Genomic DNA, 245,511 nt, shown 5'->3' on the forward strand with positions numbered 1-245,511 from the left:
ATAGTATACTTCACATGCATAGATTATGAGTGTACTCAAGTGTTATTTTCGAGTATATTAAACATGTACTTAGTATACTAATGATATACCATTAGTGCTAAGAAGTACTAAAATACATATATGTCTTTAGTAGCACTAATGGTATATCATTAGTATACTAAGTAAATGTTTAATATATTTGAAAATAACACACTAGAGTACATTAAAACTATATGCATGTGAAGTATACTAGATGTACTTCAATAAAATACACTTCAACACTACACAGAAAGTATAGATTTTTCATAATTCATTTCGAGTAAACAAAAAATAATAAAAACATACTTGAAGTACAAAAAAGATTATTTTTAACATGCACATCATTGCAAGAAAAATGTGCAGAAATACATTTAATTGCAACTTCAAGATACACAGTTAAGTGTTGGTAAATCTAAACAACAATTTCAAACAGTCTCTCTTCATTGCAACATTTTTATGTAACAGTAAGTAATACTCTTTAAGAGTAGTATTACTCTTCAAGAGCTTTTTAACACAAAATGCTAACATTTTAAAATTGAAATGGAAAAGTAAGGATCATTTTTTTCAATTATTAAAGTTATTATTGAACAGCATTGTTGTATTTTGCTGGTATAATACGTTATTTTAAAAGGTTTAAGAGAAAAGATCAGCCAAAGACAATGTATTTTTATTGTACATGCTTTTAAACTAATCTACTAAGTGGTGTATTTCATCTAAGTAAACTGAAGTACTACTGAGGGAATAATATATTTGTAATTAGTAATATATTATTGGCTTACTTAATTTTAACACACAGTCATAATATGCTTGAAATCTACTTTCTGGGTATGTGGGTATCCATTTTACAAATCCATCACAAGTATACAGCCACCAGCTGATTACAACTTGAGTGTGCTCTAAAAACCTCTCAGAGAAACGTGCCAAATGTTGGGAGAGCGGGCCCCATGTACAGAGGTTGTAGTCCTCAGGGTGGACCGGGTTTGAATCTGACCTGTGGCGGATTCCATCATGCCATTCCCCAATCTCTCTGTCCCCGATTTAAGTGTATTTCTAAATCTTGCTTCAAGCATAATTAGCTCAATAAAATCCCAGTTACTCATCAATTTTGTTATACAGTTAGCACTGCCAGGACACCTTCCCTCACACACCTGACAATACAAATATCACTACATCAAAACCAATCAAGTCTGACTTGTGATGTTTCTTAGTAAAATCAGGAGTTAGTGTCAGTACTTTGTCTTAAATATTGCAGGACTTCTGGGAAATGCAGGAATTCAGAGATCTATTTAGGAAAGTGTGCCCAGTTCAAGTGAGCCAATAATCATTAGGAAATGACTGAGACTTACAGTGAATGATCAGTGCCACCTGTGATCACAGTTTACTGTGTAAGAAGATACAAGGGCAGCCTTGTGCTTTAACCTCAGCTTCCTTTGTAACAGTATAGCATTTCTGTTTAACTTTATAATCAGGCCTTTATTAATGTAATGCTTTTCTTCCGCCTAATAATGAAACAACACAAATAAAATAAATTGTGATCAATGGAGGCGAGCAGAGACAGATGAGGAGTCTGTCACACTGGGGATGATACCAATTTATCTCTTTAATGCATCTCCATGGGGTTCTCTCACTAAAGGATACAGATTACTGAAGCCCTTGTCTCAGAGGGAAATGCGTGAGAAGAATCCATATAACATACAGAGATGGAGAGCCCTTCTTTCATCTAGTATCAGTCATGCTTCTTCACTCTCAACAGCTAGTGTAAAGAAAGGCAAACGTGTGTACATTTACTCAGAGGAACGAGGACAACTGATCGCATTTAAAATGGCAGCTATTGAACTCAACTTCTTTTCTTTCTCTTGTTTTCTAGTTTGATTTTGTGTTATTGATCTTTCAAATCATTCACATCGCATGCTTTTCTCACATTGTCTAGAACCTGCTGTTGGGTTATTTTTTGTTGTTGTAGTTTTTTTTAAGGTGGTTAATGTTCTTCTGCATTTGGGTTCTTTTGTTTTGTCCTTTTTAGGCTTTTGCTGTGTGGTAAAGCACATTTAAAAACAGTATCTTGAAGGTGCATTATTTATTTGTTATTGGTGGCAACATATTTTGCAACCATAATAAAATATTTAAAAAAATTAAAAAACAATGTTTTCCAATTCACATATTTAATAATAATAATAATAAATTTTATTTCACAGCGCCTTTCCAAGCGCTCAAGGACGCTTTAAATTGGATTAAAAACACAATACAAATAAATACAAATATTTCACATATTCCTTTAAATGTGTCCATGCTGCGTTCTTTTTGAAAAAAACTGGGGCATAGTGGTAATGTATGGGTTGTTTTATGCCTGTGGAAGCTTGTTGAGGGACAGAAATGTGGAAAATTCTGAGCAACACAATCAGCAGCTCTGGGTTTTCCTAGAATAGATGAGCCATAAACAACCAAAGCCATAAACAACTGAAGCTTTGCGCTTGGCCGAGAGACGGATATCTAACATGTGCTGGTGAATGAAGACAAGGCAAGGCACACCCCTGCAGTAAATAAGGAATTCCCCGCCGCTCTGCTCACAAACCAGAAGGCAAAAAGTCGACCAGGTCACTGTGTTGCATCAGTAACTAATAAAAGGAAGAGCTGAGAAATGTTTGAGGTCAGGCAGTAAAAAAACAGTCTTTTTCTGCTCCAGGCATGAAGGACAACACTATTAGCTGTAATGTGTGGGTTTTTGTGTCATCATCATAAAATTCTCTGTTTGATATCAGCGTGTCGTGCAGGATCCTTCATGTGCAGCAACTTGGAACAAATATCCAAAAGTACACGTTTTCTGACTGAAATGTTCTCATCTAATTTCAATCACGCTGAAAAACAAAACGCAAACAAAAACAGAAGGAAAACAATATCTTTTCCCTCATATGGATCTCTACATTTCTGAGGGCAATGGCATTTCAGGAGGCCCAAGGTCAAATCTAGACTGGGTCATAAATTGTTTTGTTTGATGGTCTACATTTTCCTCAATAGCAGGGGGAAGGCCAAGCCCATAAAAACGTAAAAGACGAGCCGGCTGACTGAGGGCTCGGCTTCCAGCATTGTTGTCCCGGGGACAGCGAGATGCTCCCAGTAGAGGTTTCATGGTGAATAAAGACTGTTATGGCCCACCATTGGCATGCACAGAGGGCTCATAGAGATCATTACTGCCACGGCTCAGTCAGGAGAAAGTCACAATGGCAAACTCAAAGCTGAAACCATTTCATTGTCAGCAGCAGAAAGGGGCTGGTCACCAACAGACGGATGTGTTTCTCTTTGCAGGAGGATTCAGTGGAGGTATTTCGGGACAAATAAACAGCAATATCACAGATTCCTGAATCAGGTTTTTCTGGGGCTAAAATTGACTTTGAGTTTTGTATTTTTTGGTCTATATTCACATATATATATATTCTTCTTTCATTGGTTGCATTAACAGTTTCCAAGTTCTTTGGTAACATCAATTCAAGTCCATGCCTTTCATAAGTGCTTTATAATAAAACTATTAAGTGAAGCATGGGGCCAAAGTGAGCGGTAATACACTACATTGAATGAATGGTTTGGTCAAATGTGTATGAATCTGCAGCTGAATAAAAAGTTGAGATTAAATCCAGTATTTACTCCTGTTTGAGGGACGTGTGATAAAAACATCAGTTTGTTTGTTGGACTGACTGACCTTTAACCTCTTTTAAAGATGAAAATCTTTGCAGCAATACTTTAGCTTAGAGCAGAGTGCACTGTTTGTTTCTGTCTTTGAATGAGATGTGCAGGCAATAAATAGTTGATTTATTGGGGACTATTTTCAGCTGCGGATTCATGTGATGCTTTTGTGACGAAATACAGCAGAAGTATAGTTTATGTAGTTTTTAATATAAAAAGAACTCTCTGGCTCAAGTTTAATCTTATGAAGGAACATGTCTTTAAGTGCATCATGTGGCTCTTTGATATGATTCTATTATTAAAACACAATTCTTTTGCTCTCAGTTTTTATATATTATAGCCTACTATGTTGGCTAACATCTTTGATGGACTAAAACTATCCAACAGCAACTTCTCACCTGTGTTAAAACTACTTTAAACACAACCTTCAGTTCTCGAGCATTACCAACATCAAATGATCTGACTTACTGACCTGCTGTCAAACAGAAACTGGTCATTAAATCAGTGTTTATCTGTTAAAACAAATGTTTACCGTAATTCTAAGCTAACCAGAACTCAACATTTGGCAGAAAGTAACATTAGCCTAGCTTGATTTTCCCTAGCGCATATTTGCCTGAACTCAAACTTTTCTCCACCCTTCATGGTACACAAGATTTAACTATTTAATTTATTAATCCATTAGCTCAGCTTGAAATTTTGTGTGCATTACACAGAGGATTTTCCATGCTGAAATGATTGTAAGTGAGTATTAAGATTTGTTCTATAGAAGCTGATAAAGAACAGCCAGACTTAAAAACAAAGAAAAAATGCCCCAAAAACCCAAATGAAAGAACCGAAACAATAAGGTTCCTCTCAGGTCTAAATCATTCATGACTACAGTAATATCCAAGTAACCTTTTAGCTCACCCAACACCGAGCAGGGCTCACTAAATCACTGTGGTCTGCAGTTTTCACTGTTTGCTAATAGCACTTGCTGAGTAGATATTAACACATGAAGCGCGGCTGTATTTGTTGTAGGGAAAGGGGGGATTTGGGAATCCCTGGACGGGACCTCCATGTAGGCTTACTCTGGACAGGCTACACCACACTCCTCCAGACACCCTCCCTCCTCCTTCTTCATCACTCAGCTACATCTGCTCCTCATTAACACCATTATAATGAGCTGCTGCACCTGAGGTAAATAAAACTGTGCTCCCTTGCCCTCACATCAACAGATCCAACACTGGAACTCTGTGCGAGAAGAGCCTGCATTCGCTCTGTCCCCCTCCCCAACTTGACCCGCCTGTTTTTTTGTTTCTGAGAGGACATTAAATGTGGTCAGTGGAGGAGCTACTGGCTACACATAAAACCCCCACAGGTTCTCCATTCAGAGCCATGGCCACAAAGCGGATAATGAGTTCCATAAAGCTGTCAGGAGGGAAGAATGAATGTGCATCGGATACACCGACCGTAACTCAGACGTGGCTCTAAGTAGCTGGAAGAATGATAAGAAATGGTTTTTCTCTGGCATTGATCAGAAGCTGCAGAAATATTAAAGTGTTAAAACCCTGGAAAGAGGCAGCAGTAAGTCCCCACCTTTGCCTCTGGTGGTCTCTTCTGGGGTTGAGTCTTGCTCCGATTAATTTTAAGAAGTAAAGAACTTCAGCTTAAGCAGGTTCATTATTATTAGCATTGGGTTTTTTGTTTTTTTTTGCTTTTACGTTACAAAAGATACATTTTGCATCCCATTTTGGGGGAAAGACTCATTGTCATTATTTGCATCTTCCGTTTCTGATGAATAATTTCATCTACTCTGAACACTGGTAAAACATGCTCTCTCTGAACAATTCAACTGCCCAAGCTCACTTTATAGCCCAGCCATTAGTCCTCATATTCTCTTATATGCATAGAGACTTAGATAAATGGTATTTAGAATCATGCACTATTTTATTATTCTAACATTACCATAAATATGACATCCAAATAAACCTATTTCCCCAAATCTGATTTGGTTGGACGGGAAAGCAGTGGGCAACTTTGAATGCTGCTGTTTTTGACAAATGAACATGACATGCAGGGGGAAAATAATTTGACAGGTGACAAATGTTGAGCGGTGATACAATCTGAAAAGCAAGCCACCTGAAATATGACTCACTCTATTAAAATCATTCACAGAGGATATTGAATAGTTTTTTAAAGACTTCAAATATCTGATACAATTTACTTTAATTTCATTTCACGTTTTCTGTGATGACGATTCCATTCAAGACAGAATGAGCTTGTGCTTATTGCAGCTGTGCTTAAATATTAGCTTGGGTCTTATGTGTTTGTTGGTGGCCACAACATCAACAACATCAAACTCTTTCTGCGATCACATGGAATTAATACAGAAAAACATCATCATCGCTAGATAGTGTTGGGAAATTATCAGTACAATGAGATTTACTGCCACTCTTGGCCGTACAAATTCAAAACATTGGTAGGTCATGAGCTTTGTATTACTTTACATTCCGGTAACTAAAACAGAATCAACCCAATTAGTTTGCACACGCTAATGTAGACATACAATACAATAAAGTTAGATAAATGAGGTTGTGTGGTTCAATCCTAAATAATGTTTTTGTTTCAGTACTCTAATGAACAGAGCATGTTTGCCCTGTCAGGCTGGGATTTTCCTGCAGCTGCTGTTTTTCCAGCAGCAGAGGAATCCGACTTGACAAGGAGAAACTATAGATATACAAATCTGCAGGGAAAAGGTAAGATTTGCAGCTGAAACACCTCAACAAATCAATGCACTGACGGTGTGGAAAAAAAGAGCAACATTGTTCTTGAGTTGCACTGAAGCTAGATCGTTTCCTTTCATCTAGGGTTGTTTTAGACATGTCTTTAAAAAGTCTTTGCTCCTTATTGGAAAAATGTAAGGTTTATTTTGAAATACCACTGCTCCATCCAAGAGAAAAAAAATAAAACAGCCACATAAGATTGAAAATGAGAGTTAAAGTTAAAGTTTTGTGATTTTCACTCTTAGCCTGCTCTATTGTGATGGATTTTATCATTCAGTGTCGATTGTGTTCAGTGTTCAGTGTGGTTTGTTTTGTATTGTTCAGGATTTATGATTGCACATTAGTTCAACAAACTTGGATTTCAGACTTTTGAATCCAACAAAAACACACAGTCAGGCACGGTTAAGGGCAGATGTTTTCCATTTCTCCATGTAGAAGCTTCTGCAATATTTCTTTCTAACACTACTGTTAGTACGAATTTTCATGAATTCATTCATCTTGGTAACTACTAATTAAATCTGTCTCCCACCTTAGAGCATCTCTCCCTTTGGGCTGTGTAGCTGTAACCATATCTGTGTCAGACATGTCATAGTAGCAGGGTTATATTTGGATAGAAGCCATGTCTGACATTTACAAGTCAAGGATATGTCATCTTTGTAGCCTTATAGAGATGTACTCAAGAGCAAAGGATTTTGTAAGCTGTACCTTCCATAAGAATATATACGTTTGTTGACGTAAAAAACTTTCATCATTGGACTTATACAGTAGAACCAACCCCCGAATAACAGCTACTTAAACTAGAAACAGACTGATAGAAAGTAAATACAGAGGACAGATGATGTTTATTCCAACCTTAGCTAGCTTGCTTGGGAAAAGCTACATTTCATGCAATCAGGAAGAGCTTCACAAAACACAAGCAAGGGCTGTAACAACTTGACATACTGTTCAGGTCTGCAGTGCTTTCAGCTGATTTGTTTTTCAAACGTGCGCACCAAGTGTGAAAGTAACAAGAAAAGCAAAAGAGAGAAATCTACCCATCCAGTGACAAGACATCACGTAGGACAGAGAGATGTTTTCATCGTTCAACAATATAAACTTCCCTCTATCTACATGCTCTTTTAGGGATGTGTTTAACCATATACCTCAGCATCACACTGATTCTGATTTCTCATCTTCAAGTTCAGAAAACTTCTTAACCTCCAAAGATACACAAATCCCTTGGTATTCCTTCCCACTTGTTTTTCTTGTCCCTGTCCTACATGATAGTGTTCATACAATATGCATCAAACATGAGGTGTCCATAGGATCAACCTCTCCGAACAAAAGAGCGGCATCAAAACGAGGTATTTTAAATTGCGGAACATGAAGTGGACCTGGATATGACCTCGGCTCTGTGTGCAACAATCCTGATGTCAACACGATCTCCTTTGTTTTTGTGTGAGTTTGGGTTATTCATTCTGCGATGTTTTCTTCTATAGTTTGGTTCTTGATTATTCTCCATAAAAATAACTGTACTTCAGGATAAGCTTTCTCTGGGTCTAGAGTCTGTTGGATATCGTTTTATTATTCCAGTGAGCATTAAACTTTCTTTAGGGACAGAGCTTGAAACAGTTCTGCATGCTAGAATAAAGACATTCTTTAATTTGTTAATCGTTATTCATGTGTTTTTATTCACCCAAGCAGCAATAAAACATTTTTTTTTTGCGAGCAAAAGGCACAAAACATGTTTGATTTGTTGCTCTGAGTTTTTTCCTTCTTCTAATGTGGGTAAAAATAAGTAAACTCAGACAAACTTTTTGATTGGTTACACATGTTCACTGCCTAATTATCTTTTATGCATTGGCTTCTTTTCCCTTTTTTCCCCCCTTTTTGTTTTTCCAGAAGCCAGTGATTTACAGTTCATGAATATATGCAACAAAGGAAAGCAGCCAGTTCTGGAGGCCATAACTCATAGGCCAAAAGTCGGCCTTATTTACATTGTATACAATACAAACCAGAGTCCTCATTTAGTTTTAAGCCTGGTGTGTAAATCTTTATGGGTATATATGAGGCTGATAATAGTGCACAAGTTTACTGTGTAGTGCCCACAAAGAACCTCTACTGTATATATTATGCTTCCACATCTACAGTATTTGTGATTTCAAGATCACCTCAGTTCTGAGTTCTTTTGGTTTAAGTATCACTCTTAAGAATCTCAATGGTGGTGGTGGGAGACAAGTGGATGATGGCAAAGATAAAGGCAGCAAGCCTATAGCCAGAGACACCGGTCACTGAGAGCAACAGAAAAGTTTTATTAGCCACAGCTTCAAACTTGTATGAAAGGCATCTACTTTATATTTTGCATTAGAGATGTTACAGATCTCATCAAATATTGGTATAGGGTCAAATATTGAAGTCATTTACGGATTGTTTATGGGACTTATGGCAATGAGCTACGCCACATTTGGGCACTCTAAACAAGCTCAGCTTGCTCAGTTTTGCTTTGAAGACATTCAGACTGAACTGTGAGAATGTTTTCTTCAGCTTTGTGTAGCCTTACAAATGAACCCAACAACAACAACAACAACAACAACAACAACAACAACAACAACGATTGGGTTAAAAATGATCCAAAAACAGTATTGGCATCTAAAAAAATATAAAAAATATATAATGCACTTGCAAACATTAAAAATGTTGATACCGTGCAATAATGTCAGTATCTTCAATACTATAATAATCTGTTGTTTTATTCTAAATTGGAAACAACTGGAATCAGGTTATTTTTCTTTAACTGTTGGATTCTCTGTGCAGAGTGTGCATAGTGTGCTTCTTTCTGTATCTTTTTAGCCAATTTCCCCATTGTGGGATCAATATAGGGTTATCTTATCTTATCAACATGACTCCCCGAAGTACAGGAAAGTATAAACTGATGCATGCAGTTGAATCACTTTAGTTTTTATCAATGTTGTCTTTCAGTGTATTTGGCAACACAGACAGCACAGTGTGGGTGTAGCAGTAAAGACATTTTTCAGAGGTTAATGGATAAGCTTAAGGTCTCTCTCATCCAAATGTGGTTTTTATGGGAGACTTTGGCCGGGATCTTTCTTTTTCATTAGTCTGCATCTTTATCATTTACACATTGATGGGAACTAAAGGTTTTGGGGTTAGAGACGCATTCTCTAAATGGTGTTTTACTCATTCAGCCACAGGGCAAAGCTAATAGCATCTGCTGATCCTTACTTCTCTCAATGTCTTCAAAAGAGAACGACAGATGCCAAAATATTTCAGAAATTCTTTGCACAAATATTGCCAGAAGTAATGCATTAAATATTTTATATTCAAAATATTTGATGGCTACCCATAAACTTCATAACTACGTTTGTGGATCTATAAAAGTATCTTTGAGTTTGTCTGCATTTTCATCTCCAATGAATTCTCGGTTTCCACAGGCTGTGAGAGAGGAGCGTGGCTGTATTACGTGTTTTATATTGATTGGGCGGGCTTATTTAATTCAATTGCTGCATATCCTTACTTGGAGGGGCAGAGAAAATCGTTTGAGAATCAATGTGCGGAAGCGAGAAAGACAAAAATAATTGACTGTTTTCAAACTCCTGCAGGCAGTGGAATAACTAACCAAAACAGCTCGCAGGGATGTCTGAAATTGGTTTTGCAAATCCTTCACACACAGATCCAAACAGAGAAAAATGGTAATGTAGAAATCCATTTCAAACTCTACAGCGCACATGAAGTTTATTTTCACTTATGTTATGTTTTGACACTTATTCTCTGGTATGTTAATGGTCAGACTAGAGACTGGGTGTGTGTGTGTGTGTGTGTGTGTGTGCGTGCGTGTGTGCGAACCAGATGCGGTGAGGTGGAGCTCTCCCCCATGGAGCTGCCTCCCTGGGTGCCTGCAGGTCCACTTCCAATCTATTTGCTGTAATTGCCGTCAGAGTGTACACCTTGGAGTCCTCTAATTCCCTCTTTTATTTCAGCCACCATGAGGGAGACCATCTGTCCTCCTGCCTGCACTTCCCCCACCCCTTTGGCGTCAGGTCTCTCCCAGTCTGCATGAAACACACACACACAAAGACACAAACACAGAGACACCAGCGCTTTGATACATCACACCTTTGTCCAGACAGCGTCACGTGTCTGCAGATCAGGACAAGTGTGTGTTTTCATGAGGTGCTGCTGAGGACGACCACAGCGCCATCAAACGTGTCTTGGATAATGAGCGTAAAGTGACACAGTTTCCCCATCTGCTGACACTTTTTATTCGTCCACCTCTATAAGATCTAAGAAACATCGCCCATATAAACACACACACCTTCATAGTATCTAGACTTAAACTGGCCTTTTTTCCCTTTAGGACTCAGGTCTTATTGCTACCCTCTACAATTTCCCAAGCCGTGCCCCCCCCCCCCCCCCCCCCCCCCCCCCCTTGGGAGAATAGACTCAAGCTGTTGTCTGCAGTTACCACAGCCCGGTGTTTTCTCCTGAGGTGGTCACATTTGGTTTCAGAGACTACAGCTTTGCTCCACACTGCTGGTGACATGCAGGGCTTGACCTCAGTGCTCTGGCGTGACAGGTGTTATGCAGGTGCACACCTTTCCCTCAGCTTTACGTCTGGATTTCATCCAAAGGGCATCTCGACTTCGCTGTGAGATTCACGTTTCCTGAAAAACAAGGAAATCCCAGCATAAGTTTGCATTATGTTGATCAACAGTCACTGAAAAAACTGAACTACAAATACTCTCTGCTCAAACGAACACAAAACAATCACTCTACAAATAGATGCAAGCAGCAGGAAGACAAAACAGAATAATACGGGACATTTTCTATATATCTATCTGGCTGCGTTTGTGCTCTCTCACTGCATCTTTGTTTGTGCTTTTCTACGCTGCAGCCACGGCGTCTGGGGCGCATCTGATTTAAATACCATCCCATCTCATTAACATGCACAGATAGAGCTGCGAGGGCCAATTACATTCATCTTGTCATGTGGCCTGGCTTCCAAGTCATTAATATTTTATGGCAACACGCTCCCCTAGCCGCAGCAGCAACACACCAGTGCTTTTACATTATTCCAGCGCTCAGGACACAAGATCAGAAACATCCCCCTGAACACACACTCTTCTTCTAGGTCATGACAATATAAGCATGAAAAATGAGTGGAGGGAAGAAACTGATGGTAATCCACAGAAAGATATGGCTCTTTTTGAGAACGAACTAACCAAAGCCAGAGTTACATGTTGCTTTGTTTGGTATCGTTTCTGTAACAGTAAGATTTAAAGCATGTCAGGCAGATGTCATTTTTTGTGAAGACTTTTCTGACAGATCATTGAATTCTTAGAGAAACAAGGTGCTCTGTTAACTGTTTGAGGCTCTGTTATCTGAGATTTGATGCCATTTTTTTTTTTTTTTAAAAAGGCATCAGAGGGACTTTTTAGAGACCTAAGCCTTCATCCTCACCCACACTTGACGAAGTTCTGTTATGGAAGAAGGAAATACATTTCTGGTGACTCACTTTCATCTCAGAGGAAAGGTTCAGCCTGATGTTTTCTTTTTCACTCTCTTCTGAAAAGAATTGCGAAATGATTCATCCATCCAAAACAAGTCTAGAAACAAAGCCTCCTTCAGGGACTCTATGATCATGGAAACGTGTCTTCATTTCCAAGACAAGCACAATCTAATCTACTAGAGAAACTTCAGCTTCTGATTAGATATTTGGATGAAGTTATTCAGTTGTTCTTATCATAACAGTAACTTCCCGTTTCCACTTGGGTTATATTTAATTTGGATATATTGTTGAAATCTATGGACACAGAACCCAAACTACTCAACACTGTCATCAGTTCCAAACTCTTTGAATCCTCATCAAAGGTTCCCCAAAAGTCAAAAACATGATGTTTTATGACTTGATAAAGACTGAACTGCACTTCACTTTTTAGAACTATTTGCTACTAAAACCAGAACTAAATTTGAAAAGTGAATTTGTTAGGAAACTATTTTTTAAGACAAATGTGTTTTGTATGAAGTCTCATTTGGAAATAAAATGGAGAGAATATGAAGTGTCTCTGATAACAGTATGAGTCGCCTCCTCGATCTTTTCTGTGATTTATTAAGTTGTTTATGTATGAATGACGGGCAGACTGATGTTAAAACGTGGTTGTGAGTTTTCTCTTCGCTGGATTGGCACTGGGATCTTGTTTTTCCTGATTTTGGTTCAAATTAAACAGACTAGGTTGCAAAAGAAAGTCAGAGATGCAAAAAACACAAGAAACAGAGCTACACACGCTTAAAAACTAAGTTCTCTTTCTCCCTCTTTTGACACATCCATAAAATCTCCTTTATAGTCACTGCAGCGTTTCAGTTACATGCTTGATGAATTGAACTAAATCCAAATACAATAATCCAACTAAAAAAAATATCATTGCTGAAGCTCCTGTAATCCCTGTAATGACTTCTCTAATGAAAGTAAGCAGTCTTCAGAACGCTGGCTGCAGCTCGCCATCCTCTCCTGTACAGAGCGAGGATGGCCCCGAGGAGACAGGCTCAACACATTTCTGACGGGTAACAGCAGCCTACACGACTCGCCTCCCGGCTCTGTGGCGATACGCAACAAGATTGATGTGTGTTCCTGACAAATAGCCCGGACGGCCATTTATATGGGGAGATGCTGCCTGGCAATGTGAGGGGAAGAGTCACTTAGTAGAACAATTTCCTCACACAGCACGTTCCCTTTGATTTCTGTTGCCATAGCAGAAAGTGTATTCAGAGAAAATGCCTTTGCTTTAAAATTAATACTTTTTTGGTACTTTATTATGTTAACCATCAAGTTGCAAAAGCATTCATGTTTTAATTAAAATACATTTTAACACATGATGGAACTAATTGCTATTTCAATCTTTAAACCAAAGGGTTTTTTTGTAATCCCTCTTGTCCTCTACATGAGGCTGTTAGATCTATTTACTGTATCTTCTGTGTAATCATGATAATATAGAATATTGATGTTCAGGACATTACAGACATGTTGGCTTCAATTACATTGTGGGGGCAACAAAAGAATGAATGGAGATCATCTGTAATCATTTATTAATATTTGGGCAAAATGCTACAAATGTTTTCACCCCCAGGTGAGCAATGCAGTAAATATGTCACTTTTCTAAGATCTTTTGCAGGCTCTTAACTATCTCAGGGATTAATACGTTTCTATGAGCAAAATAAACTAGTGCCTTATAGTGTACCCATTATCAAGTAGCTAAAGGATTATTAAAAGATTTTCCTTAACAAAAGAAACATCCTATATGAATCCTCTTTAGATCCTTGTTGAAGCAGAAGACTCACTTTGAATTATTTTCACAAAAAGAGCACACTGTTTTCTCTCCACTGACTTCATTCCTCAAACTGCAGCCAGGTACAAAATAAAAGAAACGTTATAAAGAGTAATAACACCAAAATCTTCTGAACATTACTCATGTCTCTTATCTGTTGTGTGGTAGCAGGGAGTTCCTCATTTCTCATTTTCTCAAACAGTGGGACTAAGCTAAAGCGCGAGGTGTGAACTGCTCCATGTTTTGCATATCAACCATCTTCCTACTGACAAATGTTAGCTTTAATAAAACCACAGAGGAACAACGGAACAGAGAGGAAAGCCCACAACGACGCGGGACTGAAGCTGAGACAATTTAGCAGGAAATGAAAAAGTTGAATTGTCTGCAGGAAATATCAAAATCATCATAATCATTTGTCAAATTGTGACATGTATCTTCCCTACAACTCAGATATCTGCTGCAATGAAGACTCATCGTTTCAGGGCTTTAGATTATTTTCTGTCTGTGTCTCCTTAAAGACTTACTTCTGTTTATTGAGGTCCTTGTGCCTTCTACTGCACTGATTACAGTCCAACCAAATCAGATACATAGCAACTAACTTTGTCTTACTATTAATACCTTCTTTTATCATTGCATTGAATAAAATATCCAACTTTGCCATCCATAAAGGGAAGCAGAAACAGTCTGGTCATGGAGTGCATGAAGTAGTGTTTTCCTTTGGTCGGAAAAGGTCAACATTCTTTTAGGATTTAATCAGGAACTGTACACAGCATTAGCAAAAATAAGCATTAAGTTACATACGGCAACGTATGTACTCAGTAACCCATCTGTAATGTAAACCTCTTGGATATTCGAATCATGTACCCTACCATACTCAAAGGTAGTAAAATAATATACTTTATGTGCATTTGGACACTTTGGTGTTTTTTAAATGTGTCCACTCTGTGTCAGGTTGTGATACATCTGTCCCGACCAGATTTCACAGCCCTGTTCTGCTCATCCTCTTTGTTCAATGATGACAGTAAGAGTTGAAAATGCACCTATCCCTTATTGTTGTGAACATTAAGAATTAGATTGTCACGTCAGTAGATTAAATATGAAGCTTTTAGTAGCTGCTAGCTTAGCACAGTAACTCCTAAAACAGGTCTTTTTATGGCATTGTTTTGCTTTTTTCTGAAAAACGTGAAAGGTTGGTTACCAGTAAGATTTGAGGCTGCTGTTTTGAGAAGAAGTTTTTCAGTATAACGCGAGCTGTTTCCCAATTTTTCAAGTCTTTATGCTAAGCTAAGCTAAGCTAATAATAACTTTATTTATTTAAGATAATACTAAGATTTGCCCACTGTAAGTTTTCATTTCTCATAGATGTAACAAGGATGGTCTCTTCAAGAAAGCACATATTCTCCAAAAAAACAAAGCAATACAAGCCTTCCCTTTTTCTGGCTAAAGAAAAACTTCCATTTGTAGGATCATGAAAAAAAAAAAAAAACCTAAGTTTAGTTTCACTTCTCCAGCAAAACAAGTTCATTGTTAGGTTTGGAAACAATGCTCATAAGAGTAGTATAGTGGTAAAACAGAAGAGAACGTTCACATACGACCTGCTGTCTGAATGGTCCTCAGCTCGACTGTATGGAAAAGCAGGCTACTTTTCATCTCTGCACAACAGGTCCTTTCTTTTTAACTGTTGTCATAGAATGATGTGCTGAGAGTCTTTGATTGAGCCATCTGTGTTCTTGCTGCAGCAACACACCTTCAGTGCAAACATCAGAAAGGGAACAGACACTTTTCTATAAATAAAACCAACATAGAGCATGGTTGTCACAGAAACAGACTTATATCAATATTTTAGAGGCACATTTAAGAAAATGATGTTATAAAGCAAAGGTGAGCTCTTGTAAATATGATTTTATAAAGGATGTATCTTTCAGCTAAATTGTACTTTTAGCAGGGGAAGCGCAGACGGTAAACAGAATATTATATTACATATGGAGAAGATGGTGCTATAAGATGTTATTTCACACAAAAATAATCATATCAGAGCGGATGCAAAGTGGGTGTAATTAGATTTCTGTATTAATTATAACCTGATATCATCAACCTTAGCACCCCCCTCCAGAGCACAGAGAGCTGTGAGACCACCCCATGATGAGAAAGAAAATACAATTCCCAACTACTCCCTCCTGCTGTTGTCCCTCTCCCGCTGAGTGGAGGAGACGGCCTATTAGAGGTCGATGTGCCAGGACAGGCTGTCTGCTCTTTAAAACGTCCTCTCTCAAAAACATTGAAACAAGGAGATCTTTTTTTGCATCTTATGCTGCAACCAGGGCTAGATTTTGGATGTTCTTGTTTTTAACAGGGAAACATTCAGCATATTGATATGGTGGCTATTTGAGGACAAACACAAGGTGGAATTCTTTCATGCTAATATATAATGTTACATTGTCCGAGAGTGTAGGTCATACACACATTCAGGGTATCTAAATACTTTATTAATCCCCAAGGAGAACATTAATTTTTTAAACTGCTAATACTGAGCATGCTACACACACTCATGCACAAACGAAGGAGCCTATGGAGATGCATTAATGGAGAGATGTCATGTCACAGTGAGGGGGCTGCACAACAACGCAGAGGGCCCCGAGCAGTTGGTGGTGTAGTCCCTTGCTCAAGAGCACCTTGGCCGTGCTTTGGAAGTTAACTGGCAGCTCTCCAGCAACCAGTCCCAATTTCCATGCTTACCAAGATAATCATTACACTGCTTCCTGTAAAACAGTAGTAGTAGTAAAGAAGAGAGGAAGCAATATTTTAACATAAAGCAACTTATTTTATTAGCTTTGATTTGACATCAGCTAATACCAATCCAACCCCCTTCTAGCAAATAAAATATTTGCTAGAAAGTGTGCCTTAGTTCCTATCTAACATTGCTAGGAGATATATTTCTAGCTGACTTAACATTAGCTTGGAACTTATCTTGCTGCTTTCAACACCAACAAGCGGTTATAAGGATTAAGTCACCTCTTAGCTTAGCCTAGCACACTGAATAAATTGCAAAATGCTAATGTTCGATGTGGTCTGACTGTAATTAGTAAATTATGAAACATGTTTTTACCTGACCTGAAGTTCCTTTAACTTCCACTGCCGATTGCCTTCTCAATTGCTGAATCATGGAGAAACTGACGTGATTATGGTTTATCAAACAGCTCAACTGTGTTTTCATACTTCTAACAAGCAGTATGGCACTCTTCCAGTATATTAGCTACCTAGCCTGAGCATAACATGCAATGAAAGTGGTTGCCCCCTGAATGGTCAACAGAAGAGAGGAGAAGATGTGTATTCATAATGACACATGTTAACACAGAGAACAGGTCTGTTTTAGATTCACTTTCATCATCTACTGAACAGCCAAATATAAATTCCCTTAACAACACAGACTTGCTGGCTATTTTAGTTTCAGCATCAGATTCTCCACTCTCCTGTGGCTAGTTATATTGTTTTCTCTAAACTTGTGTAAAATATTGTGAACGGGATGCATTGTTCCAACTCACTCTCCAATATGTCTGGCTCCAAAAAGACAATTGTTTTGGCTTGCTTTTAATTGCTCCATCTGTACTGCCTCCCATCGGGACATTGCTGCCTCAGATACTTTCCCACATACAGGCGGATAAGTTTCACACAGATCCAGAGCAGAACTGCAAACTGCAGCAGTGCACTTCATTAAAGCAAAGATTACACTTCAGAGGAGCCCTGCGCTTCAGCTGGCACATGCGGCTTGTGTAATCAGACGTCCCGAGCAGATGAAGCATGGTGTGGTACGCTGGAGCCGACTGCTACATTTACTTAAAGGACGTTCCCATCAGCGCTGTGTCATCTGGAATCTGTTCCTTGATACCTTTGCTCCATTCCAAACCAATTAGCACTTGATGGTCTGCATGAGGGTGGTTTCCACTTCAGTGAGAGTTCATCTAAATAGCCAATACATTTCCAGCCAGCCCATCTTTGAGTTAAAGTTGAAACTCAGTAAAACGCCAACACAAGCAGCCACATGTGAGAATAAATATGTTGTATTATGAGTTGCTGATTGTGTAATCTTCATAAATTAATCATTAACCAACGACAATTGACCATTTTGATGCCTATTTACATTTATACTTCTTTCTTTGTCATATCTAAGATACTGTAGTATCAATACATTGGACAAATTTTGTACAACAAACATTAGATACATATTAACACCAATCGATTGTGTTTCAAATAAATGGTAATCAAGCTCACATCAGGTTGTGATAATTACAGAGGGACATATTATTCTAAAAAGTTCTATGGCTAACAATCTCAAATGGTAACAGACTACTTCAATAGTCATAGTCATTGAATTACAAAGATTGATTCACAATTGTGTACATTGAGAAAACCTTAACTGAGTGTCTCCATGTCTTCTTTTAATACACTTAAACCCCTCTGTAATTCATTGAAGAGATGGCAGACAAATCCTCTGTCTTTGATTTTTCTAAATCTAAAGGTAACACAACACTTCAGAAGTCAGCCAGAAGCTTGATCCAAAGGCAACTAGATGTGGTTAAAGTTACCAGTCGCCTTTGGATCGAGCGTCAAATGTACCTTGACCTGGATGAACCTATATCGACATCTTCGGAAGTCGGCGTCAATCAAGTCTGGTGGATATCTTCAAAGGAGACAGCCTGTCCAGTACTGGAATCCTCTTTTAAGAAGTGTTTACTTTAAGACTAGCAGTATCATTTGTACCTTTAACAATAAGCAGTTACTACTTTCACTTTTTTTTCTCTTCTGTTACAAGTTTGCCTTCATCTAGTTTGCAGTTGTTTTACAAGTGTCATCAACTGTACTCAGGGATGCTTTTCTTTTTCTTGTTTTCATTTGGCCTTACTATTTATTTACCACACTAACAGAGAGAAACCAATCTTTCTCACACAAAGAATTGAGAAACATAGTTTAGCACAGAGCAAATAAAGCTGCATTTTTGCATCCCTTACCTCAAAAGGAAACCACAAAAAGGATTTCTAAATGACCCATCAAAAAAGAAATGATTATAACAGACAAAACTAGTTTCAGTTTTCATATCTTTTTAAATTTCATTTTTCGATGAGAGAACAAAAAAATGTGAACAGGAAACACAGAACACATTTACCTAACACAGAGAATCAGTATCTCCGTACATGTAGCCTTTTCAAGACTTCATCTTATAAGCGAAGGGAAGCAGCGTGACCGTACACCCAGCAGCAACAATGAATTAACTGTTTCCTTATCTGGTTTTCTTCAGAGGTGTCTAACTTTCACATCTCTAGCGGTGCATGAACACTAATTTGATACAGATATCAAAGGCTGCTGTAGAAATGACATTATTATCACCCGATTTTGACAAGATGAATGTATTATTAGTGGCAATTAATTTGTCTCTGTGTTTGTGCAGAGAGATGGATGACACTTTGATTATCATGGTGAAAAGCAATAAATTGAGCCCAACAATAAAGTCATCCCAGTTATCTTACCAATATAGACAATGTCTATAGCTCTGCGATTTAAATTATTGAAAAGAAGATGATTGGAGGATAAATGGAAGTTAAAAACATATGACGCAGATGTTTTTTTTTAATCAATATGAGTCAACTTTGTTTTTGAAACATACATTATACCACAAAGAAAAAGTGGTTAAGCTGCAATGAGGCCTTCAGCAGGGGTCAAAGACGGAAAAAAAACAAAAAAAACATTTCCATCTTGCATTCTGATTGGCTGCAGACTTACACACCCATTTGTTCTTTCAAGGGGGGGGAGCTATTTCCTCCAGGCCTTTCCCATGTAAGTACAGCACGTCTCCCATGACTTTATTTACAGTCAAAAACTCTTAAGCATGTGCATTAGCGCCGGAGATTTATCACTCAAGCCTGTTTCATTTGAGAGGCGCTGTAACTCTTCCTCTGTGCGCTCTGTAATAAGAGTGCAGAAAAATGTACTCTTGTGTAGCAGTGAGAGGAGTTTGTATGAAATCTGCACTAATCTGGGTCTGCTGATGTCTGATGTGGCAGCTGAGTGTAGAGTGATGGCGTCAGTAATTGGGAAAATAGGTCACCTGGGATATGAGGTGTTTGCAGGTGGAGTTAATGGAGGGGCTGCTTATGCTGAGGACTAATATGAATCACTGATAATGTTGGCTAAATACAGGCGGCCATGCTGTCACTTCAGTTCAAAGTGCTTGGACTGATGGGTTTACACGACTGACAGATTGAGGTCATGCCTTTAAACCAATACTCTTTATATCCTAATGGACATTTACTTCACATCTAAATCTCATGGAGGAAATGAGATGAATCCACTTACCTGCTCGCTTGTAAAAAACAATATTTAGGGGGAGAGCCGAAGCCCTGTGTGCATGTTGTGGTTAATTATTATTTCCACAGGAAATCCCTGCATCCAGCTGCGACACTCACCTTAAACACACAGACACAGAAACACACACACACACACACACACACACACACGATATTGAATGCAGCTGCATCTCCCAGAGGGGAAAGGGTAATTTGTCCAGCTCAAAAATAAGGGTCTCTCCATTTCTCTCAGCAGGATGATGAAAAACATGAAACCGTGCTGCTAATGAAAAGAACACTCAGGATGTGTATTATTATTCCATCAGTCTCACCTAGTGAGCCCTGGCCCGGCTCCACGCCAGAGGAAAGGGCCTCGGCTTTTCCATCCTTCTCCTTTCACAGCGATCTGGTGGTGCAGGCTGCCACTCGCAGATTTCCTCTTCATTCATTCCACAGGAATTTGGCTGCCATTTCCTGCGTGGAGGAGAAGGTTTGACTAACTTCGTGCAGGGCCAAGCTGGTATTTATCTAACCACACACTGGGCTTGATTCATGTGAAACAAGCACGCCCTGTAAACAGTCTCATTACTGAACTCCAACACTTCATTACTCAACGGGCCGAGTCACTGGCTTGAGAGGGAGCCTGAAATGGTGTAAAGCGCGGTTTGTACACATTTGTTTCGATACTTCGGTGAGGGGACTGATGGATTTATCTCAGACGGAACACGATCTTAACATTCGAGAGATGTGGTTAACTCTGGCTCAGAATGAGAGAATAAAGTTAAAAGGGGCCACTGCATGACTCAGCCCCCACGCTGACAACAGGATTTCACTGCACAGCTCTTCGCTCTTATTACTTGCTAGCATCATCGGTGGAAAAGACGGACTGAGGTGTGAGGATTTAGTCCTCAGAAAAGGATCCAGGATGTCTAACAAGAACTGAAACCCTTCCACCAGCACATTATACCCTTAAAACAAATCCACCCCTGCAGCAATGCTAACCTTGTGTGCTCATTTGCCTTCAGCTGGCGACGTCAACATGACAGTTTGCAATACAACAAATCAATGTAACGCAATCTAATACCTAATTTAATTTCATCGTGAGGAAAACAGACATATTCATTGCCTCCTAACCGCATTACGTTTATCACAGTGGGAATCACAAATTATTTCCTAATGTCCTCTGTCATTTAATCTCTTGCATTTGCACAACAGGAATCAAGCAGAGAATCATTGCCCCTCTAAATCTATTTGTCGCACCTTTCAAATTCACAGCTCTCCTCACTGTGGGTCACCTGTAATTTGTAATGTTAAATAAAGGGCAATTCATTTCCTGCAGGGCTGAGCACTAACCCAGACTAATACTGCATCAGGCACACATTCAAATTCATTACAGTCAAGGTGCCGGGGCTGTTTGCTTATACCCATATTCATGCTGCCGTGAATATTTCGAAGAAGGTAAGACAGTCAACACAAGCGTCCCAGCAAAAGTCTTTTTACGAGGGTACAAGGCACAGCCAATAAAAGAAAAGAAGACAGAGTGTGATAAAAATCACTGTCAACAGTCTGGCTTTGGTGACATTATTTACAACTGATTGTTTTTTTATGACCGCAATATTTGTTTCTCCGTACTTCATACACCTGCTCAACGTTAGTCAGAAGCGTAACCTTTATAATGAGCTGCTATAAATACTGTAATAGAGATACGGGCTGGACTGAAAACGCAAATAGACAAGATTAATGTCATCTGAAAAAGTTTCGTCATTGTTTTTTCTTTTTCATGCACGAATGGCTCCAATGGGTCGTAGCTTATTAGCGTTCAGAATTACAGCACTTTTTCCATGTTGGAAAATGTTTAAGTAGAAAGGCACGAGTTCTACGTTAGGCATCATTTTAAGATACTTGTACTTTACTTAAAGCTGCAGTACAGAGTTTTTGCTTGTGAAGAAACCTGACGAGTGTCTTGAAGCAAACTACATTCCTCACAGGCACTTTATAGTCATACATAGCACTTTTACTGTATCTTTTTTTTTTGACTGCAGTACTTAGCAGAAACAAAAACAGAAAATGTACATATATATAAAAAAGCCATTATATTAAGGCTAATATTGACATATATATCTTTAGATTCAAATGCATTTCAGCGCTGAAATTCCTTCAAAAAAATTCAGCTAAACTGTTGACTGTGTCTGTAAAATACAGAGAGTCGTGCTTCGTACACGTAGTCCAGTACAGAAGCACTACACCAAATCAACATCTCGTAGCAATGAGTGTCCAGTAGGATCCAGCCATACACTCCTGTTGCCGTCTGCCTGTATTCACCTGAGCTAAACAAATGGTTGTGTCAAGCTATCTCTGTTCATATACCCCTCCAGCCCAGAAAGCTCAATTTTTCAGCTGCAAGCGGCTGGCTGACTACTGAGGAGGGAGGTACGTGACCCTGATGACTTCAGTGGCACCGCAACCAAGTGTGAGACAAAATGTGATTTTGATCAAAACATAAACATGTTTCCCAGGAGCTCTCTCATCTGATGAAGGAGGAAAAAATGTAGTTGTACGAAAATATCTTCGATTTTTAGACTCAATAAATATCCTCAGATTTCAGCTGTTTGTTTTTGTTTTAATCAAACCCACGGGAAAAAACACTGGACTAAAATTAAAACGTTAATATTTGCTTTTCTCACTGAGGAAAAACGGGAACAGTTTTTTTTTTAAAGCATCCTTAAGTGCTCCTGATTTGAAACTTCTCAAACTCAGAGAGACATCGACCCTCCACTTCAGCGGGAGCGTAGGTTGTAGTTTGTAAATGCTTGAGGCCGTGCGGCAACATTCACCCGCGCCAAGTCAAACTACACTGTTGCCTGTGTTAATGTAGCATAGAAATGATTATGACAGGCTTCATCAGTCCTTCTGATCTCACAGAAAGGCTGCATTTAGAGCACAGGGCACAGTGGTTTAAAAAAAAAAAAAAAAAAAAAGTGTTCCCGTGCCTGCGGTTTTCTATTTACAGCTGACGTTTTTTCTGCCAACTATTTAAAGTTCAGGTTAAGCCAAGATGAGACAGACAAGCAGAGGTATTGAGGAGAAAGAAGCATGGTTAACAGATGAACTGAACATGTGTGTTTGTGGGAAGAACAGGAGTAACTCTTGCTTGTAATATTGATTTGTTAAAGAATGGATGGACCATGGATGCAGAATTGCTAAAAAAAAAACAACAAAAAAAACTTCCCATATGAGGTAAGATACATCATTTTTTATTGTATCTTTCTATATCACTAAAATAGGTCTGACTTATAATGTTAATACAATCTTCAAATAGTATTAGAATAGAGACACAGGATGTAGATGCAGATGTAGACATTTTATTTTATTGCATATGCTGCTGGAACCTAAATTGCCTTGAGGGAGTCATCCCAAAAGGATCAATAAAGTTCAGTCTAAGTCTAAATCTAGTGTCTCAGTGACCACACTCCCTCCTGCAGTGTTGTCAGCTGCCCAGCCAGCAGGGGGAGCAGTTTTCTCCAGGACCTCAGCTTCATTGTCATGTCCAGCCTCCTGTCTGGGCCCTCCCTCCCTCCTTCCCTCCTTCCCTCCCTGCTGCTCAGCTCCTCTGACAGCCTTAAATCACAGAAATAGACTGAGAGGAAGAGAGAAGCATCTGCATTCCAGAGGAGTTGTACACTCATCTTGAACCTTTCAAGGCGCGCATGAGAACGGGGAAATCATTTCATAGAGAACTAAAGGGGGAAGTTTTTTTTAGAAGTCTAATGGACACTGTTTTTTAAAAGTAGCTTGTGATTTTGTAAAAGAAACCTGCACATACATACGATTTCATTCATTCCATAAAAAAAGTCCATAAAAAAAGTTTAAATAAAAATACATGGGAAGATTATTTAATATATTCTGTGTGAATTAAACTTGTTATGTTACTTGTTAAAAATTGCTGCTGCACCAGGTCAAGACTTCAAATAAGGCAGCTCATTCTGGCCACAAGGTGGTGCTATAAGAGGAGATTTGGATGTGTTAAGCTCATGCTGAAAGGCTGGAATTGTATTTATGTATTTATGGTGCTCTTTTTACAGTAATGGCTGCCACATGTGACCTGATATGTGTCTGATTGGACCCATATGATGCTAAAACACTTCAACTTTATAAGCAGGTTTTTTATTCGCTTTCCGAGTACAACATTCCTTCCTGCCGTCGAGCGTCTTCACGTTAAGAACAAAGGTAGACGAGCAGCTTGGGACTCAGGATCCATGTTTGTCTGTTGAACAACAACAACATTTACTGCCTCTGAAAGCACAGGATACCCAGAGCGGAGGGAGAAAACACAGAAACGGGGCTAGGGTGGTGGTGGGTGAACAATGCAAGAGGGCGGCTGCCAGGTTTTATGGTCTGGGATCCTGCTACCAACCCCCACCAGCAACACCACCAGGTCCCTCTTCCTTCCTGTGATGTACTGTAGTTTACACTTGAGCCACCAGCGCTTTCTGAAAGCTGCAAGGTGGAACAATGAAACAATGAGAGGTGTACTGTAGGGAGAGGGGACAGAGCCGGGGTAACACTTGACGTGGTCTATAACACCTTCTCTATAGTCTTTAGAATAAGTCTCTCACCTTTAATATGAATTCAAACCTCCCTCTGCAAAGTATTCATGACATATCTTTTCATTTTTTAGATTATAATAATTAATTTGGATTTTCAAATTTGTTTCAAACCTATCCATGTATATTAGTGGATGATAGAGTCTTAAAAGTGACATTTGAAGGAAATAATTTTTTTTATTTTTTTTTAAAGAGGTTTACTATTTTTCCGAGGGGAAGATAATGACATCAGTTTAAGAACTAGAAAAGGCTTCAAATGTGCATCAATAAATCAAGCTCTTCATTAGTGGAAAATAAAATCAAGTCAGAAATTGATGTATCACCAAAAAGCCATATTTAAAAAAAAAAAAAACCCTTAAACAAATGTGATATATTTGCTATGACAAATTATGCTGGGATTTGTAGTTTTTAATTTTTTTTCAACCTGTAACAAATGCTTGAAAACACTGAGAAGGTGTAATTAATTTCATCTTTTGTTCGAAACTGTTTCAAAACATTTTTTTCCACAGAATATTTGGAACCCGAATATTTCAAGTGAAATGTGGTTTTGAATCCATTTCACACAAAAACTACCCGAAACAACATACGAGTAATTGTGCCAAATTTGCCCCTGCAGGCTATCAGTGACATCAGCTCATTTTGTCATTAAAGATAAAATCAAGGCTGACCATGGCTTTATACTCACCCTACGATGTAACACACACACACACACACACACCTACACACACAGAAGAACATGTTTGTGACAGTGCTCTAACAGCTGGACCCGTGGTCATCCATCAGCATTGGGTTTGATATTAGGGCCGGCTCCCCAGTGGGTCATTGACACAGATGACAAACCTGTCTGAGGGAGTTATAGAGCTGCCAATCTCTCCAATACGTACCTCTTACTCAACTGACAATCGCCCAATCACAGGCCAGGGGCTAAATTGAACAACCCACTTCCACTAAATTCCATGTAACGACCCGGCTTACTTCATTTTTTTTTCTAATATAAAGCTATATTTCAAGAAAAGGCACTGGCACCCAAAATCCTGTTCAAATAAGCTCAAACACGACACAAAACCAGGCACATTAACACTCCGTGTCGCTAGCAATAATAGTTGTGCTCTCCCCACAACAGCAGACAATACACAGCCACAGTCATTTACAACTCCAACTATATGACTGCAATAAAAAGCAACGGCAAATGAGCCAGTCTGGGAGCCCCAAGCCAGATGTGGAGTGAGTGGTGTGCGTAATAAGGCTTAATGAAGGGTTGGAGTTACCAAAGTGTCCAGAGAATGAGAGGGAATAAACACAACATAAACAAGTCCTAAAAATGTTACTCGCCAATCTGAAACATGTTTCATGCAACAGTTTCACACTGGATACGAGAGATTTCTCAACACGAAGTCTCGGATCAGCGAATATCTTTAGTGCATGTTGTGTAGAGTCATTTTGCCTCGTCTCTGTGCAGGTTTTTTTTTTTTTCACACAGGAGGACCACCGTGTTTTCAAGGTGACATTATCAACAATGAAAGGAGCTTTCCTGCACAGGGAGCCTCTCTGGTTTACAACTTCCTTCTTGTGGCGACAATCCCGCCAAAATATGTGTCAGGTTGTTGAACAAGAGTGATGATGTCCTGTGCAAGTGGAAAAGCTGCACTCCTGAGACTTCTTTTTTTATAACATCGAGATGAAACCAAAAGCATGTATAGAGACGTTTCTTTCAGCGCCTAAAACCGCCGTGCGTATCGTAGTTTCACCTCACAAAGCTATAGCTGTAGAGAACAAGCTCTCCCCGGCTCTCAAAGGACGCTGGACGTTTTCGTGCAACCTCTCCCGAGCCAGAGGGGAGGTCAGAGCCTCCTTCACACCGAGATAACATTTCCTTATCAGCTCCCTGTTGAAATGAAGTGTTTGATGTTTGTGTGCTGCAGAAAAGGTGGTGGCAGTAAATCAAGAGTGCAGTGAAAGTTGCAGTAACTTATTCTTTATTAACCTCTCGTTTCGGACGCACTGATGATGGTGCTCTGACAACAGGAAGCTGCACACAGGCCGGAGCGTCAGATTCATGTGAGGATGTAATATTTCTGGGCATCTTCAAAGAGCAAACGGAGAGAGGAAACAGCTGCATTGACTGTACAGCCAAAAAAAAAAAAAAAAAAAAAATCTGACTTCAGCCATGCCTTCCACTCATATTTTCATGCAGCGCTGTGCAGGCTGAGCGCTCGCAACTTAGAAAACAAAAGGATAGCATGTGTTCCTGAGTGCTCATAATGAGACAAGACAAATTAAGGAAAGGTTAAGAGACACTGCTTGAGGAGCAGAGGTCCACTCACTTAACATGATGCATCATTAAATTGTTTTCATATTGGGTGAGATTTGTTTCGTGTGACGGGAGAAGGGCTTACTGTATCAGCAAGTTAGGATTGGGCTCTGTGTGTAGGTGTTAGCGGTGCGTCGAGGCATTTTTTCTCACCGAAAAGCGTTCGTGGTTGTTGACTGCAGACTTGTGAAGTTGCTTTGAGGTTATTGCGCTTCCAAAAAAAATGGCATCAGAGACACGCTGTGGTTCTTCAGAGGCCTGTTATAAGGTCACGTTCATTCGCTTTAATCTGTCCATCTTTGAAATCCTCAATCACTCCCGTCACGTTCTAATAAACTAATTTGTTTTTTTAAGCTGCTCTCTTGAGGGAAGACAAGGATAGCATTTGTTTTGCCAAGATGAGTCACGTTTTAAAAAAAAAGGTTTTTTTATGCCTCAAATTAGAGGGCAGCAGATGGAGTCAGAAAAATGGGGGGGGGGGGCATGGGAAAGAGCTACAGATCAGGTTTGACAACCTGTTTAAAGACAACAGCATCCGTACATGGGGGCACATGCCCACATGCACTAACTACTAGACTCCCGGCAGCCTGACTCAGATTTTTAAAAGCAATGATAGAGTTCTATACTAATAAAAAAAAACACAGCAACAATAACCCGCTGCTTCATACAATGTGCCGCATCAACAACATCATACTGCTTGTTCATATTCTCCAGACACATTAATGCTTTATAAGAACCTGTAAAGGAGCAATTTAACTAGCCTCTCTGCTTTTATTAACATAGAATATAACCGGTGACATTGATTTGGGCAGCCATAAAAGCCTTTAAAAATCACTTCTTGGAGAATATGTTCAATGTGTTGTTTAGGCTTTCTTTAATGAGAGGTCTGTTGAAATGCATTTAAGGGTTCATGTTTTCTTACCTTCGTAATAAAGCATACATGAGTGGAGGTTTTAAAAATAGTGATGTTGAAACTGAATGTTGCTAACACTGGTCCAATTTTGATAGTTTGGTATCATGTCTACTACATTTCATGTTGTCATTTATTGTAAACATGAATTAGCTAAAAAGCACATTTTTAGTCACAATTAAAACACAATTTCACACAATGGTGATACACTACTTAACAATATAGACACATAGGACAAATACAAATTTACACAGTGATTTATCACACAAGCAACAAGTGAATTTAAACAAGTATTAGTAGCAACCCAGTAAACTACTTAATTTGTCTTCACTCAAAGACACTGAGGATCAGTAGCTTACTTTAGGTTTTATTACCGTGTCATTACAGAACACAGCACGCTGACCTGCTGCTGCTGTCTCACTGATCAAATACAAACGTGTCTGATCAGGCGGCTGGGTGTGAGGTGACCAATGCTGTGCCTGAGAGACAAACCAGAGCAGAGAGTCAGGCCTGTCCAGTTGGCCAGGTCAGGACATCAGGGTGAGACACGCAGCAAATGGCACACTGTCAGTCTCATGTTACCACTGGGAGATTTGGGGGGGGCGTTCCTGCAACCCACCAATTTCTGTGGGGCTCAGAAAAACACAAACACACAAAGGAGCAGCATACAGGAAGCACCCCACCGCTGCGCCGTAGCAGTGTTTAAATCGTTTCAAAATGAATAAAATGTCTTTCTCACCCTTTCCATCTCAACCACACACGCACGCACGCACGCGCCGCAAAAACACATACACAACAAAGTCGGGGTGGTTTGAGTTTGGTTTTGTGGATGTCAGACACACTGGAGTCATGTCTCCTCTGAAGTAACTTGTTCACTTACACGTGTGTACTTAAGCATATAACAAATAATAAAACGGATAAATCAAACAGTTGTACAGCCGGCTTCTGAGCGCTGCCTCTCTCCCCAACATAAACCACAGCGTGTCACTTCTGCGTAGGTCAGAGCTGAAAGGCCCGCCAGGGTTTTTAGTAGCCTTGTAAATATTAAAGTCTGCTTGTAAAGTTTCATAAAGTGCTGAAATCTCTAACAGCTAATTTCTTTCACCGTCAGTCTGCAAGACATTACAAAGCTGCTGATGTGAAATCCTGCGCAGACTGACAAGTCATCTTATTACATGTTCAAAGCGTTTAACTGTAAGGGCTGTGGTTGGTGCTCTGGCTGCCTGGTGGTGGTGTTTGTAGAGGAGGAGGTGGGTGTGTGTGTGTGTGTGGGGGGGGGGGGATCACGCCTGTGTGGACTCTGTCGCTGAGTGTTACCACTAGAGGGCAAAGCAGCTCCAAAAATCTCAAAACAGACAGGCTCTGTTGTTTGTGACTTCTGAGCTATTGCAGAGGGGGGAAAAAAAGACTGTTTGGAAGATCATTCATAAACAAGGGTGTAAATTACTGATTGCGACATGTAATATGTGAAATAAATCATTAATATAATTCATGTCTGATGTAGGAACAAGCAGATGTATTGCTCATGAAGACATTTCCATCAAACTAGCTGTAAGGGTTTTATTCTGCTGACAATCAACAATCTTTGTTTCCTTAAAGCTTCAAATCACAACAAATGTTATAGCATGTTACTCTACGTGCAGAGCAGATCTAAAAAGTCCACTTTGGATTTTTTTTTTTACAGATACCCAATATAGGTCCACCAGTGAGCAAGCTCTTAGCAAAAGTAGGAATGAAAAAACTTTTTTGTGTTAGAAACCTGGATCAGAACCAGGCTTAAGAGTTAACCAGTTAAAGACACCCGGCTCTTACACTGGACAGCACACCTTCCTGCTTCTTTTCAGTCCTTTCTTTTTTAGGGTGCCATTAGCAATTATTCTTCCTGGGTTAAAACACATACAGTGATACAAACTGCCAGAAAACTACGTCAAAAAGAGCAGCTGTGATTGAATTGAAACACACTTTAGACAGGAGAGAAAGAAAATTGCCCATTTAACAAACATTATGCAAAAAAAACAACAAAAAAACACATTATCACAGATCTTCAAAAATCATGTCAAATTTTTTTATTTCTATATACTTTCATCTTTGTCAAAGTGATATGACCGCTTTATATGAATAAAACCAGGAGAGTGCATAAAGAAAAAAAAAAGAATGGTGTATATTCTTTATAGTTGCAGGAGATCCTGAGCTGTATCATTAAGGGTTTCCTGTCATGGAGGGACGTGGCATGGCTGTAGTTTTGAGCAGGATCCACTGCTCTGCAGCTGCTCCTTTTGCCGTGCTCTGCTCCAGAGGAGAGAGCCCCCCTGCTCTGCTCCTGCCCCTGTGAGTCTGGTCCTCAGGCCCCACAGCCACCTGGGCCACAGGGAGAAGGAATGCGCTGACTTAATGATGTACCGTAAATCAGTCGAGCCACACAGAGATCCCGGCACTGCCATTGGACGGCACTGAGCTGCTGAAAAAAAGCCCAGCCCACTGTGAACCTGAGCCCCCGTACAAAAAGCATGTGGAAACCCAGTATGTGGATCCACTTACAATTAGTTTGCATGGGAACATGTTCTGCACAGCTACGCTCGCCGTTGTCCCACATCTCCAGTCACCTTTGCAGAGGTCGAGGAGGTCGAGGAGGTCTCAGCGAGGCAGGATAGAGAGCAGGAGGGTTGAAACAGAGTGCAAGGAGGACCGTACCCCCTAAAGGCTGATGGGAAACTAAGTCGGGGGGCACTGAGGGGCTGAGCGCCGAGGCAGACTGCCATAAGTGATTGCAGCTGCTGCAGAGGCCTTGAAGTTGGCTACAATAACATCCAGCCAAGACAGGCAGATGACAAGGTGTGAGGGAGGGTGTTTGTTTAAATCCTGCTGTAGGTGCCAACGCAAAAGAGAGACGCTGTGGGTGTTTACAACGACCAAGGTACATCTTAGAGCTAGTTTCATTGAGATTAAATGTGAATCAATAATCCAGGGATCATTTTTGCGTTCTTATCGAGGGGCTTTTTCCAAATCTGGAGCTTTTACTTTTATTCTGGAGGACTTTTGCTGCAATGACAGAAACATTATGGTGCAGCTGAATACACAGCGATGAATGGTATTTAATTTAAGATGTTGCACATGCAACAAATGTGCAACATTGCATGTAATATTTTCTATTGATTTGTAGTTGTCTCAATCTGTGGATTGGACAGTGGATGAAAACTCACGAGGAGTTGTTTCAACTCCTGCACAAACCTCCACTTCCCTACAGAGCATTTGTACATAGTTGTAAAATTCGCTCTGATATATTTTGTTGTTTGTTTTTTTTAAATCCGGTTTAGGAGTGCTGCTGTTTTTTGATGGTTATTTTTAAAATGTTACTCTTTTTGTATTGCTATGATTCCGAGCTTTTTCCTTCCCTCTTCTCGCTTATCCTCGATCAAGTTCAACTGAAAGGAGGAGCTCAAGAGCGCCTGCAGCAAAAGTTGGTGTTGAAAGCTGCTTTCATTTTTCTCCCCAGGACTAACTCCTCCATGCAGTGTGGGACAGGACTAATGACAGTCATGTTAATGATGTTGACACTCCCACTAGTGCCAGCCAGCGTACAGTAATGAGGGGAAGTAAATAGCAGGTAGCTGACAACGCGGCTGCTTCCGCTGCCACACAACAACTAATGATCCCTTTCACACCGCTTGAGCATACTTTGTAAAGATGACAGCACGCAGTTTAGGAGGGTAAATCCTGCCTTTCTTCACACCTTCACTCCACCTGTCAGAGGGGAACACCTCTGTTAAAACATGATACACCGTCCGTACACATCCACAGGCTCAAACAGTGGGAACAAGTGATCTAAAAAAATAAATAAATAAATAAATAAAAAATCTGATCTGCAGCCATGTGGAGGCCTAATCTTTTATTGGGGATTAGCTCTGCTTATCCTGTAAAGCCTGGCCTGTAAACACTGCAGGGTTTCAGATTGTATTACAGCTGTATCAACCCCAGTAAAAAGAACCTCTATGATCACAGAAACTGTAAACTGAGCGATCAGGAGGGGATATGCATGAAATTTGGTGGTCCAAAATTTGAAAACAGCTGACATTTTTTAAGCATACTATGTGGTGCATGGAACATCTGCATCTGGGTTTTTCACATTTAAGATATCAGTTTGCTTAAAGAAGAGGTAATATGACGCAGTGGGGAAAAAAAATACAGGAATTTCTTTTTAAAAAGGATTGCTGTAAGTCTTTGGTTTACCGTCTGTGCTGCTCTTATATATGTGAGGCCATGTGCCTGTGTGACCCTGCTCTGAACTCCAAAGTGAAAAATTCATTCACCTCAGGAGCGTCTGTACACCATGTGAAGATTGATGCATGTGGCAGAACACATGAGTAATGATGTCAACAGTCATCTATGCAGCGGCGGCCATTATTATCATCTCTAGCATGAAACGACACGCTGCCTAATCTGATCTCAAAACAACCTATCACGGCGAAACCTGGAGCACGCGCAGAATTATTCACATATTGAAATGATTCGGAGGGGTGAGATCTTCAGTATTAATGACTCCTCCAAACGAAAATGATCTCCATGTTACAGCAGCGTATATCATGTATAGAGGACATGGTGGATGTTTTGCCTAGCAGCATGTGATCTCTCATGTGATGAGCACGAACCCAAGTTGCTTGTGGCCACGCCTGAAGACACAGAGAGGAGGGAAATGCATATCTGTCCCAGCAGCTAAGGTCCTGAAAGATACACTGTGGAAAAAAAAAATGTGTTCAATATGTTAATTATTCTAGATTTAATTCATTTATTCCATCTCATAGAAACTTTTTTATCTATGCTTTTAATGTGTCATTCCATTATTTGTGTCAATAAAAAAACTGTGCCGGTTCAAACCGTGTCAGATGTCGTTCCTGCGTCGTGAACAGCTTCTGTGTTTTTGGTTTCTGTGTTTGTGTCCGACTGAGACAGACACTAACTGAGTGGGGTTGGGCTGGTTTCCATCAACACAGTGTCTGTGGAGGCACAAGGACTCCCTGACCCTCCTGTGAACCTTTAGGGGGGTTGGAGAGGCCAAAGCAGGGGCCAAAGGTCGGCATTCATGCGCATCACAAACAAGGCACCGCTTTGCCCACAGCGCAGCACAGAGAGAGGACAGTCAGCACAAGCTGCTCATATGAGCGACACTCCCATCAAGCAAAGAACTCTCATGATACATGTTGTTTATGATAACTCGCTTTTTAAGAAACTACGACTGCATGTGGAGCATGTTTAAACTTTAACTTCCTAAAAAGGCAGCAATATAAAAACAACTTCTGAATTAAAAAAAAGGACAGCACACAATGCATAGGCCATTGGAAGACGATCATTTTAAATGTTGTGATTAACAATAAAGTGAATGAACAGTAAACAGCTCGAGTAAGGGATGTAACTGCGTTTGTAACCAGAAATACAACATACAAAAGGAACATTAAAAAACAACACGTCTAATTTATGTCTTTTACATGTTTAGTTTTTTTTTCAGATTGTTGTTTTACTTACTGTAATAGTATCCTTTGAAATAGTATAGATTATAATTACACATTGATTAATGTTGGATGAAATGCAGCAGATGTGTATAATGTTATATGTTATAATGTGTGTAATGAGAACATGTTTACAAAAAGATAGTAGTTCATAGTTCTTTAATAGTTCTCTCTTACATTAGTTTTGTATATTATATGATGTGTGAACAAATGTGACTCCATACCTTACTCTTCAAACAACCACAAACTACACATCGTGCACTATAGAGGTTCTATTTCTTTCACATTTTTGTAGCATATCTTGCCCCCCCCCTGTACAAAGAATTATCACAGCATCACTAAATCACTGCGTGGCCATGTAAATGTTAAAGAGTGATCCAAACATAGCATGTGCTGGTGGGTGGTAAATTGTAATGTCAGCACAGAGCTTTGCTGAGGAAGGAGTGCAGAAATGTCCAGTTTGCCCTTGTGGTAACATGCGCACCTGCTCTGCAGTTCAGGGATCTGAAGCTTCTAACTAATCCGAAGAAGAACATCAGGCTCGACGCCATGTTTGCCGCCATGCTGAGGTGGGGGGAGGAGAGGGGGGGGGGGGGGCTGACAGTGAGGAGACAGAAGGACGCCAAAGGGATGTGTCTGCTGCGAAATGATGGGAGTGACTAGCTCAGCTTTGCCGGGCCCAGTCATATGTCCCCCCCCCCCCCCCCTCCTCATGTCCCCCCCCCCCCCCCCCCCAGGGGTCTGAGAAATGCTGAGCAGCAGGAAACCAGCACACCAGAACAGACCGGCCCAGCGGTGCACCCACTCCACAGCAACACCACAACAAATCCCACCATCACCCATGCACTTTACAAACATCTGCAACAACAAGCACAGAGGAAAACTTCCTGGCTGGTTGCTGCAGCAGATTAAATAACACAATTCATATTGTTTGCCTGTGAATTAAATCAAATGTGTTCCCAGCAAATAAAATGAAACCCACTCAGAAGAACTGTGAGGATTTTTTTCCCACCATATTTAGCCTTTACAAAACATCTTTTCCATAAGGGCTATTAAAAGCAGCTCTGGCTTGTATTACTCCCTGAACCCACTAGGGGGTTAAGCTCCCTGCACTACATATCTGCTGATGTATGCAGCAGGTCTAACTGCAACTAACCCCGATCCCCAAGACCAGACCTCCCTGTGCTCTGTTATCCAGCGGTCTAAATGAACCAGTCCACCTCCGCTAGATTATCATGATGTAAGAGTGTCCTAATTGGATTCTCCGCAGAGTAAGGACTTGTTATTGTAATACGTTATCTGTTCTCTAGATTTTCTCCCGCAGCAGCATCTGGGAGATGTTGTCATTCCAATGATAAACACCATTTTCACTTGAGCCTTTATTACTAGGCACCGTGTGCGAGAAATGGAGATAAATGAGCGCGAATCCCCGAGCTCTGATATGCTACCATAAGCTCTCACCTCCTGTATACTCCGACACTCAAGCCAGCCAGCGGCCGCGCCTCCACATGGGAGGTGCTTCGGTCTAACAAATGACCAGCAGGATTACACACTTTGAGCAGGACGGCGACTGTTTTGTGAGGAAACGCTCTTAAAGAGAAATGCATTTTCTGTTTGACTGTTTGGCCTCCCTAATCCTTATCTAAACTGTGGAGAGATTAAAACTGCCCTTGCACATTTGCAGCACAGTTCTTCACTGTACTTTAGAATATGATTGAGTTTGGCTCCATGACATGTAAATGAAAGAGGATATTCATCTTGAAGTTTAGTGTGATGAACTGATGCACTCCCAGCTTTTCATGAGCTGCATTTTACGACTGGACATTGATGCAGTGCTGTAGATATGAGGAAACATAAAGGCGCACTGTGTGACCTTCGGTGTGAGTGATTGTATTTGAATAAGTCTCACATCTGTTTTTTTCCTAGGCTTGCATTGTTGTCCTGGTTTGACTCCTGACCCAGTGCCCTCCTGACTCAAACTTCTCATGCAGACGTTTGACCGCAACACGCTGTCGGAAAACACCTCCCCGCATGCAAAATGACGACGAAAAATAATCTTTTCACATCGCGAGTCATATCGGAATCTCATAAGAGCAGCAATTTTTTTGGCCCACCTTAACCTAGTGGTGAACTCTATAGTTAATACGCAGCAGTTATTATTTTACCATCAATCAACGGCGAGGCAGGCAGGCTGCTCTCTCACCTCACAGCGCTGCCTTGCAATCTAATTGTGCCCGAGCTTCATCAGTTTCCAGAACAATCAATTCCTTCTCTAGCTTGATGCAGGCTACCGCTACACAGCTTTTTAATGTGAGCTCCATCGTCCAGGCCTTCTTAACCAGAGGAGCCAGGAGGCAGCTTTGTCAGCCTGACGGGGCCCTGGCTGCAAACCTGTGTTCAATCATGCTTTTTTTTTTTTTGGTGCTATCTCCTCTGACAGGTCGAGTCTCCTCGTGTAGCTTTTAAAAAAAAAATAAAAAATCAAGATGCGGCATGAATGTGATGAGACCCCTTGAGGAAGTGGCTGAACTTTTGAACCAGGCGTGTGTGCAGGGACATTCAGGGGCAACGTAGACAATATTAAGTGGCCTCCTGCCTCGGAGCTGTCACTAATGGGGTAAACATTGACATACGAGCGCAGTCTCAAGCAACCATTCATCTGAGCAACTTCACTAACCTTGAAGAGCGAGCAACATCCTCCTGTCTGTGACAATCCAAAACAAATAGATGATTTTCATAAACACATTTTCAAGAGGAATTTCGCTTGACTAAGATGCATGGACTCTGAAAGCACAAACTGTGTCGCTTACCAAGCAGCACTGTACCTGTTATGAGTCTATTATGATATTGCTTTTACTACAGTACAACAAGTACACACCTGTCTAATAAGAAACTCATTTGTATTTCAATAAAAAAAAAACCCACCCCTCCTGTTTCTTTTATGGATGTGCTTGTCAAAGCAGAGGTTTGTATTCATTTATTTAGCTAATTCATGCAAGAACCTCACTATAATGACACGAGATGTAATGAAGTAACCCTGTGATGTGCATCAGAACCCTAAAAATGTCGCCTTTGGGTTTTGGGACTCACAGAGTGTGGTAAACTTATTTGTTATACGTGTGTCGTTGCCACAGATGAAGACATATGGCTCTTTTAAAGCTGCTAACAATACCAATCAATAATCATGAATGTCTCAGGATTGCCATATTTCATAAATCAACTCCATTGTTCCGGGATGACAGTGATCATTCTCTGCAGAGTCGCTGTGGGAACGCATGCAAAAAAAAAAAAAAAAAAAAATCCTCATCTCAATCACATTCACAGGAAACGGAGTCCTGTCTTCATCTTACAGTCCTGTGTTAGTGGATGGACGATTTTAGACCTTAACATGAGAATCAAAACAATCCCTCACTGCACTGTAGAGGCACATGCTGAGACGAGGACACGTTTCAGATTTACATGCTTGTTACAAACATTTCCAGTTCATCTATTCAGTCTCGTTCCGTTAACCCTAACACCTACCCAACAATCCATACGTTGTTTTTGTTTAATTCAGGCTGCTTAGAGCGACTTGTCTGCATGTCGAGCAGTGACTATTTAACAGTAGATTTATGTGTAAGAGCACAGCGGGATAACCTGCTTGGCAAACTGCGCTGGTCCTCGGCCAAAGCTATCTGTAACATGCACTTTGTATTAGAGCAGCAGGTTGAGAGGGGGGAAACAAGCCAGGAATGGTGTCACAATGCATGTTTTTTTGTACAAATTGAAGGAAATGCTCACATGGACCCAAACCGACCCCAGCACTGCTGCATGAACGTTGGCGTTTCCTCTGAAATACAGCGGGCGATGACGGACGCACGCAAAATGAATAGGCCTGTCTCTAACTCGCAACACCTCGCAGACACATTCATACGCCGACAACAACAGAGACTCTTCCTCGTGCCGTAACACACAAAGCACAATTGAGAGTGATGTGTGCTGCAGTCGGGGAGAGGTTGAAGTACGTGGGAAAAAGCACAGGCACGTAGCTGCCGAGAGGCATGCGGCAGGAGAACTATCAGTCACAGGACTTGTTGCAGGGCCGTGACAGAGCAGCTAAAAATGACAATCTCATAGCAGGGATGACATTTTGTTTAAAAACGTGATGACAGAATGATCCCATGTCTCTGTAACTGTAGCTGCCGCCGGCCCAGCAGTCAGCCATTATTCTCTACTTAGCCACTGTCTGTCTTGGTGGTCACTGTGAGTGCTACTTGTAATGGGCTATGATGAGCTTGTATGACTTATGATAGGATCTCCAATGTCAGCCCATGTCATGCAAATATTTACTTCAAGCAGGAGCACTTGACTGTGCATGCACATGCTCTGATAGATGTGAATTCCCTGGTGGCGCTGCAATGATCGAACGTTTCTAAAAGGCAGCAGCCCCACTTCCTTTTTCTCCTCTCCCGGAGTCTGCGTGGCCATCAGCGCGGTGCCCGGGCACTGCCCCTGTCTTCCTCTGAGAGATCCTGTGATTGAGAGCGCCGAACATGGTGTTTACTTTGGCCGCACCTCAGAGAGAGAGAGACGCAAACGGAGGGAGGGAGAGAGAGATAAAAAAGAGGGAGGAAGAGAGGAGCAGACAATCTCAACATCTCATTGCTCAACTATATATCTGTCCTCTCCGTGGTAATTTATGCCCACATGAGCCACATCAGAAACAGGAGGCAAGAGGCCAAAAACACTCTATGATATATATGATATACTAGGCATCAAACCCAGTCGTTTTTGAAGGACTTAAGGAGTCTGTTTTATTTATTCAGCAGCATTTAACTGGAGTAATTTGAAGTGTGAAGCTTGATAAATACAAGTTGTGTCTCCTCCACAGTGAGGGAGCGGTCTAAGAGCTGAACTCTCTCTTTCATCCTCTTGCATTGCCTGTGGCTTTCTCAAGCGTCAACATTCTTCCACTTATCTTTATAGCCATTAGCGCTGTCAGCCTCCCCAGCGTCTCTGCTCAAGCTCACTTGACCAAATTCCACAAATATCTGTTGACAAGTGGGATGTCTTAAAACTTGCGCCGCAAAAAAAAAGACAGAAAAAAAAAGACAAAAAAAAACAAAAATAAGAAAAAAAACCCAAATTGAGTCGTTTGTGTTTCTTGAGTAGAAAACAATGACGAACACGATGTAGAGCTGGAAGCACAGCAGCCTTTTTTTCGCCTATCGTGCCTTTTTAGTTTGTCATTTTTCTAATATTGTATTTCTTGACATCGGTCTAGATAAAAAAGCTTAAATGAAAGATATCAGATACCTGACTCCTGTTGTGTGATAGTGTTTTCACTCCGATTATTTTATTCACTAAAATGGGATGTCAGAATCAGGAATACTTTCTTAATCCCAGGGTTACACTAATAAAGTATTTCTGATTCTGACATCCCATTTTCATAGATAATGATGTGCATTGTGTTTCCTATTTATAGGTACACCGAGCCAACACCAATGCTGTATGATACAACAACCCTACTGTCAATGAAGATGTGATTGTCAGTGTTACAGATACAACTCTATGATTATTACTAGGCCTGTGTTACTCCTCAACTATACTTCAATAATATTAATGGAGGAGAAAGGACTCTTATCTGCCTTTATTGATATGAATCAGATCGTTGTGAACATAAGATTAGAAACAACTCTCGGCACACAGCAATCTATTTTAGCAGCATTAGAAACTCCATTATCCTGAAGTATGACAATGTTGAATGAACAAATATAGTAGCTCAAGTAAAAATCAAACAAACACTATGACCATTTTTAAATGTCAGATTTATTCAGGTGTTTTCTTTTAGTACCTATGGATCCAACTGAACGTCTGTCCCTTGATGTAGTGTTTCATATCAGAGAGAGGGACGGGACTGCAAGGACCCCTCAAGGCTACACAGTGTAAACCGCACAGCTCTGAAACATCATAAACATGCTGACGTGGCCATAGTTGCTTTAAACAGAATAATGACAATCAGGATGTTACCATTGATAAATAAGACCAGTCCTTTCTTAATTAAAACCCATTTTAGAGAGTCGTTTCCAGCCCTCACTGAGTTATGAGCACTGAAGTACCAGTAGAGGTCTATAGAGGGAGTCTGGCATCACCTCTCTATGTCAGAAGGACACACACACACACACGCACAGAGAGCGGACCACACAATGATGGAACGTGAAATCCTGTCATCAACTTGTAATTACAGACTGTAACAGGCCAAATCCAACCTTTAAAGTTTAGAAATGAAAGAGGGGAAAGAGTGTCTTTTGGTTTCTGCTGCTGTGACATCTCTCATGCCTCCCCAGTGTTCACTAAATTCACTTCTAAGTGCCTCACAGCCTTTACATTTCACACGATGTTGTGTGAAGCTTTACAAGCCATTTAAGTCCAATTAAAACAAGGAGAGCGACTTGTCTTCAAAATCACCCTCTTAACCCGGCTGCCTTCAGGTTTTACTGATAGTCTAATCCCTGAGTGTAATAGAACGTGGGACAGAGAGCACGAGGATTTGGCTAATCCCCTATTAAGGACCTTCGTAATCCTCTTGAAATCCTTTGTATACACGCCAGGTTAAATACTGTAGCAACAGCAAAGGTCAAGAGGATTAACCTCAGGGAAAGTGATATGATGGCGCTTTCACAAAGAAATAGTAGTGCTGGTTCAGATGCTGAACTGCCTCAAATGGAAAAAAAAAAAAAAAGCTATAGATTTCATCACAATTATGGTTTTTTAGTGATTTCATTTATAACCACTGCATACTAAATACAAGATTGATCAATTAACGTATGTTAACTGCAGTTACAATGATGCTAATCCTAATTAGTTAGCTTCTTTATTAAAATGGAAAGAATAAAATATGAAAGCAGTGCTAACAGGGACGCAGCTCATTTAGAAAAAAAATAAACAAATAAAAAATGCACAACTACATTTTAATGTCTTGTTTTTGTTCAACAGCGTGCTTTTTCTCCCATAATCTGCTACCAGTGAGTCATCATTTTATTATAACTATTATTATTTTTTAATGCCAGTACATCACTCCCTGCGCGATGCTAAAAGTCTCGGTGAATTCCTCTGTGGACGGGAAGCGTATATGCTCCATATGCTCTCCGGCTACTGATGTCAGGGCAGAGTGATTAGGTGGAAGTGGAGTTTATGTAAGCAACGTTGAGCGCAAATCGGCCCCAGATCTCCCCGCAAGATGCTCGGGCTCACTGAGCGAGAGCTTGCAGCGCTTCACACGGAGCATTGAGAGATGTGTTATTAAGTAGACAGCCATAAAAAGCGTGTCTGGACCCATGTGGTCGACTACAAGTAATAGGGAACAGTCAAATATATATTCAAGTTTTCAATGAAAGCCTGTTGAAAGTGTAATGATGTTAAAGCGCTGTCAGGGGAGTCTCGGCCTGATGTTTTATTGGCTGTTTATTTTATTGGAGGACTAGCCATGAATCTAGGTAGCATTCAGTGATATTGCCACATTGTGGTTGAGCCCCTCAGTCTGCTTGAGAGATTTTATAGCCCAAACATTTGTTTCTCTGTTCTCCCAGCAACAAGCACCGTGTCTTTCCCAGTGCAATGGCGAAAACAGCAAACAGATGTGTGTTCAGTGCCGAGTGTGTTGCTTGAACTGTCTTTGTTACGGTGTCGCGTCAAAAGTAAAACGCAGAATCTTACGCAGTGAGAAAATACATAGACTTTCTACTTTTGCTGAATGTGTTGCAAAGCTGTTTATGAAGAAGAAATTAATGGAATAGAAATGTGCAGGACAGACAGAGTAAACACTCACTCTGGTGCACTGAGTGTAATTAATTCCACTGGAATAGCTGTGCTGAAGCCACAGCCGACATGAATTTTTTGCTCGTGTGGAAAGCTGTGAGATTGTTTACTCGTGTTTTAAAACCGCGGGCATAAAACAATCATTTCGACCACAATGCTCGAATCTATAAACATGGATGGGATGTTGGGCCATTTCTGCTTCATTTTCCCAGCTCACTAACTGTTGGCTACACTGCAACGTGTGGTAACCACGCCAGTAATATTTGGAGTCTACGGGAGTAAATCTATTACAATAAGCATTTGTATAATACAGTAGCGTTGCCAAATGAGGAACATGTAATGATGCAATCTAGGCGGGACAGAGTGAACACTGAGAGTAAATATGTTAGGATTTATACATGGCTGCACATCTGATGAGAGGACCAAAAGTCTCATAGATGACCCAGATTGCACAGGCCGGTCACTCACTACTAAATGTCTCAGTGATGTCACAGGAAGTGCTGTAAATGATGTAAGCCTCCTGTGAGTTTCTTTGGCAAAGCACACACAATCAGCGCAATAAATACTTACTAGCAGTGGCTTCAAACTGACAGGAGGGTGACTGATGTGGTTGCAAAGAGAGTGGGCTGAATGGATGGCACGGATCAGCCCCGATGAGGCGGGGAGACACGGCTCTCGCTGCATTTGGCCCCGGCTGATCTCCAATTAAACCGGGCGCTGACATCACACGGCGGTGCAGGCCATGTGAGCCAACCTTCTGGATCAGCAGCCAAGACGTTTCACAGCACAGCGTCTCCGCTTCCACTGCAAGTCCGAGAAGAGATAAAAGCTCACGCAAGGCACCACAGGAGACATTTTTTGCACCTTAATTTGTCTTCATATTCAGAAAGAGCCATAAAAGGGCAGAGGAGGCTAATCCCACGAGTGCTCGTCTGATGTTGGATGCATGATCTAGTTTCGTTGGCGGCCGGCAGTTGGGGGGGGGGGGGAGGAAGAGAGAAACCTTTTTGAAGGCTTCCTTCGCTATCACATTTCTACCCTCAAAATTCGGAGTAAATATATCTATGACTATTATCTGTCTCCATTGTAGGGTCCGCTGCCCTGCTTGTGGCCTGACCAGGCGCTGAACTCTCGCATTCCTAAAAAACACGGTCATCCAGCCTCTGTAATTTGTCATGTTAGAAGTTGACAGTAAAAGGTCATCCACTCCCATCGCTAGAGGCAAGAAAAAGCACCAGGATGAAAGTGCACACGTTCAGACTGCTACTATTGCTGGGCTCTCCCTATTTGTATAAGACGGGGAAGAGACACACACACACACACACACACACAGCTTTATCTAATCTAGACCACCTATCTGTCTTATATTTCCCACACTATCTGAAAGCAGAAGCAAAAAGGGGGCGGGTCAAAACTCCAGCGCCTAATATCCCCCCCATGACATACCTTGAACTGTCCACACGTGTTTGTGAAGCATTCTCGTTCACGGCAGCACAGTCTCTCAAAATTAAAAAAAATATTTATCTCTTCTTTCAATTTACTATTCCAAATGTACGCCTTAATAATGAAGATGATAAATGTGACTTTTTCTGAGACATGGAATCAAGGTAGTTTGACTTAGAGCAGAGACAACTTCTGACCCCTGATCATTTTCATGCTCACTGTAGATGTCATCAGTGATGTTAACGTAAAGCCCACCAGCTGTATATTTCATGTTTCAGTCTAGTTGTACAGTATGCTCAGTTTCGGAGGTCGACAAGCTATCCATTAAAAATCGGGCCACCTCTGACTCCACTCCGAAGCGAGGCCAGGTCTGCCAACAGCTCATCCATCATGCACAATATCAATTGATTTCCAAACACAAACAGAACATCTTTTGATAAAAAAAGGGGGCAGCTGGATCAGAGGGGGCACGGTGGAGGAAATGCACTCGAAGGCATCATGGCTGAATAGTCCAGTTCCTATCTGCTGCCCTCTCTCTCCCCAAGACTGGCATGATTCGCTCGCTTCCTGCAATTATTCTACTTCCGAAGCACAACACGGCTCGAGCCTGTAGCGCCATGACTCCAGCAGTTCACCTATAGCTCAGCCTGGATCACTATTAACCCATTAGCTTCTCTATGCAAAAAACAACAAACACTAATAATAGCATGAAGGTTAACGGCATATTTGGTGAACACACATGTAGTAGGACATTATACACGCATGAGACCGCGTCTGTGCTACTTTCAGCTCTCAGGAGCTTTGCCTGAGCATTCTGAAAAGATGAAAGTCCTCACATCAAAAGCCATTATTTCATTAAGACAATCGTTTAGAGCAACAGGTTCTTGGACAGATATTTACCGTAAATTCCGGACTATAAGCCGCTACTTTTTTCTCACACTTCGAGCACTGCGGCTTCTACTCCGGTGCGGCTAATGCATGGATTTTTTATGGGGGACAATGAGCTTCTGCCGCAAAAACATTTGACTTCGTCACGTCGGATCTTAATATCAGTCATTTTGCGCTTCATGCACGCACCCTCATGATGGAAAACACACGGAGAAATACATATGATGCAGCTTTCAAGTTAAAGGCGATCGACCTGGCTGTCAAAGAAGCTAACAGAGCTGCTGCACGTTAAGATGACACTGACAGCGACAACAGAGACTGAGGAAGTGAGTAATGAAGTCATTCTGAGGCAGTGAATGGATGGACTTTTTCTTGTGAAATATATTACGGTCATCTTTTTCATCAGCCGTGTTACAGACACCGTCGGCTAGGCTTCGTATTGTAACGGTTCATGTTGTAAAGTCAGTAGTTGATAATGTGTTCATAATTCCGATTATGTGGAGAGTCAGTGAATGCACCAGCGAGAACGTGTTGAGTGGCTGTATGAGAGAACGCTGGGGGAGAGAGTTGGATTGTTACGGCAAGTTATGGTTTTGCTCTCTGCTGTAAACGGCGTGGTCACGGCCGACAGTGATCGGGTTATTAAAAGTTATTATTTGAACGCTCTCGTCGTCCTTTAACGTCCGTACGGACGCTACAGTATTTGCGGATGTTACCGGTAGCCTACGTCTGTGTAAATAGCTCTTGTTATAGCGTGGACACCTGCGGCTTATAATCAAGTGCGGCTTATATATGTACAAATACATTTATTTACTTATTTTTAGCCGGTGCGGCTTATATCCAGGTGCGCTCAATAGTCCGGAATTTACGGTATATCATGACTGAATTATAACTCAATTCAGCTTTATTGGTGTGAATTTCATAAGCACAGTGCTGCCTAAACATCGAGTGATAATCACATTTAAAGAGAAAAGAAATGAAAAACAGAGAATTAAAAAAAAAAAAAAAAAAAAAAAAAAAAAAGGAGCACCCCATCATTCTATGGCATCTACAGCGTCCATGTGAGTGCGGGTTTTTTTTTCTTTTTAAAGAATGTTTTGGAGCTAGGGATGCCCCGAAGCGAGAAAAAAAAAAAAAAAGCAAACACAATTTGCAATTGCACGAGATGTGATTGGGATTTCAGCTTAATAATAATTTCACTTTCGTGCTCGGCGTTTGTTTCATTCGGTGCTTTGGTCATTACTTGCACACTGCAGAGCAACACTGATCGCCCATAAGTTTCAATTATAAATAAGTGTGTTTGTTTTATGAATTATTCATCAATAATCCTCTTGAACACGATCTGGAGCAATACCGTTCAGCTACATTGAAGTATTATCAATTATCGTGTTTTAATTTTTACCCAAGCGGCTCCCCAATCTGCACTTACATTACCCTCCTCTGCTCCTCCATGCAGCATTAGAGAGGCGTCATTAGTGGAGACCAGTGGGAAGGCTGCCCACAGTGGAGGAAATGGAAGTCGTAAAGCAGCACTACTCATCGCACGGACATTACACACTGACCCTCCAAATCCCTCAGCCTCTCGATTGGCTGACAGCGTGCACCAGTGACACGGTAAACCACGAGCTCTTCAAACTCAATTTAGTGCGGCATTAATTATTCCTCTAAGTATTCTTTGCCACATTTAACGTTTGAATTCATAAACGTATAAGGTTAGGGCCTCAGCGTGTTGTGTTGCTCATACCAATGTGATGATACTATTCCCATTTGATGCTAGCGACCTAATTAAGACTAGCCAACTGTGTACTGCGAGACTCATATATCTTTGTTACACCCGACAAAAGCTCCCTTTGGTTTACAAGTGCAAGCTTTGAGAGTTTTTGATGACTGAAACTTCCACTACCTTTCATTTAAAATTCACTTCCTGTCTCAGTGTCCATCTATATCCCAACAAAGTGGACAAAAATGAATTTACCATGTTGCTAAATTGAATTTTCCTGCAGCACAGTCTCAGATCCCCTGAATGTTTGGTTGTATTGAATCTTCTTCACATCATGCAAACATTTTAATCCATTTACGGCACCAGAAGCTCGCTTAGTTTCAGAGTCGTTCTGCACTGCTGATGCCCTTCAGTTTTGTCATGTGAGGTGAGGTGAGGTGAGGGGGGGTTCACATTTTCTGCCCCAGGGCCCTTTTGTCCATTTGAACCCTCAGCCTTTGGTTCAGAGTTCAGAGGTGTAGACTGTGCTCCATCTCTGACACCCACAGCATGGCCCTGTAATGCTAATGAGCTGAGCACAGGTATTAGTTAACCATCTTCGATTATAACATCATAATTAGAATGGTAGACAGGATATAGGTTGATAATGAATCCTAAAATTAAGAGTAAAATTATAATAAGATTCAGAGCTCAGCATGTTCAGCATGCTAGACCCTGAGGGTATCTTCATCTATTAATCAGTAGAGGAACTCCTGTCTTTGAGTAGTCTGTTTTTTTATTTCAACTTAAAGGTTAGCCAGAGTTCCTTATGTTGAATGAATGTTCTGTCCTCCACAGAGTCAGAGTGGTCAAGCACTCGTCTTACTCACTGTGTTGCTTTTTATTTGTTGCTATTGCAGCTTAAAGGCAGGGTTGGTTATTTCCGTCAGATACATTTTTTTAAGATTACGTATGAAATTGTTTTAAAAGCAGGGTTGGTCATTTTCAAAAACTAGCATGATTTTGAAAGTAGCATCCTCTCCGTTCTCCGTATTTGCTCCTCACTTACACGCACTGGCACCATTGGTCCAGAAGTGGTTTAAGGCTTATGCTTTTAAGTGTGGGCTCATGCATGCACGGGTTAGAGAGGCTTGATTGGTTTATAAAATGTGGTCGAGTGCCGACATTGGTCGAATTTTTTCGTGTTTACAACTGCTACAGATGACATCTTTTTATCATTTCTTTTTCAGAGCACATGAGTTATTAATTTCTGTCAGGACCTAAAGACCATTTCAACCTAAATCTTAAAAAGTGGATCTGGAGGAAATTAGCTACCCTGCCTTTAAGGTCCTGACAGACATTAATAATGTATGTGCTCTGAAAAAGCAATGAAGAAATTCTGTCATCTGCAGCAGTTGCCTTTAAAAATGTCTGATGAACCAACCTCACCTCCCTGTGTCGCTGCTCGGTCTCTACCCCGTGCATGCGCGAGTCTCAAAGCATGAGCTGAGGTCCGTCACTGGCGCTTGTGCATGTAAGTGAGGGGCGTGGTTTGAGGGAGGGGGGGGGGAAGATAATTTCCTGCCTGATCTGTCTTTATCCTGCTGTTACGCCCCAAAACAATAAACAGTATCATTTAAAGATGTTGTACCTCATACCTCATGTCAACAAGACTTCAAATTGGATTTTTGCACATATGTTTGCAATCACTTTTTATGTTCTTGTTTTTGAATGATAGAATGTGTTTTTTTATTATGGATATGATGACAACCATGACGTTGAAGCCAGTATCACAGAATCTAAATAACCCCACTTTCGGTTGTTTCAGAGGGGCTGAATCCATCAAAGTCTAAAAGGTTTCAAAACCAGCAGGTCAAGGATGATGCCAACATCACACAACAACACAACAGGAATTAACTGGGTGTGAATATTTTCATTATTCCTCACAGCAACACTTTCTTTTTTCCTTTCACACATTTGTTTTGTGCTTTATAAATGAAAGTGGTGCACACAATTATCCCCACGTCGTAATGATAATCGTTCTCTATAAAAACAGACTTGAACACTTGTTTCAGTTTTGTTCGTTCAAGACTTACAAACACTTTGCGATGTGATAGGTCTGTCTTTATCTAAGGAAATAGTTTTCTGAACCAGTGTTCCACTCCTGACTGATTATTGGCCTTAATATAAAGACACATAATCAACAAAAGAGCAACAGCACATTTTGAATTTTTCCCCTTTCAGTAAGAGGGGGCGGCTAGAGATGAAAAGGGTACAAAAGACGTTGATGTTGTCGATTCCCTTTCTTTCCATATAGTCTGCTGGGATCTCGTCCTGCTATAATGGTGTAGGGCCTGTGACATTCACTGCTGATAGAGGACATTATTTCACAGGAGACCTCACAGAGCAACTAGACCAGGAAGAATGTGGCCAGATGGAACTGGGCTGAATTGTCAACATTTCCCTGTTGACTAGCCAGCTAAGCAAGTTCCACAATGCAGGCAGATTTTTGCATCCAGGAGGCAACAGAAACCACACACACACACACACCTTCCAAAAATGGAACTAAAAGCAAACTAAAGTGAGTGCACAGAGCTTCCAGAGTGCCTCGTCCAAGAGAGAGAGAGAGAGAGAGAGAGAAAGAGAGAGAGAGGACAAAGGTGAGGAGTGGCTGTAATAAAGTCGTATGCCCGCTGTTAAGAAATGAAATGTAAAGCCATCACCGCGATCCATCTTCATTAAACAATTTCCCCTCTCCCTTGCTTGCGAGGATATCAGTTTCAGGAGGTCAGGTGCTATTTCTCCTCCTCTTGGGTGTCGGCATGTGTTTAAATATACTGTAGAGTGCAGCAGCAGTGCAGTGCAGCGGAGCAGAGGAGGAATGGGAGGCCATTGGTCCCGTGCCGAATGGCTGCCATTCAAGGTTACTCTTGGAGGGTTTCCCATCACCCCCCTCTAAGTGATACATTGCAATCTGACAAATGCAAACTGTGATATTTAGGGAAGCACGGGGAGAATAACTACTGGTTTGTTGTTAATCTGGCCTCCTCACTGCCAAACTGGATTGTCAGGCAGGCAGCTTTACAAGCCTGATGTCCATTACACAGCCGGATCATAATCAGACTGCAGGCACTCTTCTCTTCTCTTTTTTTTTTTTGAGATATTACCCATGCAGAAATGTAATGTAAGCTAGTGCACCAATTATGTATTGGAACTGCAGAAAAAAAAAGAAGACGTGTGCAGATATTGGTATAAGATGATATACACCGTGCGATCTCCTGAAGAACCTCCATGAATGCATCCAGTTTTTTTTTGCACACAGAGGGCTCTGCTTTCAATTCAGGCAGTGAGGGTTGTTCAGTGTGAAAACTAGATTGATTAGGATCATCTAAGCACGGCATAAGGATAAAAGTAGTCTTTTAGGTAAACAAAGGTGCGTGTGCAAAGATCGGATGTTGTTTTGACAACATAATCACATGATTTATGCTCTTTTTACTAATCTAAGTCAGGGATGACATCTCTGTTGCTGTTTTTTTTTTTTTGCTGATTCACAGGAGAGAGAGAAAAAAAAAAAACACACCGGACAGATCAGATGAATTGCCTTTTTCGCGACGTCCTGTTTGTCTAACTAAGAACTCTGCGATCAATCTTTAGTCTTTCAGTTAAAGTTTATTTATGGTGGTTGGCTACATGATGTCTGAATTATAACTCAGCATTTTTTCGAATGGCTGATTGCGTCATCCCTGCTGAATATACCAAGAGCGATCCAACTGCCACAATACAACACAAGATCATACTTTCATGAATCGATGTAAATGTGCACACAGACATTCTGACAAAACTTAAATAAAAACGTGGCTGCAACAATCTAAACAGGTTTTCAGAAACGAAGACAAATTTTGAGCACTCATGAGAGACATTTTTCTTTATTTCTCCCCAAATGAACTGAGCTGTTCCCCGTGTATGATTGCACAGCATGCATCAATTACAGTGCTCACAGGAACTGCCATTGTCACCGAATTACCGCCTTTTGCTGCCGATCGGCTTCCTCTCCTTTAATGTGCCATTTAATGCAGTTTCTCCTCATCCAGTTCATAGATGGAGGTGACTGTGGGAATGGTGTGTGTGCGTGTGTGTGTGTGTTTTATGCAAATTTAGATACGACGTGATTAATTTATAATGGCTTTCAGTGCAATTGAAGGCAGCGGGAACTGATCAAGGGCAAGGACATTATGGAATGGTACAGGCTGCATAGGGGTGGCTCTGCTTGTTCTGCACTGTACCACAGCATGACAGTATCTCATTACATCGAGACAAAACACCTCCCCCATTGATAATGAGCACTTTTCATGAGGGGTGACCGTTTTTTTGGTCTCTTGTTGTATTTTCTCGCACTGAGCGTCGCATCATTCTTCATCTCGCTAAATCACGTATTGATCCCAGACTATTTCTCATATCCATGCACTGTAATGCGTTGTGTAGCGTGCATGAAATTCGCCCCGGCATCTGTGAAATCAAGCCACTCGGAGATTCTCTTGTTTACTACGATGACCTACAAATGCATCACCATTCACAATTTAATACGGTCGGGGGGGGGGGAAGCGAAATAAAACATACTCATGTTTTCAAGCTCTTCAGAAATAACCTTAACACTCTCAACACCCAGAAACAAACAGTAACTCTCTCACATACACACAGACAGCGACTGTAATGAAAATGTATAGCCTGGATATGAGACCCTTGCCTGGGGTGATAAGACTAGAAAACTTTTTTTAGGTTGTTGCTTTTTATAGTGAACAGCTTAACGCCCTGGAAAGATTCGGCAGAGTCAGTTGCGATAAGTCAAGGATTACAACGTGTTGACTATCTGCCAAAGCAGAGACTTGGTAGAAGCGGGCGACACTGTACATCCTATCTGATGATGAGGTTCCTCTCCGCTCCTACACGCATCCCCTCCCCCCTTTTTGCTTTGATTTGCAGCTTCACTGCTGAAAATGAAAAACAAAACTAAAGGGCTAGTCTGTAAAAAAAAAAAAATACTCCATCCCGGTCAATGAAACGGTTTGAGAGATTTCCAAACGGGCAAGATGCAAGAAACACAACAAACTGAACAGCCTGCTGAGAGTCAGACAGAGTGAAGCTCAGATAAACGTAAATGTGATATGATCCTGTTGTTTAAACTTGTTGCTGCCTGTGTTTTTCTACTCTCTGTTACTAACAAGCCTCTTCACTCGAAGCTCACCAATGCAATTGAGAATGACGCTATTAAGAGGAGGGAAACGATCATATCAGCGAGGTTTGAACCTCCGTTGTTAATTTTTTTTATGTCTTTTTTTGACAGCACAATAATTGATATCCATGTAATGATGTCTTTACACACTTGCTTAAAGTGACGTCAGTATATCAGAGTATATCAGGCAGGTGAGAGTGAGTAACCATGGTGACCGTCAATCCCGCCTCCTCTCTGAATAAAACCCTTCTTTCAGTAAAACTTATTTTGACACAGAATAATCATTTACCTGTCATGCGTTTGATTCTCTTCATTCAACAAGTTAGTTCAGTAATGTCATTTAAAGAAAACGACACGGCCTAAAAATGTTTTGGGGGAAGAACCCAACAATCATTGAAAGACCATTCTTACGATTAGTCTGAGAAGTTCTGTATTTAAACCCGTTTTATAACATCACTATTCAGGAGAAGAAGTCTCTATGTCAGAATCACAAGCTTACTTAAATAGCATTAAAAGCATGTTGGCTGTCTGCCCCTGCTGCTCCACATGAGTTCATGTGATGAAATATTTAGCAATGCTTCAACAATATTGAGATGATGACATTTAAGCAAGCGTTTCTTAAAGCCGTGACACCCCGGCTACTGATGAGAAAAATGAGACCCAGTCTTTCTCTTTTGCAGGCTTCAGTCAGCGTTACTGTTTGAATCACTGGACTGGTTCTGCGTTTATAGCAACAGGCGCACATTTGGATGATGAACAGGGCAGTCTAATTGATTCAAATGTCATTGTTATGGCGATTAACATTTTGTGAAAATGTGAATTTATGAAAAAAGAAAAAAAAATTAATGTAGTCAGGTAATGCAACTTTTGATGCAGCCACATGAAGCTAAAGCTAGCTATCAGCAGCTCTCAAATTAAATGTGTTTTCAGAGGGGACATGTTGCTAACACGTGGGTTCTATAAAACATGCATGTGTGTTAAAGCTAATATGCTGTCTTTATTTTTACATTTATTTGTCTTCATTACTGATATTCTTTATAGCATTTCATCTGTTTGTTGCCATATTGAACTGTGTTATCACGCATTGCATATTGTCCTCGTGTCTTGCAGGCCTAATGCAGAAGCACTTGCAGAGATCTGATCGGATCCATTCCTCCTCAGTGTTGGAGGAAAGGTGCATTGTATACTTTTTAGTGAGGAGAGCAGGAGCCCTGCACAGCCCGAGAGGTTAAGCACAGAGACACAAAGCAGCAGTGGCAGCGCTCATACCTTCAGGTGACAAAGTGCTGATGATTATAGCAAGGACAATGCCCTGCATGTGTCAAACAATTGGCAAATAATTTATGTCATCTTTTCCACTGTTATTTCCGTGGAGGGCACTAACTGTGTTGCCAATATCAAACCTCCTGCAGAGGAGGAGCAAAAAAAAAAAAGGGACGTGGTACAAAAGACGGATGGAGGGAGAGAGGAAGAGGGAGCAAGAGGACTGGGTTGGGGGAGGGGAATAAGTGCCAGGCTCAGCTTTTTTTTTTCCTTTTTTTTCCTGACTGAAGATGCACAGCCATCTGTGAGGAGACAAACACGCGTATGGCCATCATTTGTCCAACATCTTACGTGATGTGAAGGCTTTTCACTCGCCATGCCAACCTGTGTGGCAGATGATGTATGTGTTTCTTCAGTCCCGTGATTACTAGCATGGAGCTGCAGAGCAATGCTCTTCACCTCATCAGTTCCACAGGCTGCGCTCCAAGGTGGGTGAGGGATTCGCTGCAAGATGGCTTCTGACACACAGCACAACCAAGGCGTACCAGCATGAATATTATACAGTGCATTTCACCACAGCCACCCACTGTGAACAGATCAATCGAGGTGGATGAGGTGAATTAGAATTTTAATAGAGTGCCTAGGTGCAGTAATTAAAAAGAATGATTATATTTTCCCTAAATGTATGAAAAAGTGGATGATCTGCCTGGGGGGTAGTGGCTGCTCTGCTGTTAAATATTCTGCTATTAGTTCCTCTATGGAAACTTTTAACTATCACTGGAATTACAGCACATACAATAATGTATATCTGTATCATTTCTTCTTACTATGTTTTTTTTCCTTCTGAATGCTGGCTTATATTTCAATAATAAAAAAAAAAACTAAAAAAAACTGCATGTTTGTGAAGCATTAAAAAAGCAGTTGACCTGTATGTACATAACATTTTTGCCTTGTCCTCTAACAGCCATTAATCACTGCCAGCACTTAGGCGAGAATTATTAAGTTTCACTTAATTTGGAAAATTAAGCCCATTGCTCCTTTTGGTCCGTAATTATCTTTCAGGGCCGGTGGGTGATGCATCACAGGTTTCTATATAAGTAATACGGCCCAGCCCAAAAGATAAATACAAAGATGAGGAGGATGAGAATATAAAGTCGAGACAACAACACAGTGTCGGACAGGCTGAGAGACGAGCAGGTGATAATTGTTCTGGGAGGTGCGGGAGCGACGGGCTCTTAAGAGAGAAAGGTAACAAACCTGCAAAACAATAGAGATGAATCACAGAGGAGGATCTGCTGCTGCAGCCGACTGTTCCACCGAGGCCCCATTAGACTCGGCTCACAAGCTCCATGTTTCAGTTGCTGGCTTCTGATTATAGCTTTGAAAGTCAAGGCTTCAGCTGAAACAGAACTTTCAGAACACATCCTCTTTTGAAAGTTATTAAGATGTGCTCTGGTGATACTTTATCAGTGATAACCAAGAATGTACCAAAGAGAAGATTTGCTCTCCCAAAAGGACGTCTCATGGTACGCTAGAGACTGTAAAACAAAATGTCATTGAACAATTACAATAAACCTCATTTAAATATTGAGAATGTAAGTCTTGTGAAAATAATCATAGAAATAAGAACAAAGAATTATAGCCAAAAAGAGCCTGAAAAATACCATCACTATCAGGAACAATCTACTTGTATTACTGGTTTTATATTCTGCCTTAAAAGGAGGAAGAGAGCCTTCTGTTCCATGAAGCTCGAGCACCTCATGAACGTTTTCTTTCAGTCAGAAGGATGTTCTTCAGTAAATCAGGCGCTAATAGATAAATGTTAGGGCTGGGCGATTTAACCTCAAATCAATAATCATGATTAATTGAACATTTTACCTCCATTACCAATAATTAACGATTATTTCGTTCTTGCTGAACTTTTAAAGCTGGGATATTATTTTCTAATGAAAGAGTGCATATCTGATAAACTATGTTTGGGTTCGTGAATATTTCAAACAGAAATCAAAGCGTCGCTCGAAATAAAAACATTTTAGTCCTAAAGTAGAAATGAACTTCTCTAAAAAGAGTAGACAGTAAATAACTATCTCTTGCTAAATGTTTTTTCTGCAGTGTTTACATTTCACTTCTTTCGTCTGCGTCGTCTTCCCTAAAGACAAGACGTGTCCAAACGACGGACATTGCTTCAATGTTGCAGAGTGGAAGTGCCGTCATGTGACTGCCCTGAAAATAAATGAAATAACTGATACGGCCAAGACTAAATCAATTCATTGTTCTCAGTGTGGATTTTGATTCATTTCCCACAAAGTGTTTCTTTCGATTTACTCATTTGAATAATATGTTGTGCTCGTGAGGAGGGTATTGGCTGAAAACATATTTCAAGGTCTGACAAACAAGTGTCCTGCTAAGTTGACCAGCAGGACAGGAAGGATGTTATTGCTCTAGAGTTCACTATGAGTCCATACTCGGTGAGACTGGAGAGCTTAGTCTCAATTAGAGCAACCAAGAGCTGTCCATCAACAAAAGAATCTCCTTTGTTTCCTGGCTTCATCCAGAGAGGGAGCCATGTTTTTGTAGAGTGACCTGGGCAACTATGCTGTGTCAACTGGTGTCAGGCTACAAGTGCGATATAGCAGCCTGCCCCGCGGGGCTAAAACCCTGAACGAGGCCCCTTGTGTCCCAAACAACACACGCAAAGATAAGGTTCCAAGCCTGCCCCTTGACAAATATCCGAGGTTGAAAGAGCCACAAGAGGTGACACAGCCACGGTGACTAGACAGGAAACTGGTCAGACAACCTGTGTGTTGTATGTCAGCAGCTGCACTGGAGCGTGTGCATCAAAATGGATGCAAAAACAGACACTTTCCAACGACGACCCGTTCATACGCAGAAATTCCGAAAAAGATTTGTTCCTCGGCTTCTTCGGGGGCCAAAAAGTCGAGGTCCCCCGCATCTGATGGGACGCTGCCCGACACAGGGAGCTTTGTCTTCATCAAAGGAAAGGAAGTCGAACACTGTGCTGAGCACATGTTACGGACCAAGAAACATCTTTCATGTTTCGAGTAAAGAGGAAGAGAAACGTGAAAAAAAAAAAAAACCTCTAACCCTGACCTGACTTTACAAAGCATGGCGACATTTTTCCAAAGTTTGAACAATGTCCAACCTCCGTCACTTCTTTGACTTAAATGTGGGATTGGAAAGATTTTCAGGCGGGGGGGGTTTAATTAATTTCCCCTGAACAATGAAAGTTATTATTTCTTCTGTTGCCTTTGGATACAAACCAGGCCATCCAGTTCAGTGGTTCTCAGAATGGGACGCAAGAAAAACTCATTAGGTTTCTCCTCACCTCCCTCAGCCGTGGTAGAGCTACAGCAGGTTAAATGTCACTCAGAAATTAGCGTTCTCCTGGTAGAGCAGTGGACGCCACATCAGCTGCTACCATTTTTGTAACTACATTAAACAAACCCTCTGAAGGCCTCAATGATGCATGCAATCTTAATTTTTATTACAGCAATTTATTATACACTCCCCGAGCCTATGACAGCCCCAACTGTCATTAACAGATTAATTATAATTTCCCCCCACGCTCAGAGTTTAAGGGAAACGTGAACACATACAGCGGGCCTTACAAATAATGAGACTTGGGTGTCTGAGTTTCATCATGCTCGGGGCTTTACCCTTTATCCTCCTTGAAAGTGAAAATGAAAGAACTGATCCTCAAGTCCTGTCTGCGACCAGCGCTCAGAAGAAGTCTTGTATGTCTTTAAAGCAGCTGATGGATTTCAAAGAGGAGGCTCCGCTCACACTTCTTCATGTTCTTCATCTGCCAGGAAAATCTGACAGGGTAGAAAAAACAGAAAAGGGCTGCCCAACTCTGGTGTGCAACTCTGACAAAAAAAACAAAAAAAAACATGGCCGTGTCTTCAAGGAGAGTTTTCGTTTCCAGGTTGGGTTACAAGCAGAGCCGGCCTCGAATAAACGTCTTCAAAAAGTCTCTGCCTTTTCCAAGTTACTTTGTAAACCTTCAACGACGAGCTGTTAGCAATCAAGGCCACCTCATGGATACATTTTATACAGACATACATGTTGAACTGCTTGTAAGGCTTTTTTTTTTTTTTTGAGAGTGGGTAACTTTTTCCTAAATAGTAAAACATAGAGTCATAAATGAAAAGGGATTCTGCTCCATCATCACTTATTGGCCTCCATACATGTGTGGTAGTGACTGTTATAGCGTTTCAGGACAGTCTTTCAGGGAACTACATTTTAAGACATTCATTAAATTATATTTGGTTTATTTGATCATTTCAGCGATTAACTCCCCGACACTTTGTCTTTCGTTTGATAGTTTGACTCTGCTGCATTTGGTAACGTAGTCGTGGTCTTCGGTCTGGGATCTATAAAAGCTAGCAAATGCGTACATTTATTTACACTTCTCCACTTCCTGATCTGATAAAATGATCAAATCTGTGACTTAAATCTAGGATTGATTCAACAGACATAATGTTTTCTCAATGATATGTACTGTAACAGACGTGTATGTGACATAAAAACACAATTTGTTATTTTGGCGGTCATAGTAATATCGCAAAGGCGGATGGTTGTAACAATCGGGCGTTACCATGGCAGCTGCGGAGGCCAAAGCACACGGACAAGCAGGTTTGTAGCCCCGCTCGCCCCAAACGACTGAAAGAGCCAAAGAGATTAAGAGTTACATTCGTGTTTTCATGAAAAAATTAAAAAGGAATCTTTTTCAGTCAACTCGTAATTTTTCTTCAGTCTCATTTTGTGAAATGAATAAAAAGAGAATCGTATCGTGGGTTGAGTTAATCGTTACATCCCAGAACAAGATGACAACACTTTTTCAGTTGCGTTTCAAGAAGAAAAAAAAAACATTTCAAATTCCAAATCCTGTACCAGAAATGTCCCTGTTTGTGCCTTAAGTGGGCTCAATGACTTTGTCAACAGAATAGAAATGTTTTTTAAACCTATTCTACGTTGAAATATCACAGTAGCATTAAATATAGCAAAAGGTGAATCTATACAGCTTTTTCACTGACGGTCTAACCTCCTGCATATTAAGAGATATTGAGGTCAGGGTACGTTTAGCTAATTTGTGTTAAAGGCTGAGAAGCAAGAACATTAAAAGCTAGTTGGGTGGAAAGCTAATAGCCCAATATTAGAAAAAGCTGAGCATTAAACTCATCAGATCCCCCTCAATCATCTTTAATGACCCTCACCTGTAATTTGCACCTCATAAAAGTTCTCCCAGCTTTGAATTCATCATCTCAGGTTACATCAATGAATTTAAAAGCACTGAGTCAGAGAGAGTGAGCGTTGGTCTTTAACTAACATTCATAATTTGACATGTTCATTTTAAATCTTCAAACAGGTTTCCCCTTCAGACACAGAAAAACACTGATAAAAACTAGCTACAATATTAACACATCAACAGAAGCTCATGTTTTATGATGGTACAGGCTGCTATGTAAAAGGAGCTACTTGAGGCTGAGGGTCTTGCCCAAGGACATATCAGACATGTGGCTGGGATCAAACCACCAACTCAACCCACTGAGCCACAACCGCGCCATTTCAATTGCTGCCAACTGTAACAACAACATTTAAACAATGTCATATCAAACGTATCACCAAAGCATTCTTCATAGAGCACTACGGCAGTATTTCATGAAAACAAACGTAAGCTGTCTTATCTTGAGAGAAAAAAATTTTATCACTGAGCTAAAATTTCTACTCTATTATTATCCATGACTGACCTGAATGTTGGCTTCGAAGCAAGCTAAAACCTTCAGTGTTGAAAACTGCAGTTCCTTAAGTGTCCACTCGAGGCTGGCTCCAGGAGTCTGAACATCTCATGTATGTCAGTGACTAATGCACTGGCTTCACTATTATTTCGCAGCAGGCTCAAATAATAAAAGCCCAGAGAAACTGTGCGAGCATCACTACAGCGCAATCTTTCATTCATGAGCTGCAAGATGCAACCGGCATTTCATTAAAATTTGATTAGAACAAATGATCTGAAAGGGCACATCATGTCTGAGGTGGCCCTCCCACATCATCTGACGAGCAACCAGACACGACCAGCGCAGACAGAGGTGAGATAGTGAGAGCAGCAGGAAGCAGAACCACACATTTGTGGTGAGTTACATACGTACACCTCAACCTAAACACAACCGCAACAACAACGACGACAACAACAAGTGTGGTTGTAATAGTTTTGTCTGAGGCCACTTCCCCACTGGCAGGCGGTGTTAGGAATGAGTTAACAACTTGTCATCATTGAGACATCACAGTGCCACAGGACAAAGGCACCCTACAGGTCTCTTCTTAGTTTTAAGAAGATGCTGGAGCCACGACATTTGTTTTTTGTTAACTCGATGTGAATTATACTAAAGGAGCTTTACATCTATGCAGCAACAACATTGTCCCACAAATTGAACAAATGATGACAATCCTGTAACTGTGACAGGCTTATGATGTCATTATTCAGATTCATTATCTGTAGCCTATCAAAAGTTACGTTGGGATTATTGTCAACTTGTATCTCGGAGACGAGGAGCATTGTGAGGAATAATGTGTGATAATTATCATCTCTAGATTTTGGCTGGGGCTTTTTTGTTTTTTTTCTCTTTTTCACTCAGACTGCATGATGCATGACCTGCTATTTCGTACTGTGCAATAAGAAATCTGATGTCTGTTTATCCATTTAATTTTAGTAGGCTGCAAACTGTAAATGAGTCCTACCACACATATCCCACCTTCCGTTAACTAGGGTCACTTTTTTTTTTTTTTTTGACCCATTCTTGTTGTTGTTTTTTGTTTTTAGCTGTGTGCACTTTAAGGTGAATCTAGGTCATCACGTTGTACAATTTGTATAATGACAATAAAGGCATTCTAGTCTATTCTATGTGGCCGGTTCACAGCAGATGCTGGCAAAGAGCTTTACAACAAAATATTTGACCAGCACTATCTCAGACATTAGAGGGAAGTGATTTGAGTTGCTTATTTTGCTACTCCAGCACACACAGACAATATTTATCTCTGCATCTCTATTTCTGGCTTTGAAATGATTTGCTTACTGTGTCTGTCTGCCACTTGTTGGGAAGTGGGAATATACTGTTGAAAGAGATTTTCTGGAGAGAAAAAGCTACCTGCTGTCTCTGGCACAAATTACAGCCATGACAGCAAGAACAAGTCTTGGAGATATTGTTCTCTCATTTGTAACCCTTCAGGGATTTTTCATTTTGTGTAAAGAAACAGCAGCAGTTCATGCTGATGTTTTGTGTTTTTGGGACGCAGCTCAAACATTCATATTTCCTCCAGCTCCATCATCGGATGTATTCTTTGGCCCCCAAAAGCAACAGATTTCCAGTTTGATTTCCAGTGTTTAGGTTATTGACAGCAACATTGGAAGTGCAAACTAAGACTCAGCTATTCAGACGTTTGTATATTAAACAATACAGTATGCAGTAAACAGATGAAAACCAGGATGTTCTTCAGGAATGCAACGGATGACAAATTTCACAACTCAGATCGGATCACAGATTTGTGTCACTGATCGTCTTGTTTTTTAGATCAGCAAAAAAAAAAAAGAAACATGATATAACTTCTCTTCTGTTAACTGTGACTGTATCTGCAAACAGCAGAATGAATGGCAGTGCACCAACTATACACCACATGCTCATTTTTTTCGTCCCTTTTATACACAATGTTTCTATTCCAAATAACAATAAAACAAGTTATCAGATAAATCTCAACTCTCGTTTTATTTATGTCGCTTCTAAAACATCCAAATCCAAAAGTCTGTAATATATAAAGTTTAATTGTTTTAGTAACACTGTTTTGACTCCCAAAATAGTGACATCAACATCACAAACAAAACAGAAATCTCCACCGACTATATCCATAAGCACAGCGCTAAATGTGTAAAAACAACATCTCTGGACTGTCTTCATATTCATACAGCTGTTCCCCAAGGCCCCTACACTAAACACTGTTGTCTTTTCCTGCTCTACCTTGGGGAGCGATCATGAACCACAGACCAACAGAGATCTGCTGCTCCGCTAGCTCCCGTTAATAAAGAGCGCACTGATGGATGTAGCGCTTATATGCAACTTTTAGCAACTTTAACCCAAAATGAGTCAAATCTCTTTAAAAATCAACGCCATGCTCTACGGTGGTCTGCTTGAGTTCATCAAGAAGAGCGACAAACTTTTACTTATCACAAAGATATTCATTTTACATATGAATATTGCAGCTCAATTATAACACATTCAGTAAGTTGTTGGGTCTTGTATGCTAATAGCCTGTTTAGTGATTTCATGTCCAAGAAATCAGAAATACTTAGCGAGCGTCTTTGAGAGCAAAAAGCAGGCCAGATTCTGAATACATTGGGCGTGATAAATTCACGTTCAGTGACACAAAATATAATGTGGTGTTGTTCAGTGCACAGATTTACTCAGAAACCGCTCAGAATATGAGTGACATTATACTCGAAAATCACAGTCCTCTAAGCCCTTACTTAAGAAGTCCAATGTCAGCACTTCTCAAGAGGAAAATCCCGTCATTTATTATCCTGTCAGTCAGAGCTGACTGGAGAGCTGTCAGTCAGCATGAGCACATTCTTTTGCTACATGCCATTAAAATGACAAGCAGTCTCGTTTTCAAGAGCTACTGCACGCAGGTTGTCAGCAGCACGTTTTTCATTAACAGGGCTTTTGGACATAATCCAACCTTTGAGCATGCTGCTTCAGAATGAGAGGTCTGAGGATGTGAAACCAAGCGGTGTCAAAAGCAGTGGTTTTAGAGAAAATAAAACGGCATGCATGAATCGTGTAGAGAATATTATCGAAATCAATGCTAAATTCACAACTAAAATGGAACTACATTTAATTTAATTTTACTTTATTTCAATGCAAGAGACTTTTGAAATTCTGGGGCCTTTCATTTTGTTATTGTAAATCCTACCATACACAGCCTTCCAACACTGGGCTTAAAGTAAAATAATCATGAGCCAAGTGTTCATCAGATACATGCTCGCACAAGAATGCATTCATTTGAATACTTCCATAAACATCTGGACTTGAGATTTGCAATATTTCAGGTTGGGATCATTTCAATGACACACTCGCATTTGCCTGCAATGATGTTTTATCCAATATGGATCACACTGATGGAAGAAAGGAAGGATATTGACTTTGGTTCATATTATATGGAGTATCTCATTATGTGATATAAGGTACATTAGACTGGTATATGCAGGGGCCCCAAATGACTGTTTGCCAGGAGTCCCCACATGGCCCCACACACCAGTTCGCCACTGGTGAAGAGTTTAGTGAAAAGGGGATAAGAGGGACAAATGCACCCGGGGCCTTCCAAATCAATACAAAGTCAAAGCTACTGTCATCGACTAGAATTGTTTATCATTGAAGTAAACAAATTCATACACACACTTCATAACAACCACATTAAAAAAATAATAAAGTTACCACATTGGATTTACAAAATAGGTAATCTGTCAACAAAATCAACATAAGATATGTTAGTAGGCTAAAGAACACTTTGTGCTAAACCACATTCACACTGTGTGTACTCCAGCTAGCTCGCAGCTGGAACCAAACTTCGTCCAAAGCACACACACGCATAAACAGCTTACTTTTTACTAACAAAAAAAATTCTTACTGTGTTGACGCATTGCCTTCAATGGGTTGTTTTCTTTCGCCTGGTAATTCTCATCACGTTCAGCGACATTTGTGACAGCACATTATGAATGTCCTCCGTCGCTGCGTCAGCCATTAGCATCCACATTGCTGGTATTAGAGACCAGAAGTCCCGACAAACAACCTCCATTGTCTCTTATCATAACTAAAGTAACTGCTCCATACATGCTGATTAAATGTTTGTATACCAAATATTTTGTTTTTTACATTGTTTGCAGCTAATAGACTAGAAATAGTTGAAATAATGTGTATGTTGACAAACAAATCACTAACCAACTTTCAATGTTGGAAACGAAGAAATAACGTCATCATCTATCGCCTCACAGTGTCATTAGGCTACTTTTTTTTTTTTTTTTTTAAATCTTTGAAGATTCAACAACTACAGATGAGAAATCATGCTGCTTGATTTAAGCAATGCATCCAATTACCAAATTATACTTTAATATTATAGATTGTTGTTCAGAAGAATTTCTTCTAGAGAAATAGCACAGTTTCACATGAACAGGACTTCTCAGCTGGAGGAGATGATGGTTTTGTTATGTATGCAGTCATTAGAGGCACTGTGGAACAGAAGGAGATTGATGGACTTGTGCAGCCTTGTGCGGTCTGTGCAGCCTGGCCATATGCAGGCGAGCTCCTTACAGTGAGTTCCCCTGGGCTAGCTAGACTATTGGTCGAAGTTCAGATATAACTTCATTTTCTATGTGGATGAAATGCACCTTAAGGGCAGAGGCAGTGGGAGAGGAAGGGAAGGGCTTGGGTAGAAACTGTGTTTCCAGCACACACAGATGTACACAGAGTCAGAGGCTAGGGCATAAAAAGAAATCCATTGTGGTGGTGGAGCCTGACTGGTGACAGAAATTAAATTGTGTCCATGGACTTTTCATATAACAACCTAAGGTCTATATGTCAATAGTGCTAGAGTTTCACTACTGAGCAGGAAAATAAGTATTTTTGTATGAATTCCAAATGTAAGTATTTCAGTTTCCTTTATGTCACTTTCACATTTCTAAATCAATCCACATTTTTCGAAAAAACTTCTCCCAAAGACAATTAAAATAAAAGCTTTTATAGTAACACTGAGTATTTAAGAAAAATAACCAATGAGATGCAGCCTGTCACATCTGCACATTAACAGGCTGCAAGTACTATTACAAAGAGGCAACAAGATTTTATTTGCTTTTTAATATTAATAATGTACATTCAGTGACATATTTTGCAATTTAAGTACACACTTACACAAAGGGGTACAGAAAGCATCATTCCCTTTTTCAGAAGATAGCTGTATAATCTTATCCACATCACTGAAACCACTGTGCACTGTGTTTTTTATGCATCTTTACAGACTGTGTGGTAAAATCTTGATTCAACAAGACATGATTGTCACAAAACTCCCTGCTCACTCGTACTCTCTACTGAATAGAATCTTCAGAGACAGATACAGTGCTCAAAAGAATATCAGATTGACAGATTGATACATGAGCATGTCGGACGTGTTGATAGTAGCAATCTGTATGGAACACAGGCCAGAGCAGCAAAGAGAAATTACTTATTTTTTTGATGCATGGATCCCACTGTGGAGCCTAGTTCATGGAAAGTTCAGCTAGGCAGCCAGCTCTGTCATGGTCCTTTTTGAACGGATTCACTCTATGCTATCTCTCTGGCAGGCCGGGGTAATGGATGAGGTGCAAGGTTCCAACAAAAAGCACATCTGCATCCACACGATAAAGTGTTTCACAAAGGAGAGCCAGGTTTCTTTGAAAGGGAGACCCTCTTGGAGTCTCTCACACATGGTCCTCATAAACAGCTGAGTGGAAGACAAAACCAAAATGTTATTGAGACAGGCTTTGGAAAATATTAATGCAACTACATATTATATGACTAATGTTAACTGAGTATCACTTCAACTGAAAAAAAGTTATAAAACTTTATTGTATTGTAATGGGTTGTGGGTGATTTACTCAATCTGGTGCAATCCAATAACTATTTCAGTTTATTGTTCTGTTTAAGTTATGACAATTAAAGAGAGTAGCTTCAACCGTAAACATTGATTTTAACCTTTAGCTCAAATGAAAAGAAAATATGTTGATGTGTGGCTGAATGTTTTACTTGTTTGATTGATGTAAAATATAACTTTCCACTTACACTGTATCCTTCATGTAGATATATATTTTTTTCTCATTAATGTGTGCTAAAATTCTGTCAACCACTGGATTATGTTCACAGGCTACATTTTTCTGGGCAAATGAAGGGATAGGTCGAGCAGTGGAAGGTGTATTCTGAATCCCTTGAAATTATAACAACTGAACCTATAAAGGATTTCTTCTTCAATTAGACCCAATCTGTGTCTGAAATCATCTTCTTCGCCCTGCAATCCTTCACTTAGTTTGTATGATATTTGTCTAATGCTTATTATTGTAGCGTGAAGAACTAAACACTATATAGTGGACTCCCAAAATGCATCGTCAAAACTGATGCTCACTTAAATCATGCATTTTCACAACTCACCACACTACTCAAAATTAAAAAATAATTATACAGTATTTATAGAGAGAGATTATAGTGTGGTCAGTGGTATGAACTGGTGTTTCCTGTTTGACTTTGGTCCATTATTGAGCACATGTCATTGCTCAGGGTAGACAGTATTGTGTAATTGACTGGCTGGCCCTGAGGCAACTGGAGATGTTAGGCATCTCTGTGGTCACACCTCAATGCCTCACAGTTGGCAAGGCTGGGCTTGCAACAAATCTCACTCCACTGACAGTAACGCTCGTCTTTCTCTGCTTGCATCCTGTGGAACTGCAGCAACAAAAGAACCTGGAAGACATGAAGAGCATGATGAATATTACGCAGCATCAGGAAACCAGCTCTAATCTATTTGCAACTGTGGACCAACCAGCTCTGATCAGAGAACTGTGAGCACGTGGTGAAGGCGTTTATCCCGTCTGTAACCTCAGAAATGGCTGGGAAACCTCTGCTCCAGCAAATGGGAAGGTCTGGCTGGGAGAATGTATTGTCTGGGCACTCCAGAGAGAGAACAGATGGGGATGTGCTCCTGTTGTTGGGCCAACAGCACACTTGAACAGGCAGATTGCACATTTACATTCACGCCTCAGTACCAGAGACATTACAACCAGTGTTTTATATGCAGTAAAATATGTCTCTTCATCGAACATATAGTCTAGGTCAGTCACATCCAAGATATTTTAGTGCATTCATGTATGTTGCTTACAAAGGGAAACATAATGCATATGTGATTTAATTCTCAGACATGGGCTGCAAATTATAAAATGATGCAAAGACAAAATATAAAAACACCTAAAACAGAAAAAAGCAAGCATAAAAACAAGTTCAGCAGAAAGCCAACAGCAAAAACACTGCAAATGCAAATTGCATAAAAACACACAAACCAAGTAAACAAATGCAATAAAAATGCTGCATATTTAGTTATTGCTGTATATTCAGTAATTGCATTGTACGCGCTCTAGCCAGTAGAAACAGCTATGCAGGAGAGAGAAAGGGGGAGAGTAAGTCCAAAACCTTTCCGTTCCTCATTTTCCTTGATCTTGGTGAAGAATGTCACAGCATCAAGAAAAAGGTGTGAATAAAGAGAGCTGCAGCGATAAGGGAATTCAAGAGCACTTACAGTACACTAGGTACATGTTACAGATGTCACATGGCTCTGCTGTGTTTAATGTAAATGCATGTTTTGGGGGCTTTTTGTAACACGTCATTTGCAGCATGTTTTGTTTTGACCTTTTGTATGAATTTTTGTATTTGTCTTTTATCTAAGTTAAAGAGCCGATTTCTCTGGACTGAAATCTCGAGGGCCACTGTTGCAGGTTTGCCATTGTCAGCAGCTAAACCAATGCACAGGTGAATTGTATTCGGACAAATACAGGAAATACGATCACATCAATAATTATCTACGGCGAACACAAACTCGAAACTATCTTTACAAATAAACTCCAGCCAAGAGGCACAAAATACACAGGCACAAACAATTTCCCACTAAATGTATTCAGATTTGGCCTGGTGGTCAGAGTGCATCCCAAAATCCTCAGGTTTGATTTTATCCCATCTATCATTATTCTCTTTGGCAAACACAATGCCATCGGTTCCCAGAAGAATTATAGGGCAGCTCTGCAGAAGACAAACAATTTACTGGCACTTTGCCTCACTGAACAGCACTGTCAGCCTGCCAGGAGTCATCCATTTTAAACAATACGTGTTTTAGTCACCATGCTGCACATTTCTTGGAAACAATAACAGAATCCATAGAACCATTCAACTTAAGCCAACAGATTTAATAGAAGAAGCTTAAAGACTCTGGAAACGTGTGCCCTCATAGCAAAGATTACATTTTATTTTCAAAGGATTAAATGTAAAGAATATAGAACATAGAAATGAGTATGGATGTGCTGAAAGAAAAACCATCATTTTTCTCTCCTCTATTGTGTTTTGGTCTCGCTCAACTTCAGAGGGAGGGCAGATAAGATTCTTCTTGGCAGCCTTCTCTGCATTAAGTCCCTCTCCTAGCAGAGCGTAAATTAAGAGGGGAGCTAGTGCAGTGTGCCGGAGCAGGAATGTGGGCCTGAGGCAGAGGCGAGCGGAGCAGCGGGATGCTCCAGGGGAGCTAGAGGCGACATTATGCTGCAGCAGGGCCAGAAAGCTCAGCATCTGACAGCCCTGCGCCCTCAGCGGACACACCAGGACCACTGCCACTGTATTCTCAGGACATTTACATTATTCAAAGATAAATGCATTGTCAATTTTGTGTCTCCCTGCACTAGATATGTGTGCCGCTTCACTCCTCCCGCAGCCAAAGGTGGGCTCACCTCCGCCCGCTGCAAGACACACTACAAATGAAATCAAATGTCTTTCTCGATGGTGCAGAATTACTTAACCCTGCACGCTGCCACTGTGCTCCTGGATTTTAGATTGTAATTCAGGGGCCTGAATGGTAAGAGAACAATGGAGGCAGAAATGGGTCTATGGCTTTTGGTAGTTTTAGAATGTAGGATTCACAATGAGGTTCAGCACACATAGATCTTACACTTGCAATGACAATGTTTTGGGGATTAGCACAAAGAAAACCCCACTTGTATGGTATTCCCTTATAAAGGGAGCACCTGTCAAAGCCAGAATTCAGATTGTGAAAAGCGACATCATTTCAGTCGCAGATAAAATTCGAGACTTTCAAAGGTTTACAAAACAAGAAACAATTTTGAATTTGACTAAATAATTGAACACTCAATTCTGACCAAGATATACATCTATGACTTCGACCTTCTCTAAGCCCTATACTCAGATGTCTATTACTTGACTCTGACACTTCAAGGAGCTGAAAGGGTAAGAAAATATGGATAAACATTTGTAACATTTATTTCCAAACTGTGCATAAAGATCAAAATCCAAGTCAACACAATGAAAATTTAAAAATCTCATGTTTAGCACACAATCTTCAATGCACTCAATAGTATAGTTTAATACAATGAACGTTTGTATTGTACGAGGGACCTAAAAGATCTCAAGACAAAAACTAACCAATAAGGAAATCTTCCAACAGGTATATAAACTCTGTGACTGTTATATCTCATGCCTCTGTGTCACAAACCTTTGTTATTGTCTACAGTCTTTAAAACATGGGAACTGTAGTTTGTTTGAAATCTGTCCCACTCAAACTTTTGTGCTTTTGTTAATACTTGATGCAAGTCCAAATTTGGACTAATCATTTATAAATGAAATAGTCCCCCCCCCCCCCCCCCCCCAACAATGACGTTGTTTACTCCTGTTATAACAAGATTTGTTTTTTTTTAATAAAAAACAGTGACCTGCTGTCTTCTGGAATAGTATCCCCTTATAAAATGTAATGCATGTATTTGTCAGGGGTATTCAAAAGCAAGTAAAGATGTTTTTAGAAGGAACAAATGGTCTTGAAGCAGCTCTGAGAGATGGATTACAGTTCCTTTCATGAGATTTGGTATTTTCTATTGATTTTAATGCCATGAAAGCCAGGAATGTCTATATTTTAGATCAAATTTCCTTTCAGATCCTCTTAAAATATTGTCCACAGGAAACCACTCTGTAAATATCCTGTGTGTCAAACGATACAGAGCTAAGTTGTATCCATACGAGAGGTTAGACCTCCAAAGCTGCTGGATCCAAAGTTCACTCAGACCTCCTCTTTAAAGTAAAAGTTACTCAAGACAGGCTGTGGGACTTACGTTAAAACTTCCTTCCCTGCACTTTAATACAGAAACTTATGAATATATAGTTATTCATTCAACAATCCATCTCTCATATCTAAAAGTCACAGACTATTTTACTGGAATAATGTGTCTGGGATTACAAATGAAAACCACACAGGATCATTCTTTATCCAGCAGACAGATTAAATTCCAAACCCTGTTACTGTAATAGGCACACTTGTAGCTCGCCATGAATTAGAGCTCTAATTATATTAGGTACTATTTTAAACAAAATAACACATTTCTTATGATCCATAGGTGTAATTTATAGCAAAGCCAGGTTCATTTTCTTGGGCAATCAATTTGGTGGCGTAGCAGAAGACTAATATAATTATGTAAAGCGCTGAGAGCTGAGTATCGCAGTCAGCACAGAAGGCTTTTTTCCAAGATAAATGAAGATGCAATTTATTCACTCATAATTTCACACAGAAAACGCTGTGAAAGAAATCCATATGAGCATCAGTGAGAGGGAAGAGGCCCTAATACTTTTTGATACTGGACCATTGTAGTCAAGGCTTGGGTAATGTATGAGTGACTTCAGGTTTCCTCACATCACTAAGCTATCTCTCTGAGAAGAGGAGCGTTTTGGCCAAGCCCCCTAAATCATAGCCAGAGCAGGGAGTCATTTATTATAGTTACAATGATATCAATATCACTAACACATAAGAGCTGCCATAAATCCACGCACATCCGAGACTGTGACAACATGCATGTTCAATGAAGGGACGTTTTTTTTTTTTAACTATTGTTTGGTTGCATATTCTAAGTGTTGCAAGAATCAAACTCATTGGTTTTAATTTAAAGTTCAACATTTTAAGTCTGATTGGAACACTTACCCATTACTCTGCTCTGCAACAGCAAAGGACCACCAACACTGAAGTCAAACTGTTTAAATAAAAGCTGCAATGTTGGGATGTAAATGTCTGAGTAAATGTGTTGAAGACCAAGTTCTTGTTGCTCTGGGTTATATTGTCCTTCTTTGCTGTGCACATGGCCACAAAATAGCAACAACAATGTGTCTCGATTTAAGGTACACTGCCCTGGAAATCTGACATGTTGCACAACTCGTGAATCAATCCGCCAGAGGAAATAGTCCCAAACAAAGACCTAATACGATTCAATGAAAACCACAGTGCCAAGTTAAAAGGAATTAATTAGCCTTTCGTGAATAAACACATCTTTTCATTTGTCACTAAAGACTAATATAAGATAAGATAGGTGGACAGACAATTTGTTTTGAAATTTCATGAGGTTTGATAAGATAAATAAAATGTGCCCATCCTCTGATTTCAATACCACATACTCTCTTTCATATTTCAGTTACTTATTTTTCTTAAGTGAATTGTCTTTAATAAAATAATATTTTGAACCATCTTGAAAGGCTATACGACCCTGCATGTCAATTTCAGTGGGATGCAGAGGTCATTGGACATACATTCAATAAAAATTCATAAGGTTGTGGTTGACTTGTGTAGATTGTGCAACATCAGTCAGTTGTTCCTTAGTGCAAATAGCTTATACGCTGAAGTCTAATTTCAGGCTCCTTGCCTTAAAAGTTTATATGTTTGGACTCATGTATACTTTGATTGGTGTGTTTGCGTGGACAAACTTGCAATTTGGACTCCTCAATAATAAACCAGCAGAGGGACAACCCTATAGCATAGTGAGTGTTCAGATGGGATGTTAACCTGCAGAATGGGTTTAGTCTGTTTTCCTTCAGAGGAAAAGTGAAGAACAGGCTTTATGAGTTGGCAGGCATCTCACCCCCCAACCATAAATAGAGTCTGTCTCTCTGCTCTTTGTGATGAATCCTTGGTGACAACAGAGGCCAGTGAGCAGGGGGGCAGTGTGACAGTGGTGTTCTCCAACATTTACATACTCTGCCAGTGTTAGATGGTCAGGGTGTGTATACAGATCAGCTTTCCTCCGTTTTTTTATAGGCTTTGGTTGCAAAGAATTACTGAATATTAACACAAATAAGACAAAGGAAAAAAAATTCTAACATAAAATAATTTAAAAAATAGCCTGTAAAATAATATGTGCACTGTTGAAGTGTGGACTACTGTAGGGAAACATTGTACCTTCTTTATACAACAGTACGTTTGCTTCATTATTTTGTCGTTCAGATGAATGAGCATGAGATAAAAACACAACATAGAAAAGCAATTTAGTCAATTCTTTATATATTTCTAATGTAAATACATTTTGTTTTGTAAATATACACACATTTTAAACAACATGTAGCCCACATCACATGACTTAGTTTACGACACATATGAACCAAAACATTCAGTAATGTGAAGAAAACGTGTTCAAATACAATAAAACACACAAAAAGTCCATGTGACATGTAGGTCGACGTGAAAGAAAACCTTAAAACTAAACCTCAACTTAACTTTCTCTGGATTTGTCGACTTTTATTTCATTTTCAAAGTTTTTGAAACGTAATTTCATTGTAACTCATCTGAAACATACTCCTGATATCCTGAAATATAAAATAGGTTGACATTTGAGTCATACACCTTCTAGTAAAACTTTATCACATTAAAATCACAATTACGACGCAGAAAACAAATCCAGCAGTTTTCAGAAGTTCCCCTCGAAATCCAACACAACCTATGGTCCTTTTCATGAAAATAATCATCTGGGGAATGCCGTGATAAAATCAAAGTCCCTTTACAATCATCACCTCCTTTGCTGTTAATCTCGTCAAACCAGTTCAAACTATTAGTCTACGGGTCAATCCAGCAGAGCTCACTGATGAAAATCCTTTCCCCACTTCCGATTTTACTGTTTTGTTGTTAAATTCTGTTTTGATCCGATGATAATCCAGCAGAACTGTGTGCGATGCAGACAACGTTCAAATAGTCGAGACCTCTTTGATAAAATTCAGCCAGATGAAAGCAGGACACATTTTCCTGGAGGTCTTTATTTCTTCTGCTACGCTTCCCCATCTCCTGCTCCCTCTGGTCTCTCAAATCAGCGCGTGTGGCAAACATAAAAGCCCTTGTGGGATGGAGACGACGTATCATCGCGATATGTCAAGTGAGAGTCGACGTGCACATAAACTTTTTCCTCAGAGCTGATAATAGAGTCGTTTTGTGTTTGAGAAGAGGACCCCGTTAAAAATAATAATAATTCAAATTGACGACGCAACAGTGACTGCACCTCTCTCCCTGTGGTCGAACACAACTCTCCCCTCCCTGCTGTCCATCATCTTTGACAACAAAATACATTCCAAATCTACTCATTAAAATGTTAAATAAAAGTTCAACAAATAAAGTTGAATATTAAGTATTCCTGAGTATAGTCGAGCTCCATGTCCTCGTTAATAGTTCGCCTATATTAGGGCTACTTCCACACATGTAAATGTTAGCTTGCAGCAAAGGGGCGTGGTCTGCTTCCCTTTTATCCAATCACAGAGACAAAATGAGCTCCCAGCTTCAATGTCTGGTCCTACACAGAACCAGAGAGTTACTTACCCATTATCATTTACTCTTTAGAAATGCAGTCTAATCATATAAGATCTGAATCATCATTTTAAGCCTAGAAACTTTGATAGTGGAGAACTATCATTCTGGTGGACTGGGGAAAGATGCTACCTTAGTAAAAGCAACAAAACACTGTAAATGAACTTGTTTAAATACAGTCTACATTGAACAGTAGAGCTTTATTGCTGCAGAGCTCAGGGACTAAGCTTCTGTTAATCCTAATAGAGCGAAACTTCCTCTTTACACGCCAGATTGTTGTATCTGATGTCATGAGTCAGAACAAACCACGTCTAATAAAAGAGTTAGGGGTTTCATGAATAAATGTAAACTTTATTTAGTGATACAGTAAATTGGCATTTCCTAGTTTGATGCATCGGTCAAATTAGAGCAAATGTCTTTTCAGTTTTTGATTGGAAAATTAATGTCCCTAACCTTAAGTAATTATTGGCATATTAAATTACGTTTATTTCAAAACTTAAATTTGAATCTAGTCCATGTCAATTCCTTACAAATGTAGGATGAAACATTTTCTATACCATTACAATTTTGTAATACTTGTTTTTCAAAATGAACATCATATTCTTCATTGCATGTTTTGAGAATATTTGCCTTGTTGCAGGAAAAAAAACGTGTATTTTTTTGTTACTATTTAACAAAAACATTTCTGGGGGCTCATTTTGGTTCTTCACACAAGGACTTGTTCTGTGCACGAAGAAACGTGATGGAGATGAAAGAAAGAGCTGCACTCCGGGTTAAAATGGCCGCCATCAACACTGAACACCGAGGTGATTTGTTGCCTGTATTGTAGTGGTTCATATAACACCCAAAGCCATGAATGAAATCAACTCAAAAACTGTGGGAAGCAAAGTCTGCTGAGTAACTTTCAGTTTACGTGCTGAAACATTGTTGGGTTTTTAAATCTCTGATAACTTCTGTGTCAAGATTTTCATTTGATTTGATGCGCTCGTAAATCCTAAGATGAATCATCTTATAAAATGTGAACACAGTTTTTTTTTCTTTAGCTTCCCCCCACCATTAAAGATTGGTGCTGCTCGGTTTGAAATGTGTTACTTGGATTTGGAATGCAAATGCTTTGTTCATGAGGAGGAGGGATCAGCGAGGAGTCTGAAAGCGACGAGTTTTTGATTAATGAGCTTTGAAATGGCTCTCCAGGAGCAATAAAGGATGAACTGCGCTCTCTCTCTCTCTCTCTCTCTCTCTCTCTCTCTCTCTCTCACACACACACACACTCACATTTATATGCACATCCACCATTGCATCATTCCCAATGTCAAAGCATATTTTTCTTATTTTGCTTTTATTGTCACCAATCTGCTCTGCCTCCAACATCAGTAAATGAAAGGACATATTTTCCTTATTCTACTCTAATTTATGGGGACATATTTTAAAGTGTGTACTTATCAATTAGACAGCTTTGATTAGGCTTTAGTCTATAGGAAAATGCAGCTCATTCTCCTTCCCTTACAAACAGAGGGATAATCAAGTGACAGAGTGCAGAAAATAATAAGTGACATGTTGGTGGTGCAGTAAGCTCATAGACTCCCTCATATCCCAATAAAACATCAATAACCCGCAGAGCCTTTTATTCCGCAGAAATGCACTTTGCATTGGAAGCATAGAGCCGTCTGATGAGTTTCAGTATCCTGGTGTCTAATTATTGATCGCCTCTGTCTGTTTGGACTGTACAGTAGAGCTGTGGAGTCAATACGCGTCCTCATACTGTTTCTCTGAGAGCAGAGACTTAATGAGGAATTTTAAACAATTACAGAGGATGAACAGCGCTGCTTACAAAATCAACAAAATGCAGTAAAATATACAAGTTTGAGCACTTTATTTACAAAATGTTAAACACATTAAAATATAACATTTCAATATCATTAGGGGGTTTCATAAATTTATGGATATCCAACTGAATGGAATAATAATGAGAGACAAAGAAAAAAATAGCAATGACTACACGAAATGACATGCTGGTGTGTATAATATTTCATAATTCGATAGTCTACGTTTTGCTTAAGGTTTGACACAAGATAGACATGGACATGAAGTGATGTTTATACACTATCAAATGCCCCATTTATGCCAGATTTACAATTTAGAAATGCCTTTTTTTCGACCATACACAACGAGTCAAAGCATTTTCCAAAAACCCTGTTTAACCAACACTTCCAAGTGCACTGATGTGTCCAATCTTACTAAAACTCCACACTTAAAGTATAAATACTCGCATATAAACGATAAATAATGTGCAATACAAAAGTTATTAAATAATAAATAGGCTAATATGCTATAGGGAGAAAGATTATGCAAACATAATTCAAAATAAATAATGTCCGTGAGGAGACTGAAATCCTGACAAACAGACAGAACATTTCCCTAAAAGTCCTTTCTAAACATGAGCTTCTACTTTTGTGAACTACGACTTACTTTCAAGTAACGCCATGAAATATTCAATCAAAAACTGCGCATTGCACTTGAGAAAACAAAAAATTAACTGACAAACAGTCTGCGCGTCCCCAAATATTCAAGAGAAATTGACAAAGCTGTATTATTTAGAAAATAATTACACAATAGCATTAATAGTAATATCAATAATACTGGAATAATACACACAACTCTCTTGGAGTGTAGTTATTAGACTAGTGAGGTAATAAAAAGAGCGCAACATAATTTGGCACACGTACACACTCATTCACTCACGCGCGCGCACACACGCGCGCACACGCACACACACACGGACACACACACACACACACACACACACACACACAGGAATCACATATTACAAATGCGTGAGTTTAGGCGCTTCCTGAATCCTTCCCTGAGACGCTTGGTGAGAGGTGAGGTCTGTATATGTAGGATGGGGATCACAGGGTCCGTGGTGGTGGTTTCCCGGGATCTGAGCGGCACAGCTGTAGTCCACGCTCGTGGATGAGGGATGGGGAAGGTGGCCCAGGTTGAACATGGGGCCAGATGCTGGCATGGAATCAACAAAATTCCCCCCCACGTAAACGGGGCTACCTTGCAAGTTTGCGTTGGCAAAGCCGCCGTTGCTCTGCATTCCGTGGTGATCGTACTCGGAACCCGGGTACCTTTTCTGCTGCGGGATGCAGCCACCCAAGGGCGCCGTGTACGCAGCCAACCCGTACATGTTCTGCTGGGGTTTAGCGAAGGTCGGGGGGGAGGGTGCGTCATAGCTGAGGCTGTTTTGGAGCTGGCCAGAGTATCCAATGTGATTTGGGCCACTCAGCGGCGGGCTCCTATCCGGGGAGTGCCCCAGGGGAGAGTGTGCGAGCCCCTTAGATTTCTGATCCTTTTTGTATTTCATCCTCCGGTTTTGAAACCAGATCTTTATTTGGCGCTCGGTGAGGTTTAACAGATTGGCCATTTCCACTCTCCGAGGGCGACACAGGTAGCGATTAAAGTGAAACTCCTTCTCCAGCTCCACCAGTTGTGCGCTGGTGTACGCAGTTCTAACCCGTTTGGAGGCTGGTCCTGGTGAGCTCTTTTCATCACTCACTTCTCCACCTGTAAGGGGAAAACACCATCATTTGAGGCCCTTTTAGGAAACGTAAAGAACAGTGCACTCATATATGTAAGAACAAAAAGGCCCAGTCTACCCCCATAAACACTCCTACACACACTCACAGGGTTCTCCATCATGAGCTCTACCTGCAGCCGCACAGTTGTTGCCCTTCTGCTTCGCGTTTTGCCGGGTCTCCTTCATCCAGGGGAAGATCTGTTTGGTGAGAGCCGGTGTTGCAGAGCTGGACCCGCCGCTGGATGGAGATTTTTTCTTGTTGGATGCAGATCCGTTGGAACTGGGAGAGGATGCAGACAGTGGAGGTCCCTGCTGCTCCCCATTACTGTTAGCCTGGTTGCTACTGCTGCTTTGGCTGCCGCTCTGGCGCATGCAGTCTCCATTCAGGTCACTGTCTTTAAGGGTTGGGGGCCGGACAGCAGCGGTCTGAATGGGGCATACTGAGGTCTGGTAGTCAGTTTCGATGTTAGAGGTGCTGTACGACTGGTGAGCGGGGCCATAGTTGTAAGTGTCGGGTTTGGGGTAAGTGTAACCTCCAAAAAGTCCAGAGTTATCGTAATAGGTTGCTTTCTGCATTTTGGGAATTCAAAGCCAGTAAGCCGGAGCGACCGGTTCCAATTGCATTGATGGTGTTTGTTTACGTGATTGGTGTTTCCCAACGTTGCTCCAGGCTGTGACCTGCACACATAAATACGCTGCATCAGACTCAATGATGAGGACTATACACATTACACCTGAAACTCCCTCAATATTAAAGTAGCAAGTCTGATTGAGTTTAAATAAACCAAATCTCACTGCTTGGCCCAAGACTCATGCTGTTAAAGGCTACACAGCAGCCATTCAATTAGAGATCATCACAGTGACGCAAATTCAAGCTCCAGATTCTGGCTGTGTGACTCATTTCAAAACAGTTAAAGTTTAACTTTCGCTAAAAGGACCCTCTGGGAGGCTTTAGGAGTCCCTGAGAAATAAGCTGAATAAGCATTTAACACACTCACACACAACAAACACGCGCGCACACACACACACAAACACACACACACAATACCCTTTTCACTAATCACCAGGCCTGACAAAAGCCCATCATGCATTGTTCCCATATAACAGAAATATAGCCCACCAAGACTGAGTTTGGATCTCATGTTTACGCACACGTTAAACTAAAACTGATATCCTACAATGATTGTTATTATGTTCATATGACTGATCGGGGAGGAGATGAATGGGGAGAAGGAGAGAGAAGTGTGTGTGTGTGCCTGTGTTCGTGTGTGTGCGTGCGTGCGTGCGTGTGTGTGTGTGTGTGTGTGGGGGGGGGGGGGGGTCGTATTGGTCTTTGGGGTTGCAGTTTAAACATGATATATATTTTCTTTCTTTACTTGCCTTGTTTTTGTGCCTTAGGTCCTAAATTTACATTCAGCCCATGATTTTAAAGAAAACGTTTAGATGATGTTGTTGTATTTCCACATACATGGCTACATTTGTTTAAATTATCTAACGTTGAGACCCGCATCACCATTGCAAGCCAACAGAAATATCAAAGGGCCTGTACTGTATGTTGGTGGCTTGAGGAGGTGCAGTCCACGCCGTGCATAACAATTGCACCTGTCAGTGTGGACCGCGGGCAGAATTTATGACCGCAAATGTTATGGTTGTAAACGGCCTGAGAGAGGAATGAAAAGCAAAACACTCCTCGGGACTCGAGGCCCTCAGAAGTGTAAAACTAGGCGTAGGAGGAAGGCAAGGGAAAGAATTTCATACTCGGCGGCTTCTCCTATAAAGAGGCTAGGGTTATAAACGATGCCTCCATTCTGGAGTGCGAGGCTGCAGAGCTAACACCAAGAGAGGAGAGGATGTATTTCGCTGGTTTGAAAAAGGCAGTGAATATGTGTTCCACATTTTGGGACTTTTCAAAAATGTGAGATGAAATGTTGAAATTCTGTCTGATTTTATATTTTATAATTGACGTGTTTTTTTTTTACCAATAATATTTTATTGGAATTTTTAAAAAGATATTATTTTAAATTGTGTTCTCTTGGAGAAAAAAAATAGAAGTGCATTTTCATTTCACTATGGTCTGTTTGTGAAATGGTGGGGCTGCTTGCGTAACAATTCGAAATTTTTGGACTGACAAATAATTACAAAAACGGTCTGTGTTAAAGTAATCTGTCATGTTTGTTGTGATTTAAAACCCCTGTGAAACTCTGTAAGTGTTAATATGTAGCCTAAAAACAAATCACCATTGTTAGCTGTTGGCTGTGCCGTTCACTCTCCTCATTAAAGAAATGTTACTCACCCAAATCAGCATAAATCTCCTTTATATCCCTCACGCATTCATCACTGCTCCCACCTTGGCCTGCAAGAGAGATTTAAAGACAGTTTTTTCCACATTATTATTTTTCTTTTTAATAAAATCGACTCCACCCATAGTTTAATGAGAGAAATGCAAAAATTGAATAAGGCCTCATCTTCCATTTTGAGCCTGTTTTTGAAAGGTTGGATTCAGATTATACTAACATAATAAAAAATTAACTTATTGAAATATTATTCCAAATAGTCATGTGCAAAAAATAGCCTAAATCGTTCATTTTTAAACTATATTTAACAGAACTGTTTAATTTAGCTAAACTGGATGGGTTGTACCTGCAACGACCACACATGACACATTTTTTTTAAGTCTACTTCAGAGAGAAAAGTCCTACATGTGCACTTTTAAACAAAGAGCCGGTCCAAATATTTAGCAGTCATAAGCTTTTTTCGTGACCTTTGGGTCTCACCGCATTTGGTCAGAGTTTAATGAACAACGAGCAGTTTGACTTCAAGTGGACCCAAGTCTCAAATAAATACAAAGCAGCTTTTCAGAGCTGAGTGAACCAGAGGAGAAGATGCTCGAGCGACGGAGAAGAGAAAAATTAAATGTAAAATACCTTGACATAATCAAAGTGTTCTTTTTTCCCCCCACTTTTGCTGTGAAGCCAAACCTTCTTTTATTTGAGGATAAATTGTGATCGTGGAGATTCAAGATCCCTTCGTTGTGGAAAAAGTGTTCTAACTGGTCAATGTCTGCGCCTGCAGTTCCTTTGAGCACACTGGGTTACTAGTAGCAGACATGCTCCTCTTTTCACACAGCAGTGTTTTTCGCCTACGCGCTGTTACGGTAAGTTTGGTTCACACAATGGGTCGGACCCTAAGTCGAGTGTTATTATGTCGGATAGTAGTTTCTCATGCTAAACCCTCCAACTCTCCCTATATTGTTTCTTTAAAAGACTCGTGGCTTTTTAAATTACTAGAAAGTGTGTATATATCAAGAACATTGTTGCAGTGGACTAAAATATGATAATACTTAAAAAACATTTAATTATGTAGTAAAATGCTAGGTGAATATAGGAGCTGTTGATAAAATGGAAGGTCCCCATTTGAAGCAATAGGTTTTGTTATTTATCAGCCCTTTGTTGGTTTAGATGGATATTCTGAAAATACGCACAAACGACACCATCGTGGTTTAGAGCACATTAATAAATAAAAAAAACCCAATTCACTGTGAACAGTTATGAAACTTTCACAATAACATGAGCTAAATTGAGAATAATGCGTAAATAAACGGACTGAAATGATTCCAATACAAAACCAAAAATAATCAAAACATTTAAATATGTTCCAAATGCTATCCAAAAAACGCATCCAAATCGTAGGAAAATTGAAGTATTCGCATTAGTCCGTGTCCATAATCCACCCTGGTAATCCTTTAAAACATCAAATATGAATTCGTGTATAATAGAAAGTATCAGGTTAACAAAGCCATACAGCAGAAACCACATAAATCACGGCAAACGCCACTGTGACGATAAGACAACAAATTAATGTGATTTACGATCCAAGAGCGAAAAAGAAAAGTTCCTCTCTTACTTCTTCCTCCGATCAGCTTTCCATCCAAACGTGAAATCAGCTGAAAAGCGCAAGACGCAATGTGTCGATAATATTTGAACTTAAAAAAATATATATTATGAATGTGCTTTCGAAGAGGTAGCTGTGGACTCCATGTATCCGGAGGAGGGAGCGACATTAACAAGCATCGCCTCCATGAGCGGAATAAATCACAGATATTCCCTTGCATTATATTAACCCGTGGTTAAAGGTTGCTTTCTGCCATGCAGTTTCTTACCTGTGAATCAATTCATCATAAAGCAGTTTTCCCTCTCAGTCTCCTTCCTTTCCTCGCAGTCTCTAGAATAAATCCTTCACCCTTTGTCTGTACACAATGCTGTCCTAAAACTGATCTTGCTGTTTTTCAGACATTTCCATATACCAGTGGAGACAGTATTCCCGAAAGAATGGAAGGACTCGCATTCAGCTACCAATAAAAAGCGAACAAGGTATCCTTATTCCAGAAAAAAAAATCTCTGGCAATCAATCACCCATTGGAATATACAGGAACTCACAGCCCGGATAGGCCTGCATGGATTTGAAGCTGTAAGATTGGGAGATTTTTTTTTAGGTGTTTCGGAAGCTTTGTGATGACAAATAAAGGCGGCTGCTGTAAGATACAAGCATATTTGTTCACGTGATTGTTCTCTTCTTCAACCGAGCCTTACCTCACCAATCCATTCTGATAAAGGGTGGCGTTTATTTCCCCATCTGAGCTGTGTGAAAATGCTTCACTGCCCATTTCTTTTCATCACGAACATTTTCAACGAGCATGCATTTTAGTATTTAACACAAGCATTATTTTGATGGGGTTTTTTAAGTTAACTGAAGAAGCATTTTACACATTTTTCTCATTTCCATTTCTTTCTCAGAGAAGGCAGCATCTTTGGTGCATTGAGTCTGCATGTTTTATTTTGAAAAAATTCTGTCAATTTTGCGTTAAAATAGCTTTGAAATGTGTTGTATTTTTTTTATTTTATTTGCTCAAAAATGATGCTGTTCGCAACTTTAAAAAATAAATCATGCAGATTGGGCCCTTAACTCACCACGGTTGAAGATCTAATATTTCATGTAGATGTTCTATTTGATCGCCCAATAACTGCAAACGATGTGGGATCTGCATCCAACAAATGATTTATGAATTTAATGACATGTCTTTTTTTGCCTCCATCTGGGACTGGATTGTATTCAAATAAAGCACATTATCATCTTTTGTTTGTTGTGTCTGTCTTCACACACAAAGAGGGAAAGAGGCACGTCTTTTCCTGCATTGTTTCCAATATCAGGTCAGAAGAAAAGGAGGACAGATCGGTTTGCAAAAATAAAGATTTAAAAAGAAGCCAGAATGGACTGCAAGAGGAAGATTGGGAGCTACAGAGAGCGTCGGCTGGGGTATCTTTGCTGTGAGGAAGAAGCAGCAGAAGGAGAAGGGATGCAGAGCTGGTAGCGTCGCAGCATATGTTTAGAGGGTAATAAAAGTGAAAGATTTACAGTTTTCGGTCGGCCCCCCAACAGCCTCGCACCCTTTCAGGAATTACCGAGAATGATTTACAAGCAGGCAGGAGAGTCAGCCTGCCCAAACTTCCAGGACTTAGAAATAAGAATCAAGAAATCTCCAAACAACAATAAAAACATCAGAAATCGACTTCTCGAGTTAAAAGGAGAGATAAATAAGCTTTCATTCATGGTATTTAAAAAAAAAGAAAAAAAGATTGGAGTTAAATCAAGATCAAATCAAATCTACCAGTCAAAGGAGAACACAATTTGTTAGACTATTTTATGGTATTATTTTAGAAATAGCTAAGTTTCTTTTTTATAACAAATAAACTGAATTAAGAATTTGTGGGCCCGTTGAAGTGGCCACCCTGGTCTGCATGAGTCCAAAAGAACATTTATTCTAACTGAGCATCCATAAATCCATGTCACTGCCCTATATTTTTACCATTTATCCCATCAATCCATTCAACCATATTTGCGTAACCCAACAACCCCTCTAAAATCCACCTTTATGACATATATTAAAGAAAAAAGAAGACATGCATCCAGCGACTCACTGCAGCCTCAAGCGCACACATCAAAAACGAGCAATGTATCAAATATCACGACATTTGATATCGTCATTTAGCAGCTGAGGCAACATGAAAAATGCTGAAATATTTACCTACCCAAGCATCCATCGGTTCGGATGTGTCGCTTGTGCAGGGCTATACGCTCGCGCCGGGTATCGGATATTATTTTCTTGGGGGATCTCTTCAGTTTTCAAGTCTGATAGAGTCCTTGCGATTAATGACGACGCCGTGTTTCTAGGGGGACGTGCTGCATTAATTATTTAGACAATCACGTGGTCAGAGAATGGAGAGCGGAGTGGTATAGTCTCCGGATTAGATCTGTGAATGCAGACAGCGCACTTTAATATATCTTAGGGGGGTTGTCTGGCTCGGAGAAGCTTCTGCGAAAAACAGCTGGAAATCAAATATGGCCGGATGGAGAGCGACGATGGTGTATTCCTGCACTGGGTGCAGTGTCATTGAAAATGGCACTGCCTTTGGCTCCCATTTATTGCCGTTCAGACATGTAGGTCAGTGTGGCTGCACGCTGGATGCTGGAGGAGGCTGCTTTGACCTGAAAATGGCCAGGAAAACGGTTTTATGATACATTTCACTTCAAATCAAGTTGATTGCCAAGAATTACGACCACTTAGAAATTATATTATCAAAGGTGAATATGAGGTTATATTATGAATATTGGACAACTGATAACATATCAGGTATATTAGATAGATTAAGTGCCCAATTGTGCTAAAACACCCCCCCCCCCCCCATCTTTTCTTCAGCATCTTTGTGTACATCACTCATGGCAGGATGCTGGATTGGTAGCATCACTTTGTCTTAGCTTCTCTCTGAATCTATATCATAGGCTACACACACACACACACACACACACACACCACACACACTGTATACAGTCCGTGCACGCCTCAAACTGAGCGCGAGCCCTGCTGGGATCACACATGTGTCAGTGAGGATGAAAACAGTCCTGAGTGACTGAAGATTGTCTTTCCACATGTCCGTTTATGACGACGTTTGTTTGTATCTGAGCTGATGTGTGTTCGTGGAGGGTCGGGGGTCACTGTTGCAGGGGGTCAGATTCAATAAAGGCAGAGCTTGAGGAGCACGAAGGGGTTTAATATTAAATCTACATTGTAATGTAAGTGCATGTTGTATATTTAAGCAATGTATGAGTGTGTATGCCTATATGCCAAAACAGTGACTGATAAATGTGGCGTCATCTGTTTTTTTGGTCCAACAACCTTGAAGACTTGTTTAGTTTGAATCTACGTAGCCAATTATCTTCAGTTGTGTTTAATTTGTATATTAAAGATTAGTATATCAACTATTTTTTACTCTGTAAAAAGTCTTGTTAGAGGTCATGTTACGTTTTTTTTTTATCAGCTCCACAAAGAGCTCACAGTGCGTTTACGCACTTATGCTCCCTTTTCGAAAGAGTTAATACATGAAAAAAAAAAGATCCGCTTGGGTATATATTTCTTTTAAATGTTTTAAAAATATATAATGCACTTATTGTGAACATAGTGGATTTAGTTTGGAAAATAACATGTTTGTCAAGAGAAGAGGCTGACTTTGCCCATGCAGCGCACATTTGGTGCATTTGTGGATGTTTTGTAAAAAAAGGGGGCTGTGGGTCCTCCATATGGCCCTTCACAAGAAAAGAACAAAACCTTTCTCACCAAAAGTGAACCTTTTGTGGACTGGGCAAATAGAATGCCCCGAGGAGCAACAAGAAAAAAAAAAAGTTTTTAAAAACTATTTTTTAGCGTTTAGAGAATTGTATGGCTCAGTGATCCGGGGGAATAAATGTTCCCAAACGTAAACCATTCTCCGAACATTCGAAAAAAAACTAACAAAAACCCCATAAAGTGCAAAGTTTGGAACCATTTGAATGCATATTCAGTAGAAATCTTTATTTTTTCCAATATACTTCTCGCATTTCAATGCACAATACAAGATAGAAAGCATGTACAAAAATAAAACCAAAAAGATTGCATATTGACATGAGGAGACAAATGCACAATCAGAACCTTTTTGGGGGCTTCGTCTTATTTAAATACTGTTTAAACACGTGTAAAACGGTGGAATTCAAACCCTGAATCGTGCTTTGAATACTTTAGTCTTTTAAGTATGGAAAAAGCCTCAAGAGAAAAGCTTGCAGCGCATGGGAGAGAAAATGCTGCCTGTCCGGCGGGTCAGGGGTGTAAGGGTCAGTCCTCGCGGCTGAAATGTGTCCCCTGGATGAACCTGCCGCTGCTGCTTTGTCGACCTTCGCTTCAAATACCTTTTCAAGCCTCTCATGGAGAAGACTTCAGAAAGAAGACCTCCACGTATACAAGAAGAAGAAGGGCTTCTGGGCCTTTTCGTTTTGTTCCGAGAGACAATGAAGGTCTAAAATAAAGAAATATCTGTCTTGAAACGTGACGTGAAAGCCCCCCTCGGTTAGCTCGGTGTCAATGAAAAACTGGAAGATTCCCACATGAACTAAGACTAAAACGTTGCATACAACATGCGAATAATGCACAAAAGTTCAAACATATTTTAGATTAATTAAAATTTAACGAATAGTTTTTTTTAATTAAATTTGTATGTGTGCTATACGAAAATGTACACGTTTTTAAACAAATAAATAATGTAGAAAAGTCATATTAAGAGAAATAAACAAATACTCCTAAAAATGTCCATGGTTTGATTATTTCCGATGAGAAACATCCAATATCAATCTGGTGCCATGCAGGAACAAATGATGTTTTATATTAGTTTCAGATGGCATGTACACTGTTTACAAAGGTGTCAGAGAGATTTATAAGGGCACTCAGATGAGTATGCACACAGGAATGTCTTGCTTTTTGGGGAAATATATCTCGGCTATGAAAAAAAATCAAAGCTTTAATGTACAAAATAAGTTAAAACAAACGATCCACAAAGAACCGCGAACGAGGAAGATTTAAGAGGGATTTTTGTATTCTTCACGAAAGAAGGTTGTGTCTTAGGCGTGCTGTGCGGAAATAATGTTTCCTTCAAGTATATATTTATGTAGGCTAATATTGTGCGTTAAATGTGACTTCTTTGAATAAACAAAAATGTGTGAGTGTGTGTAAATTTGAACGAGGGGCTTCCCTGTTCTGAATACAATCTTGAGACCAGAGTCCACGTGAGAGGAGCAGAAACATTTCGTTTAAATCCATGAAATCAGCCGTGGGTGCTCATTCGATGTCCTCAGGGTGTTACGTCCAAAAAAAAAGTCAAAAAGGGAAGAGGAAAACGAAAAATAAATGTTTCAAGGTTTTTTGGAGCCTTTTTTTTGACGAAATTAGAACAAATAAAAGGCTCAACTCACAAATCTCAGGACTGATTAATTTTCTGACTCAGTCTTGAGGAAACACTGCTGGGGTCATGTTTGTTAAATAATAATATTAATAATAAAAAAATACTAAAAATGAAAAAAACAAAAAACGACATCAGTCCATGCAAAAGTCAGATGCAACCCTCTGTCATTTTTATGTACAGTTCACTCCTAATCTTTTCCTCTCTTATAATGCTGTGATATCAGTCTGGTTGTCCTTTTGCATGCTCTGCAGATGACTGGAAGCTGGTGTTGATCTGCCCTTGGTGTTGGGCAGTTTGTGATCTTTTTTCCATTTCATACGTCTGTTCTGGAACCAGATTTTGATCTGCCTTTCGGACAGACAAAGAGTGTGGGCGATCTCGATCCTCCGCCGCCTGGTTAGATACCTGTTAAAATGAAACTCCTTCTCCAGCTCTAAAACCTGCTGCCGGGTATAAGCTGTCCTGGACCGCTTGGGCTCGGGTCCTGTGTAGTCCGGGTTCACTTTTGTGAAAGAAAGCAAAACACAAACAGAAACAAAGTCAGCAAATGGGTAGAATCAACTTACATGCAAAAACAGAACAAGAAAGTCTTCATCCAAACTCTTGGCGTCGAAACTTGAAGGAAATCCATGAGCAAGTAATATAAGGAAGTGATTGCTGATTTTAACTGGGTTTAAACAGTTTTGCAGTAGATTTAAGCGCCGTTACAGTCGGTCAATAAGTGTTTTCAGTAGCTTTCAGGCGCTCACCTAGCGGCCTATTTCCTGAGCTATAAAAATTTATGACTTGTGTAATTGGCGAGGCCTTTAAAAGACTCATAAATATTGCTCTGAGTGATTTTTTTAAAGTCAGCTGATCCACAAGTAAAGAAAAAAGAAGGGGAGGAAGTCTTACCAGTAGTTACGTGGACTTTCTTCATCCAGGGGTAAACTACTGCAGGCTGCTTGGCTTGTATCCCATTTTGGCTCTTTGTGTTTTGCTGCTGTCCACAAGTCCGGGGTCCGGCAACTTGCACGGGGGGCCCCTGCTCAGTCTGTCCGCCAAAAGGGCTCGAGTGGCCGGATCTGTCTTGCACATGACCCCGGGGCGGCTGCACGCCAGAGTCCGGCACAGTGCTGCAGCTGAAGGGCTGCTCCGTGTAGTTTGACCGGGGGTAGATCCCTGGATGCTGAAACTCTGAGTCCTGCGATGGACTGTAGTAGTCCGAGCCCTGATCAGGTATATAGTTATTTTGTGAATATTCCTCGCACGGAGGAAATTTGGGATCCACATACTTAGAGTTCACCATAAACGAACTCATGGCCATTAATTTCTGAAGATAGAAAATACTAATTTTTCTCGAGTTGTCTTTTTTTCCTCCCTCCATAAAGCCCTCCTACTTGGTGTCAACTGAATAAAGTTAGCGAACCATGTGACCAGATCGGCCAATGGAGGTGATGCTGGTCCATACACGGGTAAACATACAACTAAAAGCAATTTTATCAGACTTCATATGGAACAAAATTAGACCCTGGAGAGGAAAAAAAATCAGATACTTCCCTGAAACATCTGCGAGCAGCTTAGAGTTTAAAACGACAGCCGAAAAACCAACGCACAAAAAAAGTTTTTCTTCACCTTCCTCTAACATTTGATCAAACAATTATATAAACAAGAAAGAGATAACATTTGGTGGTTTGTGTGGGACTTTCATCCACATAATGAAAATATTTCTGTTTCTGAAGGTTTAAACTGCAGCCATGGTGTTCAACAGAGAGAGCAACAAAAGCTACAAAAAGCCCCGAGGCATAAAAGCAGCGAATAATGACTGAGGACAATTGATGGACACTGTCTTTGTCAAGAAGGGGTCATCCAAAAGTTACACGAATCTCATCCCTTCATCTGCTCCCATCCATTTGAAGAAAAAAAAATCTGTCTCAAGAGCCCATTGGCCAGCAGCAGCATGCAGCAGCCTCTGGGAATCAATAATGTGGAGACACAAACGAGCCACAGGAGGAAAAAAAAGCTGCAGCTGGAGTGTGCTGTGGCTTGGGTTCTTTTACTAAATCCACTTTATATTTCACTTAAACATACACAGAAACGCAGGCTAGGTCTGAATGATGTTTATTGGAAACATTTTGTGTCAGGTTGCTACAAAGTCTCTCGGGTTTCAACCTGCCCTGAGCCCTTCCAGAGAAGTGTGAGCTGTCAGATTTACTATCATTCATTCATAACGGAGAACTGCCACTGTAACACCTGACAGCACATCAAACACCCAATAAACAGGCAATGAGTCAATAAATCGAAGTTTTTTCATCGACCATATACTCCCCTAGAATCGAATCTGTGACTCAGGTTTTATCACACAAATTCGGTTCTACAGGGTATATATAGACGACGGCAAGCGACAAAGGTCATTTTTAGCCCTACAGTATAACAAAAGGAATTTATTTCTTTGGAGTGATTCAGCCAAACACTATTTTCCAGAGGGACTCAGCATGGAGCAGTACATTACAGAAACAAAGTGATAAATTGAGCTAAAATGCATTCAGAAATAAATCCCAGTCACATCAATTAACTGGTTGACTTTTTTTTTCTGTTGGACAGTTTTTTCGTAGAAGAATTTTCTACCTGATGATGGTTTTCTTCACATTTAGGTTCTCTGGTTAGAGATTCGCCTTGTTTTGGGGTTTTAGGAATTTCTGTTGTTGGTTCTTAAAGACAGAGAAGCTTCAAATTTAACCTCAATCCATGCTTTTCCAAAAAAGAGAGAATTATGTAAGACTAGAGACACATGATAGCTATACATCTGCAGGAAAAGCAAAATGCAACAATGACAAAACAGCATAGGGCCATAAATAACCTAACACATCCCTTTAATTAATAAAAAAAATATATGTTACCAACTTTGACTTATCAAAGATGAGGTGTGTCCAGAAGGTTCTCAAATCATTAGCAGATTACAGGCTGTTAATCACAGCCCAAGATGAGGTTGCGGGGCCACCGAGGTCAAACTAAATCATTTAGAAACTTATCAAAAAGTTCAATTATTTTCAGTGCTGGTGACAGCTCAAAGGGTGCAAAAGTTTACCAATCCCTTGTCAGCCATTAACCACACCACCATGAAGGCTCTAGCCTACTGCAACTTTTTCTAAAAAAGACCTATACAAAGGAATTAAAGCGGGGAGTAGACATGGTGTTAGCAGTTATTTTATAAAAGTATAAGGAATAGCTAATATTCAAACATACATCTCCTTATCTTATTTGGCTCATAGAATTCCACCCAAACAAGTAAAGCTCTCAGAGTTTGATGAAAATAAAAAGTTCTATTATTTTTACATACAGGACACCTTGAGTTAAATTTGAAGATGAAATTGTAATCTCAGGGTTTATATTACAGCTCAGGTTTTCATCTTTATTAAGAATAAAAAAATATATTTGACTTAGTGATTGATTTATAAAGTTTTGTCATTTGAAAATACTGAGTTGGGTGCAGTAACATGTCCAGCTCCACAAATTAAATAACAGGCCCTGCACAGTTACATATAAAAAAAGAAAAGTTTGTTAATGCATATTTTCTTAATTTAAGATGAGTTCATATCGCTGCACTAACATTTGATCCATAGTCTCACTTGTTCGTTCAATGCACTTGTATAAATGAAATTGTCGAAGAATTCGTTCTTGCACTTCACATGTCGGCATTAGACAGACTGACCTGTCTGTCACCTTGCCCTGTAGTCCTTCAGACGGGTCAAAGCCGAGAATCACAACAAAAGAATGATAAAGTCAGCGTTTCCTGCCAGCTTGTGTTAAACCAAAGGCTAGCCACCTCTGCTCCACTCCTTTTTCATTCTATGGACGATCATTTAGTGCATAAAAAGCTCACATTTTGCGTTTGAGAGCCACAGAAAAAAGCACGAGGCCTTTCTAATCTAATTATCGATTTAAGAAAAATATTTTCCTTTTCTCTGATTAAAAAAAAAAAAAAAAACAAGTTAAAATTACATGTTCAGCATCAAATCAAATTATACTACCAAGGGTAATCTTATTGAACAATTCGAGACGAAATGAACAAATATTTATTGATAATATTTCAAAGGCCTGCAGCATTGAAATCATGCAGGCCTTCGCTGAACAAAGACGCTGCCCCATAATGTGAAAAGGAGCAAACAGATTTCATTCTCTCATCTTAAATTAGGTTCAAAATAGTTAGTTATTTGAATGGGGTTAAAGGTGAAGCTAACGTTTAAGAGCAAACGAATAATAAATAAAACATTTTGAACAGACGCTGGGTTGCAACTATAGGCCTATGCAACATAAACGTAAAATATTGGTTTTTTTTATAATCCTTCAACATTTAAAACCGATTTTGTTTGCTGGTATTTGGTTGCATGTTGATTTTTGTGCCTCCTAACAAGAAGTCCAAAGCTTTAAATAGGCTAACTTTATATTAAGGCATTAAACAACAATGTCATCAAAGCAAGCATCGCTGAGTGTTGAAAGCCCTTAAACAAACCCCAGCTCTGTCAAGATGAACACTAAATTAGTTACAAACAGTTCAACCTCCATCTATCTGTGCTCGTCCTGACCATAGACCGTAGATATGAAGGTCCTGGCGCACTGTCGCCGCTTTTAGAGTCAGGGAACGCCATAGCATAAGCACTGAGCGCGTGACATCACACGCCCATAGCGCGAGCATAATGATAACCCCAGCTTACCACAGAGACCGCAACACATGGCACACCGTGAAACAAACACGTCCACGCGGAGGGGAAAGTCCACCTGAAGGTGCAGCCAGCAGCTTCACGTCCAATACAAGCTCTATTCCGAGCCATCTGGACCACCTTACTAATACACAATGAGAATTATATTTTGGCTTGTCAAGTCCCGGGCCATAAAACAAACTTTAATGGCGTCACGTGTTTCCTAACAGCCACTCACAGACGCGCACAGACCCATAAATAATCCTCAAAGTTGCACTTACTCAATAACGGCGATTACGCTGATGTGCACGGAGGAAAAGTCGTAGAAAGGAGGAAGCTGGGGGGTTTAACTGTCGTGAGGGGATTGGGAACTAAGTGAAGTGGGTAACAATGAAACGTGCCTTATTTTGGCAAGCAGTATCCTTGCACCTTTACTTTTGTTGAAATACTTAAACGAACAGCCACATTTTAATCTCAAATCATAATTTGGTAAACGGTCTGTGACCTTTTCCAATTATTCTAATGGGTTTATAGGCACATGCACACACAAACCACACACCTGTTTACAGTGTGTGTGTGTGTGTGTGTGTGTAGGGGGGAGGGTGTCAAAAAGCTCAGATATGCATCACTTCTTCGTTTATAGATCAAATGTTTCTCCTCAGTGAAGCTGACACAATAAGACTGATGTCATTCAGTCATCCGGGCCTGTCCCAGGGTGCACCATGCTCACCCAGCCCCTCCTTTCCTGTGCAAACCGCAGAGATGATGACGTTGAGGTTGGGTCTGCTGCACTAATGCAGGGCAGGTATGATAAATATAGGCGCTTTAACACTCATTACATGCACTTTCTCATAAAAAAGTGATTCCCCTCGAGATCATTTTGGTGTAAGTTCCCTTTTGGGCCTCCTGGATGTTAAAGAAGCTAGCTGCAGATATGAATATGTTTTAGTGTCTTCTAAAAAAAAAAGCATTTACCCCTGTAATTATTTCTGCTTCAGTTTTACCATCCTCTACAGAACCACACTTCTCTGACATCATCATGACAAGGAAGTAATGCTCAATATTTTACTCTTAGGCTACTACTCATGATCTGTATAATGTTAAAAAAGTAGGTGTAAATAAAGTTAAATAGCTCTAACTCAAGTGGAAGCCAATAAGAGCAACCGCTTAACTGATTGTATAAATACAGGAAACAACTACTGCAATTACTATCGTGATTTTATACCGTAATACATATGATATGATCACTACACTTATTTAGAATAGAGTTAAACGCAAGAAGAACGCAGAAGCAATTTGTAAACATTTGTTTTGAAAGCTGCCACAAAAAAAAGTTATTATTGTATTTCAACTCTGAAACCGGTGACAACAACTGAAGATGTTGTCCTACGTTTCTCCTGAATCCATTTTCAAAATTGAACCATGTCATGTGACTACCGCCTCAGCCAGTAATCACGCCCAGGATCCTGCCGGTAAAAGCTGCTGAAGGTGCAGGAAGGCTGACTGTTGGGCAACAGCGCCTTCTGCTGGCATTTTAACGACCTCCCCCCTTTTTCCACTGCAAAAAATGTCCATCTTCGCTGACAAGAAATTTGACCTCATCATTTTGATTCCAAGTATTCATAGAGATGAGTTCTCAGACAGAAAACATTCAGGTCATTGATAAGTCAAACGTTGAGTTAGGCTATGTAATTGTTTCATTCAAGGTCATTAAAGACCAGTTGTTTGGAGGGTCGATGCAAAACTCGGTTTAAGTGAATTACTTTCAAATAATGGTTCAAGAATAACCTAAAAGCCTTTTGCAGGTTTTGTTTCCCTTTACGTTTGGAATTAAAACGAACGTAAGCTGAATATTAAGTGTGGTGTAAACAACTGCTTGCTTTGCAGTGCATTTTTATTTGGGAGCATTAAGCTGGTAAAGACATTCAACTGTTTCTCAAAAATAGAAGTGTTAGTAAAACTAAAACAAAACATAAAAACGGTCATTTTATCAAATTTGGAAACACTTGAAAAAAAGCTTTAGGCCTAAGTAATACCAACAAAAAAAAGGAGAGCCGTTTTATCAGCGTGTAGTTTAAAAAGAACACTTTTTGTGTTCCTAAATTGTCACTATAAAGACCTTAACATTAGACTTGTCTAAATGTGGGAGGAGTCTTTAACGAGGATGTAAAGAGGGAAACCGCATCTATCCCCAAGATCTGTTATCTGTTCAAATGTGTGCAGGGCCTGAGGTCAGAAATTAATCATAATAAAATATATATATATATCAAACATATACAGAGAATATTTAAGTTATACTGTTTGTTAACAAAATGACACAAAATGAGTCCAGTGTGACTCTGGGGCTTTAGTCAGTTCTGTGTTGTAGAGTCCATTTTGCCGCATTGCAGTAAGGCTGTAAATACTTTCGCAGCTGCCTGTCAGGCCACAGTGAAATACTGTCTTTGTTCAGTTGGCCCCAGACCCATGCAGGCACCGAAACACAAGCTATGAAAACTCTCCTTTTATGTCAAGCTTGCACATGTGGAATATAAAAAACAAATTTGTTCGATGTTTATAATAAAGCAGCACTTTGGGAATTAAACAATATGAGAGAACATAATAGGGGTTCAGAAAAAAATACACATTTTCAAGTAAAGGAGAGATGAGGGCTTTAAGTTAAGGTATTTAGGAACATCTGATAGAATTAGGATATAAAACAATATTTTTGAATAGCAATAAGCTGAATGCAGCTTAAGACATGAAAGTTAAAAGAGGGTTTGGTTGAAGCTGACTTCGAATTATAGTGGAATTATTTTTTTCTGCATCAGCACAACCTTATCAGACCATACAATCCTCAATTACTTCATATAAAAGCTATACATCTGCAGGATTATCTTGAAATAGAGAATATGAGCCTTAATGATTACATTCACAGGTCACATTAAACAATTTGATAACCTTGTTGATTATTTCTTGAAAAATATTAGCTTTAGCTTTGAAGGGACATTTCCATCAATACTATGGGAACACCACATGTTTTTGTTTTCTTTTTTTTTTTTTACATCCAAAGTATAAAATCTATACAACGGCATGCATCTAGCAAGACATTAGATGACCAAATTATCCGGGACTCATCAACCTGCTGCTAATTTACATGACTAATGAAACAGGAAGCTGTCAAAGTTCACATGCGGACAAATACGACTTAATGAAGTCTGTTTTGACGCAAAAATCTTACCTAAAGCCCGGAGGTAATCCATTTGCATTCTTCGATTTTCACATCTGCAGTGCATTCTGATAAGGGTGTGCAGAGAGGGAGCTGCTGTGAGGATGAAGAGGTCAGACATGGAGAAAAGTTGAACCGCTCCTCCTGGCATCCAGCAGAATAAGCAGCTAAGTGATGCAAAATATGCGCTGATCAGACGTTTGTGAGAGGAAAGCTATTTTTTTTTAAGGAACGCAGACCGTGAAGTATCAGTTTGAACACCATACACGCAGAATGCAATGGGAGAAAAAAATCGCCTGGGAAATCAGGAAAAGAGCCATGAAGACGTTTACCCTCACACATGACCAGTGGCATCCAATGACAGGCGATGGAGGCACATAAAAAGGTCTATTACGGAGCTGTAAATTGTCCCCTCACAAAAAAGGAATTTCGACTGCAGCAATTCTCCCCATCTCTGAACATAAAGGCAGCAGCCCCTCCGTATGCCCTGGAGGAAAACAAGAGACCTTTGTTATGATTGCGCTTCATAAAATGTATATCTTAATGTGAAAGACTTGAAATCTGAATGGCTTAGACTCGTCATAATGCAAGTTAGAAGAAGATTTTAGCACATAAAAATCTATTCTTCAGTAAAACATGTAAATATAATCACGATGACGCAATTTTTGCTTGGTTTTTACTAAAAGGAGACTATGTGGAAAGTAGCCTATGACACTTTGCTGCACCAAAAACTTTATTTTCAGACATGTTTATTATTTTCTTTGTACAAACGAACAGACAACCAAACTTGGCGTTAGTTTTTTCAGATATCTCATTTTGATGCTCGTGTTTATTGTGTTTTAAATGAACAGTCAACGCACGAAATAATATGTTATGCCTATAATATAGGCTGTTGTATGAAATATAAAATATATTTTTAAAGCTTTGCCTACATATTCAACCTAGGCCTCTTCGTTTTGGTGCCCATTTTTTTGAGTAAACCATACAAAATAGGTTTCAGATTTTTTTTCTCTTGCTGCAGTGAATACTAATCATTTTTTTCTCACGGCATAAGATCTGTTGTTATGCACATAACGGGACATGGCGCTAATTTATTACAATAAGCAGATATTAGAAATATTCACGCTATGGAAGCCATATAATGCAGATGCTGTCTCGTCCATGTGTGCATGTCTGCAGCGAGAGGAATTTATTTCATATCTGTCTGGTTCATCTGGTGGCGTGCCAGAGTCAGCACTGTGCGATTTATAGTCCGGCCATGCTCTGTCTCTGGTTTCCTGTCTTACAGAGAGAAGTGTGTGTGTGTGTGTGTGTGTGTGTGTGTGTGTGTGTGTGTGTGTGTGTGTGTGTGTGTATAACCATATACGAGTATAATGCAAAAGGTCATGATTTGTTTGCCTCACGTAAGGCATCATTGATAGTCTGTACTCCAGTTCAGCCATTTGGACAAGGTCACCAGTTGACAAAAAAATATGCTTTACAGTCTCTGTAAGCTTGAGGATTCTCTGTGCATTTATATCATAGAATATTATTCTATTACTATTTCTGGTACAAAGGCGCAATGTTGCACAGGAAGCTTGCACAGCTTTTGTGTGTTTTATTGTAGTGGACCAGTGCTTGTGAGTGGATAAATGATGGAGAAGCCAAGCGGTCAAAGAAAACCGAGCGAGCTCAGCTCGTCGTGTCCTTTCTTTAGAGACAACACGTGTGCTATAACTGACTGTTAAGAAGAGTAGCACAAAAAAACAAGTTAGATCTAGCAATTAAACCTGAACGAAACATTGATAGAGGTCTGTTGTTCATTTAGGACGTTATACATTTGAATTGGTAATTTCTTTTGTTTTTTTTTATTCAAGGATGGCTGCCGAAGTTTTAAATGGACTGATATTATACACCTGACAAAAGATGGTCGCAAGGAGGAGTTTATGTATCAACCATACACACATGCAGCTGCAGCTTCAGACTAATATAGATGCTGCAACCATCACTGCAGCATGTCTTGATATTTAGAAATGATCAGTCTGATGGACACTTTTCTGTGTCACAGTCTATCTAATTGAGAACATATGGATAAAATATGGTTGCAGCTAAATTCAATAATAAGTTATTCATCCAACAAATTGAAAGACTAAATGTACTTTCTACCGTTGATATGTGAACTTCATTTATTTATTTTATACTTTATTAATCCCCGCAGGGGAAATTGCACACACACACTCAGGCACAAGCAAGACATGCATTAATAGAGAGATGTCAGAGTGCCCCTCTGGAAGTGCCTCCTGCTGTGGGGGTTCGGTGCCTTGCTCAAGGATACCTCTGGCACCAAGGGCTCAAAGGCACCTCGACAGTGCTCCAGAAGTGGTCTGGCACCTCTACAGCTACCAGACCAACCTCCATAATTTCTGAAATTAATGGAACTTGAACCGGCGACCCTCCGGATACACAAGTCCCTATACGGACTGAGCCACTGCCGTGAGTTACTGGTGGTTTTTCGGAGTTTTATCTAACAACGACCATTTTAATTTTTGTTAAAAGAAAAATTGAAATAAACTATTCTTAGCTCTCATTGTTAGTCTATTTCGGGGCCTCAATTTCGTTAATTCTGCAGGCCAATATGTGCTACACTTTAAGGACATTAATATTAAATTAAGGACATACATTTGTTTTGCATCACGTCTGTTCGATAACTGTTTGTTGAACTAGAAGTGTTTGACATTAAGTGCACGACTATTCAGACATAAGAATCAAAGAGGCTGTGTGAAGTGCATTTGTCGAGAAATTAAATATAATATGACTAAGGATATGTTCACCATGGCTCAATAAAGAACGCCATCAATGTACCAACACGCTATTATAGTACACCACTAATGATATCTTGTTTTCTTAAATGATTAGGACAATGTGATGATTATTTAAACACCGTCTTAATTCATCGTTCTTATATTTAAGCTCCCTTATTGCGTTAACTTGTTCCTCTCTGGTGAAAGGCTGAAGAACACTCAAAAAAACTTTAGAATGTGACGTCACAACTGACCATGTATAGGTGGAAAGACACGCACACACACATGCACGGCTCCTTTTCTCAGCTAATAATAATAATAATAATAATAATACATTTTAATTTGTAGATACATTCGAGAATATCAAAGTGTTAATCTCCACATGAACAACACTGGACACTGTTGTGTGCTTGCAGACTACAAAGAGCTACAAACTTAATACTGGAGTAACGTGACTGAGACTAATGACAGGAGCTGGCTATGCCTGTGACGAAAAAGCACGTGCTTTTATTACTGCGTGGAGATTGAAATGTTGACAGAAATTCCCCAAACTCAATCGTATCTTTGTCAATATCAAAGAACACCCAGTTTGTGCATGGGTATCAGTGGGTTTACAGAAGATGAATGTGTCCATTAGGCTACTGGTGACTAGTTATCCGCCGTGACAGTCATATCATAGTTGCCAGCGAAGGCCGTCAACACAAGGAGTCAGATGAGCGCGCAAACAATTCAATATCTTCTCCTGTTGGATAAGTTTTGTCTTTATCCTGTGTGTTCTTGTGATGCTGCTTTTGGATGCCAGTGTTTGGTTAAATAAACACACACACACACACACACACACACACACACACACACACACACACACACACACACACACACACACACACACACACACACACACACACACACACACACACACACACACACACACACACACACACACACACACACACACACACACACACACACACACACACACACACACACACACAAAATATATTGCCAATAATCACTTTTGATGGCTACGTCTGAAGTAGTGCCGCCATTATCTGCTCGGGACCAGAGTTACAAAGAATACTGTCCTTCTGCAGACTAAATTTAAACTCACCAAGTCACCAGATTGAAAAAGAAGAAGAAAAGAATGCTTTAAAGCTAGTTTTTCCATCTAATTTGTCAAACTGGAGTCCTGTGTTGTTCAAGGCTCTTATCTGTTTTCAACTACAAGTTATTAGCAATAAATAATGTTCAGCCTAGAGCTTGATGTGGGCTAATGTGGCTAATGGAAACTTGTCTTCACAGGGTTCGTGTTTTGGGTGCAGACTTTTTTTTTTTTTATCGTTGTAAATCTATTATTATTGTTTAGTTTATTGCACAGTTACAGTTGTGTTTATTAATTGTAAATAAGGGTTTTAGGCTGTAGTACCTGAAAGGAGAAACGAACTCACTAGTCTATTTTAAAGGTCCCATGAAAGGACAAAAAGGTGCCCTTTGTTCATGGAAATGATTATAAAACAGCCAGGTTGCATCACAGCATCTAATTACAAAAAACACGACCGAGGTTAGAAAAATGATTAGTCTTACATCCGTCTTTTATAACCCCATTACACAACATTTAAAATAGGCTACCAACATGCGTTATGTAAAGTAGGATGGGCAGCTGAAGGAAAAAAAACAAAAAACTGGCTTTCATATTCTTCTGTGCTGTAAATGAATAAAAGGAGCCTGATCGTGGCTTCAGAAAAACCTATAAGTAGACTGCTAGAAATCAGCTAAAATTCATTCAATAGGCGAGGGCCTATTACGATTCGCGGATACAAATTAGTCAGAAGATTATTTGTTATGATAATCTGAATGATTAAACAATTAAAACTTGATTCTAATTTTCTAAATCTGTTTAGCTTGATTTGTAAAAGATCATGAAACTCACCAAAAAAAAAAAAAAAAACATCTCAGTATCGCAATTTCAAATATCCTAAAACGAAATATAGAATGCCCAACTTTGATGATCCCAAATCGAAGACTCGAAGTTTGAGTCTGTAAAAGACATTCATGGATATCAAGTATCATTTAGTCCTCAAAAGAACATGTGTATTCTTTTATTTAAATCAACAAACCCACATATAAGGTTTGGTTCATGTGTTTGTCTATATGCTCCAGCTGTGGATGAACTGCTGTGAATCAGAGTAAAAGAACAACACCGCCCTCTAGCGCTCTTATTACTCATCCCAGAGCCTACAGCTGAGGTAAACATAAGCTGTCTTTACAGTTTTTTTTTAAATTTTACGTTGACAAAGTTTTCATTTCTTTATTTTGTTTAGAATCAATATATATATTGACAAATATATTCACATGTCTTTTCATCAAAGTATAGCCTTGTTCAATATACAAATTACACAAGGCCTATCTTTACATTTCAAAATGAAATAAATTGAAACTAAATCACAGTATCAGACACCAGTCAAAGTGACGTTTTTTCCCCTCATCTGTGGGAAGTGCAGTTGATGAATAAACGTGACCATTAAGGTTGGGGTGATTTCCTCTGAAACAATCCATCGAGCAGACACCCTGCGGAAAGTGTCCACATTCTGTTGGTCAGCAACAGACACAAACGCCCGAGAAGGAGATGGGGGTTTCAAAGGAGAGCGTAATTACTGACCAGGCTCATAAAGTCATTTAGGCCAGACGTCTAGCCATTTCTATAGCTTTATTGGACCAAGGTTCTTCCTGCTTTAAAGTCATTATGCGTACAAGTTGGACAATAAATTGGAAATCCGCTACAACACCTCTCCCAATCGTAAACACTTTATTACATGTTCCTCTAAATTTCAGATGAGTTGTTTTTTTAACGTTAAATTCAACAGCTTCCTATGTATGACCCAATTTAAATGTTAAATGCGTGTTTAATCTTGTAAATCCCTGGCCATAAATTCTATTGTTAAATAAAAGAATTCAGCTGTGAAAGACGAACATTATTGGATCAGTTTTGTGTTGCTTTGTATTTCTATTTGTTTTGGCCGCGGAGGCAATTTCCCTGAAAATAAGGCTTTGATTTTAAAGATACTCAACATAAATAATTCCACAATTATAGCCAACCAGAAAATAACGGTTAAAGGAGGTTTTGGGAAAACATTTACATTACAGCAAAAGCTGATCGTGTGTTTTAGCCAAAGTCGTGTAAAGAAAACACACGCCTTCTTTCAGCTTAACACAATGTTGTCGATGAAATGTTAGTCAAACTGGTTCATTGGCATACCGACAGAGACAGAAGTCAAGTATTTAGTTTGGAAAGCGTTTTATATACAATTCTTACCAAATATAAAAGCAAAAGTCTACACAGAAACTTTCTATGCGTAATGTTAAAAACAAAAGACACACCGCATGAACATCCCGGGGTGTGGTTCTGTAAAGTTAGAAAACAGACTCAGATGCTTCGTTGGCAGACTGTCTCTATTTAGTTAACAAGTAATGACTCTGACACGTAAAATTATGGAGTGTCTAATAAAATGAAAAAATGACTACCGTGGTTCCTACCAAAAAAAGAATTGTCCAGATGGTTTCAAACACAGGAGAGGTTTCATAAGTGATCCTTGCTGCCTCTCTCTCTGTTCATCTTCTTCATCTTCATCCTCCTGTTCTGGAACCAGATCTTCACTTGTCTCTCGGTTAAACTGAGGATGCGGGCCACTTCGTAGCGTCGGTCTCTGGTCAGATACATGTTGTAGAGGAACTCTTTCTCCAGCTCTAAAGTCTGATATTTGGTGTACGGGCAGCGCTTCTTTCTCGTGGAACGCGCATGGATCCAGTTTGCTGCAGGGTTGTCTGGAAAAAGAAGACACATATAAAGTAAAGACACATGTGCTGGGAATGTTTTTAATTTCTAACTTTAATGGGTTAAATAAATGAGGGGGTGGGGGTGAATGGGTTGCTGGGACCTTTGAGGACAATGATTTGATTGAACAAAACAAAACAGTACTTTAATTTACAATAAAGATGTGTTTTCTTTTTGAAGGATAGAAAATAAAGGCAATAAAGATTGAATTGAATGTACACAAAGTAAAGTGTATCTATCTGAGGTGTCCTGTGACATTAAAAAGTTTAGGGTCCCCCTGTAATAACCTTTCCAGGGCGGGTTTTCCTCGAGTCGCTACATAGTACGAGACACTTTTATAGGTTAGTAAAAGCTCCAGTTTTACGCACCCAGCTCATACTGTTCTTAGGGTTGTAAATCAGGATTTAGTTTACTTACTTGGGTCAAGTTGTTGTTGTTTCTCGTCTTTGGACTCGCTGTGGCTCGAAAGCTCACTTCCACTGTGCTCTTTGCTCGACTTTTCTGGACACTCCGATACTCCTCCGTGCGCGAATTCGCCACTCTGCGGACGAGATTCTGCCTCCAAAGAGTCGCACTCGGTAGATTTCGGTGGCAAGAGGTTTGGTTTTGTCCCGTACGAGCGACTGCTGGAGTGAAATCCGGAAAAAGAAACGTGGTTGGAGATAGGGTCCATCCAGGAGCGGACGCCGACATATCTGCCGTCCGAGGCGGGGAGGTGGGACTGGTGGTGGTGGTGGTGGTGCACATACGGATGATAAATCCCCTGCGGGTGAACCGAGGACCAAGACGAAGAGAAAACGGCTGACTTTGGTGCAAAATTGCAGGAGGAGAAGTCTGCGTTGTCCCCGGCACCTGACGGCCTCGGGGTCACCATGTGTGGAGGCTGAAGAAAGCGGGCACCGTACACATCCTCCGGCTCCTGCCCCATTAACGCGTCCACATAGCAGTTACTAAGAGTACCACTGGAAGACATTTTTCATCTCTTCCTACTCTTATAATAAGGCTTGCACTGTTACGAGAAGCTTCCCTCTATGAACAATCATAGTATTTTTGCTTGGCCTGCATCTACAGGGATTGGTTACATGGATCACGTGGTCATATTTACCAATACAGCGAGTAAATCAATCCTGCCCCATGCTCTCTACTTTTTTTCGTCAGGTTTAATTTAGATTTTCATTCCACAAATAATAAAAAGCCTTATCAGATGTGACTGCAGGGAGAAAATATGCGCTCAAAGAACACAAACGATCCTTTTTTTGTTTCTCACATACGTAAGGGCTACAGGACGTTGCAACAATACAAGCAGCACAAAAAGGGGACAATCTCCCCCCCCCCCCACCCACCCCCCACAAACACGGACTCCCTGCATCCTTGTGTTTGAGGAAAAACTCTTCTAATATCGTTCCGATGCCCCCATTGCTTGTAAAATGGTTTATAGACTTAACAGAGTCCTCGTAAAATAAATGTAATAACATGTTGTAAAGGAACAGAAGCCATTTCCGTTCATAACGTGGCGGATCCATTGTTAATATTCGGCGAGGAAACATATTTTCTGGGTTGGGTTTAATTTTTAAAAGCCAAGCCGGAAACGCTAGTTGTGAAATGATTGTGTTCATTCAAAGGAGAGCAATAATGTCTTTATGTATCAATAAATGTTTTATGAGGTGCGTGTGATTATATATACATGCCGTCAATAAAAGAAAAGGCTCGGAGAAGGAAAGACCATCTGTGTACTGCTGCCTGAAATGCATCATTTAAATGTGATTCACTGTTTGTTTTTTTTAAAGATACATTTTCTTCACTTTTAACGGTTTTGAAGGTTGTTGACCTTCAATTTCAGAAAAAGAGGCATATAGTTCAAGGTAAATAGTCAGGATTTAGGACAATTCTGCAGAGTGGGCCAGACAGACTGTTGTCATTTTTACCACAGATTATTATAATGCAAGACGGTTTTTTTTTTCTGTACAAGGAAAATAAATGCAACGTGGCCACAGAGGCCCGCGTCGCTCGGGAAGGAAGGAGGAAATGCATGTGAATTTGTGCTTGAACATAACTTAAGCCGTCTGGTCTTCATAAACATTTAGTTTAATCACGTAAGGGCCTGGAAATAAACAGCAACTGCATATTGATTTGATTACAGCATCTTCGTCTCTCCAAGTCTCTTTGAAAACAGACAACCACGATTGATAAACTCTCAGGCTTATTTGTTGGCACCTCATTGAAGTCTTGTCTCAATCTGTATATGAGTTAAGACTTGAGGGAGATTTGGAATATTTTTAATTTAACAGATTAATTCAATCTTATCAAAAGTCTAAAACGTCGTGCGTAAATCTTCGAACAGAATACGTCAAGTCATTACGCGTTCAGGCTCTTCTTCAGTAAAATAATGTAAAGTTTTGTTTTTGTTTTTTTTAACGTGAAAGATGTTGGACATATTGTTTTGGAACAACACTTCTTTTCTCGCTGTAAAAAGTAATGTTCTAATACACTTTTCCCTCCCTCAGTAAGAGTTTTAAACAGACTAACTGCCTGCGTCAGAGAATAGTCTTCATTTGGACATTTAAAAAGTAAATGGATAGAATACAGTAAATGATACAAAGCAATAGTATTTGACAATTTATTGCAAGATACATGCCACAAACATGCAAGAATTTCACAGATTAACATTGTTTTGCCGCCACTTTTTAAAGGCCCAGAGAAACATGCCACTAGAGAGCAAATGGTTTGCGCTTACACTGTAAAACAAATGGTGAACTACACGATAATACATGTACTTGTATGACGACATAACAGAATATTCATACTGGCAAAGGAGACGCATCTGCGTCCCCAATAATTTAAGACCAAAAAGTGAAACCCTGTGGTAAAAATAAAACACACTTACACGACGTCACACCCCAAAAATACCTTCTATATATAGTCACAGTTTCCTTGAAATTGAGGATAAACGTCCAATGCCATTTAAGCATTAAACTGAATCTAAAACAAAAAGACAGCTAACCACAGATTCATGCCAGCTCACGAGAAGGTGAGGTTTGAGGTGAGTTCACGGATGCGGTTTTCCCTGCTCATCTTCTTCAGCTTCATCCTGCGGTTCTGAAACCAGATCTTGACCTGCCTGTCGGTCAGGTTGACGCCCCGGCTGATCTCTAGGCGGCGCTCTCGGGTCAGATACATATTGAACAGAAACTCCTTTTCCAACTCCAAGGTCTGGTGCTTTGTGTAGGGACACCTTTTCTTCCTGCCACTCTTTGCTGTGAGCCAGTTACTGGTTGGTGGGTCAATCTTACAATCTGCAAGGATTCAAATCAGAAACATAATCAGCATTACATTTTTTACTTGAAAGAAAATCTCACAATCTGATTTTGGATTTAACTTCTGGGCACAATAACGCACAATCTGAAAGTTTCCCGGATTAAATTGCATGGTGGGGGTGTTATTAGTAAGGTCTAAGCTAACACTAACCCCGAGCTGATCAAAGCGCAGTCCAAAACACATGTATTGCTTAAAACATGTAAAAAATGTGGTTATTTCTAGACTGCATTCACATTTAACATGTTATTAAAATTCTAAATCTTGTAATCAGAAATGTAATTTTAGATCCAGTGATTGGACAACTTTTGTGGTTAAAATATATCCTCCAAGCAACACAGCTGCAAATAGGCTACACCAGATCCTGAGGGATTATATTTTGATTTTACGCACCAAATGTAACATCAACATAAATACATTAAATTCTTGTATTATAAACATGTATGTGCACAAATATTAAGAGAACTGTGTAAAAAAAAATAAAGCATGTTAATTACATGTAAATAGAGGCAAACACTGCTCATGTTGCATGGTAAAGCCATTCTCTGCTGCCTATTCCTGCAACCTGAGAAAGCCTCTCATTAAACATTACGACTGTAGGGTTGTTTGTGTTTTATTCTTGCTTTTATGATGCTGGAGCCTTCACTGCAGCAGCGCCACAAGATAAAAGCTTTCATTGTGTTGCCAACCCACCTTTCCCTTCCTGCTGCAGAAGCTCAGGACTGGACACAGACGCGTCCATGGTACATATCTTTTCCACGGAGTTGGACTTCGAAGGATCCGGGCTTTCGGCTTGGACCGGCGTCATTGAGGTGTCGGAGTTCTGCGGAATTTCTTCACTTTTCTTTTCAACGTCTGCAAAATTAGAAGACCCAGAGGAGGAGGACGACGAAGAAGAGAGGGGCTGTGGTTTCGGTATGACTCGGCTGAGCTGCATGAGTGTTGGGTTTGGACTCGGCGGCGCATGGTGGTAGTTTTCCTGGTGCTTCCCGTTCGCGTAAGTTTGACTCAGTCTGAAATAGCCCGGAACCGGGATCTCTGGGCCATCAGATTCAGGAATAACATTAGAATAGACCTCTGAAGAGCTGACTTTTTGCACTCTCTTATCAGAATACATGCAGCAATTACTCTCCTCTTTTATGCTCTGAGAAAATGTACAGTTTGACATCTGACTGGACCCCTCTATCCTGCACGGTCTGCTCGGATCGGTCCAGTTATCTATCTGAGGTATGTACTGGTGGACATTCATGCCCACGGTTTGGTGGTTGACCTCTCCTCTTTTGCCGAAAGACGACAGGAGTCCACAGGTTTGCATTCCGTAAGTTCCCATGTCTGCTGTGGAAGGCATGTACATGCTGCTGCTGCCGGAGTAAAAGCTGTCTGTCCTGCACGCGCCAATCAAAGAGTCCACAAGAAACGTATTGGCTGCAGGTGAGCTACTGGGGAAGGACATTTTGGGGGGTTAAGTTCTTTAGAGGAGAGAGATGTCCTTTGGAAGCTGACATATCTAGGTGAAACAATCTCCAGTGGAAGTCAGGATGCCTCCCGACCACATGACAAGCCCACCAATGAGATTTGAAAATGGCCTTGAGACGCAGCCTCCTCTCCTTTGCACGCGCTAACACTGCGGAGGCAGACGTGGTCAACAGCGACACCTACGACACGGACTTGAAATTGTTTTAAAAACTCATGCAGACAGTCGAGTCTGAGGTTGATCAACTAATCCGAAAATATTACGTTTGCAGGATGAGATTGTCATTAAATTATATTCAAGCGTCTTCTGATAGAACACCCGTTTGATTGAATAATCTATTTGTGTGTACAATGCTTGAAAGGACTACTTTTCTTTGTCTTGAAGACAGACTGAATATGGGAGTGATTATGTGTGTGTGCGTAAAATGCTGCCTAAATGACGCATTGGCGACAACTGCCCTTTTAATTTGAATGTATTACAATTCCTTTTCAATTTAAGGCTTTTATTGACAAGAAATGATTCACTCCACTCCACAGCAAAGTATACCATATGAACTGTTGTTTCACCTATATATTTAAGGGAACAAAAACACAAAGATGTTAGAATATTAACATATTGTTCTGCTTTAGGAATTAATCAATCCAGTGTAAGAGTTGGATTTTTTTAAATAGTATTTTCTCTTTTCAATTTTTGTAATTTAACAGGAACAAACCACTTAAAAACAGTCCATGGATTGTTTATCCTGTGAGATATCTGAATATTTGAATTAGATATTTATGAAGTTTAAAGCAGGTTTGTCATTCGCCGATATTATAAACTGCAGGTTTGTTGATCACTAATTCATTGTAAATAAAGAAACAAATATGAAGGTCAAAATATTTTCCTTAAAGCTTTGTTTTGTAAATGAAGTGCACGTAACAGAAATAGAAAATGATCCTTTATTTTTTGCACATATTAAGCACAACATCTTTATTTACATTTCAACACAGGCAACGTCAATGTTCAATGAACAGTTCAAAATAAAAACCTGCATTTGTTTTCTACACTGTGTGAAGATTATTTTGCTCGGTGCTCCATTGTTTTTGTCTGCAAGAAGGGCGAAGGTGTGAAAGATACAAGTGTGCCTGTGAGACTGAAAATAAAAACACTGTAGAAAAACAATGTGCCATCAATTGACAAAAAAATGGGAATCTGTGCACAATACGTGCAAAAAGCAGCATTAAATAATTAAATCTTTGGTATTAATGCAACAAACTTAGAACAATTAAACACCTTGGATGAGAAGGTTAAAGATTCTATTCTTGAAGATTCTATTCATGATATTTACAGTTGGTTGTAAATAAGAGTTTGTAGAATGCAAATCACCACAAAATGACGAAAATCACAAAGAACAAAATACTGTTAGAATAACTCCAACCAACAGAATAGACAAAATAAATTCCTCATTACAACACGGTCACTTTAAATAAAGAAAATGACATCTTTGAAAGAGATCTTAAAGAGAAAGACTCTTTTTTAAATAATTCTTGGACTGTTTAGCATTTTTTTTATTTATAACGCACGGAACAAAATAAAAAAAAATACTTGAAGATCCAGAATCAGAATCAGTTTAAAATCAGATAAAATCAAAAATGTCTACAAACAGAATATATTCGTGTATGTTAGTACCATAATAATATTATTATAAATAATAATAATAACAATAATGTCTTCGGAGAATTTAGAATATTAAATACAAGAGAGGACTTTGTTGGACAGAGCACCGATTTAGTTTACCGTGTTGCAGTTTACGACGAAACTAAAAGGTTAAATCTGCATTGTATAGGCTAACTGAATTTTGGAACTACAGTTACTTAATTAACAAATTGACTCACGCAAACATACAGTAATTTAGTATTTACAGTTATCCAGACACTAAATGAAATGAAAAGGGAAAACGCATATTTCTATCACAACGTCGTGATATGTTGACTCTACACAACAGATTTGAGTGGCCTGGATGTGATGGGCCTTCAGGTGAACATCAAAGTCTGCACTGTGAAGGTTCAGGAAGAGGAGAATTGGGTTCATTCTGACTCGTCATTTATTAACGTTTGAACATTTGAATATATTGCAGATTGAGGTTGCATCAATTCAATTTGACACTGAGGTTAAAAAAACAATGGTATGCAATATGTGTTTCCAATAGTTTGTTCCGCACAGAATCTGCATGCGGCACTGTTGAATGGTTTCATGATTTAAAAAAAATAAAGAGTTTAAATTCTTTTGAAACACAAATTATAATGGGTGCAACTAAAATTGCATTATTAATGAGTCTAAATCTGATTCTGAAAGGATTATTCTTCAACAGATTTTTCCCAAGCAGGCAGGGTGAGGAATGTTAAATTTTGCTCAACTCTGTATTTCCAGTAACAGTGAAAGTAGCAAGTGTGCCCTCATGTGGATACAGAGAGTATCAAAGAAAACACTCCACACAGTGGGTAATGTCCTCTCACTGCAGGACATGATGACAACCCAATTAAACGCTTAATGAAACCCCAGTTATCTCACTGCCTTCGTGGGAAATAACTGTAGATGTGATACATTTGAAATTAAGTAAACATTAACCCCGCTCTGAACTTTTTTTTTCCTCAAATAGGAAGCTGAAACGAGAAGTGTAATTATTGCTGCACAGGTTTTAAGCACAAAATATAATCACGATTGACCAATCGAGCGACTGTTTGTGAGCAATCAATGCATTTATTTACCCTGCATCCCTGATGGGGCCAGAAATAGCACAGAGATTAAAAAAAAAAACAACAACTGCTGAGATAAAGCCTGATTAGTAGCATACAGTGTGTGGAGCAGCACATAGACGGAAACGTTCCATCTGCATCAATTAAAGATGGAAACGTGCTTTTATTTTGGCAAAAGTTTAAATCTTAAATGCAGATTCACAAAAGCTACACAGCTTATAAAGAATACAAGGAAGAAGATTAAGATTACACAAATTACCCATTCCTTTATATTGCTCTTATTCGAATATCCTCCATCGTTTCCAAAGATAAAATAGCGAACGTAGTGCTGCAAAAATCTACTGAAAATAGCGGAATAAAAAACTGGATATGGGGAAAAAATCCACGAAATCCTCCAAACATTTGTAGCCTGGAGGCAATCCACTTGAACACAGGAAGGAAAATCAGTCTTCTTGTGGTCTGGGGGTTGGGACACCAAAGTCCAATAGCCCCCTATTTAGACATTTACTGCTCGCTTTATTGTACTGTCTAGACGGTTCAAGGTTTAGTAAACAGCCCAGTGCTTGAAAGCAAGGGAAATAAGGGGAACATTGAGGCCTGCAAGCGCCAAATTCCGCCATTCATAAATCTTTAGCAGGGAAGAAATCCCCCCTTTTCTCGTGTAATTCCTACAGGACTTGGTTAAGTTCATGTGACAAGTTTCGTGACTATGATAAAACATTTCTTGAGTCTATTTTTTTCCACAGCCCAACGTGCATTCGCTATACATGCGTTTAAATCGACATTATTACACTATGAAGAAGCCTATATATTTTATATAATAATTTCAAAGCACGGCTCGCGCTTTGCTGGAGTATTTTGCTAAAAGAGCGAAAATAAGTGACCTTAAATAAATAAATGCAGGATTATTTTTGTCAAAGTACTTGTTTCCAAATGTCAGATTTCTTTTTAGGGCGAACAACAGTTCAAACATGATGCTCAGGGTTCAAATGTGCACAGGTGACCAGTCTCTAAAACAAGGTGTGCATAGCTCCTATTTTCAACTGTGTGTGTGTGTGTGTGTGTGTGTGTGTGTGTGTGTGTGTGTGTGTGTGTGTGTGTGTGTGTGTGTGTGAGGTATCAGAATAAAGGATTCCCAGTGAAATACTGTAGACGGTCGCGGTTCAGCTTTTTCTCTTTCATCCTTCTGTTCTGAAACCAAATCTTCACCTGTCGATCAGACAGGTTTAACATCCGGGACAGCTGCAGACGTTTCTCTTTGTTAATGTACACGTTGAAGAAAAACTCTCGTTCAAGTTCTCGGATCTGGAATTTTGAGTAAGGACACCTCTTCTTCCTGGACTTGGTAGATGAACCTGCAAAGGGACAAAAGAAAAGTGGGAAAATGTTGTCCTGGTGATTCTGGTGCTTTTAAAGACATTGAAGGCAAATTCATTCATGGTATGTGTTCGTGGGTTTGTGCACAAAGGCCTTTTACACGGTCTCTCTCTCACATAGACAGGCCTACACGTATTAACACGCACTAAAAGTGAAAATAAAACTATTTGCATCAAAACCTACTTGTAATGTACAGATGTTTATGCAAAGAAATGCACATATGGACAAACTCATGTTTTTATATCGTGCATTTTCTCAATCTATTTTATTACATTTGCAAAACGTTTATTATTATCCAATAAAATCCACTATAATCAAACGTTTTCTAACTTCATCATAATCTCTATCAACACAAATCAATTCCAACAACACCGTATTGTTATTAGACTCAAGGCAATCTTTAAACCGTAACAGTTTCCCATTGTAAATACCTTTACAAGCGTAAAGTAGATCTTATAGGGATATAAAAGCTTTTGCATGCTTATAAAGAGTCACATAACCCTTCACGGCCATGCTGCCGGACATAATGTGAAGGAGACACTCTATTGTCTGTGTTGCACACCTTATAACAAAGACAAAGAAGAAAACACTTACTCTGTTGGTTGTTTTTGTCCCCGCAGTTGGAGGATGAGCAGTCCTCGTCCACGCTCGCGCTCGGGTCCGCGTTTTTTTCCTCCAGTTTGGTCTCAGTCTGATTGTTATTTGAAGCAGATTCTGTCTTTTGTTTGGGGAGCTCCGCGCCGGACTTTTCCGAGTTAGGAGTGTCCAAAAACTGGTCGAAGCCCTGAGGAAGAACCCCGTTCCGACCGACCCCCGTGAAGAAGCTGCAAGGCGAGCTCGCGCCTCCGTGGTGGCCGTACAAGGACTCGTTTTTGAAAATCACATCCGCCCTGTTGCTGCTGCTGGAAGACTGGATCAAGTCCCGGTGCATTATCTCGTCCGCTGAGTAGTAAGACGCGTAATTGCCCCTGTAGTGCCATTTGCTAGGATGGTCCAGTCCATAATCCCTGAACGCAACCTCTCGGACAGGTTGGACCTGCCCGATGTTAGGAGAATAGGGGAAATTTATTTGACACGAAGTGTTCTGTGGTAAAAAGGAGGAGACTGATGTAAAATCAGGCGTCGAAACGTAATAAGTACAGCTCGGTAGATACATATTTGACGCACAGCTGCGATCCTCGTACTCCGTCATATCTTTTCTCCCCCTTTTTCCTCAGTGCAACAGAGGAGAAAAAGATTTGGCAGCTCAACTGTGTTAAACTTTGTCCATCTATAGCATCACAGGCGCGTGCAGAGACCCCGCCAGGGAGAAAAAATCGGAACCGTGGGCAGACCTGCAATACATCTTGATCGATTCTTGAGGTAATTGTGTCATGTGATCCAGCCAAGAAATTACCATACATCAATATCAGTCATTAAAAACTGTCCGGAGAAACTCATGTGAGCGCATGCGAGAGACTCCATTGGTTCCCTGGCTGCAGAGGAAACTCCTCTTCTTCCTCTCTGCTCTGTAGCTCACGGAAATAAGAGACATTTGTGAACTAGAGCTGGGCTATTTAATTGAAAGCTTTACAGCAACATCATCCTCGTCGTGTAATGGCACGTAATGACATATTAGTCAATACATGTGTGCGCATAGGAGCAACAACCGTCAGTGTTTAAGCAACAGTTAGGTCGGAAGCATAGTTGACCTCCACATTTTATGCAAATCTTATGAAAATGGCACGAAGGCCACGGTGCACGCTTGCACATTTTCTGCACAGTTAAACCAGGAACCTGAAGAAGTATATGTGATTCACAGGCGCCTCATTAAGTCAGATTTGATGGAAATAAATTTGAGGGTTCACTGCGCATACAGTAATCACTGCGCACAGCAATGATTGGAAAGCGTTTAAACACACACAAACAAACAGTGGGAAGTAGTTTAACTCATTAACACATACAAAACTCTTGAAGTACAGCATGGTGAAAATGGGCGCCACAAAAGAAATAACAGAAAACTCAAATACTACTGTGCCAATATTACGCACACATTTTATAGTAAATGGGTAATAACAGTAGTCCCCATATATTTAAATATGCTAAAGAATGTTGTTGTGTTTTTATTATCTACAGCATTTTACTTTTCTCCACCTTTATAAATGCAGATGAACGTGTGTGAAAATAGCCAAATAAAACACCTCACGGTGCGCTGTAACTTCAGAATAGTGGATTTTGGATACCACAAAGACAGAAGGAAATCATGAATCATTAGATGCACATTCAGCATTGCCAAGTCCAGAACTACTGGCTTTGACCGTCTGTGCTGTCTGTTATGTCCACCAAGCATTCACCACCCAACCACAGCACCCAAATCAGTTTGTTGCAGGCAGGCAGCCATTTCTGCAGTATTTAGGCCCTTGTTTTTCCTCGGCCGGGGGATGGAGATAAAACACTGGTAAGGGCATATCAACATGTCTTCAAACCTCTCTCAGTCTCTCTGTATTCTTTTTCGATAAATATACTTAATAATATACATTCCGTGTAAGATAGAAGAAAACAGAACAACCGTTAAAATTAATCAGGTACGTCATCGTTTTGTTAATCCTAGTCTATCTGGTAATGGATATTTAACATAGTTGTATTTTGAAGGTTTTGCTCCTCTAGTAGAAGTGTAGCTGTTTTTTGAAGGCCACCATTGTGTTTAGAGGACAAGTAGATTCTTGAGCTTGAAGGTCACACGCAATGTGGAAGCAGCTCCAAAGCGGCTATTGGTGTTTATTGTTATTGGGGGTAAAATCAGCTCTGTGTCTCTGTATTCTACCTAAACCACACATGACTTTAAAACCCTGTAGGCGGGTAAAAAAACATAAAATAAAGTTTGGATTAATTTACCAGAAATAAATTGAAACTATAGAGATTTTAGAACACACGAATAACTCTGACGCATAGCTCATTAGGCATATATGCCTATATCAGATACTGTCAAAAATCCACAAGTACTGTTAGTGAAAAGTTAAACAATAATGGCGTATCTAATTAAAGTCCTGGAGTTTTGTTAACAGACAAAGTTGAGCAGACTTGTTGCTTTTGTTGTCAGTCAGTCGCTGTTTTATTGTTGGAGCTTTTATCTTCTCCATCTGACTGCTATCTTTTTTAACCTAATTATATTTTTGGGCCCTATATTGTTGATATCTTATTTGTTTTAATAAATTTGCATGATTTCTATCATACCATCTTCATAAATACGCGCTTATCAAAAGCACAATATCAATATAACAAAATTTTACGTATCATATTTCACCGCCATTTCATACCAACTTGGATTTAAGTAAATGTATTACCGAGTGTTTTGTAGAGCGTATACTGTAAGGCTTAACAAATCATCCCCAAAAGTAAAAAAAAACAACTAATAAATAAAATACATTTTTCCTTGCTTCACATTTCTAAACAATGTTACGGGTAGTTAATACCCATATTTTCACAAATAAATAGCTTTGTTTTAATATTTTTTTAAAGTAAGTAAGTAGTAATGCACAGCCTACTAACTTGACCTTAACTTTGTGATGGCGCCCCTGCTATCTTAAGCGGTCGGAGCTATATGACGCTGTCTGGCTGTGTTTGGCAGTAAAGCAATAAAACAACAAAAAGTGAAGGAAACGTTGTCTATCGGTCGCATAGAAAACTCAGAGTCGCCGGTCAAAAAAACCAGAACAATAAAAGCTAATAGTAGGTGAAACAAGTTGTGTGGGGAGGACTAAGCGGAGGAAAGGCAGACAGTTGAAACAAAACAGGCCTGTAGCAAATAATAGTATGAATGTAAACTGTATACAAAATAGTAAATTGGACATGTAGTCAGATAACGCCATTCAATTAAACATTTGGTTCCAGAATACCGAGAAAAAGAAGTAAAGCTATATAAAATGCAAGACAGCCAATAATGGAAAAGCCATGTCTTCACATTTCATTACAAATTATACTTTTGAAAGATGGATGCAGAGTCCTGCAGAGAAAAATTTAGTTGCAGTGTTGATGACGTGTTGATGATGCAATCTGATGGTGCATCAATAGAGTCACACTTATGTAGTCTCGTGCGTAATGCCTGCTTGCTGCAGCCAGGGCCTTTGAGCCACAACTTGTGACCTTGTGGTGTTAAACTTTGTAAATCCACAACTGCAGGGTCTAAGGAAATATAGACAATTACAATATTTGAACAGCCCATGGAGAATACACTTCGGCGAAGAAACAGCTCCTTATACGAACACATGAAGCTGTGTTGGGCGCCTATGAGCATCAGCCTTCCCCGAGAAATTAAACTATACATATTTGGCTTCAAATCAGTTTGTTCACAGCCACAGTAACCTCACGCTGACATGGAGGTTTTGGCCTGTTGGTGTGAGCTGCTGCTGCTGGGTTTTACATTTACTCTGAGAAGGAATTGCGCGTCTGCGCAGTGTAAAGGCAAGATAGCTAGTGATTTAACTCAAATACAGGTATAAAACAGACGTAAAAAGGCAGAGGAAACAATATTTCAAAGTCAAAGGACTTTAAGTTAAAGCGGATATTTGTATGTCTCAAGCAGGACGGATGTAAAGATGGCTTTCAATGTATTTTCTCTTATTGAAACAAAGATTTAAGCTGATTTCAAACTAAGAAAACCTTCAATCAAGACAAATTGTACAGCGGTCTGTTTTAATTCTAAGATTTCATGGTTGATCACAAGTCATAATAATGCAGATTAATTAAGCTATAGGCATCAACAGCCACACACATTTCTCTTTGCGCTGCAGGCAGCCAACAAAACACGCAGCTCTCCTCTATATTTGTATTAATTATGTAAATTATAGTTAAAGGTTTCTAAATACGCAAAAGATACAGTGTATTTAATAGGACGTTATGCAAGAAGACAAATACTAAACTGTTAGTAAGTGACTATATTACAAAAATAGAGCAATGATATAAACATGGAGCTCACTGGGTAAAATAGCCATTGAGTATAATATCCATGGATAACATGATTCAAAATATTCTTAATAAATGACAACTCGTTTTTTGCCTCAAGTGTTTTATTTGCATTTTGATATCTGCAGGTTACCTTCATTTTACAAAATTACATGTCCGTGCGTAAAACGATGCTGCTGGTCTGTTACGTATCTCACGTTCAAATATTACATGCTTTTTGGAATGATTCATAAATGACTTTTAAAACTTCAAGCAAAACATTACTTTTTTATAATGTAGGGACGTGGTCGACTAAGCAAGAGTGACTTAGAGCAATGCAACCTGGGATTGTGCGTAAACTCAGGGGTCTGAATGCCAACAAGGATTCAGCATCATTTAAAAGTTCTAAAGTAAGCTGAAATTAAACAATCAAAATGGTCAAAATCCACCTCTCTACATGTCTAACAGGCGGCCTTAACTTAAATATAGTACATCACTAAACGTGTCACTTTCCCGCAGTCCCACCTCGAATACAAACGCGGCCAAATAAAATAAAATAATCTTTAATCAGATTCACAATTAATACAGGGAAACATGGGCATTTAATTAAAACATTCATTATACATAGGCATGCAATCATATAGCTTTCATCTTTCAACTGTTTCCATTTTTAATTTATCCGTAAACATGAACTTGACTGTCTGTTTCTACATCAGGCCTATACTACATGCGCAGGCCATCATACAAAGTCCATTCCTTTATACAGAACCATAATCCTTTTTTATAGGGCGGTATTTGAAGTGGATAAGAGCAGTAATGCTAACATATAAAGTTATTTTACGTAGCTATAGAAGCCGAACTGGAGCCAGGGCTTAAACCTGCAGTGCGCATTTGGAGAATCTCAAAATGTGTGCGTAAAAGCCATTATATCATTAAATGATGTCATTTTAGAAGCATCAATACCACTGAACTTGGGATAAAACTGTAAATCTGTTATGCGACAGGAATAGAAACATTCTATACACGTCTATAAATACAACTCCATCCCATAAACAGGAGTGGTGTGTGTTGTGCTGCATCGTTCATAGTAAACAGCATATTTCTATGGTCATGATCAAGTCCAAAGGTCAGTAGGCAGAGAAAATGTGCTCGCGCATCATCAGCCGTTTCTTCTTCATCCTCCGGTTCTGAAACCAGATTTTCACCTGTTGGTCGCTCAGATCAAGTCTGTCAGACAGCTCCTTGCGTTTCTGTCTGTTAATGAATTCATTCATAAGAAATTCATTTTCAAGTTCAGCCAGCTGAGGTTTCGTGTAGGGCTTCCTCTTCTTTCTGGTTTTCACTTGAGACGAGCACCATGGGGCACCTGGAGGGACAACCAAGGTTTATACTTCACATTAACACCAACTGCAAAGCACTGTAGAAAATTAAAAGCACTTTTCCTTCTTATAACTTTGACAAGGGGATATTTCAACATGTATGTAGCGGAACATATAGGGCTCATTTTATCAGAAACTTTAGACACTACAACCTCAAGTTTATAATGATGTTACAGGAGTATTCACATAACAAGCATGCCACATGAGATATAAACTGACCATAAAGTAGTTACAGGCAGACCTGTGTGGACTTATTTAAGCTATAAAGTCTCCATTTAACCCAAAATAATATGTGTATGCTTTTATAATAATGTGGCATGATGTGGATAATTCCAAAGAGAATCTGAATAAAATGAGACACAACGAGAGGATAGGGTCAAATTATATTCCCTGTTTTGTCGTAATGGATCTAATAAAAGGGGGGATACTGTTCCTTATTGGAGCAACAAAATAGGGCAGTTAAACAGGCTACATCACCTTCTGCAAATGTCGTCCTAGTGCACGTGTGACTGGCTGATGGCTGAGCGTGATTCTGCTCCTGTTTGGGGCCGTTTAGTGAACCTGCAGAATCCGGATCAAGCTGAGTCCGGCTGTTTAGGTCCGAGAACCCGCGCTCCGTGACGGCCCGGTGCTCTCCTGCGTAAACTTCACCCAGCCTTCTTGCCTCCTCCGTCTTTTGGATTTCGCTCTGAAAGCATCGAGCCGACTCCTCCAAATGCGACTTGACATGGCTGGAGTTTGTATTTATAGACACCGAGTTGGATATAAACGGCGGACAGTATCCCCCCAAAGCACGGTTCTGTGCTGGTGTCGGTGGCGGTGGTAATGCAGACCCAGTTCCGCACGAACTTGGGGAAGTCCATGGCAGCGTGCACACCTCTCTCCTATTGTAGGGAATCTGGTGCAGGCCGGGTAAGTGGGCTCCATTACCTCGCAGGTTGGAGAAATAGAGCGACTCAGGAGGAGCAAAATTCAACAGAGAACCAACATAGCCCGGATTTAAAGGATTCCGCTCGCACATTTCCATGGAGCTTCCCACAAACGCGTCCTGCAAAGCCTCTTAGCAACTCCTGAAGAATAACGGGTTAGTAATTGTTGATTTGTTAATACAGCGTCACGTGATATGCTAAATATGTTGTTCCGCCCCACCCTTGCTACCAATACTGCAAAGCAAAATACTCCAGGAGGAAATATTTTGGTACTGGGTGGGTGGGGGGTATTTTAAGTCTGAAAATCCGTTTAGTGAGGGACATCTGAAGAATATCTGGATTATTTTAAATCTATTTGTAGGGTCTTTTATGGAAGTTCCATATGCAGTATCTCTTTTTGGGTGTTGTGCTGACACAAAAAGCAAGTTGAGTCTACGTTTAAGACTATGTGGTCTGTAGAACAAAGATGGGGACTGATATTCACCATAGGAGAGCCTAGACTATGCTGCATTGAAAGACTCAAAGAAAGACTGACTGATAAATATTATTGATAACATAGGGAAAGATAATTGTGGATAAAAATGATAAATAGGCTTAAAGACGTTGTGATAGACCTCTCATTCCTCAAACTTTCCTTCTTTCATTTCATATCTTGTGTGTTATTGTTTGACAGGAATGTGTTCAAACCTGTCGGTTTCTATGAAGTAAGGTTGGTTGGTAAGACAATATCTGAATAAACTTGTGTTCACAAAATTGAATTTCATCTTTTTCCAGGATGAAGAAACGGTGCATTACAACAGTTAGGCTTCTGCATGGCATCCCTGAGGTCAGGCAGCCCAGAGGTGGGGAAAAAAGTTTTATATTATAGATTATAGATATTAAAGTGGAAATGTTATAGCTGTGAGAATAATATACAATTACGAGTCCTGCGTTCACAGTCTTACTCCAGTGAAAGTAGTTATTATCAGCAAATTGGCTATTTTTTGCAAGAATTCCTCCCTTACTATTTTACAAGAATGTACGTTGTTTTGTGAATAATATGACTAAATTGATGCGTATGTTGTATTATATTTGCTGGACTGATTTTGCATAGGCTCCATGTTTATGTATTGTGGTTCCATGTTTTTAATGATCATGGTTGCAGCCTTACCTTCATGTGAGAAGCACATATCTCTTTAAAGCATTTCTACTTTTGGAGGGATCTATTTTAACGTATTTATCGAGACTATTTAAACATTTTTTCTATATTTCGAGATTTCCCGAAATCCAAACATTTCTATAAAAAAAACAATAATGATCTTCAATTTATAGATACATTGGTTATATGATGTTGACTGGCTAAGCTGTTGGGGGGAAAATATCTGCCTGAAAAAAGTAGGAAGCACAACTTTCTACAAAATAAATTCTAAGATCTGTGGAATCATTTAAACTCCGCCTCTGAACATACTTTGACATGCTGGCTTTTGAGTCATAATTAGGTTACTTGTATTTCTATGAAATTTAATGTTATGAACCTTTTAACTATTCAATTGTTATTGTTTTCATCGTTCATTTCATTGTTGGTATTTAGCGTGGGCGTGTGGCACGCATGGAGGCTATATGGGTTTTCGGTGACGTTGTTTTTCTCCTTTAATGCTGTATTGCTCTTTCGAGTACAGTAGGCTACTTCGGTCGATTTATTGCATTGAATATAGCCTACAATTTACACTAGAACATATTCAACTTAAATTATAAATGCGTTCACCGGAGTTGTTTCTACTGTCAGTTTGTTGTGTCACAGTGTTGTCCTAAAGCAATGTAGCACTCACACTCTCCTGCTACATAGACTGAGTACTGAGTCCAGCTCTTTAGCGCTTTTATATTATCATTCATTTAACCTGTTATGTTCAGCACTTCCATGTGTTATAAAGTTAGTATTGTATACATGTAATCACAAGCGTGCTATTTATGTGCTATCCATACAAATAATTTTGGCATAAAATAAAAAAAAAAATCAACTTGACCTTTATTTACACTGCAGAACTTTACCCACAACACAGTTGATCCAAGGTGAAAACGAGATCAAACCAAGACAAACAGAAAAGACAAAAATCTAAAGAGATGAAAGGGCTAAAATATTATAGACGCATTTAATTACAAGAGCAATGGCATATTAGGACTTAAGGAAACAATTCAAGGTGAAGTTAGGGACAGTTCAAATCTAAATCAAGTCTGAGATTCGCGTTGCGTGGCATAAAAGGTGATAGTGGAGATGTTTCAGGGTTTAACTTGTTGTAGTGAAATAGCAATGTAACCTCCAGGATTATCGCTGAAACAAACAATTGTATTTACAAAATATTTACAAAAATGGGAAAATGTTTTTCATAATAAATGTGTGTTCTTTGTCAAACAGGCTATTTGTAAAAAAATCTATTAAAAGCCTTTAAACACAACTGACTTATTCATTAGATTGTTTTGAAGCGTGTGAACGATGCAAGTCTTTTGAATTGTATTTATTAGCAGTCTTATTATGTGAGTAGTTGCGGCAGCAATCCAATAGATGGCAGTATAAATCCATGCCTTGCCTGAAATTAAACGTCAGCCTGTTTGAGACGTCAGAGAAATGTTGTTGAATACACACACACAATATATATATATATATATATATATATATACATACAATATTCTTAAAACTGTAAGTTTTAAGTGTAAATATTCTTAAGAACTGTAAGGCACATCAACACCCCTTTGTTGCAAATTACTTTAAAGAGAAGGAGAACGACAAGTTGGTTAAACACGAGTGTTTAAGAGAAACCACGTAGAATATTACGAAGAAAATGTTAAAATGTGAATTATTTTAACATACAAAAACGCAGCAATTACATTTCACTCAGCATGTTGCATGTGATTTCAGTTCAGAAGCGGAGAAAGCACAGAAAATGATATTTTTTTCCATTCTCAGTCTAGATCTGCTTCCCTGATTTCATTTTTTTAAGTAGGCTATTGTGTCCTTGGTCAGATTCATGTTTTACTGACAACTTTAGGGGTCATCAATATTCGGGCCTTACATATTTATGAACAAAGACAAAGGGCATTCCGTGGTTTCTAGCACAGTAAAAGTAAAAATAGTAACCAAACGTGAGCAGAATTAATTGTTAATGAAATACCAAGTTTCTTAGAAATCATTTAACTCAATTAAAGTAGACATACGCTACTGAAGGTAAAAATAAAATAAAATAAAAAAAGCTGCCTACATTAAGTTAAAAAAAAAAAAAAGTTTCCTGGAGGCCAGTATCCGTCTTTTCATCTGTCTTTTTCAAGGATATTTTGCTAAAAGCTTGCAGTGTTTATTTAAGTATTCAGCATACATGCGTGCCACATCAAAATCCATGTATCTTCTGAACACATTAGGCCTACAGCTCGTCTTTAGAGTGATCACTGGAGTTTGTATTCGGCAATGCGTTTCGTTGTATAAAGACAGGTTAAATCCTTATGTCGCAATGTTGAAAGGGGTCTTGCAAAAAAATCGGAGCAGTTTTAGTGTGGTCTTTTAGTGCCGTTTACAGCTCTTCGTCCTTCAGCTTTAGGGTGTGAAGAGCCAAACTGAGGAGCTCATGTCTGGAAGTTTCCTTTGAAGGAAGCTCTCAGCCGTCTATTGTCCTTGGTAATAAACTTGCTGCTTCCCTCGTTCAAGTTCCCTGACTGAGAAATGTTGCCCTGAATCCTCCAAGTGCTGGAAATCGTCCTCTGTCCGGAGACGGCTGGTAGTGAAACCTGAATATTATGTCATCAATAAATATCAAGTGGTCTTTGGCTATATTTATATTTGCTTCATATGAAATAAAACATTGACCCTGTTGATGCAAAGGAAGAGTATGAGAAAATATTATTTGACTATGTCCATTTGGTTCTTCAGAGGGCATCAAAACCTACATTTCCTCAAAGTATTGGACCGTATCCAAATTGCCCCTTTAAATGTACCTACAATATTATAGGCCTTGCGTATGTTCCGCTATATTTGACACTCAAGGACGGTAGTCTGAGTTCAGTTTGACAACATTTCGAAACTTTTTTCGGACCAAGGAAGAAATGGGACTCGGAAATGGCACATCGAGACTGAGTTAAATACAAGAAATCTGGTAGAAGACAGGGCGAAGTTCAATCTGAAGGGTTAAAAGGCACACATTTGAATAAATATTGTGTTTGCTCTGTGGACTTAATAAGTGAGGTTCCTTTATAAATAAGTCTATAGATTAATCTGGACAAACTTTCAACAGACAAAGGGGAAAACTTTGATTTGATCCACTGGATAATGTGGGTTAAATATCAAGTTCAAACCTTCTGATTATAAACCAGTCGGAAACAGCATAACTGGAGGTTGTACTGGCTGATCTTTTCAAAGTTTTGCCTTAAAGACGCTGAGAGACGCAATCACCATGGCAAGTTTAAAAAGTAGACCAAGACATAATTAGACTTTGCAACATTGTGCAAATAAAACGCGTGTTTTCTGAAATACCAAATAAAAAATAAAATAGAATCAGTCGAGTAACACATGAGTTACATTTAGGACGAAAGCAACACATAAGAAAGTGATGTGACTTTATACACAACGCAGCGTAAAGAAACATAGGTTTAAAAAGAAAAAAAACATCTCCAAAATGTATGCTATTTGTAAAATAAAGTGCACAGAATAAAGACAAAAATGAAATTAACTACACGAGTTCAAACTCAGCAGTAAACAGAATCCAAAACAGGTCTTATCAACGTTTTTTTTTAATTACCGTCGAAGGACAAACAAAGGACATATTTGCAGCAAAATCCGAATTATTGTCAGCAAAATCATCTTAGGGCTTACTTGTTGGCTAAAGCTGAACATTATACATGTATATGAAGCCTATAGTTGGTCCTGAGCAAAATATGCATTTGCACTTGAGACAAAGGTTTAAAGAAACTCCAGAGATTTGTCTTGTCGATGAATTTTGGGAAGAGATTCAATTTTTTTGTTTTTTGTTTTTGTCTATTACCAGCGCAGATAACGGACGCAAAGTTGCTTCTATTTATGTTTATTTATTTTTGCCTGGACATGCAACACTGTGTTCAGTAAAATAACCTTTTTGTAGAATATTTTATTCGCAAAGTGCAGGAGATTTTTTTAAATATAGTTTGAGTCCCAAATTGTTTAATATTCCTTGATTTTATTAAGAGATGTATGACTACTTCAGCTCATGTGTCCCACGAGTGTTGGACATAATAGAATAAAAACATGATATAGAAGCCTACTACTCAGTCGTCTGTGTTCTGCTTTTGGCAAGCAAAAGTAAAACTTTCATATCCATAAACTGCCCATTTAAGATGTTTTAATTGTTTATTTTAACTGCGATAATCAGATGTTGCCTGTTAGAAGGTTAGTGTGACAGTTTGTTTCATGTCCAGTAATTTATTGGTGTGGGTGCATTTACAAGAAGTGGCCGCTAGATGGACACATTAGTCAAGGAAAGAAGTCTGAACTGACATCCAAAAATATAAATAATAATGTGTTCCGCTCAGAGTTTTTAAAGGAAGTACATCTTATTCTATCATTATTATTATATTATTCAAGCCATAATATTGTTTGTCTTGCTCTGTTTGTTTGCACTCTGTACAGATTTTTTCAATTATAAATTTTGTTGTGTTGAAAATACACGACACAGACGTAAATAAATAAAGGGGCCTCGTAATGACACCGCATGACTAACCACCTGGCTAAGAGCAAGGCATATTATGTTCTTTCATAGTCTGACAGCTCAGTACTATACTGTTTGGGTTTATGAATGCAAAATCTGTTATTCTACAAACAAACCCTCCTGCTTTTGCTGGACAGATCAGAGAAGGGAAAAAACAAGATTCAAAAAGTTTTTGTGGCTATTCGAGTCTTATTTTGGAGAAGAAACTATACTTGGTTTTCTTTAAATAATTTTCTTTTAATAAAGGTATGGTTCCTTAATGAGTTTTGTATTGTTTCAGGCAGCATTAAACTGCAATCTTATGGGGATTTTAGCGCCCCCTGTGGACAAAATCGTCACACTGATTTCATTTAAACGACCTAACTTATTCTCACTGTGGCCACTTACACAGTGCCAAGTGTAAGTCCCGATAATTTAGGCCCGTGACCCCTCATCTGTGATGTGTCATGCACAAAGGTGAAATGGTGGTGGAATAGTGGGGCAGAGATGTCCCACCCTTGAACTGCCTTAAGGATCATGTAACAGAGGCATAACAGGGGTGAGGAGGTGGCAATGTATAATGCTGGAGCTGGCAAGACAGGCTGAGGTGTTTGCATTTTAAATTCCTAGGTCTGTGGATTTTCTGCTGGATGTTTGCGAGCCATGCCTCTTGCCCTTCTGAAAGACCATTATATTAAATCATGAAACACGTTCAATTTCATCTGTTCTTTGAACATCCTGTATGTTTCTCAGATCTTTTTAAGCATGCTGGAAAATGTGAACTCATTGTGTATATTACAGCAAGATATCAATAAACTAAGTATTACAGATTGTGCTTGTAGATATTCTTAGTCATACACTGACATTTTAAAATCTGTTACGAACACACAGAGTGGTTGAAACCAAACAAATACATTCAGCCCGCTGGCCATTCATCATCAAAATCTGTCTTCTATGATTCCTTAAAAAACCATTAATACATGGTATGTACCATGTATTAAGGTACCAGGTATTCTTCCTCATTTCAATTTGCCAAAATGAAATAAAAACTTCTCAAACAATGGCTGCAAACAGTACAGAAGCTATGAAGGAAGCTGTTTAAAGTGATACTACAACATGAAACCTTGAAATGTGTGATGTCTGGTTGAGACACGTTTCCAGCTTTACGTTTACCTGGAAATATTCTCAAACTTTGCCGCACTTTAAAAAAGTACATTTAAAAAAAAAAGCATTTTGCTAAGTCCTGTCACAACTCCATGCCCACCCAGAGGTCCTGTACTCCACTTTGGGAACCACTGCATTACAACATACATGGCAGATGATCACAAGTAATAATAATGACATTTTTAGGTGCGTAAAATAGAACTTTCAAACAACTTGGTAAATAGTATTATTATAAACTGCACGAAACATTCATTTAACAGCTTTGATAAATAGGAGTAGTAATAGTAAATATGGACAAAATAAACACACCTTTAGACTGACATACTGCTGCAGGGGTTAATCAATCTTAGTCATTTAGAAGTCCTCATGATCAATACCTTTTAAACAAATCACATACCAGCTATTTAGATATCTTATTACTGGCAATTCATTTCAGGAAGCTGGAAGGAGTCCCAATGTGAAGGGAACCAAGTGGCAACTAACAAGGCTAACAGTAAAAGACCAGGGCTCATATTCATTCTGAGAATCCTCTTAGAGATCTCCTAACTTAGCTTAAAAGAATACTTGCAAGGATTTTTTTCTTAAAAGCGATTTTGGAATATCCTGAGAGCAACTCTGAGCAAGGAGTGGACAAACATTAATCTTAGTGAGGAGAGGTTAACACATTTTCAGAAGCTGTGATTGGTTTATTCAAAAATATTGAGAAAAAAGTCAAACATAGAACCAAGTCAGAGATTGTGTTATTATGAACACTATTAAATTATCACTGTGTGATGGTATGTTAGATGTTCTTTTAACATATGGAGCCAACAAGATGTCTGTATCAACATGCCCACTTTTGCAGCAGTTTACTCACATGCTGATGTCACTTCTGCAGGTGAACAGCATGTCGTGAAACTCAACATGCTTGTCTCACTTTGTACTGAAAAAAAGTCATCGATGACTACAAACATAATTTGTATGTTGAGACCAACTATAAGCAAAAAAGGTTCAAGGTTCGAGGTTCTTTATTTGTCAAATATGCTCCATGTTAAACATACAGCACAGATGAAATTGTAATCCCCCCCCCCCCAACCCCCAGTGCAAACCTGCAGTGCATAAAAAGAGCACTAAAAAAGTGGCAATAAAAAAACAAAACTATAAAACAAATAACTTAACTAAAGACATTTGGGACAACAAATAACGAACGACAGACAATCGACAGACAAGGGCACTTGTGAGTATTTCACCATGGAGGTAGTATGTGGATAAATTAAAGTATTAATATAAACAGAGTGCAGATTAAGTTAAAAAGTGAGGTAGTGCGTTGTAGAGTAGCAAATAGTGCAAATAGTGCAGATAGTGCAAATAGTCAAATACTTGTCATGTCATGTTTGAAGAATATTTCTCAATTTTCTCCTCAGCTTGACAAACTCTTTAGCCTGTCTTAGTTATTCCTAACCCTTTGACATCATAAGAGCTCTCTTAATGGCAAAGATACTTTTTTTAAATAACGTTCATCTTTACAAGGATCGAGTCTTAATTTTAAGTGTGAATTTTTAGAAAATGTCCTGATTATAAGAATTTTATTCGAATTTTGTCACTAGGAGTACTCGGGAGGCTTTGTGAACATGACCCTGCTTTCAGTTGCAGTACCTCTAAAGACCACTAGATGCTGCATTACCCCAAACTTCTCAATGTGCAACCATTTCTTGATCTTTCAAATCCCACCACTTGTAATTTTCATTTTGCAGGGAGGACATTTTGACAAATTAAAAAACCTATTTATCACACATTTTATTTGATAGTTTTAAGATAAATGAAAATAATCTTTTGCCTACTTGGTAAACGTGTAAATTATTATTATTATTATTATTATTATTATTAAACACAGAGGTGATGGTAATTTGGTTTGATATAGCACCCAGCAGCAGTTTACAAAGACATGCACAACATGGAACAATATTTTTTACATCTAAACACCAAAAGTTAGAGACCACCTCTCAGCACTGGGTGGGTGTTTTCAGTATGAAGTCAACTGACATTCTAATAGACAGTTTATACCTTCAACTTTCGGATAAGAGCTGCAATCTTTCAAACCATTATCCTCAGTAAAGATTTTATTTGCTGAAATCAAATTCAAGGTCTATTTGTTGCCATTATTTGACATCTTGTATAACAGCAGGTAACAGCTTAATTTAATTTTATATATATATATATATATATATATATATATATATATATATATATATACTCTTGGTTTCAAAACCCATGACAGTCGCTCATCAGACTGATCAGTCTATGATACTTAGCTGTTCCTGTTACACTTTTACTATTATTTCTGTCGCTGTATTTAACACATTTCTTGCTGTTGCGTTTATTGTTCTAGTTCCTGTATCTCCCTCTATATCACTTTCCAAGCCCAACACAGTTCCAGCAGGTGGCTGTCACATTTGGTGCCTGCCTGTAAAAAGGATTTTTCTTTTTCTTATTACTATATCTTTGCTAAATGTTGCTGAGTGATGTGCTCATGATGGATTAATATTGGATCTTTGTGGATGATAAAACAAAGACCAAGGTCTTTTACTTGCTCTTTAATGTCTTGAGAAAATATTTGGTGTTCATGTGTGATACAATAGCTTGATTGACTAAATAAACACATTACCTCTTATGCAAACTTCCACTATGGCTGCCGGAGAGAAACTTAATGAACGTTAAGAATTCAATTGAACATTTTCAGCTTCTTTTTTACTGAGCATGCAGATTTTGTTTATGTTGTCTTAAGTGTGTTGTGTTTGAGGCCAGCCACTTAGACACGTACATGAGTAGACATGTAAACCTGTTACCCACTGCCACATTTACAGAGATTTTTTGAATTGTCACTATAAACCAGTAGATTGAACAACGTTGTGGAGATTCTGTGGTGGTCATTATGCGCAGGTCAGGCCTTTTGAGTTAAACGTAGTGGAATGCTTTTATCAATACTAAACTGTGTAGAATTTATGAGATGGAAGAAGCCTACAGAGACAATATTTGAAAAATAGCCTGCAAGTTGTGAAACACAGTTTTCCTATAAAAAGAACTCAAATTTAAAGAAGTCAGTGTTTGCAGTGACTGAAGGGGGGAATGGTCAAATTATAGCTGCAAGCTATATGATATTGAGGCTTAGTATCACCCCAACTCAATCAAATATTTTGTGATATCAGAGCATTGGGCAGAAACTATTTTTGATTTAGATCACATGTTCAATTCAATTAAGAATAAATATGCTCCAAATGATTATTTTGCTCTGAAGCAGCATCCAGCCCTTCTAAAAGGCGTTTTTGTTGCCTATTCGATATAACTATTGCTATTATCTATTTATTTATCACCATACACATTTATTTGGGCAGAAAATATGTTCAAACAGACAAGTCAGGACTTCAGGGTCAATCCCAAATCCCCCATTCAGCAGCTCATATAAATGAAAGCTATTAATACTAAAGCCTGCAGGAGGCGCCAGAGGACGCACAGAGTGCGCATTTATAGTCATTCACACAGTGGAACCTGGAATCCATACATGGGTGTCATGTCTTTACACATCGAGTCTGGTAGAGTTCATATGATGCATAAATGTGCATACATCCTAAACGAATTTAAATACAATACAGCTCATACATCTTCTCACATGGGAGGAACTCGTAAGGAAAACGGAGAAAACAGAGAAATTCCTTTGAAAAAGTAAAATATTCAGTCATTGAAGCTTTCAAATCTCAGTTATTCGTTTAAATTTCTCGTAAAAAAACGAATTAAAATGAAAAAGAAAATGTATGGAATGAGCGGAAACGAAAAATACGATTTAGACCGATCTTCAATAAATACGTATTAAAACGATTAGTCACTCTAGATTAGTCACTCTAGAGTCATGTGAAAAGTAGTCTGCATAAAGACAGTGTTATGCTTTTTCTAAATGCATACATAAATGCATCAGTGTGTATGTGATGATGTGTTGTCATGCGTGTATTATCACCCCGTCAAAATGTGGATTTGACGAATAAAGAAAAAATTAGCATTGAAGAATTGTCGAAAAACATTTTTTAAAAAGGGGCTTTAACAACATGGTCTTAAAATGTAGTAACATGATTATCCAAATCTACTATCATTGTCTGGCACGTATATCCTTACGCATTTTACGCACTGATTAAGTAGCAGGAATTGTATAAAATACAAGAATCAAGGTGAAAATATGAAAACAAAAGGATTAGAGAGAGGGAGGGCAAAGAGAGAGCCGGGAAACAATAGAGAATCAAAGCATAATAATATTCCTAAATGAAGAGGGAAATGTTGCACCGCTCATTTTATTAATCAGGCTGCCAATTTCACCCAAGAGGCCAAACCCAAGAGCAATGTGAAACAGACTGAGAGATCAAGCCAGGGACACGCAGCTCTCCTCCTCACTCCTCTTCCTCTCCACTTGGATATTATTCGTCTGACCGAAGGCCGCCTCCATCATCAAGTGACAGCCCTCTCCTATTTATTTGCTTATAAACCTGTTACAATAAATGATCATTGGAGCGACGTCAGCCGAGCATTTTAACCACGAACAGCAGCATCCACTTTTTGATGAATGACATCTCTGCAGCCGCGGGGAGGATGCACGCTTCACTTTGAGCAGTCGCTCGTCGATTGCATTCACATTCTTTCATTTTGTGCGTCTTGGTTATAAAAAGCTTTACAGACACTTATTTAAGAGACAGTTGCATGCGGATTTAGCTCCGACACAACTCATTGGTGTTGCAGCCCCCCTTCTTTTGGACAAGTGTTGAGGGGTTGTTGTGGGTTTTTTTTTCTCTCTCTCTCTCTCTCTCGCTCTCTTCTTCGTCCTGCCTAATGATGGAGAGGATAAGAAAAGAGATGATATTGATGGAGAGAGGGCTGCACAGTCCGGTCGCAGGGAAGAGGCTCGCAGACGGCACCCCGGGAAACTCAGTGTTGGAGGCCCTGGAGAACTCGCAGCACAGCGGACGACTCAGTCCGAGAATAACTTCGGCTCAGCTCCATGGAAATCTGGGGGACATCCCGACGAAAAGCAAATTTGAGATCGACAGTCTTTTCGGCACTCACCACAACAGTGAAAATAGCTCCTCGGCGGACATTTCCTCGTCAGAAAGCAGGAAGAAAATGAGTCTTTATTCTGAGGTTTCTCCAGATTCAGATATTAACAGTGATGTGGAGGTGGGATGCCCTTCGCACCGCTCTCCGAGCCAGCACAAGGAGAACAACAAAGGTACCCGTTTATTTTAAGTCACATGCTGTATCCGTTTTTTAAATTTAATAGTCAAGCTTCATGGAAATATTGGGATTATTACTACTATATTACTACTTTATTTTAAAATATATATACTGTATGTATTTTAGGCAATTTTCACTATGCAAAAACCCCCAAAACATATTAAACCCATATACAATTATTATTATTATTATTATCATTATTATCTTTATGTTTTGCTCAATCTTTAAGTAGTAATACACTATCCTATTTTCCTCTTCAAATACATTTTAAATATGCGTGAACCTAAAAATAAAAATACAACGAATAGGCCTATTTATGAAATTGTTTACAGTACATTTTGAAACACCTTGCAATATTTGCTTCATTGCTATTCTAAGTTAAATATATTTAAGTCTTACTGTTTTTCTACATGATCGGCATCTATTATTGTCAATGCTTATAATTTTTACATTTTTGTCCTTTTTTCAAAATGAATTTTTCGTCAGGTTTTTCAGATTCTGGGTCCTCCAGCTCAAACTCCCTCGCGAATATGAACGGTAATTCATCTGGATCAAACAATTCTAATTCAGACCAAGTGAGAAGATATAGGACTGCTTTCACCCGAGAACAGATCGGAAGACTGGAAAAAGAGTTTTATAGGGAAAATTACGTTTCCAGGCCGAGAAGATGTGAATTAGCTGCAGCGCTAAATCTGCCCGAAACGACCATTAAGGTAAGAGATTAATCTTCATTATTCGTGCCCGCTGTACGTCTGTGCAGAGAAAACATTAACGAATAGCTTATTATACCACAATACACTTAAAAAAAATGCAAACAGTATGACATTTTTGGAGGGTTTTTTTTTAAAACTGTGCAGACATTAACGTTTGTTATTTATTTGCCACCAAATTGGATCGATTTGACCGTTTGGTGTAAAATATATTTGAAGGCAACGGGTTTAATTATAGCCTATTTGCACAGAAAAGAATGCAAATAGCTATACTATTTTGTTTCGATTGTTTTGAGCCTATCTTTTTGAACATTGAATTTAACAATTGAGCATTTTAATTTTTCAGTTAGGCCTATAAGCATGTACCTTATAGGATTCCCTTTCCCCTGCATGGCTCGGTGTCTAAATGTAGAGCTTGAAAACAACATGGCAGCTTCAGTATGGCCCTTGTATTTTGTGTGCAGGTGTGGTTTCAGAACAGGCGGATGAAGGACAAACGGCAGCGTTTGGCGATGTCCTGGCCCCATCCCGCAGACCCCAGCTTCTACACCTACATGATGACGCACGCGGCAGCTACAGGAAGCCTACCCTACCCTTTCCACTCTCACATGCCTCTACATTACTACCCGCACGTCGGTGTCACGGCAGCAGCAGCAGCAGCCGCCGCCACCGGTGCCGCCACGTCACCTTTCGCCACCTCCATCCGACCCCTCGACACTTTTCGGGCGCTTTCCCACCCTTATTCACGACCAGAGCTCCTGTGCAGCTTCCGGCACCCGGGACTCTACCAGTCACCCGCAGGTCTCAATAGTTCCGCTGCAGCGTCGGCAGCCGCGGCGGCTGCGGCAGCTGCAGCGGCGGTCAGCGCGCCATCAGCCACCGGGCCTTGCTCGTGTCTGAGCTGCCACAGCAGCCAGGCGGCGAGCGCGCTCGGCTCCAGGAGCGCGAGCACTGACTTTACCTGCACAGCTTCAGGGCAAAGATCCGAGAGTGGATTTCTGCCGTATTCTGCAGCTGTTCTCAGCAAGACCTCAGTCCCGTCTCCAGACCAGCGAGAGGAAAGTTCACTCAACAGATAACTCGACATGCAGCACACATCAACGGGTCATATTTTTGCTGAAGTCCTATAGGGAAAAGGCCTTCTTTCAGAATACACTTGAAGTTAATAGGCAGCATTACAAATACAAACACACAAGATTAAGATTAATTTCAAAAACCACAATAACTTTTTAGGGAAACAGACACAGCCAAAGCTGAGCTATAAGAACATTTTTAAACTCACAACCACAAAACTTTTATAAAAGCTCATGCCCGTCTGTTGTGCCACTAGAGCAGTTTTTTATGGACTAAACTGGATTTGCCTGTCTACACATTTTGAGAAATACCAGACAATTCACATTGCTTTTATTCTATCTCTACGTTTAATTCCCTTTGAAGTTATCTGGGGTTTTTTTTTCTTGCAAATCCATCAAACATAGGACTATAATTTATACACTATTTCATAATGTAACTTCTGAAATATTTAGATTCCATTGTGACAAAGCCATCCTTGACTCCTTTGGTCCATATAAACTCAGCTTATTATGCTACCTAAGTTTAGCAGAACATGTTGGCTATTCTTGCCCAGCAGCAGATCTTTCTTTACTATATAGGCTAGGCCTAATGGAGTTAGATTTTGGCAGGACTACCCCCTTCAACACCCAGCCCTGCTCTTTTGGGACTCCTCTAATCAGCTCAGAAAGGTGCATATAATTCTGCACCGCGTCTTTTGGTGTCAATTTTTATGTTAATAATGAGAGGATCATGACAAAAATTGCCAATCATGTACCTAGATGGAGCTCTTTTGAATACACGACTGTAAGGAAGTTGCTCGTTTTGAGACCCGCTGTCAAGTGCTAACAACCCGCGGAGGGAAGTCATTAGACATACAAAAGAGCCTGAACAAAGCGACAGTGCTGGTACACAACGCACCGTGTATAAGGCTTATATCTGACATGTAAAAATATTAGAGCAGCCCCCTCACATTCTGCCTGCTGATACCTCCACACACAGTAGCCTCTCTCTATTTAGATTGCTGAACCTCATTATATCAAATCCAGTATTTTCACAAGTGTGTAATCCCTTTAGGACCTTCTCCTCAGCACACATACGCACACACACGCACACACACACACACACACACTGACGGGACTCAGACAAAACAGCCCGGCTTTAAAACCTGTCTGCGCCTGTACAGAAGAAAATAGCTATGGGCTATTTTATTCGTTCCTGTTGGGACATCACTGATATGTTAATTATAAAACATGTGACCTGTAAATCGTGAAATATTTTGCAAAAAATATGGGATAGTTCTAGGCCTACTGATAGTTGAAAACTGAATTATTGATTTTTGCCCTGAAAAAAAAAAGTTTCAGGAGATGTGGGGTAGGCTGTTTTTAAAATGTTTTTGTTTTTTATTTATCTTTTTGTGACTTGCTGAATGTTTTTTTTTAATGTTGAAACACTGGATGTACACACCAAACAAGGACCATCACTTAGCCTACAAATTTGCCCGTGAACTCACCATTGCAGTCCAAATTCATGATTTGTATTTTGTGCAAAATTAACACTGAATTTTGGAGATGGATAACATTTCTTTGGAGGCTTTAAAGGGCTGCTAATCGAGCACTGAAATTTAAATGATGAAAATATTGGCATTTTGTCCCCTGGGTCTCTGTTATAACGCTATATCTCTGTATTTAAATTATCAATGACTGTATGAATTTAAATATTTTAACTTGAAAAAAAATGTGCAATATGAAATGTAAATCATGTTATTTATTGATCGTGTTTGTTCTTGGAAAATAAAGAAAAAAACTTTACATACTACCGCCTCATGGCGCTTTTTGACGCAGCAATTGGGGGCGGGGGGATAAATCGCGTTTTATTAAAAAAAAAAAAATAGATTTGATTTTTAAGAATGCACATTTCTTATTTTTACGATAGGCTACCTGGCTATATGAAGGGCATTATGCTATACGTTAAACTATTCAACTGGGACATTGAAGACATGCTAGTCGTATTTAAGTGCTGTGACACCATTTCTATAGAAAACACCGTGTAATATTAATTAAAATCACGTGGAAAGCTACAGGGAATATGAGGCCTGCCATCACGGGTCATTCCGGCCCTATAATTTACCATTATTTTTACATTACCTCTAAATGATACAAGCTGATACTGTCGTTAATTGCACTTGGTTAAAATACAGCCTCCTCCATGAACGTCCCCGGGGGACTCCAAGATAAGTTGCTTTTTTGAACGTCCCCATTAAAAGAAATAGGATTAGGGCAGCAAATATGGGCGTGATATATCACCGTGTTCCCTTGCTCTTTACTAAAGCGAGGGTTGAAACCCGCACAACAAAAGCATTGAGATAGATGGAGGAGTAAAAGGGAGAAGACAAGAGGCCAGAAAAACACCGGCCACAATAACACGATTAGTTTTGTATCCAATGTGCACGACTGAAAAAAGAATTCATCATAATGCAGAAGACTGTCTGTCACCTTCGCCGAATGGTTTTTGACAAGAAAATAAATCTTTGGGCTTGTTTAATATATTTTATATTTTCTTTATTTCTGTGCTAATAGAAAAACCAAATTAAATGTCCAGCAGCGAGATAGAAATGCAAAGATCGATGATCCTGCCCCTACTGTCCAATCAGCCCCGTTTAATTGACTGTATTTTCAGGGTAATTGAACTGCTTGTTGTAAATTGAGGATTTTATAGAAACGACATGAAAAGTGCATTTACTGACATTCATCGCATCTTTGACATTGATTATCTGATCAGCGCCGTGTCATGCTAACCTCCAATTCTTCATTACACACTGTTTATGAGCTGTTACAGAACAACTCGCTTGTTCCACAGTGATTGATTGCCTTATTAACGCGTGTTCTTGTAAGTGTGACCGGACTGATTACGATGCATATGTTTAGAATAATGTTTCATTTAGCTGACTGCGAGTAATGCAGGGTGACAGCTGCTGCGGGAGGACAAAAAAACCCAAACTACAGGGAGCAAGCGGGGCCAAAACGCATTTAAGGTGGAACTAGAAGACAGCACAGAGCCCTTAATGGTCACATGCAGTCACTCAAGGGCCAGACGAAGGACTGGGAAGCCCAAGAGGGTCTTCATTGAGGACTTTTAGATAACATTATTGTAACCAAGCTCTCCACATGTTGTCCTTTGTTTCTCTAAAAGCATATCAAATCTGTTCAATAACAATCCCACATCTCTGAATTTTCTTTAACATATTGTCCCCACTTCTGAATTTGATGCAGTCTTAACAACTGACATACCAGATGTTACATCCAAACATTGAAATCAATCAAATCTCATCACAAAAGCATATACACCTAAAATTCTATTCAGGTGAAAAAATAAAAAAATAAATACTTAGCTGGAAGTAGAGCCACATGAAGTGGAGCCTGCAGAGATTTATGCCACCATTATGCTTCTAAAGTAGTCCCTGCTCTGTTTGTCTCAAATCATTGCCTCTGTTCAAATGTTACTTTCATATATTACATGACATTAATTCAACTATAGCTCATTAAGACAGAATGAAATGGTTAAATTAACTTATCAACTCATAATGATGATGAATGAGGTATTAATTCAGATACAAGCTGGGCAATTTGCAATTTTGCGCGTTTTGATGCTTCTCAAATAACATTTAATACAGCGGGTCATCCCCTCAATCAATTACATGTGCATGTGAGTCGACTGGATGGAAAATCCCTTTTTCATGCATATGTATTGAAACATGTTCTCAATTATGTTTGTAAATTGCTTTTATTGGTTTAAAGCCTAATTCTTGCAGTGTTTTGCAGCTCTGTAAACAGTTAAGGTGGTGCAATAAAATGTTCCTCTGACAAAGACACTTTTATTAGGAGCTGTAGTTTTTGCTTCATAAATGTATCTTAGATTATGGACATTAATCCTTATATCATTCAAGAAAGTGAAAAAATAATGTTTACAAAATTAGTCCTAAAAGAATTTCCTGTAACATCAACATTTATATATTTTAGACCTTTTTTTCAAATATATTTTTCAAATAATAATTGATATAGAATATAATATCCAGCACGAACCAGTATAGGTCACCAGCACCCCTTAATAAATAATAACAAATGGTGGATTTCCATGTGAATTTCCATGTGTCATCTTGAATTCCTCTCTTCCCCGAAACTGTTTGGTCCAAAGTTAATTTGTAGTCTTACAGAGAACCACTTTGGCGCTCTCTAATTTGAATAGGATAATACGGTGCTCGGTAGAAACTTCTGACAGAAAACAACACACTACCATTGGAAATAGCTACAGTCTTAACATTCCCTTATGGTCTCCTATAGTAACAACATCCCCCATAGTCAAACAGATTCAGATTTCCACCATATTTTGATCAAACTGATCAGGATTAAAAGTCTACTCTTTTGAGTTTTACTTTGAGAAAACATTTTTCGTTGTATGGTTCTTCTCATTCCAGTCAGTAAGTTGTGGACTTGTCTCAAGTTTATTTCCGTAATGAGTCTTTATCCCCAGAGATTTCTTATTTTAAATTTGTTTGACTAAATATGCAGAAGTGAAGACTTGAATAATTCAATGGTTATATATAAAAAAGGAAATTCATTATTTAGCAATGAGATGCAGATAAGACTCTCCTGAGACTTGTGGCTAAAGAACCATGTTTGGAAAGATGTTATCAAAACTGAGCACATTTCTAGAGAGTGATGCACTCAAACAAGTGTGCTAAAAGAGTTTTTTTTATTTCTCATAATATGATATATGAAGACTTCTCCACAGAGAGCACCTTTTTGGGGATTTCTCTAGTATCACAAATATTCACTTTAAACAGAGTTCTTCAAAACGACATCTCAGCACGCAGCTTTAGTACCTGATCTGGCCTTTAATCCCTCACAATAGCAGAAATAACACGAAGAAGCAAAACAAAACGACTTAAAATAAAAGATCAATATATAGACATAAATATGATATTTAGAATATTTGTACTACTTTGAAGTATTTCGAAGAGGAAGCAGAAGAGATTTGACCTTCATGTTTGAAATTATATAGAAAATAGTGAATATTTGTTGTTTTATTTTTTATCAGCCTTAAAGTATCAACATAATCAATTTCTATGCTGGTAGGTTACAAAAAAAACCCTGAGGGACTCCAGAATACACATGGCCAGTAAGACGAGATTGGCCCACAAAGAAAAGATAATAGCAATCAATACTGGTGGGGGGCTTATAAAGAACATACATGGCCCAGAAATATGTGCAACACACGTGATCAAGACAGTTTGACCATTTAGAATGACATTATGATGGAAACCTTTTGTTTGTTTGTTTACAAAATATGGCCAAACAATTATCAGAAGTACAGATAATAGAATTACAGTGTAAAATTAATGAAGTGATATTTTCACCCAAAAAAATATTTTCTATTTTACCAATACGTATTAATTGATTTTGGGGGCACCAGATGGACTAGCCATTGTGCTGCTCTGCAGCTGTCCTATCCAATAGAGGCAAAATCACCCAAAAAACGACTTACAAAATGGACTGGTTGTGGGAATGGCCTTGCTTATTGTCGTCAATGCACTGATTTGAAATAACTACACCTTTTAGATGGATTGGCACAACATTTGATGCTGAGAACTGTCTCAACTACAGACAGGATTGCAACAAAATGAGGTACAAATATGATCCGTTTCCTAATAGATGAAATGTGCAAACTTTCAGCAAAAATGCGATCCTAAAGTCTAATTGTAGTTTGATTTGAATGAGTATGTTCATTTGTTAGCATGCAAACAGATAAGATTGTCTCAAATATGTAGTGGTATATTAATACAGGGAACAAATAGAGGTGCACAAAGAGGTCATACCAAAATGTTGGAACATCAGTAACCTTATTTTAGCAGAAACGTGATTGGAACATATTCATGAGTATGACCTGATTTCGGAGGAATGTTTTCTTTTAGGGTCCTCAGCCAGGTCCCATCACTGAAGAATGGCTACATGGTATGCACCTTTATCATGTGGCCACCCAATGTTACGCAAGTGCACATTGGGTGTGAATTCAACAGCGTGGCCAGCAAAAAGTGCATCATAACTCAAACAACTTGGCTCCTACCCATTTTTTCAACACATTCCTTTTCAATAAGAAACTGCTGAATGAACTCAAACAACTTAGAAGAGGCTCTATATACAGAACACAACTCCAAATCCATTTTTCACAATAAGCCTCATATAGTTGTAATCCTAGTTCAATAAAATCTACTTCAACAGATGATGGACAACAAGTTACCACACAGTTAAGACTGTATGGATATACATCCAATCTACTCTGTGACAATGATATAATGAAACAGTTTGAGTCTAGTTTCCATTCACATCTATCCTGTTGATTTGAGTAATGTACCAGTGACAAAATATCTACCCAAAACACATTTGTGCTAAATATGTGGCAATATTTTCTTAATTCTCAAGATGACTGCAAACAGTTTGAACAAACAATGAAGAAAGAAAAAAATGGCTATTGTAGGCTACCACGGACTATATAAATGTCCCTGCTTGGTTCCGAGTGATTATTAGAAGACTTTGGAAACCCACTTTAAAGTGCAGTGTGAAAGATTCAGCATTCTAGTGTCATTGTGGCCTACTCACCTTGTGCTGCCAGTTCAGATGGGTCCCGATTGGCTCCACATGGGTGTATAATTGTCATACCTTAATTTTTGTTGTTCAGAAAGGCCTTCATGAACTCGATGTAAAAGCTGCGAGTCCTTTCTTGTAGTCAGTAATGAAACCAGGTGAAGGGATTAAATAAAGACGAAATCAACCAGCACACACAGTCAGTTGAAGAGTGGATGTTCAAGTATCATCAGATGAAAGCACAGATTCCTGAAAGTACAAAAAAAAGGGGGATTTCTAAGGACTTACAGTGTAGTTGACAACTTAAAGAGCTTTCCAGCAGTGACAGCCACAACAACAGTAATCTTGCATTGGTCTCATGTAAAGGCCATTAAAATTAGAGCTGTCCCAAATGATTATTCTTGCAATTATTTTATTTGATTATTCTAACAATTAACTTTGCAGTTATCGATTATTTCACATTACTTGATAAATGTAACTATTTACACAATATTTTTTCAGTCATCCTGAAACAGAGCGGCCGGATATTTTCTCTTCAAATATGTTTTCATTGCTGTCCTACTCGTGTGGTACAGTACGCCAGATGAATTTGGCATAGTCCGCAAACTACCACACTTTCCCACTATTTCTGCACGACGCATCAATTCAACAGAAAGAAAAGACAAGCAGGACGGGAAGTCGAACACCGACACAACATTAAAACATCCGGTTTATTTTCAAAACAAACACTCCGTTTTGACGGTTCAAAAAAATAACTGTTGTCACGGGTGTATCTGTTAAACTATCGCGGGAATTTCTTTGTCCAGGCCTTCCAGCCTACCGGTTGTGCTCTCTGTGCGGGCACGAGAGTGCACGGAACCGTCCCGCACGACGCAATGCACACACGGATCTGGTGGAATTGAGAAGAGTAATTTAAACCTAACATTTTTGAAGACCATGTGCGGGATTTGTTTTGCTACTTGTTGCTCCTCGGTGATTGCTGCTGTTATTGCATGCCGCTGCCATTGTTCCTGCCAATTCCTGTGTATTGCTCACCTGAGGCATTTGGACAGTAGGTGAAGTGGTAACCTGTTGGCCTTTTATCAAGAATGAGACTGGTTAACTTCTGTTTGAAAATGCATTGTGTATTGAGCTCAACAACACAAGTCAAGACAACGGAAAACAGAAGAGCAGCAAACCATTGCAGTGGTCTAACCAGTCTTTTTATACCCTACGGAACCAATTTGCACCAGACCATACCAACAGTGGGGGAGCTTAGAAGACATTTACACAGAAACACAGAAAGTAGTAATTTACATTGACAATTTGTGATACCTTGTTAAAATATGGCAAAGCAGTTACCGTAACAAACAAATCTGTGTATAAACTGGCTACATGATAACTTTTTTGTCAAAAACTGACATGAATGCACACCTTATCCTCAAACATGGTAGAACCAGGAAGTAAAAAAAGACATTAGTACATCATCTCCATTTTTTTTTTGCATGGTGGTGAGAAAGCTGGTAAGTAAGAAGGTAAAACATTTTTTTTTTACTATCACAACTATACATAACATTTTATGTCCTTGTGTCTGTTTTATTGTTTGTGAAGGAATGATTTCCATGTTGTAAAGAGCTTCAAAGTAGCGCTTTTTACCCTTCAGGCAAACAAACGAGCAGATCACACAAGATTATGTAATAAGCTCCATTTTGTTATCCAGCTTTTATGTCGGCAAACTTGGTTTCTGCTCTTCATTTTCAGGACAACCAAAACGGGAAACAAATAACAAGTTTAACTATTTCATTTTGCCAACTGATTCACTCAACAGTTTGCTTCTTTCACTACATTGTTCTTATTAGCCATTAACTGTGTAGCCATTAACTTTTTTGGGGGCTTATCAAGTTGCCCCAATGGATTAATACTGCATAACATTTTGTAGTCACCTTAAACTACGCTATGAAATAAACGCATCACAAGTTTGTGATATGGAGTCTATACAAACTGTTATTTGGGGTAAACATTTTCATTTAGTTTACTTTATATTTATAGGCACCATATGAAAATAATAAATGTTGCAATTGATGCATTGTACAGAATAAGTTTGGCGCCATAGTTTGCATGTTTAATGTTTTGAATAAAACAATTACTTGGCAACCTGGCTCCTGAAACGTATGTTTTGTTTCTTTGGGAAGTTATAGTTGTATAACCCTCTTTGTATCTATAGTTATAAAAGTTTATACCGGAAGAAAAAGTTTAAAAGCTGTATGTTGTGCCATGATTTATTTATTTATTTTTTGTGACGCTTGTATGTATTTGATTGTATTATAATAAAGGAATCATGCCTCTAAACTGCAGTTGCTTCCATTTAAAAGTGAAACAAGTTGAATAAAGGTTACGTTGAATAGGCTCTCCTGCAAATGGGATTTTGATCTCAATGGGATTACAAGGCTATATATACTGTAAATCAGGACTTCCTGTTGGCTTAGTCACTCTGCTCTGATTCCTGAGTGACCATATTTTCATGTCATTCTCCACTGTGTTTTCTGGTTCCTGTCTGCATAAATCAAGTTAAAGTTCTCGTTAAATGGCAGCATTAAATGCAATCTATGAAAACATGCGACATACATGTTGACCAATACAGGAAAAAATGTGCAGACTGCCTTAAAGACATTATATATAGTGTGTGTGTATATATATATATATATATATATATATATATTCAAGGTTTTTATGAGTAATGTGCATTATCAGAAGCCATTTTGTTGCAAGCCAGTAATTTACATCAACATTTTTTTAGAACACAAAAGGCAGATGTAAAAATAATGATAGCTACAATGTGAGTTTTATTCAGATTTTTATCAGCAAAAATCACGTTATTATTGATCTGAGATCACATTTTTGAAAAGCACTGTTGAAGTTGACTTTATTTACTGAAAGCGCAAACAAATGTCTCTGTCAACAAATGAGTCTTAAGCACAGCAAAAAAACAAAGAGGCCCAAAACCCAAAGCTGACGGTAGCCTTAGAGTGCTATTTGGCAATGGTTGAATCTCTGTGGTTGACCGCTGGCCAGTGTTTTTGTGGCGTGTCTGTTGGCATTAGTCAGCCCTTACAATGACCGAGCATGTTGAAGCAGTGGGTGAAAATGAGATGTCCAACTGTCTGCTCAGCCAAGCAATGCATAAAATTCACACATTTATTGGGGGTCTGCTCCAGTTTGTCTTTTCTTCTTGCACTATAAAAACTGTGCTGCCAACACCAGTGCAGAGCAAAACTTTACAGCACCAGTTGTAACTTTTTCAGCCATGCTTTCTATTTGGGTCTGGGGAGGTCAAAGTCGGACTATAGTGTTGTCTGCCCGCCACTTTTTTTCCACATTTAGTCTCTGACAGCCAATCAAAATTGGAAAAGGGATGAATCAAAATAACTTTTTACAAGGAGTCAGTGTCCTCTCATTGAGTCGCTTATGTTTAAATATCAAATGAATGGACTTGTTCATAAACGTTTGTCCACATTAATGGGTGGTGTGTATAAGCACATTCATCAGTTTTCCTGTAGTGCTACCTTGAGTTTCAGATCTTTGGTCAAAACTATTGAATACATCACATGAAACATTTCTGCATACATTATCACAGAATGTTGGCTTTAGCAGTCTGAATCAGTCGAATCAAATGTATTGATGAACAAGCAGTTTGAATGGAATTGTACAAGTTAGCTGGTACTGACACATGGAGCGTTACTGTGTCTCTTATTAAAGGGAAAATATTTATTATATTTGAATAGCTAAACTGCTATCAACAAAACAAATACATTTATTTATCAGTATAATTATGACTGGCATAGATGTTTAGCTGCATATATTCATCATCATCTTTATTAACAGACTCAGGAGTCTGTTAAAAAAAAAAAAATCATAAATGATGATCTTTAATGCAAAGTTGCAATCGCACTCTTAATTGATTGTCCTGACTGGCTGCAATGGTTATAGACTAACCTGATTAGATAGGTGGGATAAGCTTTGCAACAAGCTTACCGGTATGGGCAGGGATGTGTCACTGAAATGTTCTTTACCATCATCAAAGAGATAACAAACAAACATACTTTCAAAACACATGAAAACAGAGGAGAGAAACGCTCCTCTAATAACAGCACTATATTGCTTTTACGTTGTTAATAAAGACAAAAAAAGCTATAAACCTTTATAGTAAAGTGAGACTACTGGCCTTAGTTTATATGCATCATGCTGGTAGATGACTGGTGGTACTGGTGTGATGGACAAGGCATACAGTCCACTTACCAGTACATATTGCTGTTCCCTATAGTGGCTTGCAAACAGCCACAGCACGTGCCACTGACTTACAGCACATGCTGGTGCTTCCCAAGTGGCATAAACTAATCTCAAAGTTGTTGATGGTTTTGCTGCACTGAACATCCACATGATTGGTTGAGTACACAAAGCATTTAAAAGATTTACAGCAGATTTACAGTTTGACTGTTTGGATGTGTTGCTACACCGTGCTTAAATATTTTTGCAATGCTCTCAGGAAGTGGCTACTAGGTTCATCATTATATACCAGTAAGCGCAGTATTCTATACCTCTAGTGAAAAAGTCTTAACTTTTTTAAACATTTATCCAATCTAACTCAAGCTTTTTTGTCTCATCTTCATGCAATCTTGGATTCGATTAGCTATCATAGATATAGCCTCAAAGAGCAAAAGCTAACATTCCCAGTTCATCTGGTGGAGCCAGTGAGGACTGAAATAAACAATTTGGAACATTGGTACAAAACTTTCTTTTCTGTGTGCTCAACTATTTCTTGTTGGTGAGCTATAGTAATTTGAGCAACAAGAATAGCATTGGAGTCTAAAGATTACATCCTTGACTGATTTGGTAGATGGGTGTGCAGATGTCTGTTTATGGAGATTGAGCTCTTAATTAATTTTCTCAACAAATGATAGCCAATATGTTCCAGGATTGCATTAAACAGTTAATATCCCCGCCCCTTTTCCACATGGATTATTTCCCACATACAACATAGCTTGTTGGAGTATTAGCATTAATATAACTCTGATTACAAATAAAGCTGTGTATAGAAATCAATCTTCTTCTTCTTCTTCAGACCTTTGTAAAAAATAAACACAAATAGCAAATTACTCAATTAACATTTAAAGGGTCTTTATAGGGGTAAACTTCTACCCCAGAACTACATTTCTACCCTGGTAAATCGGGTGGAAAAGCAGATATAGTTCCTCAAAAAGACCAGAGTTCTGGGGTTTAGTTCCTCTGGTTGAAAAGGGGCTTAAGTCTCTTAAAAATAACTTCCTGATACTTTTGGCTGAACTGTGGCTTTAGTCAGTTTCAACCATTGAAATTGATAAGGTTAAGGCTGATGTTGTTTGGTAATAATCAGCACATAAAAGTAGGTATCAAAGTGCTAAATATAATATTGGAAGCTTTAACGTGTTGCTGCTCTTTAAGTGGACACTCCCCCATCTTGGCTCACTCAGCCTCTGTTTAAAGACAGAGTGAGTCCAGTCCTGCTTCAGGCTGTCCAAACCGGACACTTCTCTACTGCCAAGGTAAATACATTTCACGGGGCTGTAATTCACTCACTGTCCAAGTGTTTTATTCGCATAGACTTACTCGGCAAAGCATGGACTAAGTTTGCAAAGTTTGCTGTTATCATTGAGAGCTGGACAGCACTAACCTCAGCGTTAGTTAGCACCCAGCTAGCCTTGGTTAGCTAGTGGCGCCCGAATGCTAACTGCACTGACTAAGTAAGTGGGTTAAGAAGTTATTAAGGAACCATTGTCCTGCAGTTACGGACATTTAAAAAACCGTCACAGTTATATAAATTGTAATGTTGACGCTGAGATCCCTCTGAATTCAAATAACTTTGTTTCGATTGTGTCCTTAGCTTTCGGAAACAATGAGAGAAGTTTGCTATTTGAAGTTGGCAAAGTCATGTAAAACAGCTCAAAAAAGGAGTTTAAAAGGGCCAGTGTTTGGGTGCAGTTCACTTTAGTTAATATTACTTGAAGTTTCATTGATTTTAAATGCTGTTAACAGGCGTCAGAGGAGTCCAAGGGAAGCTCTGAAGGTGAAAGCACTGCATGTGTGCAGCTTTTTGCATGTAAACGGGTAGCTGGTCAGTTATTCTTCAACATGTATACGTGTCTAAAATCATTTTAACAGCAAGGCAGCTCTGCAATGCATTCCGTTAAAGTCTCTGGTTTATACTGTTTTTAAGGTGAATGAACATAAAAAGGTAATGTTTATGGTAGTAGGCTCTATTGCATTGCATCATGGGCTTCTGTATATTCAACTCTTTTGTGCACTCCATTAATTCACATCAATACTTCCAGACTTCATTAGAAGGATATTAAGCTGATTCTCATAAATCCACCTCACAAACAACCTCCAAGGGGGCCAAAGTTCAATTAACATTTCTCAAATACTGTTGGATGAAATCCTCATCATAACATGCAAACAATAAACTGCTACCTGAGGTGTATATTCATATTCAGTCATTGTTTTCAACAGGTGGAGAGGATTTCTGTAAGAGACAATCAAAGGAAAGTTTCAGCTGCAGAACATCCTTCACTCGCTTCACTATGGGGGCTGTCGTCTCCCGGTGGAAGGTTAGTTTCAAATCCCTCATCAATTTGAGCTTTTTACATTATGCTGCATAAAAAAACATGCATACAGCACAGTAGTTGGTAATATTATTTATTGTCAAACAACACGATTATATTGAGCGATATCTTACTGTAACTTTAGGTAATTAAGCTTTTGATGCACATGTAGGTCTGCAAATTCAAACTGTAGGCACACATAATGTATCCTTGCTTTAGAAAGATGTATACAGATAACCACAATTATGTTATCGTCATTCCTTGTCGTATTTGCATGCATAGGCAAACTGAATAACAAAAAGAAGAGAAGAACACACGAGGCACAAAATGTGCAGAAAAGTAGGAAGATGAAACAGGAAGTTTACGGAGCCATTGAGAAAGTTGCTTGCGCAACACATGCACTGTGTGTTATTATACATGTTGCTGACTGATATTTCGCAATATTTGCCCTGCAGGCTAAACCATCCACTGTGGACATTTTGGAAGGGATCGATAAGGTATGCTTCACCTCATGAAAGGTTTCAACAATCCTCTTTATTTTTTCATGTGACCCGTTTACATTTAAAGGGATACTTCACCCATTTGCATGAAGCTTTGTATCATTAGAAACATGGTAGTAGTGTTGAATGGTCGTGAATCCAACCCTCATTTTGCCCTGAGACGAGAAAAATATGTTTTTCTTTGGATTCACGACCATTCAACACTACTACCATGTTTCTAATGATACAAAGCTTCATGTAAATGGGTGAAGTATCCCTTTAAGTGGAGGTAAATTATTTAGTGGCTCAAACCCCGGGATTAGCACAGAGTTTCTTCTGGAGAAATTATGAACAGTGTTTAATTTCTGTTCAGCCAAAGGTGAAATCTTTCAAATAACGTTTTCAGATGGTTTATATGTATGTCTTATGGTATGGCAAAAAAAAATAGGAAGTCGATGGTGCTTTCTGGTATTTACTTCACGGTTGCTTAGTGACCATTTAAGACTAATTCGAATGTGGTTGTATAGCGCTGGCAGACATGTTTCACAAGCGTGCACCTTTTAACAGGAGTAATCAGATATGCCACATCAGCTTCTCCTGAGCTGTCTGATAGAGCTTTGGTGCTCCTCTACAGTTGAGCTAGTGTTAGGTTATTTTCAGCTGCAGCCCTCGGAGGCCCTAAACTGAAGAGGTCATGTGGTATTGAAGTTATGAAGCAAAGAGGCTCAAGCCTGTTTGTTTCTTTTCAGAAATAAACTTCTTTTAGAACAGTTTGTTTTAGCTCCAGTCAAATGCCCCGTGCATGGTTAGACTGCACATGATGATGTACTGAAGGGCTGACTGTGTGATCTTTTTATCCAGTGTTTGAGTGACAGACACACATGTTACTGCAGAATCATAGTGACCAGAGTGGGTCCCATTCTGTTTGCTTGCTATTTTTGGATGAGGCAGCCTGGTTTACCCAGTGATGTAATACATGCTTATTTAAAAAAAAAAAAAAAAAAAAAAAATCCTGAATGAGTCTTTGCTAATCTCAGAGAGATACTTTATTACATTTATCTATTGATATTTGGCTTTTCTTCCTGAAGTCTGTGCATTTACCATAAATCAACTTTACAGCTGATCCAAAAAGAATGATCTTCCTTTGCATCTATTTGAAGACATGAAATACTTCCGTCGTAATTTAGACATCAAAATGATGACAAAGCGTGATGGCTCTCATAGAGGTGGTTGGTAATTTAGGGTCCTTTTTTCTCATTTTCTGAACCAAAATGTTAAAACAGCAGCAGTATTATATTCCCAGTATTATATTTTTTTATGCGTAAATGGTCTTTTTCAAAATATGCATCAAACATTAAACTGAGTTTGACTTAAATGCATCTAATATTTGTATGATTTAAAACATGTTTCATTGCTTTTCACACAGACGGGATGTGTTGAAGTTTCTGGAGTGTTTTTGATGGTGAATAGATGAGACCGTTGCAGTAGTCTAGTCTGGAAGTGATGAATGTGTTTTTGTGTTAAAGAAACACAGAAGTGCTGTATAGTTTGCCCCACATTCTAGATGACTTTAGTGTCACCTTTGGAGAATTTGAAAACATAAGCCCAGTGCATGTATTAAACTCCTTTTTCATTTTTTCCTCCCAGGAAATACAGACCCTTGAGGAGTACAGTGAGAAGTATCAGAGGCAGCTGAAGATATGGGTGGGGCGTCTGATTCTCTACTCGGCTCTGCTCTACCTGATCACGTGCATCGTGGTGTATTCCTGGTACCTGCCTGAACAGACGATCGGACGGCTCATATTGGCTCTCCCCTTTCTAATATTTCCTTTAATGTAAGTTGATGAGATATGTTTGTAATGCCCATTGATGCATATTTTCTCAAAGATGTCTCTGCAGTGTAACATCTGTTTCCCTTTGTTTCTTTAGAGTATGGTTACTTCGAAAATTGCTTATAATTATCTTTTCACGGAGAACTGAAAAAAATAGTAAGCTGATTCTTTTCATTTTCACTTTTTGCTATAGACGTTATAATATACTGAATATTTGATGTTGAATTTTTTTTTTCCCCAGATGACAAATTAGAGGATCTTAAAGCACAGAAGAGGAAAATAGTAAGTTACTCTTTTATGGTTCTCTGGTCTCCTACAGTATTATGTTTGGTCTAGAGTTTTGCTTAGACCAACCCTGCACAGCGAGGCATGTTGCTGCTCCAAATCAATCAATGTATATGCATTCAATTGCTTTCAATCAAAGTGCTTTACATGGCGCAGGAATAAAACGGACAAAAACATTTTAAAACACATTTCTATCCTAAGACAGGACAGCAGGGAAACTACAACTCATGACTCGCACATCAGTAAACAAGCAGGTCTTCAGGGCTTCCTTGAAGTACATCATCTGAAGACGTCTGTTTAACGTCCATAGATAAACTGTTCTACAATGTTGGAGCACAGAAAGGAAACACTCAGAAGGCTATTCCCTTAAAAATAGAATATTTCTGAAGACTAAGTGCCGCACATTTTGCACTTTCAAAGAATAATTCTTACAGCACATAGCTGTAATATTAGAGGGGAGGGAGCCTGACCGACCAGTGTACATCGTCCTGATCAAATTTTATTAACTCAAGACAGAAAAAGACTTCTGAATTTAAATGACAAACTTACATTTTTTTTGTATTTTTTTTAAGATTTTCTCTCTAATGTTAATGAGAAAAACTCAGCTAAAGAGATCAACCAACCGACCTTTTTGTCAAGTATTGCTCTCACACTGGTCAGAAAAGTAAAGAAAACATCTTAAAACTCGTCTTCTCCATAGAACTCGTTGTAATTCGATGTCTCGCGGGGTAAAGGCTTTATTTGCTAATATAAGAAAAGCTCATATTGATGCTCTCAACATTTCCAGCAAGCTAATGCAGCATCTTTACAGACAGTGTTTGATAGGTACAGTGACTTAGCCCACCCTGCTAATGTCGCTTTAATTAATAGCATTTAGTGCAGCAAAGAAATAAATCTGAGAAATTGCTTGTCATCCTCTGTCAAGTCTAATAACTTTCAATAATTAGTGCTGATGGATTTTCACACTCTCCATTATCGAAGTAGTGAATGTAATTATTCTTCATATTAAATGTAAACATTAAGGAATGTTTAGGACATCATTTAAATGAAGATATACATTTGGGTAACGTCGGGCTGCACTTTCTCAGTCAAGTTAACTTTAAATGTTATGGTCGTCGATTCCTGAGATATTAATGTGTGTTTATGAAACTGCTATTAATTATATCAGTTGATTATTTAATGATTACTCTGCAATAGAGCCATTATAGGAATAATTTCACTGAGCAATGTCCTGGAAAAAAATGGTGTCAGCATTTATCATTTAATCTCTTTTTGACTATTTTTGCCCAGCTTGAAGAAGTTATGGAAACGGAGACGTATAAAAATGCAAAAATGATTCTGGAGAGATTTGATCCTGAGTCCAAGAAAAAAATGGTGAGTCATTCTGTCAACATTTGAAAGATAATGTCACATTGTGTAGTTGTTACATGCTGAAAACATGCTCTAACACCCTCTTGTTATCCGTATTAAGGAGCTGGAGTCCACTCCAGTTGGACCACAGATGACTCCTAAACCAGGACAAGGTAGCAAGAAGTTCTGAAGAGATGCATTATTTTTCTTGCCTCCTCTCCAAGTTTGAAAATTGTTAAAAAACCCTGCAATGATTTCTGTGTTAGAGCTCCGCCAGCGCAACGTCGTCCCCAAAACCCCCACACTGGTGGTGAATAGTGGAGGAGCTGCTACACGCCCTCCTCTTGCCTCTGGGCCCACCTATCCTGGCCGATCTTCCCACTCTGCTCCAGGTGGACCCCCAGAGAGGAACCTGTCGGCTATAGCTGCTCAGCAGAGCTTGATGAGGAAGCCTGTGACCCCTGGAACACCTGTTCCAGGAGCCGGTGAGTTACCTGCACACAGGGGGACCACATCATAATGTGCTCGATTAAGGCCTGATTTACTCTTCCTTGGCTCTGTGTCCCCAGTTGCTCAAGGCCCTGTGGTGTGTGTGTTGTCAGAAAGGTGGTCTATATTATACTGAAGTTGTAATGGGTAATTATAAGAATGTAGTTTTAAATATCTTACTAGAAGGTTCATCCTTTTTCAAACAAGGTAAGAATTGTGAACCAAAATTAAAAGTAGGCAGAACTTAAATAAAGTCAGACTATTCACTCATGGGATATGGTGTTTTTTTCCTTACATTTCATGCCGCTTTCAAAGATTTGTAAAGCCAGCCAACACCATTTAAGAATTTCCTTAGAACACGTGTTAGAAACAGATGACATCTGTGGCATGTAGAGGGATTGAATATTCAATGTAAATTATGTCTGGACTATGAACTCTTAATAGAAGATGCAAATAAGTGCAAACAGTAAAGAAAACATGTTTCTAGAGGAAGCCGCACGCTGCACTTGCCATGTGGAATGCCAACTGTGAAGTATGCACAGATCAGGATTACATTAACTATGATTAATTAGCCAGACCTGCATTTGTTCTCTGGGCAATAGTGGCGGAATCTCACTAAATGTCTTTTAATGCTCGGCGAAATTGCCTTTGGCATGGGGAACACCTCGCAAATGGTGTACACGACTTGATGATATCACCCTCTTCTGTGGAAAATTGAAAGTGAAAAGCAATTTGATACAAAGAGTCACCACAGAGTTTCCATATGTTGGTAAATTAATAACCAGCAGGATACCAAGACTCTGCCAAGTCTCCCAGAAATGACCAGTCATCTTCCTATGATTGCTCTTGATGTTAGATTATATTAATTACTACTCAGCAAAACAGCAGGGATTCTGGACGTGCTTTGCAACTGAGATTCAATGTTCAGTCATTAAGGGGGGAGGAAAAAAAAGGGCCGGGTTTTGAGTAAAATTCATCATGGTTTGTGCAGTTAACTGCCTCAAGATTTCCCTGAGCATTCACTGCAGGCAGGTCAGCTTCAGTGCAGTGTGTGTTTAAGACTTGAGACTGTGTCTAAGAAGCATTGATGTTGTGCTTTAACAGGGATGCACCCTCCAGGCCCACCCCTGGCCAGACCTGTGCTCCCAAGGGAAAGAGGCGCCATGGACAGAGTCATTGAGTATCTTGTCGGCGATGGCCCTCAGAACCGGTACAGAATCTCTGCTCTTCAGGGGACACGTTTATTTACTGTAGCTAGGAAAATTTTTGAATGTGCGTTATGGACAGTTTCCTACCTCGGAATGATTTTGGACAAGTAAAAAGGAATTCTATGTATTTCTAATGTAGCTAATGATTAAATACAGATAATTATCAAAGATTAACGGTGACTTATCTTGCTGCTCTCGTAACTCGATTGCCTTCCTTTTCTTATAGATTTGCTCTCATATGTCAGCAGTGTCTCTCCCATAACGGCATGGCATTAAAAGAGGAATTTGAATACGTTGGTAAGACTCGGAGAAACACAAACACTCTGTCAGTCTCTATCAAACACTGTGCCTTCATTTGCCCTCTAGCATTTGGCAGTGTAGTATATCATATGGCTCTTAAATGCCTCTGCCACTAGCGACCCTTGTAAGCAAAAAACGCAACAAGATTGAATATGCAAATAGGTGCTACACATCAATCTGAAATGTTTATGCTTCTCAGGCATCTTTTGTCATTGCTTCACATTCATGTATATTAATCTAGGTCTGTTTTAATAATGTGTAAGCAAAGTGACGTACACGATATGTCTTATCTGTGTGGTTTCAGCCTTCCGATGCGCGTATTGTTACTTCTTGAACCCTGCGAGAAAGACGAGGCCTCAGGCCCCCAGACTCCCCGAGGTCACAGGAGAGCAGAAAGAGTCCTCTGAAGCCCCCTTACGCTCCTCTGCTGCTGACGCACAGGACGACCACTCAGTTTTAGGTAACAATGACACTCGAGCAGGATTTGTCCACGTGATACGACGGTTTACCAATCCAAGAACATTTGAAAAAAATCCCTTGTTAATACTGTTTTTGCATATTCTGTAGTGTCTGTTTGTCTTTCTCCTACCTTTTTTAGTCTTATAGTTGTTGTAAATTCATGCAAATCTAAACACAACCATTATCTGCAATTACAGAGAAAAGCAAGCTTGCTGATGTCTCTGCTGAAACAGACCCCCAAGAGCCAGGCACTCCAACAACCACAGAGCCCAGCTGTGCGTCAGACAGCCAAAGCACTCCAGAGTCACAAGATCCACCCTCGGAAAAATCCGATGGAGAGCAAGATTTGTCTGCCATGGAGGTGGAATAAAAAAAAAAAGGCGGTGTAGTGATTTCAACACTAGTCACGCTGGAGAAATAAGTTAACTTGTAAGCTAATGCCGTGAGTTGGAATAACACAGGAATAAACCAGCATCTGATGTGATTATTTTTTTAAACTTACAGAACAGAACATCCTTTCTTTTGAGAAATGTTTTTATCGTCGGCACAGTAGTTATGAATTGAATAATATAGTGCATGGCATTTGGTAGCATCACAAAACAAACCTCTTGTCCAGTACGGTTACAGGTGCAGCCCAATTTCACAATATGTAATGGGGGCGGCGTTCAGGATTTAGATGGTGGATGTTAAAAAAATCCCCTATATATCACAGGAAAAGTTGTTTTCAGTTTATTTCCATATTTTGGAATTTTTCTAGCTTAATTAGTTGGAAATAACTTTTGTGGGGAAATAAAATTGTATTTATGGGAAATTATTTATTAATAGTTTACTGTAATGCTGTGCCATTCATGACAGTGTTTACTAGGCTACTTCGCTACGCGGTAGTACTAAAAACATGTTTACACAACCTTGCTACAATAATTGGACTGCACATACAGTTTGTATTTATTGCTTAAAGGGAGGAAATTAGATTTATTTCAGTACTGTGCACCTGCCCTAAGTGCCTTTTTATAAGATGTGTGTGCTTCAGAGTATTGTACATGAAACCTATTTACATATAGACAGTAATGTCATGTACTGTAAGTGTTTACAGACAGTGTGTGTTTGCTGAATGTCAGAATCCATTTGCTGTATGAATAATAAATAAACTTTTGAGAAAATGTACACAAAGGGGTGTCTTAATTTGCTTAAAGGGATAAAGTCAGGAATTATTTGACTGATGTTAAAGTACCATACCAGTATTATACCTGCCTATGTACATATATATAAATGTTAATAAAACAGTACTAAATAATACAATAACATTTACAGTGGTTAAAAAAAATGACATGCATAAATTTTAATTACATATCGTGTGAACATGATAATCTGATTAAGAGATTATAAAAGGTGTTGCTCCTATCTTTCCTTGCTTCCCGTATTATGTCGTGTATTTTAAATCCCTGCTCTATTTCTCCTCTGGTCAGCTTCTAACCAAGGAGCATGTTTAAACGGTCCGTTTTCATTAGCAGGCCAATTTTAGCTTGTGATCATTTTATTTTAGCTCATTGATCATTTGAGACAGCATAAGATAATGGTGCTGACACAGAGACCAACCAGTCTTGATTGCTTGACCCTCTTCATTTGCAACAAGAAAGTCATTGCGGCTACAAACTTGCTCGCTGCCATCACATGACCCTTTTTTTCCCCTGAAGATAAACCGTAAACTATTGGTGAGGTCAACAGCCCACATCTTCTATGTGTTTTGATAATGTATGTTTACAGAGACTTGACCTCCCGGGCCTTGCAATGCATCAATGTGACACCGACAGTAACGCCTGATTCCACCGTGTGCTGTTTGAGGTTGACCTCTGACAAGAGCCAAACTGGGAAAAAAATGGGACATCAATAGGACAACATTTGGATGTTATTTACACTGTTGGGAGGTTGTCCAGTATACATAGCCTGAACATATGTGCGTCCTCATAAGTAATGTATCACAAAAGATCTCTGCACTTCGGTGGTTTTAAAAGGTAGGTTTGAGTAATATGTTTGAGTCCACCACACAGAATTGTTTTGGACTTTTTGGACTTGAGAGCCAAATTATCTTCTGTCTGCAGGATTTTCAACTCTAAGTTTTCGTCTTTGGCTTTATTATTTCATGCATGGACAGGGATCTGGGGATCAAACAGAAACAGTGTTTAAGAACGGTTTGATTTTGAGTATATTATAGTTTTGAAAATACTCCTTAAGTCATTTTTATTTGGTGAACAGTGAGAACATCCTTTTTTTTCTAGAATGGCCCTTCCTCTGATAAAAGGTTCATACTGTAAACATCTACACACCTAATTGACTCATCTACACCTCTTATAAGTACGTCTGAAAGAAATACAACAAAAGATGCACTCTGGATTCTGTGTCCAATTGTCCAAACTCTCTAAGGATTACATCTGAATTGCTATCATGGAAACACTAATTGATTTTCAAGGATGACAAACGACACACAAAGCCCCAGTGCCAGGGTAATTTTGTGCAAGCGAGGAAAATGTACAGTGGTGCTGTCCCAAGGTTCATAGTTCTTTTCATACTCATCTCTCACATGTGCATTCGAGGCCACTTGACATAAATTTATACTGATCTTTTATTTATACCCAGAAAAAATGGCAGATAAGAAACATAAGTGTTCTTGATATTGTGTTTTGTCATATCTAGCAGCCAAAGATTGAAATCCTGCGAAACAATTTTCTGAAGAAATGAAAGAGCGTGCCCTCCTGAACCCTGGAGGAAAATAACCCCACGGTGCGAGGCGGAATATGAAACAGAGGCAGAGAATAAGTAAAATAGACAAGTGCACCAGGCTTGTCACTTTTCCATTTGCTGCCCCCGAGCGTGAGCACTTCAAAATTCTCCTCATCTCGGCGAAAGACCTTCATCGTTATGCTCTATCTACTGTACTGAATACGAAAAAAGTACCATATCAGACAGGGTTAATAAGAAGTTTTAAAAGATTTACACTGTTTCTGTCTGTCTCTAAGAGGAATGCAACAGGAAGGACAACTAAGGCATAAATATACACAACAAAATACATTATGCAGTCGAGACACTGTGGAAAACATTGAGATGAGTGTCACAGAAACAGTTAACATGGTTGTCGTATCAGACATTACTATTGGCTCTTGACAACAGCATCATTACACAGTAATAAGAGCACAATCTCCTTCAGAGAAGCATTAAAATCAAATTAGAGGATACAAGAGCCTGCCTTGATGAGCTGCGAGGGGCGATGCTTCCCGAGCAGTGGATCTCTGGTTATTACCGGAGCTCTTTAGCTGCTCGGGCTTGAATTGCCACTTGACAAAGTTGAGCAGCATTTCACAAAAGGTCATCAGCTTCCAAGAAATTAGTTTTTTAAATTCAAGTCATTTGAAACCCACACACACTCAGGATTGATGGCTCTCCATTTTTTTCCCCTCCCTCGTGTTCTATCTGTCAAAGCCATGAATACATGCGGCTGAATGCATGATGCCGGCAATAAAGCACTGCACTGTAGTTTATACCAGAGTGACATTCAGGGATCAGAGAGCATTGTCATTCTCTGTCCTATCCTGAACTCATTACACCACTGAGCGATGACATCTGTTTGAGCACTCACACAGTTTGACAATTATTAGGGCAAACACTCCTCTGTTATTTAAATGCTAAACTGGGGAGGGCACACTTTTAGAACAACAACACTGACATGATAGTACATATCTGTTTCATTGTAGCATTAAAACACTTCAGATTGAGTTATAATTTATTGGGCTGTTTTTTTTTAACTTTTAATGCTGCTCTACTTGCATCATTTTTGTGCTTGTCAATTGATATATTGACTAATTTTATATAGCGTTAGCATAAAACATGCCCTTGAAATCAATAACATAAAAACATGTCCAACCTAAATTTACAAGTCCAGTCATATAAAGGAGCATAATTCAGCTATAGAGAAGAGTAAATGAAAAACAAGACACCTTTGTTGTCTTGTTGTTTTACTTAAGTTTTGCATATTTTTGTGGAGATGTTCACAAAACCGCTGTAAACAGAGAAGGTGGGGGTAGAAATGGAAGACCGAGACAACACACTTGTGCCACTACCTCATGTGGAAATCATACAAAGCATCCTGCAGGCAGCAGGTTCATTTTATAGCTTCATCTATTACCACACTGTCATTGTTAATTGTCTTCTTTTTACCTCTGCAGGATTCTCCAAATTGGTCCTATCGAATGTGACAGGAGGAAGAGCATTAAGCATCTGACAAGATGATATCTAAGTTCAATTTCCTACTCCTCACCTGATTTATACCTGCGGCAGATCATTTTCTTTTCTGTCATAAAGACCTCTATAAATCAGTGGTGCTTATGGAAGCACTACAGAACAGGGTCTCTGGATTTGTATCCCCTGTGTTTGCTATTAGGAAGCCATTACAGCCACATTTTCCTCCTTCAAACAAAAATGATCAAATCTAATACTGGCAAGATTAGAGAGATAAAGAGAGAAAGTGCTGGCGGAGCTGTTCAACACAGGGCCCTATCTAAACAATATGCTCTAAACTCAATAAAAACAGGGCTTTTTGCTGGTGACACCATTATCCATCTGTTTGGACAAAATTGCTGTATCATGGTATAAATCTGCGACACAAGTGACATATCCTCTAAAATAAAAGGGAACATTAACTGCTCTATCTTCTAGAGGCCATGGGACTGGCTGGCTATAAGCTCAGTCAAGTGTGATGGCAGTTATACTGTGTTTTACTAGACTGCAGACAATTATACTTTGCTCCTCTCCCCTAAGAAGACAAACTGCCATGGCTTCAGCTGAAATGATTTCAAATAGATTTTCCAAAATGTCTGTCGCCAGATTGCTTCCATACATTATTTCACTTAAATGGAGAGAAAAAAAGAGGGAGCAAATCCACAAATCAATCACAACGGCCCACTTTACCAGATGGAAAGACGAGAGCTTCCTGTGTGTGTGTGTGTGTGTGTGTGTGTGTGTGTGTGTGAGAGTGTGTGTGAGTGTTGAAGACCTGCAGAGAAGGACGGTTATAGGATGTGCACAGTCCTGTCTCTGCTATGTGTCTCACTCATCTTGAAGGATGACATAGACTATCTACTTTCAGTGGTTAGCTGGCGGTGCTGTAAAAGTGAAATAATGTATAATGAACTGACCTGCTGACTTCTGGTTAGTTCAAAAGCTACTTCATTCTTCAACTGTCTTTAATCTGTTAAAATAACAGGGGAAATGCAATTATAATAAACATATCAGGGAACACAAAATCTTCAGTGTATGTAACAATCAATTTGAATGTAGATGTGAACTTCTTACATGGTGTATAAATAAAGCCTTGAAACACAGCCATATACATAAAAGGCTATACATACATTAAGATAAAAATAATAATTACACTACAGTAAAAACATTTATTCATTTAGCACCCTCCAACCACAAACGATACGTTAAGTTAAAATAGAGGAAAAAAAGATTGTCATAGAAAGTCACATTTTAAAATGTGTGTGCAGTAGGATAGGCTACAATAAAAGATCTTAAGTATTAAGTATTCTGTCATACTTAAGAAAGTGAATTTGATATAAATGATTGAGTCCTTATTGACACCTACTTAACATCCAGAAAAACAAGCTTTCCGTATTATTATTAATGTGCTTATTTGTTTTTCATTGTAGGCTACTTTTGTTTACGTTCGTCTCAGGGATGGGAAGGCGGGATTTCCTCTCACATTTCATCCAATCAGGACACGCCCACATACGCGAATAATCGCTGTTAAAGTAAAGTGGTTTCTAAGTTAGTTCACGTCATATATCGGTTGAAAGGAAACATGTCCTTTATCAAACTGAGGAACTGCGGGATTAAAAAGGCCGGCTAAGCTTTAGGAGCGGGTCAGAAGAGAAGAAGCATCCCTTAAATGGACCAACGCCACCCAGCTAGTTTACCTGTTAGCTCAATAGGGCAAGCACCGGTTCTGTATCGGGAACATCTTAAATGGTAACTTTAATAAGTCAAAATAAACTTAAACTGCTGTACGCATTGTTGGTGTATTTATCCTTTATATTTCACCCAAAGGAGCAGAATGTCAGGGACGCAACACCAGCAACGAAGTTACCTGGACAGTGATGCAGTAAGTGAACAAACACTCCTTACAACGAACATGTTTGTCTGTCACCATGGTGTGAATAGTATCAATTCATAAATGGTCAATACTTGGAAAGCCCGAAGCTCCTGTATGCAGAGCTGTGATATACATACGGTTTGTACTTACAGGTCAGTCAAAATGCACAATACAAAAGGTAAAAAAGGCCTTCAGGTTATCTCTCCCAGACCTTTGCTTTCCAGCTCTAGAATATCATCAAACATAAACTCTGCACTGTTTAACAAACTCATGAATCTGTGACTCCAATGGGATCTATTAGATTGTATTTGATCTGTTAAGAGATATCTGTAGCAGCATGGACACCATTTTTTCAAGCTGCAGGGCTGAAATCAATCTAAATGTTTGTTAAAACTGCCTTCCTGGCCTTAGAGGACAAGAATTGTTTAGTACCGTATGGATTAAGTTGACGTGTTGCCCAAATGTGCCTAAGATCAATATAAAACATGTTTGGTAGATATGTTGCTGATTTTGTCACTCTACCAAAGACAGTTTTAGCAGTGTATAGCAGATCAACTCTTGATTATTCCTGCTTACATGAGTGTCTCCTCTAAGTTTCACAGATGTTTTCTTATTTAGCAAATGACAACAGAGAAATGACAACAGAGAAATGACAACAGAGTTAAACACATTTCTTTCTTTTATTTTTGCAATTTGCCTGGCGCACTTATTTTTATGCGTTCCGATTCAGTTCTCAATTCAATGCAGATACTTAGTCTGTCTCCTGGGTCGCAATTTGAGGTAAACTGGATTCACAAATATAATAACAAGACCAAAACATTTATTCATACACATAAAAGCAATAAAAAACAATACTTCCTTCAGGATAAAAAGTATGGTTAAAAAGTTTACAGATGAAAGGTCAAAACTTATTGGCCACCCACAGCAACCAAGTGTCCAATCAGAGCATAAAATCCTTGTGTTGAATTTGAGACTGCATTTTCTTTGCTCTCAATTTAAGATGAATTATTTTATTTTTCAAGAATGTGCTGTAAATTAGCAATAACTCTGACACTGAGCGCTGCTTCCCGTTGAGCGTGTGCTCAACTTATACTGCATAGAAACTGAAATGTCTCAATGAAACGTAAGTAAAACAACTCTAATACACTTTCTGTGTTCGATCACAATCATTTGATTCATAATTATTAATAGTTGAAAGTCCTCACACAAATCGTATATTACCTAAAAGCCAATAAACCAGTCACACACATGCACTTAGACAACGCTGCATTCAGCATTACAGTCATGCACATTTATTACATTTACTGTAGATAGCTCAAACAGCCATGCATGACTCCATTCATCTCTGTTTTGTGCAGAGAAGTGCAATATTGAGTGTGAGATTAATTTATGCAAAAAACCTGTCACAATTGTATAAAAAAAATCTGCTGATCTGAAAGAATATCTAAGATTAAAGAGCTGCTTCGCATATTTCAAATTTTTGAAATGTAAGAATTATAACATTTCACGACTTTTTCTCATTATGTTGACTCTCTTTGTGCCTCTTATACAGCGTGTCTATTTCAGTGTCATGCCTGGATGACGATATACACTGCTCAACTTATATTTTATATGAGCTATGCTTGACCCATAGTTTGAGCAAGAATGCTATAGCCAACTAACACCCTAAAGGCTTAGCTTAATGTAGCATAGTAACTGCTACATAAACATTTAGATCAGTGGCCGTACTCAGGAGCCACATTGACAAGAAAATAGAAGTAGACATAAATGTAAGAGCCTCAATCCAAGAAATGCTGCGCCATCAGTTGTTAATGGATCTCCATGTATGTTGTTGCATTTTTGCAGTGAAACCATGTCGAGCCGTTCTTCTGTGATGTCATAATGACTGTCGATTGCTCAGACAGAGATGAGTAGTTGTTGCGTGTTGTGGATATCCAGGCTTTCATCCATTGCAATGCTGACAAACTCAGCAGAAGACATTTTCTATATGTAGAATATGTTCAGTGTTCTCTGAGACGTCGGATACCCTCCAAGTCAGAAAGTTGATTTATTTATTTATTTTTTCCCCCACCTATCGTTCCAGGTTTTTTTTTTCTCAGGAAACAATGTAGAACCGGTCAGTGATATGTAATCCTTCACTCTTTCTTCTATTAGTATCTCGTTTCATGTTTTTAATCGATTTTTGTGTGATTTTGGTAGAACGCCTCTGTGGCTCTTTCGCTAATTTAAGTGTGGATTGTTTTTTTTTTGTGTGAGCAGTTTGTTTCTGTTTTGTTAACTTTTCAGCCTTTGTGAACTTTGGGTGTTTTGTGATGGCGCTGCAAATGAGACCTTTTGTAAACTAATGTTATCACAAAAAACAGACAGTTGCATTGGAGATCCCGGTCCTCTTAAAACGTTTGATATTCCCCTTCACACTTGCGATTCTGCTGTTGTTGTGCAATTTTTTGGTTAGTTATCCCAATGAGTTTGCACTTGTCTCCCACAAAAGACACAAGACAGAATACACAAATCATCCCTGCGCTTTCTGTCATCCTGAGAACAATAAATGTAACATTTTTAAAATGTCTATGCTACATTAAAAAAATGAACTTTGCATAGAAATTGAGTGAAATACAGATATATAAACAACATATCACAACATTGTAACAAAACCATTATGTAGGATACGATTAACAGTAGATTTGACCTTGCCTTTTGTATACTGCCTTTAATTGAAGCTTCATGTAGTTGTTTTTCTATTATACTCACATATGTTATGAGTCACTGATGATATTACATTTATTATTAACCCTGGATTGCAGCAGCAGCACTTTAAAAATAAGTTTCATCTGAAACCATAAAAATGGAAATAAGACATGTAGCTTGACGTTTCTAAGGGAAATCTTCAATATCAAAGTGGTCTTGAGTCTGTTTATTATCGAGTGTTTTTTAGAGGATCTTGCATGAGAAGCCCTCTGGGTGCTTTTTGTAGTCTGAGGAAAAAACAACAAAAACAAAGAAGGTGGCAGCACAAAACATGGGAGACGGCAGTTGAAAGCAGCATTGAACAAAATGTGTATACTGTTTTTCAGTGTTTATGACATTGCCAACAGGGTGACAGCCCCGACAACATTCATGGAAGTAATTATCTCAATAAAGCCTAGGTACAACAACAATCCAGTGCCTCTTCTTTGTGGACATTAGCCTGTTGGCACTGCTGCGCTGTGACTGTGAGCCAGATCGTCTTTTACTGTGATATTCCCTGTTGCCAACCATAATTAATTGCTTTACAGTCTTCGAGGCCATAATGCTCATCAGTTATTAATTAGAAATTCATTTTGCTGAATAAATAATGCTTATGATTGATGATGAAAGTTGTAATTAGGTTCTTGGAGTAATTCACAGGGGAGCGAGCCTTTACACTTGAATCCAGGCTATTAAATACTGCTCATTTAAGGGACTGCTATACCTCTTGTCATAAAGCAGGGCTTCTGTGCTAGCATCTGGATTCAGGGAGCAGGAACATGGGTTATGTTAGACTACCCACCTCTCCAACGAATCATGATCCTTCATGCTACCTGAGCTCTTTTTTTTTTCTAGAAAAGTAATCATTCCCAAAGTGTCACATTAGAACCAGTTATCAAGTTCAAAACACCAACCCAAATCTTTTTTTACTAAAGGCACAACTGATCAGGTTATTACCAATGTGTCCTTTGGAACATGCCGCATCGTTGCCATGCTACAAAGGTCTCATGGGTCCTCCGATGCATCATATAGCCTACAGTCCTTTTAAATGACGAGAGAGAACTGTGAAAACTCAAGCCATCTATGGCTCACTATTGATTTTACACAGAAGACCCGGCCATATTTGATAGCCTTTTTGATATATTTTCTTGCGATCACAGGTCCCTTTGGAGTTTTGTGGAAAATAAACCAGTCAATATACACCTATTAGGATTCCTTGATCTGACTCCATAAACCTGTGGGGTACACTGTTTCCGATGCTCATTGCATCATGATAGCATAGAGACCGAATGCTGTTACTTTTGTAAGATGAACAATCAACAATGTAATGGCTTCTCTTAGACCAATTAACATGATTGACCAGCTGTAGAGAAAAAGAAAGGTCTACACAATGCCACTCAACAAAAAGACTGCAGATATTAAAAAAAACAAAAAAAAAAACAGCAGCTGATGATGGTGTAGCCTCATCAGGCAAGAATACAACTCGTCCTTTTCACCTGTCATCACGGCTGCGAGTGAGCAATGGTAACCCCCCACTCCTCCTCCCTTTAGCTAACCAGTATCTGCCCTATTAGCAATTTATAATGGAGATCAAGAAGTAGTCAGTGGAGAATGAAGACAACTGTCTGCACCCAGTCCTAATTGGCTTTATGTTCTCCTTCTGATAAATGGCTTGCAACTACTATAGCGTCCCGCAGATTTTATTGCCCTAATAGGACTCAGTAACTGGATTTACTCACAGATATCGGGTCAAAAAGGACATAGAGAGCAAAAATGTTAATTAATATCAATAATGGCCAATTATTAGTTTGACAGAGGGATCCAAGCTAGCTGTGTGCTCTAATGACTCTGAGCTAAGTTGAAGGGAAACACTGGCGAATTAGCATAACTGTGTATGCACACTCCATGGAGGTGCCCAGCAAACATCTGTTATGTTAGAAATTCAAATAGAATTCCTATTAGTAACCCTGGCTGTGGTTGCATAATCAGTCATTCTTCTCTGGCCATTTCTGAGGCGCTAACAATGCCCTTGTGACTGGTGGAACTCCTCCCTTTGGGCTTTCCAATCAAATTTGGCCCCATGTGGACCAGGTCCTAACAACAGACGAGGCAATGCGGACATCTGAGGGGGGCTTTGTGCTCTGACAGGAGCTCAGTCTATCCACCCATGACACATGAACGAAGAAAGGGAAACTGTTATTTATTTGAATATAGCAGATAGGAGTTAAGGAATTAATGTTGAGATATGACTTTTAGACCTACTGGATGGAGCTACTTATTTTTCTGCCTCCCTTTGTGTGTTCTTTAGCTACATGCAAAGTGTATTTGGATGCACTGAATTGTTGGCAAGTTTTGTTTTTGTCACAAGTTTAAACTTTAATACTAAACAAATTCATTTATTACAAAGTAGAGTTAACAGAGATGTATTTATGTATACTGAGGTCATCTGAAGACAGCGTCTTTAGGATATTGAAAACAGAAAATATTCTGCGAAGGAATAGATTTTCTATTTGGAGCCTGTAATGTCAGTTCTCAGTATCTTGGGGGAATTACTGCATACGACTGTGTAGATGCTGGCAGGAGCACTTTCTTTGTAATCAATGCCTGCTGTAATGCAGAAGAAATGCCCTCGAAGATAAAAGTCATCAACATCCAAGATCCGTCATTGACATTTTTATGCAAACACATCAGATAAAAATGAAATCCAACTGTCTGGTGGACTTTATTGAGTTTCCTTGAATGGCTTTTGCGTTGAGCGTAATTTTCCACACTGGCCCTTGCACGCTGAAAAATGGGGCGGATAACAAGGGGTGGACAATCTCATGAGCCTTATTCTTTAGCCACCTTCCTAAACCAAACAAAACCAATAGCATTGTCACATTTGTGACCATTATTACAACCCCTAAAAGAAATAATAAAGTGTGCATCCATTTTTTATGCCTTTGTCAGTCAGTGTGCCAGTTGCAAGTGAATGGAAATCTACTCATTGTATCACTTTATTGCAGGGATATTTCCATCCAACCTTTAAATCCCAATCTGCCAGACGATGGCCAGAAAACTTGTATTGTGCTCGGTTTAATGTCGCAGCATTAATTCTTAAAGTAATATTACCCCTCGCTATCTGCCCAATAGTATGGGACTGCTGTCATGACTTACAACTCTGCGTGACCTTCTCTGTTATAATGTGAGGATGTAATTCCCTCCAGTGTAATGTCATGTTTGATCAGAGGAGCTACCAGTGTCCTGCTCTCTGCAGTGCACAGCAGGAGGTGTGCTGAGTCAAATGGACAACCAGAGGTTCCCCTTAAGGGCAAAACTGACGCTGTCTGCATATTCTCCCCTCAATGCGCTCGGCTTTGTGGCGTGGTTTAATATCCGTAAATTCTTGAGCCTTGTGTTTAAAAAGGCACAGAGGAAGAAGAAGAAGAAAAAGCATCAAAAATTTGGAAAAAATCAAACAACTTGAACATTTTGTTGGATTTCTTTTTTCTTTTCTTTTTTTTTTAAGCAGAAGCCATTTTTCGTTGTCTTTTTTTTAATATTCAAATTAATACCTGCGTCCTGAATTAATCTGTTTGTTAATGAAAAAAAAACAACATATGTTTGGTGCACAGTGCTGCATCCAACAGCTTTGGATATAGTATACATGACTGGGCGACTCCATGCTTGTATATATGAAATATCTTCAGCTTTACGCTCCTCTCCATTCCATGGCCTCGGGTGTATAAATTTAGTTGATGGTTTTCGTTTCTCTTTCTTAATTCATTGCAGTCGGATTCCTCTTTGATGCAGTTCTGTTGTCCCCCAAACAATTGAAGTGGAGACAATGGAGGCATAATGATAGATCCGTGTACCCACCATCTGTAAGAGCAGCTGCTCCCTTGCATCTGTACAATATGCTAGAGTGGGGAGCCTCAGTAATCTGCATAATAAGGAGAGGGCTTATCTCAGTCTAGTTAATAATCACAAGCAATCGATGCACTTCATTCCCTCACTCCTGACTGATGAAAAAAGAAAAAAAGCAGCAAAGTTTTGGTATGTTAGTCGTATCCTCGGTATAGGCAGGGGTCGCGGTGTAACGCCAAGCTGTTGATTTTGCCTGGAGCTACAGATTTAGTCTGCACTCTATTTCATCTTTTCATGAATACCATAATTACAGCAGGACGCTCTGAGTTATCATACTGCTTCTTCTCTCTGAACACTCTTATAGGGTTTACAGCCTGCGTAGGAATGCTGATAGTCATATCAGAACTGGACCTATGACTCAAAGTGTGTGATAAACCCAGAGCTCGTGCCGTGTTGATAAGAGTCAAACCTCATAAACAATACTCTCTCAGACATGGCCGGAAGATTGCCGCCCCCCCCTGTAAAATGTATCCTTGTTTCTTAAAATGCCTTCTCAGACACTATACTGCCTCTCTGTATGGGACAGAGCATCCCATCGCGTCTCACGGCCAGAAATATTTATCAATGAATTCAGGGAGGAGATTACACAGAGCTCACAAACTCACTGGTATATGATGTAAGACAAGCAATTATCATTTTCATTGTCAACCACCTGCTGTGTTTGGGAAGTACAGAAACATGTCCATGAATGTTCTTTTAATTGGGTTTATGGATTTCCTTTTATTTCCTTCTAAACATTTCTAATACGTGATCACATGCATTCACTCAGGAAGTCCTTCAGATTCAGCAGGAGGCTTTGAAAATCCATGTTTGGTTAAAGGACAGTAGAAGAACACAATCTATCCATTGAATGGCCTTTATTTTCGGCTCTTCATTTATGGCATCGAACTTTTCTTCATGCAATTTAATAGACGCCTCAGAGCTTTGTGAATCAGTATTTTATCATGTTTTTAAACAAACACTATTTATTACACTTGGTAAAGACTCCTAAACAGACCCCGAATTGATTGGATTGAAAGTATGCAATAATATTGATCAGCAGAGTCTCCCTTTGGTATTCTCTTCTTAAATATGCTTCATTAAATCAGGTCTATTAAATAGTCTGCAGTGTTCTTTGTTTCAAACACTGTACACAGTATTTCTGTCTCAGACAAGTTGCTCTCAGATTTTTTTGTTTCATTTTTTTTACAGAAATATTTAATTGTATTTTTGAAGGGATCAGATCCGAAATGTTATTAATTGCATCCCTTTACTTTATAATTTATTGCACAGATGAAACCATAATGTTTCACTTGCTCCTGCTCTGAAAGCATTTTCATAACGCTAGTAGACACCAACGACTTCCCATGGTTCCTGAACCTCCTAATTAAGCATGCATGATGTTTCCCTCCCAGCTGCTAGGCTTCTGAGATGCACTTGGCAGGTGTATTGAGCCCCCCAGTGAGGCCCGAGAATCGCGAGTGGTATACGTAGAAGTGCAGGTGTGACATGTTAGGAGGAGTCCAGGTGCTTATTGAGTTATCAGAGGCAGCCACCGCACGTTTGATTTATCATCTGGGGCTCAGCGTCGCCGTATCTGCGCGGCAATATATCAGACAACAAAATAAAATGTTCTGAAAATTACCCGCTGGTGTTGCTGCACTCGTGATAACTTACATGTAGCACGCTGTCGGATGTAGCGTGGCACATACTGACACTTCATGTGAAAAATTGACAGTGCTTATTGAGCTTGTATGGTGACAACACACACTAAATCATGAATGCAAAGCCTTTAGCCAAGCCACAGATTCACCTTGAATTCACCCTTTATGTGTTATTATTTGTCACTGATTTGTGGTTTATGGCTTCCATGTCAACACTTGAATTAAATGACTAATTTACGGCAGTGACACAGTGCTCATTTAAAGTGCATTAAGACCAATTAGGATATGTTTAAACATCTGATAAACCACATCCTTTAGAACTAGTCTAATCATACACAGGCGCTCTATGACATGAATGCCATACTTACCTCTGCATTCCTGAAAGCCTTAAACACAGAATGAGCCCGCCTGTCTCCACGAGCACATAAAAGGTAAGCAGATTTATGGGAAGGTTTTATCCTAGACTCAGGCACCATCTGATAAACAAGCACTCGTTTTGCTTCAGGCTAAATAATACTCTTTGAGGTCCTGATTTACAATGCTGTGAAGGACCCATTTGTGGTTCAGCTCTGAGGCGCGCACCTCTGTGATTGGCCATCCGTAAGCTCAAAATTTGGGGGCTCAGATCTACAGCGAGAGCGCTTGAGGATTTCTAAATGGACAAATGCGTAAGTGATGGTCGGGTTTTTATTCAGGGTTAATAGATGAAGAGAAATGAACTTTTCAGAGATGTAAAAGGCTTTTAGATTTAACAAAATCCTCCCCAATTCCCAGTGATTGAAGTTAAAACTGAGGCAGCGTGCAGCCAATCTTATATTCCCGGCTTTTTTAAAAGAGAACTCATTGGGGTATTGGTCCAGTGCAAGAACTCCTAAGAGATCTGATTAAAGGGAAATCCTTCAATGTTATACCCTCATTTTGTCCACAGTAAATCAGCTGCACATTCCACATCCCTAAACTCATCTCACATTGCCTTGACATAGGAATGAATGAGTTTCTAGTGAAGGGTTTATATGTTTTTAAAAAGTGAATCATCTTTTGCCCCTTTAAAACTTGTTCTTTAATGATTATGGGCCTTTATGCCTTTTATTTGAGAGGACAGGGAATGGAGTATGAAGTCAGCGGGTGAGCGGGGAATGACGTGCTGGAAAGGAGCCGAAGTGTCGGATAGGCCGGGCCGTCCGCTCGGAGAACCACGGCCTCCGTACAACAGGCCATCCAACGCTCTGGCCCTTTAAAAATGTGACACATTTACATGTTTTAGCATTTACTATCACATTGACATCTTAACTGAATAGAGGTATAAGAGTTACAACCCAAACAGAAAACTCAAGGAAAAAATAAAGGAAATTGTCCAGTTTAGACAGGATCATGTTTTTTTTTTCTTTTTTAATGAGCAGTTAATTAATTAAATGAACTCACAAATACTTTACCTCATGCAATTCCCCTATTTTAATGTCGATAACAATAATATCTAATAATAAAGTTTTTTATAGTCCTGAAACCTTTGAGTATCTGAGGCTCAACTGTTAAAAAGGTTTCGTTCTCTGTTAAGCTCACAGTGAATGCTAAAGACTCGTGCTGTGCTAAAGCAGAGCTCGGTGCAGGCTAACTTATATATAGCACAGAGCTGTCGTGTTGCAGCCTATACCATTGAAGTGTCAGTTTTCAGACCTTAACTTTTCAAGCTCACAGCTCTGTGAGATGTACTGTATATTTACCTTTGTATCAAATGTCACTCACAGAGTGTCCCTCCTCAACGACGAAGCGGGCAGCTTTGCTTGTTTGCTTGGTGGTTTATAGAAATTCAATTCTGTAATGGGGTTCAAATCCATCTATTGTAGGCCTACAGTCTTGTGTGTTTGATGTTTATGGGGTTGTGAGAAGGCCATGACATTGTTGGGTCATATTTTTGACACATTAATTGGACTTAGGTTTTTTTTTTCCCATCACAGCTGTTGGGAAATTAAGAGGAGATTGAAAGCCCCTGATGTCTTGTAATTACTGTTTCATGTTGTGGAGCCTGGCTCGTGAACAGCAGCGCTCTCTCTGATAAATGGGCAGTAAAGGCAATGATATCGCAGCTACCGTACAAAAGAGTTAAGGTGGAAACTTACTTTTACCTCAGGAGTTGAGCGGAGGAGAAAACCCCCCCCCAATTTTGTCAGTAACAAAGTCACGTTTTTATACACAATCCATTTAAAGTGGAGTCATAATAGAATTACATGGTTAACTTTACCATGACCGACATCCAGTGTAACACAATTAACGACACATTTTTGGCGTTGTAGCAGCCTGCTTATCAGAGGGAATATTCCGCCCACTGTGATTCAGGCCTTGTTCCAGAGAGGAGGGGTGGGGTGGGGTGGGAGGGGGGGCGCTCCCTGATATCAGCTGGTTAATCCTCTCCTTTTAGTGGCTTTATTGGTTCATTCAGGAGGGTCTGTTGACATTCCCCCTGCCCTGTTAAAAGGCAACTGCATCTCAAGTGAAATCTGGAGTGTTCTTTACACAGGCAGGGAGCCCCATGTGGCTCCCGCCTCCCAGTGGGCCTGTGATTTTCCTGCTTTAAGTGTCTACTGTCAACACTAATTTGTCCCACTCCCCCCTCCACGCCCCCCCCCCCCCCAGCACGGGACGCTCTCCTAAAGTTTTAATAAAAGATCAGCTATAACTCCCTGTTTTCTTGGGGTGAGACAAGAGCTTTAAAAGCCACAGAGGCAATAAGATGCCAGGTAATGATTACGGGGCTTGAACAGGAGCAGTTACCAATACCACATGCTGTTTTACACACTGGAAGTGTGCGCTCCAGCTGAAGGCTGTGTCCTAAAGAGGAGTCATGTGGAAGAAACATTGGACAAACCTTGTTTTTTTTTTTTTTTTGTTTGTTATAAAACGGGATAGTGTGAAAATGTGTATTTGAAAACCAGCTTGATCCACATTCTTAAGTCGTAGTAGTGAAGTAAGAACTTTTTTTTTTTCACTCCACTCTATGACTGCACGAGTCTCCCGATGCAGTTTGTGGCCTAATGCAAACGGAAAATGTGTTGTAGCCCAGTAATCCCTTTGTGTGTTCTCATTATCCATCTCTTTCCTCGGGATTAATAAGAGCAACATGATTGCAAATAATAGTTTCTGACATGTTTTGCTTGAATACCATTTCAGCGCTCGACAAAGCAAATTGTTCCATTCCATTCGTCTGCCGGTGATGTCTAAAGGAAAATCAATGAAAAAAGTAATTTCTCTCCTGCCATTTAACCAAATTCCCATCTACCTGAATGATAGGCCCCTAGGAAAGCAGTCAGGAGACTTTCTTTTCAATTATCCCCCGACTTGTTTACATAGCGTTTTGTTCACTGGACTAGGTGTTAGCATATAAATCTCACATGGGTTCCGGCTGTTATTGAGGGAGCTTAATACGCTCTCACTTCTAAGGTAGGCAAGAACTACGTAGGAAATTGTTTCAATATCTCAGTCGAAGCCAATTTTCACCGCATTGTTTTGTCGCACAGCGTATTGTAGGGTTATGGTAATGAAATATGCATAATTCATACACCTAGGGCCCCCTCTTCCTTTTTGATTCTGCTGTCCTGCCTGCTCATCTGAAGCCGAATTAATGCTACATTGTCCATTAGGCGGCCATAAGACGGGGCAGCGCTGTCACACACTCTGGTTGAACTGAAATTCCCTTGAGGTAAATGGTATTCTTCATATTCCTATTTTTTATTTTTGTATACAGGCTGCACAAGAATTACTTTTTAAAACACCACATATCTCATTTTGGGTCAAGACTGATATTCGATTCTGAGATAATAATTCTGTACAGTAATAAGATGCAGCCTTCTCAAAAGGAACTGAATATATGTTTTTTTTTTTTTTTGGTAGCATCCAGAGAGGTTGCCTTTTTGCTTTGCGCTAACTATGCTTTAGCTCGTACTATTCTCCGGTGAATTAGTGGCTGTGAGAGCACAAAGAAAAGAGCGTTAGATGTGGCTTGTTATCCTCTCCAGGGTTCACTTAGAGAACCCCAGACTGCTGCAGTTGTGACCTTCATAAGGCACCGTCTCCCTGCTGGGAAGATACACACACACACGCACACACACACACACACACACACACACACACACACACACACACACACACACACACAGACCAAGCACATCCACTCCACAGCCGGCACTCATTGGGTCATGATGGGGCTAAGCAGCCCCATTACAGCATGCTCATCTAGGCTTGGATCACGTGCACAAAGCGTAGAGATGGACTCTAGCCAAGAGGTCTTGGGCCCGTATAGTTTGCGGCTCCACTGGCCAAAGAGCGAGCGTTCTAAAAAAGCCACGGGAGAAGCATCGCAGACGAGATACCCTGAAATGATCGTCCCTTTTTAGTATGCTATATCTGTGTCATCTTTTCCTCGTGATACCGCTCCTGTGGTGTTTCAGGCTGAGCTCCGCGTATCACAAATCCATTTTTTGGACATTCTGTGGTCACTTTAATGATCATTATGTGGCTCAGATGGAAAAACAAGGGAATAAGGTGAATCAATGATCGATTTCACTATGTGACTTGATTCATGGGCAGCGCTGTGATAAATGGCCGTCTAATCGAGCTTGAGGGTAACTGGTGTGAAATACATTTGTATGTTCTGAGGGAGAGCTCATAGATGGGCCTGTAGGCTTGACTCTCAGCGTTTTATTAACTGATCTTTTTTTTATTTTTTATTTATCGTCCATGAATAGGTCAATTATTTCCCTGATTGAAGTGATAAAAAGTTTTCTCACTGTTATCAGAGCGCACAGATATTTAGCTAACTGTCACTGGAGGAAGAAGTTTAAAATAAAAGATCGCATTTATTTTTTCTTTAAAAAAAAGTTTCTTTAACAACCAAAAATTAATTATCCAAATAGTTTGAACTAATTGATTAAACTTTGTGTCTCCAGTATCTAAAACACTGTGTTAGCTAATGACTGAAAATACAGGAGCACACAAGGTAACTGAAACCTTTCAGATATTCATTATGGAGCCGGCGCAGCAGCTGTGCGCTCTAAAATCTTTTGAGATCCATATCTTAAATCCCCGAACACCATCACCCAATGTTTTCTTTCCCCTCTTTGAATGAGTGAAATCAAATACAGAGAAGCCTTTCTCATTGTGATATGTAGCTTGGGGTGCCGGCTCGGTACAAACGCCGGCGTGTCTAATATCAAGCAGAGGATCTGTCTTTGATTGTAGCTGATAGGAGGGCGAGCTTCACCTAAAGGTACTGAAGCAAAGAAATAATGGTATACTACAGTGCTTGTGAAAAGCAATAGGAGAACGAGGAGGGGCGTGTGTGTGTGGGGGGCTTCACATTAAAAGTGTCTCTCTAGGTAGCTGACATGACGCGACTAGTCAGACGTAAATAATGACAGACGGAAACTATCATGAGTTCTGTGAAGCGTCCGTGTGCTGCCATCATTTTCTGTCTAACCTTGCATTGCCAGCAGCTCACCAGCTCCAGAGATCATTTAAGAAGCAGACTAACGATGCTGCCACACCTCACACCAGTCACTAAGATTTGCACGAGTTTGGATAAGCGCAATGGATTTTTTATTTCAGGCATCGCTGATTAATCCCACAGTGTGTTTGGCATTATAAAGGCCATCATTCAAATGTGTTTATACCTTCAATCACTTATGTACTCTTCAAAAAAAAAAAGAAAAAAGTATCCGTGTATGTATTTTTACATATTTTTATAAGTTGTGCGACTTGCGTTCACTCGCTCTGTGCTACATGTATGTTTGCCCGACCACTGCTGATGAGGAAAATAGGGCTCATTTTTTCTCTTTATGTGGACGCGTCACTTTTTGAGTGAAGGTAAAATGATGATACAAGAGGACTAAAAGTTAATATCAATTCATCGAATGACCCGGTGCTTCCACCGGCTGGCTTTTTAATTACATTCACTTCGTATGATGTACAGTTGCTCTGCTACCTGTAAATCAAATTCGAATCAGGTCGCGCGAAGGGGACAATTGAGAAAGATGGGCCTAATTCTGGAATGTTTATTTTTTTGCATTGCATAGCAAGAGATGAGCAAAGTCATTTAGCTTGTGCAGAAAGCTTTTCTTCACACTGATGCAGCCACCCACAACACGTCTAAAATCACACTCCAGTGATTGCTCTATGGCTGCCTCACCTGTTATACTGTTTTCATATTTCTGATTAGGTTATTCATTACTGGCTTCAAGCAGTAACACACGAGCATATTTCATGAAGGGAACATGTGGGCGATGCATTGCATTAAAGTGATGTGAAAAATAATTTGAATATCTGCATTGACTCTCATTTAATAACCTGCTTCCACCCATTCCTTACAAGAGGACGATAACAATGCAAAACCAGAGCCCATTCTGCTATATAATTAAAATCATCTTCAGGGACATGTTTTGCTCTGCACACAAAATTTGAAACTTAAAAAATGGCATAATAATGTATTTGCATAATATAACAATGAGTCCCACTCAACAAATTTATTAGTCTAGATTCTGGAAAAAAAAAAAAAAAAAAAAAAGCTGCGGCAAAGCAACTTGCATACTATAATTGGCATCTTGTGGTTTGCTTTCCTGAGGAGAAAGTGAATTTTTGAATATGCTTTTATAATAAATAGCATATTTAAGCACCCAGGAAATCACTGCAAGACATCCATCCTGCATCGTTTCATTTATTCTAGTGTGTTTAATTAAAGCTCGGAAACTACATGCAATTTGTGTCTGAACAGTGTCTAATGTCTGAGACTGGTTATTAGATATTAAATTGATGCATAATTCAGGCAATTAAGAAAGTAATCACACAAAGTAATGTAATGGAAGTTAATTATTACTGCATAAGCAAACAGTTCATCAATGCTAGTTAACGCTGTGACTGCATCCCTAATATGCTCACCAAGCACGGAAATTCCTCTCCCTCAATGTTTTGATGTGCTGATTAAACATTGTAGAGGCAGATTAGTGTCGAAAAGAAGCAGGCCCCTCTCACCTCTGCTGCTCCAGAGCGACAGGGTTCATTGTGTCGTCACAGCGGGGGGTCTCACGCCAAAATAAGACAAGGAAGGTTGTTTAGTGACAGTGTCTTTTTTTGTTTTATTTTACCCCCCCACATTTTCAACCTGTTTTTCACATCTATGTTTTTCTTTCTTTCTTTCTTTCTTTCTTTCTTTCTTTCTTTCTTTCTTTCTTTCTTTCTTTCTTTCTTTCTTTCTTTCTTTCTTTCTTTCTTTCTTTCTTTCTTTCTTTCTTTCTTTCTTTCTTTCTTTCTTTCTTTCTTTCTTTCTTTCTTTCACAGTAACTGAATTAATGGATTTGTTGGTATTCAATTTTCTATCCGTTCTATCAAAGGATCTGTCCATCTGTTTCTCTGCATCTGTTTTAAAGGAGAAACCTTTTAAGTCACATTTTTGACACAAAAGATTTTACACAACAATCTCAGCTTACTCATCACGAGAAATACAAACACAACTCAGATGTGAAAAAAGGATTTTTAGCGTCTTCTGCCTCTTTGGAGAAGCTTTGTAAAGTTTATGTAAACCATGTTGTTTCGGTTTATCAGTTATCATTTAAACACATGCATGTCATTCAGCTTTTTCCAGTCTCATGATTTTCTGTCGGCCTGTCTGTCGACACAGCCACACATTTATACATCTATAGCCATACATTAGTGCTCTATGTATTATATAATATATTGTCGTGTGCTCCTTGAAAAAAACCTTTTTTGGGATATGGTCATTATCTAAAATCATTGTGTATCACGACGATGTGTAGCATATCGTGAAAAGCATCGTATCCAAGCGGCGACTTCCGGTCCGTTGAAGCCAACGCTGAAGTGCAAAATCCTGCAGTTCCTTGAGTGTCCACTTGAGGCGTCACATCCTCATGACTGGCAAAAAAACAAAAACGTGTTTACAGTATAAATAAACGTGTGTACGGCCTGGAACAAGAATAACAAAATAGGTGTGATTTGCTTTTGTCATCACTGGGACAAACTGAACAGAGGGTGATTTTTATTTATTTATTTTTTGTTGAAATATGTTATGATTTAGAAAATGTGTTATCCAGAGTTAGGCACGTGACATGACTGACAGGTGGATGTGATGTAACGAATCGTCAAGAGGCTTAAAGCACTGGCCTGTCGTTAGGTTAATGGAAAGTTAGGGCGAGGCAGCATCTCCAGCATGGTGGCGGCTGCTGCTGAGCCTCTGGAGCCCCCTGCAGGACGGATGGGTGATGTCACTCACGCGTTGTTCATTCATAGTTACAGTCTGTGATCGTACTGTGGGCTTGTGGGAAATACCAAGCTGTACTAGAGTATCTATCTACACATCTGAATCTATGCATCTATTAATGTACTTTTACATCAACTTTAATCTGTCTCATGTCTACACTATACCATACTATACTACACTACCAGTGCATGTGGACTAAATACACAGTAACCTTGTGTATCTGTCTGTTAACTTACTCTGTCTGCAGAAAACAACAAAGCCACACAAGCTCTTTTTGTGTGTGTGTGGGTTTTAAGACCCAAAATCACATAAAAACCAACAACTGGGCAGCCAGACACTCTCTCTCTCTGCTTTGAAGACATCCGATAAAACAAGACCTTCCAGCCTCGGGTTGTTTTCCTGAGTAAACATGCGTGTCACAGTTGACCTTTCCGGGGGGAGGTCAGGCTGCTTTTATATTGGCTGACATGTTTCCAACTTAATAGAACTGTTTAGCGTCGATCCCCTGGGCCCCTGTGTTTATTAAGCTGCAATGAGTTGCATCTGTCTGCTTGAATCAGTTAGACCAATCAGCCGGGGTCAGACACATTGTAGGAGAGTAATATAGATGTATAGCTACTCGCATTTCACGTGGTCACTCAAACGAATGCTGACGTTTGCTGCTTTGTACCATGCACTCACACAAATGTTCCAATTTGCAACTAATTACTCATCTTATTCCCTGCTCTTAAATGCTTATTCTGTCTATTTCACTGCCTGTAGTATAAGAATGCATATAGCATGCAGTGGTGTATGTTGTAGTGAGTCGGGTTTGTTAGCGGCAGAGCAGCATGTGCTCTTCTGTGACACTCTTTTTGTCTTTTTTTTTTTTTTTTTCTCAGCAGTTTTCGGAGGTGTATTGATTTATCTTTGTTCAGCCATTGTACAACATCCCATAATGCTGGTAATTTTCTTAGACTGATTTTAAGCCCCTGTCTGGTAATCAGGGATAATTGTCAATTATCACAAGGAACCATCAGATCAATTACTGCAAAATCAATGCAGCCACTTGGCTCACACTGCCTTTTTTCCTTTCAGCAGAACCTCCACCTGAAATAGGGAAAAAAAAGCTTGTAAATTTGAAGATGAACATGAAGGATCTAACGCAGTAGTTTTTTTTTTTTTTTTAACTCTACTTTCGTGTTACAGGATCTTGTTTTACAGCTATGTTTGTGACATCAAGAAACAGTGGTTGCATTTTCTTTTTGCTGTTGTTTTATAACACCTAATGGAGACAAAACTATTGTTACCTCTTAAACTGAAGGCTGTGTATTATATCGTCTCCTTTTTTTTTTTACGAGCGATCTGGAGAAAGACCTCTTTTCCTGGTGGCTGAGATGACTTTTGTGATGAAAGTTAATGTCGGGGACTCCTGACGCTCTTATTTTCCTCTTAGAGGCGAGAATCCACTTTCACCTCGAGAAGGAAAGACGTCGTCGGCTGAATGGCTTCTCTGCTATGGAAACAAATGTGCCGCTGTAATGGAATAGCCCGGTCAGGAGCCTAATGTATTATCTCCTCCTCAACGTATTTATTTACACTCAACTACTCCACAAATTGTCTTGTCATCTTAATGGGGGAGGATTAATCTGTTGCCATGCCGGCTAAGGTGAATGAAAGAGATTTACTTTCTCAAACTTTGTTGGCGGATCCAAAAGGTCAAGTTAACGCTTTCAAGTCCTTTCAAGTGTTTCTGAGACGCTGTTTCTGGTTTTCAGCTGCGACCAACACAAAGAAACTCTCATTGAGTTAATAATTGGTCAATTAGCTACTCAAATAAAATAAATCTATAATATATGGAAAGTGTTTTACGGGCGCCTCACCCTGCCTTTTTTCCTGTCTTACCAAAGCGTCCCCTCCAAGGACATACCTTATCTTTCACCGCTGAGGAAGGACAAGCTTTATCAAGATGAATGGAAAGGTCATCATTAAATCTATCGCACTATCTGTAATGCTTAATACAGAGTAAATTGTGCCTACATATTAGATATCGAATCCTTGTTTAAGACGGGGTCCAGAATCATGTTGTCCATTTCGATACATGTCAATTGTTCTATAATCATTTTCAGTGAATCCAGTAGAGATTGTCATTTACCCTGTGTCCAAACTGCTCATATTTCATCCCCACCTGAAGGAGGCTGCCATTGAATATAATCACATACACACCTACTGCATCAGACCAAGAGAAAACAGAGTGTGCACTTTGTGCTCAGCTATTTATATCAATAAGTCCCGTGCTGAGAGGCACAAAATGAGCGTTTAAGCTGCAGGGCCCAGAGAGCTCAGTAGCAGGTGGGCAGGCTGCTTTGAGGTGCCTGGGCTGAAGGGGGTACTCGCTCTTTTACAGGTGTTGCCCATCTCGCCGTGCATCCACGGCTCTGGGAAGGTTTAGGTTCGGAAAAGGGAGGGAGGGTAGGGAGGGAGGGAGTGGGACAGCTGGAGCAGCAGGCATTGGGGAGACAGAGAAAGAGCCTCCTCTCACTGTAGGGGCCTCCGCAGGTCAGTGCTTCTACCCAAAGGGATGGCGGAGCGAAACGCCATCAATTCACAAACAAAGGAGCCACTTCACCCGCCACAAAGGAAACATATGTGATAGAGCTGACTCCCAAGCCGCAGCTCACTTTAACATGTCAGCCTCCCCTAATTAGCTTTGTTAACTCCCTCTGCTGTCTGCCCAACTGAGGCCTCTCCCAGTCACATGTGGGCTTTGTGCTCACAAGGGCAAATGCTTGGACTCGCTCCCAAAAACAGACGTTTTCTCTCGACTTGATACTCTTTTTTTTTTTTTTTTATTATTATTTTTTTTTTTAATGGATGTGTCCTTTAATCATTTACACTGAAATAACATACCCCTACAAATTGCCCTATTGTGAATGGATTCCATTGACACAGTATTGACGTATTGATTTCTGCAGTCCAAACACACACGACCTTACCGCCCCGTTCAAGGGTTTGCTGCAGAGCTTTACTCGGCCTTTTCATCTGTTGTGTTTGCTCGCGTGTCTGGGACGAGATGTTGTTTTCAGATGAAAACAGCTGCCGCTCAATCTTCATCGGGACGTTTTTTAGAGTCATTACTGGCCAGCTCTTCAGACCGTGGTCTCCCATGCGTTACATGTTGCAGTCCACACTGAGCCTCATGTGACCCCTGCTGCTTACCCACTGGCAGTGCAATTTAACCAGGCTGATGACATGCAGCATGACATCCCCTCGGAGAAGCGTCCCGCTCGCAGCCCCATTTGGGGGTTTCGGTCAGGGTAGGATGTGTGTGCTGCTCGATCCCTCACTGACCTCTCCCGAGCACAAATTAAATTGGTGTGCGACTCGGGGAGGCGTGTTTGCTTTGTGTAATTTTTCATCAAATTGAAGTCATGCGTAACAGATTTTCTCCTTTTTGAAGGTAGACAGGAATTAAATGAGAAACTTCCCAAACTTAAGGAAATGAGGGAGGCGTCCTGTATGCTTACAGTAAATCATGCTGTGAGTGCATCTCATTATCATAAGTCCACCTCGGTTAGAATTCAACCATAACTAGATGCATCGGGCATGAACACTAGGTGGGTCTGACAACATGAGTTGACATGGCTGAAATATTTTTAGCCTTGATGTTTACAATTTGCTCCACTCTGTTTGCCTCCCAGCAGTGAAGGTAGGTTTTTTTTTTTTTTGTATTTCGTGAAAAGAAACAGCATGTAGCGAGCCTCGATGCATCACTACATCGTTTCAGGTACGCTGAAGTTAAGTCAGTCGATTCCATTGGTCTTATATTTAACTACGCTCTGGCCCTGCTGGCTGCCAGACAGTCCAGCACTTGAGAAGCACCGGGCCCAGAGCTGTGTGACTGCTGCTGACTGAGTGTCATGATCCCAAGATCTCTGCTTTCTCTTTGACAGGAGGCTTTGAAATTCCTGGGTTAAAAGTTCTCCGAGATGATATCTCAGAAGGCTTTTGTGATGATGGTTCATGACAGGTATTGCTTTCGTGTGTGTGAAGGAATTCTGCTGAACGTCTTCACTGCAGAGAAGTTCCAAGAATGCCATCAATGAAATGGAGAATAAATGAGTGAGTTCATCATTCATTATTTCTTATATTTCTCCACCTTCTGATTGGATTCAGAGATTGATATTTATTTATTTTTGCTCAGACCTTTTCCACAGACTGTGCTCAATAAAATCTACACTCACATTACAGCATCAATAAATGTCAGGCCGTTAGAGATGCAGAATTTATTTTATTTATTTAAATAATAATTATTCTGCTCTTAAGGGAATAGTAAGATATCCTCCATGCCTTTATCTCACAACATTCATATGTGGATGTACAGTATGCATAAACATGTCCTTAATACATGCAGTACTAAGGGATGTAACGTGTCCAGAGCTGCCCAGTGTTGTTTAAAGGAAAACTGACAATTCCTAATTTTTACACTTAAATGACAATTTAACATTATTCGAAACTTGGATTTCCAACAGTCTGTCCATTTTTTTTTTCAAAGGGCAAGAATATTTAGGAAGCAAATGTGTACTAAAATATGGCATTATTCCCTGATAGGTGAAGCATACATACTTTGACATGCCTCAGCAGCTCAATGTATTCTACACACTCACTGCCAGCCATGTCAGCGGACTCCCTTTTTGTTCTTTTCTTTCCCCTTCCTCTTTCCTGAACACTTAGAATAAAAATCACAAGTACCGTAGTGGAGAAATACTGAGGTAACAGTCTGGAGATGTCTGGCCAAAAGGGATTTGTCCCTCCAGGTACAAGGTAGGGGAACGCTGTGCCCTGCTATTTTGCATTTCTGAATTGCTTAGCTGCCCAAGCATGCTTTTATGTGGGCCAGACTCCTGAAGTGTGTCATAGCATCATATGACCGCTGTACGGGAAGCCTCGCTGTTGGACTTTACCCAACAAATATGGATTATGTTAAAGCGGGCTGTGAATTGACGAGGATATGCTAATATGTCCCAGATGGGTATGTGAGAAGCGGACGACGGGGACATGCACACAGTATATGGCAGAGGCAGTGTTTGGCAGGTCCATCATCCCGTCATTAAAGGCCACATTATTACTTACAACAAGGCTTGCATGACAATTGCTGGAATAAATGCAGTCCCTCTGAGAGTAGCCTGTTGTGTCCTTCACTTTCTCCCTGCTTTTTTCCCCTTTTTTTTCTTCTTGTTTTTCCTCGTCTTTGCAAATGGTTTCTCAGCTGCTGATACTGTAGATCTCCGTGCTGCGTAAGGGGGTTTGTGCTTACCTCGCTCAAGCATCAATAAGACAGGCTATTACCGGCTGAGGCCATTCATTAATATAATGAGATGGTTTTGCTTTAATTGATAACCGATCGCTGTTGATGAGACATTATGCACTTGTGGATACAATATTTTGCTGCATTTTTTTCCCCCCTACATTGAACTGAAGCACCTGCATATTTGTTTTTCGAGAGGCAGGACTCCTCCTGAGCTATTATTCTGTTGTACCACCGGGCTACCAATGAGCTGTCCCCTCTGCATTATTATTGAACTAAGGTATTAGGTTTTCAGCTGCACAAGCAGAAAGATAATAGTGGCTTATGTGTAAGTGTGCATCTGGGACAGCCTATGTCCTTTTGATATAAACAGCCATATAAATGACAGGATTAAAGAAGGAAGCTAAATGATGCGAACTCTGTTTCACCTTGAGCGATAAACATGTTGTAACTCATCTTTACTACAGGCCTGCAGAGCACACCAGATTTGTCCACATCAACACAGCTATAGTGATCATTCAGGTACTTGATGAGTTGATGTCTAGAAAATGTGAACTTCTATAAATAGATGAAATACATATGGCATGTTCGAAAGAATTGTTTCAATTTGGGTTTCGAAAATGTGAGTATTTCTTTTTTTGTCTTCTGTAAAAGTTTTCTCATGTTGGACTGCTGAACTAAAAAAAAAGAACATTTTAAGAAAACTTCAAAATGGATAAAGACTTTTGTTCACCATATTCACATATGTTTTTGTAGATCGACTTTTTGAAAGAAATAGTGTGATAGTGTTCAGGTACAACCCTCCTTTAAGTGTGTTCTCTGTTAGTAAGTGTGATTCTGTCATTGATTTTTGTTTTTGTGAAGAAAGCCTGTGTAGAGATGTACTCTGGCATCGAACAAATGACTACTGACACCACATCCAAGCACATCAAGGATTATCATCACAAAAATGACAGAATTAAAGATGTCAAGACTGGCTTTGAAGCGCTCTCTGGAGACGGAGCTGGGTGGGTAGAGACGACGGGGCCCTGCGAGGGGTGTTAACATTTGTTATAGACTCCTACACTCTGTATTTGCTTGGGGCATTGTTAGCACACAACGCCTCCAGCCCAGGACTTAGACAGGCCCCCAGCAGATGCAGACTTCCCTTGTACACACACACACACACACACACACACACACACGTTCTCTTACAACTAGCACCCCACCCCTGGCAGAGGAAGAATGGATGCCCTGGGGCAATTCAGCAAGTGTGGATCAGTTCAGATGAGGCACATTAAGTGGCTAGTGATAAATTTGGCATGACAATTGCAAACACCATCGCTTTTGTCTGTAATTAATTCCAGTGGTGCCTGAGGCCTTCCCCGTGTTGCTTCTGGTGTGGGCCAGCAGTGCTCTCCTAACGAGGGCACATTACAGCCAGGATTATAGCCCAGATAAAGGTGCTGTAAGAGGGAAGTTAGTGAGATGTATTTGTGTGGTGAAAATCTGGAAGTCATTTTTAGAACGGCTGATGCAGGACGAGACGAAATAAAACCAAAAATAATACTGGAGTGTTACATTCATTTGTTTGGATTATTTCCTTTCTATTTCAGACAAAGTCCTTATTATCTTTAACTGTAGGATTTACTTTAAATGATTCCATACATAATGAGCCCTCACCTTGGCATGAATTGATGGCTAACTTGGATGACCAAAGCCAAAGAAGGAGACAGCAGGAATAAACAAGAATAAGAAGACAGCAGGGTAATGTCGGAGAGCCGTCGAAAGAAGATTAAAGACGACTCATGTTAAGAGGAAAAACATATTTAGGGGCATGTTGCATCCTTTAGTTCATCAGATCAGATCATGATTGTTTTGCAATATATGGAGGATCACAGAGTGGCTGCATTGCACGTCATAGTTAAAGGTACAGTATGTAGAATTGCATGCTGATGTTTATATTCAAGTATCTAACTTAAAAAATAATAATTGACTAAACCCATGTTTCATACATCTTTTAGTTGAGTACTTATATCACCTCAGATATTTCTAAAAGTTATCAAAGCCAGATAAATTCGTAATTTTATTGTCATAACGGCCGCCATGATGAAAAACATGAAATGTTGAAACACCGGATGTTACGCCGCATTAGCTAACACTAGCTGCTATGTATAGCTTCTGTTCTGTCGCTGTATGTGCTGCTGTGATAAAAAAAAAAACCCAAAGTCATGTAGATTATACTTGGATACATCTTCAGGACAGGTCGGTTTGACCCGTTCGTATATATTCAACACGGTTTGTTAATTTTTTGCTTCCCTGATACACCGCGAGCGTTGATTTGTTATTGTTTTGATTGAGCGCTCCACGACGGCGGTTTTTATACACTGTACGTTTAACTTGGGCCGCTAATCGCGTATTGTATCGTGAGTTACCCTGCGATAGAAGAATAATCAAAGTTTCATCATACTGGTTTAGTTAAGAGTACTTGGATACATCCTCATGGTTGAAATGATGAATAGGCACAGAGCAGTGGAAATTATGAGCCCGCAGATTGCACCTTTAATATTTGGTCCAATGGGTCCTACAACTCAGATATTCTCATTCACTGGTAATGTGGAGGCATTAATTAGCGGCTTGTACTTCTGAGTAGTTTTATTACGGCTAATGTCCCTCATTAAGTGAAATATAGTTACTGAAGGACATAAAAGAATCCCTCAGCAGATCCATTAATCTTGATTTCACTTGTGAGAGTGCTTGGGAATATCTCGGGTATCTTGCTGTTATGTGTTGTCTCCGGCTCCTTGCTCTGGCTCGGGCAGTTTCGTGTGTTCCCCACCTCCTCTGTAGTCTCCAGCAGGGGCAGCTGAACACACCACCAATCTGTGTCATTACTCTGTCATTGCATCAAATCACATGATTAGCTTCATGGGGCAGTGGAGGAGGCCTGCTTTGTGCGGCTGGCCGTTGAAGTCCCTGGGTAATGGTCCAATGGCACAGTGATGGAGGGTTGTGTGCTGTCCTCCATGCAGGGCCAAGGATGCACCATCATTCAGGCTGCCGTAGATGGCCTTAGGGTGAATCGTGTTCTTTACTGCTCAGCCCCTACACTTAACTTAGAGCAGAGCGCTGCACTTTCCTTCAGGAAATATTGCTTATTGGTAACACATCCTGTCTTGACATCCTACCATAAACATGGGAAGTGAGTTGTTAGAAATAGGCTCTACTGTGAGCCATTTCCCCTACACCAAGCTTGGATCAGTCACATAATTAAATAGACATGGGTCTTTACGATTGTTTTTTAAAAATAAATGACCAAAGCATTGAATGGAATGAGGAGTGAGGAGTATAGCCTATACAGGAGTACCTAACAGGGCCGAGTGCCTCTGTGGAAGGCCAATCCGACAGTTTGTCGATGCAGCCTTTTATAATGCAAAGGCTTATAATTATCTCACGCTCGCTCATTTCACACTGACATATCGCTTTCCTAAATGTCAGTTGGAACAGGCAGTGCGTCTCTCCTTCCCCAGCTCAGAAGAGCCCTTTCTGCACCCTGCACACAGCTATGATGATGGCAGTGCTTTAGCCCTGAACGTGTAGCCCCCCGCCGGGGAATAGCAGTTCAGGCATCACCGATCGTTGACCTGGCTATTGTTGTTTGTGATACTTACTGGTAAACTTTTGCAATCAATACAACATCAGCCAGCAGAGCCCCTGGGAATGAAAACCTGAAACAGCGCACTTAATCTTGGAGCCAGCCCCTGCTCCCTGCTCTGCCGCTAAACTAGGTAGTTGGCCTACTTGATGCGGCATTATTGCCGCAGAGGTCAGATGTTAGCTGTCTAGCACAGCGCCTGATGAATGGCTGTTTTTGATAAAGCGCCTCTCCCATCCAACAAGAGACATTTAATAATGATGGACCATAACTGCACACAAAAAAATCCTTGTAGAAGAAAAAGAAAAAAGAATCCCTCCTGCCTGCCTGCCTGCCTTTCCCCATCCCCGACAGCAGCTAGCCATATACACAGTGCACCAGTGGGCTCTCACACAGAGGAAACATAACAGGGCGATGTTTACACTCACGACTGAAATGAATTTGTACCGACATAAATACACAGTAAGGTAGCCAATTACATTTAGATTATTAAAAAAAAAACAAAAAAAAAACCTTACCTTTTTTCCTGAACTACACTTACAATAACTTGTAGAACATTAAAAAGCCACGTCACTTGAAAACACAATAATAAGACAAGTTTTTTAGTAATATGATACAGTGTAAATGCTTTGAAGCATTTTGGCCCTCGAGGAATGAAGGGCCCTCAGGTGAGACTTCTTATATAGTTTTCTACACGGGTAAGTGTCCACTGTTAAATCTTAGCATTAGGCCCACAGTAATGCGACAGAGTATCCTTTCAGACTGGAGAGCCCTCCTCTTAACACCCCTCTCTGGAGGCGCCCAGAAGATAATTGAATGTCTTTTAAACTGTGGATGATCATATAAGTAGCTCAGTGGTCAAAGCAACAAGCAGCAATTTTGCAATCTGCCATTGTGATGAGCAATCAAATCAGCATGTGTTTAGTTTAAGTGCTTCTAAATCAAATGCACACCTTTCTTAAATGAGTATAGTTATGAAAGAATGCGGCGAAATTAAATGCCATTCTCCAGGAAACAAAGCCCAAGGCGCGGTGACAGTTTTGACACAGACAATGCCTTTAGTGACAGGAATAACAAATTAATTGGAACCATAACACATTCTCTCTAAAGGTGAGGTAAACACACCTGACTGTATATTTTTCACCATCAGTTAAATCTCAATTGGATCTAAAAATAAACCCTGAGACATTGAACAGTTTAATGGATTTTGACATCTCTGCATTATGCTGTCACTCGAGTATAAATGAATCATAACTTTGCTCTGCACCAAGGAATTACCATGCATTTTGAGAAAATGCATTGTGCGCCAAGCTGTGAATTATGATGCGAGATCAAAATAAATGTGTAATGACTTCGGAGATGCCCAGAATAATTTATTGGCTGAAGATAGTTCCATATTGAAAAGGGAGCCTAAGTGGGAAACAGAAGCTCTGTGCACTGACACTGCCCTGAATGTGTTGAATTCTGAAATGTCAGCGTTAGATAGGCAAAGAATCTAGCTGTTTACTGAAGCTTGGTAAATGAGGGCTTCATTTGAGATGCAGCAGTATTCAATTATATGGTTATTTATTGATCAGAAACAATATGTGTCTGTCTGCGAGCATGTAGAGATGAATTCAGAGGATAAAAAGAAAGTGTCAGGGAAATTGGCCGATGAAGGATTGCATTTGATCTGGAAGGGAATTCAAGAATGGAGACAGAATACCCCTGTGTTAAAAAATGGGCCAGAAGTGTATTTGCAATTAAAGTTTCCCACAAAGAACTGTCAAGTGGGATTTAAAATGAGGAGAATAAAATAACAATACAGAAATAAACCAGTGGGAAAAAATACATTTCTAAAAGAAGTTAGACAAAAAAAAAAAAAGCCTTCTATCTGATGTAACCTGTATTTGTCTTGTTAAGACCCGAGTCACTATGAACAGAAAAGTCAGAGTCCAACTGGAAATAACGTATTTATTTTAGTTGAAACACTTAAATGGCGCCGCGTGTTTCTTTCTAATCAGTTTGTAGAAATGTAGCGCTTGTTTTGCCGTTAGCCAAAAAAACCATCACCTTGCTACGAATCGGTATCTCGAGTTAGCGACATTAATAGTACATCCATAGTGCAACCATGTCAATGAACTGATAGCTGCTGTGATGATTCATGAAGTTTTAAGTGTTGAGCTAAAATCACCTGTTTGTTTTCCAAACAGAATATTTTACTCCATAGTTTAAAAAAAGGCAGAATTTCAAGATGTAATCTTTAATAGTTGATCCATTCATTACATCTTTTATTTAACTGTCTCTTAGGGCACACTTAGAATAACAATCTGTTATGTATTACAATAATTATGATCAAAATAGGAACTCTCACATATAATCACCCAGCTCTTGTAAGTTCGGAGTGTCTTTTCCAGAGTGCTATCCCAGAGCTTTTTGTAGAATAAAGTGTAAAAGTTTACATCTTCTGGCCCTCTGTTAGCTCATTTACAGGGCTCAGCTGAAGTGTGCTGGGGTGTGTGATGCACCAGCGCACTCACTTTACATCCCCACTGTAAACACTGTCTATTATATTATTCACAACAGTGTCCTCCAGAGAGATGGATCCCGGTGAGGCCCCTCTGAATATGGAACACCGTGCAGCTATTGTGCTTACCTGCTGCCCCATATCAGTGTGGCCCGCAGTGGCCCTTAGATGGTTCTCGTTCAGATCTCTTTAGCTGGGCTGGAGGGTAATCCCTGGGCAGCCGGGGCTTCTCTGTTGTCTCCTGGTTGTTTTCTGTGTAGTTCATAAATTATAGATGGGCCATGTCGAGGGCCATCATGCTGCCTGATCCCTGTCTGTGCTGACAGCTGTATGATGCGCACTGAGTGCAGCAGATTGGGAGCTCAGAGTTTCATCAATAAATATCACTCTGACCCTCACACTTGGCCTCGTGTCAGCGGTCAAGGTAATGGCTTTTTATTATCGTGAAGGGCAGCCCAGCGTGGGGTAGTCTTAAGGTTGCTCGTCCATCTCAGGTCTGGAGACACAAAGACAGACAGAGAGAGAGAGAGAGCGAGAGAGAGAGGGAGAGAGAGAGCGAGAGAGGAGAAGAGGAGCTGGCTCAAAGTTTAAATGGACTGGGCTGTTATTATGTGAAGCCGAGGATGAGTGTGGATGTGTGTTTTGTGTTTGACAGAGTGAACAGCAGGGAGCTTTTGTGTAGGGCTCCAGAGGAAGTAGTGATTTTCATGGACACATTATTGGATTAAATTAACCTTATTAACCAGCTGTGATGAATTCTATTGAGCTCAGTGCTTCACACAGCTCTCCAAAGAAAAGTGTGGGAGTTCGTGAAAGAGTGCGGCTGTTTCTCTTTTTGTGTTTGATTGTGAAGCATATCTGTGTGTGTGTGTGTGTGTGTGTGTGTGTGTGTGTGTGTGTGTGTGTGTGTGTGCTGATGGTGAGCTCTAACTGCCTGGCTCATAGATGACAGGGCTTGAAATGCCATGATTGTGTACTGAAAGCTCGGGCAGCTGTACATGCTGCATGATGTCTTCAGAATACAGGTTTTTAGACAAAACAATAAAGAACAGAACAAGCATTTTGTCTAAAGTTCATTCATCAACAAGCCGCATATTTTGAAAAGGGTAAAAGCCCCACACAATCCTGTCAGGGAAGCGCAAAGGCTAGATACTATAGATTACTTTAATCCCCTGCCAGATATAAAAAGGATAATTACATATTTGTGGTGGAGGCTGTGTGGTGAAAAAATCAATACAGGCTTTTTTTGTATGACACTTCATTAGTGTGAAAAAATCTCGGAGCTGAGAAGAACTGCACTGCAATTAAATGGTTCTGCTACCTTAGACTTTGTAATGGCTCTATATTATTATCCAGTTTATTTGAAATAGTGGTTGCACTTGTGGAGTAATTGGAAACCATTGATTATGTACTTTTATGTCTACACTCTTGCACATCATTATGGAGAGAAGCAATAGTTAGTTAGCCTCTCTAATGAAGCACTAATTGCACTAAGTAGGTTAAGATGTTAGTCAAACTGCACTCAACTGAAATGACAGCACAAAGACTTTCAATTAATCTGCATACACTGACTAGCAGATGTTGTTTTGAACTGCAGATCTCGCAGATTGTATTTGTTTGTGTCTGGTCCTGTTGCATGAATAGAAATGGTGTTTGTGCATTGGCAGTAGATGAAATTGATTGGAGAAAAAAAAAAGTGGAAATAAGGGGCAGCTGGAGGAACAAAATCTAAGGTGATGGAATATAAAGCGACCACTTTGCTTTTTTTTTTTTTTTTTTCTTTCTCAAAAAGGCAGACCTATTAAGTTCCCCCTTGATAATGTCACCCGTGTAACACTGGCTGGTAATTGTACAGGAATGTCTGCTAACTCATACCACTGTATTAACATTTATTTAAGGACATGAGGACCTTACACTCAGTTTAACCCCTGACATCGCTCTCGACGTGCCCGGTCGTAATAAATACAACAGAACGGAAACGGAGAAAGCTCTGAGCATAGCAGGAGACTTACAGGCTTAGTAAGTCACAGAGAAGGAAGGAGGGATGACGCCGAACACAGGCCACAAGTGAGACCTGAAACCACAACATCAAGAACCACATGGTTTGTCCCTGAACAGTCCACTGAGCCATGCAGATGTTTCCGGAGCTTATGCCACTGCTAACATCATTAACCCCTGCTGTTTCCAGCTACTTCTGTGTTGACTGTTTAGTGTGTTGTTGCCTCAACCATTGACTAAATAATTCATGTAATGAAATGCGTTCTGTTTTTTTAATTCACGTGCAAATTATTGTTCCCCATTAACCCTTTACAGGTCACTCATTGGAATACTTTGAAATTCAAAACAACAACCTCATAGCGTTATTCAGGGACATAACAAAACTTTATTTCTGTTGTAGCATTTTTCAAAATTTGTAAGTGTAATAAACATTGACAAAAGTTACCATATTTGGTTCAAATGCCACAAGAGCAGGATCAGTGTAGGGTGATCTCTTCTGATTGGCTGAGTGAGGATCACACGCTTCTCGACCTTACTGAGGCGCAGAAGGCTGGCCATATGTAATGTTTGCGGAAATGACCACAAAGTAGTCCCTATATAAAGGGTTAATAATTATTTAGATATTTACTGTAACTACAAGACCGTACCTGACGTGTTGAGGAAATGCATCAACATTGCCTCCCACTAAATGTCACTTCTAGAAATGTCAGCGTTTTTCCCCCCGTCGATTTCTTCTTTCAGGAAATATATTGAAAACTAAATACGGCATCCACTCAGCTGCTTTCAGAGTTTCATTGTGTGCAGAAATGTGATGGATTGTCCATTTGTGCAAATGAATTACCCTGTCCACATATTAGTGTAGCACATTACCCACTGAGGTCATTATGTGAGACGCAGGGCCGCCGCCGTCTCTCTGCAGAGCATGATGGTATTGGCGTGAGGGGTCCAACATGGGGGAAAAAAAAAAAACTGTCCCTGCCATCATGGTCCTCTGTGGAGAGAGTGATGCTGACAGTACACTCCTGGCAATCAGTCAGCTCGCCACCCACCACTATGTGCCATTCGAGATGTGAAGAGCGGGCTCTGTGCTGGTTACGGCTTAAACCCGGCAGCGGCAGGAAGACTAGCAGCCTTTTGATCTTTTTTTTTTCTCTTCCAAAGGGCTCAAACGCTCACACTATTGTACGCTTGAGAGACACTTCAGCCTTCACTGCCCTGAACCGAAAAAATGTAAAAGCGCTGTCCGCTTGTTCCAGTTTACGTCAGGATTCAAATGGCGTTTGCCTTAACGTGTAAATGGTATTACATTTCACCACATTGTTGATTGGCTTAATCAAAGCCATCTGTTGAGCACGGGAAGGTGGCGTAAAGTGGAGTATTAAATGTGGGGTGCAGACCTCTATCAGGACCTCTTATTAACAGAAGCATGTTCTTTGTGGGATCCTAAGAAATCCGCTCGCTTTATATGGCTGTCTGGGGAGAGGGTCAGACCCTGTAAGCTGTCATTGCACATGAAAGGATTAATGTCATCTTATAAGAAGGGGGGGAAAGCCGTCTTATAGTTATTTATTCTGTTTCATTCACATTCTGCTGGCTCTGTAAAAGAAAAAGGCTAATGTCTGGTCTAATTTGTAGCCCTTTAAATTCCAGACAGAGATTCTTTACATATCTCTGGAGCTCATGGCTCTTCTTGGCGCAGCCCCTCTCCTCCTCTCCTTGTGGGATTCCTCTTAAACCCGACCAATTTACTATCTGAAGCAAAGTGAAGATTTACATGAGTTTGTACTTGAATGGCTTCAACTCTAGCTTCATGCACTAAACACTCCCACTGTAATTACCATCCCTGGATCCTGCTCTCTGATACCTCCCTCTCTCTCCTCTGCACCTAGGCCAATTGAAGGGGAGAGAAAAGGAAAATACTTATTCCCCAATGCTGATTCTTAGTGCTCCTTGTTCAGGATCTGTAATTGGATCTGTGTTTTCGACTCCCTGCTAATAAGCAGCTTACTTTAGCTCCCTCTAGACTTGACCCACCACATTTTTGTTTTATGAATTTTACAAGGGGATTTTAATAGATGCTTTAGGCTATGCAAAACATAGGCTGAAGGGGGAGGCATAATGTGGAAGCCTTGACACAGAGTACGCCTGAGTGGCTGCTTATCATTGCGGACAGGTCTCGTAACTTTCATGAAGATTGATGGAGGACAAAAGGGAATGCTAGAGAAGAGGGACATGAGAGAATATTAACCTGTGCTCCTGTAACTAACTATAATTGTTTTGCATTCGCTCTCTCCTCAGGCAGCCGCCCTCATTATCTTTACCCGTACATGACGGTGCCGCTGATTTTTGTAGCCGGGCTTGTTAGAGGAGATTGGAGGTCAGGGCAAACTGTGATCTGCCTTTGGTTATTTTTATGGTAGAATCGGACGGCCAGGGGGCTGAAGTGGTGTAACAGTGTATTTTTACAAACATAACACCTCATTTCATTCCATTTTACATCTGTGTAATTGTTTCCGAAGTTCACTGCTCGGGGCTGGCGGAAGTAAAAAGCCTATTCAACATCTATTATTAAGATATCAGGATTGTGTTTTATTTGATTCAGAGTTGGTCACATTCATAGAATAAAATATCCTTTTGTTATTTAAAAAAAAAAAAAAAAAAAAAAAAGTAGTTTTCCTTTTTATGCCACATTTAAATTAAAAGCCGGCGAGGCAGCGAGGTATGGATTTTCACCTCTTTTCTCTAAGTCTGCTGTTAGTCCAGAGCTCATTTAAAAGAAACAGCTGTACAGGGTCACTGAAATGAGAGAGATGAAAAATGTAAAGACAAGTGCTGACCCGTAGCCTGCCCACAGCTCCTTCAATCATTAAAATACTTCCAGAAAGTGCGGATGATTCCGTTATTCATTATAGGTTATAGTATCTAAGTGAATTTTTTTTTCTTTTTATCATGCCTGTCTACATCTTCACATTAAGCTAGTTCATTTGTCTTAAAAAAAGGAAGAGAAAATTAAAGAACATTTCCAACGTTTCTCTCGATGAATGAGACAGGTGCAGTCATAGAGGTGAATATTCAGTGAAGGAAGAGCTTTACTCAAAGGTACTAACTAAGACACTCTGTTGGGTATAGGAACACTAATGACCAACACAATCACCTATCTTGACATGAATACCAAAGATAACAAGGAGAGGTGGGAATAGGTGTAATGCTCCTCTCTTTCTGCTTTCCTTCTCTCTCTCTATGGGAATCTAGCGAGCACACTTTACTTCATCACAAAGCTAACGTGGCATCCAACTTTAAAAACCCGCCTCAGCTTTTTGTATCTGTCTCTCTCTCTCTCTCTCTCTCTCTCTCTCTCTCTCTCTCTCTCTCTCTCTCTCTCTCTCTCTCTCTCTCTCTCTTCTGGTTGGTAATTCTCCCATCTGGAGGATGTTTGAGAGAAACAAAGAAACAATAAGAGGAAGTTGGGAAAGGGGGTGTCAGGCTGTCAGTAATCTGACAGCTATGGTAACTACCCTCTAATCCAGACGGCTCCAGCCACGCTCCGGCCTGACACCCGCGCCTCTGACTGACAGCTGAAGACCGGGCACATTCCACAGGCAGAAGTGACATCCAGTCTATTAAGGCAGACAAGCACAAAGCAGAGATTTGCCCTGACTGCCTGGTACTGAAGCCTACTATAGGGGGGGGTGATTGGAGAGGTCCTGGAGAAGGTGTCAGACTCAAGCTCAGATGATAACCATATTGTAATGATGCTGCTGGACAATGAAGTGCCATGATTGCCCATGCTGACAGCGGAAGTTTATGTCTGGATATCTCCCCCCCCCCATCCACCCACCCCCACCCTCCCCGTCTGTATTCGCAGGCAGCTCACAACACACACACACACACACACACACACACACACACACACACACACACACACACACACACACACACACACACACACACACACACACAGTCTCCAGGTCCCAACTGCCAGTCAAAAGACTGGCCGCAAACGGGTGCACTTCTTATTCCAGCACAAGAGTGCACCAAACAGTGATCTCTAATGGACTGACCCGAGGCATGCTGCGCTGACAGGGAGAGCAGTATAATTGTTGTTTATCTTCCTCCTCTTTAGATATCGCTCTGAGCATAAAGAGTCTTCTCAGTGTTCATTTGTTGCTACAGAATAGCCCAGAATCCTCCTACTTAGTTTCTTTATCAGAAAAAAAAAAAAACATTCCTGGAGAAAGCTATACATGATTGCTTTTTGAGGCGTTTTGCGATGGCAAAAACGAAAAGAAAAAAAACTGATGTAATTGGTTTCGCTTAAGGTTAATTATTTGCGCTGGCAGGTCGCATTGTTGTAAGCCGTTCATTAGAATATATGCACCCAACACACAGAGCAAATGAGATGAGCTGGCTGTGCTTTATTGTAGCTTTGTGTTAAAAGAGTCCCCCAAACCAAGCCAAATCTTAATGATACTCTCAGCAGCCTATATAATGGAACAAGTTTACATAAATTAGACCACAGAGCTGCAGTGGCAGCAGACAGGCTCGACTCTTTTTATTTGAATACATTGGCTAATTAGAAGTGCAAAAGAAGTGGGCTCAAAAAGATATCCTCTGCTTTGGATTCAGTCCTGAATCTGCCCTGCATAAAACATGTTCTCCTCGCTTGCCTTGATGAAATGTCTTCGGTTTCAACTTTATTTTATTTATTTTTTGTGTGTGATGCCTGACGCTTTAAGACGTAGATGATTTGATTTCCTCTGCTTGCGGTTGGAGTTTGCAACGCCAATGCATGGCAGGAGATTTAAAAGGGGAACAGATGAGCTAGAAGAGGGATTTTCCTGTGAATGCTTCAAGTATGAAGTAAAATCCCTCCAACAGCCATACCCTAACATTTCTACAATAGATATGATATTAAGTGCGTAAAAGACACAAGCAGCTCGGTATCCCCTCAGCCTTAGCACAACATTCAAATAAGTCTGAGGGATTCTGGTTCCAGGCGAGTTCACCAAAGGTGGCATTCTGCCCCCCCCCCGTCTGCTTTCCAGCCAAAGCCTGCTCGTCTTCCATCTTACTTAGCTCGTCTTGATGGAGACTCAGGGTGCATGCCTCGCTAAGTGACAGGGAGTTAAGTATACATTCACACCACCCTGGGCTGATAGTTAAGTTGACATAGAGGTTTTAGCAACCAGCCGGTCAACATGAAGCTCATTCACCCTCCAATCACACCAAATGATAGAGAAAAGGGCTGTTTCAGGCTTTCATTTAGAATTGCGTATTAAAGTGTTTATCCTCGTACGACGAACCTTTTATGTTTTCAACCCATCAAAAAAGGGATCCAAAAACAATAAAAACAATGTTGGTTGAAAAAATAAATAAATTAAAAAAAAGTACAGTACGTGCACTTCAAAGTGTTAATTCATCAATCTTAAAAAAATACGAAAAACATCAACATCGGAAATCAGGTCACAGGCGTGTTTCGCTCTTCCTTTTTTCTCTTTGCTCTTTTTACATGCAGACCAGCGTAGCCATAATGGGATAGATAATTGAGGTTATTTTTTATTCAATGGCTTGTTAATTGGTTGCCACTGGTGTCCCAGGAAAGGTCAAATTTATGGCTACATGTCACCAATTACGATCCCAGCTGACTTGGTTCATCTGGAAATATTTACGGAGGAAGTCGATGTTTTGGGCGACAAATGACAGGTTGGACGTGAACGCATTGCAGAAGAAGCGGGAGCTGCATTGTAGCTTTCTCTCGCAGCATCTCGGGCTGTGCATAATCTTTTTTTTTTATTCTTCTTTTTCTTTTCGTGAGCGTAGAATCAATGTGTGCATAATCAAATTCTTATTGACACCACTCACATCCTCCTTTTCCCGGAGCAGGAAAGAAGATCTTGAAAGGGAGAAGGATGAATGCATTAACATGCGTTCAGTCAGTCTTTGCCGTTAACAAAGCTCCTTTCCTCTGTGTTAACACTGCAGATTAGGTCAAGTTTTTTACCCCTCTGAGTTTCTCTCCTGTAAATGACGAGTTCTGATGTGAAACAAGCAACATGTCAAGGCGAGTTGAAAGATGTAGGCATTTTCTGCCATGTCACAATGACAGGCCTCTGAATATTTGGGCCATTAGGGGCTTATTAGTGAATAAATGACCAGATGGTTCAGTGATGCACAGAGATGGACAGAACTGGATGCTACTAATCAGCAGTGTCTGTAGCTTGGTGTCAAATCACACAACATGGTAACCCATGGCAACTGAATAAAAGTTAACATTAGCAAGTCAATTTGAGATCTGGGTGCTGTAAACAGGGTTTGGAGTATCTCTGCTTGGCTGGCTTGAAAAAAAGAGAACGTCTGTGTTTCCAGGGAGCAATTTCAATTTAAAACAGCAGAGATCTGTGCTGTTCTATTTCACACTGTCCTTTCTCCATTTTTGTAGTTTGTCCTTTCACGTCAGTTTGATGCATTTCATTTTGGAATTGAATTTAAATGCTTCCTGTAATGTAAGTGCAAGTTTATAAAGCCCATTTAATGATGCATTTTTAATGCTTATAAAAAGAGCAATCCTATAAAGCCAATAGTACATCTCACGTTTGAAACAAAGACAGCAGCATGTCTCACAACATGCCACACTTGTTTACTTCAGCAGCTCCTCACTGTTCCGTTTGTCAATATATTCATTCAGATTCTACTTTTGAGGTGCTTTGATTAGTTTGATTCGGAGATGCCCCAGCATCCTCTTTACAGGAGGTAACCAACAAATTTGAACATGGCCATGTTTTTTGCTTCGGTATAATTGGTGATGGGTTGTTTTTGTGACAGATGTGAAAATAAAATAAATAAACAAATAAAACGAAGAAGGAGTACAGGCTGCATTACACAAAAGCACAATACAAGATGCTCCATGTTGGCGCCGCATATGAATGTGTGTGCGCGCGTCAACATGCGGGGTCTCTTTAATTGTATGGTTTTCTTCCAGACCCACAGCTGACACAAACAGGCAGCCTGTTTAATGGATGAGGAGAGCTGTTTGAAGACGGCCTGTCACTTCTGATTGCTTTGCCTCTGTTCTGAGCGTTTCACTTGTCTACTAATACCCCTCCATTTAACTCCGGTGCTTGCTGTCATTAATTTTAATAGATAATTATAAATCGGAGATACAGGTAAGATGCAGAGAGAGCTAAAGAAAACCCCCCATTATTTGCCCATTAAGCCAATTTCATTTATGACGAAAATATAAGGATTTTTATGCAAACTGTTTGATTTACAAGTCCACAGAACCAAAGTGGCAGCTCACAGTATTCTCACATGAATTTTGATCTTGCATTAAAAGCTCGAGCTCTTGTGTAAGAAAGGCGTTAATATATACTTACATGATTTCATAGATCATGATTAAACTACAGCCAGGCTTTGTGCAGATTAAGCACCTCGACTTATTGATGAATTACAGTCGTGATACTGCTTGATAAACGTGAATTAGAATAATTTATGCACGTGCACTACATCCCACTCCATAATACTTTTGAACAACGGTGAGGGTAATAAAACATAGATATTGTGAGCTTTATGTAGGGTGGAAACAGTGGGACTCCATGTTATTATCGTACCCCCCATTACATCGAATGGAAGCGCATTGTTATTATTTGTCATCATATGCTAATTACACATCATTAATGTTAGACCTTAATGGCCCCAAGAGTGGGTAATAGGCTGTAAGGCTGAGCTGGCTGCTTGCAGGGAAATCTGAGTCTGGGGGGAGAGAACACATGCTAATGAAGCTGAGACCTTTTATCTTTGCAGATTAAAAGGGAAAAGATCACAACCCTCAAAATAAGCGTTTTGACATCTGTAATTGGAAGAGACAACAAGCTTTTGTTCTATTATAGGGAGCAGGAGGCATCAGGCCGGGTGTATAAATCTCTCCAGCGAGCTTTACTCCCTCAGTGCCTTCAGTCAGTTAGCCAAATGAAATCTCACTGCTGCTTTCATGCTCTTAGCTGCACTTAGACAGAAGATGGAGTGCTACTGCCTCCAAAAGCAATGCCGTGTCTGTGATCTAAGCGCGTACATGTGCGAGTGTGGTAGCTTAGCCTTTTCAAATTAATGGATGCCCTTGTATGCTAAATGGGAACACAGAACAGTGACCCTGTCAATTATTGGGGGAAATACTTACGAACTATTTGCCACCTTTCCGTGCCGTCATACAGACATCTGAAGTTGGATTTTTTTTTACCCCCCCATGATTGCTGCTTATTTTACTGCAGTAATCTCGAATAATACCGAAGCGCTGTGGTCGGGTATGAAAGAGATCCTTGTTGCTGTAAGATGTAGGAGAATGAGAATGAGCGTGTGCATCTGGCCCTCTCCAGCGTGCCTGGCTCAGAGCTTGGGTGAACAGCAAAGCGACAGCTGGTCCAGCATGGCTCCATGTTTGACCCTCAGCACCATGTGTAGTCCTGGGCATCCAGCGGCACTCCATACCCTGAAGACATGTACGCCATCCAGAACACCTGGTGAGAGGGAGCCCACCTCAGAGCCTAGGGTCTAGTTGGGAACACACTGGGTTAGGGATAGAGTTGAGGCTGTGTGAGATTAGATATCAGGGTCCGTGACCCTCTCAGCCCCCGACACTTCAGCGACCCAAAAGGCTCTGAAAGCAGGGGGCCTGCTGACTGCCCATTTGCTCAGTCTCTGAGGTCCAAGCCCAGAGGTCCTGTGATGACAAACGCAGCTCAGCTGGAGGCCATAGGTGTAACGATCTATCCATATTCAACAATATGTATGCCGTTGTCAGTCTATATGGTTTGACCTCTAGCAACCGCACAAACATGTCACCGCATAGCAAAATTCAACACTGTTCTTTAAAACATTGGTGTTTTAAAAGTGGGGTCCCAGGACCCTCAGGGGTCCGCGGAATAATTTACAAAAAACTGTGACTTGCACCACAAACTGGGACTTGCACCAATAATATCAGCTACTTTATCCAATAGTCCCGCCCACTTTAATTTTGTGCCAACCCTGTCACTTCATAGTCACAACGATTAAAAATAAAAAATAAAATAAAAAAACAATTTAAAAAAAAACTCAAAATAAAAAAACACCTCAGAGCCAATGTTTTCTCAAAGTTTATAAAATGAATTATTCAAAAAGTATACATGTAGTCTAATTCTATTGTGGCAAAGAATTCCATAGTACATGAATGCATTGTATTAATATGTAGTTATCAACATTATGACAATGAGGGGGGTCCTTCTTGAAAAATTTCTCATCTGAAAGGGGCCCCATGTTCTAAAAAAGTTTGAGAACCCCTGCTTTAAAAATGTCAAAACAGCGAGTGCAGTCATCAACTCTTCAAGCTGCTCGGTGACATCACAGCCTGAAACATTCGCCAAGAAACTGTCCCGCCGTTATCCCTGACTTTGACAGTCTTCACGACTTCTCTCCTTCTATCTGTTTGTGATGAATGTTTTATGCATGGAAGCAGAAACCGTTGATCAGGGGAAACTGTATAGAATTTGTCTCCATTATGCGTGCTTATCATAATCACAGCAAGATTATGCAGTAACAAAGCAGCAGTGGTAATACAATAAGTCTCCTTGATAGTCAAGCAGAACAACTTAGGGATGAAATGATGGTTTACTCCGGCACAAAGTGATATTCACGTGGCCTCCAGGATGTTCGAAAATGAACTCACTCAAACAAATACAGCTTGAATGATTATTCTGCTTTGTATTTTCAAAGAACAAAGTGAAAAGGGAAAAACGACGGAGCAAAAATGTCAGTTTGTTTAATTATTGCTAGTTATCACACTTACCTTCTCTTTGACTTTAGCATGTATGTAATAAGAATGTTCCTGAGTGCCTCGGAGAAATGTGAAAGGTCAGATGTCAGTTTTAATATGACTAGAGCACCTCTAATGAAACACTGTTGCAATATGTGTTGAATACGAATGCATTAATTTCTTAAATGTCTTTCATATTTGCAGGCGCCTCAGCCTTTTTAACTGGGATAATTTGACAGCAGCCCCCTGCTTTCCTCTGACAGCTCTGAGGAGCTGGGGCTCAGCACCTGCGTCCACCCAAGCATTAAACCTCAGATCCTGAACTCTCCTCACAAATGAACTGTCAGATCATTACTGCGCGTGATGCAATATAATCTGTCTCAGAATTAACATTTGGCCAAGTCCAACCAGGGTTTTTTTTTTTTCCTCTCCTATCTTCTCTCTTCTGTACATCTCGCCCCCTCAGAAGGCGCTGGTTTGAATATGCATCTCTTCACATTTCCATGAGGGACCCACCGGGAGTACAGGCAGAGAGCAGCTTTCAGCATTAGCATGTCAGGAGGGAAGGGTCCTTTTTTCGTTCAGGGTCCCACTGCAGATGCTATGCCTCACTTGTTCATTACAATTGCATTTCATCAGCTTGATGATGTCCACATGTCAAATGAGTGTGAGGATTTTGCACACAAAGGAGCCTCTGGGAAAAGGACTACGCTGGCTAATCAGCTGATTATCATACCTCAAATGGGGCTGTAGTGCTCCGTTACAAACGCCAGCCAGAGAGAAAGAGGTGCAGGAGACAGGCGTACGACCAGCGAGGAAGCAAGGCTGATTAAACAAGCGCTCTTATGAACGCACATAGAGGAATGCTAAGTAAGCAAGACAACATAAGCCAATCAGTGAAAAGCTTTCGAATATGTTTTACTCTTGTTATACTCAAGCTTAAAGCATTATGACTCTATAGCAAGTATAGTAAGTAATCCTCACATGAATTATTAAGGTGAAACTTTGTGTGTGTGTGTGTGTGTGTGTGTGTGTGTGTGTGTGTGTGTGTGTGTGTGTCATTTTTGGGGCCCATTTTTTTAATTTGATTATTATTTTTTTAAACATTAATTTAAGATTGCTTATCTGAGAAAGGAGCCACATTGAGACCCCGCTCCTCCACTTGGTGACGTTCACGCCTGGAAGGGTCACAACAGGGAAAGCTAGGGGAAGCTGATTTGGAGGCCAACTTGAATGAAGTTTAAATATTCAAACGATCTTTGCCTTTCAGTTGGCAGCTGGTTCTCTGGTAGTCATCGGGTCTTTGGATTCTGCCTCATGTTTAGAAGCCATTGTTCTCCACACTCCATATATTCAGCATACATGATATGGAGATCTGTTTTTTAATGTTCCAGCAAGAAAGAAACTGGCTTCCCTGTCACTGATTCTCCGATGATTTACAAGGAACAATCTCTTTATGTCACCGAGGAGTGAAGGATCCAGTTGAATCATCTCAGATTTTTGCAGATTTGGTGCTACATTGTTATTCTCATTACAACCATGACGCCCCACTCAGCAGTTTCCTACTGCAAGCACCCACCTGTTGTGGTACCACGTAATCCTGTTTCAATTCAATTTAGATTGTGTAAGTTACAGACGAGCAGTGTAGGTCAGGACTTAGATACAGTATTGTATCAGACATTTATTGTTGTGAAGAAGCGATGCTTAAAGACCTGGCTCCCTTTAAGCAATGCTTTAGCAATGCCAGTGTTTCAAAGCCCTCTATAAAGTGACAGTGTAATAATAATAATAATAATAGTACATTTTATTTATGGCCGCCTTTCAAAAAACCCAAGGACACTTTACAAGCAGAGTTAAAAAGATAAAAATATAAAGTATATATATATTGGCTCCTAAGCAGCTCGTGCATGTGGTGCAGACCCGGAAAAGGAGAATGATTGCAGATCCCTCCAGGTCTAGAAACACCTGAAGAATTCTCAGGAAGAGTTAGAAGACAAAGACGTCCTCTCAACTGCTCGTGCATTTATGTTTAAGAACGTCTCTGTCGGCTGGTCTGAGATTGTTATCAACAAAAGATCAGAAGTTCATTACTTCAAGGTCCATAATGCTGAACAGCAAAGTCAAACAGCGTCCCTTTCCTTTTATGTCAAAATATCGGATTTAGAGCTTCATCATATTTTCCTCAGAACATGTATTCATTTCATACACAATATTTTGGTAATCATTTCTTGTACGTCTCATAATCCATGAACATCCTCTTCATTCCTTGAGTCTACCGTAGCAGCAGATTTCTTATTGTTATCAGAGTCTTTTGTTTGAATGGAGAACGCCAGCCACACATGGTGGAAGGGAAGTCACAAGTGACCTGAAAGCCCAATTATAAAGTCTGCAATCTGCATTGTTCTTGGAGCGAAAAAGAATCAATGTGCTGAAGGCATATCCCCATCAGAAGACCTAATGATGTCTTTCTGGACCACAGCCTTGCACACTGCATAGTAATCTTCTGCTAATTAGGTTTATAATGCCTAGGCAGGCCTCCGCATCAGCACAATTCCAGGGAGGACAGTGAAGTTATTTATTTATCTCAGTGTGGCTCGGTGTTATGGTGGTTATAATTAAAGCAAAATTATTTAGATTATGTCGGAGAGGGGTTTATTGGGATTGCTGTTTCACACTAGTTTGAAGTGTTTACAAAGTGTATACTCTTCCAATGTGTTTCCTATCATGAGCTTACATTATTTCACTGGTTTGTTCTATTAGGAGAGGAAACGAGAAGAGAGACATCGTCTTATTGGAGCTGATGTCTCACACTCTGCTGAAATCTTCCCGAAATGTGGAGTGTGAGGCAGAGTGATTAACTCATGGCTCATCCTGCACATGTTGTAGAATCAATAGCACTCCACATATTCTACCTTTGAGGTCCATTCACTCGTTTCTGTTCTGAAATAGTTCAATAAGTCAGATACATGGCTCCAATCCATAGTGTCCAAAGAGTCAGTCACATACAAACACAATGGCAACACATAATTAGATCTATTAATATTATTTAGTCTTAACATGTGAAAAGCGTAACTGCTAATAAAACAAGGTCAACAGCTTTAGCCAAATAATCAATGAATGATTCAATAATTAAGAAACCAATGCACACACACATTTAAAGCTAGCTAATATTTGGTTTTGACCTGACACATGTTGTTGACAGAATAATGATAATGACAATAGATCGGGTTTATTCAAAAGGTGATTTGTAGTTAATTAAAATAGTTGACTTCAAGCTTATGAGAAGCCGAAGAACGAATTGTTTGACTTACCTGAGAGGAACCATTTCTCTTCCACAGATGTGTTCAGCTTTTGAAATCTCATGGAGCTACCTGGAAGTTAAAGATGGTGGTAAAACAAACAAAATAACTATCTGTAGAATGAACATCAAAAGTGCTGATTGACCACTCTATGATTTTGAGCAGGGTCCACACTACATAAACATCAGGCCGATTTTGAGCCCCATTCACCCCCAACAATAATCCGAAGCAAAGGCCTGATATGTTGATGGTTATAATGATGATTTTGACAGATTTTCTTTAATCTATCTGATGATATCCGAAGCAAGTCATGGCCCCCCAATTTCAAATGAGTTAAAAGTAATTAGTAGTCTGAAAATAATCCTAAATTCTTCCGACATATATTGGCAAAGAAGCCTCTCACATTTTGACTTTGTGCTCTCTATGAACAAAGGTATAACAATAACTAATAATCAATAACAAATAGGCAAAGACTAATATGTACAAGACTAAGTAACTGACTAAGTTGGTTTTGTGCACGACAAACGATGCTGAAACAAACATGATCGTAATTATTCAATCATGTGACAGTTGGGTTGATTTACATGAGGTAAAGTTATGTCACAGTGTTTACCTTGAGGCAGTGTGAAGACGGTTGATGTCAGATGCAAGATGTCCAGTTTTGAGAGTCGGGATTCTTTTTTGTGCTGACAAGAAACTTCAAAGAGCCAAATAACAAGTTTGTGTTTATTTCAGAACTTAGACAGGAACATGTTATAAAATAGTGCAGTACAATACAACACACTATTCATACATTAAATCAATAGCCCTACTTATTTTTTTGTTTCATTTAACTTCAACCGACATGTCCTTGCTGGCAAGTTTGTGAAATTAAATTCAGACTTCAGTAAATGGAGCCACAGGTTGGATTTGAACCAGGGACAAACCTCCTGGCCTCCAGCCTGAGTACATGGAGCGTGCAAACTAACCACTCGGCCCATCCATTGTCCAGCCCTAATCACTATGTATATATAGACCACTAGAGGCTACAGCTTATGCATTAACTTACTGATGACGTCATTTGCTTGTTGATCACTGACTCTATGAGCAAGATATAAAAAAGTAGGTTTCCCAAACACTGCTCCAAATCCTTCATTACAGTTCATGTTAATTCTTTTTCGTTTTGGTGTTTCTGATTCAAACCCATAAAATCGCATCATAAAGGGGATACTTTCATCTATAGGAAAAGACAGATAATTGCACTTAGAAAACTCTCAACTTTTCTTTTCATGCCTTGAACTTACTGTTGCTCTTTGTTTTGTTTTTTTCTCCAAGAGGTTAGTAGCTGTCCACCTTTTTCTGGCAGACTCGTAACTGACAAGTTTTGAGCATTTGGCAAGATGTTATCCAGCTGCAGAGCTCATCTACAGCCCTGACAGCAGCGCAGCACCTGCCAAAGGATCTTCTTACCTTCACTATCTGCTGTGAGTGAGCAATGCTCAACACTGAGGGAACTGTTTCAATCTCCCTCATGCTGGAATTTATCGGCCCGTTCCCGTGTTTCCTTTCTCTTTGATTAGACAGAGGAAGGAGAGGAGATGCTTTCATGGATAATGAGACACTGGACAGAGGTTTTATTTGTTTCCCCTGCTAAGGTCTCCATTGGTCTTTTGGCAGCTGTGCCGAGTCTCAAAGGGAAAAACACGGCCATTATCTTGCTTTTATAATCATTAAGTAAAGACTTTTAAGTAGATTTTTTTGTTGAGAGCAAGCAGAACATAAAGACTGACACCTTTGCCTTGCTAGGTGTTCGTATTCCTCTTCTTTTTTTTTTTTTCTTTGACTGACGCAATCTGGACACAGCTGAGGAGGTAGATGAGAAGAATTTAATTTGTTCCCCTTTCTACTCGGATGCTTTCAAACTTAAGGTCTTATGTCTAATGCAGTCGTGACCATGGTAGATAAGCCAGCATAAGTCGACAAAGCCAGCTTCAATACATCAGAGATTAGCACATCTTCCCTATCTGGAACCGGGGCTGCCGCAGGGACGACCCCGGCCTTGGCGACAGGACAGCTGGACATAAAAGTCTTTGAAAAACCCCGGCAGTTCCTCTGAAGAGCATGTGCCATAATTAGAGCCATAATGGCATCTGAATGCAGTGCAGGTTAATGAAACTGTCTCTGCGAGGCAACCAGGGGCTTTTGGGTAAAGAAAACAGCAGGGTTCTGCCAGGAGCCCGATGATAGCAATTTGCCGAGTGAGTTATGTCCTATAACCTGGAAGCGGCGAGTACCTTGAGCATGTTTTGTCCTTAAATGGGGTATAGTTTTCCATTTCCTATCCATTAATATGCATAGAACGGCTAATGAGGCTGAACCAACTAAGATAATAAGATTCTGAGACTACAGCACCGCTGACTGCATTAATGGTGTATGACTTCGCGGTGAGGCATTTCTCTCCCGATGCCTTTGGACATAAGTGCAAAATGGAAAGCTAAAGAAGCGGCAGTTAGTGGCACGCTTACACTGTGAGGCTTCGATCTGCAGTTTGCAGTGACTGCCCTAAACAAACGCTCCAGAAGAAGGGGGCCCCTTTACGCCTCGAGATCACACTTTAACGAGTACTAAAGGACTCACCTAATGAGTCCATTTCTTCCCCGTTTTTTATTTGTGCGTCGCTCATGATTGAGCCAGCTGTGATCATGATTTAAAGATGTTCTAATACAGGACACGTGAAACATGACACCGTAAACCTTTTTCGCGTTTATTTAGATTCTCGGAAATGTACGACTCTGATCGGCGTTGCGTCTGGCTTTCACGTCGGGACAATCTTATTGCAGGACTTGCCAACTTTAAGCCGCTTCTTTCATCGCAAGTAACACAAGCTGACCTTAAACACTTCAGCGTGGAAGTTGGAAAATCAAACATTGATTTCTTCCTCCTCCGTTTACCACCTTGGAGCTGAACCTGCAGCGAGAGCGACCGTGGAGGTTGTCTAGAGGTGTGTTGGCAGACTGTGGGACGTTATTAAGCATAAATAGAAAAATAAAGAAGTGTAATGTCCTCTAGGAGGGGGGGGGGAACCTCTGATTTCTGCCCTCGTCCCCGTCAGCAGTTTTTCTGCAGCGGCGTATTAGCGTTGTCTCCTCTCGGTAAATAATGTGTCCTCATTCAGTCACAGTGAAGAGAAAGAGCATATGACTACAATGGGCTATTATTGGCTATAATAGGGATGAAGCAGACTCTCAGGAGAGACTGGGAGACTTGTGAACTGGAAATGTCTGCTGTTCATCACAGCATTTTACAGCCAACATTTTCTCTGCAAGAGCAGCATCACTGCCCCAGGATAACTTACACTGATGCCTCACTTCATTTACTCGGTGCAGTTTTGCTCCTGCCTGAACAGAAACTGCTGTTAGGTGTTGGAAAGAAGAAAAAAAAAACGAGACAACTCGACCAGCCCCCTTTATGAAGCCAATAAAATCCCTCTCTGTTCCCCCAAAATATCAAGCAGCCATCTTTGTGAATAAAGATCCTCATCACTCTCTTACAGTCTTTTTGTACAACTTTTTTTCCTCTTCTTCTTCTTCGTTGGTATACCACCCAGTAAGTTGACATCACTCCCTTTCTGAGCCCTGTTTCCTTCCTTACATTCCTCTTTCATCATTGAGCCGATTCTCTACTCGACTAAGTGCAGCCACGCTCACAGCACAGCTCACCTCTGTGCCCTCTTTAGCCGTCTCTCATCCCTTCCAATGTTTGAAGGACCCCCCCCTCCCCCCTCCCCTCTAATCCCCCCCACCCCTCCTCCTACTGACCCTCCCCTCTCCCCCCCCCCCCCCTGGCTGGACCCCTCTCTCTGGTGCGGGGCCTGGCTGTCAGGCCCTCTCCTGTGAGTGCGGCTGCTGTGATTTCCTCTGGGCCATCAGGTGGGCTGCTGCTAACTAGCCAAGCCTGAGACAGGGTGACCTCAAGCCTCAACATGATGGGTCTGAATCAACAATGTGTTCGCCTAAACAGGGAGGGAGAGACCAAACAACTTAGAGGGCTGCCTGCCAGTAAGTAAGCCGACAACGCTGCATCTCAAAGTTACCTACCTGCAGAAATTTTAATGTGCAAGTAAGCATTTAATTCTTCTCCCTTAAAGTGCCTGTTGGGTCTAACTCATGGCTGTTTAGTCTGTACTAAACTGTTTTCATTTGGGTGTGTTTTGCTGCAGTGTTTGTCGCAGTGGTGCCTCACAGTGGGTGTATTGTAAATCAACTGGGTGCAGCGTGAACTGTCATTATAGTGATCATTAACACTCGTGATATCATCAGCGCATGGCAGACACTTAATTATCGGATCCCTTCTTCTGTTTCAGAGGCCCCGGTGTATTTTTCTTTTTCCAACATTTTCTGATGTCTTGCGAAATCCATATAAGCCTGTCTGATTAGAACGAGCTCGATTTTAATGAGTTTCTGCTGTGCCACTGTTTCAGGTGGATCTCATTAAGGCTAATCATACTGTAGTTTGAGTTCTAAGGAGGAGTTTATGCGCAAGCCAAGGCTGTCTAAATTGATTGTCTCCCTCATTATTTAGTATTTAACAGGTGAGATTCGGCTGGTCAGAAGAAAAACGTCGTTCTGCTAATCAGATGTTAAGACTGATCAAATAAGCAAATCTGTCAGACTCTGCCGTGCCGCGGCTCTGCAGAGCATTTACGCAATAATCATATTTAATAATGGCATTACTGAATAGCTGACGTTTCTTGCAGTCGCTCTTTTTCTCTCCTGGGTCCTTCCTCTGCTCCTCAAAATGTTTCAAACTTTTTCCCTTCCACAATTCCCTCGAGCTCGCCTCCCATCATATCTGAAATGCGCTTACAGCAGTGGCCGTCTTTTGCTTGAGAGCTCTTTGCCTTATGCTTCCATCAGAGGAGACTGAGTCTCACAGATGCACTGCTTAACAATGCCATCCCCTGCTCCCATCAGAGGGGGGAAGGTTGCGGAGCTGCGCCCCGCAGAATAAGGGGGGCAGGTCCCCTGTGATTGGCGAGAGCTGAACATCGATGCCAGCTTCCATCTGTCATGATAGCCTATCTCTGAACCTTCAATCTGTCAAAAGCTTGCTGCCTAGCTGAAGGCTCCAGGAGATTTGGCGTGCTAAACAGATTTGACAACAGGCATTATCACTGTGAGGGGCCTGGCGAAAAACGCCATCAACGTGTTAATTGTGGCTGGAGATGTAAACTGTCACTTCTCATCTCATTTAACACTCGCTATGCCAACTTCTTCTCACCTCGTTTTCCTCGCTTTAGGAAACATATGGAACTGTTTTGGCTGACACTAATCCTCGGATAACAATATCTGCTTTGTAACTTTCACTTTTTAGAGGCGATAAGGCCTCATATTTAATCGCCGTTTTGTCCTTGGGTTGGCTGGAAAGTCAAGACTGACACCTCCACTGTTTGCTCCAAAACATGCAGGCTGAAAACAGCTGTGGTGAGTTACTGTGACGTGCAATTTCAACCGTAAGTTGTTGCAATAAAGCAAAGTTTAAAGATCACCCAGACTGCTCACACTTAAGTTTCAGTGAGTTACCTTGAAAACAGAGTTGTTGTTCCCCCCCCCACACCCACCTTATTAGAAACAAATATGTCATCATTATCAGCTGAAGAGCGTGATGTTAAAGTCAAAGCAAATGTTTTGCAGGTCATGATATTTCATGCTGTAGAGCTGCACAATTAAAAGCAATTTCAGCGACGCATAAATGCGAGTGTTCACAGTAAACAGATGGCATGAATCTGGATTTGTTCAAATAAATAAGAAAAGTTGTTTTTATGTAAACAAGCAAAGATTTGTCACTCAGAATGCGTACATGATGCCCATTGAATGGAGGCTATAATGGACATGCTTTCACGCCAATGCTAAATGATCAGTGAAGAGGTTGAAAAAAAAAAGCCTTTTGAATCATTTTGGATTCTGACGATGTTACAGACACGGGTTCTGTGGAAAAGATGAGGAACAGCAGATAGACACCAAACTAGGTTAAACAAAATAACACACTCTTTAACATCTATTTATACCACCACATATCGTTTGTCCTATAGTCACTTACAAAAAAAAATGCAGATTAAGGAAAAAAATAATTCTACTTTTTATTAGACAATCTGTCAATTTAATAATAATAAAAAAAAAACACAAGGAAAGTTAAAAATATATTTTAATTCTTCAGATTTAGTGGTGCTCCTGTTTGGAGGTTATTTAAGTCCACATTCTCTAACAATGATTTCCTTTCTATATGGCCTTATTTCCTCATTTCAGACATCTCCTGACTGTCGCCCCTCTAACTATTATCACTAATTGATTATCTACTATCAAAGCACCTTATTATTTGTGAGTTGTCGCAATCAGCCCTATTATTTGTGGGCTTTCCCCCTGACAGGCCTTTAATGGTGATGGTTGGTTTAACCCCCGGGCCTTGCTAATAGGATTTAGCAGCAGGTGACTGGTAACACAGTCACACACAACCCTGTAACCCCGTCACCCCCGAGGAATAGCAGACCCTCCCACTGCCTGCACGCTGAAGAAGAAGAAGAAAAAAAAAAAGGGACACACAAGCACTGCACTAATCCAGCCTCGTCACTCCCTCTGAGCTGAATGGATCTGAACGTACTGTAGCGAGGCAGCTCTGCTGTTTGCCTTCCTCCTCTTTGTTTTGATGCTTTTGGAGTCAGGATGCAGCGTGCAGGCTGCAACGTGGACATATGCAAAAAGCCAATGCAAATAAAGCCGAGGCAGACACAGTGCCATCTTGGAGATGACAGACGCCGAACAGACGAAAAGGCCACGGCCTCTATACTCGAGTCCTCTCATGACAGGGACGTCATTAAGGGACACACGGTTTGTAGTGTCTTCTGATGTACAATTAAATACTCATGGAGCTTCACTTCTGGAAACTGGAAGTGATTTATAGATTAGCCGGCGAATTATTCTCGCGATAAAAAGCAAAATATATTTTTATTTATTGAGAAGTGATCAACATATTTCGTTGTAATTGCCTCATTAGCCAGCAACCATCACTGGTAGGGGGCTTGTCTCAAGGTTCCCCCTGTGTACATGGCTAACAGGGCTGTCAGAAGCAATAGTTTACACAGGTGAGGCCTCTGTGTCATTATAGTGCCCCTGTCCATCAAGATCCGAGCCGCTCACCAAGGCAGGGCCATTCTCTCAGCTTTTATCACTTTATTTGGTGTCCATCCGTCCACTGTCTGCAGACAGCATTAGAGCCCATTCACTCCTAGACCGACACTGATGGGAAGGGGGGGGGGGGGGGGGAGCGCGGGAAGCCGATGTGGTGGCAATGCTGGAAAGCAGCTTGAGGAGAACAGCGCCACGAGGAGCCGGGAGGGGATGGGTTTGTTATCCTGGTAATTAAGGACAGAGTGGCTTCCACACCGGGGTGTGCGGACAGGATGTGGCAAATTACCGGAGTCTTTGTGAAGAAAAGCTGCTCCCTCTCTGCTCTGTCCATCCTCTGGGGACCTCATCATCTTCTCTAACAGTCAGGATGGGATTTTGTACCCTCTATTCCCTCACCTTCTCCTTCCCTTCTTTCTGTCTCCGTGTTCATTTCCTTTCACTTCCCCTCTGTCACCTTCCACCTGAAATGCATCTCAAAGTCTAAGGTAACATCACAGCTTCAGAATTGTAGATGAGTATGCCTGCGGTGGACTTTGAAATATAAAACTTTCCACTGTCGAGATACCACACAATGCAATTATATAACAACACAAATATGGACAATTTGAATCTATTTGACAAAAAATATTCTGCAATCCTGATTTGTCGAACCAGCAGAGGGAGCCGTCTCGTTTTGGCATCTCTTGTCTGATGTCAGTAGTTGTTTGTTTAGTTTTTTTTCTGCTGGCTTTTTTCAAAGCAGGGGTGTGGGAGTGATGCGAGCACATAACGGACCAGACCAAATAGTAAGCAATAAATACATTGATTGTTAAAAATGAAAATAATTTGTGACAGAAACGTCATTAAATTGTGTGAACTCGGCATGCGATGAATTCAGTGTCCTATCATGAGTGTTTTATGAAGTCCATATACCAAAGCTATTATGTGGACTATATATTGGCATCGCTCCCTATCCCCCCTCCAAAAAAATAAAAAAATGATGATGATCATGATGACATCATTTGATGTTTACACACTCAGAAGGATTTAAAATAGCTTTTTGTACGTTATTAGACCGCTTTAAGATCATTAACTTTGTCGTTTTCATAAGGTGATTCCCTTGACATGAGGAAAAGAACGAGACAGACAAACCATAAATGGCATTTTATGTGCACATCTCTCCACTGAGACGACAAAAGTGACACTTCACCAAACACCGCGGGGACAACAAGTTTTGTCACTTTGTTATTGCTGTATAATTCCTCAAAAAGAGGATGTTACGCTGTCTCTTTTCTCCTGAGGCTTTGCTCCGGGACCCTTAGCTTGTGGTACTCAGGTGGGGCTGGAGGAAACTCTGGCCCTCACAGCGACACGCTGTAGCAGCAGCAGCAGCAGCAGCCTGCATGGCAAGACAGCAAGGGAACACTCTGGGGTTTAAAAGTACCCAAAGCATCCTGGGTAATTAGCCATTACGGCGCTGTCACAGAGGGTTCTGCAGTCAATACAGAGATAATTTGGGCAATGGTGAATGACAGTGCTGTCCAGGCTTTTGGGATGATCAAGGACAGATCCAGCTGCACCAGGCATCTGTCAGGCCCATGAATCACTCCTCCAGCCAGCAGCTGGGTGAGTGGAGCAGAGAGAATCGCTGGAGAGGCATGTGCAGACACACAAATAAACATGTTCCCCCTCTCTCCCCTCACCACGCCGGGAAATGGCTATTAAAGGTCTGCCGTTACAGAGCACCGAGTGGAAAAGGCTTGTTACCTTCAGTGGCAAATGAATGACATTGGGAATAAGGTGAGGAATAAAAGTCGGACCAAGGGGACGTTTTTCACTGTTATTTCGGCTGCGTAGCTAAACCTGAGGAATACAGCTGGCATGCAAAATTGGATCTTCCAGTTTTGAAAGATTTATTATTATTTTTTTTTTACAACTAATGAGTTTTACAAGAAAACAATAAGGCTTCAACTGACTCCAGCGGGAATTTTAGATTCCTAGATTTAAAGCAGAATGGCATTCATGTCCAAAACAAATGCATTATTGTGACTGAAGAAAAAACAAGATGGAAAAGAAGAAACAGACTTGTTTTGCATGCTGTATACACAGCACTGCTCTTTTTGTTTTTGTTTTTTTGACTTGGTGGATTCTCATGCGTCTGCATGCCAAGTCGGTTTATCATGTTTAAACAGAAATATCAGCTATCATATGTGGCTTGTGGCTGACGTGTTTCAGTACTTAAATGAACATTGAATTGAATTTAACTGATGGCTTCATTTGGTTATGCAAGTGCATGAAGAAATAAACACAAGAAGTATTGGCACAACTTCCTTCATTTGGATTTTGTGCACACGTCTCCACGTCCAGGTCGATATTTGACCTTGAATTGTGATGAAATCTGAAAGCTTCTCCTCGTTCACTACACAAAATAACTACAGATGTAATTTATGTACGACTGTAAAGAACTGGCACAAAATCAGAAAAGTTATCAACCATCACCATTTACCCTTTCATCACAGTGGAGTTCACTATATCATGAGACTTAATTTACACTTAATATAAAGCTTTTAATATAAAAAAAAAAAACACATTATCAAGCCATTCAATTCAAGTCATATCAACCATTGTTTTTCTCATTTTTTAATACTGTATGTAACATTTTAAATGAAAGGTTTTGTTTTTGTTGGGCCCTTTATTTGAAATCTTGTTTCTGTCCTTACATTTTGTCTTAATATTGTTTCATAAACCTGAACTATATTTCCTGCAAAGTTTTCTTTTTTCGCTCTGTTTATGTCAAAAGTCATGTTTTATTTACTGCTGCAACATTAGTTCTTTACCTCCACTTATAGATGTTGAAGGGAAAAGATATTACAATGGATTTTTTTAAATAGATACAGTTGATTTCTTTAAGCTAACCTTTTAGTTGATTCTTTGATTTGTAAAGTTATTGGGCCCCCCGAGCACACAGTAGGCGCTCATCATTACAGTTAGTCCATAACGACTCGTTAAAGGACTTTTCCCCAGAATGATGTCAGTTTCACTTTTGAAGTCATTTCTATTGAGCGTGACACTCAGAGAAATGTTAGTGTTGTAAAAAGATCCACTTTAACAGCCACTCATATGTCTCGTTAGCATGTCGTATTCACATACATTACATTTGTTTATGTTTGATTACTATTCCCAGGTCCTTCATATTTTTTAAGGTTTTGCATCTATTCAGTTCGATCTTTTACTTTTGGTATTTATTGGCCGAATAAAACTGTTACCGTTCATGTAATCAAAAGAGAGTTTTGTATTTTTAAAGCTCCATTGACCCATTTCGGACAAACAATAACGCCTAACAGCATGATGTTGTGACGGCTGTATTCACTTTGATACTATAAACAGATGCAGAAAGGATGTTGGAGCGCTTATTCTCTTTAAATTCGCTATAAGGGGGAGAGATCATTTGCTGTTTATAGATGTGAAACTTCTGTCTTCAATATAGGTCCTTGCTTGGTGCAGCATATTTAATCATAGCTGTAAAGGCACTGTCCTGGGACTGGAGCTTCTTCTTATCATACTTTAATCAATATAGCTCTCACTATGTTAATGCAAAGCAGTCCTCTCACACTGTACAGCTGTTCGTGTTGCTGTGGATGATAAGTCTTTAGAAATATGTCTTCGAGTGTTGTGACCTGTGTGAAAGCTGCAGCGCTTCATACGTGTGCATTTTTCAGGTCGGTATACACTAAGGTGTAAAAGTGCTATTCCCACAATCCACGTGTCTGCATTCATCTTTTTGATAAACAGACGGTCTTTAATTTCACTTCTGATGATTTCCACAGAGCGGTATGATTGCACGAAAAGCACCGACGCCTCACCGAGGAGGAGGGGAAATGGATTTGGAGTTTTTCACCTTCCTTCAGCGTAAGCACTACCATTCATCTAAGAATGAGATTAACTTCATGATAGGCTGTGAAAGCAGCGATCCGTCTCTGATACAATGAACTCAAAGATGCAAAACACTGACAGTCAATTAAAAATGAAAGATAATCCAATCTTCGCTTTTTAGTGAAATGCTTATATTCAATTTCACATATGTGCCGTAAATGCGTGCCATGATTACATCAGTTCTGCTATTTGTCTTCTTTTTTTGCCTCTAAAGTGGGAAACCATAACATCTGAATATTTACCTGCACACTAGCATGGCTGTTAGCTTGTCGACTGTTGTATGACCGTCTTTAAGCATTCCTTGGGGATCCATTCGCGTATATGTGTCTATAAAGGGAATTTGCAGACGGCAAAATGAACATGTTTTTTTTTTTTTGTCACTCGTTTGCTGCGCACGGATATTTTCCCTGCAAACTGCGTTTTAAATGCTGTGTTTTTCTCCCCCCCCCCACCTCACCCTGCACCGAGAAACATTTAAACGCCCTTTAATTAGCGCGTCCTTCCTCGCTATCGATAGGCCACAGCTAATCACTCAGAGGACTAATGACTCCTAATTGAATTGCTTTAAAGTGAAACACAATAGGTCCCGTCATCGCTATCCAAATAGCAACATTTGGGAGGGAGTCCAAAGCGCCGGGGCATTTTCCTCAGCATTTCACTAATCGAAGTTACACATTTTCACAGCAGCAGAGAAAAGCCTGGCGTTACTACGGTGATGTCAGATCATGCTCTGTGGAGCCCTGGGGGGGAAGGGGGGAATTGGGTAGGGGTGGCTAGTGGATCATCAAAATCTCAGTAGATATTGATTTGATCTTTTCATATTGTCAAGGAGAAATCTAATCATAATAGAGCAACATAGCGTGATATCTCCCTCAAACGCCTTTTTAACAGCTATTGTGGCTCATTATCCAGTTTGCCTGCAGAAGACCCCTCGGATACGCGGCGAAAATACTCCCTGAGTGCGAGCGCGGACCTGCGAGGTTGTCCTTTTCATTCGCACGCCATCCTAACAATCGGACAGCACGACTCCCATCTGCACATTTCAAATCAAGACTATTGGAAAAGCACGATGGCTTTTAAGTGGGCGCTCATGCGAGAGGACAAGAAGTATTCATGTATTTCTCCGACAGGTCAAAGCAGCAATTATATTAAATATACTGTACTTCACAGGTAGTTATGAAGATAGTTAAAGTATCTACACGGTGACATTTCTCCGAAACAGAGGTAAGGGCTGCACCTTCCCTGAAGCAGAGCTTTGTTGTAATGAAAAGGATGAAGAGGACGAGCGGTTTTATATAGATACACTGTACATAGAGCGATTTTATATAGAACTTAATGATCCCATTTCCTGTAGAGTGTCATTGGCATCGCAGAAACTTTCTGTCCTAATTATCCATTTCAGCCTGTCTGTTTCACATCTCTGCAGTCCCTCATTATCCCCACAGCCACCTCACAGTCTGCTCAGTGCTACATTAGTAAAATAGAGCCTTTGATTTGTCCTCAACAGCACAGACGGTTGAAAAACAGAGCAGGGAAGGAGAGCGAGAGAGTGAAAACAAAGGAAGAGGAGAGAAGAGGGGAAGAAAGTCTTCAGGATTAGCCTGGACGTGGCCTTGTGTGGTGAATATATTGACCGTGTCACCCTCCGTTTTTTTTTTTGGGGGGGGGGGACTACATTGAAGGCCACACCAGAGATTTGATGCATCACAGACATAATAGGGGATATTTTGGTTTTGCTCTCTGAAGTATGAGGAACATTTTTTATTTTTTTTCCCTTCCCCTCCGATGTAGGGAGTGTAAACTGCCGGAGGGCATTTGTAAAACAAAATACTTTACTTGACTGTGGAAACAATGAGCACCCACACTCCCCGCGGTTGTAATGATGCAGTGCAAACCAATCCGACTGTTTCTACCAACAACACTGAGAGAGCCTCGCTCTCAAACGTGATGTTCTGCACCTTAAACCCGTGTTTCGGCACAAAAAAAACAACAACTCCCCGCCTACATTTCCAATCCACTTGCTGCCTCTGGCTCGCTTGCTCTGACATTACGTCGCTCTTATTAAAGCCCCTCCCCCCCCTCCCCCGCACCTCACCTGCCGTATTTCAGCACAAAAATGACAGCAATAAGAAGCTGATCATGTTGGGTCACTCTGTTTGAAAGCAGCTCCTGCCTCTGCTTCCCTTAATTAAACCCACGCAGCGCTCTTTCATCTTTGCATATTTCCTCGGCTGGGACATTGATACTCATTATTTCTTAAGTCTAAACACCAAGACTGTGTCAAGAATGCATCCATCACTGGCAGGCTGCTCGGAGTCAGCACAAATTTTTCCACTCTGTCAGCAAATTCGGCAATTTGCAATTTCCTTACCGGGGTTCTGACATGTTTTTATCGCCGAAGATGACTTCCAATCGCAGAGATCATGAGGACAGTGGCTTGTGAATCCCTTTCTTCTTGCCCCCCCACCCCCCGTGCTAATGACAGTAATTAACAGGGCCACATTAGAGAGCCACTTCAGGACGCAGCTGACTTTTCATTTGCATGCCGTTAATACAGTAGAAGAGCGAGCAGTGCAGCAGTGCAGCTCTGCCTGTTTGGCGAGCCAGAGCCAGGGCCTATTCTCCCATTCATTATGTGCCTAAAGCTTGAGTTATTCTCTCCTTGGTGTGGGGATGAATGTTATTAAAGGCATAGCTGTCTGACACAACTCTAATGAAAAATAGGATGTTTCTGAAGGTTATGTTGCCAGCTAGCTCAGAAATGCCTACTTCATTTTCCCACCCCAGCACAGGGCAATGTAATTCCCACCTCCTGATAGATCTTCTTTTTTTCTTTTTTTTTCCCCCTTAAGTTTTTTTTTTTTTCTTGTGGCTGTGTGTGTGCAGGAGCCTCATCATAAAGAGACCTTTATTATCTGTGCTTCTCCCTCTGTAGGTGCTCAACAAAGGGCGAGACTGGACTTTTTGGCAGATCATACAATTGTGAAAAACTACATCGACGTGTCGTAACACGGGGATGCTGCTGGGTGGGTTTAATTGAGAGGCAGCGCTGTATTTCTCATGCAGATACGAAACAGGTTTGCTGTCCCGCTTTTTATCATTAGAAGTATAACGTAAAAATGTACTAAGTATCCATTCGGTCATTTTGTTCAACATAGATTTTATGTAAACATAACCGAGACTGCAAGAGACAAGTGGCAGACAGTGTATATAGACAGTATGAACAGAGGAGTATTCCACTACTGTATGCAGTGTTCATTCAGATGACGCAGGCTTGTGTCAGATAGGGACGACTGCTCAGCATTTAGGGTCAGATTGCATTTTTCTGAGCTCCGCCAGAGGTGGCAGGTCATACTGAAGACGACCTAACCCGCCCACACTGACGGATCCCAGCTCTGGCCTTAAGAGTAAATCCTCCCCTCCCCCACTGTAGCCCCCCTGCCCCGGCCCGGCCTTGCCAGTCCCTAACAGCCCTATCAGAGCCACATGGGAGGCCGGTGACAGACACGCTAGATACCCGGCAGCTCCAATTTATCCCTGTATTCAAATAAAAGACTTCACTGAAAAGTCACAGTGTCAACAGCTTTTGTAAGTTCATGACTGCCGCTGCTGGCATGAACAAACACAACGCCATGAATCTAACGGAAGTTTTACCTACAGATTTCTTCTTAAAATCAATAGAGGATATTTCAGCAGAGTAAAAATACTCTGTTGATGCACTCGAAAGCTAAAGTCTATAACCTGATAAAAACGAGTGTCATCACATAGTTAAGATAAAATATAATCTAAACAATACTAAAACTGAATTGTAAATATCTCAGTTGACTTCTTACTTCCTCCTAAATTGAAACGTGTGCTTCTATTGACGCACCTACTAGTCTATATGAACACACAGTGGCAGCTGTCACTGTTCATAATAAACATTGAAACATATTCCAGTCATGTTGTAGTGTATAAATGGTGGGTAAGATTCTGCGCAAGTAAACAAAACAGACTCTTTTAGCTGTACATAAAAAATAATTTTTCAATTTGTTCTCATGTGATAACACAGACAAGAAGCTGGATTGACATTGTTTTTAATGTGTAAACAAGCTGCTACGTCGTCTTGTGTGATTCACTACCTGAATGTTTTGATACACTTTTATGTATCTGGACTAGCCTGAGGCTAATTCCCACCTCTGGAGCACAATGCAGATTTATTCTATTCTATTCTATTAATCGCACAAAAATACGAAATAAATACACCAACGTTTTCAAAAAATGCCCACACTTCCACTTACATGACTTGAGTTGAAAACATTTGCACCTAATTTATTCTGTTTTAAATCGCCCTAAATGAACAGAATTAAAAAGCAATCTTATGTTAAAACGGTTTCAGGGTTCATCGTCCTGTAATAAATGAATCAAACTGTGACAGTCCTGGATTCAAACCTTCATAGCTGTATCTAGTTAGCATGAAAGTTCACCTTCAGACATAAAGATTGATCAGTTATAGATTATCTTGAAATGCTGATTTTTAACAAGACAGAATACGGATCCAGCACACGACAGCAGAAAGTCACTTAGATTTGTTTAAGTAGTATTTTTAACATAGTATGACAATAACATGTTAACTCTTGTGAACCAAGCACTTCTCAGGCATCTTTAGTGGAAGTGTAATAGTGTCTCCTGAGCTGCCTGCCTGCAGTGTAATCAACAGCAGACCCTAAACACAGATGTTTCAGGGTCAGACAGCAAGACCTCTGACAATTGGCCACCACCTCTTACTGCGTGTAAATCACAGCCAGCGTCAGCAGCCTTACAAACCGTGGGTATGCGGGTGTTCCTATTTGCCAAAAGACATGAGTTACAGGCTGATGGCGGCGCTGATTTAATGCTAAATCTTTGGAAACTAACATTTTGGGCTTGTGACCCATGTCAACCTTTTATGTTTTTTTTTTGTGTGTAAATTCTGCATCCACTGGAGTGTAAACTCAAAGCTGACGCTCATGAAATATACAGCCTTTATTCGAAGCCTGTTCATTAGCACGTCATGCTTAAAATAAAAACAAAAAAAGGAATCCTCTATAATCTCACTCCAACTTATTTAATTTTGTCCACTCGCGCCGGGCAGACATTATACCTCGATCACCTGTGGAGCGTTTCCAAACATGCAGCCGTTGTCGCTGTTTTCTGGCATCGTGGGTTGTTAGGGATGTTTTTGAAGCAGCGACTCGCCGTGTCAGATTATGCCACATATCCATTTGACTTTCATAAGCTGTTTACGCTTCAGAAATTGTGGCAATGGCTTCTCTCTTGTGCAAAGGCTTTTACATATGTTGTGTGTCTCTGAAATGCTGCCCCAGTTATAGCTATGATTCTAAAAAAAAAAAAAGAAAAAGAAAAAGAAAAAAAAACATCCCTGCAAGGTTACATGAGTCTTGTCATTTTCAGTTTTCTCTTCAGTCATTTGCATCTTGTTTACTCCCCGAGTACAGCACGCAGAGATCAATTAGGTGCAGAGAGTAAGACAGGAGTGATAGAAGAAAGGTGCTCTTATTTGTTTCAAGCCATAAAAAGCTAATAGTCCTCGGATTGATTTAAACTGACCGTAAACCTTTTGCAGCTCAAACATGCTTCAGAGCCATATCTGTGAATAAATCCACAGCTTTTATTTCACACAAAGCCTAGTACTAATGTGTTTAATGCGCACTATATTGTTTACACATGGGCTCTTATTAGTGAGTGGTAGTCTGGTCTCAGGATCAGTGGCAGTATCCTTTAGGGATAGCCTCTCTCAGGGAAGGATGAAACAAGTGCATGTGAAAAAAACCAGCGTGAGTCCTGTTCAAAGGCACGGACGACTTCTGACTGGATTAACATTTATTGACCGTTCAGGCTTTTACTTTTTTTTTTCCTCCCTCCCTCCTTTTTTTTTTTTTTTTTGATTTTCTCTTCCCTCTTTTTTTTTTTTGTTGCTTCAGGACAAAGATTCAAACTTAATTGCAATGGCTGTTCCACCAACTGATCACCAATGTGCCAACAAAAGCCTCCCTAATAGGCGCTTCATTAAGGATTAGAAAGTCTCTATTACAAAACAAATTAAGCATGCTCTGATCTTAACCTATAGGTCGAACGGCATTACAGCAAAGTTTAAGCTGTTAGACGGCTGAAAAACTTATTACGGGTTAGCGCTGAGGTAGCAGTTTGGTATTGATTTTACGATAGCTAGGTATGATGATTTATGGAGTGCTTGTGTCAGTATAACAAGCTGAAGGACACACAATATCATCTCCAACATCATTAAAATTCAGAGGTCTCCAGAGCTAGCTCATCAAGTACTGTTCACCACCTTGGAATTTCATACAGACACACACACGCTTATACCTTCCCACACACACACACACACACACACACACACACACACACACACACACACACATATTTATAGTCAGAAATAACTGAATCAGGATAAGCTCTGTATTCACTCAGGCTTTCAGCTTTGTCACCACTTTGAAGCAGCACATTACACTGTGACTGCATCGCCGTTTTATTTTTGCTATTTTCTTTTTTTTAATTTGCACGATTACAGCATGCTAATGTTCCGATTTGTGCAAAAGCTTGGTTAATGTTTATATCAATCGTACAGCACGGCAGTTCAAAAGGTCTCGCCTCAACACAATCAGTGCCTTGGTCTCTAAGTAGCCGCTTAACAGAGCCTGGGCCGTAAAATATGTGGTACACTAGAGCCCCCTGTGGGCACATGAAAGTAATGCCGGCTGTTAGTAATGAGCCATACTTACTTGTGTTTGGATGTTGTTGGGAGAGGGTCCCAGTGTTCATGATTAACATTAGCTGAGAACTACTTTTTTAAGTGCTTTTAAGCTGTTGAAAATATTTTTCTGCAACGATACTTTACCAACTTGAATAAATGACTAATTGTTACAACTAAAAAGAAAATGCTTAAATGCCTTTTTCTTCTCTTTGCATTCCAAAAAAAAGTCTCTTAATTTAGTAATGCTGTAAACCGTCTGACATCAAGCACAAAAGGAGTTCTTCTTAAATGTACTTTTGGACTGATTACTTTGCTCGTATTTGTAAATAAGTGTCATTACTCCTGTAAAGCCTGGTGGACTGACTAACTATCTTGTGCTGTGCTTCACTATACTGACTTTGTACGAGTTGTATAATTTACATCAAAATAAATGTTAATCTAATTCAGAGGTCTTCTGTAGATTTTGTAGTGCAGTCAAATAGGGAGGTGATAATACAAAAGCAAACACATGATCTAGCTGTCATTTTACAAAATGACCCCTCCCAAAAGAAACCCCAACAAGGAGACTTCAGACTACCATATCAGGTTGAGCTGTCCCGAGGATCGCCTGTGGGATGGAGGTAAGCTTCTGAGCTTCTGTCTGTCTCTCTCAGTCTCTCAGATTCCTCTGGATCCACCCCCCTCCTGGATCCCAGATTCTCTCCATCATCTCCTCCAACCGTGAGGTCTAACCGGCAGGGCAGGGGCGTGTGGGCGGACATGCTGGGTGCTGGCAGCATGCTCCGTCTGCTTGCGAGTAATGTGAGTACAGAGACGACCCCCTCCACCACCACCACCACCACCACCCCCCTCCACCCCAAAACACACACTCACATCACACGCTCCTAGAAAGAGATGGGCCATAGATGGAGGAGAGGCAGGCAGGCGCTCCTGCTGTGACTTGGCGCACCCCACTGGACAGCTGGAGACTTGGGGAGAGGAGACACTGCCAAACATGCCTGACGGAGCAGGGGAGTGCTGGAGGTGAGAGGCTGGGCGAGGCCTGAGGTGGCTCCCATACCTGCAGCTGATCACCCTCCCATCATCTGTAATTATCTACACTTCTATACCAGTGAGATAAAAATAAAGAGGGGCGGTGCAACACATACATGACAGCACACAGACACAGTTACAGTCATATTAATGATCCACTTACCAAGCAGTGGAAACGGCTGAGTTTGGATTGAATGCACCCAATTGTGTTCCTCTGATGGGGCAGTTGTATCTGCTATAATTGCTTTGATTGATATTGTTGTACAGCAGTAATAGGCTTAATGTGCTCCTGCATTGTCTCACTAATTCCAATTATATTGTGTAACAACAACAATTTACTCAAACTGTGAACAATCGTAATAAGTGAACCGCATGCAGCAATCTCTCTCTTGTCCTTTTATATGACTTTTATTTATGTAAGGCACAAAAAAAACGCAATGTTAACGTATGGCTGCAGCTAATGACCAGTGTTGGTGAGGTCTGCATTCTTTTACTCAATTTAAACGTCATGTTTGTTAAATATAGTAAATGGCAGAAAAAAAAAAAAAAAAAAAAAAAAAAATGCTTGTCATAAAATCACACAGCCCCAAGGTGACAGATCAGAGTTGCTTTTATAAATGTAGTTAACTTTGATATTCAAACAAAAAAGAAAAGGAAAAAAAAAAAACACAACCCTGAAATGTCTCACCTCTACCAGAGAATGATCTGAATTAGTCATTTCCGATCACATTTGTCACTAATGAACCTTCTGGGGATTTACAAAGTGATTAATGGACTGCGTTGGTAAACACTTGTTTTTTGAAGCACATCATTAATTTGAATACAGTATTTGTCGAAGGAGCATGTTTGAGTATATTATGTATAACTAAAATATCCAAAGCTGGATTTTAGGGTGTTAACACTTTATTTTCTGCCTCTCCAGGTCAAACAGTTTACGCACACAGTATGCAGATTAGCGCGAAGTGCTGCAGTCCAGATTAAGATTCTTCGTCATGATGCTGTTGAGTTGGAGCTATTTTACAGCTATAGCTTCTACTGCAGGATAGATTCCCTCCATGTTCGGAATAATACCGCTTTAATGTCATGAAAATCAAGCGAAGCCCCCTGCCACGCGGCTGTGTCCCATTTTCCTCCTCCTTCATTCTCAATCTATCTGCCTAATCTTGATTCATCAGTTACTGCAGCTTATTATGGAGCCTTGACAGCACGCTCGGCTTCTTGATAAATGACACTGCTCAGGCCAGATTCAAAATGTGAGGCTCAAGTGCCAATTATCTATGCAGACCTGGTTAATAAGGGGATCTCTTGTTAACTATCTGATCTCAGCATGAGCATCATTTGTCATGAAGGCCCGTGTTTACCTCAGAGACAGGGGTTCCAGAGACCTCCCCTGCCTAACATATGTAAAACCTGGATCTTTGTTCCTTTAATAACCTTTTATTAACAGCCTGACATCATGATTAAGTTTGGTCCAAACACGCGCACAATGAGGTACACAATTACCCTCACCCTCGCTCGCGGATCTGCGGCAGATCACAGTCAGAAAGAATAATGAATATTGAGCCGGCGTTTGATCCATTCCACATCGAAAGCCCCAATTTGCTCGAGCACCTGGAGCTGCGCCACTGCGTGCACTTTTTTTGAGGTGATGATGGATACTCATGGGAGCTTATTTCCATGAGCACATCTTCTCCTGATTTGTAGAGACGATAAGCGCTTTGACCTCAACTCATCATCACAGCTCATTAAAGCTTCGGTTTGTTCTACCTTGGAAAGAAGAAGTTGATTTTTAAGCAGCTCGTTTCAAAGCATTATGGCCCCTGACTGCTAAGAAGTTAAAAATGCTGTGTGTCTGTGTTTTTTTTGTTTTGTTTTTTTTCCCTCTCAGTTTTCATTCAGCAACTTCTTCGAGGTCTCAAGGTCTCCGATTAATAAACACTCGCTGTGGTCAGAAGTGCGGAACAGCTGAGGGAGGTGCTATGCCCCCTGTCCTCTCTGAAACCCAGCATTGCCATCCTGTCAGCCACATCGTGACGTCTGGCTCACAGGCTCACTGTGCGCTCTTCATGTGTATTCTCTTCCTGGGAAAGAAGCAAATAAAACGTTTTGCAGGTCTGCATAGCCGAGGGACTTTGTCTTCCATCAAGAAACACCTCTAGCTCGTAAGCACAGAAGTTGTAAAATACTTCCAGACAGCACCTGGAACATTCCTTTTAACCTTACATGTCCAGCCTGAAATGAAGAAGAAGAAAAAAAAAAGATTCTTTAAAATAAATAATTAATCAGTGTGTTTTCTATTATTGCTTGGATATGGAGTCAGTAGGAAGCCAGGTGGAGCGATCAGATCTTCGCAGCATCCCCACTTTCTGTCCCCCACAGAATGCTAGACTGTCTAGGCAGCATCTGCTGAGGAAAATAAAGCCCCTTTTCCTCCTCATGTAGAGAAGATCATTTGCATAATATCCCCCTCTGTAAGGTGAAAACAGAATAATAATTGGTTTGCCCTTTTCTCTCTGTGTGTTGTAAAACAGTTAGGAATTAATTTGAGGATAACTGTGCAATTAATTCTAAATGCTAAAGATGGTGTGGGGGCTTTGATTCGAAAGGAGGGGAAAGGATATACAGGCGGAGGTCACGAAACAAAGACTTTGTGTTCCTGCTGCTGCTGATTGAACTTCTTGTGCTGCATTTAGAGTGCATCTGAGGGTTTTCTGAATATTCGAGTGACGAACAGGGAACATGCCCATTTTCCTCCTTGCATTATTCCATTTCTAGTTTTTGTCCAAGCTTACCGTTTGTCTTGAACTGTGTTTATTTGATATTGTCAATGAATGAAAAATAATTCAGCAGGAAATTTTCTTTTTTAACATGAGAAGTCAGATTTTAACCTTGTGATAAAATGGTGCCAAGTCCACATGCATTAGCTTTAAAACTTACAAGCAGAAAATGTAATGAGTGCCTAGATGGATGTCATGTTTTTTTTTTTTGCACATTCTGTATTTAGATTCCAGGAGCGTGCTCCACCCGCCTCAGACAGGTGCCAATAACAGCCTCTGTGTGTACACTCTGAAGGTCAACAGCAAAAAGCGTAGTTTGACATGACAATTGAGTGGGTCTGACATTAGAGTTAATGAGATTTGACACAGGCACATATCTGTTGAGCTTCCATTAAGTCCAGCTGTGTGATACGGGGGACATACTTTTTGAAGTGCTGTAGCAGTGGCCTGGACGTGTCTACCTTCTGTAACTTGTCCTATTAGGAGTTCTAGCACCCATTCCCCGATACTTCCGCGGCAGAAAAAAAAAAAGAACACGCCTCGCCATGAGTCCCAATTACACCTAATGATGGCGAAAGGATGGAGCACATGCAGATTGTGCCGCAGTTTCTTTGTCACGCCAGGCACAAGGCGCGATCATTTATCACACCAGTCATATCCTGCACTCCTCCCTGAGCACAGACAATGAGTCCCGGCACATCATCCATGCTGTTATTTGTGTTTAACTGCCAGGAAAAGGAAAATAAAAGCCCAGTTACAAGGCGTTGCAGCAGCAAGGCTGTATCCTGTAAGTAACCGTGAGAGTCTTGAACATCAGGGAGGAAACACAGCCGCCCTCAAGTCCTCAGAATAGATCTCCCTTGACAAAGTCGACACACACACACCACCAGCCAAGCACCTTAAAGCCTTGTGTTTAGATAATTTTGTTTGTGATCAATTTTGCCTTTGAAATTCAAATCAGGCGACTGTTAGGTCTGCGTGTTACATGTTGAGAGGCGGAGGAGAGCTTAGTGTGAGATTTGGGAGGTGCTGTGTGAGTACACGTGCTGCCGCAGCAGAGAGGCGGCTTGACGCTTGTCAGTGGCTTTCTCCTAATCCTGGCCTGATCTTTGTGTTTGATCCGCAGCATGGTCCTGAGACAGCATGAGCAGCAGCTATTGCTGTAATTTAAAGTCAATATTGTACTCATGATCCCTCTCCCCGGGCTAGTCGAACCACCTCTCACCACGATGGAGAAAAGTCATCTCTGCTGCTTACTGGGAATCCTCAGCTTGAGTAGTCCTTGTTCTCTCTGATTCTCAGGAAGAAAAAAAATATCTGGCTGGTGCTTTGTGTTTGTTCCTGGGAAAAGAAAGTGTAAGGATTATATTTTCTGTTTCCTATTTGCTGGTATCTGTTCCTTTCCTGACAGCTGACATGAGTCTTTTCTAATCTTTAAGAAGAGAAATACACCAGTAGAATATGCTCTCATTACGTCTCGATTTTTAACGCATTTCATTATTTGTAAAAAGTTACCATTTGTGACCACTCTCCCAAACCCCATTAGAAATTGTTATTGACTGCAGGATGCAGCTAACTAGCCCCGAGTGACATCCATAGCTGTGATGATTCATCGAGAAGCACCATAATAGATCTGAGATTAGAAATGGTTGTTTCATCTACAAATCTCCGCCTGTGTTACTACACTGAGAGCTACATTCTCTATTCTGTTTGTGTGACATGAGGTATAAGGGTGGCTCAAGGGCCCCATTAAATCCATACATGTCATGATCTGCAACGTGTTACACTAAAACTTTCGACGAAATGCGTTGCTGACAAACGCTTTGATTGAGGCTACACGGAGCTGTAAATTTGAGAGCCAGGGTCAGTGAACTCTATAGATGGGGGTGAAATGTCAAAAATTGATTCCTTTAGTGGCCACAATTTGTTTTGATATAGTGCGAGCCTTTTATTATGATGCCGTTCTACTATCGAGTGTGGCGTTTCTGAAGGTTCTGGTTTCAACCAAAAACGCTTCTGACCGCACTGGTCACCATCTGAGGGGGGAAGGGACCAATCATGTCGATGTTTGTGGTGGTTTACATTCATTTAATAAAAGGTGAAAGGGCCTCGTCCTGTAGGAATACACTGAGTTGATAGGAGATTGTTTGGTTGATGAAGCAGTCCCTACATGTTAAAGCTCCATGTTAGCAATAAAGCATCCAATGTAGTTGATGAAGCAGACATCAAAATGTGAAATGCTCCTGTAAGTAATTGGAGAACAAACCACATTGGATTCAGATAGTCTCCACTATGAATAGCTTTTTTTTTGCAATAGTTGTTTTCTGAATCACTTTTATTTCTTAATACTGTCTATAAAAATATTTTATTATTTATTGTATTTTAATACAGTCAACTGAAATAAATCCATTAGCATGCAGAATTTATTACATCATTAACTTTAAAACTTCTATGAATCTTTTGGCATGACAACAAACTGAAAGTAGGAGTCGATCAATGCTAATAACACTGACTCACGCTAAAAACAACCTTCTTCTCCAAAAATCCAAATCCATGCTATTTATAACGCCGTGTCGCAGACTTGAACGAAACACAACTTGTTAAAGCTGCTGAAATAACCTCTTCAGAGCAGTCGAACCGGCTAGATATGCAAGCTGCATTAAAAGTGACTCCAGAATGATCTAGTTCAGAATATCTTCAGTTCCTTTACTTTCAGTGCTAGATGGAGGTTGTCACTGACACAGATCCACCATATTAAAGGGTTTACATGTGTACTGGTTTTACTTTGATCAGTAAACAACTCGATCAGACTATATTCTTGGCAACACTTTTAGCTTTAGTGTAACCATTTTTAATCTTTGTGATCTGAATTAAGTATGTTTATATTATAGTAACATCCCCATGTTTAATGTGTTATTTTTTAACATGCAGTATTTCTATTTTTAACACACTATCCGTTACTGTTAATCTTTTTGTATGTACATTTTCAATTATTCCCCTCAGCTTCTGGATGACCTCTGACTCTTCTTTTTTCAGTGCCAATTAAACCCTATTCCCCATTTAGCTGTTCTGCAAATCTGACCCTATAACACCAAATGATTTAAACCTACACCCGGCTGAATCTTGGACCTTGTATATGAAAACTGATTACACTTTCTGCGACACAAAGCTTTATCCATAACTGTGGACGCTGACAAACGCCAGTGCCCCACTTATAACTTAAATGACTAGTTTAGTTAACCTTTCCTGTTTAAGTCTAACACACTGTTATGACAGCAATAGTGCACTGCATAATTTCCCAGGCATTAGCATCAGTCATCGGCACGCCTGCTATAAATACACCTGACAGCAGAACAGTTTGGGAAGTGTTCTTCGCAGAATAGTGCGCAGGACTCCAGAGGTGAGCTACTCTGATAGCACAGCTCATGAAATATTTGCTGACTTCTATCACCTTTGGGACTACTGTTCTGATGGAGCCGATGATATGTGCCCCTATTAGTCTCTGAGGAGTTTTCCTAGCCCACTTTCACCCGATCCGTGCCAATTAAGTAGCAGTATTATGTATATTAGTTGGAGTCACTTGTACTTCCACGCAAAGGAATGCATATAGGGGAGGATGACAGTGGGATACCGTTGAATAATTAGAGTGAATTTTCAGAGCCCTGGAAACTCAATCATATGCTGCCAAATGCTAACTATTTTTAACCTATCTTTTCCTCCTCTTCTCCCCTCTCTTCAGCCTTTTTTTTGCTCCACTGCAGATATGAGGAGCAAACTCGTATCTGCATGCTGCTACTTTTTTCTACAGTAATGGTTCCAAGTCCAACTTTACTACAACCCTGAGTTCAATATTCTCTATTTGGGGCAACCTGTAAACTTTAAATACAATAACAGAATGTGATGATTTGGGAGATATTGAAACCTCATATTCAATTAAAACAGCTCAAAGACCAAATATCAAATGTTGTATTTGAGAAATGTCATTGATTTTTTTTTTTTTTTCCTATTTGAATTTGGTTGCAGGAATGTTTTAAAAAAAAGTTGGACCATGTGGTGTTTACCTTTTTGTTCTATCTCTTTTTCTCTGACAACACTTTCTGAGTGTTTTGCGAACTGAGACCAGTTTCTGTTATTTTGAAAGTGGACATTGTTACCATTGTTGCTTGATGTTGGATTTCAGCTGTTCAACAATTCACATTCAATTCATTTTTCAAGTGTGACAATTCGGACTGCCAGCAGGCCAGTTTATCAGCTGTCTTTTTTTTTTTTACTACGGAGCCATGCTGCTGTAATAGCTTCACAATGTGGTTTGGTACTGTCTTGCTGAAATAAGAAAGACATTCACTAAAAGAGAAGTCTGTTTTTTAGCTTCTGTTGCTTCAAAAGCTGTATGTATGGTTCAGCATTAATGTTTCCTTTCTAAAGGTGCAGGTTACTCATGCCATGTGCAGTAATACCATACCATCATGCTTGCTTTTGAACTGTTCTCTGATGGTGATCACAAAATGGATGGTGCCTCTCCCCTTTTGTCCAGAGAACACAATGTCCATTATTTCCAAGCAGAGATTCAAATTTGACTTTCCAGAACTCAGGACAGTTTTTTTTCCCCAATACACTTTGCCTCAGTTCATTTTAAATCAGCCTGGAACAAGAGAAGGCAACAGCATTTCTTCATCTGGTTATACAGTGTTCTCTTTACATGGTAGATATGAACTGTGTTCACAGACTATGGTTTTTGGAAGTATTCCTGATTCCATGCTGTGATATACTACTTTCTAAAGATTTGTTTGTTTTTTTTGGCTTTAATGCCTTTACTGACATGACAGTGGATAGAATTGGAAACCAGGAAGAGAGGGAGTGGGGAATGACATGGAGGTAGCCTCAGTGATGTCACCCACTGGTTTCTGAAGAGGCGTTATGAAGCCTAACTATGGCATTTCAGTCTTTGTTACCCCAGATGACTTCCTCAGACAGGGTCTAAGCTGGCTGCATGCTTTTGTTGGGCATGAATATTGATGATTGATCTGTAATTCCTGCAACCCAACTTGAAAAATTGGTTTAATGATACTTTGTGGCTATGAAAACAACTTTCATTCTTACGTTTAATTCTCATTTTGCCTCCATCAGTGATAAACAAGTAAATGGATCCCAAACACTACGCATGAAAAAACATTAATTGAACTCTTCAGACTTTCTGTAAACTCATTATGTCATGCTTGGCTTGTCATCCGTACAATACTCACAGCAATGGCCCCTTAGTCTTCTTTATGGAGCCAGGCGGTTTGTGGAAATATGGAGTGTCAGAAGCAGACCTCTAATCCTCACAGACACTTCCCACAGTCATCAGTATTCTAATGACTCACCACCGCCGTCCCTGGGTGTTTATTTTTAGAGATAGAGAGATTGATGAGATGCTCATATCATCCTTAACCACCAACTAATTAACTAATTAGGACATTCAAATGAAGACTTGCTCTGGATAATGCAGCGTGGCTTTGGCATGGGCAAACAGCGCTTGATACTAACTGCTTGACTCAGCTTCAGGGAGGTTGAGCATTTCTGGCTTTCACTCAAGGCTCATTGGTACCAAATAGTTCCTCTACATTATTGATGAGGTCCGATATTGATCAGACAAATTGGGTGACTACAACTGCAGAAGCCAAGTCACTGATGGTATCAACCCTAAATCTCTTAAATCCATTTATTTTCATGCTAATCAGAGTTACTCCCATAGGCTGTAAAACATGGACATACTGTCAGTGACTTCTGCGATTAGTTTATGAAGAGAAGTTTTGGGCCCAATAATGGCGGCCATGTATCAGAAAAACTGTCTTCTAGAGGTGGGGAAAAAATAGATGTATGTAAAAAATGAGATTCTTCTCTTCCAAGATTTAAAATTGATTCATAACTTTTTTTTAAGCTCTTTAACTTAATAGATTACCAAGTAGAGCAACAAGAAACTCAGCCAGTCTCACAGATGACGGGAGTAGATCCTGAACTAAGTACTAATTCATAAATAGACCTTGAATTCATAGATTCATGAATCCAAAATCGTTTGGAATATAAAATCGATTCTGAATTGGATCCTGACACCAAGAATCAGAATCGGAATCGAATCTTGGGACACCCAAAGATTCCCAGCTCTAGTATCGACATATAAGCAAAATATAGAAACATGGAAAGTGATCAAGTTCTCCTGGTGAATGGATAGCTGCAATGGGCCAATGATCTTGCTTGGTTTCTATTTACAGATTATCACGTGGGTGTACATGAAGAGTCCCTCCTTAAATCAATGATTTGTCATCAGACCCTGACCGCATCACCCTCTACTGTTCCCTTCATTCACTCAAGACGTTTCTTGATTTTCCAAGATCTGCGATGATTTTCAATCACGCTCCACTTACGCCGACTTTGAACTTTGATCTCACCTGCTCCAGAGGTGAGGATCTCCCTCTATCATCTTCTTTATTTATTTTTCTTAGCATTGACTCGTTCACCCTCTCACCTTGTTCTCACCATGTTCAGACTCTCTGTGGCAAGAGCAGTATCATTATCCATCTTTGTGCAGCCATTGTTAGCCCAGGCGTAATACGTCAGCATTCTGTGGACTTAATTGGAAGGCGATATGGATGATGGTTTATTGCCGTTGTAAGTCAGCATCTTAAAAAGGCTAACTTAAAGTGCAGCGAGGAGCCTTCTGACCAGCCCACACTCTCCTGATTATGATTGAAATGATGCACCGCTTTCCAAGCGTGTTTTGTTTTGTTTTTTCTTGTTTAAAAAAAAGAAGCTTTTGACACTTACAGTTCAGGGTTTAATCCCACACGGCTCTGTTTTAAAGGTTAATAATCCTTTTAATTAAAGGATAAGCCTGCTATTGAACACAAAATGTAATCACCAAAGGATTACCACAGAGATGACTATAGCCGTGGCAATTAGTCCTACAATTAAGGTTTTAGTGCTGGACAGAGATCTGAGAGCTGTGGTGATGTGTCATAAAATTCATAGAGTTGTTAGAACGCTCTGAGTATGTTGGTTGCTGTTTTACAGCGGCACGCCTGCATGTGCACTCGGGATGCTGGTGAAACATGGCGTCCCAGCGGATGGAGCGGCAACAGCTGTTCTTGCCCGAGCCTGGTGTTTTGCACAATATGATCGCTCCATCAGCACGCCCACTCTCCAAACAGACGCATCTGCATTCATCAAACACGCTTATCAATAAACAGGGCCACGCGACAAATAAATGATCTCTGAGAGGAAACAAAACAGCAAGCGTGGAAAAAAAAATGTCAGCCGTACACTTTAATCACTGATGTTGTTAATCAATAAAACAGCTTCATATCTTTTAATTAATGTTTTATTCGCAGCAAATGTTTACAGAATCTGTCTGCATATCCTTTGTTTTTTCCATTAATGACACCAGTCGGGGTTGGGGAATGGAGGTGGCAGCTGCTGATGACCCGTCACGATGGGGCACTTTGTTTGTAATTGCATTTTGTCACCTACAGAGGGTGTTAAGAATCCTTGTTAAAGGCTGGGGGGGGGGGGGGGAAATCTCACAGTAACAATTATTGTTGAGCAAATTACCAGGTAGGCAATATCTAAGCTGTCAGGAAAGGTTAGGAGAAATGAGAGGGGGAAGATGGACTATTCACACATTCATCATGGCCATAGTTGCCACTTCCAAATTGAAAATTGGGCGGAATGCATGCTTCATTTTCTCAAAATTTGAATGAGTTAGTTCTGATTATTGCTGTGATTGACAGAGAGGCCTGGATAAATAAATAGGAGGGTAATTCATTTCTGTGCGTGTCTTAGATCCATTCCCTTATCTCAATCCTCTGTGTTTTGGCCCTAACTATAACGGATGAATAAGGCGTGGCCTTGGGTGGCTGAGGATCAGACTGCCCACATGAACATGTGTGTGTTAACAGGCACGTGATGGACACACATGAACATGTATTAATAGATGTAATCTGGCCTTGGATGGTGTTGGGAGGATTTTCAACATTGGTGCTGGCTGCAATGGTACCGTTGCACCGCTTTGCCTCATGAGAGTTTCCCCTCTACCATCTGTCTCTTTTTAACTCCGTATATTACATTTACACCACGCGCTTGGAAATGTAGCTTCCTCCTTTTAATGGGAATGTGAGGCAACCATAAAATAAATATCCTCTCGTTCCTCTGGCAGTGGTGCTGTAGCCGAGCACATCGTCCGTGTTCATTTGCAACAGCATTGTCCTTTGAATTCCATTTATGGCGAGCTATAAATTGAATTATTGAAAAGCAATTGTTTGTTGCGTGAAGTCAGTGAAACAGTAAAGAGGTTAAAGTCAAAGAGTCATAAAAACAATAAGCAAGGGTGTGAAAAAAAATCCACTCCAATCAGGATTGGGTCAATATTTAGCCATTCACCATATCGCAGGATTTAATAGGACATGCTCCATGTGTATTTATAGATTGCAGATGTCTGCTGAAAGTGGCGAAAGGTTTAGGCTTTATTGATTCTGGATTTTTAAAAGTTTTACTCAGGAACCCACAGGTAAGTTTGAGTTTTAAGGAGGGGGGGAGGGGGGGGCTATGGGTATATTCTGGGACATGATCTAGTTTAGCAGGAAAAGTAGACCTGTATCTGAAAGCTTGCGCTGTGTCCTGTGGGTACAGTGGACAAGTCGGGCGGTAGGTCAGCTTACAGTTAAAGAAGTACCTTTTCTTTTTTATGAATCCCTGAAACAAAGATCAATATAGTGTTTGTGTGTACAGTAAGGAGCTGAAAAACCAAAGTCTCTGTACAGAATCTAATCGTGGTTATCATTTGATGAAGTTAAATTTAAAGAAAAGCAGATAATAACTTGTTGATTAACAGATCTACTATTGTTTTACAAATTTGGATATTAAATTGGATAATTCATGGCCCAAACGATTAACCTATAATGACACAAATGTAAAGTTGCAGCCCAGGTATATTCCCATATCAAGGTTGTATCGCCCCCCCTCTGTGCGCTCTAACCCCAGTGTCTCAGTTTAGAGTCATTTGCAAGCTGTGACCATTGTTGATTCAAGGTGAGACCTGATATTATTGCCATATAGGCTTGTGTTTTTATTGTTGTTATTTTCAAGAATGGGCCCATTTTGTCATTTAATTGAGGCTCATGGGCTCGGCTGCGAAACGGCACACATGGGAATAAGACGTCAAGTGGCTGAATTTCCACAGCCATTAACTGTTCCACACTCAATTAGAATGCATAGGATCCTGACATTTCATAACTTATGGGTCTCCAGGCTGATATAACACTTCGCCGCCCCCCACTCCTTGCTATAAAAGAAGCCACACTCTAAAGACACAGAGCCAGATACTTACATCCTCCGCGAGATTGAACTGATTTGTACATTTTTGCCGAGCAAAATCAGAGCGTGATAAAATGTATTCATGATGTGTGAAGAAGAAGAAAAAAAAACACCTCGTAGATGCGCTGAGTGTTGTTGCTGCTGTTTTTGTGTTAAAATATCATGCTGCTTTACACATACATACAGCAGATCCCTCTTTAGGAGCTACGTTGTCTTTAACCATCACTTTCATCTTCACCGTTCTCATATTTTCATCTCTGATAAATCATGTCCCAATGACCAGAAATGAAAAGGACGCAAATACATGCATGTCACAGCTGTAATGCAACATAAGCATAAAATATGAGCAGCAGCAAATTGAGCCGCTTAACATATCGTAGGATTGGTTGTGAGCCATTTCAGTAAAGGTGATGCTGAACATCAGAATTATGATGATAGAAATGCACTTTGATTGCTGATTAATTTTCTTTGGTGATCTCTCACCACCACTCTACCCCCAGTCTGAAAACAGACAGCTCCTATTTGCCAGGTAATTAATAACGGGCCGCTGAGGTAAGATTTAGTCATTATTTCTAATATGTTGTGTGATTGTAAAAAGCACCTTTTCCACCAGTAAGATTGCTTTCATTTGTGTCTTGTTATTTTTTAAAATGCTTTTCCAGAGCTTTAATTTATACAAAGTGTGAAGGCAAATTTCCATCAGTCATTTAATTTATAAAGAATCTGCTGCTACCTGGAGGCTTACCAATTAATTTGAATTGATTGCATTTATAATTCAGAATTTTATAAAAAGCCATATAATGCTTTTTTAATGCTGGACACGGGTGCTCCCTCAGCTGGGTTTTTTTTAAAAACTTATAATAGAGCATAAAACAGATCAGAAACAGTCTGATTCTTCATCACTCAAATCATGAACAGCAGCATATAATCGAGGTGACAAAGAGTCCTTACTCATCATGAAATGCCCAACATGGATTAGCAGCACAGCAAAGAACTTGAAGTAAGAGGTTGGGCTACAGATCACACTTTGGGCTCTCTGTTGGTGGCCAACCAATAAACTTAAAATAGGTGAGGCCCTTTGCCATGAACAACAAAGCGCCATCAGCCGTGCCTCCTATAGGTCACCGCTGCTGTGACTCTCCCCAATATGACAGATTAACGACAGCAGTTTGAGCCCTGCACTTTCGGCCGCCCACATTCTCAATTATGTCTGTCTTAATGTACACTGAACAGCCACAATTGCAGGGCCATGGACAGGGTAAACACCCGTGCAGGAAGCAGACTAGTGACAGGATAATAAAGTGCCATGATTGATTCAGCTTGCTGTGTGCCAGATCGCTTTATTGTGTGGGAGGAGTGCTACCAGATTGTGTTGGTTTCTGTGCTGAGTTATCTGTTGTCTCGGTCCAGGAGCCGAGCCGAGCCGAGGCAGGCTCAGTGATCATATGTAAATGTTTTATGTAAATGCCGTGCTTCCCTTTAACTGTTGTGTTGCGTGTGATGTTTCTCGTTTTTTTCCCACTAGAGCTAAAGGTCTGTATATTCATTTCACGTTTGAAAATGGATATATTGACAAGTGGTGGAGGAGGTGTACAGATATAACATTACACTGTAAAACGACTGGTACCTATAGTATCAAAAGGTTGAGAATAACTCAGGGATTGACATGGCGTCATGTTTCCTCTTAACATAAAGGAAGCAACTAGCATAGCTTTTCGATGAATGCAGAGAAGTCATAACTGAACTACCAATTCATCTCTAGTAAGTCCCAAACCAAAAACAATATTCACATTTTTTTGGGGGTGGTTTTAACACGTTCACTTGAGAGGACAGTAGATCCAGTTTTTTGTCCTAAACATTCGATATTTACATTGAAGAATTCCTGACCAGCTCATGTTTAGTGTATTCAGGGGGGGAAAGGAATGAAAGAATGAAAGTTTAACCAAACAAGTGTCAGGATAATTCAGATCTTAAATGCTTCCCTCTGGAATGAGGTGTAGAAGTTTCAAGTAGATTTTATTTAACACATCAGATCAGTACTCGAGCACTCGTACTTCGGTACATTCCACCGCTGCGTTTTCCAATAAAGTGACTGTGTCTTAATTCTGCTCCTTTGAGACTTTGATGTAGCACAAACCCGAGATGTTTCAGAAAATGTTCAAAAACAATGTGTTACCTCGCTGTTATGCTGCCAGCCGGCTGTTTGTCTGAACTCATACACTGGAGAGAGAGAGAGAGAGAGAGAGAGAGAGAGAGAGGGAGTTAATGCATATTAATGGGGCCTATAAAAGCAACTAATTGAGCATTCCGGATCTTGCTGAGTTGGGGATCTGTGAGTGACATTGTGCAGCTCCTGGACCTCCACCAGACCGCCTTTATTAGCTCTCTGAACTGGGCTGTAGGTCGGCCCATTAAAAGCAGGAAGGGGGCTCCTTCACTGAATATCTTTGTGACATTCTCATATTTGACACCCCAATCTGTGAACACTGCTTGGGAGACATTTGCAGCAGGCGTACCGCGTTGAACATCTCCTGAGTATGGAGACGTTATATAATGGATTGCCGTTTGGAAAAAGTTAATCCTGTTTTAAAGCGCTTTAATTGAACACAATAAAATGCAGCCATATGTGCCCTATAAAAATCAACAGTGTTCCATATGAGTGCTAAGTAAACATGCCTTGAGTATCAGCTTATGACTAACAAGCCCAGGGTTGGTAATGAAATGTTGTTGATGATTGAAATAAAGAATGCAGCTATTATTTTCATTTAGAGTGATTTTTTTGGGGGGGTATTAAATTAAGCTCAAGAGCGACATGTCGATGGAAAATAAGCTTTTACAAACCACTCATTATTTTAATGTGTCGTTTTGTTGTTGGACAGCCTACAAATTCAGGTACACACATTTTTTGTTCTTTATTGCTACTCACACGTTTCACTTTGGCGCTCCAACTGAAATAAACCAAACGAGACAGGAAAACACACCAAAGCCTGTAAAACAGTGAGTATAGGACGCTAATAATTCAACAGGGGGCAGCACACTTCTATTACAGATTGGCTTTTAAATCATATTTAATTGCTCTTTTGTGTGGAAGTGTGTAACTGCACTTTATCTGATGCTTCTAATATACAATGGTATGTTCACCATATACTGTCTGTCTATCAAATCCACCCGCCATATGCCGTCCTTAACAACCTTCTGTCTGCTAAAAGTGTCGTGCAAATCTCCGTTCGGCGTTATAATAAAAACAGACAACAGTGCATCCTGGTAATGGATCACAGTATGAGGTCAAGCATGTTTTCTTCTCCTGTCGTCAGCTCTGGGTGGCTTTTACTAAAATGTCATAAGCCGTTTGATTGTAAATCTTAGTGACCTTGAAGTCACCAGAAAAAAAAGCAGAGATCCGTAAACCAATCATCGCACGGCTGCCCCTGTCAGCCACGCTCCTGTTCACACAGTCGCCGCCTGAATTTCCTGATGTTAAACAGAGGCAGGAGAGGGGAATAAAGCTCGGTTAGAGCACAATGTCAGCTTCGACTTCATTCCAAATCAGCTATATATTGGCTTTGTGATGCTTTTGTTACAGAAATATGAAATATGAGTTCTCTGGGTATGTCTTATCATAGGTTAGATATTGTGGTGTTCGAGACTTAGTACAAAATAAAAAGTCTGGATAAAGACTAATGATTGTGCAAGCCTCAGCATTTCTTAGACCACTTCCAACTGCTCTGCTCACCGGCAGCACAAAGATCAGTGTTATTATGGATTTGTTAAGAAATCAATTTGGTGCATGCTAATGTCCTTTAAATCTTTCAGATAAGAAACACATTGCAATTCTCTGGGATGATTTCCAGCCATATAAAAGACCCCCCCCCATGTCTACTCCTACTGAGGATTATTGGAACATCAGCTTAAAAGCTCAAGGAAAAAAGGGATTTGAGCCACTCAGGTTAAAGGACTGAGGTATGTTTAATAAACCAAGTGACCTGGTTTCTGTTTTCACATGACTTTCCACTTGTTCTGCTGTTTGCTCAGGGAATAAACCTGCTACATATATCCTCTGAACCTCCGACAACCACCAAGACCATAAAGTGTAGTTTATCAGCAACCAAAAGCTATTTTCAGTAGCTAAACTCTGAAACACTTGCAGTTCCATAATCGTGATGTAATAGAGAAGAATGCAAACTACACTCACATGTTTCAGCAGCCTTAAGCAGACTTTACACATGTTGGAACTCTATAAATGAAACACGGACCTCAAAAGACAACTGCTGAAGGACAGATCAACTTAAGCCCCAACCCTGTTCAATGGACTCATCTTACATTTGTATTTACTTATAATAAACTTACTCGTAAACATATGTGTATTTTTCATCAGAACCCCCTGTATGGATACCTACCATTATATCGAAAGACGATGGTTTAATTCAAGCAAATCTACTGGAACACTCAGAAGCTAGTATCATCTGTTTAAGTCATTTGTGAAATACATTTATTTATGTTTGTCTCTTCCCACAGGGGCTCTGTCCTGAATAAGACCTACAGTAAAGCACTACTTTGTATTTTACTCATTGAGTTAAAAGTGGACTTAAATGCCCCGTCTTGATACCTAAAGATAGCACATCTGTACCGGGTTAAAGAGAGTGGAGGACAATAATAGCTGTTCATGCTGTCCTTGTAATTAATGTTACGAAAAACTTCAACAAGTGTGTGTGTATTTTTATTATGGTCTTCACATCAGATTTACAAGGGTTTGTGTTGCTGTTTTGTCTTTTCACTCAAACTACTTGGAATGAAAGCCCAGCCAGATGTTTCCATAAGAGCCTGTTTGATTATTATCGACTTTAATTAATACTTTCAGGATTATGAGCTGCCTTCTGTGATGTTTGGGAGAGTAAAAAATCAGAGGTAAAAAAACGCAGATGAACTGCAGCCCTCCAGGCTGTGTATCCTTGGTCCTGACAAAGAAACGAGTCTGAGTAGTTTCGTGCAGCAGCATCCAGGAATGGAGATTAGCATGGAGCCATCAGCGGCGCCGCAGTCCCTCCCTACCCTGCTTCTCCTGTCAGACCGCCTCCTCCCTGCTTGTCAGGAGCTCCGACGAGGAGCTGTAAAAACCTTTTCCCCTCTCCTTAACAACTGCAAAACAACACGCACACACCCTGGCTGAGGTGCCTGCTTTTCTGAGGCCTCTGACAGGACGTGCTGCAGGCACAAATTGTAATTCATAAAGGTTAAGGGGGTCAATGCCTTTTATTACCAGTCTGAGTGCATCCAGCTTGATGGGGTGGGCATGCAAATGGAATGTCTCAGTGTTCTATGCAAGAACTCAGACAGCCAGTGCGTGCGTGTCTCTGAATGGGAGGAAGTAAAAGGTGGGTAAAGGGTGGTGTGTGTGTGTGACTCTGAGAGTGTGTGTGTGTATGTGTGAGAGATCAGCTGCTCTCTCCACCTTCCACAGCCGTGTAGGACCACACAGCCGCTGCCCGGTTAATTAGACAGTATGACATTGACCTCAGGTAGTTAACGGCCACTTTGATATGTGTCGTCTCACAATTAATATATTGTAAATCTTCATGTTTTATCATGCGGTTAGCTCTGACCTATAAGTGGCTGCAAAACACGTGAGCCTACAATACATTCCAAGATTTCACATATTCAGTAACAACAATACAATATGAGCTGTGTGAAATGAAACAATAAAGAGTTGTCATGAAATAGTCTGGCTTTTTAATTCTGTCTTTGTGAATTAACAAAGCAGAAGGTAAGATTCAGAGATTGTGACCAAACCAGTGTAAACTATGATACAAATAATATTTAACAGTTTAGCAATGAAAAGGTTTTGTTTATTAACAAAATATTCTGCTCTGATTAATCTGCCACTAAATTGTAGAACAATGTTGTTAAGCAGTCCAAGTCTGATGCAGTTACCGTGACCCTGGCAACAAAAGGCTATGTCACATTAGACCCGATAGCACCCTCTGCTGGACCTTCAGTGAAATGACCTTGATTGCTACAAGCGTTCGCTATTATGTAGTATGAAATGGTTTGAGAATTTACTCTCAAATTGTTCATGAGGAGAGACAAAGTTGTACGTTATGATAACTTAGTCTGGTTTGAACAATGCATGTTTGAGCTTTTTCATGAGATCCAATTGGCCTTAAAAGATAGAACTTCTTAACAAACCACTGCTAAAATACAAACATGGACAAATAATAATAAACAAACCCAATTAAAACAGGGCAGAAAAGGGCACGGCAATAGATTAAAAAATAATTAAAAAACAACCTAATATTAGAAGAGGACTGGAAATAAATTCAAACTACACAAAGGGGTCCAGAACACGATCAGATAAAATATAATCCAACAGAAGAAAAATCATATAGGACTTGACGGAGCAAAAAAAACCCATTGATAATGAATAACGTAATAAAGCAACATAGAACAGAAAGCGACGGATCATGGTAGAAGAGAATAAAACTGATCAAAGTAGAATTAATCCAATAGAATTAGAGCTAATAGAAAATGATGTTTAAGAAGTGAACTGAGCAAATTAGAATGAGGCTGAACAGAACCAATGATGATACAACAGAATAGATCTATAAATACAGATACAAGAATCATGTAGAACAGAGTAGAAAAGAACAAGTGAAATACATTATAGTAGAGTAGAATACAAAAGAATTGATGGGAATGACGACCACAATAAAATAGGATATAATGGAGTACAGTGTAACACATTATAACATAAGATAGATTTGAATCAAAAAGAATACAACTAAATAGTAGATTAACTTGTGTTCAGCTGTTCTGTTTCTTTTCAGTACATTAGATCCATACTTGTTCTGTGTCTGCTCAGTAAGGTCAGGAGTGTGCGGTGTCAGTTCATAAAACTGAAAAGATCATACCTGAGGAGTCACTGGGACATTCCTCCCTTAAAGCCAGCCTGAGGAGTCCCTGTGCTCATTACCTCTCCATCACAGACCAGCTGCTGTGGAGTCATTCATCACGATTACAAATCCACCTGGTGCTGGTAGCCTACAGCTCCACCATCAACCTGTGAGAGGCACAGGCAGAGCTTGAGCCATCAGTCCCTCAGGGCGGGGAGTTAAATTCACACCACAACAGGTGATAGTGCTGGACAGTGGAAGGCAGGTTTTCTTTTGAGGGAAAAAACTAACTTTGAAGTCTCTGGCTGCAACAACATGTAGGCAGTGTAAATGATAGGGCTTTATTCTGTGCTGGGGCCAAGCTTAACCGTAACATCCAGAATACCTCAAACAGAAAATGCAAGCTAGAGTTTTTATATGAAAACTAAATGTCAGTTTGATTTTCAGTCTACCAGTTTACAAATGACGAAAAGACTAACAGAATGTCTTAAAATAGTTCTGGTTATGAAAAACTCAACTGACTTGCAGTTATTGTTTTTTTCTATATGTTGTATGATTGGTTTGACCCCAAGGTGCAGATTAGAATTTACATATCAGTAACATCATTGTTCCCACAGCTCAGCTGATGCCTACAGTCTCATTTCATGTAAAACATAATAAGGGCATGGTTATTGAGTTCATGGTAACTGTAAAAGTGATTTCCAAACCCATTAAGTAATAATAGCTCCCCCACAAAGTGCATTGTTAAAAAAAACACCCAATCAATCAGTCAATCTTTATTTTATAACACAAGTAAAGACGGTAGTTACATTCAAAGAACCAATTAGTGTTGACGACTCTACAGATACATTTGACCCTTTTTTCACAAAACAAATTCAGTAAATTATATGTTATAATTAATCCATACATACAGCAAACAAACTAACAAGTTTTAGTGGTTTGACATGTCATTCAACCTTAAAAGATTATGAAAGTTGAGAATGATCTTTTTAGACTTAAAACTGCTTTTTATTGTGAATGCAGTTTTGTTGAAATTAAATATTATTTAAACTTGTAAAATTAATTTATGTGTTGGTTTTGTTCCAGTTCTACGTTTAACCAACATCAAGGGAAATACCGAAACCACACACTTCATGTATTTGAGTGCCTGTGCCATTGCTCGAAAAGTGAAATGCGGAAACAGACAGCCTGCTCAGAACAAACAGTCCATTGACTTCAGAGACTCCATGAAGCCTCTGTGGAGCTATTTTAGGTGCTGCTGCACACATAGGCTCATAGCAGGAGTATGGACCTTTAAGACAATCACAAGTCTTAGAGTTAAGAAATGTATTTTGCAGCAGGTGATTTGTTTTAGTTTGATTGATTGTTCATTTGCTGGAAAACATGCCCTGCTTAGTCACAATATAAGATACCGGTACATACGTAGATTGCAACAAAGGATTTAGGTGGGTGACATTCATTTATTTTTGATATTATTACAATCCATGAAATGAACAAAAAAAACTATACATTGTCCATCAATCGGTTCCTCTCTGTGACACTAAACCCAAAAGTCATTACTTAAGGTGGCCATGTTTAAAAACTGATAATCATTCAAAAAATGATTAATAAGGTCCTAAAACGTCTGGGAACTATAGTTTTTCAGCTGACACTCAAACTGGACTAAATACTGTAATATTGTAATACAATGTGAATGCAACAACCAATGAACACAAACACAAACAGAAAACTCGTTACGTGAATGAACGTTGTCAACGTGTTCGTGTTCAATAAAGTTTCCGTGAAATGACCTTCCCTTGTCATCATCCGGGCCTTTGAATCCTCTACATACATCACATCGCGCATGCGCACTCTTCCACTGTGGTTCGACCTCTGCAGTCGGTAAGTGTGTTTGAATGAGACTGATAGCCTTAGAAATCTCTTTTCATCCTCTCTTCTAACTTCACGTTGCACCACAAAAGTGAGGATAGCATGCAGAGTGGATTTTAATGTACACGTGAATGCCTTTATTTTCTCTGTAGAGCATTTTTACACCCGTTTGACCTTAATTCTCTCCGGTCTAACTTCCTCAGAGAGACCCGGGCTTCAAGAAGATTTGACCGAATTTGTTGAAACTACCTGAAGCAGAAAATGTACGCCTGTGCAAAATTCGTGTCCACGCCGGCTCTGGTGAGTTTATTTCATCGGTGGGGTTTTTTGTGTGTCTGCAAGGGATTTCAGTCCTGCTTTCTTATTAGGAATCATGAATCTGATGGGCCTCTGATTGAACTTGACTGTATCTGACTGGCAAGGGTATCTGCAGTGTAGGCCAGCAGGCTAACGAGCTAATGCTAAAACACAAAGTAACATACCAAAAATGGTTGCAATACAGTATTATCGTTAACGAGTGCAGTGCATCTAACATGTATAAAAAACAGTGTCCCTGTCGGATCCTTTAGCTCTTTGCTGAAATGTTCATTTGAGGTAGCTAAGGTCATGTCTAGCTTGCATTAGCCGAATTTAGTACAGAGTTCACCTGAAAACCCCCTCACAGGGCCTTCAAGTAAATACACTATAGTAACTTCGTCATTTGACTACTCTGATTTAATATTTTTATTAAGTTAGTTGTCACTCTCCAAGGTCATATTTCAGTGTATAATGGCTTTTGAGAGCTAATTAATTGTAACTGTTTTTTCCCTTAAGCTTACTAGCAGTGTTTTTTTCTTTACTTTTAAAGTTTCAAAGACTAATAAATCTTAAGTTAACCAAGAATGACTTTGACAGCACAGTCTGTATTTGCAGAGCATTAAAGGCCACAGGTCAACCTGACCGGCAGTGAATAACACTGATGACATGAAGTGACATTCAAGGTGCCTTCCACTTTGTTATCGTCTGTAAAATGGGGAGAGTTACATGTGTCATGTCTGATTGAGCTTGGATCCAAAATTGTTTTTTGTCTGACGTTGCTGCAGGTCCGTGCTGGTTCCCGGGCTCTTTACAGACCCCTGTCTGCCTCTGTGCTGTCCAGGCCTGACATCCAAACAGAGGTAAGAAGACATTCAGTTCTCAAATAGGATTTATATTCCCAATCTGCCTGTAGTTTAGGCTAATTGCCTTTATCCGTTTGTTGTGTTGCTGAAAGGGTGACAGTGTGTCAGTAGTACTTGGGACAGCCAAAACAAGGACCTGAAAAATATAACTTCAATGTCGTCTTATTACTTTTTTTTTTACATACATTTTTATTGTGCTGATTTTATTTTTTCCTTTTTAATTAAAGAGCATTAAACATGATGACTTGTGACAGTTTTTCAGTAAAAAAGATAGGCTTAACAAAACAACCTTTAATTATTTGGAAAACTGAAATTAAGTTACTTGTTATTCAGTCTTTCCTTTTACTAATAGTGGTTGCATTTAACAGACAACTCATGATTCTGAAGATGGTATTCACAGTTTTTCTCTCCTGGTTACAGAGCGGTGTTGCTGTGATGCCACAGAGCCCTCTCAACCAGGTCACACTGAGGGGCTTCCAGACCAGTGCAGTCAGCAGGGATATTGACACTGCTGCCAAGTTCATCGGAGCTGGTGCTGCCACAGTTGGAGTAGCTGGGTCCGGAGCTGGTATTGGGACAGTGTTTGGCAGTCTCATTATTGGATATGCTAGGTTGGTTAACTTAAATTACAGAGATCCACTTTGATTGTTTTCCTTTTTTGTGATTTTTTTTTTTTCTTCTTCATTGAGGAATTAACATTTTGTCCTTGTTTGCAGGAACCCATCTCTGAAGCAGCAGCTGTTCTCATATGCTATCCTGGGATTCGCCCTGTCTGAAGCTATGGGACTGTTCTGTCTGATGGTTGCTTTCCTTATCCTGTTTGCTATGTAAAACTCTGCTGTACGACCACACTTTCATTACAGATGTGACTACATATTTTATTGTGGCTACCAAAATTGTTCCGTGTTGCTGTCATGGAAATGTACATTTTCAAGTCTTTCAGACGCTGTCAAAGTAAGCAAAACATGTATTGTACAAATGTAAGAAATTACTTGATTAAAATACATGTATTTGACTATTTAACGATGGCCGAACCTTTTGTCTGGAGTATCATGCAATCAAAGAAAGCAGTCAGGTTTCATGAATGTCATCTTTCCTGTAAAGCAGCTGCTAATACCTGCCATAAACCCGTATTCTTTCCTCAGAGCATCACGTGCAAGCTTTTAGGGGTCCACCTTAAGGAATTATTTGTTGCACAGCAGTTCAATAGTACTGTAATTAGGCAGCAAGTGAGCGTTTGCTTTTGTAAATGGCATTAATAAATATAGACGATTTAATTGAGCTATATGCTGGGTTGACTTTTTTTTAATGACTCAACTGAAAGTCCTAATAGATAATGGGCAGAAATGACCAACTATTTCAAAGTAGTAAAATGATGTTTGCTCTCGTTTAAGTAGTTTTTTGAAGTTATGTATTTCACAAGACAAAAGCACCCGTGCCTATTAAACATGATTAATTAAACCATTTTATACCAGGACTCTTAAATTAAGCCATTAATACTAACAAAGGATACTCAACAGAAGTAGTGTAAAGTTAAAGTGGTCTAAAGAGCTGAAGTAAGGTCTACTGAAACTGTTGATTGTGTCTAGCAGTTTTTTAAAATTCTAATACAAAGTCAATCCATGTATTTTACTCAATCTATCATTCATGGAGACTAAATTAACCCTGAATAGGTTAAATAAATATTTGATAAAACAAGGGTGACTCAGGTTTTGTGTACATTAATAACTTAAATATTCATACATTTTAAGCTAATGAAATGTTTAAGGTAAAGCTTGCAAACTATTTGGTTTTAGTTAAATCAGCGCGTTAACGTTTTAAAGGGATATTTAATTGCTGGTTATTATGCTGAAAATAAATGCGGATTGAAACGTCCTTCCTCGAGTAGTAAGTGACGTATACGGAAATAGACAGTGCTATCGCGATAGTATGGTACAGACGTGGGATTTTGGAAATCAAGGGTTGTGGCTGAGGGGGTAAGTGACCACAGAAACTGATAGCAAATGGATTATACACACTCGTAAAATGCATGATATCTGGCGGTGAGAGTGTGAAGTGTGCAGGTCCAATTAAACTCAGAAAAAAGGTTGACATCTCGTCTGTTTACAGTGGTATTCAAGTCCAAACATGGCGACGGTTTGTATGTTAACGCAGCGCTCAGGCTAATGTTGTTCCGTGGAAGTCACTGGAACAGATGCGCGCCGTGTATGTGTGATAACGGAGCATGTTGTGTGCTTTCTTACACAATCAATATATTTAAAACAAAAAGCAGCTGAGCGGTCATTGAAGGAAAACGCTCATCTGCGTGTTCGTACCAAAACAAAACAAACGAGATCTGAGCTGCTTTTATTTTGATATCGTGATGTAAACAACCTCAGCTGCCGCCCATCATCCATACGCTTTGTCCACATTTACAGCTGCAATTTCTCAGGATCTCTACAATACTACTACAGCAGTTTCTTACAAATGTATTTAATATAAGCTTCTTTAAGGAGTAAAAGTCCCAATATTAAAGTATACTTAACCTATTGCTCTATTGGTCTGATTTTGAAGTTTGTTTCCTCTGATTTTTCTGTCTTACTTTAGGGTGACATACCAGGAATCCCTTAATATGAGTGATGATAAACCTTTTCAATGTACTGCTCCTGGGTGTGGACAGGTACGTCATCTCTCTTCACGTTTATTGTGCCCTATACCCTGAAAATAGACCAACAGGTTCCCACAAATCACAGATGGTGCTGGTCAAAGTTTGAATTTAAAATAGCAAACACATTATAGCTTCATTTAAACCCTCTAAAAGGTAGGGCTGTATTTATATACAGTGCGTGACTAAATTGACTTTGTGCTTCAGTGATGTGGAATTTATTATTACTAACTACTCATGGTATGATTTTATGTCAGGTTAATTGGCATGAATGTTTTTTAGTTATTTGAGTCTATAACCAAAGGTCTTTTTTTTTTTTTTTTGAAATGGAACAGCTCATACAAAGCACCGCCAGCATCATTTTGAGTTGGAACTTCTGGGTGTAATTTGTCTTTGTTTTGCTTCATTGGCCCAATCAAACTAATGAACTAGAACATTTCAATCAGGACATTTTTGTCATTATTTAATTTATTTCATGACATCTTCATATTCTTGAGTTATCCTAAATGACTGTAAACAAATCTCTCAGCCTTATAATCAATTTCTTATTTGTTAATACAAATTTATATTTTTCTTGGCTTTTAGAAGCATAACATTCTGATGTAATCAAATCTAAGGACACATCATCACATGAAAAAAAAAAAGGACTTTTCAATGTTATTATCAGCAACAGCCCTGCAACTAAATCTTGAAAAAGTGTAGTTGACAGATTGAAGCCAATCTTATCTCATTGTTCTGTCTCTTCCCCTTTTGACTGCTCACAGAGGTTTACAAATGAGGATCACCTGGCTGTCCACAAACACAAGCATGAGATGACACTGAAGTTTGGCCCAGCGAGGACAGACACTGTCATCATTGCTGGTGAGCACTCTTGAAGTTTACACGCGTTGATGTGAATGGCGCTCTCCATCACAGACTTTGTGCTAAAGATTTCCCTCTGCTGCAGACCAAACCCCGACACCCACTCGCTTTTTGAAGAACTGTGAGGAGGTTGGACTCTTCAATGAACTTGCTAGTCCATTCGACCATGACTTCAAAAAAGCAACAGAGGATGAAATTAAAAAGGTTGTTGTACAATTCACGTCTACAGATTATTTCTCTTTGTGACACAGTGAGCCCCTTATGGAGAAAATCTCTTCTTATTTTGCTGTAGTTACCGTTGGACTTGTCGCCTCTTGCAACGCCTATCATACGCAACAACAAAATTGAGGTGCCGACAGCAATGGAGGCACATCGAGACAGCCCTCTGCCTCACCCTGAATCTACCACGAGTGATGACAAGGTAAGGCCTTTTCAGTAAGCTTTGTCTGGTATTTATAGTAATCACAGAGTTTAAAAGGGTGACTCTCTCTCTCTATTTAAAAATGAACCTGAAATTAAAGTTTTAATGGAATGAATATGAATTTAGTCAGTAATCCGATAATTTGCTTGTTGTAATGTGACTTGAAGATGTTACTTGTGGATCGTTATGTAAAATAATACTAACAGTGCCTACAAAAACTATTATGAATAGACACTCAGTGGAAATATTGGACGACTTAAAGTTCTATTTTGTAAATCTCCTTTAACCCTATTTTGTAGTGCAGTTTACAGTGAAATCTGGCCAGCATTTGATCAGTTAGATTAAATCTCTTGTTCACTGAACAATTCCTGCAGCTAAGGTTTTGTATGATGTTTTCAGGAAATATCTTTGCAGCCAGCCTCACTGCCAACATCCACTATAGTCCATCCTGCATCCCTCCAAGTTCCCAATGTACTTCTAGCAACCTCAGAGGCTAGTGTTGTAATACAGCAAGCTCTCCCATCACCAACATCTAGCTCTGTTATTACCCAAGTCCCATCCACTAATAGGCCTCTAGTGTAAGTAACTCAAATGTCCATTTAATGAAAAATCATAGTCATCTCTTATTTTTTGATCATTTATATTTGTGCCGTTTTGTTTGTGTTAGCTCATATTTTCACAAGGCATGTGCTTGTTTTTGTTTTTGCACTCAGTAATTTTTCACAATCAACCTCAGCATTGCTCAGATATGGACTTGTAGCTCTAGCTAAAAAAAACCCAAAACATACAAGGAGAGTATCACAGGATTTGTTCCAGCACAGGCCTGTTTAACCATGGCACTTTATAATGACCTTGTACCAAAATACAAATGTATTGAGCCTATTGACTTATTTTTATACAAAGGTACAATCGGATAAAATCATTTCTACTTACATCATCCATGTCCTACATTCTGGCTCCAGTATAAGCCTCCTTGTTCACACTTGAATAAAACTCCTGAAAAACACCTAAAGTTTCAGGCAGAGCTCCGTGTGGGAACAAAAACAGCCAAATCATTCACTCAGACTTCTTCTGTAGTTGTTTCTGTCAGCGCTGTGATATTTTTGCCGAGTGTGCTGATGTGATACGATCCAGTCACCTGGAGTGAGTGCGAGGGGCTGGTGTGGTTTATTCTCTTAAGATTGGAACATGCAAACAACCTGATCAGGCGGATTGAATAAATGTTTGAAAATCCAATGTGTTTAACCAAACCAAGGTCCATATCTGGGTAACACTGATGTCACTTAGTGGGTTTAATATGACAACAAAATGTGTTCTGTAGTTATAGTGTAAGTTGAACCTTTTACACAACCAGTGTATTTTAAGTTGGCTTTTCTTTTAGTTACACTTTGTTTCCACAAGTTCTGATGCCTGATATGACATAATGTTGGTGTATTTGTATCCATACCCGCCTCTGATTTGTAGCGTACTGATATAAGTGTCACTCACAAAGTTCATTTGTTGTGTTCCTCACTGGGATGTGTTTTCTGTCCCCCTCAGCCCAGTATCTGGAACCTTCCCCGTGCTCTTACAGCTGCCTAACGGTCAGACCATGCCGGTCGCTATACCTGCATCAATTACAAGCTCAAGTGTACATATTCCCACTACGATCCCTGTGAGTGACAATGTTGTTTTTTCCACTTTGTATGAGTGTAAAGGTGAATTTTGAAATGTGACTTCCCGGTGATGAATGTGATCGTTTGGTGACGGATCAGAAGTGTCGATGCATTCAAGCGAGCCACTCACTCTACTGATCGGGAAGTCGTGACCATGAACATTGATTATGAAGTGTTTGTTCACTGCACACTTTAACATCACAGTGTACGTATTAGCTGTTCAATCACTTCACACCATCTTTAAGTGCAGATAGAGTCAAACAGTTCTCATTGAAAATAATGCAGTTGTTTGATATTAATGATAGCACCTCATTAATATTGGCCTAAAAAATGAGCTTCTATCGCCAAAGTCTCCAAATTTAGTCGCAGATCTTGAACTTTCATTCCTTTGACGAAGCTCCTAAATTAGTCAGTGGCGAGTTGGCGAACTCTCTGAATGTTCCCAACAAGTAGCTCAAACTTGTGGCCCGTCAAGCTTGTGTGCAGACTTGTGTGTACGTCACGTACAAGCATCAAAATCCCTGCAGACCACCTTCGCTTCTTTGATCATTCTCTTCACTCTGCGGCCTTCCTTCTGATCCTTCCTCATCCAGTTAATCTGTGTCAACGTGCCGTACTCCGGAGTTAGCGGCGAAGGAACCGTGAGGCGTCGTTGTTCAGTGATTGCTGTTTTCAAGGTCAACAGAGAAGCTAGCTAATGAACCGGAGTATTTTCTCCTCCAGTCGCGTAACATAGATTATCGTTGTAGTCCTGTGTGCAAAATAACAAAACTGCTGGACTGTGTCGAATTACTGCATGCTCCAATGGGCACAAGTGAACCTTTTCTTAGTTACATTTCAAATTTAAAACAATTAATCTTCATGTGAATTAAATTAAAGCCCATCTAAAGTGACATTCAGACTACACTTTGCTGTAGCGACGGCATTAATACCACATATTTCCTTCAGACTATTTACGACTTTGGTACCTCAGATTTGGCAGCCAATGCAAAGCTTTGGAGGTTGATCGAAATAATGGAGTTTGGAGTACGACTGTGGCAAAGACACAGTGTTTGGCTGAGTCTCAGCGGGCTCCTGTCCAGGATCCGTCACTGCTATTTGTCCTTGTACAATTACAATCAGCACTCTTGATTCCTAGCAGAGGAGATAGATGATGCCGCTCCTGTGTTTTGCAAACCAGTTACAACTCATGAAAGTGTCTAATGTTGCAAATTAGTTGTCAATGAAGGTCCTTTTTGCTGTTGTTTTTGAACTCCCCAGTGTGGAAGCTTGTCGTGTAAAGTCCTGATTGTCTGTGTGGAACAGTGAGCAGCAGATGATTATCTCCTGATAGCAGCACAGCAGGGGAAAAAAAACCTTCCTCCTTCCAAATCTGTAGGGACTGGGAAAGCTGGTGACGAGTAAAGGAGGGCCGAAGTAGATGGAGAACATGAGCCACCAGTGGGCCTCTCTTTCCCTCGATCTTCTCCACACACACACCCCCCCCCCCCTCCCTCTCTTTCCCTCCCTCTCTCCCTCGTTCTCATTGTCAGTTGCAGTGAGAGGAGGCCTGGCTCTGGCCTTCCAACTTGTGTCTCTCCATCCCTCTCTTC

General features: G+C 40.0%; 10 protein-coding genes and 1 long non-coding RNA gene across 17 annotated transcripts in view; 4 read left to right on the forward strand and 7 right to left on the reverse strand.

Annotated features, from left to right (window-relative positions):
• Positions 1-20,146: 20,146 nt before the first annotated feature.
• Positions 20,147-61,603, reverse strand: LOC306833131. The gene is made up of 3 exons (XR_013780304.1): positions 61,458-61,603; positions 20,448-20,589; positions 20,147-20,235 (listed from the first exon to the last, which is right to left on the reverse strand). It is a non-coding gene; the product is annotated as an uncharacterized lncRNA (long non-coding RNA).
• A 12,236-nt stretch (positions 61,604-73,839) lies between these two features.
• Positions 73,840-80,957, reverse strand: hoxd3a (homeobox D3a). 4 transcript variants are annotated; one of them, XM_079356900.1, is made up of 4 exons: positions 80,882-80,957; positions 77,093-77,152; positions 74,907-75,477; positions 73,840-74,786 (listed from the first exon to the last, which is right to left on the reverse strand). In XM_079356900.1, exons 3-4 carry the CDS (start codon positions 75,373-75,375, stop codon positions 74,041-74,043), a joined length of 1,215 nt encoding a protein of 404 aa, XP_079213026.1. In that variant the 5' UTR covers positions 75,376-75,477; positions 77,093-77,152; positions 80,882-80,957; the 3' UTR covers positions 73,840-74,040. The 4 variants fall into 4 exon arrangements, with proteins under 4 accessions (XP_079213026.1, XP_079213025.1, XP_079213027.1 ...); XM_079356899.1 differs by having other exon boundaries at positions 80,886-80,901; XM_079356901.1 differs by lacking the exon at positions 80,882-80,957 and adding an exon at positions 78,959-79,027 and having other exon boundaries at positions 74,931-75,477.
• Positions 80,958-84,322: 3,365 nt separating this feature from the next.
• Positions 84,323-85,730, reverse strand: hoxd4a (homeobox D4a; the record flags this gene model as incomplete). Its single annotated transcript, XM_079358232.1, has 2 exons — positions 85,014-85,730; positions 84,323-84,621 (listed from the first exon to the last, which is right to left on the reverse strand). Exons 1-2 carry the CDS (start codon positions 85,483-85,485, stop codon positions 84,323-84,325), a joined length of 771 nt encoding a protein of 256 aa, XP_079214358.1. The 5' UTR covers positions 85,486-85,730.
• A 12,343-nt stretch (positions 85,731-98,073) lies between these two features.
• hoxd9a (homeobox D9a) lies at positions 98,074-99,645 on the reverse strand. Its single transcript, XM_079358220.1, has 2 exons — positions 99,033-99,645; positions 98,074-98,605 (listed from the first exon to the last, which is right to left on the reverse strand). The coding sequence occupies exons 1-2, from the start codon at positions 99,586-99,588 to the stop codon at positions 98,361-98,363; spliced, it is 801 nt and encodes a 266-aa protein (XP_079214346.1). The 5' UTR covers positions 99,589-99,645; the 3' UTR covers positions 98,074-98,360.
• Positions 99,646-101,264: 1,619 nt separating this feature from the next.
• hoxd10a (homeobox D10a) lies at positions 101,265-104,012 on the reverse strand. The gene is made up of 2 exons (XM_079358314.1): positions 102,621-104,012; positions 101,265-101,908 (listed from the first exon to the last, which is right to left on the reverse strand). The coding sequence occupies exons 1-2, from the start codon at positions 103,378-103,380 to the stop codon at positions 101,634-101,636; spliced, it is 1,035 nt and encodes a 344-aa protein (XP_079214440.1). The 5' UTR covers positions 103,381-104,012; the 3' UTR covers positions 101,265-101,633.
• A 1,681-nt stretch (positions 104,013-105,693) lies between these two features.
• On the reverse strand, positions 105,694-108,816 carry hoxd11a (homeobox D11a). The gene is made up of 2 exons (XM_079356902.1): positions 108,108-108,816; positions 105,694-107,491 (listed from the first exon to the last, which is right to left on the reverse strand). The coding sequence occupies exons 1-2, from the start codon at positions 108,703-108,705 to the stop codon at positions 107,256-107,258; spliced, it is 834 nt and encodes a 277-aa protein (XP_079213028.1). The 5' UTR covers positions 108,706-108,816; the 3' UTR covers positions 105,694-107,255.
• Positions 108,817-112,567: 3,751 nt separating this feature from the next.
• hoxd12a (homeobox D12a) lies at positions 112,568-115,933 on the reverse strand. Its single transcript, XM_079356742.1, has 2 exons — positions 114,290-115,933; positions 112,568-113,799 (listed from the first exon to the last, which is right to left on the reverse strand). The coding sequence occupies exons 1-2, from the start codon at positions 114,837-114,839 to the stop codon at positions 113,561-113,563; spliced, it is 789 nt and encodes a 262-aa protein (XP_079212868.1). The 5' UTR covers positions 114,840-115,933; the 3' UTR covers positions 112,568-113,560.
• Positions 115,934-125,456: 9,523 nt separating this feature from the next.
• On the forward strand, positions 125,457-132,496 carry evx2 (even-skipped homeobox 2). Its single transcript, XM_079356741.1, has 3 exons — positions 125,457-126,831; positions 127,323-127,549; positions 128,011-132,496. Exons 1-3 carry the CDS (start codon positions 126,435-126,437, stop codon positions 128,623-128,625), a joined length of 1,239 nt encoding a protein of 412 aa, XP_079212867.1. The 5' UTR covers positions 125,457-126,434; the 3' UTR covers positions 128,626-132,496.
• Positions 132,497-140,686: 8,190 nt separating this feature from the next.
• Positions 140,687-149,423, forward strand: lnpa (limb and neural patterns a). Its single transcript, XM_079357129.1, has 13 exons — positions 140,687-140,795; positions 141,760-141,857; positions 142,307-142,348; positions 143,978-144,165; positions 144,260-144,318; positions 144,404-144,444; positions 145,738-145,821; positions 145,919-145,970; positions 146,064-146,282; positions 147,391-147,496; positions 147,721-147,791; positions 148,099-148,254; positions 148,451-149,423. The coding sequence occupies exons 2-13, from the start codon at positions 141,831-141,833 to the stop codon at positions 148,621-148,623; spliced, it is 1,218 nt and encodes a 405-aa protein (XP_079213255.1). The 5' UTR covers positions 140,687-140,795; positions 141,760-141,830; the 3' UTR covers positions 148,624-149,423.
• An 87,672-nt stretch (positions 149,424-237,095) lies between these two features.
• atp5mc3a (ATP synthase membrane subunit c locus 3a) lies at positions 237,096-239,623 on the forward strand. 2 transcript variants are annotated; one of them, XM_079357636.1, is made up of 5 exons: positions 237,096-237,190; positions 237,382-237,478; positions 238,261-238,335; positions 238,759-238,949; positions 239,055-239,623. In XM_079357636.1, the coding sequence occupies exons 2-5, from the start codon at positions 237,440-237,442 to the stop codon at positions 239,167-239,169; spliced, it is 420 nt and encodes a 139-aa protein (XP_079213762.1). In that variant the 5' UTR covers positions 237,096-237,190; positions 237,382-237,439; the 3' UTR covers positions 239,170-239,623. The 2 variants fall into 2 exon arrangements, with proteins under 2 accessions (XP_079213762.1, XP_079213763.1); XM_079357637.1 differs by having other exon boundaries at positions 237,178-237,269.
• Positions 239,624-240,171: 548 nt separating this feature from the next.
• atf2 (activating transcription factor 2) overlaps positions 240,172-245,511 on the forward strand; it is a 36,279-nt gene continuing 30,939 nt past the window's right edge. Inside the window, exons 1-7 of one of the 3 annotated variants that reach the window (XM_079357634.1) lie at positions 240,172-240,314; positions 240,925-240,997; positions 241,747-241,843; positions 241,929-242,047; positions 242,136-242,264; positions 242,664-242,842; positions 243,804-243,918. In XM_079357634.1, the coding sequence (XP_079213760.1) occupies positions 240,268-240,314; positions 240,925-240,997; positions 241,747-241,843; positions 241,929-242,047; positions 242,136-242,264; positions 242,664-242,842; positions 243,804-243,918 (759 nt within the window). In that variant the 5' untranslated portion in view covers positions 240,172-240,267. The remainder of the gene's footprint in view (positions 240,315-240,924; positions 240,998-241,746; positions 241,844-241,928; positions 242,048-242,135; positions 242,265-242,663; positions 242,843-243,803; positions 243,919-245,511) is intronic. The other 2 variants (XM_079357633.1, XM_079357632.1) reach the window with 2 other exon arrangements.

This window comes from Symphodus melops, assembly GCF_947650265.1.
Source record: "Symphodus melops genome assembly, chromosome: 12".
In the NCBI taxonomy this organism is placed as follows: Eukaryota; Metazoa; Chordata; class Actinopteri; order Labriformes; family Labridae; genus Symphodus; species Symphodus melops.

What these genes read in the sequence shown, in the direction of transcription:
- hoxd11a (XM_079356902.1), bottom strand. Translation starts at nt 108,705, where the DNA reads ATGACGGAGTACGAGGATCGCAGCTGTGCGTCAAATATGTATCTACCG. An exon ending in GGACAAAAACAACCAACAGA is followed by an intron (nt 107,492 to 108,107) that starts GTAAGTGTTTTC and finishes GTCCCTTTGCAG; the next exon opens with GTTCATCTACCAAGTCCAGG.
- hoxd12a (XM_079356742.1), bottom strand. Translation starts at nt 114,839, where the DNA reads ATGGAAATGTGCGAGCGGAATCCTTTAAATCCGGGCTATGTTGGTTCT. An exon ending in TAGGACGACATTTGCAGAAG is followed by an intron (nt 113,800 to 114,289) that starts GTGATGTAGCCT and finishes TTGTCCCTCCAG; the next exon opens with GTGCCCCATGGTGCTCGTCT.
- evx2 (XM_079356741.1), top strand. Translation starts at nt 126,435, where the DNA reads ATGATGGAGAGGATAAGAAAAGAGATGATATTGATGGAGAGAGGGCTG. An exon ending in GCACAAGGAGAACAACAAAG is followed by an intron (nt 126,832 to 127,322) that starts GTACCCGTTTAT and finishes ATTTTTCGTCAG; the next exon opens with GTTTTTCAGATTCTGGGTCC. An exon ending in TGCCCGAAACGACCATTAAG is followed by an intron (nt 127,550 to 128,010) that starts GTAAGAGATTAA and finishes TTTTGTGTGCAG; the next exon opens with GTGTGGTTTCAGAACAGGCG.
- atp5mc3a (XM_079357636.1), top strand. Translation starts at nt 237,440, where the DNA reads ATGTACGCCTGTGCAAAATTCGTGTCCACGCCGGCTCTG. An exon ending in TCGTGTCCACGCCGGCTCTG is followed by an intron (nt 237,479 to 238,260) that starts GTGAGTTTATTT and finishes ACGTTGCTGCAG; the next exon opens with GTCCGTGCTGGTTCCCGGGC. An exon ending in CTCATTATTGGATATGCTAG is followed by an intron (nt 238,950 to 239,054) that starts GTTGGTTAACTT and finishes CCTTGTTTGCAG; the next exon opens with GAACCCATCTCTGAAGCAGC.
- hoxd10a (XM_079358314.1), bottom strand. Translation starts at nt 103,380, where the DNA reads ATGTCCTTCCCCAGTAGCTCACCTGCAGCCAATACGTTTCTTGTGGAC. An exon ending in TCTGCAGCAGGAAGGGAAAG is followed by an intron (nt 101,909 to 102,620) that starts GTGGGTTGGCAA and finishes GAATCCTTGCAG; the next exon opens with ATTGTAAGATTGACCCACCA.
- lnpa (XM_079357129.1), top strand. Translation starts at nt 141,831, where the DNA reads ATGGGGGCTGTCGTCTCCCGGTGGAAG. An exon ending in GACTCCTAAACCAGGACAAG is followed by an intron (nt 145,971 to 146,063) that starts GTAGCAAGAAGT and finishes TTTCTGTGTTAG; the next exon opens with AGCTCCGCCAGCGCAACGTC. An exon ending in GGACGACCACTCAGTTTTAG is followed by an intron (nt 148,255 to 148,450) that starts GTAACAATGACA and finishes CTGCAATTACAG; the next exon opens with AGAAAAGCAAGCTTGCTGAT.
- hoxd3a (XM_079356900.1), bottom strand. Translation starts at nt 75,375, where the DNA reads ATGCAGAAAGCAACCTATTACGATAACTCTGGACTTTTTGGAGGTTAC. An exon ending in AGCTCATGATGGAGAACCCT is followed by an intron (nt 74,787 to 74,906) that starts GTGAGTGTGTGT and finishes TTCCCCTTACAG; the next exon opens with GTGGAGAAGTGAGTGATGAA.
- hoxd9a (XM_079358220.1), bottom strand. Translation starts at nt 99,588, where the DNA reads ATGTCTTCCAGTGGTACTCTTAGTAACTGCTATGTGGACGCGTTAATG. An exon ending in ACAACAACAACTTGACCCAA is followed by an intron (nt 98,606 to 99,032) that starts GTAAGTAAACTA and finishes TTCTTTTTCCAG; the next exon opens with ACAACCCTGCAGCAAACTGG.